A 271,661-nucleotide genomic window follows, 5' to 3' on the forward strand; every position below is an offset into this window, starting at 1 on the left:
TGTATGTCTGCTGTCTGGGGCTTTTATTAAAAAAAATCACGATCATCACACAACTGTAGGCCAAAACATCCTAAAAATATTTAATAATTATTTTAAAACATTCAGAGATCATTCTGTTCCTATATCCACACCTATTGTGTTTAAACTGTGTCATTAATTAATTAAAGGCGTCCTATCTGAGCACGGGCTGCACTTTCACTGCCCTCGAGTCACGCTGAATTTTGAGACTTTGGGGGTGAAAAATAAGACGAAAACAACCGTTATCTCATTCAATATAAAATTCCTAAAATCAGCCTTTAGTCAAGTTGTTTATTTTAATGCACATCCTGCTCTGTTCTAGTTATATGATGCTTTTCTCTTATCATTTACCATCTCTAGTCAACAACTGTGGTGTTTATGTGAGAGTTTTAAATGGCTTGTTTTTATAGTGATCGTATCTAATATACTGTATACTATACTACTGTATATACACTATATACTGTAGGTATCATCTGAAGATAGCACTTTAATGATTATTGAAGTTAGACAAATTTGGGATTTTATTACAGTGGAGGGGAAAACAACCTGATACACATTCAGAATTTTACAGGTGGGTGCTAATACTTTTTTATTTTGGTTTTCTGTGTATTTATTTAATGCAACACCTGTGTGACCGGGTGGTACGGTACCTAAACTAAAGAAGTAATTAAAAAATAAATAAATAAATAAATCTGATTTCCGACTACACCACTATGGGAATTTCACCCACAGAATTTACCCCTAAGGCTACACGCAGGTTCCCCACCCAAAGGCAGAATAAAACATGGAGACGCAGGTATTTATTCTCAAATACAAAAATACTTTATTACAACACAATACAGTAACACAATATCACCTTCACTTAAAGAGGTATACACCTAAACATCACATCTGAACACACATTACACTAAAGACAACTTCACAGAGCTGCGGCCTCAACTACAGGGCAGACTGGGCAAAGAGAGAATTGTTCTCCCTATTCACACCCCACACACACACACACACACACACACACACACACACATGTATCAGCAGAAAATCACTGTGCACACTGCAAGGCACAGCATCCAGTGAAAAGACAGCCTCACTCCCTTTTCATTTAAATTATCTCTACGGAGGCCTGCAGCTCCTAGATAGAGAAGAAACACACACACACACACACAAAATAGTAGCCCTGTTGCAGATAACAAATATAAACAATATAAACAATATAATAGTGTTCCAAGTTGACCATACAAAGAAAGAAACAACTGAACTGTTGAACTGAATGATGGCTGATTGTTTTTCTCATTTGTTTGACCCAATCACACTGCTCCAATACACAAAGAAGAAAGCAATATTTTAATATTAAACTGAATGATCAGCTGGTGTATTAAATACAAAAAGAAAAAAAAACAAAAGTTTCCACGACCAGGGCTAACACACAGGAACAAACACATGATGTGCTCGATGCAGACCACTAGGAGCAAAGAACCTGCACTTCACCCTGCAAACCATGCAGACAGTGGATACGGTTTAAAATAATGATATTCAATGTTATAAAAAAAGAAGGAAACACTAAGAAACATTAACCTACCGTTAACAAAATGGCCACAGGACTCTGGTTATAACAGGATACTCAGTTACTCAGCTTACATTCAACAGCCGATACACTGTTGCACTAATCAAACAAAATACAAACCTGATGAAAGGCAGATGCGATCAGATGAAGAGCACTAAACCGGCAGGAATGTTATCACCCACTTTTCAAACAATGAAGCCAATCCGGAAGAGCAGACAGCAAAATGTACCAGAGCAGTCACAGCAGCTTCCCACAAGCACAGGCCAGGAAACAAGGCAATATCCCCGGAAATGAGGCATACCTGAGCGCTCTCTCTCTCTCTCTGTATATATATATATATAATGATAATATTATTAATGACATCACGAGTGTTACAGTAACAGCCATCCCCGCAGCAACTCGGGCAGTTAGGCTTTAGGCCAGCATGCCACACCTATATCATTCTGTTTTATTATTATTATTATTATTATTATTATTATTTACTTTCTGTCTTTTTTTAGTCTATTTAAATTAACAGAGAATAAAATATAGCACTTGAGGTTCTGGAGAAAGATTATACAGTTGATCAACAAGACAAACTGAAACTCTTCAGACTTTTAATGTTCTAATAATCTGGAATTTTTCCTCACTTGGTTGCTTCATTTTTAAAGTACAAGTACAGCACTATATTATGGCTAAATCTCTTTTATATTCGTGGTTTAAATGAAAAGGTTTAGTTGCTGGACCAAGGCCAGGTAGATAGTAAAAGATCTCAGCCATCCACACAATGGACTCTTCTCTCTGTTGCAGTCAGGGAAGCACTTCCTCTCCCTGAAGGCCAACACAGAGAGAATGAGGAGGAGCTTCTTCCCACAGGCCATTCTGTCCCTCAGCCAGGACTGGAGCTTCAACTAGAGCTTGGACTTGTTTGCACAACACCCACGCCACGTCCATCCTGTTAATAAACCCGTATTACCCCGTATTTATAAATACTTATTACATATGTTAGCAAGTTCACTGCAACCACCTCAGCCCGACGTTGCATAGCATTGTGTTACACATAAACTGCACATATCTGAACTTCCTAATATATTCCATACTGTTGCTGCCATCTATCTTTTATATCTCATATTACATTATTTTTTCCCTTCCTACTTGTATACAAGTAAATTCTGGTTTATTCTATTTTTATGCCACGGACAGTCATAAAAAAGTATCTCATTGCATGTTGTACAGTGTACCATGCTGTGTGTGTGACCAATAAAATTTGAATCTGAATTTGAATATATTCTCCTCTCAGATAATCAGATCTTTGTGTCAGGGCTAAATATTTTAAAACTGAAATTAATTAAAAATCTATATTGGAGTGGTCGTAGAATGGATGTAGGATGTAAATGATAAATGAGTTCATATCAATGCAGTGTGGATGATAAAAATATTTCAGATAGCAAGTCACTTCCCAAATATGTTACTGAGAGACATTTTAATGAAAAAGAATAGAGAATAGAGATGAATTTTCTATTCTTACATAAAAATACGAGTCAGAACCTGAGCAGTGTGTATGCGCAACACTAAAAGGACTTATAAGACTTGTACACTTTCCTGTTTAATCCTGCAGATCAGGCCTTTCTCTGTACTTTACTGAGATCTCTGTGTCACTGTGTGTTTGTGTTTCAGATAATCATAATCACGAGCCAGGTCACTCATCTGAGCTTCCTGATCCCGAGCAGTCTGCAGGATCTGGACTCTTCTGGATTACTGTGTGTGTTCAATCTCTGTTCTTATAAACATTATCTGCATGTGTGTGTTCTGTTGCAGGAACTAAGGTGAGAACTTTAACCCAATTCACAATCACTATGTAGATCCACTATCACTTATTTATGATCATTGTGTGTGTGTGTGTGGATTGAATTCTCTTTTCTTTCAGACAAGTGTGTTAGCAGCAGTGACTCAAATGAGAGGGTAGCTCACACACTCCTGATTAATCCTAGTTAACAGAGTCAGAAACTAATCAGCTCCATTATTAGTTAAACTGCACTGCTACAAGCTGGTTTAAGTCTAATTACAACATTTATTAGCCAACCACACACACATCAAATGCCCATGAAAATGAGCATATCTGTGAAAAAATGCTAATTTTCTTTTATAGCCAATGATAAAATGCATCAGTATTTGTGTATAAACAGTTATTTACTGATAACTGAGCTCATATATAAGTTTCATGGTGGTAGAAGATGATATAGTGGGAAGTTTTAGTTTCAAACCTGAATGTTAATGGTGGATGTCATTGTAATGTTATATTCTGAGAGGTGTGGTTAAATAAATCAATGACAAAATGACAATGTAAATCATTCTGTAACTGTCAGAGGTAAAGCTGTAACTTCAAGATTTCTGACTTCTTCAGGACAGAGGAGATATTTGCATTGCGGTTTTGCAGTAACATGACAAGCTGAGTTTTTTTTTTTTTTGTCATTAATTTCGATACAGAAAAAAGAGAAGCTGGTGACCTTTTTTGCCACATGTGCTGTGGATTCCAGGTAACACAGGATGTAAACTATGTAAACTGAAGTCCTCTGTGACAAATAACACTGCACATTGCTGCTACAGCTACAAGTAACAAGTTACAGCAGCAAACTTTCTAAACTTGTCCAGTGTACTTCCTAAAAGTGTACAGAACTGTATGTTTCAGCTTCAGCTCAGAGATGGAGAAGTGAATGAGAGAGTGATAAAACAGGCTAAAAGACTGAAAGAGGATAAACTAATAAACCAACAGTACCAGGAAGGTTAACGGGTGCATTAACCGAATTTTGCTGTATTGTTAATAAAGAAATTCCATACAACTACCTCAACATGTATTTGCAGATTGTCACACTGTCTTAATTAAGATGTTCATTAAGGTGTTAGTCATTGCTGGTCATTGTGGGATTCAGTTTACTCATTGATGAACATCTGATTAGATCTGTCATGACTCTGACTGTTAGACCAGGAGAAAACATCACTGCACTGTAACATCTCCTCCATCTCCTGAGATGGGCTAGTACCATCAGCGATCAACGATGAGCTCACATATCAGTCACGAAAGGAAAGCTTAATAAAGTGATGGCTGTGAATTACAACAAAGATCCCGAACACTTCCAGCCACTTATTCAGAGTTCAACCGCCTGCCTAATATTGTGTAGGTCCTGACCTGTCGAGGCATGGACTCCATAAGACCTCTGAAGGTGTGCTGTGGTATCTGGCACCGAGATCTTAGCAGCAGATCCTTTAAGTCCTGTAAGTTACGAGGTGGGGCACGCCTGTTTGATCAAAGGTGCAGGCTCTTTTTTGGTATCTTGAATAGTGCAGTCTACAACAGGGGGCAGAACGCTCTCTTACAAAGCCCCACAGTTATGGAACAGCCTTCCATTTAGTGTTCTGGATTCAGACACAGTATCAGTGTTTGAAAAAGGCACAGATCTGGAGGGCTTAAGGGCATAGAATGTTTTGGTAAACTGGGATATTTGGATGCTGTCGCCCTCACCATTTCTGTAAAGTTGCTTTGTGACAAGGTCCATTGTTAAAAGCGCTATAAAAATAAAATTTAATTTAATTGAACTGATTTGGTTTTCCAGCAACCTGACATGCATGATTGCTGGGTCTGTTCCCTAGCTTGGTCACCAAGTTAAAACACACCTGAAATGCCTCAGGCACTTATCATAATGCAGGCTTTATTCCACACTTAAGAACGCTTTATGAACACACTCCTTGAACTTTACTGGTTAATTTACACTGTGGAGTAAATTAAAGTTGTGTATTTGGGTCAGTGTAAAGAAGCTGGCACCTGCTCAAAGGCAGTGAAATAAGAATCAGTGGAGACCAAATAAATGCCTCCAAATCAAATCAACACCTTTAGACACTACTCTCATCTGCACTAAAAAGTATAACCAATATATAAAAAAACAGACAAAGCAGACAGGAGAAGCCAACAACTGTTAGGAGCTGTGATTGTATGATGCTCTTAGTCATACAGTGTCTTTCTCATGTGCTGATATTGTGGTGTTTCAGCATCACAGCTTTATGTGGGTCAGAAATGTTCTCATGAACCTCACAGTTGTTCACTTGTTGACAATGTAGATGAAAGACACTGAAATCTTCCTTGTTTCTTTTTCCTAAATCAGTCTCTGTACTCAGAGAGATCACGCTGATGTTTCCTCAACGTGAGAAGAGAAAACACATAAAGAGGGAAATGATGAAGATCAGCGGGTGAGGGCAATTTATTCCAGCTTCACCTGGAGACAGACAGAAAATATTTATTCTAAACATTCTTGAATAAAATCTTAAAATGAGATCTGAGTAGAAACGTGATAAACCTTTTATCTGACAAAATGACAAGATAAGAAATATAAACGGAGATTTAGAGGGTTAATGAGCCATATAATAATTATTAGAACAACAAATAAAACTGCTTTGTAGTAAATCTTTACATTTGATATTTACTCACCTGATGGCTCCTCTTCCCTCTTTTCAGGATTTTCTTTGGAGGAAAAAGAAAAAGAAGAATTTTAGAAACATTCCATTGTTCACTTTTCTCTTCTCTACAGTTATAAATATATTTACTTCATAATTGCAGGAGCATCGAAAGTCTTACAAATAATACAGTCCTGTGTTTCTCCCAGTGCTATCCTGCATTTTCATTCTGTTTTATCTAATTATCTTCATTTCCAGTTTTTTTTCTGCCCATCTGAACCCTAGAAATCCTGACACATATAAAAAGTTCAGAAAAATTCCAAGTTTTAAAAATTAAAAATATAATTGGTCCCAGTGTGTAACAAAAATCATTTGCAAAGTTTAAATTTTTTGTTGTGTCATATTTGATGTCAGTTTTTTAAACAATTTTCTCAAGGTAATTTTTCCCCACAGCACAGAGTACTGAAATTACTACTAGGCTAGAGCAACAATTTATCAGTAAGTTTATCTTAGTTTATACTAAAATCAACCAGAAAAAATGCATTTCTGTCTAAAATTTGAGTCAACACGTCCAGGACAGTGAACCTTTCTGGCATCTAAAACACACAACAATAAATTACACTTATAAGATGTAATACTATTGTTTTAATTATAAAATAATGAATATTGTGTTTACTATTCATATTTAAATAGAAATGTATAAATACTGCATTTAGTGAGGTTACATAGAATCAATTTATTAACAAATACACATCATTCATTTACAAAAAAAAAAAAAAACCCTCATAAGACTGATTTTACTCCTGTCATGGATTTCTCAGATTCAGCAGTCTTTCACCGGAAAATGAACACGTCTCAGTCACATGCAGGCGGCCATTTTAAATGACTGATAAAAAAGTGACATATTTGGATTTCACTGAAGAGCCACTAGAGGACACCAAACACATGCTAACGAGTAAACAACAATCTTTACCAATCTCTGTTGCACAGATAAATGTAAAAAATTGACAGATATTAGGGATGTCCTGATCTGATACTTTTATATTTTCATGAATAATACACACTAAGGCCAGATATACTTGAGCTCAAGTAACTCTGCATATCATAAGAAAACCAGATATCATCACAGCTGTACTTTTTCAGATTTCTTGTGTTGTCCCTCAAAATAACGTGACCCCATTGCATGTCTATTTCTCACACGTCGTGTCCATCCTGATGGTTCTGATGGAAGTAACTCGCTGCTGCTGAAGATGGCCTCCGACATGGACAGTCTAAAGATACATGCGATTACTGTGGATGGTAACACTTAGAAACCATGAAGATGTCTTAGGACTACAATTGCTATGATAGCTTTAGGACTGCGATTCCCATGAACAGTTTTGCACTCAAGTCTCCATCAGTGAACAGTTGGTAACTTCAACAAACCAGACTTCATTTGAAAACTACAGTGAATTTCCTGGTTACACAATTGCACTTTCTGACCATTTAGCACACAGTTGTAGAAGGGATTTATTTATAATCGCACTATCCGGTGTCACCCAGATGACGATGGGTTCCCTTTTGAGTCTGGTTCCTCTCAAGGTTTCTTCCTCATGATGTCTCAGGGAGTTTTTCCTCACCACCCTCGCCTCTGGCTCGCTCATTAGGCATAAATTTATAAATTTAAAATTTTTATTCTGAATTGATATAGTTCTGTAAAGCTGCTTTGTGACAGTGTCCATTATTAAAAACACTATACAAATAAAATTGAATTGAATTGAATATTCAACATCTCCGCGATTGCCTGAGTTACATGCTCAGCTGTATGAGAACCTCAAAACTGACTAGCATACAACGCTGCACATTTTAAATTAAAACTGGAGTCTGTCCACTGTGCAGTAAGGCTATGCATTGACATTGAGTGAACATCTAAAGTCCAAATGTCAGTAGTAAAACTGACTGCAGTCACATCTGCAACACAATCTCGTAGGTGGTCATGAACATTATTGTAAAGCTCCAGTATGGCAGTGAAATGTAGTGTTGAGACGGGACGACGTACTGCAGCTCCAAAAGCTCCAGAAGACAACGAAAACCTCCATTCACTACAACAGAGACTGGCTGGTCATATAGAGCAATAAATTCAGCTAAACTCTCTGTAATTTCTCTTGCCTTGTTGTTGTTTTGAGGAAACGTCTCTTTGAAAACATCCTCCAGTGTTTGTTACTTTGGTGAAGGACCTTTCTTGAGTGACCTGCGTGAACTCTCTGTATTCCTTCAAATGTTGTATCATATTGGTTGTGTTTAAAGCTCCTCTGTTGCTTGTATTGGTATTTCATACAGTGCATGTGGCTGTTGTGCCGTTTTTGTTTTCTGCTTTCTACTAAGTTGTGAAAGTTGTGGACTTATACGACAATCGCATAAATGACACAGAATGACACACTGACGTAAAATAACATCAATAAAGGATCGATCGTGGATAGGACTTCGCAGATCACGATCCATCAGAATGTGCCTGGATCAACTTTAATACCAGCACGTGACAAAGTCCTTCGGATCAGAACATCCCTAATAGATATCAAATTTATAATATAGTTATAGAGTTAAGAACCATTTCAGTACTTTATCAGCTCACGTGGCTCTTAGATGAGGACTGAATCTACATCACTCTACACTTCAAAAGTAAAAAAAAAAACCCCTTCCTTTGTGTAATGCAGGCAACACACTTCGATTACTAAGGGGAAGTGAATGAGTGTGTGCTGAAAACAGTATTGAAATGCAGGACAGGAGGCGTGTGTGTGTGTGTGTTCTCCTCACTCAATCTAACACAGCCATGATAAGCTTTATAATTAGCTGTGAAAGGCATTAAACTGTGTAGTGCAGTCTCAACCAGGACTGAAAAACACTGACATTAACATTAAATATGCTGTTCAAGTGAGCTTAGTACCTTTCCAGGCATTTTAAACTTTCTGTACTGATATGTGTCATATTCAGTATCGTCTGAGACTAATCCACTTACCGTAGACTGAGAGTTCAACTTCCTGGACCAATTTTCTGTTTTTCTGTTTCACTACCATGGAGCTTCTGTAGACAGCAGCATCAGTAGCACTGAAGTTCTTCAACACCAGGGAACAGTTTCCTTTAAGCAGCTCGTCCTCAGGAACGTCCACACGACCCTCATATCTCTCACCCTGTAATGAGTCTTTACCCTTTCGCTCAAACACAATCTCAGAATCGATATACCACTGAACGTGAGGTGTTTGGATGGACAGATCGCTCCATTCACATGGCAGGACAACTGTGGAACCCACTTGAGCAGATATCTGAAAAGCTGCAGGGACATGGAAAAACCTTTTAGGAAATGATCTTATGTTAGGAACATAATGTTTTTATTTATTTTATAGAAACTAAATCCACACAGCTGCTGAACCATAAGACAGAAAGGAAGCAGATATAACCCTAGGAATTTTCCAGATTCTTTACTTTCATGCAAAAAGACACAGATGTAGTAGTATAATGTTGTGGGTTGACTAATTTGAATTTTAGACGTTAATTCTTGAATATACAACAAAGCAGTTTTGTGGTAAAGAAGATTTTTTGATATTTAATCTGCTGTTAAAAAATTACATTATTTAGAAAAAAAATAATAAATAAAAAAAATAAAATAGTGCTCTGATATCTGATATACTATGACTTCTATAATTAGTCAATATTTCACATTGCACAATTTACTTACCATCGACTGAGAGTTCAACCCTGCTGATTTCTTGTGTTTTGCTTGTGTTAGTTCTGTCCACGTGTTCCACCACAAAGGATTTATAGGCACCGTCATCAGTGATTCTGACATTCTTCAACACCAGGGAACAGTTTCCTTTACGCAGCTCGTTTTCAGGAATGTCCACACGTCCTTCATATCCTGGGTCTATTTGCGTACCATTACTGCTTCGCTCAAACACAACCTCAACACCGATGTGCCATCGAACATGTGGTGTTTTGGTGAACTCCTTTCTCAGGTTACATGGCAGGACGGCTGTGGAACCCACTCGAGCTGATACAGTAATGTGAGAATCTGCACTGATGGAATCTGTAGAGGGAAACATTACAATCTACATGATCTGTAGCATTTTATTTTATTTGTAGTATATTTTAGTCAATGATAGGACACTTATGTCTTGTTAGTCTTATGGAACCTGATCACTCACCCACACAGGCAGCGACCCATAAGATGTAAATATAAAGGAGGGTCATGATGCCTGTAAGACTCTTGCTGAGTGTCTGCAGATTTTCTGAAACAAACAAATGCAGGTTATAAACAAAAGTGACTTTACAGCTGACTGATTTCACACATAGTTGTAGTGATGTTACACTTTTACTACTCATATGAGTCATGATTAGTCAAAATTACATTTAAGAGCATGTTCATCTACATCCGGTGATTTCAGCGCTCTTTTAAGATTATTACTCATCACACTGTACGAGATCCGGATAAACTCTGTTCTGAATTCTATAACACACTGTGTGATAGTGTGTGTTCTCCATGTCAGATTATACGGTGAAGATCCTCTAACAAAAGACCTGTGATTAAAGATAATCACTACATTCTGTTTGCATCAACTATAACGAAAAAGAAATCAGCTTGTGCAGAAAACAGGTGCGCAAACACAAACAAGTGCTCAGTGTAATAGTGACAATTTTATGTCCTGATAAAACAACAAATCTCTCTTATTTAAAATCCCACATTTCTATACATTAACCATGTTTAGGCTTTAACTGTCACCTCTGTAGCGCTCCCCTGAGTTTGCCGTCCTCCTATTGGTGGATTTTAGATGAGGGTCATAGAAGCACTTATGAAATTTCACACACACAGAGAGAACTTTGTTGTGGACTGTTATGTTACGTGATGAGCACGAGTGAGATCACTAAGTGTAAAGATGATTTAACAATCATTTTTCTCCCTGATGCTTTGTTTTACTTGGGAGATTATATAATATAGAATATCTATTTATAATTATTTATTGAGTAAATGTGTAATTTTAACTAAAGATTGGTGAATTAAGGATGTTTGTGCTTAATCCTCTAAAACAGACACACATTAATAAGTAAAATGGAGGGGAAAAAGAATAAACACACAGTGTGCAACCAGGTTTTATTTCTGTATGTGAAATATGAGGATGAGAACTGCCAGAACTGCCCTAAACACAGCATATAGTTTAATATTAACATGAAAAGATCTCCACTTTCCTCAGCACTGGTACAGTATCATAAAATGAGTTTTAGTGTTTTTACTTGGTGTCAGATTGATAAGAGAATCAGTAATATTGTGAATTTCTGTAAAACCAAGTTCCTGTCTGATACACAACACACAACTCATTTACATCATACGACTCACCTGAACTCAGTGCCTGCTGGGAATAAAACCCAATTAGCCTCCACTAAACACTGCTATGAGCTAAAAACCTGCTCATTACATAATTTCTGCTGATTTTATTTAGTACACAAAAAAGTGAAGAGGTCACAGAAATACATCTTTCAGTTTACATATGGACACGTGACTGTATTCATCCATGTACAGAATAATTCATGGAGGAACAAGAAAGTCATCAGCTTTTATACAAGCACATGAAATTTTACTGAGTTTATTGGTGATTTTTCTGCTTGAACACACTGATTAACCTGATCATTACCTGGAATTGGGTGAAATCTGTGATATTTATTCACTATTAGGTGGATATTTATAACCGTAACTATTAATCCTCTCTCTGAAAAAGTCATCCTGTCTCTGAAATGAAATATCTGCTCTTAGATAAAAGTTCCATCCAGTCTGATTAAAGGGTCAGTGATTCTCCCTCAGTGTTTTTACCACAGAACGGTGTCTAGTAGAACATTAAACTACTGAAAGCACAGTCCACACATTTACAGAAACATAGATAAGAATTCAAAACTGAGCTTACCTTGGATCTGGAAGAATATTTCTTGTGATTTAGATAAAGTTGATGAGTTTAGGAGGTTCTGCTCTCAACCGCCGTTAACAATTTCCTGTAAAACTTCCCGTAGCTTTTACTTTCTCTTTCCCATGAGGGTGAGTGTCAGACAGCTGTGCTGTACAGATTTGGGAGAGAATTTGCACTGCGGATCTGAAATGACTGACTCTCTCACTCCATCTCTAACACCTACTGTTACATCCCGTGGCATAAAGTATATTGTGTATACTGGTGATTGTTTTCTCCCCTTTCTTTTTCTCTCTCTTTCTCTCTTTTTTTTTGTTACTTCCTCCCCAACCCCTAGACTAAGGAGGGAACGTAACAAATGGGAACTCGTCCTTGCGGTCTTCTGTGTAATACGCTACTTTTTTTTTCTTTAATTCAAACTGTGGCAATTTAAGCTCGCATAACTAAAGAGGATGCGATCGCAAGCTAAGCAACTTTGGTGAGTGTAACGTTCTTCTAGACTGCTGGCTGTTTTCTTTTTGGGTGAGAGAGGAGAGTGTTGGTAGGTAATTTTTTTAGAGATAGAGAGAATTTGATCTAACCTCGTTTGCTCTTGCGCCGACTACTGAAGTTTTTAACCGCTGTAAAAAGAAAGACCTTCTTTTAATAGCGGATTTCTTTCATATTGACGTTCCCAGAGAATCTACTAAACAAGTAATTAAAGTTATTGAAGCGGAGGTTGATAGGGATATTAGGCTGCGAAGGCTCGCTTTAGAAGATCAGAGCGCGGCGGCGCGACCAGTCCCTTCACCGCCTACCAAACTCTCTTCAGTTCCCTCTCCTGTACCGCCAGTAGCTCCCTTGCCTGGAGGGCAGACCCACGTATCTACTGCTGTTCCTTTTGACCCCAGTGGATACATTAAGCTCGTACCGCCGTTCAGAAAAGCGGAGGTAGATTCTTACTTTATCGCGTTTGAGCGAGTCGCAGGTAAGTTATGCTGGCCAAAAGATATGTGGGCTCTCTTATTACAGTGTAGCCTCACTGGAAAAGCGCAGGAGGTTTGTTCTGCTCTGCCCGTCCAATCTTCTCTCGACTATGACATAATTAAGACAGCAGTTTTACGCGCCTATGAACTTGTCCCTGAAGCCTACCGGCAAAAATTCGGGTTCAGTCATTCTTCCTCCATCATTAGTAATAGCTTTATTTGTGCTAAGTGTATATTAGTTAGCTTTCTGATGGAGACGATTGCAGCATTAGAGGTGCGCAATCAGACTCTAGAGAGGGCTACCGAGAGTGAGAGCAGCATACTTTCTGTAGGGGAAAGTCTGGATGCCTTAGGTGGAGTAAGCAGTCCCCCAACTCAAATATGCTCTGGCCCCATCCCAATGCAGCATGGTGATGTAGCTTACAGCAGGTTATGATCGCTGAACTGCTGTACGTCCAGATAGTGCTCCGAAAACAATGTCAGCTTTATAGATTTTTGGAGTAGTTTTGAGGGCAAGGACTGTGGACTGTATCCATCCCACTCCTGAAAGTGCTGCTCTCTTTTCTTGCAGCATAGCACATAGTCTCAGAACAGGCCTAGTTAATCAGTGACAATCCCGAGCCAAGGCCAGGGAGCAGACAAGCAGGTTAAACCGACCGGTTGCTAGCTGCACTGAGTCGTCACTCAGATTCCATTATATTGAGACTGTGTCTGTTCCCTGAGCTACACAAAAATGTAGAAATACTCAAAGTTTGTTTCAGTAACCTAATCAACATAACATTAAATCATACTGAATGCACAGCCAGCACCTTTGATCTGAAGCTAGGACTGTTGAATATTAGATCTCTTACATCTAAAGCGCTTACTGTTAATGAAAATATTACTGAGCAGGAGTTTAATGTACTGTGTTTAACAGAAACGTGGATTAAACCAAATGAGTACGTAACATTAAATGAAGCTAATCCTGCTGGATACAGGTACATACATCAGCCTCATCTAAGTGGCAGAGGAGGAGGCATCGCAGTCATTTATAATTATAATCTAGGCATCACACAAACCTAGTCATAAATTCAATGTGTTTGAAGTTTTTTTTTATCATAAAATATGTAACCACAAAAAAATAAGCCTACCCAGTCGATTCCACTGATTATTATTTACAGCCCACCAGGGCCATATTCTGAATTCCTTTGTGAATTTGCAGATTTTATCTCTAACCTGGTTGTTTCATTAGACAAATCAATGCTGGAGATTTTAATATTCATTTTGATAATCCAGAAGACTCTCTGAGAACAGCAGTTGTGTCAATTCTAGATTCAGTAGTGGTTAATCAGAATGTAATAGGACCCACTCATAATGATGGTCACACTCTTGATTTAATACTAACATTTGGATTAAATATAGAAAATATAGTCTCATTTCCACAGTCTGAATCTGAAGCTATCTCAGATCATTATCTCATCTCATTTAAAATGTGTCTCAATCATAATATATGCACCTTGCCACATCACTGCATCAAACATACATTCACATCTGCAACTGCACAGAGTTTTTTCGGTAATCACCCAGAGTTACCAACCATGACTGGATCACCACCTGATCCCGAAGAACTTGATCAGGCAACTGAATGCTTAGAGTCAACGTTCCGCTATTCCACTAACCAGATAAAGTAGCTCCACTTAAAAGAAAAATAATTAGAAAGAAAAAGCTAGCACCCTGGTATAGCGATCTCACACGAACTTTAAAACAGTCCACTCGAAAATTAGAACATAAACGGCATCGAACTAAATTGGTAATATTTCATACAGCATGGAAGGAGGGCCTTTTGAGCTATAGAAAAGCTCTTGGTGCTGCTAGATCAATGTATCTCTCCACCCTAATAGAAGATAACAAAAAATAATCCTAGATTCCTATTTAATACTGTAGCAAAATTGACTAGGAATAAAACCACAATAGAAACATGCACACCATCAGTATGTACAGCCATGGCCAAAAGGTTTGGCAGTGACATAAATTTTGTGTTTTGCAAAGTTTGCTGCTTCAGTTGTTGTGGTGTTGATTCACATTGTTTCTAGATTATTGTGCAGAGTGATCAGATGCATTTTAAATAACTGCAAAAAAATAAACTTTATCACAAAAACCCAAATTTCACTGTTTTTTGGCCCTGGCACAAAATGACCAGCTAACATCATTTCATTAATCATATCATCAGCACCTGGGAAAGTGTAAACAAGTACTAGTCAGGTGAAATCACTCTATCATTCTGATTGGATAATAAGAACAGATAGATTGCTATAAAAGGAGGGAAGAAGTGTTTCCAATCATTGTGTTCTTGTGTTGGCAATGGTTACCTCCAAAGAAAGATGTGCAGCCATCATCGCTTTGCCTCAAAATGGCCTCACATGCAAGGAAATTGCTGCAAAAAATATTGCACTGGAAAGAACCATTTACCAGGTCATCAAGAACTTCAAATAGAGAGGTTCAACTGCAGTGAAGAAGGCTTCAGGACGTCACAGAGTGTCCAGCAAGCACCAGAACCGTCTCCTCCTGAGGAGTCTGCTATGGAATCATGTCACCACCAGTGCAGAGCTTGCTCAATATTGGCAGCAGGTGGGTGTAAGTGCATCTGCACGCACAGTGAGGCGAAGACTTTTGGACAATGGCCTGGGGTCAAGAAGGGCAGAAAAGAAGCCACTTCTCTGCAAGAAAAACACCAAGGACAGACTGAAATTCTGCAGGAAGTACAAGGATTGGACAGCAGAAGACTTATGGAAGGTTATTTTCTCTGATGAAGCCCCCTTCCGACTGTTTGGGACATCTGGAAAATTGACTGTCCGGAGAAGAAAAGGTGAATGCTACCATGATTCCTGTGTTGTGCCAGCAGTGAAGCATCCTGAAACCATCCATGTGTGGTGTTGCTTTTCATCCAAGGGAGTGGGTTCTCTCTCAATTCTGCCCAAAAACACTGCCATGAATAAAGAATGGTATCCAAACGTCCTGCAAGAGCAACTTCTTCCAACGATCCAGGATCAATTTGGTGATGTGTGCATTTCTCAGCATGATGGAGCACCATATCACAAGGCAAGAGTGATAATGAAGTGGCTCAGGGATCATAACATTTTGGATCCATGGCCAGGCAACTCCCCGGATCTTAATCCCATAGATAACCTGTGGTCAGTCCTCAAAAGGTCAGTGGACAAGCAGAAGCCCACAAACCGTCAATAACTCCGAGCACTAATAAGGCAAAAATGGATCGCCATTAGTCAGGATTTGGCCCAGAAGCTGATATCCAGCATGCCAGAGCGAATTGCAGAGGTTATGAAGAAGGGTCAACACTGTAAATATTGACTCTTTGCATATATTGAATGTTTTTGCCAATAAAAGCCTTTAAAACCTATTAAATGCTTATGATTGTTTTCCAGTATACCATAGAAACACGTAAAAAAAAAAAAAAAAAAAAAAAAGTCACTGCCAAAACTTTTGGCCATGGCTGTAGTAGCGATGACTTCATGAATGTTTTCAATGGCAAAATTGAAAATGTCAGGCAAAAAAATCAGGATATTAATTTAAAGAAAGACAATTTGCTAACTAACAATCCATGTTTCGACATTTTGACATTCTGAGTCATCAGTATGATCTCCATTAAGACAGCATTATGGACTATATAAAGATTCTAGCATCTGTGTGCAGGATACCCTTAGACTCTCAGCTATTTAAATATGTTTGGCAAAATAATCCCTTTCCAACTGTTGGCTATAGATACAGAAAACTTGAATCACCTCATAGTAAAAGAGTGATCAGTGGAAGTCTGAAAATGTGATAACACTAACAAGACATGGGTATCTGTGAACTCCTGTATGTAGAAAAGAGAGCACTTTCCTCTGAGAGTGTTATGCTGCCCTGTAAATATAAATACAGTACTGTGCAAAAGTCTTAGGCACCCTATTTTTTTTTTTTTAGTACAAACTGTTATAGATGTTTTTTTATGACTTCTTCATTATTGATTCGTCAGTAAAGAAAGCAGCAGATTCCATAAGAGACACTTTTCAGATAAAAACATAATGAAGGCTGCTGGGTTTCGCTGCAGAAATAAGAAGCAAGTCGACAGTCAAAGTCTCCAGAAGAACTGTGGCTGCTTCTGCAAGATGCTCAGTAACACTTACAGCTCATTTCCTTATAAAACCGCACTAATTATACCTGAGATACTGTTTTTTTTTTTTTTTTTTTTTTAAAGCGAAGGATCTTCACACCAAATATTGACTTTGTTTCATTTATTACTGTTTACTGCTCTTTGTGGTATTTTTTTAATGTAGAAACATTAAATTTCATTATTTTTGAAGGCATCTTTGCTCTACAGCATTTCTTTGCATGTGCCTAAGACTTTTGCGCAGTAGTGTATATAAATATATTACTTATACGGAAAAATTTCTGGTCTTTTTTATATTATAAAAACACAACACGCAAATATTACCCTTAAATGCAGAACTGAATCAAGTACTCTGTTTTGTTTTGTGTTCTCCAGATACATTTACACACATTTGACCAGCAGATGTCATCATCTAGCGTGTATAGTGGTGCTGGTTAATTTCATACAATTGTCACCATGTCAGTGTTACTGTTGTACTGAGAATAAACCACCACCCATATATCTGCTCAGCTGTGCTCCCTGTCCATTAATGGATGGTAGCGGGGTGCCAATACTTTGTGCAGAGAAGGAGATGGACTACAGTCTGTAATTGCACACCTACAGAGTTACTTGTATGACAGGTGGACCTGATGAAATGAGTTTGGATTATTTTGCTAAAACTTTTAGGTCCAACATGAGCATAAATGTCATCAATGTGGGATAATTGATTATCCTGTAGTGATTTTTTTTAATATTACAGAAGTTGTTGGTGTAATATTAGAAAAAGTTCTATCTTCAAACTCATGGATAAAGCTGGTTTTGTAAGGTTCTATCTGCCAGACTATCATCCAGTATGAAAAAATGCAACATAGCCGGCCTTGACCAATCAATATCTGTTTTATTTACAGTCAGTTTTTATTTACAGTCTAAAAGAAAAAAGATCCTGGAAGTGTCAGTGTGTTGAGCTGGAGGAGAAACTAACTTTTAGCTCTACAATATGTTCTACATATTCCCATGTAGGAATGTCAGAACTGACAGTGATAGCCCATAATCTCAAAATGGCTCCTCACCCAGATAAAACTGTATAATAATAATAATAATAATACTAATAGTAATAAAAAAACATAATGAGGTGTGTGTGGCTTTATGGCACTATAATTGTGTTGCTATGGGCAATGTTGTTGAATAAAGGTCACATGACCATAACTGCTATGTATGTTAGTGTGTTCAAATTTCACTCCCAAAATGTAAAATATATATAAAGCATAAAATGTTTATGCTAAACATTTAGCAATTGTCTGTGCATCATTGTGGTTGGATGGAAAGGCTTCTTCCCACTTAGAGAATCTGTCTACCACTACTAGACAGTACCTTTCCCCTTCTTTCTTTTCTGTCATGTCAATAAAGTCCATGTAGATGTGTTCAAATGGGCCTCAAGCTCTCTGCTTGAGGGAGAGGTTAAAGATGATGGTAAAGACAGGTTCTAGTTGGTTAACACAGACTTTTAGCACACATCCAGGGATGTTGTCCGGACCGCATGCTTTTCTGGTGTTAACTTCGTGTAGCACCTTCCTCACATCCAGTTCTGTAATGACCAGTCTTTCCTGTTCCCCAGCTAGACCTGATGGTTCATACTCATGGTTTTCCTGGTCTGTGCTGGTAACCTCAAACCATGAATAGAAGATGTTCAATTCGTTGGCTAGGGAGGCACTGCCGTTATTAATGGTGGGGGGCTTGGGTTTGTCGTCTGTAACAGTTTGCATGCTCTGCCACAGACACCTGGAATCTGCCTGCTTAAACTGGGTCTCAATCTTGTCCCTGTATTTCCTTTTGGCTTCCCTCACCATTTTCCTCAGGTTGTAGGACGCCGCTTTGTATTCGTCCATGTTGCTGGTCTGCAGCCCTGCGTTGTAGGCAGCTATGCGCTCGTTCAGAGCTTTCCGCATGGATCAGTCTACCCATGGCTTCTGATTGTTGACAATGTAGATGAAACACTGAAATCTTCCTTGTTTCTTTTTCAATAATAAATAAGTCTATTCTGTAAGCTGGATCTCTTGGGCTCACAGAAGCCTCTGTACTCAGGCAGATCACACTGATGTTTCCTCAACGTGAGAAGAGAAAACACATAAAGAGGGAAATGATGAGGACCAGCGGGCAAGAGCAATTTATTCCAGCTTCACCTGGAGACAGACAGAAAAGATTTATTCTAAACATTAGAGAGATCTATACTCAGAGAGATCACACTGATGTTTCCTCAGTGTGAGAAGAGAAAACACATAAAGAGGGAAATGATCAGCGGGTCAGAGCAATTTATTCCAGAATTATTGAATAAAATCTTAAATGGTGTCTTGGTAGAAATGTGATAAACATATTATGTAATAAAATGTCACAGATAAATGCCAATCCTCACTATTTATAATTATTTAAATTTGGTTTGATATTTACTCACTTGATGTTTGATCTTTCTTCTCTTCAGGTTTTTCTTTGGAGGAAAAAGAAAAACAAGAATTTTAGAAACATTCCATTGTTCACTTTTCTCTTCTCTACAGTTATAAATATATTTACTTCATAACTGCAGGAGCATCGAAAGTCTTACAAATAATACAGTCCTGTGTTTCTCCCAGTGCTATCCTGCATTTTCATTCTGTTTTATCTAATTCTCTTCATTTCCAGTTTTTTTTCTGCCCATCTGAACCCTAGAAATCCTGACACATATAAAAAGTTCAGAAAAGTTTTAAAAATTAAAAATATAATTGGTCCCAGTGTGTAACAAAAATCATTTGCAAAGTTGAAGTTTTTTGTTGTGTCATATTTGATGTCGGTTTTTTAAATGATTTTCTCAAGGTAATTTTTCCCCACAGCACAGAGTACTGAAATTACTACTAGGCTAGAGCAATAGGTTATCAGTAAGTTTATCTTAGTTTATACTAAAATCAACCAGAAAAAATGCATTTCTGTCTAAAATTTGAGTCAACACGTCCAGGACAGTGAACCCTTCTGGCATCTAAAACACACAATAATAAATTACACTTATAAGATCTAATACTATTGTTTTAATTATAAAATAATGAATATTGTGTTTACTATTCATATTTAAATAGAAATGTATAAATACTGCATTTAGTGAGGTTACATAGAATCAATTTATTAATAAATACACATCATTCATTTACAATAAATAAATAAATAAATAATAAGACTGATTTTACTCCTGTCATGGATTTCTCAGATTCAGCAGTCTTTCACCGGAAAATGAACACGTCTCAGTCACATGCAGGCGGCCATTTTAAATGACTGATAAAAAAGTGACATATTTGGATTTCACTGAAGAGCCACTAGAGGACACCAAACACATGCTAACGAGTAAACAACAATCTTTAGCAATCTCTGTTGCACAGATAAATGTAAAAAATTGACAGATATTAGGGATGTCCTGATCTGATACTTTTATATTTTCATGAATAATACACACTAAGGCCAGATATACTTGAGCTCAAGTAACTCTGCATTAGGAAAACCAGCTATCATCACAGCTATACTTTTTCAGATTTCTTGTGATGTCCCTCAAAATAACGTGACCCCATTGCATGTTTATTTCTCACACATCGTGTCCATCCTGATGGTTCTCATCATTTGGAAGTAACTCGCTGCTGCTGAAGATGGCCTCCGACATGGACAGTCTAAAGATACATGCGATTACTGTGGATGGTAACACTTAGAAACCATGAAGATGTCTTAGGACTACAATTGCTATGATAGCTTTAGGACTGCGATTCCCATGAACAGTTTTGCACTCAAGTCTCCATCAGTGAACAGTCGGTAACTTCAACAAAACAGACTTCATTTGAAAACTACAGTGAATTTCCTGGTTACACAATTGCACTTTCTGACCATTTAGCACACAGTTATAGAAGGGAATTATTTATAATCGCAATATCCGGTGTCACCCAGATGACGATGAGTTCCCTTTGGAGTCTGGTTCCTCTCAAGGTTTCTTCCTCATGTCGTCTCAGGGAGTTTTTTCTCACCACCGTCGCCTCTGGCTCGCTCATTAGGCATAAATTTATAAATTTAAAATTGAATTGAATATTCAACATCTCCTCGATTGCCTCGATTGCCTGAGAACCGCAAAACTGACTAGCATACAACGCTGCACGTTTTAAATTAAAACTGGAGTCTATCCACTGTGCAGTAAGGCTATGCATTGACATTGAGCAAACATCTAAAGTCCAAATGTCAGTAGTAAAACTGACTGCAGTCACATCTGCAACACAATCTTGTAGGTGGTCATGAAGATTATTGTAAAGCTCCAGTATGGCAGTGAAATGTAGTGTTGAGACAGGCGACGTACTGCAGCTCCAAAAGCTCCAGAAGGCGACGAAAACCTCCATTCACTACAACAGAGACTGGCTGGTCATATAGAGCAATAAATTCAGCTAACCTCTCTGTAATTTCTCTTGCCTTGTTGTTGTTTTGAGGAAACGTCTCTTTGAAAACATCCTCCAGTGTTTGTTGTTTTGGTGAAGGATTTTTCTTGAGTGACCTGCGTGAACTCTCTGTATTCCTTCAAATGTTGTATCATATTGGTTGTGTTTAAAGCTCCTCTGTTGCTTGTATTGGCATTTCATACAGTGCATGTGGCTGTTGTGCTGTTTTTGTTTTCTACTTTCTACTAAGTTGTGAAAGTTGTGGACTTATACGACAATCGCATAAATGACACAGAATGACACACTGACGTAAAATAACATCAATAAAGGATCGATCGTGGATAGGACTTCGCAGATCACGATCCATCAGAATGTGCCTGGATCAACTTTAATACCAGCACGTGACAAAGTCCTTCGGATCAGAACATCCCTAATAGATATCAAATTTATAATATAGTTATAGAGTTAAGAACCATTTCAGTACTTTATCAGCTCATGTGGCTCTTAGATGAGGACTGAATCTACATCACTCTACACTTCAAAAGTAAAAAAAAAAACCCCTTCCTTTGTGTAATGCAGGCAACACACTTCGATTACTAAGGGGAAGTGAATGAGTGTGTGCTGAAAACAGTATTGAAATGCAGGACAGGAGGCGTGTGTGTGTTCTCCTCACTCAATCTAACACAGCCATGATAAGCTTTATAATTAGCTGTGAAAGGCATTAAACTGTGTAGCGCAGTCTCAACCAGGACTGAAAAACACTGACATCAACATTAAATATGCTGTTCAAGTGAGCTTAGTACCTTTCCAGGCATTTTAAACTTTCTGTACTGATATGTGTCATATTCAGTATCGTCTGAGACTAATCCACTTACCGTAGACTGAGAGTTTAACTTTCTGGACCAATTTTCTGTTTTTCTGTTTCACTACCATGGAGCTTCTGTAGACAGCAGCATCAGTAGCACTGAAGTTCTTCAACACCAGGGAACAGTTTCCTTTAAGCAGCTCGTCCTCAGGAACGTCCACACGACCCTCATATCTCTCACCCTGTAATGAGTCTTTACCCTTTCGCTCAAACACAATCTCAGAATCGATATACCACTGAACGTGAGGTGTTTGGATGGACAGATCGCTCCATTCACATGGCAGGACAACTGTGGAACCCACTTGAGCAGATATCTGAAAAGCTGCAGGGACATGGAAAAACCTTTTAGGAAATGATCTTATGTTAGGAACATAATGTTTTTATTTATTTTATAGAAACTAAATCCACACAGCTGCTGAACCATAAGACAGAAAGGAAGCAGATATAACCCTCGGAATTTTCCAGATTCTTGACTTTCATGCAAAAAGACACAGATGTAGTAGTATAATGTTGTGGGTTGACTAATTTGAATTTTAGACGTTAATTCTTGAATATACAACAAAGCAGTTTTGTGGTAAAGAAGATTTTTTGATATTTAATCTGCTGTTAAAAAATTACATTATTTAGAAAAAAATAAATAAATAATAAAATAAAATAGTGCTCTGATATCTGATATACTATGACATCTATAATTAGTCAATATTTCACATTGCACAATTTACTTACCATCGACTGAGAGTTCAACCCTGCTGATTTCTTGTGTTTTGCCTGTGTTAGTTCTGTCCACGTATTCCGCCACAAAGGATTTATAGAGACCGTCATCAGTGATTCTGACGTTCTTCAACACCAGGGAACAGTTTCCTTTACGCAGTTCGTCTTCAGGAACGTCCACACGTCCTTCATATCCTGGGTCTATATACTTACCATCACTGCTTCGCTCAAACACAACTTCAACACCGTTGTGCCATCGAACATGTGGTGTTTTGGTGAACTCCTTTCTCAGGTTACATGGCAGGACGACTGTGGAACCCACTCGAGCTGATACAGTAACGAGAGAATCTGCACTGATGGAGTCTGTAGAGGGAAACATTACAATCTACATGATCTGTAGCATTTTATTTAATTTGTAGTATATTTTAGTCAATGATAGGACACTTATGTCTTGTTAGTCTTATGGAACCTGATCACTCACCCACACAGGCAGCGACCCATAAGATGTAAATATAAAGGAGGGTCATGATGCCTGTAAGACTCTTGCTGAGTGTCTGCAGATTTTCTGAAACAAACAAATGCAAGTTATAACAAAAGTGACTTTACAGCTAACTGATTTCACACATAGTTGTAGTGATGTTACACTTTTACTACACATATGAGTCATGATTAGTCAAAATGACATTTAAGAGCATGTTCATCTACATCCGGTGATTTCAGCGCTCTTTTAAGATTATTGCTCGTCACACTGTACGAGATCCCAATAAACTCTATTCTGAATGCTATAACACACTGTGTGATATTGTGTGTTCTCCATGTCAGATTATATGACGAAAATCCTCTAAAGATAGACCTATGACTAAACAAAATTACTATATTCTTCATATATCAACCATAACAATAAGGAAATCGGCTCGTGCAGAAAACAGGTGCGCAAACACAAACTAGTGCTCAGTGTAATAGTGACAATTTTATGTCCTGATAAAACAACAAATCACTCTTATTTAAAATCCCACGTTTCTATACATTAACCATGTTTAGGCTTTAACTGTCACCTCTGTAGCGCTCCTCTGAGTTTGCCGTCCTCCTATTGGTGGATTTTAGATGAGTGTCATAGTAGCACTTTTGAAATTTCATACACAGAGAGAACTTTGTTGTGGACTGACTTTGGTCTCAGTGGCACTAATGTTATGTGATGAGCAGGAGTGAGATCACTAAGTGTAAAGCTAATTTAACAAATGCTTTTCTCCCTGATGCTTTGTTTTACTTGGAAAATTCTTTAACTAAAATTAAGCTAAAATGAACTTGTTTATTCGTTATTTCATCTTTAAATCAACTAAACCTTTCATGAACTAAAAATAAATTAGGTTAAAACACAGTAAAATTTATTAAAACTGCAGTGTAACATTGTGCAGAATATATATTTGTAATTATTTATTGAGTAAATCTGTCATTTTAACTAAAGATTGGTGAATTAAGGATGTTTGTTCTTAATCCTCTAAAACAGACACACATTCATCTAGCAGAATGTCAATCAGAAATGAATATCAGAGGGACTTTTAGTGTGTAAAATTAAAACCAAACAATTGGTATTAAGTAAAATGGAGGGGAAAAAGAATGAACACACAGTGTGCAACCAGGTTTTATTTCTGTATGTGAAATATGAGGATGAGAACTGCCAGAACTGCCCTAAACACAGCATATAGTTTAATATTAACATGAAAAGATCTCCACTTTCCTCAGCACTGGTACAGGTATCATAAAATGAGTTTCAGTGTTTTTGCTTGGTATCAGATTGATAAGAGAATCAGTAATATTGTGAATTTCTGTAAAACCAAGTTCCTGTCTGATACACAACACATAACTGATTTACATCATACGACTCACCTGAACTCAGTGCCTGCTGGGAATAAAACCCAACTAGCCTCCACTAAACACTGCTATGAACTAAAAACCTGCTCATTACATCATTTCTGCTGATTTTATTTAGTACACAAAAAAGTGAAGAGGCCACAGAAATACATCTTTCAGTTCACATATGGACTCGTGACTGTGTATTCGTCCATGTACAGAATAATTCATGTAGGAACAAGGAAGTCATCAGCTTTTATACAAGCACATGAAACTTTTTTGGAGTTTATTGATGATTTTTCTGCTTGAACAAACTGATTAACCTGATCATTACCTGGAATTGGGTGAAATCTGTGATATTTATTCACTATTAGGTGGATATTTATAACCGTAACTATTAAGCCTCCCTCTGAAAAAGTCATCCTGTCTCTGAAATGAAATATCTGCTCTTAGATAAAAGTTCCATCCAGTCTGATTAAAGGGTCAGCGATTCTCCCTCGGTGTTTTTACCACAGAGCGGTGTCTAGTAGAACATTAAACTACTGAAAGCACAGTCCACACATTTACAGAAACATAGATAAGAATTCAAAACTGAGCTTACCTTGGAGCTGGAAGAATATTTCTTGTGATTTAGATAAAGTTGATGAGTTTAGGAGGTTCTGCTCTCAACCGCCGTTAACAATTTTCTGCAAAACTGCGCATAGCTTTTACTTCCTCTTTCTCATGAGGGTGAGTGTCGAACAGCTGTGCTGTACAGATTTGGGAGAGAATTTGCACTGCGGATCTGAAATGACTGAGTATCTCACTCCATCTCTAACACCTACCTAGAGTTCATTTTTATGCTATTTATGGGAAGTTGATTTGAGGTTTGAACAAGCAGGATGAACATGGAGGCGTGTTTACCCTTTAACGCTCTTAACGTTCTCAGTGTGCGTCAGGGTTGTGTAGGGTTCTGGTGCTTTCCGTCTAACACAATGTCTGAATCTGTGACGTAGTTCCTGTTTAACGTATTTCCTGTTTAGACGTAGTTCCTGTTTAACGTAGTTCCTGTTTAGACGTAGTTCCTGGTTTTAAATCTTTGCTGGGAGTTTCCCGCCTGTGTCGGTGTTTAAACTGTACTGTTTCTCTTTTTTCCATCAGTAATTTTGCACTATCATTTTCTACTTTTGTATTTTTCACTTTCTCTTTCTGAAGCATTTTCATTTTCTCTAAGAAAGATTGTTTTTTTTTGTCTAAAGACAGCAAGTGGAGGCCATCCACATCAGATCTGTCTAAAATAATCTCCACAAAGATTTGTCTAAGGTACATTAAACACAAACATTCAGCTTGTTCAGTGTGTTGAGTGCAGGATGTTCAGTCATTCTTAAAAGAACAGTCAATCTACTATAAAATACTCACTTCAAATGATTAACTATTATGCTCTAATGGGGGAATGTACAGTGGTGCATGGGGAAGTATTGTTAGCTTACAGCACCTAGTGAACTATTTAACTGCACATAACACTTTGGTCGTTGGAGTTCTTCTCCCAGCCAGATGGGGAGAAGAATATATATGTTCATATATATATAAAAAAAAAAGTGAAGTGACCAAGTATGGTGACCCATATTCGGAATTTGTGCTCTGTATTTAACCCATCCAAGTGCGCACACAGTCTTTTTTTTTTTTTTTTTTTTGCGGCACCCGGGGAGCAGTTGGGGGTTCGGTGCCTTGCTCAGGGGTCTCACCTCAGTCGTGGCATTGAGAGCACTGGTCATTCACTCCCCGCACCTACAATCCCTGCCGGACCTGAGACTCAAACCCACGACCTTCAGGTTGCAAGTCCAACTCTCTAACCATTAGGTTAGACCTAGCCACGACTGCCCCCATATAAAGCCTATTCTTGTGGGGTGTAAGATAAGTGGTACAGAAAATGGATGGATGAAACAAATAAATTAAGAACACAAAAATTTTCTTTTCTTAAGTTTTGTCATAAAAAAAATTTTATCTTCCAAAATAATGTGAGCTCCAGTAATCTTAAAGAAAACCTTAAAGTCACCCCGGAACAATTTATTTCAAATACAATCAAAGAAGAGATGATGAATACTCTCGTCATTCAAATTACAAAACACACATGTAAAATCAATATCTTTCTTAAATCTTTTTATGACATGGTTTACTGAGTAAATACAGTGAATAATTTTAAATGAAAACTCTCGAATCTTATTAGTGAGACAATATCTCCTAGAAACCATGAAAGCTCCCTCCCATTTAATATCCTGAAAACATGAATTCCAAAAACTATTAGCTGGGGATACCCTAAATGAATAACACATTTGTCTAAGGAAACTATTGTTCCATTTTATTAAAATCAATATTACTTGTACCATCTAACTTTAAACTTTGAAGTCAAGATTCATATTTAATTCAACAATATCAGCAACACGGAACAGCTGAAGAAGTCCAGAAGGTATAACATCAAAGACAATTGCATATTCCTTAGCAGATATTGGAAGTTTGTATCTATCTAAAAATTTTGTATATGAAAGTAGATAACCGTTATGGTGAAAAACTGTCACCAATAAAACATTATTTCTAAACCAATATTTTAAAAAAGCGTTTTATTTTTATATTTAATATCTTTATTATTCTAAATCAAAGATCTACATTGGCACAATCGTCTACATATTTTACTTCTTGGCCGTCGACTGTGACTGACATCACTTCCAAATACAAACACTCCCCATAGTAAACTCCCACCCCCAACACTGACTGACAGGATTCTGTGCAAGGCATTGGAAATGCAAATGCAAAGGGAATTGTGATTCCATTTGAATTTTGACAGGCTCCATACGCGACACCAAGGAAGTGAAATAGGAACAGGGTAATTGCTATTTCGATATGACAGGGTTATAACTCGTAAGACGTGGGAAATGTAATTGCACATGGACTTGCTTTTCCATTTGAAATTTGGCAGACATTGTACATCCGTGTAAACAAAAGTGCAAACGGTAATATGCGATTTGCATTTTCATTTGAATTATGTCACAATTTATGCGTCCACAAACGGAAAACGCAATTGCAAAGACAATTTCCAATTCGTTTTGAAAATAGTCTGGAAAATACCTCCATAATAAATAATATCTGAGGTAGCCATTGTAGTCCATGGCTCTGTTAAGCCATAACCATTAAAACTAGTCACACTGTCCTTGTCAATACTAGCCTGACGCTTATACCTATGTCGATAAGTCAAGTCTTATTTATCAAGGTCAAGGGTTGTCCATGGATTGTCAGTAAATACAGATACTTCTGGTAATACTGTTGCTGGGTAACAATAACCAGACCATTTAAAGTTTGGAGGAAAGTCATAAAAAGCATTTGTACCACATACCCATAAAGTCATTATGCAATATAAACAAAATTTATTAACCAATCAACTGAAATTGAAATTGGTCTAGGTTTAAAATATTCACTCTTACAATTAGAAACACCAAACAAATAAGCAAGGAAGATAATGTATGTGGATGAATGCAGTGAAGTTTAATTAGTCAAATTCTTCTTTTTTGGCTGCAGCATTGGTTCCTCTCTGTGTGGGTGCGCTCTTGAGCTTTCACTTCTTGTTCTTGGTTACACAAGATGGATCAACCTTCCTGCAGTGTGAGGTATGAATCCATATCTCTCTCTCTCAGCAACTTGGACAGCAGATGGGGTTGTTAGCATCACCTGCCAGGTTCTGTCCCACTTTGGTTTATGCCATGCTTTCCTGCGGTAACTCTTGCCTACAATCCAGTAACCAAGCTTTAGGGAGTGTAGGGGACCCTCAGCACCTATTGGCAATGATGCCTTGATCTGTAATCGATAGACTGAAGAGCTTTGCACAATCCACTTGTGTATTTTATCATATAGTCATCTATTTGTTGCCGAGATCCTTGACCATACCTGTAAGAAGAAAGATTAGGGATTGGAAGTGTAAAACCACACAAAACTTCCATTGGGCTTAATCCTGTTTGGTGACTTTGTCTGCCCCTGATGTACATAAGGACAATTGGCAGGGCTTGCACCCAATTTAGACCTGTGTCTGCCATTACCTTTGACAACTATTGCTTAATGGTCTGATTCAAACGTTCCACTGCCCCTTTGGATTGAGGATGATAGGCACAATGCGTTTTTAGATCAATGCCTAGTGCGTTTGAAAGATGCTGAATTAATTTGTTCACAAAATGTCCACCAACAAATTTTTTTCCGAATACAAATTACACAGGATTTGCAAAAATTGTCTGGAAATACTGAACAGCCAGGTTGCAAACCAATTTATGTTTACTGCTGCCAGCATGCCCCCATTTGTGCTGGATGTCTGACCACATCACACCAGTGGAGGGATCTTTAATCCAGTTAGATTTCCAACATTGCAGTTCTTTAGCTGTTGCACATTGTTGTAATTTAACAGGATCATCAGGGTTTGTCAATGAAAAATCATCACAGTTGACATGTTCAGGATCTGTGCACTGGTACATCTGCAGTGCTGGTAGGGAAGAATGTAACGCTGTTTCCTTTGCTACTGAATCAGCATGAGCATTATCTGTGGAAACAGGATCAGAGTTATTAGTATGAGCCTTACATCTACAAACAGCAATTGAAGATGGGAGTGTAATTGCATCCAATAAATCGGCAATCAGTGTCAGGTTGATCAGTTAAGACTGCACATGGTTTAGACATAATGTCCAAATCAGTCAAACAGTCATGGGGTACCCATTCCAGCACATTTGGTAATAAAGTGGCTGGATTCAATGGGTTGCAGTGATAAATAGTAACATTGGCCAAAGTATTCAAGATGTTTTGAAGTGTTAACACACGAGCATTTTATAAATGAGTAGTGTGAGCTGATGTCAAAATTTGGTGCACTTGATGTGGTACATAAACATCCAATTTGTGGATTGCTACAAGATCAGAACTGGACAGGACAGCTTCGCCCGTAGCTGCCAATGATCTCACACACAAAGGGTGATCTTGAATCACTGGGTCCAAATGCTTAGAATAATATGCAACAGTAATTAACCATGCCAAGCCAACTCATCACCTGTCGTTTTGTTGTGGGCTTTGGTGAATTGAGGATGCTAGCAATCCTATCTGAGTCAGTTTGTCAATTTGCCAGATGTTAGGACATGTCCCAAATATTTACTTTAGGTTGGACCAACTGCATTTTAGATTTGAAACATTTTATGGCCGTTCTCAGCTAAGAATATTAACAGCACTTTGGTGTCCAATTCCCTACTCTCAGAGTAGAGGAGTAGATCTATATAACTTATGAGAGTGCTGCCCCCTGGTGGCTGAATTTATTCTAAGTTTCTTTGTAGCTCTTGAGAGAATTATTTGTGCACAGGGATACTGAAAAATGCATTTGCCAAATCAATAACAGAGAAAAACTGGAATTTGGAGGCATATTTGACAAAATATTAGACAGATTTGTAACAATTGGAGCTGACATTTACATTTACATTTATGGCATTTGGCAGATGCCCTTATCCAGAGCAACTTACAGAAGTCCTCTGAGGTCTCTATCAGTAAATACATTCTGATACTGGTTCGCTAGGTTATGGACTAAGAATACTATCAGTCAAAAAAACTCTGTTGGGGAGGTGATATAGTAAAAAGCACACAGACAACACAAAGATTTTTTTAAGTGTTAATTTAAGTACTTTAAGAAGAGGTACAGTACTGTGCAAAAGTCTTAGGCACCCTATTTTTTTCAGTACAAACTTTGTTATACATTTTTATTTTATGACTTCTACATTATCTAGTCACTACAAAAACATTTTAGATTTCCAAACATTGGTTTTCAGCACAAAATTAAATGTTACACAAAAAATGTTTGTATGTCAGTAAAGAAAGCAGCATATTACATAAGAGACACTTTTCAGACAAAAAACATAATGAAGGCTGCTGGGTTTCGCTGCAGAAATAAGAAGCGAGTCGACAGTCAAAGTCTCCAGAAGAACTGTGGCTGCTTCTGCAAGATGCTCAGTAACACTTCCAGCTAATTTCCTTATAAAACTACACACACTGCACCTGAGACTAATTTTTTTTAATGCAAAAGATTGTCACACCAAATATTGACTTTGTTTCAATTTTTACTGTTTACTGTAGAAACATTTAGTTTCATTATTTTTGAAGGCAGCTTTGCTCTACAGCATTTCTTTGCATGTGCCCAAGACTTTTGCACAGTACTGGTTTTAGTGTTCAGTCGTTGTTTGAAGACTGCCAGTGATTCAGCTGTTCAGACATCTAGGGGAAGGTCATTCTACCACCTAGCTGCCAGAATAGAGGAGAGTCTTGATGTATGCCTCCCTTGTACCCTGAGAGATGGTGGGACCAGTCGAGCAGTGCTAGAGGATCGTGGGTGCTGGTCCGTTTTTGGGTTTGTAGGCAAGCATCAGTGTGTTAAATCTGATGTGGGCAGCTACAGGAAGCCAGTGGCGAGAACGTCACAATGGTTTGGTGTGGGAGAACTTAGGAAGGTTGAAAACCAGTCGTGCAGCTGCATTCTGGATCAGTTGCAGAGGCTGAGTGGCGCTCAGAGGCAGACCTGCCAGGAGTGAGTTGCAGTAGTCCTGTCTTGAAATGACAAGGGACTGAACAAGCACCTGAGTGCCCTGTGTGGATAGAAATGGATGAACCCTTCTGATGTTGTAAAGGAGAAATCAACATGAGTGTGTTAGCAATGTGAGAGGAAAAGGACAGATGATTGTCCATAGTTACCCCAAGGTTGCGTGCAGTAACCGAAGGTGAGATGAGAGAGTTGTCCAGGGAGATCGCAAGATCCTGACATGGGGATGAATCACCTGGGATGAACAGCAGTTCAGTTTTGCTGGGATTAAATTTCTGCTGGATTCAGATGTCTGCCAGACTTGCTGAAATCTGAGTGGAAACATGAGTGTCTGAGGGAGGGAAGGAGAGGATGAGTAGAGTTCATGTGAGGATATGACCACACCAAGAGATTGAGTATAAAGGGAAAACAGAAGAGAACCAAGTACTGAGCCTTGTGGGACACCAGTGGAGGTAGGAAGCAAACCATTGTCATGCTGCACCACCAACTCCAAGACTCATGAGGGTGGACAAGAGAGTCTTGTGGTTCACTGTGTCAAATGCTGCTGAAAGTTTGAAGAGGATGAGGGCTGAGGACAGTTTGTCTGATCTAACAGCAAGTTCCATTCTCAGTGATGGGCAGTCTCTGTGGAATGTGCCGCTTTGAAGCCAGACTGGTTAGGATCTTGGAGGTTGGTCTGTAGGAACTCAACCCACCAGCTCCTCCTGCTCCATCCTCCCTGATCTTGGAGGTTGGTCTGTGGGTACTCAATCCACCAGCTCCTCCTGCTCCATCCTCCCTGTCTGCTGAAGACTTCTCTGATGGAAAGATTGAAAAATTTGCCAGACCTGATTGTAGATAGTGCTTTCGAGGATTTTAGAAAGAAAAGAGAGAAATGATACCGTTTGGTAGTTCCTGATGTCAGAGGTATCCAGAGTGGGTTTCTTCAGGGTGGGAATAACCCTTGCCTTCTTGAATGCAGTTGGTACATGGCCAGATGTTATGGAGCCATTGGTGATAGTAGTGATGAAGGGGAGGTCTTGAGAGATGGTCTGGAGCATAGTGGAAGGGATTGGATCCAATTGACAGGTGGTAGGATTGCAGGACAATATGACTTGCAGGATCTCTTCTGTTGCTAGTTTAGAAAAATGTGCCAGTGAAGAAGAAGGGGAATCCTGAGTACGTAGTGTGTAGAAGGAGAAGGGGAATCCTGAGTATAAGTTGTGGTAGAAGTGAAGGTCTGGCAGATTTTTTCAATCTTTCCATCATAAAAGCTGGCAAAGTCTTCAGCAGACAGGGAGGATGGAGCAGGAGGAGCTGGTGGGTGGAGTAGTAAAGAAATGATATTGTGGAGCTTGCGAGGATCTTGTGCAGATGTTTCCAGCTTTTGAAGGCAGTCTTAGCAGAAGTCACTTTAGATGAAAATTTGGAAGGGTTGATAGAGTGGAGGTTTCGAAGAGTGGGAGAGAAGTATTGATAGTTGGTTTTAGGCAGGACAGGGAGGGTAATGGTGAAAGATACCAAGTGATGATAGGAGATATGGAGTGGGGTAGCACTGATGTCTGCAGCTGGAGAGGGGTGGCTGAAGACTAGGTCCAGGGCATTTCTTCCCTTGTGTGTGGGAGGGCAGCTGTTGAATGTCAAGGAGAAGGAATGCAGAACAGGGAGAAGGCAAGAGGACTGGAGCTTGTCAGAGGGGAGGTTGAAGTCTCCGAGGACAGTAAGACGGATGTTGTCAGCAGGGAAAAGACTGAGTAGCATGTCCATTTCTTCAAGAAAGACTCCTAGGGGACCAGGAGGGTGGTAGATGACAATGATGAGAAGGTTGATTGGGGAAGTAACTGTGACTACATGGAATTCAAAGGATGAGATGTTAAGATGAGACAGGGAGAGAGGTGTGAAGCACCATCTCCGAGACAACAGCAGACTGGTACCACCACCCCTGCCAGCTTCTCTTGGAGTGTGAGAGAAAGCATAAGCAGAGGAAAGGGCAACCTGTGTAGCTGAGTTTTGTGGAGAGATCCAGGTCTTGGTTAGTGCCAGAAAGTCAAGAGAGTAATGGGAAGCTGAAGCTGAGATGAAATCAGCTTTCTTTACAGCAGACTTGCAATTCCAGAGCCCACCTACCACCACTGTTTGAGACTGAGACAACAGAGGAGGGTAGATGAGGTTACTGGTAGTTAGGCCTCTGGTTTGTGGATGAGAGCTTCTGGGACTGTGAGAGGTGACAACAGAGATGGGTTGGAGTTGGGTTAGTGAAAATAGGGCTGAGAGGGAACGGGTAGCACTTAACTGAACAAGAGGAATAAACACTACTAAACTTGACACTTCTATCTACATTTATGCATCTAACCATTGCAGAATATGCTTCTGACCGTTACAGTCTGTAGTCGATAAATTCAAAATAGAACAACTTAAAGCACACAGAATATTGAGCCTTCAATATATCTTAGTAAGCCCTGCCCACAATTCACACTTTAAGGGAGACTGAAACTACTCTTGATTAGCCATGTTCATTCAGCCAAAGTCATATGGTGATTTAGCCCATAAAGACTATGCTGGCAAATTTTTCATCAGAATAGATTTCACTGTACACTTTATCAGTGGTCAAGTCCAAAGAGTAGAAACAATCACTTACTGTTACAAAAGGATATACGTCAATATCCGGTGAAGTCAGATTTACTTCAGTATCGGAGGATTCAACTCTACACAATAGGTTTAGTAAGATCAGAATACAGTGGTGGCAGAGCCTGTGCTCCGGCTGGTGGGTCTTGGTGTAGCGGGCCTGGAACAGGAGGGTGAGACTGAGTTTGGGTCTTTAGAAGAGTAGGGAGCGGAGAAGGTCTCCATTAATAGGTCTCCACTAATTTTAATCTTCGCACATGGCCTATTGTATAATGTTTTGATTTATTTTGGTAAAACCCTTGTGAAAACCAAATTTTGTTAACATTTTATATAGAAAACTCCATCTCACTGACTCAAAGGCTTTCTCTCCATCTAAGCTCAGTAGAGCTGCCTCTACACTGTGTTTTGAAATGAATCTCATTACATATAAAGTTCTTCTGATGTTATCTTGTGTTTGTCTTTGACAAATAAAGCCTGTTCGGTCTAAATGAATGAGGTCTGGGAGAATCTTTTCTAGTCTTCGTGCTAAAATAGATGTGAATTCAGAACACTGATTGGCCAATAATTACCACACTCCAGTTTATCTTTCTCCTCCTTTGGTGTAACTGAAATAATCACTTCTCTCCATGAAGGTAAATTTTCCCTTTTTTGTACTACCCAATTGCATGCTCTTAATAAATAGTATTGTTGTTTTAAGAACAGAAGTCTCTTTTGCATTTTTGCATTTTGGGTATATTTCATCTATATGTTTGACTGTTTTATTAACCTCTTGCATCACCTTAGGGTTCAGGGTTGCCCTGTGTTCATTGTGTAACTGTTTTAGATTAATTTCCAGGTCTTGTAATTTCTGCCTTCTAAGTTTCTTTAAACTAGATGTGATGGCTATGATTTTACCTCTCACCACTACCTTAAGTGTGTCCCAAAGTATCGATGGTGCCACCTCTCCATTGTCATTCATTTCTAAATATGATTTAATTTCATTTTTTAACTTTGCTTGATCTGAGGATTGTTCAAGATATCAGGACTTAAAAGATCTGCTGCTAACGTCTTGGTGCTAGACACCACAGCATACCTTCAAAGGTCTTGTGGAGTCCATGCCCTGACGGGTCAGAGCTGTTTTGGCAGCAAAAGGGGGACCTACACAATATTAGGCAGGTGGTTTTAATGTTATGGCTGATCTGTGTATATAAGGACTAAATATAGTGGGGAAGTGGGGGGAATCCATTACTTAAGTAAACCTACATGTTAGCTGCCAAGCAAAAATTTATTCCAAATAGTAAATATAAGAACGGCTCATGTAAGAATCTTTTTGGGCCAAAACTAAAGAGTCAGAAGTCTCCAGTTAGTTCCTTTCTCAGATTTATTCAAAGAATTATTCCAATGAAACATTTTATGCTTGAAGGTAAAAAGAAAAATGTTCTAACTGGAGTATCATGCAAAAAATGAAAAACAGCATCTTTAAATCTGGTTCATATTCCATAGATGGGAGACTGTTTAATCAAAGATCTTTGACTTTTCCTATACCATGTCAGCCGGTGTCTGACACCCCCGCTTATTCTCTTACTGTTGAATCTATTTTACACATATAAACTGTAGATAAGTACTGCATTTGTGCAAAATGCTACCTAATAAGAATTTGGTCACCTTATGGGACAGAGTTTTATCATTAACATTTGTATATAATTTCAATAAATAACTCAAAATAACTACAAATAAGCCACACTCTGTCAGAACACATTTTTGTGCTTATCTATCCATCAATCCAACACTAGTAAGAGATGAACAGAAATCAGGCCTAAGTTTTATGACAATGGCTATTGTTAAAGCTGTTATACAAATAAAATTTAATTGCTTTTCAATTTCTACTACACATAACTTGTTCATTCATTGTGCAGAGCTTTGTTTCAGTTCTTTTGGAGCTTTATTATGCTGTCAGAATTTTACTTGAGAAGACCTGCCAGGAGCTAGTTGCAGATGAAATTATATGATATGATATGGGACTGAAAAAGCACCTGTGTGGTCTATGTAGAAAGAAATGAACAAATTCTCCTGATGTAAAGGAGAAACCATGACCAAGTCAGGTTAGCTAGAAAAGTAGTTGGTCAGCCATGATGAGAGTTCTCCAGATAAATTTCAAGATCTTGACATGGGGATGCATCTCCAGGGATGTACAGCAGCTCAATCTTGCTGGGATTAAGTTTAAGATGAACAGCCATCCATGATGAGATGTCTAATAGACACGATGAGATCAAAGCAGAAACATAAATGTCTGAGGGAGGAAAGGAGAGGATGAGTTGAGTGTCATCAGCATATGCCAGTGGTTTGAAAAACCATGTGAGCACATATTGTTAGTGAAAATGAACCTTATACCATCTTAATAATAAAGCCAAATGTAGATGTTTCATATCTAAACAAAAATAGATAACCTTGTTAATGCTTTAATTTCTAGCATGCTACATTATAAGCTACTAAAGTATATATTTGTCTCTACTGTGTAAATTGTTGCCATGTATAAAGCATTTTTCCATATATATGAAGAGTTAGCTAAAGGTCTGTTAAATAATTGTTCATAAGAGAACAGTTTTCCAAATAAATAATTTGTGACACCTTATGCTGGTTATTGTCTCTGTGGCTGTGAGGCGACTGTTGCGTAGGTCACATTGTCCAAATCTGATGTTGTGTTTTGCTTAGCAGCTGCTCTGGACCTTCTTTTGTACTGCACACTGGCATAATTAATGTTTTCATCCTGTAGAGAGAATCAGGTGATGAACAAGCACAGTTTTTTTCTGTTTATTGTGAAAACTTTGGCATTAGCTGCAGTATCCTGTTTACTGTATTGCATTCCACTTACATTTATTATATTATTTCACACTTGTCATATTTCTTATTCCAGGGACTTTTTAAAAAAGTCTTATTTAAACCCCATAATCCCCATCATCTCATTAAAACCCCGTAAACACTTGGCTTATTATTGTGGATTAATGTTGGATTGATAATTGATAATGCATCATAAATGAATGAGAGTCCAGAGTCAAACAGTAGGTGGAGTACTTTTTTCTTTTTTTTTCACCAGAAAACTTCAGCCTAAAACCAAAATAAACACTGGCAGCATTTTTTTCAAAAAATGATTTTTTACTGCATTGTGCCCTGAATGTCGTCTGAGTAGCAGATGGTAGTACCTGTTTTTGAATCGTTTGGCAGGAGATTCTTACCTGCATCTGTTTCTTTCTTTTTTATCAATAATTTTGCGCTATCGTTTTCATCTGCTGTATTTTTCACTTTTTTCATTGTTTCAAAGAACGCTTTTCTTTTTTGTCGAGACAGAGAGTGGAGACCTTCCATGCCGTTTAAAAAAATATTATCAACTAAGGTACCTTAACCATGTCAAACATTCAGCTTGTTCAGTGTGTTGAGTGCAGGATGTTTAGTCACACTTCTTCTGTTGCTTTATCTGTTCTAAGTGTATATTAGTTTGCTCTCTGACCGAAAAGATTGCAGCATTAGAGGTGCGCATCCAGACCTAGTCTGGATGCCCTAGGCGGAGTTAACGATCCCCCAACTCGGACATTAGAGCCCTCACAGCGGGGCGAATAGATGACGACTCGGCAGCATAATCGCAAAGCCAAAGGCTTGCCCTTGGGAGCACCACTCCTCTCTGCTTCACATGTCCAACAGGTTTGCCCTCATCGGTGAAGCACGTGCTAAGAAACCTGAAAGAGCTCTGGTTATGGGAGACTCTATTTTAAGTCATGTGAAATTATCTAGGCGTTTAGGGGCACCAGCAGCTTTAGTTAGGTGTATGCCGGGAGCCAGGGCGCAAGACATAGCAGATAATCTTAGGGTCTTAGGCAAGCATAGGTTTTCAAAGATAGTTTTTCATGTAGGAGCTAATGATATTTGCCTTCATCAGTTAGAGGTTACTAAGAGTAACATTGTAGAAGTGTGTAAATTAGCGAAGGCAATGTCCGATGCAGTAATATGCTCTGGCCCCATCCCAGTGCGGCAAGGTGATGTAGCTTACAGCAGGTTATGATCGCTGAACTGCTGGATGTCCAGGTGGTGCTCCGAAAAAACAATGTTGGCTTTATAGATAATTGGAGTAGTTTTAGGCTGGCCTGTTAGGGCAGGACGGTATCCATCCCACTCGGGAAGGTGCTGTTCTCATTTCTTGTAGCATAGCACATAGTCTCAGAACAGGCCTAGTTAATCGGTGGCAATCCAGAGTCAAGGCCAGGGAGTAGACAAGAAGGTTAAACTGACCGTCTGCTAGCTGCACTGAGGCGTCACTCAGGTTCCACCATATTGAGACTGTGTCTGTTCCCTGAGCTAAACAAAAATGTAGAAATATTCAGAAAGTTTGTTTTAGTAACCTAATTAACATAAAATTAAATCATACCGAATGCACAGCCAGCACCTTTGATCTGAAACTGTTAAATATTAGATCACTTATGTCTAAAGCACTAATTGTTAATGAAGCTATTACTGATCAGGAGTTTAATGTCCTGTGTCAGAAATGTTGATTGAACCAAATAAGTATGTAGCATTAAATAAAGCTAGTCCTCCTGGATACAGTTACATACATCAGCCCCGTCTAACTGGCAGAGGAGGAGGTGTCACAGTTATTTATAATGATAATCTAGGCATCACACAGAAACCTAGTCATAAATTCAACACGTTTGAAGTTCTTTATACCAGCATAACATACATACTAAAAATAAGTCTACCCAGATGATTCAGCTAATTATTATTTACGGACCCCTAGGGCCATATTCTGAATTCCTTTGTGAATTTGCGGATTTCATCTCTAACCTAGTTTCTTAAAACAAAGCATTAATTGTTGGAGACTTCAATATTCATTTTGATAATCCAGAAGACTCTCTGAGAACAGCAGTTGTGTCCATTCTTGATTCAGTAGGGGTTAATCAGAATGTAATAGGACCCACTCATAATGGTGGCCACAGTCTTGATTTAATATTAACATTCGGATTAAATATAGAAAACATAGTCACATTTCCACAGTCTGAAGCTATCTCAGATCATTATCTTATTTAATTTAAAATGTGTCTTAATCATAATATATGCACCTTGCCATGCTACTGCATCAAACGTACTTTCACATCAACAACTGCACAGTTTTATCAGTAATCTCCCAGAGTTACCAAATGGATCACCGTCTGATCCTGAAGAACTTGACCAGGCAACTGAATGCTTAGAAGCAACGTTCCGCTACACGCTAGATTAGGTAGCTCTACTTAAAAGAAAAATAATTAGAGAGAAAAAGCTAGCACCCTGGTATAAGGATCACACGTGCACCTTAACACAGTACACTCGAACATTAGAATGTAAGTGGCGTCAAACTAAATTGGTAGTATTTCAAATAGCATGGAAGGACAGCCTTTTGATCTATAGAAAAGCTCTTAGCGCTGCTAGATCAATGTATCTCTCCACCCTAATTGAAGATAACAAAAATAATCCTAGATTCTTATTTAATACTGTAGCAAAATTAACTAGGTATAAGACCACAATAGAAACATGCACACAATCATTATATAGCAGTGATGACTTCATGAATTTTTTCAATGGTAAAATTGAAAATATCAGGCAAAAAATTCAGACTATTAATTTATAACCAGACAGGTTTATAACTAACCTTGTAGATAATAATATAATGATATCAGATCAATGATTGAAATGTCTTACTCCCCTTCGAGAGACCAAACTAATTTCACTAATTTCATCATCAAAATCATCAACCTGTATGCTAAATCCCTTACCTACATGTTTCTTCAAACAGATAATTCCAGAAACATTTGAAACTCTTCTAAAAACAATCAGTTCTACCCTTAGCACTGGCTATGTACTTAAATCTTTTAAACTAGCAGTTATCAAACCCCTTGTCAATTGTCCAACTATAGGCCAATATCAAATCTCCCCTTTATTTCCAAGATCCTAGAAAAGGTTGCAGAACAGCTATGCTCATACTTACATAGGAATAACATTCATGAAATGTATCAGTCAGGATTTAGGCCACATCATTGCACAGAGACATCACTGGTTAAAGTGGTAAATGACCTACTACTGGCCTCTGATCAGGGTTGTGTCTCCTTGCTTGTGTTGCTTGACCTTAGTGCAGCTTTTGACATCATTGTTCATGCTATTCTCCTCGATAGACTAGAAAATGTAGTAGGCATTATGGGAACGGCCCTCTCCTGGCTCAGGTCTTATTTGACTGATCGTTATCAGTTTGTAAACGTAAATGGTGAGTTCTCTACGCATACTAAGGTAAAGTTTGGTGTTCCACAAGGCTCTGTTTTAGGCCCACTGCTCTTTTCTTTATATGCTACTTCTGGGCAAAATTGGTATTAGCTTCCACTGTTTTGCTGATGACACACAGTTGTATGTTTCAGCAAAGCCAGATGACAGACACCAGCTTAATAAAGTTGAGGAATGTGTAGAGGACATAAGACCCTGGATGCTTATTAACTTCCTTTTACTGAATTCTGACAAGACAGAAGTACTTGTACTAGGACCACATGCAGCTAGAAGTAAGCTTTCTGATTACACAGTAGTTCTGGATGGCCTTTCTGTTTCATCATGTGCAGCAGTAAAAGACCTTGGTGTGATTATTATCCAGTCTTTCATTTGAAGCTCATGTAGATAATATTACTAGGATAGCTTTCTTTAATCTCAGAAATATTATTAAGATAAGAAATATAATTTCACTACACAATGCAGAAAAATTGGTTCATGCTTTTGTTACCTCTAGGTAGGATTATTGTAATGCCTTGCTGTCTGGATGTTCCAGTAGGTGCATAAACAAGCTTCAGTTAGTCCAGAATGCAGTAGCGAGAGTCCTTACTAGAATCAGAAGATATAACCACATCACCCCTATCTTATCCACACTGCATTGGCTCCCAATCAAATTTCGTATTGATTATAAAATACTACTATTGTCCTATAAAGTACAGAATGGTCTTGCGCCACAGTACCGGAGTGAAATTTTGGTCTTTTATGATCCGCCACACCTACTTCGATTAAAAGGTGCAGGCTATTTGTTGGTACCTAGAATAGTGAAGGCTACAGCAGGGGGTAGAGCTTTCTCTTACAAAGCCCCACAGTTATGGAACAGCCTTCCACTTAATGTTCAGGGCTCAGACACAATCTCAGTGTTTAAGTCTAGGCTGAACTCCCCCCCACGTTCACTCAGGTTTGTTGCTGGTGGATTTTATGTCCCAGGGTGCCCTCATGTCCGTGTTAGCTTCTGGCTCTCCCTTTTAGTTGTGCTTTCATAGTTAGTCTTGCTGGAGTCCCTGCTTGCACTCTGCACGCAAAGTACATTGTCCTTAACTATTACAAGACAGAAGCGTACCTAGCAATCTCTCCCTCTCTCTTTCTCTCTCTCTCTCTCTCTCTCTCTCTCTCTCTCTCTCTTTCTCTCTCTTTGAGCTACACTTGCTACTTCTGAGATACCGGTGATCCTGACCCCTTCTGCTCTCAGGCCCTGCCTGATCCATCCTGATGCCCTACTTCTGATTAGAGTTCTCATCAGTTGAGTTCACTTGCTGCTGCTGGGGGTGGCCCCACATGGATGGCCTGAAGATCTTTGGGATTGCTGGGGATGGTGCCACCTGGGGGCTGTGGAGATGGCTTGGGGATCTCATATGGGTTAGTTGTACTGTGATGGCTTGGGACTGCGATTGCTGTGGTGGCTTTTGGGCTGCGGTTGCCACGAGCAGCTTTGTACTCAGGACTCCATCAGTGGATAGTGGATAGGTTTAACAAATCGGACATTAGGGATAAATTCACATATTTACAATTTATTTTGGTATAATTTAATTTGAATGTATTTATTTCTGTAAAGCTGCTTTGTGACAATGTCCAATGTTAAAAGTGCTATAAAAAATAAAACTGAATAGAATTACTGGTGAAGGGGATAAAGCTGGATGCAGAATTAGCGCTGTTGCTCTTGGGCAAGAATGTAAATGCAATCTGTATAAATCTTTGAATTGTTTGAATGGCTGACTTTACATATGAGTCATGTTTTTTCATTTTTTTTCTCATTACAAAGAAACCAGGACATCGACAGCATTTGTGAACATATTCATAAATCATCAAAACCAGAATTTTGCATATTTATAGAGTTGTAATTTGCCTTTCAAGCAGCTGAGTGGCCTGTCATTTAGCTAATGATGCTAGCATGCTAATGCAGCTTAAAGTTCATGAGAGATTACAAAGAAAAAAGAACAGCAGCACTCGTAACCATCCTTATAAATCATTTTAAACAAAATTTTGTTTGTTTATAGTGCTATAACTCAGCTTTCAAGCTGTTGGTTGAATTTCCATAGGTTCTGGGGGCAGAGCTTTGTGAACATGGGTAGGAATAGGGTGTGGGCTCAAGAAGGAAAAAAAAAACTTTAGGGACCTATTCTCACCAAAGTTCCAGATCTTACCTAATGCACCTTTAAATGACTACTACCTGAAGCATTTGGGGGAGGGTTGCCAGGTTGCGGCAAAATTCCCACCCCAATGACAACTGAAAGACATTGTTGCTTTAAACCATAGTGAGGTTGCTTACTCAGTCACATTACATCTAGCATCAATTGGATAGCTCATTCTATAGGTTCTGTGTTGTGTTCTTGTTCTGCAAACAAGCACCGTTATCATTGATCATGTCAGGTTGGCGCACTGCAGAACCATAAGCAGAGCCACACAGCCAACAATAAGGACCATGCAGAGACCTTTAGAGAGGCAGGTGCTCAAAAATTAAAAAGGGGAAAGAACAAGATTTTAAAACACCAACTACAGCATTGCTGAACTACAGCAACCAATATTCAAGCAGAATATAACAAACCACACCATATTATATGATTTGTTTGGCAATAATTCCATCCATTTTCTGTACTGCTTATCCTACACAGGGTTGCTATGAGCTTGGAGCCTATCCCAGGGGACTCAGGGCACAAGGCGGGGGACACCCTGAACGGGGTGCCAACTCCTCGCAGGGCACAGTCTCACACACACACACACACACACACACATTCACTCACTATGGACTAGTTTGGTAATCATTAAATTATATAATATATTTTCAATGTCTTGAATAATGAAAGACATAAAATATAGTTTAATTCTGTTTTTACATATAGGGTAGTTCTTTGTAAGTCGCATTCAGATGGTAAGTAGAAACACTGTAAATTTTACTGTTTTTCCACATTAAAACAGGAAAAGAAGAAGAAAATCTTATCGGTAAGTTATTCAGGCTAAAATGAAAAACATAAAAAAAAAATGTAATAATACACTGGTAATGAATTTTCCACAGTAATGCACAGTTTCACTACTGCACTTAGGTGTATGACTGTGGATAGCAAAGATTTATTTATTTATTTCAATATTTTTTATAAGTTAGAGTTTTCTACATTAAGCTTACCCACATAACACTGATCAACACTAAAGCTGTAACTAAACACTAGTTTTCCGAAGGAAAAGGGCCCAGTAAAGCCATAGTAAGAATACTCACTTTCTTTTACAGCCCACGTTCATTTATGTTTCATGGTAATGTAGAAAGTTCTGTACTACATATATACAGTTATCTACAGTTATATAACTATTAGAGTATTTGCATAATACATCGCTCTGCAGTTACTATCATCAAAGAATAAATAATAAGGCAGCAGGTAATATTATATAATTACAAACATTATTTTACCATGATACATGCAATAAAAAAATTGTTTCTAGGAGCAAAATAATAAAAAAATGTGGTAAAAATGTTAATAGAAAAAAAAATTGTCTTGGTGTTGCCATTAATTTTCATACCGTTTCAGTGGAGTCAGTGGTGTGACTGCAGCAGCTGCATGATGATATTGATTTTCCTGAAACAGAATTACATTATCATAAATATAAATTAGACACTAAATATAGACACATGAATATACGATTACCACAAATATTCTGTCTCACTCTTTCACATGTTCAACCTGCAATTTCAGCCAGTCTTACCTTGCACCCTGCTACAGAACACACAGATGCAGATGATGGTTATTAGGACAAAGATGGAGCACACACACATTAGGATCATATTTGTAATCCAGCAGTTCCCATTTCCTACAGGCTGCTGTGAATCTGAGCCCTCAGACGAAGAACCAATCTTATTATTGCTGCCACCTAAAATACACACAGTACCACGCCCATGAGATATCAGTATAGTGCTGAGGAAACCATGTCCTGTAAGAAAGTGTATAGAATGTCAGGCTTCTTTTTCTTATATTTTTCAGTGATAGCCATGCGTGCAGATCATGATATCACTGACCCTTAAATAATAATCATTATTGTGCTGCTATGATGCTTTGATTTTTGTTTTGTTAAAGCTTATCCAGGAAACTGCTCAAGATGAACAATAATAGATGTTTTGGTAAATTGTTTAACTGTAATTCCACACATATGGCCAAACGTGTGTGTGGCTTTGAATTCACATATGGCTCCCTGGTTAATGAGACTGTCGTGTGTTTAGAAAGTGCATTATGCACACATCAGCGACATCATTTCATCTAAACTAATGCTTTAAACTATAAAAACAGAAGATTGGCTAAACACGAAGTACAGACATCTAAACATCTGCACTTTCTAAACAGAAAGAGCAAAGTATACATTGACCAATTATCTCTTTTTGGACTTAATTGTAAACTTGTACTACGTTGTGTGTAGACAAGATATGCAAAATTTGCAAAAAGTGCAAAATAAAGGGTGGACAAGATATTGTTGTTCAAAGCTGTCAGTTAAATTTTGTTAATACATCTCGAAGGGTGATGATCATTTAACAATGTTTGTTGCATTGTCAGCAGTCTGGAGCTAGAGAGTGTGAATAGCAGCCAACTAAAGTGTACATCCCCCCAGACAAGCTATGTTCTCTGCAGCAGAATGGATTTATAGGAATTTTGCCAAGATTCTTTTTTCAGAGGCATAAATCATGAAACCTTGAAATGAATAACTGTACACCCCAATTACCTAATCATGCAATTTCTAATTCTGCAATATTTATAAATGAAGGAATGTAAGAAATGGAGCACAACAGGGCATGATGTTATGTTCTCTAGTAGACATCAGCACTTACAACTCATCATATATCATATTGTAACGATACATACAGGAACATGAGTGGTGTTATTTCAAGCACTCAAAACACTTATTTAAATGTTGCAAATATCTAAAACCACAAAATGATTTTTTAAGTTTAATATATATATATATATATATATATATATATATATATATATATATATATATATATATATATATGTATACACACCGATCAGCCATAACATTATGACCACCTGCCTAATATTGTTTTTGTCCCCCTTTTGCTGCCAAAACAGCCCTGACCCATCGAGGCATGGACTCCACTAGATCCCTGAAGGTGTGCTGTGGTATCTGGCACAAAGACATTAGCAGCAGATCCTTTAAGTCTTGTAAGTTGTGAGGTGGGGCCTCCATGGATCGGACTTGATGGCCAGCACACCCCACAGATGTTCGATTGGATTGAGATCTGGGAAATGTGAAGGCCAAGTCAACACCTTGAACTCTTTGTCATGTTCCTCGAACCATTCCTGAGCAATTTTTACAGTGTGGTAGGGAGCATTATCCTGCTGAAAGAGGTCACTTCCATTAGGGAATACCGTTGCCATGAAGGGGTGTACCTGGTCTGCAACAATGTTTAGGTAGGTGGTATGTGTCAAATTAGCATCCACATGAATGCCAGGACCCAAAGTTTCCCAGCAGAACATTGCCCAGAGCATCACACTGCCTCCGCCAGTTTGCGTTCTTCCCATAGTGCATGCCGGTGCCATCTCTTCCCCAAGTAAACGATGCACACGCACCCGGCCTTCCACATAATGTAAAAGAAAATATGATTTATCGGACCAGACCACCTTCTTCCATTGCTCCGTGGTCCAGTTCTGATGCTCACCTGTCCATTGTAGGCACTTTTGGCAGTGGACAGGGTCAGCATGGGCACTCTGACAGGTCTGTGGCTACACAGCCCCATACGCAGCAAGCTGTGATGCACTGTGTGTTCTGACACCTTTCTATCATAGCCAGCTTTAACTTTTCAGCAATTTGTGCTACAGTAGCTCTTCTGTGGGATCGGACCAGCCTTCACTCCCCATATGCATCAGTGAACCTTGGGCGCCCATGACCCTGTTGCTAGTTCACCGGTTGTCCTTCCTCGGACCACTTTTGGTAGGTACTAAACACTGCATACCGGGAACACCGCACAAGGCCTACCGTTTTAAAAATGCTCTGACCCAGTCATCTAGCCATCACAATTTGGCCATTGTCAAAGTCTCTCTAATCCTTATGCTTGCCCATTTTTCCTGTTTCCAACACATCGACTTCAAGAACCGACTGGTCACTTGCTGCCTAATATATCTCAACCCTTGACAGGTGCTATTGTAACGAGATAATCAATATTATTCACTTCACCTGTCAGTAGTCATAATGTTATGGCTGATCGGTGTATACACATTCAGGTCAGAGTTTTTGTGATTTTGCCTTTATACACCACCACAGTGGATTTGAAATAAAACAATCAAGATGTGATCGAAGTGTAGACTTTCAGCTTTATTTTAAGAGGTTCCACAAAAATAAGGCATTTACCATTTAGGAATTACAGCCATTTTAAGCAAAGTACTTCCATTTTCAGGGGCTCAAAGGTATTTGGACAATTGACTGACAAGAAGTTAATTGCCCAGCAGATAAAAGGTCTGGAGTTGGTATCAGGTATTGAGTTGGCATTTGGCAGCTGTTCGACTGGAGCTACCAATATGAAGTCCAAGGAGATCTCAATGCAAGTGAAGGAGGCCATCATTAGGCTGAAAAAACAACATAAATCTATAAGAGAGATAGCAAAAACCTTAGGTGTGGCCAAATCAACAGTTGGGTACATTCTTAAAAGAAAGAAAGCACTGGTGAACCCAACAACATCGAAAGGCCTGGAAGACCACGGAAGACAACTAAAGTGGATGATCGCAGAATCCTTTCCTTGGTGAAGAAAAACCCTTTCACAACATCAACAGAAGTCAAGAATACTCTGGAGACGGTTGGCGTATCATTGGCAAAATCTACAATCCAAAGTATACCACATCATATGTCAAGGTAGTGGAGGCATGTGGAGGCAGTGTTATGGCATGGGCGTGTATGGCTGCCAATGGAATGGGCTTACTGGTGTTTATTGATGATGTGACTGCTGGCAGAAGTAGCAAGATGAATTCTGAGGTGTGTAGGGCTATACTCTCTGCTCACATTCAGCCAAATGCTACAAAACTGATAGGATGCCGCTTCACAGTGCAGGTGGATAATGACCCTAAACATACTGCGAAAACAACTCAAGACTTGAAGGCAAAGAAATGGAATATTCTTCAATGGCCAAGTCAGTCGCCTGATCTCAACCCAATAGAGCTGCTTTTCACTTACTGAAGACAAGACTGAAGGCAGAAAGACCCACAAACAAGCAGCAACTGAAGGTGGCTGCAGTGAAGGCCTGGCAAAACATCTCCAGGGAGGAAACTCAGAATTTGAGTTTTGAGAACATGGTCTCCAGACTTCAGGCAGTCACTGACTGCAAAGGATTTTCACCCAAGTATTAAAATTATGGTTATATTTACAATTATGTCACTTTGTCCAAATACCTTTGAGCCCCTGAAAATGGAGGTATTTTGTTGAAAATGGCTGTAATTCCTAAATGGTAAATGCCATATTTTTGTGGAGCCTCTTAAAATAAAGCTGAAAGTCTACACCTCGATCACATCTTGATTGTTTTATTTCAAATCCTTTGTGGTGGTGTATGAAGGCAAAATCTCAGAAACTCCGTCATTGTCCAAATACTTCCGGACCTGACTGTATATATATGTATATGTATGTATGTATGTATATATGTAAATATGTGTGTTTCATATAGACTTTCAGCTTTAATTCAAGGGGTTTAACAAAAATATTGCATTAACAGTTTAGGAATTACAGCCTTTTTTATGGAAAATGGAGACTCCAAATATATATATAATTATATGTGTATGGTCTGACAACATCGAAAGGCCTGGAAGACCACGGAAGACAACTAAAGTGGATGATCGCAGAATCCTTTCCTTGGTGAAGAAAAACCCTTTCACAACATCAACAGAAGTCAAGAATACTCTGGAGACGGTTGGCGTATCATTGTCAAAATCTACAATCCAAAGTATACCACGTCATATGTCAAGGTATAACATATATATATATATATATATATATATATATATATATATATATATATAGCTTGTCAATCAGTTTCACCTGCTTTGGTGCAAATGAAAGTGACAACAGGTGCACTGGAGTGGCAACAGCAAGACAACCCCCAAAAGGGGAATGGTTTTGCAAGTGGTGGCCACAGATAATTGCTCTCTCCTTATCCTTCCTGACTGATTTATCTCTATTTTTATGTTTTGTTAGGGTCCTTGTCACTATTTGTAGCATAAGGCAGTACCTGCAACCCAATCAGGTTGCACAGGTAGTCCAGCTCCTCCAGGATGGCATAACCATATGTGCCGTCGCAAGGAGGTTTTGGTATGTCTCCCAGCACAGTTTCAAGAGCATGGAGGAGATACCAGGACATGGGCCGTTACATGAGGAGAGCTGGACAGGGTCGTAGAAGGGTAACAACCCAGCAGCAAGACCAGTATCTGCTCCTTTGTTTTGAATCGGCAGGTCCGCCACTGGCGCCACATTCTCTACACATTGTTTTCAATTTGAAAATCAATCAAAATCGAGATCCAATGTGCGATTTCAGTGTTCCCTTAATTTTTTTGAGCAGTGTGTGTATATATACAGTCAGATCCGGAAGTATCTCGACAATGACGGAGTTTCTGTGATTTTGCCTTTATACACCACCACAATCACAACTGTTGATTTGGCCACACCTAAGGTTTTTGCTATCTCTCTTATCGATTTATGTTGTTTTTTCAGCCTAATGATGGCCTCCTTCACTTGCATTGAGATCTCCTTGGACTTCATATTGGTAGCTCCAGTCGAACAGCTGCCAAATGCCAACTCAATACCTGATACCATCTCCAGACCTTTTGTCTGCTGGGCAATTAACTTCTTGTCAGTCAATTGTCCAAATACCTTTGAGCCCCTGAAAATGGAAGTACTTTGCTTAAAATGGCTGTAATTCCTAAATGGTAAATGCCATATTTTTGTGGAACCTCTTAAAATAAAGCTGAAAGTCTACACTTCAATCATTGTTTTATTTCAAATCCATTGTGGTGGTGTATAAAGGCAAAATCACAAAAACTCTGTTATTATCCAAATACTTCCGGACCTGACTGTATATATATGTATATGTATATATGTATGTATATATGTATATATGTGTGTGTGTGTGTGTGTGTGTGTGTGTAAATTAATTCTAAGCAACAAACAAGTTTTTCTAAAGAATTGTTAGCACATTAGTTTTAACTTTTAAAAATGACAAAAAGGATCTAAAAAATCAGGGGGGAAAAGGCTGAACACATCCAGCTGTTAGTTTAACAATTTTAAAATCACACTTTATAATCTTTATAAACCCGTGTGTAGGTTTGCTGTCTGTTTGACTGTTAGAAAATTAATGTCTAATGTCTAAATAATAACTTCAGGAAATTCTCAAGATAATAATTTTTAATAAATCTGTAAGTATATAAATATATGTACAAAAATCCAAACACAGTATCAATAAATAGTGTAAATAAAGTATTGTTACTGACCTGTAAAGTTCAGTCTGATGAGTTTCCCAAACTGAATGTGTTTCACGTCGTTTCGACCTGCACAGTAATAAAATCCCAGATCTGTCTCTCTAACTCCAATAATCACTAAACTGACTGAACTGCTGCTTTCTGTTATATCAAAGTGACTCTCATCTACATTATAAACAACATAAAAGTGTTTGTCCAGTTTGCTTTGTGTGGCCGATATAAGCTGTCTCACATCTGCTGAGTTCACCTGATACCACGATATCTCTGAATAATAAGTGATGTTACAGAGCAGAGTGATGTTTTGTCCAGGATGAACAGATATGAGATCAGCTGAAATGATCTGAAGGAGACTCAGGAGACCTGAAAGAACAACACCACGTTGAGAGAGAGAAGATTCATCACCACTCTGTAAAATTAAACACACAGTACATTCCACCCATGGAACCACATTTAACATATCATAGCCAAGTACAATTATGTTTCTTTCTTTCTTTCTTTTTTTAAATGGTCCAACTCCCTTTAAAATGTTTCTGGTACAAATGAGTGCACTAGTCCCTCTACAGATGTCCTGAACACTATTCACTGCTAATGTGAATAGTAAAAATGATCTAGTCCAAAATGTACAACTTTTTTAAATGAACTCACCAACCAGCAGCTGTAGAGTAAACACAAACAGGTACTCTGCCATTTCTAACACACACCCTCTACTGAACATGTGAACAGAGACTTAGTGGAATAAAAAGTCTTCTATTTCTAGCCTTTCTTAAGTTCCGGTTTAACATGTTCAGCCACAAGCCCCTACATCCTGTTGTCCTGTTCAGTTATGGTGTTCAATAAGCTTCTGACATCTTATTTTACATTCTGGGCTTTATACTTACAGCCCATTAGTTTATTAATTTATTAGTTACTTTAATCTATTTTCCTACCTGCTAGAGTTGGGATGCATAGATGAAAAGATGCACATACTGAGAAACTAAGTAAGCTTAAACACAGAATAGACAAGGAAACAGATGGATCAGAGTTAAAATGGGCAAATCCATAATTTTGGAACTTGTTTTTTTGGCTGTCATGAGACTCTTGTGTAAGTCACACAGGACAAATCAGATTCTGTACACTGAAAAAAAAGTTCATTAGATTTATTTACTTTAAATGTGTATGTTGGTTCTATGTGAATGAATTGTGTTATATTAACACAGTTTGTTTTCACACAGCCAACATGATTTAATCAGCTCTGGAATAAAATCAAACACTGCACAGTCTCCAATCCCGTGACCCCTGCTGTTGTGAGATAGTGACATTACCCACTGCCCTATTGGGCCACACATGAGTTAGTCAAGTTCATTTAATACTATAATTTTTTTCTTTCTGTCAGCGCCAACATCCATGTGAGATTTTATAATGTAATTGGATCACATTAGTATTACGTGAATTAATCACTCACACTGCATAATTCAAGCTAACATATTAGACACTGTATTTGTTTAAATTCAATTTAGTTTAAGTGATGAAAGCACATTTTGATCAGAAACTAAATATTTTTATGTAAACTATAAAGATGATGTACTTAAGTTTACCTAATATCTGTTGTTTACATGACAATGGAGCTCATTGGTCTGCTTTATTATATATTCAATCAGTATTAGGGCAGCATGGTGGAACAGTGGGTAGTCCCTAGATACGTATGTGCATATGCATGGTGTCCTGCAAAGGACTAGTGTCACATCCAGAGTGTATTCCCCTCTCGTCCAGTGTTCCTGAGATAGGCTCCAAATCTACCAGAACCCTGGTCAGAATAAAGCCCTTACTGATGATGAATTATCAATGACGACAGAAAACACACATGCAAATGACCATCATTAGGCTGAAAAAGACAACTGAACATATACTGGATCCCAGGCAGTGTAATCATATGGAGTATCTAACAATACATTCATCATTGCATAATTGCATAATAAAAACAGCTATTCATCATTAAAAAAAAAACACTTACGGAACATGAGATATAATAAACATTTAAACTTAGTCATGCCAACATTCTCTCCTCTTAAAAAGTAGCTTCCTCTTTATCTCCAATCAGGACAGGCTTCAGAGTTTTAAAAAGACACTCTTATCCTAATCACACTGTTTTCACGAGCTGAGACACCAGCATACTAGTATTTTTGATTGAGCAGCAATCAGAAACTGTAAAATTTTCCCATCTTTAAGGTCTGGTGTTTAGATGCACTTCAGCTTCCTGGTAATTTACAACGCCGATGGCCAGTGAGTTGTGGGCAGATTCAGCACGTTGCAGTGTGCTGCAATATGTGTGCAATATCACTATTTTGTCAGCAGAGCTAGACAAAAACACTAAAAACATAAACATTTCTCTGTTGCATTCAGGCAGCCTTTCATCACTGATTCAATCCGGGATAAAGAAATCTGAAGTTTATAGCTGCAGACATGAGACATACAAGTAAATTATGATTTATGTAAATTATATTTTTATGTCAAGGACAGTCGTAAAAAGCATTTCCCTGCACATTGTACTGTGTATGGTTGTGTGTGTGACCAATAAAATCGAATCTGAATTTGAGCTAACACCAGAACAAGAAAAGCCCTGACACACCCCTTGTGAGTCATGCCAATAAAAGTTAATGTTAATTTTTTTTTTCCATTCTAATGTTTTTTTCCCCATTGTACCCTGCTAAGAGTGAATGGATCACACAAACACTATATCAGTTTCTGTTATTGTACTTTTATAATGCTGAATGTTTTAATCAACTGAAAATGGAAACCTAAGATATTCAGGCAATGCTTATGTTTGCTGTATCAAAATAGCATATCAAATGTGTTGTATCAAGATACTGTATTGAATCATATTGAAATGTATTTTGTGTATCATTCCACCCTTAAGCCCAGTACCTGCAGAATGTTCTATCTGAATGCTCGGATTAGGCAGACAACCCTGCACGATCAAGCACAAAAACCACAATGGCAAACTCATTTGTGTTTTTCTGCTGCTGATGTTAAACCACAAACTGCACAGGAAATAACCCCCAGCTAGATAAAAAAAGACACGTAGGGCAGTCTTTAACCTCAAAGGTAGGGTTGGTAGCACATTTGAAACTAATTTAACTGAACACAGCTTTTTGATTAAATGTCATTAATAAAAGTAATACAAAACCTGAATAAATTTGACTTTGATTTTTCATCATTAAACTATACATACAACTATATATAGCTGTCAGAGCAAGGTGTGAATGGTCTTATCAGTATAGAGCACAATGCTGACAAGTGACATCACAGAAAAAAGGATAACAGGACATAATTTTGCAGAAGCAAGAGAAGAGGCTTGTGGGAAATATCAGTAAGCAGGTACTGATATATTATCAACTGGAAGTCTTTGCCATTGTTAATAGCTGACTACTGATCATTTACTCAATAGTCTGTGTAATGCCTACGATGAACACCTGGTCTTTCATGATCCTTATTTAGCCTCATGTAATGAACTTTAATTTATTAAATTATCAGTACCTTCTTCTGGTCTTCGATATGTTCAACACAATCAATAGTCCTATCTCTTGACCTAGCAATTATTTTCCCTGTACTGTGTACCTGTGTGTACTGTGTATCCAACTAATACGCAATCCTTTGACAGGGTTTTACATAAAAAATCCAAGAAGTAAATCATGATGTCTCTGGTGCTAAGGGAGCTCTATTTTGGAGAGTCAAGCACTGAAAAAAAAATGAAAAGAAGCTGTTGTTTTTCTGCATCTGCTGTTGGTGGCAATAACCACATTGTGCACAGGACAAAGACCCACAACTGAGTAAAGTGTGAGATCTGCTCTTGTCTCAAACTGTATTCACCAGTCATTGACCTCAGCTGCTTAACTGAAGCTTATGATTTTATTACATTAAGTGACACCTTAAAGATATGTGATGTATGTAGATTATGGCTATTTAAAATGATGTCTGGTTTAAATTCTAAAGTTTATTTCAGGTTCAGTTTTAGATACTTTACCACAAGCCCGTATATCAGGTCTGTCCAATAAGTGGCTGGTAATGACTCATATATAGACCCAACCTATAATGTTTAGCATTGTGCACATGTGTGTTTGTGTAACAGATGGGACACATCACACAGAAATATCTTAAAGCATACAGGTCCAAAGGGTAAATTCAAAACAGTCTGTTAAACAGGCAGATATCAAAGCACAGAATATCAGAGAATTACCAAAAAAAAGGCAGACCCAAACAGGAAAACCAAGAGGAGATGCAAGGATCATCTACAACAATCAATCAGGAATACACTGGCTCAGAACTCGAACAAATATAAGCAATATGCTTTATATACAGTGGGAACAGGAAATGAGCATGACTGTGTCCTTAGAATTCAGTGGAAGGTAGATGTGACAGTTTGTATTAAAGAAGATTTGTGTGGTCTGTGTGCAGTGAACACATGTTTTTAACCAGATAACTACCTAAAACAGAAAATACACATATAACACATGTAACACAGAAACCAAACACGCACACACACAGAGAGAGAGAGAGAGATTAGAATTAATTTGAGAGGCTGTCACACTTGACTTATATTACTATCTAGTGAATTTTTAGAGTAACCCAATAGGGCTCTAACAGCACTTCTTACAGTTCCCATGTTTGACCACTAGGTGCAATAATACCTCTATGGAGCTAAATAGGGCAGTGAGCACTCTGTATCATGATTGTGCAAAATCTAGCAAGTTGAGCAAATCGTTAGAACATTTTCTTTTCAAATCCATCCTATGGATGCATGCTGGGATGCATCCTCAGTGATGTTCTTCGGGTCTTACAACATCAGACATCGTCAGTCAGGTGACGCAGCCAGGGGTGATCAGTCCCCGGCCTGCGTCCCAGCAGCAGATCACGGGCCTGCCTTCCTAATCCAGATCCATCTTGTGGCTCTCTCTGCGGGATCAGTAATAGATTTCATGGCCCTCCTTTTTTCAAACCCCAATATGAATGCAGCAGCAAGAGTCCTTACTAGAATCAGATGATATCACCACATAACCCCTATCTTATCCACACTGCATTGGCTGCTGCTGCTGAGGATGGCCCCACACAAGTTACATCAGATTACTGTGGAAGGTACCACTCGTAAAAGATGGTTTGGACATGTTCAGTGGAGGGAGAGTGAGTATATTAGTAGGAGAATTTTGGACATGGAGCTGCCAGGCAGGAGGCAAAGAGGAAGGCCAAAGAGGAGGTTCATTGAGGTAATAAATGAGGATATGAAGCTAGTGGGTGCAAGTGTTGAGGATGCAGAAGATAGGGATTGGTGGAGAGTGCTGATTCCCTGTGGCGACCCCTGAAGGGAAAAGCCGAAAGAAGAAGAAGAAAGAAGAAGAAGATCTACATCTGGGTTGCACAATAAACTATGAGTAAACTGAGTTCACCTGTCTTGGTTCTAAGTGGATATAAATTTTGTAGGGTATATTTGTGAAATTTCTCTGTGTCTAACTCTGAATCACCCATTGCCTCTCAAAAGCCATAATAGGGAAACACAAAAAATGAGATGCTCACAACTACAGAAATGTGGAGGACCTAAGATTCTTTAAAATAAATTATACAGCACTATTGGTGGCACCACATACCACTAGTACATACTCCTAGTGGATTGCTTGGGAGCTGTGCTTTGAAGTCCAGTAGCTCTGTCAGGGAACTTTCCTTTGTTCCTGTTCTATTTATGCATTAGCCACACTCCCTAATCATTGTTTCACTTATTTCTTATTGTACTGGTGACACAGTCACCATTTATGCAGTGTAACATATTCACATTTCAGTATTAGTATTTCCTAGTCTCACAGTTCCCTGTTTTCCAAGTCTCTTTCTTTTATAGACTCCTCATAGTTTCTAGGTCATTGTGCTAAACAAGTTAGCTAAGATGAATGTACAGAGAGCACCAATGCACCAATCAAAGCTAGACCTAGGCACAAAAAAGACCAGTCTTAGCTCTGAATGTCCATTTTAAAGGATATTTTAGAATAATAGATACTAAGCAGTTTGTGTTATTCACAGTACTAATACATTCAAATGTCAGTCCAAGTCCTCAGTTAGTGTGTCACTTCATACTGACTTAAAGACTTGGGCAGACTTTTCTGGTTGTCCTAAGCAACAATCTGTAAGGCGTCTATCAAAGTACAATATATGGACTAAAATATTTGTGCATTATCCGTAATAATAATCTCCTCTCTAATAAAAAAGGCACAATGTTTTTTAGTGTCTGTAAACTTTTACACACTGAATATGTGTATGAACATGTGCCTCACTCCTGTATTATTGTAATCTACATCACTATCATACAGTAAAGATAAACCACATCAATCAATAATAATTAAATATAAACTTTAATTATTAAGTTACAAAGGCGAAATTGTATCGCTTTCATGTTATCAACCTCATAACGGAGTTAAATGCTGACATTTGAGAAGAATTGTAAGTAGGGCTGCAGCGATCGATTATTTTAGTAATCGAGTATTCTACCGATTATTCCATCGATTAATCGAGTAATCGGATAAGAAGTCATTTTTCTTTATTAAAGAGCAATACTAAATATACAAGAGAAAATAAGATAGGTCTCTTAAAATAAACAACTAATTTGTTTCCTTTTTAGAAAAATGAACATTTTTATTGCTGAAATTGCATACATTAATAATACTGAAAACTAAACCCATTTAGTGCATTTAATTGCCATATTACATTCAAAATGCAAATGCAAATATATAAATAAAAAATAAAATAAAAACATAAATAAAAAATAAATAAATAAATAAAAATACAAAAATCTATTTTACATTACTTTTAAAAAGGTAAACAGTACAACCTAAAACTAAGGCATAAATAAAAAATAAACAGTAATAAAAATAATAATAATAATACCTAAACATTGCATTTATGTCATTGCATATACTGCAAAATTTCTTAACACATTTTTCTGCAACATGAAATTAGAGTTATTTGGAGAATAAACCCGCTTAAATGTCTCTCTACATACTGGGGTGTGTGTGTAAACACACTGTACTTTTTCTTTCGGTTTTAGTTTGAAATGATCCCAAACTTTGGAAACTTTCTGCCGTTTTCTTTGGCCTGAATCTTCTCCTCGCCCCTCGCTGTTTTCTCGCCGTTCCTCCATTTTTCATTCTGCCGCGTCTTCTGTGTTTACATCACATGTCCAGCGTTCATCGGGTTGTGCGTCAGTAATAATGGTCCGTGCGGAAACACAGTGTTCCGTGTGTAGTTACAGTAAATGGACTAAACGAAGCCTCGAGCTAAATAATTTGCCTCGATGATTTTTTTTGTATTCGAGTTACTCGAGGAATCGTTTTAGCCCTACTTGTAAGATAAAATTAAATATAGACTTTTTATCTTAAAAGTGTTATACATGCACATTATATGCTTTTTGAGAAAAGTCCATAGGTCAGGTCAGCCACAGTACACACGGGCAATTTTTGCATATATGTGATAACTAACTATGATGTAACTAGGAAATATGGAGGTGTGTTAGTGGCTAAACACTCTAAAATGTAGTCCGTGCATGTGGAGATTTAAGACATCACCACCAGCAGGGGCGCTGTTTAACTCGGACAAGTTCATATCTTACCCTATACACAAGAACAGATGAAAGGAGAATATGATAAAATAGTGCCAAATTTTCTCAAGCAGCAAATACAACAAGCTGCATGTGATGTTCAGTCATAAATGATGCATGTCATGGTGATGTATGTCTGCTGTCTGGGGCTTTTATTAAAAAAAATCACGATCATCACACAACTGTAGGCCAAAACATCCTAAAAATATTTAATAATTATTTTAAAACATTCAGAGATCATTCTGTTCCTATATCGACACCTATTGTGTTTAAACTGTGTCATTAATTAATTAAAGGCGTCCTATCTGAGCACGGGCTGCACTTTCACTGCCCTCGAGTCACGCTGAATTTTGAGACTTTGGGGGTGAAAAATAAGACGAAAACAACCGTTATCTCATTCAATATAAAATTCCTAAAATCAGCCTTTAGTCAAGTTGTTTATTTTAATGCACATCCTGCTCTGTTCTAGTTATATGATGCTTTTCTCTTATCATTTACCATCTCTAGTCAACAACTGTGGTGTTTATGTGAGAGTTTTAAATGGCTTGTTTTTATAGTGATCGTATCTAATATACTGTATACTATACTACTGTATATACTACTATATACTGTAGGTATCATCTGAAGATAGCACTTTAATGATTATTGAAGTTAGACAAATTTGGGATTTTATTACAGTGGAGGGCAAAACAACCTGATACACATTCAGAATTTTACAGGTGGGTGCTAATACTTTTTTATTTTGGTTTTGTGTGAATCTGTGTATTTATTTAATGCAACACCTGTGTGACCGGGTGGTACGGTACCTAAACTAAAGAAGTAATTAAAAAATAAATAAATAAATAAATCTGATTTCCGACTACACCACTATGGGAATTTCACCCACAGAATTTACCCCTAAGGCTACACGCAGGTTCCCCACCCAAAGGCAGAATAAAACATGGAGACGCAGGTATTTATTCTCAAATACAAAAATACTTTATTACAACACAATACAGTAACACAATATCAGCTTCACTTAAAGAGGTATACACCTAAACATCACATCTGAACACACATTACACTAAAGACAACTTCACAGAGCTGCGGCCTCAACTACAGGGCAGACTGGGCAAAGAGAGAATTGTTCTCCCTATTCACACCCCACACACACACACACACACACACACACACACACACACACACACACACATATACACACATACACACACACACACACACATGTATCAGCAGAAAATCACTGTGCACACTGCAAGGCACAGCATCCAGTGAAAAGACAGCCTCACTCCCTTTTCATTTAAATTATCTCTACAGAGGCCTGCAGCTCCTAGAAGGAAAAGAAAAAAAAAAAAACCACACACACACACACACACACACACACACAAAATAGTAGCCCTGTTGCAGATAACAAATATAAACAATATAAACAATATAATAGTGTTCCAAGTTGACCATACAAAGAAAGAAACAACTGAACTGTTGAACTGAATGATGGCTGATTGTTTTTCTCATTTGTTTGACCCAATCACACTGCTCCAATACACAAAGAAGAAAGCAATATTTTAATATTAAACTGAATGATCAGCTGGTGTATTAAATACAAAAAGAAAAAAAAAAACAAAAGTTTCCACGACCAGGGCTAACACACAGGAACAAACACATGATGTGCTCGATGCAGACCACTAGGAGCAAAGAACCTGCACTTCATCCTGCAAACCATGCAGACAGTGGATACGGTTTAAAATAATGATATTCAATGTTATAAAAAAAGAAGGAAACACTAAGAAACACTAACCTACCGTTAACAAAATGGCCGCAGGACTCTGGTTATAACAGGATTCTCAATTACTCAGCTTACATTCAACAGCCGATACACTGTTGCACTAATCAAACAAAATACAAACCTGACGAAAGGCAGATGCGATCAGATGAAGAGCACTAAACCGGCAGGAATGTTATCACCCACTTTTCAAACAATGAAGCCAATCCGGAAGAGCAGACAGCAAAATGTACCAGAGCAGTCACAGCAGCTTCCCACAAGCACAGGCCAGGAAACAAGGCAATATCCCCGGAAATGAGGCATACCTGAGCGCTCTCCCTCTCTCTCTGTATATATATATATATATATAATGATAATATTATTAATGACATCACGAGTGTTACAGTAACAGCCATCCCCGCAGCAACTCGGGCAGTTAGGCTTTAGGCCAGCATGCCACACCTATATCATTCTGTTTTATTATTATTATTATTATTATTATTATTATTTACTTTCTGTCTTTTTTTAGTCTATTTAAATTAACAGAGAATAAAATATAGCACTTGAGGTTCTGGAGAAAGATTATACAGTTGATCAACAAGACAAACTGAAACTCTTCAGACTTTTAATGTTCTAATAATCTGGAATTTTTCCTCACTTGGTTGCTTCATTTTTAAAGTACAAGTACAGCACTATATTATGGCTAAATCTCTTTTATATTCGTGGTTTAAATGAAAAGGTTTAGTTGCTGGACCAAGGCCAGGTAGATAGTAAAAGATCTCAGCCATCCACACAATGGACTCTTCTCTCTGTTGCAGTCAGGGAAGCACTTCCTCTCCCTGAAGGCCAACACAGAGAGAATGAGGAGGAGCTTCTTCCCACAGGCCATTCTGTCCCTCAGCCAGGACTGGAGCTTCAACTAGAGCTTGGACTTGTTTGCACAACACCCACGCCACGTCCATCCTGTTAATAAACCCGTATTACCCCGTATTTATAAATACTTATTACATATGTTAGCAAGTTCACTGCAACCACCTCAGCCCGACGTTGCATAGCATTGTGTTACACATAAACTGCACATATCTGAACTTCCTAATATATTCCATACTGTTGCTGCCATCTATCTTTTATATCTCATATTACATTATTTTTTCCCTTCCTACTTGTATACAAGTAAATTCTGGTTTATTCTATTTTTATGCCACGGACAGTCATAAAAAAGTATCTCATTGCATGTTGTACAGTGTACCATGCTGTGTGTGTGACCAGTAAAATTTGAATCTGAATTTGAATATATTCTCCACTCAGATAATCAGATCTTTGTGTCAGGGCTAAATATTTTAAAACTGAAATTAATTAAAAATCTATATTGGAGTGGTCGTAGAATGGATGTAGGATGTAAATGATGAATGAGTTCATATCAATGCAGTGTGGATGATAAAAATATTTCAGATAGCAAGTCACTTCCCAAATATGTTACTGAGAGACATTTTAATGAAAAAGAATAGAGAATAGAGATGAATTTTCTATTCTTACATAAAAATACGAGTCAGAACCTGAGCAGTGTGTATGCGCAACACTAAAAGGACTTATAAGACTTGTACACTTTCCTGTTTAATCCTGCAGATCAGGCCTTTCTCTGTACTTTACTGAGATCTCTGTGTCACTGTGTGTTTGTGTTTCAGATAATCATAATCACGAGTCAGGTCATTCATCTGAGCTTCCTGATCCCGAGCAGTCTGCAGGATCTGGACTCTTCTGGATTACTGTGTGTGTTCAATCTCTGTTCTTATAAACATTATCTGCATGTGTGTGTTCTGTTCCAGGAACTAAGGTGAGAACTTTAACCCAATTCACAATCACTATGTAGATCCACTATCACTTATTTATGATCATTGTGTGTGTGTGTGTGTGGATTGAATTCTCTTTTCTTTCAGACAAGTGTGTTAGCAGCAGTGACTCAAATGAGAGGGTAGCTCACACACTCCTGATTAATCCTAGTTAACAGAGTCAGAAACTAATCAGCTCCATTATTAGTTAAACTGCACTGCTACAAGCTGGTTTAAGTCTAATTACAACATTTATTAGCCAACCACACACACATCAAATGCCCATGAAAATGAGCATATCTGTGAAAAAATGCTAATTTTCTTTTATAGCCAATGATAAAATGTATCAGTATTTGTGTATAAACAGTTATTTACTGATAACTGAGCTCATATATAAGTTTCATGGTGATAGAAGATGATATAGTGGGAAGTTTTAGTTTCAAACCTGAATGTTAATGGTGGATGTCATTGTAATGTTATATTCTGAGAGGTGTGGTTAAATAAATCAATGACAAAATGACAATGTAAATCATTCTGTAACTGTCAGAGGTAAAGCTGTAACTTCAAGATTTCTGACTTCTTCAGGACAGAGGAGATATTTGCTTTGCGGTTTTGCAGTAACATGACAAGCTGAGTTTTTTTTTTTTTTGTCTTATTAATTTCGATACAGAAAAAAGAGAAGCTGGTGACCTTTTTTGCCACATGTGCTGTGGATTCCAGGTAACACAGGATGTAAACTATGTAAACTGAAGTCCTCTGTGACAAATAACACTGCACATTGCTGCTACAGCTACAAGTAACAAGTTACAGCAGCAAACTTTCTAAACTTGTCCAGTGTACTTCCTAAAAGTGTACAGAACTGTATGTTTCAGCTTCAGCTCAGAGATGGAGAAGTGAATGAGAGAGTGATAAAACAGGCTAAAAGACTGAAAGAGGATAAACTAATAAACCAACAGTACCAGGAAGGTTAACGGGTGCATTAACCGAATTTTGCTGTATTGTTAATAAAGAAATTCCATACAACTACCTCAACATGTATTTGCAGATTGTCACACTGTCTTAATTAAGATGTTCATTAAGGTGTTAGTCATTGCTGGTCATTGTGGGATTCAGTTTACTCATTGATGAACATCTGATTAGATCTGTCATGACTCTGACTGTTAGACCAGGAGAAAACATCACTGCACTGTAACATCTCCTCCATCTCCTGAGATGGGCTAGTACCATCAGCGATCAACGATGAGCTCACATATCAGTCACGAAAGAAAAGCTTAATAAAGTGATGGCTGTGAATTACAACAAAGATCCCGAACACTTCCAGCCACTTATTCAGAGTTCAACCGCCTGCCTAATATTGTGTAGGTCCTGACCTGTCGAGGCATGGACTCCATAAGACCTCTGAAGGTGTGCTGTGGTATCTGGCACCGAGATCTTAGCAGCAGATCCTTTAAGTCCTGTAAGTTACAAGGTGGGGCACGCCTGTTTGATCAAAGGTGCAGGCTCTTTTTTGGTATCTTGAATAGTGCAGTCTACAACAGGGGGCAGAACGCTCTCTTACAAAGCCCCACGGTTATGGGACAGCCTTCCAATTAGTGTTCTGGATTCAGACACAGTATCAGTGTTTGAAAAAGGCACAGATCTGGAGGGCTTAAGGGCATAGAATGTTTTGGTAAACTGGGATATTTGGATGCTGTCGCCCTCACCATTTCTGTAAAGTTGCTTTGTGACAAGGTCCATTGTTAAAAGCGCTATAAAAATAAAATTTAATTTAATTGAACTGAATTGATTTGGTTTTCCAGCAACCTGACATGCATGATTGCTGGGTCTGTTCCCTAGCTTGGTCACCAAGTTAAAACACACCTGAAATGCCTCAGGCACCTTGTACGCTCAGAGCACTTATCATAATGCAGGCTTCATTCCACACTTAAGAACGCTTTATGAACACACTCCTTGAACTTTACTGGTTAATTTACACTGTGGAGTAAATTAAAGTTGTGTATTTGGGTCAGTGTAAAGAAGCTGGCACCTGCTCAAAGGCAGTGAAATAAGAATCAGTGGAGACCAAATAAATGCCTCCAAATCAAATCAACACCTTTAGACACTACTCTCATCTGCACTAAAAAGTATAACCAATATATAAAAAAACAGACAAAGCAGACAGGAGAAGCCAACAACTGTTAGGAGCTATGATTGTATGATGCTCTTGGTCATACCGAGTCTTTCTCACGTGCTGATATTGTGGTGTTTCAGCATCACAGCTTTATGTGGGTCAGAAATGTTCTCATGAACCTCACAGTTGTTCACTTGTTGACAATGTAGATGAAAGACACTGAAATCTTCCTTGTTTCTTTTTCCTAAATCAGTCTCTGTACTCAGAGAGATCACGCTGATGTTTCCTCAACGTGAGAAGAGAAAACACATAAAGAGGGAAAGGATGAAGATCAGCAGGTGAGGCCAATTTATTCCAGCTTCACCTGGAGACAGACAGAAAAGATTTATTCTAAACATTCTTGAATAAAATCTTAAAATGAGATCTGGGTAGAAACGTGATAAACCTTTTATCTGACAAAATGACAAGATAAGAAATATAAACGGAGATTTAGAGGGTTAATGAGCCATATAATAATTATTAGAACAACAAATAAAACTGTTTTGTAGTAAATCTTTACATTTGATATTTACTCACCTGATGGCTCCTCTTCCCTCTTTTCAGGATTTTCTTTGGAGGAAAAAGAAAAACAAGAATTTTAGAAACATTCCATTGTTCACTTTTCTCTCCTCTACAGTTATAAATATATTTACTTCATAACTGCAGGAGCATCGAAAGTCTTACAAATAATACAGTCCTGTGTTTCTCCCAGTGCTATCCTGCATTTTCATTCTGTTTTATCTAATTCTCTTCATTTCCAGTTTTTTTTCTGCCCATCTGAACCCTATAAATCCTGACACATACAAAAAGTTCAGAAAAATTCCGAGTTTTAAAAATTAAAAATATAATTGGTCCCAGTGTGTAACAAAAATCATTTTCAAAGTTTAAATTTTTGTTGTGTCATATTTCATGTCAGTTTTTTAAATGATTTTCTCAAGGTAATTTTTCCCCACAGTACAGAGTACTGAAATTACTACTAGGCTAGAGCAATAGGTTATCAGTAAGTTTATCTTAGTTTATACTAAAATCAACCAGAAAAAAATGCATTTCTGTCTAAAATCCGAGTCAACACACAATAATAAATTACACATATAAGATCTAATACTATTGTTTTAATTATAGATATATATGAATATTGTGTTTACTATTCATATTTAAATAGAAATGTATAAATACTGCATTTAGTGTGACTACATAGAATCAATTTATTAATAAATACACATCATTCATTTACAAAAAAAAAAAAAAAAAAAACCCTCATAAGACTGATTTTACTCCTGTCATGGATTTCTCAAATTGAGCAATCTTTCACTGGAAAATGAACACGTCTCAGTCACATGCAGGCAATAAACATGTGACATATTTGGATTTCACTGAAGAGCCACTAGAGGACACCAAACACATGCTAACGAGTAAACAACAATCTTTAGCAATCTCTGCTGCACAGATAAATGTAAAAAATTGACAGATATTAGGGATGTCCTGATCTGATACTTTTATATTTTCATGAATAATACACACTAAGGCCAGATATACTTGAGCTCAAATAAATCTGCATTAAGAAAACCAGCTATCTTCACAGCTATACTTTAAATGTTCTTATTTATTTTTTCAGATTTCTTGTGTTGTCCCTCAAAATAACGTGACCCCATTGCATGTCTATTTCTCACACATCGTGTCCATCCTGATGGTTCTCATCATTTGGAAGTAACTCGCTGCTGCTGAGGATGGCCTTCAACATGGACAGTCTAAAGATACATGCGATTACTGTGGATGGTAACACTTAGAAACCATGAAGATGTCTTAGGACTACAATTGCTATGATAGCTTTAGGACTGCAATTCCCATGAACAGTTTTGCACTCAAGTCTCCATCAGTGAACAGTTGGTAACTTCAACAAACCAGACTTCATTTGAAAACTGTAATGAATTTTCTGGTTACACAATTGCACTTTCTGACCATTTAGCACACAGTTATAGAAAGGATTTATTTATAATCACACTATCCAGTGTCACCTAGATGAGGATGGGTTCCCTTTTGAGTCTGGTTCCTCTCACAGTTTCTTCCTCATGTCGTCTCAGGGAGTTTTTCCTCACCACCGTTGCCTCTGGCTCGCTCATTAGGGATAAATTTATAGATTTAAAATTTATATTCTGAATTTATATAGTTCTGTAAAGCTGCTTTGTGACAGTGTCCATTATTAAAAACACTATACAAATAAAATTGAATTGAATTGAATATTCAACATCTCCTCGGTTGCCTGAGTTACATGCTCAGCTGTATGAGAACCTCAAAACTGACTAGCATACAACGCTGCACATTTTAAATTAAAACTGGAGTCTATCCAGAGTGCAGTAATTCTAAGCAACGGCATTAGGCGAACATCTAAAGTCCAAATGTCAGTAGTAAAACTGACTGCAGTCACATCTGCAACACAATCTCGTAGGTGGTCATGAACATTATTGTAAAGCTCCAGTATGGCAGTGAAATGTAGTGTTGAGACAGGCGACGTACTGCAGCTCCAAAAGCTCCAGAAGGCGACGAAAACCTCTGTTCACTACAACAGAGACTGGCTGGTCATATAGAGCAATAAATTCAGCTAAACTCTCTGTAATTTCTCTTGCCTTGTTGTTGTTTAGAGGAAGCGTCTCTTTGAAAACATCCTCCAGTGTTTGTTGCTTTGGTGAAGGATTTTTCTTGAGTGACCTGCGGGAACTCTCTGTATTCCTTCAAATGTTGTATCATATTGGTTGTGTTTAAAGCTCCTCTGTTGCTTGTATTGGCATTTCATACAGTGCATGTGGCTGTTGTGCTGTTTTCCGTTTCTACGTTAAAATAGTTCCACAGTGAAGATGTTTTACTGTTGGAGCGCTTCTGATAACGTGCTCCACTGCTGCAAGTTGTGAAAGTTGTGGACTTATAAAACTGACATTAACATTAAATGTGCTGTTAAAGTGAGCTTAGTACCTTTCCAGGCATTTTAAACTTTGTGTACTGATGTGTGTCATATTCAGTATCGTCTGAGACTAATCCACTTACTGTAGACTGAGAGTTCAACTTTCTGGACCAAGACAGATTTCTTTGTGTGTGTCACTACCATGGAGCTTCTGTAGACAGCAGCATCAGTAGCACTGACGTTCTTCAACACCAGGGAACAGATTCCTTTAAGCAGCTCATCCTCAGGAACGTCCACACGACCCTCATATCCCTCACCCTGAAATGACTCTTTACCCTTTCGCTCAAACACAGTCTGGGAATCGATATACCACTCAACGTGAGGTGTTTGGATGGGCAGATCGCTCCATTCACACGGCAGGACAACTGTGGAACCCACTTGAGCAGATATCTGAAAAGCTGCAGAGACGCAGAAAAACCTTTTAGGAAATGATCTTATGTTAGGAACATTATGTTTTTATTTATTTTATAGAAACTAAATCCATACAGCTGCTGAACCATAAGACAGAAAGGAAGCAGATATAACCCTAGGAATTTTCCAGATTCTTTACTTTCATGCAAAAAGACACAGATGTAGTAGTATAATGTTGTGGGTTGACTAATTTGAATTTTAGATGTTAATTCTTGAATATACAACAAAACAGTTTTGTGGTAAAGAAGATTTTTTGATATTTAATCTGCTGTTAAAAAATTACATTATTTAGAAAAAAAATAATAAATAAAAAAAAAATAGTGCTCTGTTATCTGATATGCTATGACTTCTATAATTAGTCAATATTTTACATTGCATAATTTACTTACCATCAACTGAGAGTTTAACCCTGCTGATATCTTGCATTTTGTCTGTGTTAGTTCTGTCCACGTGTTCCACCACAAAGGATCTATAGGCACCGTCATCAGTGATTCTGACGTTCTTCAACACCAGGGAACAGTTTCCTTTACGCAGCTCGTTTTCAGGAATGTCCACACGTCCTTCATATCCTGGGTCTATTTGCGTACCACCACTGCTTCGCTCAAACACAAACCCAACATCGTTGTGCCATCGAACACGTGGTGTTTTGGTGAACACATTTCTCAGGTTACATGGCAGGACGACTGTGGAACCCACTCGAGCTGATACAGTAATGTGTGAATCTGCACTGATGGAGTCTGTAGAGGGAAACATTACAATCTACATGATCTGTAGCATTTTATTTAATTTGTAGTATATTTTAGTCAATGATAGGACACTTATGTCTTGTTAGTCTTATGGAACCTGATCACTCACCCACACAGGCAGCGACCCATAAGATGTAAATACAAAGGAGGGTCATGATGCCTGTAAGACTCTTGCTGAGTGTCTGCAGATTTTCTGAAACAAACAAATGCAAGTTATAACAAAAGTGACTTTACAGCTAACTGATTTCACACATAGTTGTAGTGATGTTACACTTTTACTACACATATGAGTCATGATTAGTCAAAATGACATTTAAGAGCATGTTCATCTACATCCGGTGATTTCAGCGCTCTTTTAAGATTATTACTCATCACTGTGCGAGACCCCAGTAAACTCTATTCTGAATTCTATAACACACTGTGTGATAGTGTGTGTTCTCCATGTCAGATTATATGATAAAAATCCTCTAAAGACAGACCTATGACTAAACAAAATTACTATATTCTTCATATATCAACCATAACAATAAGGAAATCGGCTCGTGCAGAAAACAGGTGCGCAAACACAAACAAGTGCTCAGTGTATTAGTGACAATTTTATGTCCTGACAAAACAACAAATCACTCTTATTTAAAATCCCACGTTTCTATACATTAACCATGTTTAAGCTTTAACTGTCACCTCTGTAGCGCAAAACTGCGCATAGCTTTTACTTCCTCTTTCCCATGAGGGTGAGGGTCAGACAGCTGTGCTGTACAGATTTGGGAGAGAATTTGCACTGCGGATCTGAAATTACTGAGTATGTCACTCCATCTCTAACACCTACCTAGAGTTCATTTTTATGCTATTTATCCTCAAGTTAATGTTTCATAGACAGTTGACTGGGAAGTTGATTTGAGGTTTGAACAAGCAGGATGAACATGGAGGCGTGTTTACCCTTTAACGCTCTTAACGTTCTCAGTGTGCGTCAGGGTTGTGTAGGGTTCTGGTGCTTTCCGTCTAACACAATGTCTGAATCTGTGACGTAGTTCCTGTTTAACGTAGTTCCTGTTTAGACGTAGTTCCTGGTTTTAAATCTTTGCTGGGAGTTTCCCGCCTGTGTCGGTGTTTAAACTGTACTGTTTCTCTTTTTGCCATCAGTAATTTTGCACTATCATTTTCTACTTTTGTATTTTTCACTTTCTCTTTCTGAAGCATTTTCATTTTCTCTAAGAAAGATTGTTTTTTTTTGTCTAAAGACAGCAAGTGGAGGCCATCCACATCAGATCTGTCTAAAATAATCTCCACAAAGATTTGTCTAAGGTACATTAAACACAAACATTCAGCTTGTTCAGTGTGTTGAGTGCAGGATGTTCAGTCATTCTTAAAAGAACAGTCAATCTACTATAAAATACTCACTTCAAATGATTAACTATTATGCTCTAATGGGGGAATGTACAGTGGTGCATGGGGAAGTATTGTTAGCTTACAGCACCTAGTGAACTATTTAACTGCACATAACACTTTGGTCGTTGGAGTTCTTCTCCCAGCCAGATGGGGAGAAGAATATATATGTTCATATATATATAAAAAAAAAAGTGAAGTGACCAAGTATGGTGACCCATATTCGGAATTTGTGCTCTGTATTTAACCCATCCAAGTGCGCACACAGTCTTTTTTTTTTTTTTTTTTTGCGGCACCCGGGGAGCAGTTGGGGGTTCGGTGCCTTGCTCAGGGGTCTCACCTCAGTCGTGGCATTGAGAGCACTGGTCATTCACTCCCCGCACCTACAATCCCTGCCGGACCTGAGACTCAAACCCACGACCTTCAGGTTGCAAGTCCAACTCTCTAACCATTAGGTTAGACCTAGCCACGACTGCCCCCATATAAAGCCTATTCTTGTGGGGTGTAAGATAAGTGGTACAGAAAATGGATGGATGAAACAAATAAATTAAGAACACAAAAATTTTCTTTTCTTAAGTTTTGTCATAAAAAAAATTTTATCTTCCAAAATAATGTGAGCTCCAGTAATCTTAAAGAAAACCTTAAAGTCACCCCGGAACAATTTATTTCAAATACAATCAAAGAAGAGATGATGAATACTCTCGTCATTCAAATTACAAAACACACATGTAAAATCAATATCTTTCTTAAATCTTTTTATGACATGGTTTACTGAGTAAATACAGTGAATAATTTTAAATGAAAACTCTCGAATCTTATTAGTGAGACAATATCTCCTAGAAACCATGAAAGCTCCCTCCCATTTAATATCCTGAAAACATGAATTCCAAAAACTATTAGCTGGGGATACCCTAAATGAATAACACATTTGTCTAAGGAAACTATTGTTCCATTTTATTAAAATCAATATTACTTGTACCATCTAACTTTAAACTTTGAAGTCAAGATTCATATTTAATTCAACAATATCAGCAACACGGAACAGCTGAAGAAGTCCAGAAGGTATAACATCAAAGACAATTGCATATTCCTTAGCAGATATTGGAAGTTTGTATCTATCTAAAAATTTTGTATATGAAAGTAGATAACCGTTATGGTGAAAAACTGTCACCAATAAAACATTATTTCTAAACCAATATTTTAAAAAAGCGTTTTATTTTTATATTTAATATCTTTATTATTCTAAATCAAAGATCTACATTGGCACAATCGTCTACATATTTTACTTCTTGGCCGTCGACTGTGACTGACATCACTTCCAAATACAAACACTCCCCATAGTAAACTCCCACCCCCAACACTGACTGACAGGATTCTGTGCAAGGCATTGGAAATGCAAATGCAAAGGGAATTGTGATTCCATTTGAATTTTGACAGGCTCCATACGCGACACCAAGGAAGTGAAATAGGAACAGGGTAATTGCTATTTCGATATGACAGGGTTATAACTCGTAAGACGTGGGAAATGTAATTGCACATGGACTTGCTTTTCCATTTGAAATTTGGCAGACATTGTACATCCGTGTAAACAAAAGTGCAAACGGTAATATGCGATTTGCATTTTCATTTGAATTATGTCACAATTTATGCGTCCACAAACGGAAAACGCAATTGCAAAGACAATTTCCAATTCGTTTTGAAAATAGTCTGGAAAATACCTCCATAATAAATAATATCTGAGGTAGCCATTGTAGTCCATGGCTCTGTTAAGCCATAACCATTAAAACTAGTCACACTGTCCTTGTCAATACTAGCCTGACGCTTATACCTACAGTCAGGTCCATAAATATTGGGACAGTGACACAGTTTTGGTAATTTTGCCTCTGTACACCACCACAGTGGATTTGAAATGAAGCAGTCAAGATGTGACTGAAGTGTAGACTTTCAGCTTTAATTCAAGGGGTTTAACAAAAATATTGCATTAACCGTTTAGGAATTACAGCCATTTTTTACAGAGTTCCTCCATTTTCACAGGCTCAAAAGTAATGGGACAAACTAATATAATCATAAATATTAGGATTATTTTTATTACTTGGAGGTAAATCCTTTGCAGTCAATGACTACCTGAAGTCTGGACCCCATGGACATCACCAAATGCTGAGTTTCCTCCCTTGAGATGATTTGCCAGGTCTTTACTGCAGCCATCTTCAGTTGCTGCTTGTTTGTGGGTCATTCTGCCTTCAGATTTGTCTTCAGTAAGTGAAAAGCAGCTCAGTTGGGTTGAGGTCAGGTGACTGACTCGGCCATTTAAGAACATTTAATTTCCAAGCTCTTGGGCTGCTTTCACAGTATGTTTTGGGTTGTTATCCATCTGTACTGTGAAGAACTGTCCTATCAGTTTTGCAGCATTTGACTGAATCTGAGCAGAAAGTATAGCTCTGTACACTTCAGATTTCATCCTGCTACTTCTATCAACAGTCACATTATCAATAAACCCCAGTGACCCAGTTCCATTGGCAGCCAAACATGCCCATACCATAACACTGCCTCCACATGTTTGACGGATGATGTGGTATGCTTTGGATCATGAGCCCTTCCTTTCCTTCTCCATACTTTTCTCTTCCCATCATTCTGGTACAAGTTAATCTTGCATCAGAACTGGTCAGGCTTTTTTTAGAGGTTTTTTAGCAAAGTCTAATCTGGCCTTTGTGTTCTTGAGTGTTACCAGCGGTTTGCATCTTGAGGTAAACCGTCTGTATTTACATTCATGAAGGTGGCTCTTGATTGTAGACTTTGACAATGATAGGCCTACCTCCTCCAGAGTGTTCCTGACTTGGCTAGATGTTGTGAAGGGGTTGTTCTTCAATAAGAAAAGAATTCTGCAATCATCCACTGTAGTTGTTTTCTGTGGTCTCCCAGGCCTTTTGGTGTTGCTGAGCTCACCAGTGCATTCCTTCTTTTTAAGAATGTACCAAATTGTTGATTTGGCCAATCCTAAAGTTTCTGCTATCTCTCTGATAGGTCTGTTTTTGTTTTTCAGCCTAATGATGGCCTCCTTCACTTGCATCAACACCTCTTTGGACGGCATATTGAGAGTTCCCATGAACAGCTACCAAATGCAAATTCAACACTTGGAATCAGCTCCAGACCTTTTATCTCCTTAATTTATCATGATATAAGGAGGAAACAGGCCACAGCTGGCCATGGAACTGCTTATCAGTCAATTGTCCCATTACTTTTGAGCCTGTGAAAATGGAGGAACTCTGTAAAAAATGGCTGTAATTCCTAAACGGTTAATGCAATATTTTTGTTAAACCCCTTGAATTAAAGCTGAAAGTCTACACTTCAGTCACATCTTGACTGCTTCATTTCAAATCCACTGTGGTGGTGTACAGAGGCAAAATTACCAAAACTGTGTCACTGTCCCAATATTTATGGACCTGACTGTATGTCGATAAGTCAAGTCTTATTTATCAAGGTCAAGGGTTGTCCATGGATTGTCAGTAAATACAGATACTTCTGGTAATACTGTTGCTGGGTAACAATAACCAGACCATTTAAAGTTTGGAGGAAAGTCATAAAAAGCATTTGTACCACATACCCATAAAGTCATTATGCAATATAAACAAAATTTATTAACCAATCAACTGAAATTGAAATTGGTCTAGGTTTAAAATATTCACTCTTACAATTAGAAACACCAAACAAATAAGCAAGGAAGATAATGTATGTGGATGAATGCAGTGAAGTTTAATTAGTCAAATTCTTCTTTTTTGGCTGCAGCATTGGTTCCTCTCTGTGTGGGTGCGCTCTTGAGCTTTCACTTCTTGTTCTTGGTTACACAAGATGGATCAACCTTCCTGCAGTGTGAGGTATGAATCCATATCTCTCTCTCTCAGCAACTTGGACAGCAGATGGGGTTGTTAGCATCACCTGCCAGGTTCTGTCCCACTTTGGTTTATGCCATGCTTTCCTGCGGTAACTCTTGCCTACAATCCAGTAACCAAGCTTTAGGGAGTGTAGGGGACCCTCAGCACCTATTGGCAATGATGCCTTGACCTGTAATCGATAGACTGAAGAGCTTTGCACAATCCACTTGTGTATTTTATCATATAGTCATCTATTTGTTGCCGAGATCCTTGACCATACCTGTAAGAAGAAAGATTAGGGATTGGAAGTGTAAAACCACACAAAACTTCCATTGGGCTTAATCCTGTTTGGTGACTTTGTCTGCCCCTGATGTACATAAGGACAATTGGCAGGGCTTGCACCCAATTTAGACCTGTGTCTGCCATTACCTTTGACAACTATTGCTTAATGGTCTGATTCAAACGTTCCACTGCCCCTTTGGATTGAGGATGATAGGCACAATGCGTTTTTAGATCAATGCCTAGTGCGTTTGAAAGATGCTGAATTAATTTGTTCACAAAATGTCCACCAACAAATTTTTTTCCGAATACAAATTACACAGGATTTGCAAAAATTGTCTGGAAATACTGAACAGCCAGGTTGCAAACCAATTTATGTTTACTGCTGCCAGCATGCCCCCATTTGTGCTGGATGTCTGACCACATCACACCAGTGGAGGGATCTTTAATCCAGTTAGATTTCCAACATTGCAGTTCTTTAGCTGTTGCACATTGTTGTAATTTAACAGGATCATCAGGGTTTGTCAATGAAAAATCATCACAGTTGACATGTTCAGGATCTGTGCACTGGTACATCTGCAGTGCTGGTAGGGAAGAATGTAACGCTGTTTCCTTTGCTACTGAATCAGCATGAGCATTATCTGTGGAAACAGGATCAGAGTTATTAGTATGAGCCTTACATCTACAAACAGCAATTGAAGATGGGAGTGTAATTGCATCCAATAAATCGGCAATCAGTGTCAGGTTGATCAGTTAAGACTGCACATGGTTTAGACATAATGTCCAAATCAGTCAAACAGTCATGGGGTACCCATTCCAGCACATTTGGTAATAAAGTGGCTGGATTCAATGGGTTGCAGTGATAAATAGTAACATTGGCCAAAGTATTCAAGATGTTTTGAAGTGTTAACACACGAGCATTTTATAAATGAGTAGTGTGAGCTGATGTCAAAATTTGGTGCACTTGATGTGGTACATAAACATCCAATTTGTGGATTGCTACAAGATCAGAACTGGACAGGACAGCTTCGCCCGTAGCTGCCAATGATCTCACACACAAAGGGTGATCTTGAATCACTGGGTCCAAATGCTTAGAATAATATGCAACAGTAATTAACCATGCCAAGCCAACTCATCACCTGTCGTTTTGTTGTGGGCTTTGGTGAATTGAGGATGCTAGCAATCCTATCTGAGTCAGTTTGTCAATTTGCCAGATGTTAGGACATGTCCCAAATATTTACTTTAGGTTGGACCAACTGCATTTTAGATTTGAAACATTTTATGGCCGTTCTCAGCTAAGAATATTAACAGCACTTTGGTGTCCAATTCCCTACTCTCAGAGTAGAGGAGTAGATCTATATAACTTATGAGAGTGCTGCCCCCTGGTGGCTGAATTTATTCTAAGTTTCTTTGTAGCTCTTGAGAGAATTATTTGTGCACAGGGATACTGAAAAATGCATTTGCCAAATCAATAACAGAGAAAAACTGGAATTTGGAGGCATATTTGACAAAATATTAGACAGATTTGTAACAATTGGAGCTGACATTTACATTTACATTTATGGCATTTGGCAGATGCCCTTATCCAGAGCAACTTACAGAAGTCCTCTGAGGTCTCTATCAGTAAATACATTCTGATACTGGTTCGCTAGGTTATGGACTAAGAATACTATCAGTCAAAAAAACTCTGTTGGGGAGGTGATATAGTAAAAAGCACACAGACAACACAAAGATTTTTTTAAGTGTTAATTTAAGTACTTTAAGAAGAGGTACAGTACTGTGCAAAAGTCTTAGGCACCCTATTTTATTCAGTACAAACTTTGTTATACATTTTTATTTTATGACTTCTACATTATCTAGTCACTACAAAAACATTTTAGATTTCCAAACATTGGTTTTCAGCACAAAATTAAATGTTACACAAAAAATGTTTGTATGTCAGTAAAGAAAGCAGCATATTACATAAGAGACACTTTTCAGACAAAAAACATAATGAAGGCTGCTGGGTTTCGCTGCAGAAATAAGAAGCGAGTCGACAGTCAAAGTCTCCAGAAGAACTGTGGCTGCTTCTGCAAGATGCTCAGTAACACTTCCAGCTAATTTCCTTATAAAACTACACACACTGCACCTGAGACTAATTTTTTTTAATGCAAAAGATTGTCACACCAAATATTGACTTTGTTTCAATTTTTACTGTTTACTGTAGAAACATTTAGTTTCATTATTTTTGAAGGCAGCTTTGCTCTACAGCATTTCTTTGCATGTGCCCAAGACTTTTGCACAGTACTGGTTTTAGTGTTCAGTCGTTGTTTGAAGACTGCCAGTGATTCAGCTGTTCAGACATCTAGGGGAAGGTCATTCTACCACCTAGCTGCCAGAATAGAGGAGAGTCTTGATGTATGCCTCCCTTGTACCCTGAGAGATGGTGGGACCAGTCGAGCAGTGCTAGAGGATCGTGGGTGCTGGTCCGTTTTTGGGTTTGTAGGCAAGCATCAGTGTGTTAAATCTGATGTGGGCAGCTACAGGAAGCCAGTGGCGAGAACGTCACAATGGTTTGGTGTGGGAGAACTTAGGAAGGTTGAAAACCAGTCGTGCAGCTGCATTCTGGATCAGTTGCAGAGGCTGAGTGGCGCTCAGAGGCAGACCTGCCAGGAGTGAGTTGCAGTAGTCCTGTCTTGAAATGACAAGGGACTGAACAAGCACCTGAGTGCCCTGTGTGGATAGAAATGGATGAACCCTTCTGATGTTGTAAAGGAGAAATCAACATGAGTGTGTTAGCAATGTGAGAGGAAAAGGACAGATGATTGTCCATAGTTACCCCAAGGTTGCGTGCAGTAACCGAAGGTGAGATGAGAGAGTTGTCCAGGGAGATCGCAAGATCCTGACATGGGGATGAATCACCTGGGATGAACAGCAGTTCAGTTTTGCTGGGATTAAATTTCTGCTGGATTCAGATGTCTGCCAGACTTGCTGAAATCTGAGTGGAAACATGAGTGTTTGAGGGAGGGAAGGAGAGGATGAGTCGAGTTCATGTGAGGATATGACCACACCAAGAGATTGAGTATAAAGGGAAAACAGAAGAGAACCAAGTACTGAGCCTTGTGGGACACCAGTGGAGGTAGGAAGCAAACCATTGTCATGCTGCACCACCAACTCCAAGACTCATGAGGGTGGACAAGAGAGTCTTGTAGTTCACTGTGTCAAATGCTGCTGAAAGTTTGAAGAGGATGAGGGCTGAGGACAGTTTGTCTGATCTAACAGCAAGTTCCATTCTCAGTGATGGGCAGTCTCTGTGGAATGTGCCGCTTTGAAGCCAGACTGGTTAGGATCTTGGAGGTTGGTCTGTAGGAACTCAACCCACCAGCTCCTCCTGCTCCATCCTCCCTGATCTTGGAGGTTGGTCTGTGGGTACTCAATCCACCAGCTCCTCCTGCTCCATCCTCCCTGTCTGCTGAAGACTTCTCTGATGGAAAGATTGAAAAATTTGCCAGACCTGATTGTAGATAGTGCTTTCGAGGATTTTAGAAAGAAAAGAGAGAAATGATACCGTTTGGTAGTTCCTGATGTCAGAGGTATCCAGAGTGGGTTTCTTCAGGGTGGGAATAACCCTTGCCTTCTTGAATGCAGTTGGTACATGGCCAGATGTTATGGAGCCATTGGTGATAGTAGTGATGAAGGGGAGGTCTTGAGAGATGGTCTGGAGCATAGTGGAAGGGATTGGATCCAATTGACAGGTGGTAGGATTGCAGGACAATATGACTTGCAGGATCTCTTCTGTTGCTAGTTTAGAAAAATGTGCCAGTGAAGAAGAAGGGGAATCCTGAGTACGTAGTGTGTAGAAGGAGAAGGGGAATCCTGAGTATAAGTTGTGGTAGAAGTGAAGGTCTGGCAGATTTTTTCAATCTTTCCATCATAAAAGCTGGCAAAGTCTTCAGCAGACAGGGAGGATGGAGCAGGAGGAGCTGGTGGGTGGAGTAGTAAAGAAATGATATTGTGGAGCTTGCGAGGATCTTGTGCAGATGTTTCCAGCTTTTGAAGGCAGTCTTAGCAGAAGTCACTTTAGATGAAAATTTGGAAGGGTTGATAGAGTGGAGGTTTCGAAGAGTGGGAGAGAAGTATTGATAGTTGGTTTTAGGCAGGACAGGGAGGGTAATGGTGAAAGATACCAAGTGATGATAGGAGATATGGAGTGGGGTAGCACTGATGTCTGCAGCTGGAGAGGGGTGGCTGAAGACTAGGTCCAGGGCATTTCTTCCCTTGTGTGTGGGAGGGCAGCTGTTGAATGTCAAGGAGAAGGAATGCAGAACAGGGAGAAGGCAAGAGGACTGGAGCTTGTCAGAGGGGAGGTTGAAGTCTCCGAGGACAGTAAGACGGATGTTGTCAGCAGGGAAAAGACTGAGTAGCATGTCCATTTCTTCAAGAAAGACTCCTAGGGGACCAGGAGGGTGGTAGATGACCATGATGAGAAGGTCGATTGGGGAAGTAACTGTGACTACATGGAATTCAAAGGATGAGATGTTAAGATGAGACAGGGAGAGAGGTGTGAAGCACCATCTCCGAGACAACAGCAGACTGGTACCACCACCCCTGCCAGCTTCTCTTGGAGTGTGAGAGAAAGCATAAGCAGAGGAAAGGGCAACCTGTGTAGCTGAGTTTTGTGGAGAGATCCAGGTCTTGGTTAGTGCCAGAAAGTCAAGAGAGTAATGGGAAGCTGAAGCTGAGATGAAATCAGCTTTCTTTACAGCAGACTTGCAATTCCAGAGCCCACCTACCACCACTGTTTGAGACTGAGACAACAGAGGAGGGTAGATGAGGTTACTGGTAGTTAGGCCTCTGGTTTGTGGATGAGAGCTTCTGGGACTGTGAGAGGTGACAACAGAGATGGGTTGGAGTTGGGTTAGTGAAAATAGGGCTGAGAGGGAACGGGTAGCACTTAACTGAACAAGAGGAATAAACACTACTAAACTTGACACTTCTATCTACATTTATGCATCTAACCATTGCAGAATATGCTTCTGACCGTTACAGTCTGTAGTCGATAAATTCAAAATAGAACAACTTAAAGCACACAGAATATTGAGCCTTCAATATATCTTAGTAAGCCCTGCCCACAATTCACACTTTAAGGGAGACTGAAACTACTCTTGATTAGCCATGTTCATTCAGCCAAAGTCATATGGTGATTTAGCCCATAAAGACTATGCTGGCAAATTTTTCATCAGAATAGATTTCACTGTACACTTTATCAGTGGTCAAGTCCAAAGAGTAGAAACAATCACTTACTGTTACAAAAGGATATACGTCAATATCCGGTGAAGTCAGATTTACTTCAGTATCGGAGGATTTAACTCTACACAATAGGTTTAGTAAGATCAGAATACAGTGGTGGCAGAGCCTGTGCTCCGGCTGGTGGGTCTTGGTGTAGCGGGCCTGGAACAGGAGGGTGAGACTGAGTTTGGGTCTTTAGAAGAGTAGGGAGCGGAGAAGGTCTCCATTAATAGGTCTCCATTAATTTTAATCTTCGCACATGGCCTATTGTATAATGTTTTGATTTATTTTGGTAAAACCCTTGTGAAAACCAAATTTTGTTAACATTTTATATAGAAAACTCCATCTCACTGACTCAAAGGCTTTCTCTCCATCTAAGCTCAGTAGAGCTGCCTCTACACTGTGTTTTGAAATGAATCTCATTACATATAAAGTTCTTCTGATGTTATCTTGTGTTTGTCTTTGACAAATAAAGCCTGTTCGGTCTAAATGAATGAGGTCTGGGAGAATCTTTTCTAGTCTTCGTGCTAAAATAGAGGTGAATTCAGAACACTGATTGGCCAATAATTACCACACTCCAGTTTATCTTTCTCCTCCTTTGGTGTAACTGAAATAATCACTTCTCTCCATGAAGGTAAAATTTCCCTTTTTTGTACTACCCAATTGCATGCTCTTAATAAATAGTATTGTTGTTTTAAGAACAGAAGTCTCTTTTGCATTTTTGCATTTTGGGTATATTTCATCTATATGTTTGACTGTTTTATTAACCTCTTGCATCACCTTAGGGTTCAGGGTTGCCCTGTGTTCATTGTGTAACTGTTTTAGTTTAATTTCCAGGTCTTGTAATTTCTGCCTTCTAAGTTTCTTTAAACTAGATGTGATGGCTATGATTTTACCTCTCACCACTACCTTAAGTGTGTCCCAAAGTATCGATGGTGCCACCTCTCCATTGTCATTCATTTCTAAATATGATTTAATTTCATTTTTTAACTTTGCTTGATCTGAGGATTGTTCAAGATATCAGGACTTAAAAGATCTGCTGCTAACGTCTTGGTGCTAGACACCACAGCATACCTTCAAAGGTCTTGTGGAGTCCATGCCCTGACGGGTCAGAGCTGTTTTGGCAGCAAAAGGGGGACCTACACAATATTAGGCAGGTGGTTTTAATGTTATGGCTGATCTGTGTATATAAGGACTAAATATAGTGGGGAAGTGGGGGGAATCCATTACTTAAGTAAACCTACATGTTAGCTGCCAAGCAAAAATTTATTCCAAATAGTAAATATAAGAACGGCTCATGTAAGAATCTTTTTGGGCCAAAACTAAAGAGTCAGAAGTCTCCAGTTAGTTCCTTTCTCAGATTTATTCAAAGAATTATTCCAATGAAACATTTTATGCTTGAAGGTAAAAAGAAAAATGTTCTAACTGGAGTATCATGCAAAAAATGAAAAACAGCATCTTTAAATCAGGTTCATATTCCATAGATGGGAGACTGTTTAATCAAAGATCTTTGACTTTTCCTATACCATGTCAGCCGGTGTCTGACACCCCCGCTTATTCTCTTACTGTTGAATCTATTTTACACATATAAACTGTAGATAAGTACTGCATTTGTGCAAAATGCTACCTAATAAGAATTTGGTCACCTTATGGGACAGAGTTTTATCATTAACATTTGTATATAATTTCAATAAATAACTCAAAATAACTACAAATAAGCCACACACTGTCAGAACACATTTTTGTGCTTATCTATCCATCAATCCAACACTAGTAAGAGATGAACAAAAATCAGGCCTAAGTTTTATGACAATGGCTATTGTTAAAGCTGTTATACAAATAAAATTTAATTGCTTTTCAATTTCTACTACACATAACTTGTTCATTCATTGTGCAGAGCTTTGTTTCAGTTCTTTTGGAGCTTTATTATGCTGTCAGAATATTACTTGAGAAGACCTGCCAGGAGCTAGTTGCAGATGAAATTATATGATATGATATGGGACTGAAAAAGCACCTGTGTGGTCTATGTAGAAAGAAATGAACAAATTCTCCTGATGTAAAGGAGAAACCATGACCAAGTCAGGTTAGCTAGAAAAGTAGTTGGTCAGCCATGATGAGAGTTCTCCAGATAAATTTCAAGATCTTGACATGGGGATGCATCTCCAGGGATGTACAGCAGCTCAATCTTGCTGGGATTAAGTTTAAGATGAACTGCCATCCATGATGAGATGTCTAATAGACACGATGAGATCAAAGCAGAAACATAAATGTCTGAGGGAGGAAAGGAGAGGATGAGTTGAGTGTCATCAGCATATGCCAGTGGTTTGAAAAACCATGTGAGCACATATTGTTAGTGAAAATGAACCTTATACCATCTTAATAATAAAGCCAAATGTAGATGTTTCATATCTAAACAAAAATAGATAACCTTGTTAATGCTTTAATTTCTAGCATGCTACATTATAAGCTACTAAAGTATATATTTGTCTCTACTGTGTAAATTGTTGCCATGTATAAAGCATTTTTCCATATATATGAAGAGTTAGCTAAAGGTCTGTTAAATAATTGTTCATAAGAGAACAGTTTTCCAAATAAATAATTTGTGACACCTTATGCTGGTTATTGTCTCTGTGGCTGTGAGGCGACTGTTGCGTAGGTCACATTGTCCAAATCTGATGTTGTGTTTTGCTTAGCAGCTGCTCTGGACCTTCTTTTGTACTGAACACTGGCATAATTAATGTTTTCATCCTGTAGAGAGAATCAGGTGATGAACAAGCACAGTTTTTTTCTGTTTATTGTGAAAACTTTGGCATTAGCTGCAGTATCCTGTTTACTGTATTGCATTCCACTTACATTTATTATATTATTTCACACTTGTCATATTTCTTATTCCAGGGACTTTTTAAAAAAGTCTTATTTAAACCCCATAATCCCCATCATCTCATTAAAACCCCGTAAACACTTGGCTTATTATTGTGGATTAATGTTGGATTGATAATTGATAATGCATCATAAATGAATGAGAGTCCAGAGTCAAACAGTAGGTGGAGTACTTTTTTCTTTTTTTTTCACCAGAAAACTTCAGCCTAAAACCAAAATAAACACTGGCAGCATTTTTTTCAAAAAATGATTTTTTACTGCATTGTGCCCTGAATGTCGTCTGAGTAGCAGATGGTAGTACCTGTTTTTGAATCGTTTGGCAGGAGATTCTTGCCTGCATCTGTTTCTTTCTTTTTTATCAATAATTTTGCGCTATCGTTTTCATCTGCTGTATTTTTCACTTTTTTCATTGTTTCAAAGAACGCTTTTCTTTTTTGTCGAGACAGAGAGTGGAGACCTTCCATGCCGTCTAAAATAATATCAACTAAGGTACCTTAACCATGTCAAACATTCAGCTTGTTCAGTGTGTTGAGTGCAGGATGTTTAGTCACACTTCTTCTGTTGCTTTATCTGTTCTAAGTGTATATTAGTTTGCTCTCTGACCGAAAAGATTGCAGCATTAGAGGTGCGCATCCAGACCTAGTCTGGATGCCTTAGGCGGAGTTAACGATCCCCCAACTCGGACATTAGAGCCCTCACAGCGGGGCGAATAGATGACGACTCGGCAGCATAATCGCAAAGCCAAAGGCTTGCCCTTGGGAGCACCACTCCTCTCTGCTTCACATGTCCAACAGGTTTGCCCTCATCGGTGAAGCACGTGCTAAGAAACCTGAAAGAGCTCTGGTTATGGGAGACTCTATTTTAAGTCATGTGAAATTATCTAGGCGTTTAGGGGCACCAGCAGCTTTAGTTAGGTGTATGCCGGGAGCCAGGGCGCAAGACATAGCAGATAATCTTAGGGTCTTAGGCAAGCATAGGTTTTCAAAGATAGTTTTTCATGTAGGAGCTAATGATATTTGCCTTCATCAGTTAGAGGTTACTAAGAGTAACATTGTAGAAGTGTGTAAATTAGCGAAGGCAATGTCCGATGCAGTAATATGCTCTGGCCCCATCCCAGTGCGGCAAGGTGATGTAGCTTACAGCAGGTTATGATCGCTGAACTGCTGGATGTCCAGGTGGTGCTCCGAAAAAACAATGTTGGCTTTATAGATAATTGGAGTAGTTATAGATAATTGGAGTAGTTTTAGGCTGGCCTGTTAGGGCAGGACGGTATCCATCCCACTCGGGAAGGTGCTGTTCTCATTTCTTGTAGCATAGCACATAGTCTCAGAACAGGCCTAGTTAATCGGTGGCAATCCAGAGTCAAGGCCAGGGAGTAGACAAGAAGGTTAAACTGACCGTCTGCTAGCTGCACTGAGGCGTCACTCAGGTTCCACCATATTGAGACTGTGTCTGTTCCCTGAGCTAAACAAAAATGTAGAAATATTCAGAAAGTTTGTTTTAGTAACCTAATTAACATAAAATTAAATCATACCGAATGCACAGCCAGCACCTTTGATCTGAAACTGTTAAATATTAGATCACTTATGTCTAAAGCACTAATTGTTAATGAAGCTATTACTGATCAGGAGTTTAATGTCCTGTGTCAGAAATGTTGATTGAACCAAATAAGTATGTAGCATTAAATAAAGCTAGTCCTCCTGGATACAGTTACATACATCAGCCCCGTCTAACTGGCAGAGGAGGAGGTGTCACAGTTATTTATAATGATAATCTAGGCATCACACAGAAACCTAGTCATAAATTCAACACGTTTGAAGTTCTTTATACCAGCATAACATACATACTAAAAATAAGTCTACCCAGATGATTCAGCTAATTATTATTTACGGACCCCTAGGGCCATATTCTGAATTCCTTTGTGAATTTGCGGATTTCATCTCTAACCTAGTTTCTTAAAACAAAGCATTAATTGTTGGAGACTTCAATATTCATTTTGATAATCCAGAAGACTCTCTGAGAACAGCAGTTGTGTCCATTCTTGATTCAGTAGGGGTTAATCAGAATGTAATAGGACCCACTCATAATGGTGGCCACAGTCTTGATTTAATATTAACATTCGGATTAAATATAGAAAACATAGTCACATTTCCACAGTCTGAAGCTATCTCAGATCATTATCTTATTTAATTTAAAATGTGTCTTAATCATAATATATGCACCTTGCCATGCTACTGCGTCAAACGTACTTTCACATCAACAACTGCACAGTTTTATCAGTAATCTCCCAGAGTTACCAAATGGATCACCGTCTGATCCTGAAGAACTTGACCAGGCAACTGAATGCTTAGAAGCAACGTTCCGCTACACGCTAGATTAGGTAGCTCTACTTAAAAGAAAAATAATTAGAGAGAAAAAGCTAGCACCCTGGTATAAGGATCACACGTGCACCTTAACACAGTACACTCGAACATTAGAATGTAAGTGGCGTCAAACTAAATTGGTAGTATTTCAAATAGCATGGAAGGACAGCCTTTTGATCTATAGAAAAGCTCTTAGCGCTGCTAGATCAATGTATCTCTCCACCCTAATTGAAGATAACAAAAATAATCCTAGATTCTTATTTAATACTGTAGCAAAATTAACTAGGTATAAGACCACAATAGAAACATGCACACAATCATTATATAGCAGTGATGACTTCATGAATTTTTTCAATGGTAAAATTGAAAATATCAGGCAAAAAATTCAGACTATTAATTTATAACCAGACAGGTTTATAACTAACCTTGTAGATAATAATATAATGATATCAGATCAATGATTGAAATGTCTTACTCCCCTTCGAGAGACCAAACTAATTTCACTAATTTCATCATCAAAATCATCAACCTGTATGCTAAATCCCTTACCTACATGTTTCTTCAAACAGATAATTCCAGAAACATTTGAAACTCTTCTAAAAACAATCAGTTCTACCCTTGGCTATGTACTTAAATCTTTTAAACTAGCAGTTATCAAACCCCTTGTCAATTGTCCAACTATAGGCCAATATCAAATCTCCCCTTTATTTCCAAGATCCTAGAAAAGGTTGCAGAACAGCTATGCTCATACTTACATAGGAATAACATTCATGAAATGTATCAGTCAGGATTTAGGCCACATCATTGCACAGAGACATCACTGGTTAAAGTGGTAAATGACCTACTACTGGCCTCTGATCAGGGTTGTGTCTCCTTGCTTGTGTTGCTTGAAAATGTAGTAGGCATTATGGGAACGGCCCTCTCCTGGCTCAGGTCTTATTTGACTGATCGTTATCAGTTTGTAAACGTAAATGGTGAGTTCTCTACGCATACTAAGGTAAAGTTTGGTGTTCCACAAGGCTCTGTTTTAGGCCCACTGCTCTTTTCTTTATATGCTACTTCTGGGCAAAATTGGTATTAGCTTCCACTGTTTTGCTGATGACACACAGTTGTATGTTTCAGCAAAGCCAGATGACAGACACCAGCTTAATAAAGTTGAGGAATGTGTAGAGGACATAAGACCCTGGATGCTTATTAACTTCCTTTTACTGAATTCTGACAAGACAGAAGTACTTGTACTAGGACCACATGCAGCTAGAAGTAAGCTTTCTGATTACACAGTAGTTCTGGATGGCCTTTCTGTTTCATCATGTGCAGCAGTAAAAGACCTTGGTGTGATTATTGACTCCAGTCTTTCATTTGAAGCTCATGTAGATAATATTACTAGGATAGCTTTCTTTAATCTCAGAAATATTATTAAGATAAGAAATATAATTTCACTACACAATGCAGAAAAATTGGTTCATGCTTTTGTTACCTCTAGGTAGGATTATTGTAATGCCTTGCTGTCTGGATGTTCCAGTAGGTGCATAAACAAGCTTCAGTTAGTCCAGAATGCAGTAGCGAGAGTCCTTACTAGAATCAGAAGATATAACCACATCACCCCTATCTTATCCACACTGCATTGGCTCCCAATCAAATTTTGTATTGATTATAAAATACTACTATTGTCCTATAAAGTACAGAATGGTCTTGCGCCGCAGTACCGGAGTGAAATTTTGGTCTTTTATGATCCGCCACACCTACTTCGATTAAAAGGTGCAGGCTATTTGTTGGTACCTAGAATAGTGAAGGCTACAGCAGGGGGTAGAGCTTTCTCTTACAAAGCCCCACAGTTATGGAACAGCCTTCCACTTAATGTTCAGGGCTCAGACACAATCTCAGTGTTTAAGTCTAGGCTGAACTCCCCCCCACGTTCACTCAGGTTTGTTGCTGGTGGATTTTATGTCCCAGGGTGCCCTCATGTCCGTGTTACCTTCTGGCTCTCCCTTTTAGTTGTGCTTTCATAGTTAGTCTTGCTGGAGTCCCTGCTTGCACTCTGCACGCAAAGTACATTGTCCTTAACTATTACAAGACAAAAGCGTACCTAGCAATCTCTCCCTCTCTCTTTCTCTCTCTCTCTCTCTCTCTTTCTCTCTCTTTGAGCTACACTTGCTACTTCTGAGATACCGGTGATCCTGACCCCTTCTGCTCTCAGGCCCTGCCTGATCCATCCTGATGCCCTACTTCTGATTAGAGTTCTCATCAGTTGAGTTCACTTGCTGCTGCTGGGGGTGGCCCCACATGGATGGCCTGAAGATCTTTGGGATTGCTGGGGATGGTGCCACCTGGGGGCTGTGGAGATGGCTTGGGGATCTCATATGGGTTAGTTGTACTGTGATGGCTTGGGACTGCGATTGCTGTGGTGGCTTTTGGCTGCGGTTGCCACGAGCAGCTTTGTACTCAGGACTCCATCAGTGGACAGTGGATAGGTTTAACAAATCGGACATTAGGGATAAATTCACATATTTACAATTTATTTTGGTATAATTTAATTTGAATGTATTTATTTCTGTAAAGCTGCTTTGTGACAATGTCCAATGTTAAAAGTGCTATAAAAAATAAAACTGAATAGAATTACTGGTGAAGGGGATAAAGCTGGATGCAGAATTAGCGCTGTTGCTCTTGGGCAAGAATGTAAATGCAATCTGTATAAATCTTTGAATTGTTTGAATGGCTGACTTTACATATGAGTCATGTTTTTTCATTTTGTTTCTCATTACAAAGAAACCAGGACATCGACAGCATTTGTGAACATATTCATAAATCATCAAAACCAGAATTTTGCATATTTATAGAGTTGTAATTTGCCTTTCAAGCAGCTGAGTGGCCTGTCATTTAGCTAATGATGCTAGCATGCTAATGCAGCTTAAAGTTCATGAGAGATTACAAAGAAAAAAGAACAGCGGCACTCGTAACCATCCTTATAAATCATTTTAAACAAAATTTTGTTTGTTTATAGTGCTATAACTCAGCTTTCAAGCTGTTGGTTGAATTTCCATAGGTTCTGGGGGCAGAGCTTTGTGAACATGGGTAGGAATAGGGTGTGGGCTCAAGAAGGAAAAAAAAAACTTTAGGGACCTATTATCACCAAAGTTCCAGATCTTACCTAATTCACCTTTAAATGACTACTACCTGAAGCATTTGGGGGAGGGTTGCCAGGTTGCGGCCCCAATGACAACTGAAAGACATTGTTGCTTTAAACCATAGTGAGGTTGCTTACTCAGTCACATTACATCTAGCATCAATTGGATAGCTCATTCTATAGGTTCTGTGTTGTGTTCTTGTTCTGCAAACAAGCACCGTTTCATTGATCGTGTCAGGTTGGTGCACTGCAGAACCATAAGCAGAGCCACACAGCCAACAATAAGGACCATGCAGAGACCTTTAGAGAGGCAGGTGCTCAAAAATTAAAAAGGGGAAAGAACAAGATTTTAAAACACCAACTACAGCATTGCTGAACTACAGCAACCAATATTCAAGCAGAATATAACAAACCACAGCATATTATATGATTTGTTTGGCAATAATTCCATCCATTTTCTGTACTGCTTATCCTACACAGGGTCGCTATGAGCTTGGAGCCTATCCCAGGGGACTCAGGGCACAAGGCGGGGGACACCCTGAACGGGGTGCCAACTCCTCGCAGGGCACAGTCTCACACACACACACACACACACACACACATTCACTCACTATGGACTAGTTTGGCAATCATTAAATTATATAATATATTTTCAATGTCTTGAATAATGAAAGACATAAAATATAGTTTAATTCTGTTTTTACATATACGGTAGTTCTTTGTAAGTCGCATTCAGATGGTAAGTAGAAACACTGTAAATTTTACTGTTTTTCCACATTAAAACAGGAAAAGAAGAAGAAAATCTTATCGGTAAGTTATTCAGGCTAAAATGAAAAACATAAAAAAAAAGTAATAATACACTGGTAATGAATTTTCCACAGTAATGCACAGTTTCACTATTGCACTTAGGTGTATGACTGTGGATAGCAAAGATTTATAGTTTTCTACATTAAGCTTACCCACATAACACTGATCAACACTAAAGTTGTAATTACACACTAGTTTTCCGAAGAAAAAGAGCCCAGTAAAGCCATAGTATGAATGCTCACTTTCTTTTACAGCCCACGTTCATTTATGTTTCATGGTAATGTAGAAAGTTTTGTACTACATATAACTCTACAGCTATATAATGATTAGAGTATTTGCACAATACATCGCTCTGCAGTTACGAACACCAAAGAATAAATAATAAGGCAGCAGGTAATGTTATATAATTAAAAACATTATTTTACTGTGATACATGAAATAAAAAATTGTTTCTGGGAGCAAAATAATAAAAAACGTGGTAAAAATGTTAATGGAAAAAAAATTGTCCTAGTGTTGCCATTAATTTTCATACCGTTTCAGTGGAGTCAGTGGTGTGACTGCAGCAGCTGCATGATGATATTGATTTTCCTGAAACAGAATTATCATAAATATAAATTAGACACTAAATATAGACACATGAATATACGATTACCACAAATATTCTGTCTCATTCTTTCACATGTTCAACCTGCAATTTCAGCCAGTCTTACCTTGCACCCTGCTACAGAACACACAGACGCAGATGATGGTTATTAGGACAAAGATGGAGCACACACACATTAGGATCATATTTGTAATCCAGCAGTTCCCATTTCCTACAGGCTGCTGTGAATCTGAGGCCTCAGATGAAGAACCAATCTTATTATTGCTGCCACCTAAAATACACACAGTACCACGCCCATGAGATATCAGTATAGTGCTGAGGAAACCATGTCCTGTAAGAAAGTGTATAGAATGTCAGGCTTCTTTTTCTTATATTTTTCAGTGATGGCCATGTGTGCAGATCATGATATCACTGACCCTTAAATAATAATCAGTATTGTGCTGCTATGATGCTTTGATTTTTGTTTTTTACAGCTTATCCAGGAAACTGCTCAAGAGAATCAATAATAGATGTTTTGGTAAATTGTTTAACTGTAATTCCACACATATGGCTGAAATGTGTGGCTTTGAGTTCACATATGGCTCCCTGGTTAATGAGACTGCCATGTGTTTAGAAAGCACATTATGTACAGTGACATCATTTCATCCAAACTAATGCTTTAAACTATAAAAACAGAAGATTGGCTACACACAAAGTACAAACATCTAAACAGCTGCAATTTCTAAACAGAAAGAGCAAAGTATACATTGACCAATTATCTCTTTTTGGACTTAATTGTAAACTTGTACTACGTTGTGTGTAGACAAGACCTGTAAAATTTGCAAACCCTACAAGATGAAGTGTGGACATGACATTGTTGTTCAAAGCTGTCAGTTAAATTCTGTTAATACATCTCAAAGGGTGATGACCATTTGACCATGTTTGTCGCATTGTCAGGAGTCTGGAGCTAGAGTGTGTGAATAGCAGCCAAGTAAAGTGTACATCCCCCCAGACAAAGTGGGTTCTCTGCAGCAGAATGGATTTATAGGAATTTTGCCAAGATTCTTTTTTCAGAGGCATAAATTATTAAACCTTGAAATGAATTACTGTACACCCCAATTACCTAATCGTGCAATATCTAATACTGCAATAATTATGAATGAAGGAATGTAAGGAATGGAGCACAACAGGGCATGATGTTATGTTCTCTAGTAGACATCAGCACTTTCAGCTCATCGTATATCATATTGTAATGATATATATTGGGACATGAAGGGTGTTATTTCAAGCCCTCAAAACACTTATTTAAATTTTGAAAATATCTAAAACCACAAAATTAAATTTGTTTATTTAATATATAAAATTAGATTAGATTCAACTTTATTGTCACTGTACAGAGTACGAGTACCAAGCCAATGAAATGCAGTTTTTCACATATCCCAGCTTGCTAGGAAGCTGGGGTCAGAGCGCAGGGTCAGCCATGATATAGCACCCCTGGAGCAGAGAGGGTTAAGGGCCTTGCTCAAGGGCACAACAGCAGCATTAAAAATGACACAAAGGACCTAAAAAATCAGGGGAAAAAAAGGCCGAACACGTCCAGCTGTTAGTTTAACAATTATAATATAATTATAATTAAAATCACACATTATAATCACAAATAATAACTTCAGTACATTCTCAAGATAATAATATTTAATAACATTAAATAAATCAGTAAGTATATAAATACTTACAAAACCCCAAACAGAGTATCAGTATATAGTGTAAATAAAGTATTGTTACTGACCTGTAAAGTTCAGTCTGATGGGTTTCCCAAACTGAATGTGTGTCGCATCGTTTTGACCTCCACAGTAATAAAATCCCAGATCTGTCTCTCTAACTCCAATAATCACTAAACCGACTGAACTGCTGCTTTCTGTTATATTAAAGTGAGGCTCATCTACATTATAATCAACATAAAAGTGTTTGTCCAGTTTCTTTTGTTTGGCCGATATAAGCTGCCTCACATCCGCTGAGATCATCTGATACCACGATATCCTTGAATAATTAGTGATGTTACAGAGCAGAGTGATGTTTTGTCCAGGATCAACAGATATGAGATCAGCTGAAATGATCTGAAGGAGACTCAGGAGACCTGAAAGAACAACACCACATTGGGAGAGAGAAGATTCATCACCACTCTGTAAAATTAAACACACAGTACATTCCATCCATGGAACCACATTTAACATATCAGAGCTAAGTACAATTATATTTCAATTTCAATTTCAATTCATTTTTTTTTTTTACTGTCCAACACCCTTTAAAATGATTCTGGTACAAGTGAGTGCACTAATCCCTCTACAGATGTCCTGAACACTATTCACAGCTAATGTGAAGAGTAAAAATGATCTAATCCAAAATGTACAACTTTTTTAAATGAACTCACCAACCAGCAGCTGTATAGTAAACACACGCAGGTACTCTGCCATTTCTAACACACACCCTCCACTGAACATGTGAACAGAGACTTAGTGGAATAAAAAGTCTTCTATTTCTAGCCTTTCTTAAGTTCCGGTTTAACATGTTCAGCCACAAGCCCCTACATCCTGTTGTCCTGTTCAGTTATGGTGTTCAATAAGCTTCTGACATCTTATTTTACATTCTGGGCTTTATACTTACAGCCCATTAGTTTATTAATTTATTAGTTACTTTAATCTATTTTCCTACCTGCTAGAGTTGGGATGCATAGATGAAAAGATGCACATACTGAGAAACTAAGTAAGCTAAAACACAGAATAGACAAGGAAACAGATGGATCAGAGTTAAAATGGACAAATCCATAATTTTGGAATTTGTTTTCTAGGCTGTCATGAGACTCTTGTGTAAGTCACACAGGACAAATCAGATTCTGTACACTGAAAAAAGTTCATTAGATTTATTTACATTAAATGTGAATGAATTTTGTTATACTAACACAATTTGTTTTCACACAGCCAACATGATTTAATCAGCTCTGGAATAAAATCAAACACTGCACAGTCTCCAACCCCTGGACCCCCGCTGTTGTGAGATAGTGACATTACCCACTGCCCTACTGGGCCACACATGAGTTAGTCAAGTTCATTTAATACTATAATTTTTTTCTTTCTGTCAGTGCCAACATCCATGTGAGATTTTATAATGTAATTGGATCACATTAATACATATGGGGCCGTCCATATGGGGCCACCCCCAGCAGCAGCGAGCGAACTCAACCGATGAGAACTCGAAACAGAAGTAGGGTATCAGGATGGGTCAGGCAGCGAGGAGGAGCAGAAGGGGTCAGGATCACTGGCATCTCAGAAGTAGCATGTGTAGCTCGACAGAGAGTGAGGGAGAGAGATGGAGAGAGAGGGAGAGATTGATAGGTAAGCTTTTGTCCTCTAATGGTTAAGCTCAACGTACTTTGCATGCAGAGTGCAAGCAGGGACTCCGGCAAGACTAGCTAACATAACTAAAAGGGAGAGCCAGAAGCTAACACAGACATGAGGGCACCCTGGGACATAAGACAGCAGCCACTCCACTGTCGACAAACCTGAGTGAACGTGTGAGAGTGGGGGGGCGACAGCATCCAAACATCCCAGTTCACCACAACACTCTATGCCTGTGAAACCCTCCAGACCTGCCCCTGTACCTAAGAAAAAACTATTCACTAAAGGCTTCACTAAACAAATATGTTTTCAGACTAGACTTAAACACTGAGACTGTGTCTGAGTCCCGAACACTAAGTGGAAGGCTGTTCCATAACTGTGGGGCTTTGTAAGAGAAAGCTCTACCCCCAGCTGTAGCCCACATTATTCAAGGTACCAACAAATAGCCTGCACCTTTTGATCTGAGTAGGCGTGGCGGATCATAAAAGACCAAAAGTTCGCTCAGGTACTGTGGTGCGAGACCATTTAGTGCTTTATAGGTCAATAGTAGTATTTTATAATCGATATGAAATTTGATTGAGAGCCAATGCAGTGTGGATAAGATAGGGGTGATGTGGTCATATCTTCTGATTCTAGTAAGGACTCTCACTGCTGCATTCTGGACTAACTGGAGCTTGTTTATGCACCTACTGGAACATCCAGACAGCAAGGCATTACAATAATCCGACCTAGAGGTAACAAAAGCATGAACTAATTTTTCTGCATCGTGTAGTGACAATATATTTCTTATTTTAGCAATATTTCTGAGATGAAAGAAAGCAATCCTAGTTATATTATCTACATGAGCTTCAAAAGAAAGACAAGAGTCGATAATCACACCAAGGTCTTTTACTGCTGCACATGATGAAACAGAAAGGCCATCCAGAGTTATTATGTAATCAGAAAGCTTACTTCTAACTGCATGTGGTCCTAGTACAAGTACTTCTGTCTTGTCAGAATTAAGTAAGAGAAAGTTAATAAGCAACCAGTTTCTAATGTCTTTTACACATTCCTCAACTTTATTAAGCTGGTGTCTGTCATCTGGCTTTGCTGAAACATACAACTGTGTGTCATCAGCATAACAGTGGAAGCTCATACCATGCTTACGGATAATTTTGCCCAGAGGTAGCATATATAGAGAAAAGAGCAGTGGGCCTAAAACAGAGCCTTGCGGGACACCAAACTTTGGAAGAGAAGTCACCATTTACGTTTACAAACAGATAATGATCAGTCAAATAAGACCTGAGCCAGGAAAGGGCTGTTCCCTTAATGCCTACTACATTTTCTAGTCTATCGAGGAGAATAGCATGATCAATGGTATCAAAAGCTGCACTAAGGTCAAGCAGCACAAGCAAGGAGACACAACCCTGATCAGAGGCCAGAAGTAAGTCATTTAACAATTTAACCAGCGCTGTCTCTGTGCTATGATGAAGCCTAAACCCTGACTGATACATTTCATGAATGTTATTCCTATGTAAGTATGAGCATAGCTGCTGTGCTACAACCTTTTCTAGGACCTTGGAGATAAAGGGGAGTTTTGATATTGGTCTATAGTTAGACAGCTGACAAGGTCAGGGGTCAAGGTCAGGTTTTTTAATCAAGGGCTTGATAACTGCTAATTTAAAAGATTTAGGTACATAGCCAATGCTAAGGGAAGAACTGATTATCTTTAAAAGAGGTTTAATTGTTTCAGGAATTATCTGTTTGATGAAACAAGTAGGTAAAGGATCTAGTATACAGGTTGATGATTTTGATGATGAAATTAGTGAAATTAGTTCAGTCTCTTCAAGGGGAGTAAAACGTTGTAATTGTTGATCTAATATTATTATATTATCATCTACAGGGTTAGTTATAAAACTGTCCGGTTTTAAATTAATAGTCTGAATTTCTTGCCTGATATTTTCAATTTTACCACTGAAAAAATTCATTCAAGTCATCACTGCTATATAATGATTGTGTGCGTGTTTCTATTGTGGTCTTATTCCTAGTTAATTTTGCTACACTATGCACTTTTAGATGCACTTCAGCTTCCTGGTAAGTTGCAACGCCAATGGCCAGTGAGTGGTGGGCAGATTCAGCACATTGCAGTGTGCTGCAATATGTGTGCAATATCACTATTTTGTATCAGTCAGAAGAACTAGACAAAAACACTAAAAACATAGTGATTGCATTCAGGCAGTCTTTCATCACTAGCTATGTTTACATGGACACTAATAATCCGATCGTAATTGGACTAGAAGCACAATCAGATTTAAAAAGTCACATGTAAACACGTCAATCGGAATGAATTGGCCAAAACCGATTAAAATTTCATTCGGATCAAGAGGGGTGGTTTAAACCTTTTCTAATCCGATGGAGAGGACATGTAAACACTTCATCGGGTTGAAAATGAAACCAGATAGTTCTGCGCATGTGCAATGACGTACAAATCACGTAATGACGTATGACGCACGGCTGTCAGCGGTGTTGGGGCTCTGACCGTAGCCTCACCAGGTGCCATGTTCCCCTCCACCATTGAGCATAGTGTCATAAATGACTGTCGTGTCATCCTACAATTCTCCCTCCACTCCGCGTCTGTGAAGTGGTGCAAGACGACGTTGTCCCACCAGTCCTTGCTTCGGACCCTCATCCACAGACGCCTTGTTCTGGGCTCGGGAAGGGGCATTTTAATTGCTTGATAAATACACGCAGTACCGCACAACACATCACGCGCTTGTCGTCTTCTAATTAGCAGCTGAAACAGGCAAATGTTAAGTCTGCTTTTTAAAACGAAAAAAAGAAGCAATGGCAAGAGAGTGGCTGCTAGTATCTGCATGTTGGAACGGCTGGAAACGTGTAATCGTGCACTGTGCGCATGTCAGAAGATCAAATCCGATTGATTTCATTCCGATTGAAACAAAAAGTGTCCATGTAAACGTGACTACTGATTGAATCCGGGATAAAGAAATCTGAAGTTTATAGCTGCAGACATGAGACATACAAGTAAATTATACAAGTAAATTATGATTTATGTAAATTATATTTTTATGTCAAGGACAGTCGTAAAAAGCATTTCCCTGCACATTGTACTGTGTATGGTTGTGTGTGTGACCAATAAAATCGAATCTGAATTTGAGCTAACACCAGAATAAGAAAAGCCCTGACACACCCCTTGTGAGTCATGCCAATAAAAGTTAGCCACGTTAATTTTTTTTTTTCCATTCTAATGTTTTTTTCCCCATTGTACCCTGCTAAGAGTGAATGGATCACACAAACACTATATCAGTTTCTGTTATTGTACTTTTATAATGCTGAATGTTTTAATCAACTGAAAATGGAAACCTAAGATATTCAGGCAATGCTTATGTTTGCTGTATCAAAATAGCATATCAAATGTGTTGTATCAAGATACTGTATTGAATCATATCGAAATGTATTTTGTGTATCATTACACCCTTAAGCCCAGTACCTGCAGAATGTTCTATCTGAATGCTCGGATTAGGCAGACAACCCTGCACGATCAAGCACAAAAAACACAATGGCAAACTCATTTGTGTTTTTCTGCTGCTGATGTTAAACCACAAACTGCACAGGAAATAACCCCCAGCTAGATAAAAAAAGACACGTAGGGCAGTCTTTAACCTCAAAGGTAGGGTTGGTAGCACATTTGAAACTAATTTAACTGAACACAGCTTTTTGATTAAATGTCATTAATAAAAGTAATACAAAACCTGAATAAATTTGACTTTGATTTTTTATCATTAAACTATACATACAACTATATATAGCTGTCAGAGCAAGGTGTAAATGGTCTTATCAGTATAGAGCACAACGCTGACAAGTGACATCACAGAAAAAAGGATAACAGGACATAATTTTGCAGAAGCAAGAGAAGAGGCTTGTGGGAAATATCAGTAAGCAGGTACTGATATATTATCAACTGGAAGTCTTTGCCATTGTTAATAGCTGACTATTGATCATTTACTCAGTAGTCTGTGTAATGCCTACGATGAACACCTGGTCTTTCATGATCCTTATTTAGCCTCATGTAATGAACTTTAATTTATTAAATTATCAATACCTTCTTGTGGTCTTCGATATGTTCAACACAATCAATAGTCCTATCTCTTGACCTAGCAATTATTTTCCCTGTACTGTGTACCTGTTTGTACTGTGTATCCAACTAATACGCAATCCTTTGACAGGGTTTTACATAAAAAATCCAAGAAGTAAATCATGATGTCTCTGGTGCTAAGGGAGCTCTATTTTGGAGAGTCAAGCACTGAAAAAAAATTAAAAGAAGCTGTTGTTTTTCTGCATCTGCTGTTGGTGGTAATAACCACATTGTGCACAGGACAAACACCCACAACTGAGTAAAGTGTGAGATCTGCTCTTGTCTCAAACTGTATTCACCGGTCACTGACCTCAGCTACTCAACTGAAGCTTATGATTTTATTACATTAAGTGACACCTTAAAGATATGTGATGTATGTAGATTATGGCTATTTAAAATGATGTCTGGTTTAAATTCTAAAGTTTATTTCAGGTTCAGTTTTAGATACTTTACCACAAGCCCGTATATCATGTGTGTTTGTGTAACAGATGGGACACATCACACAGAAATATCTTAAAGCATACAGGTCCAAAGGGTAAATTCAAAACAGTCTGTTAAACAGGCAGATATCAAAGCACAGAATATCAGAGAATTACCAAAAAAAAGGCAGACCCAAACAGGAAAACCAAGAGGAGATGCAAGGATCATCTACAACAATCAATCAGGAATACACTGGCTCAGAACTCGAACAAATATAAGCAATATGCTTTATATACAGTGGGAACAGGAAATGAGCATGACTAATGAGTGTCCTTAGAATTCAGTGGAAGGTAGATGTGACAGTTTGTATTAAAGAAGATTTGTGTGGTCTGTGTGCAGTGAACACATGTTTTTAACCAGATAACTACCTAAAACAGAAAATACACATATAACACATGTAACACAGAAACCAAACACGCACACACACAGAGAGAGAGAGAGATTAGAATTAATTTGAGAGGCTGTCACACTTGACTTATATTACTATCTAGTGAATTTTTAGAGTAACCCAATAGGGCTCTAACAGCACTTCTTACAGTTCCCATGTTTGACCACTAGGTGCAATAATACCTCTATGGAGCTAAACAGGGCAGTGAGCACTCTGTACCATGATTGTGCAAAATCTAGCAAGTTGAGCAAATCGTTGGAACATTTTCTTTTCAAATCCATCCTATGGATGCATGCTGGGATGCATCCTCAGTGATGTTCTTCGGGTCTTACAACATCAGACATCGTCAGTCAGGTGACGCAGCCAGGGGTGATCAGTCCCCGGCCTGCGTCCCAGCAGCAGATCACGGGCCTGCCTTCCTAATCCAGATCCATCTTGTGGCTCTCTCTGCGGGATCAGTAATAGATTTCATGGCCCTCCTTTTTTCCAACCCCAATATGAATGCAGCAGCAAGTCCTTACTAGAATCAGATGATATCACCACATAACCCCTATCTTATCCACACTGCATTGGCTCCCAATCTAATTTTGCATTGATTTTAAAATATTATGACTGACTGTTAAAGCAGTGAATGGTCTTGCGCCACAGTACCTGAGTGAACTTTTGGTCTTTTATGATCCGACACGCCTACTTCGATTAAAAGGTGCAGGCTATTTGTTGGTACCCTCGAACAGTGCATGCTTCAGCAGGGGGTAGAGCTTTCTCTTACAAAGCCCCACAGTTATGGAACAGCCTTCCACTTAGTGTTTGGGACTCAGACACAGTCTCAGTGTTTAAGTCTAGTCTGAAAACATATTTGTTTAGTCAAGCCTTTTGTGAATTTTTTTCTTAGGTACAGGGGCAGGTCTGGAGGGTTCACAGGCGTAGAGTGTTGTGGTGAACTGGGATGTATGGATGCTGTCGCCCCCCCACTCTCACGCATTCACTCAGGTTTGGCTCTCCCTTTTAGTTATGCTGTCATAGCTAGTCTTGCTGGAGTCCCTGCTTGCACTCTGCATGCAAAGTACATTGTCCTTAAATATTACGTGACAATTAGCATACCTAACAATCTCTCCCTCTCTATCTTTCTCTCTCTCTCTCTTTCTGTCAAGCTACACATGTTACTCCTGAGATACCAGTGATCCTGACCCCATCTGCCCTCTGGACCTGCCTGATCCATCCTGATGCCCAACTTCTGCTTGGAGTTCTCATCATTTGGAAACCACTCGCAGCTGCTGAGGATGGCCCCACACAAGATACATGAGATTACTGTGGAAGGTACCACTCATAAAAGATGGTTTGGACATGTTCAGAGGAGGGAGAGTGAGTATATTAGTAGGAGAATTTTGGACATGAAGCTGCCAGGCAGGAGGCAAAGAGGAAGGCCAAAGAGGAGGTACATGGAGGTAATAAATGAGGATATGAAGCTAGTGGGTGCAAGTGTTGAGGATAAGTCATTTTTCTTTATTAAAGAGCAATAGTAAATATACAAGAGAAAATAAGATGGGTCTCTTAAAATAAACAAGTAATTTGTTTCCTTTTTAGAAAAATGAACATTTTTATTGCTGAAAATGCATACATTAATAACACTGAAAACTAAACTCATTTAGTGCATTTAATTGCCATATTACTTTCAAAATGCAAATGCAAATATATAAATAAATAAAAAAATATATATAAATAAAAAATAAATAAATAAAAATACAAATCTATTTTACATTACTTTTAAAAACTTAAACAGTACAACCTAAAACTAAGGTATAAATCAAAATAACAGTAATAAAAATAATAATAATACCTAAACATTGCATTTATGTCATTGCATATACTGCAAAATTTCTTAACACATTTTTCTGCAACATGAAATTAGAGTTATTTGGAGAATAAACCCGCTTAAATGTCTCTCTACATACTGGGGTGTGTGTGTAAACACACTGACCAGAGTTTTCTTTCGGTTTTAGTTTGAAATGATCCCAAACTTTGGAAACTTTCTGCCGTTTTCTTTGGCCTGAATCTTCTCCTCGCCCCTCGCTGTTTTCTCGCCGTTCCTCCATTTTTCATTCTGCCGCGTCTTCTGTGTTTACATCACATGTCCAGCGTTCATCGGGTTGTGCGTCAGTAATAATGGTCCGTGCGGAAACACAGTGTTCCGTGTGTAGTTACAGTAAATGGACTAAACGAAGCCTCGAGGTAAATAATTTGCCTCGATGATTTTTTTTGTATTCGAGTTACTCGAGGAATCATTTTAGCCCTACTTGTAAGATAAAATTAAATATAGACTTTTTATCTTAAAAGTGTTATACATGCACATTATATGCTTTTTGCGAAAAGTCCATAGGTCAGGTCAGCCACAGTACACACGGGCAATTTTTGCATATATGTGATAACTAACTATGATGTAACTAGGAAATATGGAGGTGTGTTAGTGGCTAAACACTCTAAAATGTAGTCCATGCATGTGGAGATTTAATACATCACCACCAGCAGGGGCGCTGTTTAACTCGGACAAGTTCATATCTTACCCTATACACAAGAACAGATGAAAGGAGAATATGATAAAATAGTGCCAAATTTTCTCAAGCAGCAAATACAACAAGCTGCATGTGATGTTCAGTCATAAATGATGCATGTCATGGTGATGTATGTCTGCTGTCTGGGGCTTTTATTAAAAAAAATCACGATCATCACACAACTGTAGGCCAAAACATCCTAAAAATATTTAATAATTATTTTAAAACATTCAGAGATCATTCTGTTCCTATATCCACACCTATTGTGTTTAAACTGTGTCATTAATTAATTAAAGGCGTCCTATCTGAGCACGGGCTGCACTTTCACTGCCCTCGAGTCACGCTGAATTTTGAGACTTTGGGGGTGAAAAATAAGACGAAAACAACCTTCATCTCATTCAATATAAAATTCCTAAAATCAGCCTTTAGTCAAGTTGTTTATTTTAATGCACATCCTGCTCTGTTCTAGTTATATGATGCTTTTCTCTTATCATTTACCATCTCTAGTCAACAACTGTGGTGTTTATGTGAGAGTTTTAAATGGCTTGTTTTTATAGTGATCGTATCTAATATATTGTATACTATACTACTGTATATACACTATATACTGTAGGTATCATCTGAAGATAGCACTTTAATGATTATTGAACTTAGACAAATTTGGGACTTTATTACAGTGGAGGGCAAAACAACTTGATACACATTCAGAATTTTACAGGTGGGTGCTAATACTTTTTTATTTTGGTTTTGTGTGAATCTGTGTATTTATTTAATGCAACACCTGTGTGACCGGGCGGTACGGTACCTAAACTAAAGAAATAATTAAAAAAAAAAAATCTGATTTCCGACTACACCACTATGGGAATTTCACCCACAGAATTTACCCCTAAGGCTACACGCAGGTTCCCCACCCAAAGGCAGAATAAAACATGGAGACGCAGGTATTTATTCTCAAATACAAAAATACTTTATTACAACACAATACAGTAACACAATATCACCTTCACTTAAAGAGGTATACACCTAAACATCACATCTGAACACACATTACACTAAAGACAACTTCACAGAGCTGCGGCCTCAACTACAGGGCAGACTGGGCAAAACTTGTCCCCCCCCCATTACATTATTAACATATATACATATAACATTATTACATATGTTAGCAAGTTCACTGCAACCACCTCAGCCCGACGTTGCATAGCATTGTGTTACACATAAACTGCACATATCTGAACTTCCTAATATATTACATACTGTTGCTGCCATCTATCTTTTATATCTCATATTACATTATTTTTTCCCTTCCTACTTGTATACAAGTAAGTTCTGGTTTATTCTATTTTTATGCCACGGACAGTCATAAAAAAGTATCTCATTGCATGTTGTACAGTGTACCATGCTGTGTGTATGACCAATAAAATTTGAATCTGAATTTGAATATATTCTCCGCTCAGATAATCAGATCTTTGTGTCAGGGCTAAATATTTTAAAACTGAAATTAATTAAAAATCTATATTGGAGTGGTCGTAGAATGGATGTAGGATGTAAATGATAAATGAGTTCATATCAATGCAGTGTGGATGATAAAAATATTTCAGATAGCAAGTCACTTCCCAAATATGTTACTGAGAGACATTTTAATGAAAAAGAATAGAGAATAGAGATGAATTTTCTATTCTTACATAAAAATACGAGTCAGAACCTGAGCAGTGTGTATACGCAACACTAAAAGGACTTATAAGACTTGTACACTTTCCTGTTTAATCCTACAGATCAGGCCTTTCTCTGTACTTTACTGAGATCTCTGTGTCACTGTGTGTTTGTGTTTCAGATAATCATAATCACGAGCCAGGTCACTCATCTGAGCTTCCTGATCCCGAGCAGTCTGCAGGATCTGGACTCTTCTGGATTACTGTGTGTGTTCAATCTCTGTTCTTATAAACATTATCTGCATGTGTGTGTTCTGTTCCAGGAACTAAGGTGAGAACTTTAACCCAATTCACAATCACTATGTAGATCCACTATCACTTATTTATGATCATTGTGTGTGTGTGTGTGTGGATTGAATTCTCTTTTCTTTCAGACAAGTGTGTTAGCAGCAGTGACTCAAATGAGAGGGTAGCTCACACACTCCTGATTAATCCTAGTTAACAGAGTCAGAAACTAATCAGCTCCATTATTAGTTAAACTGCACCGCTACAAGCTGGTTTAAGTCTAATTACAACATTTATTAGCCAACCACACACACATCAAATGCCCATGAAAATGAGCATATCTGTGAAAAAATGCTAATTTTCTTTTATAGCCAATGATAAAATGTATCAGTATTTGTGTATAAACAGTTATTTACTGATAACTGCGCTCATATATAAGTTTCATGTTGGTAGAAGATGATATAGTGGGAAGTTTTAGTTTCAAACCTGAATGTTAATGGTGGATGTCATTGTAATGTTATATTCTGAGAGGTGTGGTTAAATAAATCAATGACAAAATGACAATGTAAATCATTCTGTAACTGTCAGAGGTAAAGCTGTAACTTCAAGATTTCTGACTTCTTCAGGACAGAGGAGATATTTGCATTGCAGTAACATGACAAGCTGAGTTTTTTTTTTTTTGGTCTTATTAATTTCGATACAGAAAAAAGAGAAGCTGGTGACCTTTTTTGCCACATGTGCTGTGGATTCCAGGTAACACAGGATGTAAACTATGTAAACTGAAGTCCTCTGTGACAAATAACACTGCACATTGCTGCTACAGCTACAAGTAACAAGTTACAGCAGCAAACTTTCTAAACTTGTCCAGTGTACTTCCTAAAAGTGTACAGAACTGTATGTTTCAGCTTCAGCTCAGAGATGGAGAAGTGAATGAGAGAGTGATAAAACAGGCTAAAAGACTGAAAGAGGATAAACTAATAAACCAACAGTACCAGGAAGGTTAACGGGTGCATTAACCGAATTTTGCTGTATTGTTAATAAAGAAATTCCATACAACTACCTCAACATGTATTTGCAGATTGTCACACTGTCTTAATTAAGATGTTCATTAAGGTGTTAGTCATTGCTGGTCATTGTGGGATTCAGTTTACTCATTGATGAACATCTGATTAGATCTGTCATGACTCTGACTGTTAGGCGAGGAGAAAACATCACTGCACTGTAACATCTCCTCCATCTCCTGAGATGGGCTAGTACCATCAGCGATCAACGATGAGCTCACATATCAGTCACGAAAGGAAAGCTTAATAAAGTGATGGCTGTGAATTACAACAAAGATCCCGAACACTTCCAGCCACTTATTCAGAGTTCAACCGCCTGCCTAATATTGTGTAGGTCCTGACCTGTCGAGGCATGGACTCCATAAGACCTCTGAAGGTGTGCTGTGGTATCTGGCACCGAGATCTTAGCAGCAGATCCTTTAAGTCCTGTAAGTTACAAGGTGGGGCACGCCTGTTTGATCAAAGGTGCAGGCTCTTTTTTGGTATCTTGAATAGTGCAGTCTACAACAGGGGGCAGAACGCTCTCTTACAAAGCCCCACAGTTATGGGACAGCCTTCCAATTAGTGTTCTGGATTCAGACACAGTATCAGTGTTTGAAAAAGGCACAGATCTGGAGGGCTTAAGGGCATAGAATGTTTTGGTAAACTGGGATATTTGGATGCTGTCGCCCTCACCATTTCTGTAAAGTTGCTTTGTGACAAGGTCCATTGTTAAAAGCGCTATAAAAATAAAATTTAATTTAATTGAACTGATTTGGTTTTCCAGCAACCTGACATGCATGATTGCTGGGTCTGTTCCCTAGCTTGGTCACCAAGTTAAAACACACCTGAAATGCCTCAGGCACCTTGTACGCTCAGAGCACTTATCATAATGCAGGCTTTATTCCACACTTAAGAACGCTTTATGAACACACTCCTTGAACTTTACTGGTTAATTTACACTGTGGAGTAAATTAAAGTTGTGTATTTGGGTCAGTGTAAAGAAGCTGGCACCTGCTCAAAGGCAGTGAAATAAGAATCAGTGGAGACCAAATAAATTCCTCCAAATCAAATCAACACCTTTAGACACTACTCTCATCTGCACTAAAAAGTATAACCAATATATAAAAAAACAGACAAAGCAGACAGGAGAAGCCAACAACTGTTAGGAGCTATGATTGTATGATGCTCTTGGTCATACCGAGTCTTTCTCACGTGCTGATATTGTGGTGTTTCAGCATCACAGCTTTATGTGGGTCAGAAATGTTCTCATGAACCTCACAGTTGTTCACTTGTTGACAATGTTGATGAAAGACACTGAAATCTTCCTTGTTTCTTTTTCCTAAATCAGTCTCTGTACACAGAGAGATCACGCTGATGTTTCCTCAACGTGAGAAGAGAAAACACATAAAGAGGGAAAGGATGAAGATCAGCAGGTGAGGCCAATTTATTCCAGCTTCACCTGGAGACAGACAGAAAAGATTTATTCTAAACATTCTTGAATAAAATCTTAAAATGAGATCTGGGTAGAAACGTGATAAACCTTTTATCTGACAAAATGACAAGATAAGAAATATAAACGGAGATTTAGAGGGTTAATGATCCATATAATAATTATTAGAACAACAAATAAAACTGTTTTGTAGTAAATCTTTACATTTGATATTTACTCACCTGATGGCTCCTCTTCCCTCTTTTCAGGATTTTCTTTGGAGGAAAAAGAAAAACAAGAATTTTAGAAACATTCCATTGTTCACTTTTCTCTCCTCTACAGTTATAAATATATTTACTTCATAACTGCAGGAGCATCGAAAGTCTTACAAATAATACAGTCCTGTGTTTCTCCCAGTGCTATCCTGCATTTTCATTCTGTTTTATCTAATTCTCTTCATTTCCAGTTTTTTTTCTGCCCATCTGAACCCTATAAATCCTGACACATACAAAAAGTTCAGAAAAATTCCGAGTTTTAAAAATTAAAAATATAATTGGTCCCAGTGTGTAACAAAAATCATTTTCAAAGTTTAAATTTTTGTTGTGTCATATTTCATGTCAGTTTTTTAAATGATTTTCTCAAGGTAATTTTTCCCCACAGTACAGAGTACTGAAATTACTACTAGGCTAGAGCAATAGGTTATCAGTAAGTTTATCTTAGTTTATACTAAAATCAACCAGAAAAAAATGCATTTCTGTCTAAAATCCGAGTCAACACACAATAATAAATTACACATATAAGATCTAATACTATTGTTTTAATTATAGATATATATGAATATTGTGTTTACTATTCATATTTAAATAGAAATGTATAAATACTGCATTTAGTGTGACTACATAGAATCAATTTATTAATAAATACACATCATTCATTTACAAAAAAAAAAAAAAAAAAAAAAACCTCATAAGACTGATTTTACTCCTGTCATGGATTTCTCAAATTGAGCAATCTTTCACTGGAAAATGAACACGTCTCAGTCACATGCAGGCAATAAACATGTGACATATTTGGATTTCACTGAAGAGCCACTAGAGGACACCAAACACATGCTAACGAGTAAACAACAATCTTTAGCAATCTCTGCTGCACAGATAAATGTAAAAAATTGACAGATATTAGGGATGTCCTGATCTGATACTTTTATATTTTCATGAATAATACACACTAAGGCCAGATATACTTCAGCTCAAATAAATCTGCATTAAGAAAACCAGCTATCTTCACAGCTATACTTTAAATGTTCTTATTTATTTTTTCAGATTTCTTGTGTTGTCCCTCAAAATAACGTGACCCCATTGCATGTCTATTTCTCACACATCGTGTCCATCCTGATGGTTCTCATCATTTGGAAGTAACTCGCTGCTGCTGAGGATGGCCTTCAACATGGACAGTCTAAAGATACATGCGATTACTGTGGATGGTAACACTTAGAAACCATGAAGATGTCTTAGGACTACAATTGCTATGATAGCTTTAGGACTGCAATTCCCATGAACAGTTTTGCACTCAAGTCTCCATCAGTGAACAGTTGGTAACTTCAACAAACCAGACTTCATTTGAAAACTGTAATGAATTTTCTGGTTACACAATTGCACTTTCTGACCATTTAGCACACAGTTATAGAATGGATTTATTTATAATCACACTATCCAGTGTCACCTAGATGAGGATGGGTTCCCTTTTGAGTCTGGTTCCTCTCACAGTTTCTTCCTCATGTCGTCTCAGGGAGTTTTTCCTCACCACCGTTGCCTCTGGCTCGCTCATTAGGGATAAATTTATAGATTTAAAATTTATATTCTGAATTTATATAGTTCTGTAAAGCTGCTTTGTGACAGTGTCCATTATTAAAAACACTATACAAATAAAATTGAATTGAATTGAATATTCAACATCTCCTCGGTTGCCTGAGTTACATGCTCAGCTGTATGAGAACCTCAAAACTGACTAGCATACAACGCTCCACATTTTAAATTAAAACTGGAGTCTATCCAGAGTGCAGTAATTCTAAGCAACGGCATTAGGCGAACATCTAAAGTCCAAATGTCAGTAGTAAAACTGACTGCAGTCACATCTGCAACACAATCTCGTAGGTGGTCATGAACATTATTGTAAAGCTCCAGTATGGCAGTGAAATGTAGTGTTGAGACAGGCGACGTACTGCAGCTCCAAAAGCTCCAGAAGACAACGAAAACCTCTGTTCACTACAACAGAGACTGGCTGGTCATATAGAGCAATAAATTCAGCTAAACTCTCTGTAATTTCTCTTGCCTTGTTGTTGTTTAGAGGAAGCGTCTCTTTGAAAACATCCTCCAGTGTTTGTTGCTTTGGTGAAGGATTTTTCTTGAGTGACCTGCGGGAACTCTCTGTATTCCTTCAAATGTTGTATCATATTGGTTGTGTTTAAAGCTCCTCTGTTGCTTGTATTGGCATTTCATACAGTGCATGTGGCTGTTGTGCTGTTTTCCGTTTCTACGTTAAAATAGTTCCACAGTGAAGATGTTTTACTGTTGGAGCGCTTCTGATAACGTGCTCCACTGCTGCAAGTTGTGAAAGTTGTGGACTTATAAAACTGACATTAACATTAAATGTGCTGTTAAAGTGAGCTTAGTACCTTTCCAGGCATTTTAAACTTTGTGTACTGATGTGTGTCATATTCAGTATCGTCTGAGACTAATCCACTTACCGTAGACTGAGAGTTCAACTTTCTGGACCAAGACAGATTTCTTTGCGTGTGTCACTACCATGGAGCTTCTGTAGACAGCAGCATCAGTAGCACTGACGTTCTTCAACACCAGGGAACAGTTTCCTTTAAGCAGCTCGTCCTCAGGAACGTCCACACGACCCTCATATCCCTCACCCTGAAATGACTCTTTACCCTTTCGCTCAAACACAGTCTGGGAATCGATATACCACTCAACGTGAGGTGTTTGGATGGGCAGATCGCTCCATTCACACGGCAGGACAACTGTGGAACCCACTTGAGCAGATATCTGAAAAGCTGCAGAGACGCAGAAAAACCTTTTAGGAAATGATCTTATGTTAGGAACATTATGTTTTTATTTATTTTATAGAAACTAAATCCATACAGCTGCTGAACCATAAGACAGAAAGGAAGCAGATATAACCCTAGGAATTTTCCAGATTCTTGACTTTCATGCAAAAAGACACAGATGCAGTAGTATAATGTAGTAGTATAATGTTGTGGGTTGACTAATTTGAATTTTAGATGTTAATTCTTGAATATACAACAAAACAGTTTTGTGGTAAAGAAGATTTTTTGATATTTAATCTGCTGTTAAAAAATTACATTATTTAGAAAAAAAATAATAAATAAAAAAAAAAATAGTGCTCTGTTATCTGATATGCTATGACTTCTATAATTAGTCAATATTTCACATTGCATAATTTACTTACCATCAACTGAGAGTTTAACCCTGCTGATATCTTGCATTTTGTCTGTGTTAGTTCTGTCCAAGGATTCCACCACAAAGGATCTATAGGCACCGTCATCAGTGATTCTGACGTTCTTCAACACCAGGGAACAGTTTCCTTTACGCAGCTCGTTTTCAGGAATGTCCACACGTCCTTCATATCCTGGGTCTATTTGCGTACCACCACTGCTTTGCTCAAACACAAACCCAACATCGTTGTGCCATCGAACATGTGGTGTTTTGGTGAACACATTTCTCAGGTTACATGGCAGGATGACTGTGGAACCCACTCGAGCTGATACAGTAATGTGTGAATCTGCACTGATGGAGTCTGTAGAGGGAAACATTACAATCTACATGATCTGTAGCATTTTATTTAATTTGTAGTATATTTTAGTCAATGATAGGACACTTATGTCTTGTTAGTCTTATGGAACCTGATCACTCACCCACACAGGCAGCGACCCATAAGATGTAAATATAAAGGAGGGTCATGATGCCTGTAAGACTCTTGCTGAGTGTCTGCAGATTTTCTGAAACAAACAAATGCAAGTTATAAACAAAAGTGACTTTACAGCTAACTGATTTCACACATAGTTGTAGTGATATTACAGTTTTACTACACATAAGAGTCATGATTAATCAAAATTACATTTAAGAGCATGTTCATCTACATCCGGTGATTTCAGCGCTCTTTTAAGATTATTACTCGTCACACTGTACGAGATCCTGATAAACTCTGTTCTGAATTCTATAACACACTGTGTGATATTGTGTGTTCTCCATGTCAGATTATATGACGAAAATCCTCTAAAGATAGACCTATGACTAAACAAAATTACTATATTCTTCATATATCAACCATAACAATAAGGAAATCGGCTCGTGCAGAAAACAGGTGCGCAAACACAAACTAGTGCTCAGTGTAATAGTGACAATTTTATGTCCTGATAAAACAACAAATCACTCTTATTTAAAATCCCACGTTTCTATACATTAACCATGTTTAGGCTTTAACTGTCACCTCTGTAGTGCTCCCCTGAGTTTGCCGTCCTCCTATTGGTGGATTTTAGATGAGTGTCATAGTAGCACTTTTGAAATTTCATACACAGAGAGAACTTTGTTGTGGACTGACTTTGGTCTCAGTGGCACTAATGTTATGTGATGAGCAGGAGTGAGATCACTAAGTGTAAAGCTGATTTAACAAATGCTTTTCTCCCTGATGCTTTGTTTTACTTGGAAAATTCTTTAACTAAAATTAAGCTAAAATGAACTTGTTTATTCGTTATTTCATCTTTAAATCAACTAAACCTTTCATGAACTAAAAATAAATTAGGTTAAAACACAGTAAAATTTATTAAAACTGCAGTGTAACATTGTGCAGAATATATATTTGTAATTATTTATTGAGTAAATCTGTCATTTTAACTAAAGATTGGTGAATTAAGGATGTTTGTTCTTAATCCTCTAAAACAGACACACATTCATCTAGCAGAATGTCAATCAGAAATGAATATCAGAGGGACTTTTAGTGTGTAAAATTAAAACCAAACAATTGGTATTAAGTAAAATGGAGGGGAAAAAGAATAAACACACAGTGTGCAACCAGGTTTTATTTTTGTATGTGAAATATGAGGATGAGAACTGCCAGAACTGCCCTAAACACAGCATACAGTTTAACATTAACATGAAAAGATCTCCACTTTCCTCAGCACTGGTACAGGTATCATAAAATGAGTTTTAGTGTTTTTACTTGGTGTCAGATTGATAAGAGAATCAGTAATATTGTGAATTTCTGTAAAACCAAGTTCCTGTCTGATACACAACATGTAACTCATTTACATCATACGACTTACCTGAACTCAACTAAATAAAACCCAACTAGCCTCCACTAAACACTGCTATGAGCTAAAAACCTGCTCATTACATCATTTCTGCTGATTTTATTTAGTACACAAAAAGTGAAGAGGCCACAGAAATACATCTTTCAGTTCATCTTTCAGTTCCCATATGGACATGTGACTGGTATTCATCCATGTACAGAATAATTCATGGAGGAACAAGGAAGTCATCAGCTTTTATACAAGCACATGAAATTTTACTGAGTTTATTGATGATTTTTCTGCTTGAACACACTGATTAACCTGATCATTACCTGGAATTAGGTGAAATCTGTGATATTTATTCACTATTAGGTGGATGTTTATAACCGTAACTATTAATCCTCTCTCTGAAAAAGTCATCCTGTCTCTGAAATGAAATATCTGCTCTTAGATAAAAGTTCCATCCAGTCTGATTAAAGGGTCAGTGATTCTCCCTCAGTGTTTTTACCACAGAGCGGTGTCTAGTAGAACATTAAACTACTGAAAGCACAGTCCACACATTTACAGAAACATAGATAACAATTCAAAACTGAGCTTACCTTGGATCTGGAAGAATATTTCTTGTGATTTAGATAAAGTTGATGAGTTTAGGAGGTTCTGCTCTCAACCGCCATTAACAATTTTCTGTAAAACTTCCCGTAGCTTTTACTTCCTCTTTCTCATGAGGATGAGGGAAGGACATGCTGTTCGATTTGGGAGAGAATTTGCACTGCGGATCTGAAATGACTGACTCTCTCACTCCATCTCTAACACCTACTGTTACATCCCGTGGCATAAAGTATATTGTGTATACTGGTGATTGTTTTCTCCCCTTTCTTTCTTTCTCTCTCTCTAAGGAGGGAACGTAACAAATGGGGGCTCGTCCTTGCCGTCTTCTGTGTAATACGCTACTTTTTTTTTTTAATTCAAACTGTGGCAATTTAAGCCAGTGTTGGTAGGTATTTTTGTTTTTAGAGATGGAATTTGATCTAACCTCGTTTGCTCTTGCGCCGACTACTGAAGTTTTTAACCGCTGTAAAAAGAAAGACCTTCTTTTAATAGCGGATTTCTTTCATATTGACGTTCCCAGAGAATCTACTAAACAAGTAATTAAAGTTATTGAAGCGGAGGTTGATAGGGATATTAGGCTGCGAAGGCTCGCTTTAGAAGATCAGAGCGCGGCGGCGCGACCAGTCCCTTCACCGCCTACCAAACTCTCTTCAGTTCCCTCTCCTGTACCGCCAGTAGCTCCCTTGCCTGGAGGGCAGACCCACGTATCTACTGCTGTTCCTTTTGACCCCAGTGGATACATTAAGCTCGTACCGCCGTTCAGAGAAGCGGAGGTAGATTCTTACTTTATCGCGTTTGAGCGAGTCGCAGGTAAGTTATGCTGGCCAAAAGATATGTGGGCTCTCTTATTACAGTGTAGCCTCACTGGAAAAGCGCAGGAGGTTTGTTCTGCTCTGCCCGTCCAATCTTCTCTCGACTATGACATAATTAAGACAGCAGTTTTACGCGCCTATGAACTTGTCCCTGAAGCCTACCGGCAAAAATTCGGGTTCAGTCATTCTTCCTCCATCATTAGTAATAGCTTTATTTGTGCTAAGTGTATATTAGTTAGCTTTCTGATGGAGACGATTGCAGCATTAGAGGTGCGCAATCAGACTCTAGAGAGGGCTACCGAGAGTGAGAGCAGCATACTTTCTGTAGGGGAAAGTCTGGATGCCTTAGGTGGAGTAAGCAGTCCCCCAACTCAAATATGCTCTGGCCCCATCCCAATGCGGCGTGGTGATGTAGCTTACAGCAGGTTATGATCGCTGAACTGCTGTACGTCCAGATAGTGCTCCGAAAACAATGTCAGCTTTATAGATTTTTGGAGTAGTTTTGAGGGCAAGGCTGGCCTTTTAGGACGGGACTGTATCCATCCCACTCCTGAAAGTGCTGCTCTCTTTTCTTGCAGCATAGCACATAGTCTCAGAACAGGCCTAGTTAATCAGTGACAATCCCGAGCCAAGGCCAGGGAGCAGACAAGCAGGTTAAACCGACCGGTTGCTAGCTGCACTGAGTCGTCACTCAGATTCCATTATATTGAGACTGTGTCTGTTCCCTGAGCTACACAAAAATGTAGAAATACTCAAAGTTTGTTTCAGTAACCTAATCAACATAACATTAAATCATACTGAATGCACAGCCAGCACCTTTGATCTGAAGCTAGGACTGTTGAATATTAGATCTCTTACATCTAAAGCGCTTACTGTTAATGAAAATATTACTGAGCAGGAGTTTAATGTACTGTGTTTAACAGAAACGTGGATTAAACCAAATGAGTACGTAACATTAAATGAAGCTAATCCTGCTGGATACAGGTACATACATCAGCCTCATCTAAGTGGCAGAGGAGGAGGCATCGCAGTCATTTATAATTATAATCTAGGCATCACACAAACCTAGTCATAAATTCAACGTGTTTGAAGTTTTTTTTTATCATAAAATATGTAACCACAAAAAAATAAGCCTACCCAGTCGATTCCACTGATTATTATTTACAGCCCACCAGGGCCATATTCTGAATTCCTTTGTGAATTTGCAGATTTTATCTCTAACCTGGTTGTTTCATTAGACAAATCAATGCTGGAGATTTTAATATTCATTTTGATAATCCAGAAGACTCTCTGAGAACAGCAGTTGTGTCAATTCTAGATTCAGTAGTGGTTAATCAGAATGTAATAGGACCCACTCATAATGATGGTCACACTCTTGATTTAATACTAACATTTGGATTAAATATAGAAAATATAGTCTCATTTCCACAGTCTGAATCTGAAGCTATCTCAGATCATTATCTCATCTCATTTAAAATGTGTCTCAATCATAATATATGCACCTTGCCACATCACTGCATCAAACATACATTCACATCTGCAACTGCACAGAGTTTTTTCGGTAATCACCCAGAGTTACCAACCATGACTGGATCACCACCTGATCCCGAAGAACTTGATCAGGCAACTGAATGCTTAGAGTCAACGTTCCGCTATTCCACTAACCAGATAAAGTAGCTCCACTTAAAAGAAAAATAATTAGAAAGAAAAAGCTAGCACCCTGGTATAGCGATCTCACACGAACTTTAAAACAGTCCACTCGAAAATTAGAACGTAAATGGCATCGAACTAAATTGGTAATATTTCATACAGCATGGAAGGAGGGCCTTTTGAGCTATAGAAAAGCTCTTGGTGCTGCTAGATCAATGTATCTCTCCACCCTAATAGAAGATAACAAAAAATAATCCTAGATTCCTATTTAATACTGTAGCAAAATTGACTAGGAATAAAACCACAATAGAAACATGCACACCATCAGTATGTACAGCCATGGCCAAAAGGTTTGGCAGTGACATAAATTTTGTGTTTTGCAAAGTTTGCTGCTTCAGTTGTTGTGGTGTTGATTCACATTGTTTCTAGATTATTGTGCAGAGTGATCAGATGCATTTTAAATAACTGCAAAAAAATAAACTTTATCACAAAAACCCAAATTTCACTGTTTTTTGGCCCTGGCACAAAATGACCAGCTAACATCATTTCATTAATCATATCATCAGCACCTGGGAAAGTGTAAACAAGTACTAGTCAGGTGAAATCACTCTATCATTCTGATTGGATAATAAGAACAGATAGATTGCTATAAAAGGAGGGAAGAAGTGTTTCCAATCATTGTGTTCTTGTGTTGGCAATGGTTACCTCCAAAGAAAGATGTGCAGCCATCATCGCTTTGCCTCAAAATGGCCTCACATGCAAGGAAATTGCTGCAAAAAATATTGCACTGGAAAGAACCATTTACCAGGTCATCAAGAACTTCAAATAGAGAGGTTCAACTGCAGTGAAGAAGGCTTCAGGACGTCACGTCTGCTATGGAATCATGTCACCACCAGTGCAGAGCTTGCTCAATATTGGCAGCAGGTGGGTGTAAGTGCATCTGCACGCACAGTGAGGCGAAGACTTTTGGACAATGGCCTGGGGTCAAGAAGGGCAGAAAAGAAGCCACTTCTCTGCAAGAAAAACACCAAGGACAGACTGAAATTCTGCAGGAAGTACAAGGATTGGACAGCAGAAGACTTATGGAAGGTTATTTTCTCTGATGAAGCCCCCTTCCGACTGTTTGGGACATCTGGAAAATTGACTGTCCGGAGAAGAAAAGGTGAATGCTACCATGATTCCTGTGTTGTGCCAGCAGTGAAGCATCCTGAAACCATCCATGTGTGGGGTTGCTTTTCATCCAAGGGAGTGGGTTCTCTCTCAATTCTGCCCAAAAACACTGCCATGAATAAAGAATGGTATCCAAACGTCCTGCAAGAGCAACTTCTTCCAACGATCCAGGATCAATTTGGTGATGTGTGCATTTCTCAGCATGATGGAGCACCATATCACAAGGCAAGAGTGATAATGAAGTGGCTCAGGGATCATAACATTTTGGATCCATGGCCAGGCAACTCCCCGGATCTTAATCCCATAGATAACCTGTGGTCAGTCCTCAAAAGGTCAGTGGACAAGCAGAAGCCCACAAACCGTCAATAACTCCGAGCACTAATAAGGCAAAAATGGATCGCCATTAGTCAGGATTTGGCCCAGAAGCTGATATCCAGCATGCCAGAGCGAATTGCAGAGGTTATGAAGAAGAAGGGTCAACACTGTAAATATTGACTCTTTGCATATATTGAATGTTTTTGCCAATAAAAGCCTTTAAAACCTATTAAATGCTTATGATTGTTTTCCAGTATACCATAGAAACACGTAAAAAAAAAAAAAAAAAAAAAAAAAAAAAAAAAAGTCACTGCCAAAACTTTTGGCCATGGCTGTAGTAGCGATGACTTCATGAATGTTTTCAATGGCAAAATTGAAAATGTCAGGCAAAAAAATCAGGATATTAATTTAAAGAAAGACAATTTGCTAACTAACAATCCATGTTTTGACATTTTGACATTCTGAGTCATCAGTATGATCTCCATTAAGACAGCATTATGGACTATATAAAGATTCTAGCATCTGTGTGCAGGATACCCTTAGACTCTCAGCTATTTAAATATGTTTGGCAAAATAATCCCTTTCCAACTGTTGGCTATAGATACAGAAAACTTGAATCACCTCATAGTAAAAGAGTGATCAGTGGAAGTCTGAAAATGTCATAACACTAACAAGACATGGGTATCTGTGAACTCCTGTATGTAGAAAAGAGAGCACTTTCCTCTGAGAGTGTTATGCTGCCCTGTAAATATAAATACAGTACTGTGCAAAAGTCTTAGGCACCCTATTTTTTTTTTTTTAGTACAAACTGTTATAGATGTTTTTTTATGACTTCTTCATTATTGATTCGTCAGTAAAGAAAGCAGCAGATTCCATAAGAGACACTTTTCAGATAAAAACATAATGAAGGCTGCTGGGTTTCGCTGCAGAAATAAGAAGCAAGTCGACAGTCAAAGTCTCCAGAAGAACTGTGGCTGCTTCTGCAAGATGCTCAGTAACACTTACAGCTCATTTCCTTATAAAACCGCACTAATTATACCTGAGATACTGTTTTTTTTTTTTTTTTTTTTTTAAAGCGAAGGATCTTCACACCAAATATTGACTTTGTTTCATTTATTACTGTTTACTGCTCTTTGTGGTATTTTTTTAATGTAGAAACATTAAATTTCATTATTTTTGAAGGCATCTTTGCTCTACAGCATTTCTTTGCATGTGCCTAAGACTTTTGCGCAGTAGTGTATATAAATATATTACTTATACGGAAAAATTTCTGGTCTTTTTTATATTATAAAAACACAACACGCAAATATTACCCTTAAATGCAGAACTGAATCAAGTACTCTGTTTTGTTTTGTGTTCTCCAGATACATTTACACACATTTGACCAGCAGATGTCATCATCTAGCGTGTATAGTGGTGCTGGTTAATTTCATACAATTGTCACCATGTCAGTGTTACTGTTGTACTGAGAATAAACCACCACCCATATATCTGCTCAGCTGTGCTCCCTGTCCATTAATGGATGGTAGCAGGGTGCCAATACTTTGTGCAGAGAAGGAGATGGACTACAGTCTGTAATTGCACACCTACAGAGTTACTTGTATGACAGGTGGACCTGATGAAATGAGTTTGGATTATTTTGCTAAAACTTTTAGGTCCAACATGAGCATAAATGTCATCAATGTGGGATAATTGATTATCCTGTAGTGATTTTTTTTAATATTACAGAAGTTGTTGGTGTAATATTAGAAAAAGTTCTATCTTCAAACTCATGGATAAAGCTGGTTTTGTAAGGTTCTATCTGCCAGACTATCATCCAGTATGAAAAAATGCAACATAGCCGGCCTTGACCAATCAATATCTGTTTTATTTACAGTCAGTTTTTATTTACAGTCTAACAGAAAAAAGATCCTGGAAGTGTCAGTGTGTTGAGCTGGAGGAGAAACTAACTTTTAGCTCTACAATATGTTCTACATATTCCCATGTAGGAATGTCAGAACTGACAGTGATAGCCCATAATCTCAAAATGGCTCCTCACCCAGATAAAACTGTATAATAATAATAATAATACTAATAGTAATAAAAAAACATAATGAGGTGTGTGTGGCTTTATGGCACTATAATTGTGTTGCTATGGGCAATGTTGTTGAATAAAGGTCACATGACCATAACTGCTATGTATGTTAGTGTGTTCAAATTTCACTCCCAAAATGTAAAATATATATAAAGCATAAAATGTTTATGCTAAACATTTAGCAATTGTCTGTGCATCATTGTGGTTGGATGGAAAGGCTTCTTCCCACTTAGAGAATCTGTCTACCACTACTAGACAGTACCTTTCCCCTTCTTTCTTTTCTGTCATGTCAATAAAGTCCATGTAGATGTGTTCAAATGGGCCTCAAGCTCTCTGCTTGAGGGAGAGGTTAAAGATGATGGTAAAGACAGGTTCTAGTTGGTTAACACAGACTTTTAGCACACATCCAGGGATGTTGTCCGGACCGCATGCTTTTCTGGTGTTAACTTCGTGTAGCACCTTCCTCACATCCAGTTCTGTAATGACCAGTCTTTCCTGTTCCCCAGCTAGACCTGATGGTTCATACTCATGGTTTTCCTGGTCTGTGCTGGTAACCTCAAACCATGAATAGAAGATGTTCAATTCGTTGGCTAGGGAGGCACTGCCGTTATTAATGGTGGGGGGCTTGGGTTTGTCGTCTGTAACAGTTTGCATGCTCTGCCACAGACACCTGGAATCTGCCTGCTTAAACTGGGTCTCAATCTTGTCCCTGTATTTCCTTTTGGCTTCCCTCACCATTTTCCTCAGGTTGTAGGACGCCGCTTTGTATTCGTCCATGTTGCTGGTCTGCAGCCCTGCGTTGTAGGCAGCTATGCGCTCGTTCAGAGCTTTCCGCATGGATCAGTCTACCCATGGCTTCTGATTGTTGACAATGTAGATGAAACACTGAAATCTTCCTTGTTTCTTTTTCAATAATAAATAAGTCTATTCTGTAAGCTGGATCTCTTGGGCTCACAGAAGCCTCTGTACTCAGGCAGATCACACTGATGTTTCCTCAACGTGAGAAGAGAAAACACATAAAGAGGGAAATGATGAGGACCAGCGGGCAAGAGCAATTTATTCCAGCTTCACCTGGAGACAGACAGAAAAGATTTATTCTAAACATTAGAGAGATCTATACTCAGAGAGATCACACTGATGTTTCCTCAGTGTGAGAAGAGAAAACACATAAAGAGGGAAATGATCAGCGGGTCAGAGCAATTTATTCCAGAATTATTGAATAAAATCTTAAATGGTGTCTTGGTAGAAATGTGATAAACATATTATGTAATAAAATGTCACAGATAAATGCCAATCCTCACTATTTATAATTATTTAAATTTGGTTTGATATTTACTCACTTGATGTTTGATCTTTCTTCTCTTCAGGTTTTTCTTTGGAGGAAAAAGAAAAACAAGAATTTTAGAAACATTCCATTGTTCACTTTTCTCTTCTCTACAGTTATAAATATATTTACTTCATAACTGCAGGAGCATCGAAAGTCTTACAAATAATACAGTCCTGTGTTTCTCCCAGTGCTATCCTGCATTTTCATTCTGTTTTATCTAATTCTCTTCATTTCCAGTTTTTTTTCTGCCCATCTGAACCCTAGAAATCCTGACACATATAAAAAGTTCAGAAAAGTTTTAAAAATTAAAAATATAATTGGTCCCAGTGTGTAACAAAAATCATTTGCAAAGTTGAAGTTTTTTGTTGTGTCATATTTGATGTCGGTTTTTTAAATGATTTTCTCAAGGTAATTTTTCCCCACAGCACAGAGTACTGAAATTACTACTAGGCTAGAGCAATAGGTTATCAGTAAGTTTATCTTAGTTTATACTAAAATCAACCAGAAAAAATGCATTTCTGTCTAAAATTTGAGTCAACACGTCCAGGACAGTGAACCTTTCTGGCATCTAAAACACACAACAATAAATTACACTTATAAGATCTAATACTATTGTTTTAATTATAAAATAATGAATATTGTGTTTACTATTCATATTTAAATAGAAATGTATAAATACTGCATTTAGTGAGGTTACATAGAATCAATTTATTAATAAATACACATCATTCATTTACAATAAATAAATAAATAAATAATAAGACTGATTTTACTCCTGTCATGGATTTCTCAGATTCAGCAGTCTTTCACTGGAAAATGAACACGTCTCAGCCACATGCAGGCGGCCATTTTAAATGACTGATAAAAAAGTGACATATTTGGATTTCACTGAAGAGCCACTAGAGGACACCAAACACATGCTAACGAGTAAACAACAATCTTTAGCAATCTCTGTTGCACAGATAAATGTAAAAAATTGACAGATATTAGGGATGTCCTGATCTGATACTTTTATATTTTCATGAATAATACACACTAAGGCCAGATATACTTGAGCTCAAGTAACTCTGCATTAGGAAAACCAGCTATCATCACAGCTATACTTTTTCAGATTTCTTGTGATGTCCCTCAAAATAACGTGACCCCATTGCATGTCTATTTCTCACACATCGTGTCCATCCTGATGGTTCTCATCATTTGGAAGTAACTCGCTGCTGCTGAAGATGGCCTCCGACATGGACAGTCTAAAGATACATGCGATTACTGTGGATGGTAACACTTAGAAACCATGAAGATGTCTTAGGACTACAATTGCTATGATAGCTTTAGGACTGCGATTCCCATGAACAGTTTTGCACTCAAGTCTCCATCAGTGAACAGTCGGTAACTTCAACAAAACAGACTTCATTTGAAAACTACAGTGAATTTCCTGGTTACACAATTGCACTTTCTGACCATTTAGCACACAGTTATAGAAGGGAATTATTTATAATCGCACAATCCGGTGTCACCCAGATGACGATGAGTTCCCTTTGGAGTCTGGTTCCTCTCAAGGTTTCTTCCTCATGTCGTCTCAGGGAGTTTTTTCTCACCACCGTCGCCTCTGGCTCGCTCATTAGGCATAAATTTATAAATTTAAAATTGAATTGAATATTCAACATCTCCTCGATTGCCTCGATTGCCTGAGAACCGCAAAACTGACTAGCATACAACGCTGCACGTTTTAAATTAAAACTGGAGTCTATCCACTGTGCAGTAAGGCTATGCATTGACATTGAGCAAACATCTAAAGTCCAAATGTCAGTAGTAAAACTGACTGCAGTCACATCTGCAACACAATCTTGTAGGTGGTCATGAAGATTATTGTAAAGCTCCAGTATGGCAGTGAAATGTAGTGTTGAGACAGGCGACGTACTGCAGCTCCAAAAGCTCCAGAAGGCGACGAAAACCTCCATTCACTACAACAGAGACTGGCTGGTCATATAGAGCAATAAATTCAGCTAACCTCTCTGTAATTTCTCTCGCCTTGTTGATGTTTTGAGGAAACGTCTCTTTGAAAACATCCTCCAGTGTTTGTTACTTTGGTGAAGGATTTTTCTTGAGTGACCTGCGTGAACTCTCTGTATTCCTTCAAATGTTGTATCATATTGGTTGTGTTTAAAGCTCCTCTGTTGCTTGTATTGGTATTTCATACAGTGCATGTGGCTGTTGTGCTGTTTTCCTTTTCTACTTTCTACTAAGTTGTGAAAGTTGTGGACTTATACGACAGTTGCATGAATGACACAGAATGACACAATGAGGTAAAATAACATCAATAAAGGATCGATCGTGGATAGGACTTCGCAGACCACGATCCATCAGAATGTGCCTGGATCAACTTTAATACCAACACGTGACAAAGTCTTTTGGATCAGAACAGATCTTTTGGATCAGATCAGAACATCCCTAATAGATATCAAATTTATAATAAAGTTATAGAGTTAAGAACCATTTCAGTACTTTATCAGCTCATGTGGCTCTTAGATGAGGACTGAATCTACATCACTCTACACTTCAAAAGTGAAAAAAACCCTTCCTTTGTGTAATGCAGGCAACACACTTCGATTACTAAGGGGAAGTGAATGAGTGTGTGCTGAAAACAGTATTGAAATGCAGGACAGGAGGTGTGTGTGTGTGTGTGTGTTCTCCTCACTCAATCTAACACAGCCATGAAAAGCTTTATAATTAGCTGTGAAAGGCATTAAACTGTGTAGTGCAGTCTCAACCAGGACTGAAAAACACCGACATCAACATTAAATATGCTGTTAAAGTGAGCTTAGTACCTTTCCAGGCATTTTAAACTTTGTGTACTGATATGTGTCATATTCAGTATCGTCTGAGACTAATCCACTTACCGTAGACTGAGAGTTCAACTTTCTGGACCAATTTTCTGTTTTTCTGTTTCACTAACATGGAGCTTCTGTAGACAGCAGCATCAGTAGCACTGACGTTCTTCAACACCAGGGAACAGTTTCCTTTAAGCAGCTCATCCTCAGGAACGTCCACGCGACCCTCATATCCCTCACCCTGTAATGAGTCTTTACCCTTTCGCTCAAACACAGTCTGGGAATCGATATACCACTCAACATGAGGTGTTTGGATGGACAGATCGCTCCATTCACATGGCAGGACAACTGTGGAACCCACTTGAGCAGATATCTGAAAAGCTGCAGGGACATGGAAAAACCTTTTAGGAAATGATCTTATGTTAGGAACATTATGTTTTTATTTATTTTATAGAAACTAAATCCATACAGCTGCTGAACCATAAGACATAAAGGAAGCAGATATAACCCTAGGAATTTTCCAGATTCTTTACTTTCATGCAAAAAGACACAGATGCAGTAGTATAATGTAGTAGTATAATGTTGTGTGTTGACTAATTTGAATTTTAGATGTTAATTCTTGAATATACAACAAAACAGTTTTGTGGTAAAGAAGATTTTTTGATATTTAATCTGCTGTTAAAAAATTACATTATTTAGAAAAAAAATAATAAATAAAAAAAAAAATAGTGCTCTGTTATCTGATATGCTATGACTTCTATAATTAGTCAATATTTTACATTGCATAATTTACTTACCATCAACTGAGAGTTTAACCCTGCTGATATCTTGCATTTTGTCTGTGTTAGTTCTGTCCAAGGATTCCACCACAAAGGATCTATAGGCACCGTCATCAGTGATTCTGACGTTCTTCAACACCAGGGAACAGTTTCCTTTACGCAGTTCGTCTACAGGAACGTCCACACGTCCTTCATATCCTGGGCCTATATACTTACCATCACTGCTTCGGTCAAACACAACATCAACATCGGTGCGCCATCGAACGTGTGGTGTTTCTGTGAACTCCTTTCTCAGGTTACATGGCAGGACGGCTGTGGAACCCACTCGAGCTGATACAGTAACGAGAGAATCTGCACTGATGGAGTCTGTAGAGGGAAACATTACAATCTACATGATCTGTAGCATTTTATTTTATTTGTAGTATATTTTAGTCAATGATAGGACACTTATGTCTTGTTAGTCTTATGGAACCTGATCACTCACCCACACAGGCAGCGACCCATAAGATGTAAATACAAAGGAGGGTCATGATGCCTGTAAGACTCTTGCTGAGTGTCTGCAGATTTTCTGAAACAAACAAATGCAAGTTATAAACAAAAGTGACATTACAGCTAACTGATTTCACACATAGTTGTAGTGATTTTACACTTTTACTACACATAAGAGTCATGATTAGTCAAAATTACATTTAAGAGCATGTTCATCTACATCCGGTGATTTCAGCGCTCTTTTAAGATTATTACTCGTCACACTGTACGAGATCCTGATAAACTCTATTCTGAATGCTATAACACACTGTGTGATATTGTGTGTTCTCCATGTCAGATTATATGACGAAAATCCTCTAAAGATAGACCTATGACTAAACAAAATTACTATATTCTTCATATATCAACCATAACAATAAGGAAATCGGCTCGTGCAGAAAACAGGTGCGCAAACACAAACTAGTGCTCAGTGTAATAGTGACAATTTTATGTCCTGACAAAACAACAAATCACTCTTATTTAAAATCCCACATTTCTATACATTAACCATGTTTAAGCTTTAACTGTCACCTCTGTAGCGCTCCCCTGAGTTTGCCGTCCTCCTATTGGTGGATTTTAGATGAGTGTCATAGCAGCACTTATGAAATTTCATACACAGAGAGAACTTTGTTGTGGACTGACTTTGGTCTCAGTGGCACTAATGTTATGTGATGAGCAGGAGTGAGATCACTAAGTGTAAAGCTGATTTACCAAATGCTTTTCTCCCTGATGCTTTGTTTTACTTGGAAAATTCTTTAACTAAAATTAAGCTAAAATGAACTTGTTTATTCGTTATTTCATCTTTAAATCAACTAAACCTTGTTCGTTTCATGAACTAAAAATAAATTAGGTTAAAACACAGTAAAATTTATTAAAACTGCAGTGTAACATTGTGCAGAATATATATTTGTAATTATTTATTGAGTAAATCTGTCATTTTAACTAAAGATTGGTGAATTAAGGATGTTTGTGCTTAATCCTCTAAAACAGACACATTCATCTAGCAGAATGTCAATCAGAAATGAATATCAGAGGGACTTTTAGTGTGTAAAATTAAAACCAAACAATTGGTATTAAGTAAAATGGAGGGGGAAAAGAATAAACACGCAGTTTCTGTATGTGAAATATGAGGATGAGAACTGCCAGAACTGCCCTAAACACAGCATACAGTTTAACATTAACATGAAAAGATCTCCACTTTCCTCAGCACTGGTACAGGTATCATAAAATGAGTTTCAGTGTTTTTGCTTGGTATCAGATTGATAAGAGAATCAGTAATATTGTGAATTTCTGTAAAACCAAGTTCCTGTCTGATACACAACACATAACTGATTTACATCATACGACTCACCTGAACTCAGTGTCTGCTGGGAACAAAATCCAACTAGCCTCCACTAAACACTGCTATGAACTAAAAACCTGCTCATTACATCATTTCTGCTGATTTTATTTAGTACACAAAAAAGTGAAGAGGTCACAGAAATACATCTTTCAGTTCACATATGGACTCATGACTGTGTATTCATCCATGTACAGAATAATTCATGGAGGAACAAGAAAGTCATCAGCTTTTATACAAGCACATGAAATTTTACTGAGTTTATTGGTGATTTTTCTGCTTGAACACACTGATTAACCTGATCATTACCTGGAATTGGGTGAAATCTGTGATATTTATTCACTATTAGGTGGATATTTATAACCGTAACTATTAATCCTCTCTCTGAAAAAGTCATCCTGTCTCTGAAATGAAATATCTGCTCTTAGATAAAAGTTCCATCCAGTCTGATTAAAGGGTCAGTGATTCTCCCTCAGTGTTTTTACCACAGAGCGGTGTCTAGTAGAACATTAAACTACTGAAAGCACAGTCCACACATTTACAGAAACATAGATAACAATCCAAAACTGAGCTTACCTTGGATCTGGAAGAATATTTCTTGTGATTTAGATAAAGTTGATGAGTTTAGGAGGTTCTGCTCTCAACCGCCATTAACAATTTCCTGTAAAACTTCCCGTAGCTTTTACTTCCTCTTTCTCATGAGGGTGAGGGTCAGACAGCTGTGCTGTACAGATTTGGGAGAGAATTTGCACTGCGGATCTGAAATTACTGAGTATTTCACTCCATCTCTAACACCTACCTAGAGTTCATTTTTATGCTATTTATCTGCAAGTATAACATGGAGGCATGTTTACCTTTTAACGCTCGCAACATTCTCAGTGTGCGTCAGGGCTCTTCTTCTTCTTTTTCTTCTTCTTCTTCTTCTTGGTTTTCAACGGCGGCTGGCAACCAGCGTAATAGGTGCATTACCGCCACCTTCTGCTCCGGAGTGTGGAACAGACGGACATTTATATTCTATTTATCAGCCCCGTCTCCCTAATAAAACCAAAGAAAGCTTTACTATTAATTTCACTTGACCATTTTATTAAAACCTTAAAATTTAGTTGTTGAATTCCATTTTTCTTTATTTCTTCTATCATATTGTTCCTTTCTTGTTCATACTTAATACATTCAAGAATCACATGAGGTATTGTTTCTTCAACATGACATTGTTCACATAACCCGTTTGGATGTTTCCCTATAATTTTAAGTGTGCTATTTAAATTAGAATGACCTAACATTATTCTATTGTAAATAACCTCTTCTTTCCTTGATTTACCTATACATTTTATCTTCTGACTTACTTTATTAATTAAGCTGTAAAAAAATCTTCCCTTTTTCCCATTATTCCACTTTACTTGCCATTCTTCAATCACTTTACTCCAAATTAAAACCTTAATCTCTGACTTAACGGAACTTGAATCTCTATGATTTCTCTCTGTAGTGCTTGTTTCGCTAATTTATCCACCTCTTCATTTCCCTTTATTCCTATGTGTGCAGGAACCCATATAAAACTGACTGAAATATTATTTTGAACAATTCTTGAGTGTATTTGTAAAATACTAAAGAGAATATCTTGGTGGCTGGATTTAAAAGATATCAAACTCTTTAAGACTGATACTGAGTCAGAACAAATTAAAACATTCCCAGGTTTATGTTCCTCTACCCACTGCAATGCCAAAAGGATTGCTACCATTTCTGCAGTATAGACTGCCAAATGATTTGAAGTTCGCTTTATTCCCTTGATTTCTCTGCCTGGAACTGAAAAAGCAGCCCCCGTTGTCTGACGCTCTGGATCTTTTGATCCATCTGTATATATTTGTATATACTGGGTATATTGGTTTCTAACATATACTGAAAATGCAGATGACAGGTCTACTTCTCTTTCTGCTTTTTTACTTCCAACATATACAAATCTATTTGAGGTGTCACATAAACCCATGGTTCATATTCTGGAATTAAAACTGTTGGGCTTATCTTGATACTATTTACCTCCATTTCTTCTACATATATTTTACTCCTCCACCCAAAACTTATTCTACATCTTTTATTTTGTTCCCAGTACTTCTGTAAGACCATTTTCGTAGGATGTTCTTCTTTATGCCCCTGGAGGTTAGCCCAGTAGTTGATCATTAATTGTTTCCTTCTAATTTCTAGTGGCATCTCTCCTAACAAGACTTGTAAAGCTGGAATGGGTGTCGTCTTTACTGCTCCACAGCACAGTCTCAGAGCTTGAGCTTGTATTTTATTGAGTTTTATCAACAAGTTTTTTGATGCTGAATCATATACCACACTACCATAATCAAATACAGACCGGATCAGTGCTACGTAAATAGTTTTTAATGAAGAAAAACTTGCCCCCCATTCCACTCCACTTAGACATCTCATGACATTTAACACCTTCTGACATTTCTCAACCATTTTGTTTATATGTTCATCCCATGTAAGTTTCGTATCAAAATAAACACCTAAAAATTTAAAACTCTTCACCCTCTCCAACGATCTCTCATACATCTTCAAACTCACTTCTGGGACAACCCTCTTCCTAGAAAAAATTACGGTTTTAGTTTTCTCCACTGAGAATTTAAATCCCCAAACATATGCCCATTCTTCTACCTTTCTAATTGCTTCTTGCATCTTCCTATTACCATATAAAATATTCCTTCCCCTTTTCCAGAGAGCCCCGTCATCTGCAAAAAGAGATCTTCCTATACCTTGATTTACTTGATTAAAAACATCGTTGATCATTATAGAAAAAATGAATGGACTTATTACACTCCCTTGTGGAGTTCCATTTTCTGTCTGGTATATATTTGACACTTCATTCCCTATTCTTACCTGGATACTTCTGTTCGCTAAAAAGTCTTTCATCCAATTATATATTCTCCCACCTATATTCATCATTTTTAGTTTAATCAAAAGTCCCTCTCTCCACATCATATCATACGCCTTCTCGACATCGAAAAATACTGCTATTACTGATTCTTTATTTATCTGTGCTTTTCTAATTTCATTTTCCAAACATACAATAGGATCCATTGTTCCTCTTCCTTTTCTAAAACCACTTTGGTATTTAGATATTATTCCTTTCTTTTCCAATAAATATGTCAACCTTTCTGTAATCATCCTTTCCATAATTTTACAAACATTCGATGTGAGGGCTATTGGTCTGTAATTAGAGGGTTTTGAAGGGTCTTTTCCCGGCTTTCTTATAGGAATTATTATAGCTTCTTTCAACCCTTTTGGTAGTCTTCCTTCCTCCCACACTCTATTATATAATTCTAAAACTTTTCCCACAGCCCCATCTTTAAGATGTCTCAGCATTATATACCCGATCTGATCCTTTCCTGGAGATGAACGTGTTTTATTTGAGTTACAAATTGCTCTTTTCAATTCATTTAAGGTGAATGGGAAGTTAATTGGCTGATCTTCCATTCCCCCACTCCTTTCCAACTTTCCTAGATTTTTCCTCTTTGTTATTTCTCTCCTCCTCCTTCCTTCCTCACTTAAGTTCCCTGACCCATGTATCTGTACAAATGTTTTTACCAACATTTCTGCTTTGTCCTTATCCGTTACAGCTATTTCTCCTTCTGACCCTAATACTGGATATTCCCACTCTTTCTTACTACCTTCCATTCTCTTTATCATACTCCACACATCACCTACTGGAGTTGTTCTTCCAATTTCATTACAAAATCCTTGCCAGCTTTCTCTTTTAGCTTGCCTAATAGTTCTCCTCACTACTGCTTGAGCTTTCTTGTATGATATTAAATGGTTAAAATGATGTGTTCTCTTAAGAAGTTTAAAAGCTTTATTTCTATCTCTCACAACTTTACTACACTTGTCTTTCCACCATGGAACGGCTCTCCTTGTCATTTTTCCTTTACTTTTTGGGATTGATTCGAACGCTGCTTCAAGTATTATGGCACAGACTTTTTCATTAAGCATGTCAATTTCTTGAGTTGACTCAATTGCTACCATTCTTTCCTCACAAATTTCTTCAAATTTAGCCCAGTTTGCTTTTTCAAATATCCACCTTCCTTTTCCTTGTGTTATCGTTCTATCTATCTCTACATCCAACGTTGTAACTATTGGGTAGTGATCACTCCCAATGCTAGATTCCCCCCATACTTCCCAATTACACTTACTAGCAAAATTGTTAGAAACTAGCGTCAAATCCAAAACAGACTCCATTCCCGTATGAACATCTATCCTTGTTCCCCTCCCATCATTTAAACAAACCAGCCCCCTTTCCTCTATTAATTCTTCTACCACTTGTCCATTTGCATTTATGTATCTCCCTCCCCATAGTGTATTATGTGCATTTAAGTCCCCACACCATATTATTCTATGACTATCTTGACCCTGTACTTCTTTTAACTTATCTAACTTCAATTTTTTATATGGGTTATAATAATTTATGATAACTATTTCCTGTCCTCTACCCCAAATCCCCACAACAATATATTCTTGATCTCTTCCTTTTCCCAGTATTCTATATGATATTTCTCTTTTGATAAATGTAGCACACCCTCCACCATTCCCTTCTTCCCTATCGTGACGTACTATAGTATACCCTTGTAGAACAAAATCTAAACAACATTTCATCCAAGTTTCTTGAACACATATTACGTCCGGTCTTACATTCAGTTCTTCAATAAAATGCTTGAACACACATGTGCACTGTGTTCCTCTCCACAATTACAACATTTCAGTTGTACTCCCTCCTCACATTTGCCATATTCATGGTTTCCTCCACAACGAGCACATCTACACTGTCCCTTGCATCTTGTAGCAACATGTCCAAACCTTTGGCAATTAAAACATCTCACTGGTCCTGGTATATACTCTCTTACGATGTAGCTCATCACCCCCAACATTACTTTTTTTGGAATTTCATCCCCTAAAAATTCTATTACTACGTTTTCAGTATCTCTCCTGTTTCCATTTACACCTGATTTTATCCTTTGAGCATTCACTATCTTCCCTCCCTTTAAGTTACCTTTAAACTCTTCCATGCTTATGTTAAGAGGAACACCAAAAATGATCCCTTTTCGGCCCCTACTTTTACTTTTTTCTCCAATTCTGTTTGTGCTGACAACTTTTATCCCTCCTAACTCTTTCAACTTGAGAGCTTTATTTGTTTGTTTCTTCTTTATTACATCCAACCAGCAAATTTCCATCAGAAAGCACTTTAGTGAAGTCTATATTTCCTATATCTCTATTTATGAACTTTGTCAGTTTTAATGGATTTATTTTGCTTACTCCAAGCTGATCTCCAAACCTTACTATGCACTTTATACTCTCCCTACTCTTTTCATCAGACTCCTCTATCTCACTCCTTTTCTTCCGTTTTTCTCCTTGATTGCTCCTTACTTCTTTCCAGCTGTTTCCTAAAGATTTACCATTCTCCTCTTCACTTCCTATATCCATACTTCCTTCACTATCCCCCCACTCACACCTCTCTGTTCCATTAACGGAGCAGTTGTGCCTCGCCACAGGGACAGTTGCAATATTCATTAAAATATAATAAAAAAAAACATTATATAACATCATATTGCAATTTCTTTATTTTATTAGACAGGGTTAAATTGGTTAAATTGTTAAATTTGTTAAATTGGCCGTATAAAGACAAAGACTAGTAAAAGAACAAGTAACTACCACGTTTTGGTTAATTATTAGGCCTAAAAAAAATTGAACTACAAAATATTTTTAATGAAAATCAAGACTGAAAATTTACTGAAACACTTCTGTGATCTCCTCTGAACTGAACTGTGTGTGTGTGTGTGTGTGTGTGTGTGTGTGTGTGAGGTGTAGTGTATGAGTGTGTGAGAGAGAAAGGGTAAGAGAGAAAGAAATTAGTCCACATTAGACTCGCAGTTGTGGCAAGTATAATTGGCTCCCCCATCAGTGCAGGCCTGGTGAGCCCATGCCTTGCATTGCCAGCACTGTACCCAAACCTCTCTTGGTTTCGAGTAACTCTCCAAACAAACAAAGCAGAAATCCTCTTCTTTGTCAGAGTCAGTGTCAATGTCTAGGTTTTTTGTCTTTTTGTTTTTCTTCGCTCTTGTTTTGGTTTTATTTTCATTTAACTTTCTCCTAGCTTTCTGGTGCTTCTTTTCCAATTCCAGTGCCTCTTTCTCTGGGGGTTCTGTAAGAATAGCAGTCTTCCGCTTTCTCTTCCCTTTTGAGATTTTTCTTGGTCCTGCTTTAGGGTGAGGTCGTAGAGTCTCAGGTGAGAAATCTATACGGGAAGGTGTCACTTGTGCAGTTACAGCTGGTGCGGGCAGTACAGGTGGCAGTGGTTGAGCTACAGCGGGTGGAGACAGGAGAGCCACAGACGGCATAGGTGGCACTGGTGGATCTGCAGGAGGTGCAGGCAAGGCAGATGGAACTGGTGGAGCTGCAGTAGATGGAAGAGGACGGTCTGTCACCAAAGATGGTGCAAAGTCAACATCTTGGAAGACCTCCCGATTAAATAGCCAAATGCCAGTGCACCTAAAACCTGACTGCACATTTGCTGGTGTTGCTGCCAAAGGGAGGGCCAACCTAACAATGCCAGGAATGTCATAAATTGACACTGTCAGGCCTGGGTGGCTCTTCATCCATGAGTCACAGAAGGAGTTCACAGCTCGTTTTAGAGGACAGTAAACAGTACGATCCAGTGGCTGTAGTTTTGAGAGCAGTGAAGTGCAAAGGAAAGCAAGACAATACCTATGTCTCTGCAGAAATTTATTCCTTTCAGAGACCGATGGGATGAGTGGTTGTCCAGTATAAGCAGGACTTCAGCATCCACTGAGGACTTAGTGTGGTGTTGGAAGTGTTTCAGGAACACGATAAAGTCCTCCTCCAGCATCCACCCAGATGCATTGGCTGTTCCAATGCAACCAGATGGGCCATCACGAATAAAATGATGGGTGGGATCATATTCCCCAGTGCATTGACTGCACAAGCAAGGGTCACAAGTGTCCCTCTTTCTGCCGATGACCCAAGCTGTCTACCACCACGCCTGGCAACAATATTTTCTGGGTTTTGGACAGTTGTAACCCTTGTTTCATCCATGTTCCACACGTCTTTTGCCTGAAATTTGTGCTTATCTAGCACTTTCCCAAGATTGTCAAAAAACTGGGAAAAATTATATCTATTAAAACTTGTGGCTCTGGATAAACTGGTAGGTTGTGGGCACCGTATGGAAAGACAAGGTTGCCTCTTCATAAAAGCCAAGAACCAGTCACGGCTGGCCATGGAGTTCGCATTCCAGGTTTCAGGATAATTACAGCGATAATGCACAGCCAGCTGGAAGGCAAATTGACGAACCTGAAAAATAGAGCAGTGTTTAGGGTTTAATATAATGTCTCACTTTCTTTTTTCTTCACTCTGTCTTATTCTCCCAACTAGTCTTCCTTCCTCTGTTTTATTCTGATAGACAACCTCTTTCAACACGTTCTTGTTTACATACACTTTTTTATACCTTCCTCTTGCTTACCTCTTTGGTGCTTAGACCATAGAATAGATCAGCTGCAGTTTTTAGGTATTCTGCAAGGCTCTTTGCTTGCTGTTCAGAAAAGACCCTCCTGGGAGTCCAGTACCCTGTCTTTGCCTCCTCTCCTGGGCATAGCTTCTCTCTCTTTTTCATAAACCGATAGAGGGTTGTGTGGCAAATTGCAAAGTCCTTTGCCACAGGCCTCACTGTCCTGCCTTCATCCTTCACTATGCTTGCTGCTAATGTCAGAACAGATAGAGGGACACCCCTATCTGTTGTGCATTTCCTCTCTCGTGGCATACTGAAAACAAAGAAAAAATGTAGGCTACATTGTGGCCTATTTTGAGAGTATTTACTTAAAAAAGGAAGGATATCTGGCTATTGATAGGATTCTTTATTAAGCCATAAAATTACAATTGTACATCAATGTGATAAGGGTGATAAGGGACAGTTGCAACAGTATGATGGGACGGTTGCAACAACATGTTGCGACTGTCCCTACTCTGACAGCCATGATAAAACTTGCTATGCTAGCTAGATACAATAGCTTTGACACTTGCTAGCTATGCCTATTAGAAGCTAAGAAAACACTGATTTAAATTATATGAATGAATAATGCTTCACAAAAACAGTTTAAACAGTATGAGAAAAATTCTGAGCATTAAAAAAAATATACTTTTTTTACCTTGAAATTAGCTTTTTCCAGAAGGAATGGTCACACATGGCTGATTTCTTCCAGATGGGGGAGGGGCTAACTGAGCATGTGCAGTATGAGCATCATCACTCTAGCTCATTCCTGATTAGCCATGTTGCAATGGCCCCACGTTGCAACCGTCCCCGCTGTCCCCTACTACTGAAATATTGAACTATTGTTTTTTATCTGGATATTGAATTTAGCAACATTTTTACTGTTTTTAATAACCTCTTAAATTGGTCATTGCCAATGCAAGATCTTTTGGTTTGATGGTCTATCAATATGAAATGAGTATTGTGTAGTAGATTAAACATCTCTTGGCTCAAATCGATTCATTGATCTTTTAAACTTGAATTCAAATTATGCTAAGTTTCTAGAATAAAATTAATAATTTTTTATTCAGCGCATAGAGTACTGTGAAGTGATATAAGTGGGCTTGATCATAGATTGGGGATTTGAAATGTCTAGTTTATAAGTTTATAGGTCAAGTTTATATTAGATTAAAAAGTGCCTCCTGGCTCAAATATATTGACAGATCATATCATTTTGACTTGCATTTACTTGAAAATTCTATAGTAAAATTAATTAATTTCAATTGTGGGCATAGAGTAGGTTACTGTAAACTGATATGAGTTTATTTGAGAATGAGAATTTTGAATTTCCATTTTATTTCAGCAGTAAGTTGTAAGTAAAATATTAATATTTTGGTGTAAGAGACTTCCTCTGTAAAATGAACCATCTACACTTTTTTAAAAAAATGTGTTTATGGTTAGATATAACAATAGTAATAACAATGATAATAATAATAATAATAATAATAATAATAATAATAATAATAATAATAATAATTATTATTATTATTAAAGCTTCAAGCAGCATTTTCAGGGGCCAAGCACCCAGACTCGGTGAGCTGCACATTCACAGATGCACTACAATTGTTGCCTAAGCAATCACAGGAAAGCAGAGCGATAACTTTAGGCAAAGGGATTCAAATATATAAAATATGGAAAACTACAGTCAGGTCCATAAGTATTTGGACAGGGACACAATTTTGGTAATTTTGCCTCTGTGCACAACCACAATGGATTTGAAATGAAGCAATCAATATGTGATGGAAGTGTAGACTTTCAGTTATAATTCAATGAGTTTAACAAAAATATTGCATTAATTGTTTAGGAAATACATACTTAACATAATTATAAATACAAGGATTATTTGTACTACTTGGATTCCTACTTTGCAGTCAATGACTGCCTGAAGTCTGGAGCCCATGTTCTCAAAACTCAAATTCTGAGTTTCCTCCCTGGAGATGCTTTGCCAGGCCTTCACTGCAGCCACCTTCAGTTGCTGCTTGTTTGTGGGTCTTTCTGCCTTCAGTCTTGTCTTCAGTAAGTGAAAAGCATGCTCTATTGGGTTGAGATCAGGCGACTGACTTGGCCTTTGAAGAATATTCCATTTCTTTGCCTTCAAAAAGTCTTGAGTTGCTTTCGCAGTATATTTAGGCTCATTATCCACCTGCACTGTGAAGCGGCGTCTTATCAGTTTTGTAGCATTTGGCTGAATGTGAGCAGAGAGTATAGCCCTATACACCTCAGAATTCATCTTGCTACTTCTGTCAGCAGTCACATCATCAATAAACACCAGTGAGCCCGTTCCACTGGCAGCAATACATGCCCATGCCATAACAGTGCCTCGATGTTTGACAGATGATGTGGTATGCTTTGGATCATGAGCCCTTCTTTTCCTTCTCCATACTCTTCTCTTCCTATAATTCTGGTACAAGTTAATTTTGTTTTCTGTCCAAAGAATCTTGTTCCAGAACATGGGAGGCTTTTTTAGATGTTTTCTGGCAAAGTCTAATCTGGCTTTCCTGTTCTTGAATGTTACCAGTGGTTTGCACCTTGTTGTAAACCCTCTGTATTTACATTCATGAAGGCGTCTCTTGATTGTAGATTTTGACAATGATACGCCAACCTTCTCCAGAGTATTCTTGACTTCTGTTGATGTTGTTAAGGGGTTTTTCTTCACCAAGGAAAAGATTCTGCGATCATCCACTTTAGTTGTCTTCCGTGGTCTTCCAAGCCTTTTGATGTTGTTGAGCTCACCAGTGCTTTCTTTCTTTTTTAAGAATGTACCCAACTGTTGATTTGGCCACTCCTAAAGTTTCTGCTATCTCTCTGATAGGTCTATTTTGTTTTTTCAGCCTAACGATGACCTTCACTTGCATCAACACCTCTTTGGACCGCATATTAAGAGTTCCCATGAACAGCTACCAAATGCAAACTCAACACTTGGAATCAACTTCAGACCTTTTATGTCCTTAATTTGTTATGAAATAACAAGGAAACAGGCCACACCTGGCCATGAAACTGCTTATCTGTCAAGTGTCCAGTTACTTTGAACCTGTGAAAATGGAGGTACTGCGTAAAAAATGGCTGTAATTCCTAACCAGTTAATGCAATATTTTTGTTAAATGCGTTGAATTAAACCTGAAAGTCTACACTTCAATGACATCTTGATTGCTTCTTTTCAAATCCATTTTGGTGGCATAGGGAGGCAAAATTACAAAAATCATGTCCCTGTCCAAATACTTATTGACCTCACTGTATATAAAATATCAAAAAACATTTGATAACTTTTGTAAGAATTTCAAATTGGTAAACAGAAAGTACTCTTGAAGTACAGACACTTCTTCTTACCCTAGGGAATCATAGGAATGTAGAAGTTGGAATATAGAACTGTGAATTTAGCACAAGTCCTTAAAATAAAATTAGGAAAATTATGGAAGTTGTCACAGTTTTTGACCACAGGTGGGACAGTCATTAAACTTTTTGGGGACATTATGATGAGGTCCTGAAGATCAAGTCTCATAACAATATGCAATTGCTTTACTGAGACACAGCCTGTCATCCTGTATGATGCATTTGCCAGTCCGTTATGGGAGAACGGATTAAAATATCAATGTTCCTTTGATAACCTTTGTTTAGACAGGTCTCAAGATGTGAGCCAAATTTGGTGAAGATTGGACTAAATTTGGAGGAAGAGTAGCAAAAATTGGCACCTGCTAGCATTTTTGGCATGTTATTGTAACTTTTAACCAGTAGGTGGCACTGGCACGAAATTTTTTTTGCATAGCCTCAGGTCATGGCCCTGAAGATGCCTACCAAGTTTTGTGTCACTTTGCAAAGTCATTGCTGAGATACAGCCTCACATTCTGTTTGGCAGCTTCGCTGTCAGATTTGTTGGCCCATTATGGGCAAACCCTTTGGACTATTCACAATTCTTTTGATAAGTTTTGTAAGGCTTACTCTGAAGATGATGTATGCTAAATTTGGTGATGATTGAATAAAAATTTGTAGGAGGAGTAGCGAAAAAACAGTTTTTGACAAAATCCAAGATGGTCGACAAGAAGTACACTTGAATTTCAGATGTTGGTGTGCGTTCACTTCTTCATACTCCAGGGAATTATAGGAAAAATGAACTGTGAATTTATCACAAACTCTTCAAATGATTTAAGGAAAAAAATGAAAGTTGTTACAGTTCTTGACCACAAGGTAGTGCAGTCACAAAACTTCTTAAATACATTCAGAGCATGGTCCTGAAGATACTTCTCAATTTCGTGATGATACGTAGATGTATTGCTGAAATACACCCGCACATACAGTTTTTCGCATTTGGTTTTTTGCACTGGTGCTGGGCCTTACAGGAGAACAGGTCTGAATATCAAAATTCTTTTGATAACTTCTATGAGGCTTTCTCTGAAGATGAAGTATGCCAAATTTGGTGTTGATAGGACAAAATTTTTAGGAGGAGTAGCGAAAAAAACTTTTTGAAAAAAATCCAAGATGGCGGAAAATTTTGAGATTCATCTCGACCCAGGGAATCCGGGGATGGCTTTTAAATTTTGGACACACGGTTCAAAGGTTATGACCATAAGTGTACTTCCAAATTAGGCCCAAATTTGACCCAATGGTGGTGCTAGAGTGTTGGCAGCACTTGGCCCAAATTTGGTCAGAATGTTCCTTAGACCCTCCCCAATCAGTGTGCCAAATTTCACAACTTTTTACCAGACGGTTCTATGGGCTGCCATAGACACCCTAGCCAGAAGAAGAAGAAGAAGAAAACATAGAATAACAATAGGGTGCCTATGCATCTTCGGTGCTTAGCCCCCTAATAATATAGTTTCTTAAAAGAAGATTTGGCTTAATACTTTATAGCGTCTCTTTAAACTTAATAGATTTTGCCTTTTTTTAATGTAAAGGATTATAAAAATTTTAGCCTGTATAGTCATAAATGCTGTGAATTGTATTACTTATTTTTTTAATTCTTATTAATTTTGTTACTTATTTATTTAAAATAAATGTGTGGCCATTCAGCAGCTTTGGTTTTGTAGGATCTCGCCCCTAAAATTTATGTGCAGCTCATTAACCATGCTTTCAGGAAGAGCGGCTACTTAACCGCGGTATGCTGGATAGGGTTAGCAAGAATGAGAGCAGCAAAGTTTCTGTAGGGGAAAGCCTGGATGCCTTAGGCAGAGTTAGCAATCCAACAACTCAGGCATTAGAGCCCTCACAGCAGGGTGAATGTGTGGTGACTCGGCAGCATAATCGCAAAACCAATGCTAATGCTAAGGCTCGCCCATGGGAGCAGCACTCCTCTCCGCTTCACGTGTCTAACAGGTTTGCTCTCCTCAAGCATCCTCAAGCATCCGCTGAGAAACCTGAAGGAGTTCTGGTAATAGGAGACTCTATCTTGCGGCACGTCAAATTAGGCCTTTAAGGACACCGGCAGCACTAGTTAGGTGTATACTGGGAACCAAGGTGCCGGACATAGCAGATAATCTTTGGGTCTTAGACAAGTATAGGTTATTAAGTTATTCATGAAGGAGCTAATGATGTATGCCTTTGTTGGTCAGAGGTTACCAAAAGTTAGATTGTAGAGGTGTGTAATTTAGTGATGGCGGTGTCTGATGCAGTAATATACTCTGGCTGGATGTCCAGGTGGTGCTCTGAAAACAATATGGGCTTTATAGATAATTGGAGTAATTTTGAAGGCAACGCTGGCCTGCTAGGGCGGGACAGTATCCATCCCACCCGGGAAGGTGCTGCTCTCACTTCTTGCAGCATAGCTCATAGTCTCAGAACAGGCCTGATTAATCTGTGACAATCCAGAGCCAAGGCCAAAGAGCAGACAAGCAGGATAAACCAACTTGTTGCACTGAGTCATCACTCAGGTTCCACCATATTGATGCTGTGTCTGTTCCCTGAGCTAAACAAAAATGTAGAAATACTCAGAAAATTTTTTAGTAACCTAATTAACATAAAATTAGATCATACCGAATACACAGCCAGCACCTTTGAACTGAAGCTAGTACTGTTAAACATTAGATCTCTTACATCTAAAGTGCTTATTGTTAATGAAACTAGTACTGATCAGGAATTTAATGTATTGTGTTTTAACATGCATTAAACCAAATAGGTGTGGTGGAAAATATTACAGAGTTAAACTCACAGAGATACAGTTGACTGCAGGCTAATATGTTTGTTGTTATCACGGCCGGGGAGAAGAGCTGTGACGAGAGAAGAACTCCAACAACCAAAGTGTTACGTGCAGTTGAATAGTTCACTGCACTGGGCTAGTGTTTCTTGATTGGTTACAGGTAAACAAAGAACTTCATGCTTATTGGTGAAATGAACATAAAATCAACATGAATTGATTTGGTACATAAACATCCAATTTGTGGATTGCTACAAGATCAGAACTGGACAGGACAGCTTTGCCCGTAGCTGCCAATGATTTCACACACGGAGGGTGATTATTATTCTAAGAGAAATTATTCTAAGTTTCTTTGTAGCTCTTGAGAGACTTTTTTGTGCACAGAGATACTGAAAAATGCATTTGCCAAATCAATAACAGAGAAAAAAATGTTATTTGGAGGATATTTGACAAAATATTAGACAGATTTGGAACAGTTGGAGCTGACATTTACATTTACATTTATGGCATTTGGCAGACACCCTTATCCAGAGCAACTTACAGAAGTGTTTTGAGGTCTCTATCAGTAAATACATTCTGATACTGGTTTGCTAGGTTACGGACTAAGAATACTATCAGTCAAAAAAACTCTGTTGGGGAGGTGATATAGTAAAAAGCATACAGACAACACAAAGATTTTTTTTTAAGTGTTAATTTAATAAAGTACTTTAAGAAGAGGTACAGTACTGTGCAAAGGGTTAGGCACCCTATTTTTTTCAGTACAAACTTTGTTATACATTTTTATTTTATGACTTCTACATTATCTAGTCACTACAAAAACATTTTAGATTCCAAACATTGGTTTTCCGGCACAAAATTAAATGTTACACAAAAAATGTTTGTATGTCAGTAAAGAAAGCAGCATATTACATAAAATACCACTTTTTAGACAAAAAACATAATGAAGGCTGCTGGGTTTCGCTGCAAAAATAGGAAGCAAGTGCGAGAGTCAAAGTCTCCCGAAGAACTGTGGCTGCTTCTGCAGGATGCTCAGTAAAACTTACAACTCATTTCCTTATAAAACTGTAAAAATTGTACCTGAGACTAATTTTTTTTTTAATGAAAAAGGTCGTCACACCAAATATTGCTGTAGAGCAAAGATGCCTTCAAAAATAATGAAATTAAATGTTTCTACAGTAAACAGTAAAAATTGAAACAAAATCAATGTTTGGTGTGACGACCTTTTTCATTAAAAAAATTTGTCTCAGGTACAATTTTTACAGTTTTATAAGGAAATGAGTTGTAAGTTTTACTGAGCATCCTGCAGAAGCAGCCACAGTTCTTCGGGAGACTTTGACTCTTGCACTTCTGCATGTGCCCAAGACTTTTGCACAGTACTGGTTTTAGTCTTTAGTCATTGTTTGAAGACTGCCAGTGATTCAGCTGTTCGGACATCTAGGGGAAGGTCATTCTACCACCTAGCTGCCAGAATAGAGGAGAGTCTTGATGTATGCCTCCCTTGTACCCTGTGAGATGGTGGGACCAGTCGAGCAGTGCTAGGAGATTGTGGGTGCTGGTCCATTTTTGGCTTTGCAGGCAAGAATCAGTGTGTTAAATCTGATACGGTCAGCTACAGGAAGCCAGTGGAGGGAATGTCACAATGTTTTGGTGTGGTGGGGGAGATCCCAAGATCCTGACATGGGGATGAATCACCTGGGATGAACAGCAGTTCAGTTTTGCTGGGATTAAATTTCAGCTGATGAGCTGTCATCCATGATGAGATGTCTGCCAGACATGCTGAGATCTGAGCGGAAACATGAGTGTCTGAGGGAGGCAAGGAGAGGATGAGTCGAGTTCATGTGAGGATATGACCACACCAACAGATTGAGTATAGAGGGAAAACAGAAGCGAACCAAGTACTGAGCCTTGTGGGAGGCTTGCTTTGAGACAGAAAGAAGAATTCTACTCTGATCTGTTTTCAACCAATCATCTGCTGCTAAAACTGACTTCATCCATGGGCCTAACATGTGCCACTGCCCCAACATTTTGCCACAGAGAGTTGAGGCAATGAATCTTCCACTAAGAAGAGAAATTTCTGCTCTGAAGTCAAAGAAACTGAGATAGCACAGAAATGATCATCATAGTAAATGTTAGAAAGAGAAATAGTTTCTGTCTCAGGTCCAGGGAATTATTTTGAATTATTTAAAGCATTGGATTTTGATCAAGATTGCACGAAACTTTTAGAAATTGTCCACATCCCACCTTCTCCCCTGCCTCATTCTATGCTGTTGTCTGATTTTGTCCCCTAGGATTTGTAACTGTGAACTGCTGTTGCTGTTGCTGTTTGAACTGGGGCTGCTGGAATTCCGCCTCCATCAGCAGAGGCTCCGATCCATCCACATTTCTTTTTGCCGCCCGGGATCTAGTCATAATCACGTTCAGTGAAGACTGTTCAGAATGTTCAACAGAATCCTGTAATTTCAGGGATTTAAGTTCCTTTAGTGCTTCTTTTCACATTTTTGTGATTTGTTGTTGAAGTTCATCTCTTCTTTTACCTGTAAATGTGTCTGAGCTGCCAGCAGCACTCATGTCTGTAAGATCAGGATACGGTGGTGGCAGAGCCTGTGCTGCGGTTGGTGGGTCTTGGTGTAGCGGGTCTGGAACAGGAGGGTGAGACTGAGTTTGGGTCTTTAGAAGAGTAGGGAGCGGAGGAGGTCTCCATTAATTTTAATCCTCACACATGGCCTATTGTATAATGTTTTGATTTATTTTGGTAAAACTCTTGTGAAAACCAAATTTTGTTAATATTTTATATAGAAAACTCCATCTCACTGACTCAAAGGCTTTCTCTAAGCTTAGCAGAGCTGCCTCTACACTGTGTTTTGAAATGAATCTCATTACATGTAAAGTTTTTCTGATGTTATCTTGTGTTTGTCTTTGACAAATAAAGCCTGTTTGGTCTAAATGAATGCGGTCTGGGAGAATCTTTTCTAGTCTTCGTGCTAAAATAGAGGTGAACAATCTATAACCAACGTTCAGAACACTGATTGGCCAATAATTACCACACTCCAATATATCTTTCTCCTCCTTTAGTGTAACTCAAATAATCACTTCTCTCCATGAAGGTAAAATTTCCCTTTTTTGTACTATCCAATTGGATGCTCTTAATAAATTTGGGGCCACTTGTTCAAACATGGATTTGTACCACTCCTGGGGACTTACTTGCCTTTAATCTTAACACAGCTACTTTTAGCTGCTCCACTGTAATATCAGCTACCAAACTTTTATTTTGTTTCTCTGACACCGTAGGCTAGGAATGAATCAGTCTGCAAATCATTATTACCTTTACATTGAGAATAAAGAACTCTAAAAATTTTCAAAATTCTGCTGTATTTGCTCTAATTTACATTGTAACTCCCCTGTTTGAGGGTTCCTAATTTTATTAATAGCACAGATTCAAGTATGCAACCTCACAGGACGTGGCCGCAAGAAGAAATGCAACCCCAGGTTGATCAGAAGGATTGTGCAGATGGTAGAGCCAAGGAAAACATCCAAAGCCATTCAAGCTGAACTCCAAGGTCAAAGTATGTCACTATCTGATCACACCATCCGTCTCATTTTAAAAAACAATAGGCTCCATGGGAGAAGACCTAGGAGAACACCATTATTGAAAGAAAAACATGAAAAATCCAGAATTTGCTAAAATGCATGTTGTCAAGCCACAAAGTTTCTGGGAGAATGTCCTTTGGACTGATAAAACAAAACTAGAGCTTTTTGGTAAGTCACACCAGCTGTATGTTCACAGACAGAAAAATGAAGCTTTCAAAGAAAAGAACACCATACATACTGTGAAACATGGAGGGGGCTCAGTCATGTTTAGGGGCTGCTTCGCTGCATCTGGCACTTAGGGCCTTGAATCTGTGCAGGGCACAATGAAGGCTCAAGACTATCAAGGCATCCTGGAGAGAAACATACTGCCCAGGGTCAGAAAGCTCTCCTTCAGTTGCAGGTCATGGGTCCTCCAACAGGATAATGACTCAAAACACACAGCTAAAAGCACTCAAGAATGGCTGGGAAAAAAACTTTGGACTATCCTTGAATGGCCCTCTATGAGCCCTGATCTTAATCCTATTGAACATCTGTGGAAAGATCTGAAAAATGTAGCGTGCAGAAGGCACCCTTCAAACCTCAAACAGTTAGAGCAGTTTGCTCAGGAAGAGTGGACCAAAATACCCGTTACCCGATGCAGATGTCTCCTCGTAAACTACCGCGATCGCTTGTTGGTAATTGCTGCTAAAGGTGGTGCAACAAAATATTAAGTTAAGGGTACCATCTTTTTTCATTTGGTTCATAATGTAAAATATTCATTTTAATTAAAAATCAAAGTAATGTCTGATTTGTGTTAAACATGGAATTAACAGTGATTGATGCCATTAACGTTTGTCAGTTTCAAATTATTTCAGAGATAGTGGTGGGTTCTTCTTTTTCATGGAAGGGTTCCAAGAAATTTTCCACATCTATATATATATATATATATATATATATATATATATATATATATATATATATATATATCTCCAAAATGGCAGGTGTTGTGTGTGTTTTTCCACAATGCAGTGGGTAGTGGTCCAAGAAAGGTCGTCCAAAGGTGGTCTAAGAAAGGACAACTGGTGAAATGGCGACAGGGTCATGGGCGCCCAAGACTCACTGATGTGCACAGGGAGTGAAGGCTAGCCCATCTGGTCCGAACCCACAGAAGAGCTACTGTAGCGCAAATTGCTGAAAAAGTTAATGCTGGGAATGGCAATGTTCTGCTGGGAAACCTTGGGTCCTGGCATTCATTGGATGTTACTTTGACACGTACCACCTACCTAAGCATTGTTACAGACCAAGTACACCCCTTCATGGCAACAGTATTCACTAATGGCAGTGGCCTCTTTCAGTAGGATAATGCGCCCTGCCAATATTCAGAAATGGTTTGAGGAACATGACAAAGAGCTCCATTGACTTGGCCTCCAAATTCCCCAGATCTCAATCTGATCAAGCATCTGTGGGACGTGCTGGACAAACAAGTCCAATCCATGGAGGGTCCACCTTGCAACTTACAGGACTTAAAGGATCTGCTGCTAATGACTTGGTGCCAGATACCACAGCATACCTTCAAAGGTCTTGTGGAGTCCATGCCTCGATGGGTCAGAGCTGTTTTGGCAGCAAAAGGGGGACCTACACAATATTAGGCAGGTGGTTTTAATGTTATGGCTGATCTGTGTATATAAGGACTAAATATAGTGGGGAAGTGGGGGGAATCCATTAGTTAAGTAAACCTACATGTTAGCTGCCAAGCAAAAATTTATTCCAAATAGTAAATGTAAGAATAGCTCATGTAAGAATTTTTTTGGGCCAAAACTAAAGAGTCAAAAGTCTCCAGTTAGTTCCTTTCTCAGATTTATTCAAAGAATTATTCCAATGAAACATTTTATGCTTTCAATGTTATAACTGGAGTATCATGCAAAAAATAAAAAACAGCATCTTTAAATCAGGTTCATATTCCATAGATCGTAGACTGTTTAATCAAAGATCTTTGACTTTTCCTATACCATGTCAGCCTGTGTCTGACACCCCCGCTTATTCTCTTACTGTTGAATCTATTTTACACATATAAACTGTAGATAAGTACTGCATTTGTGCAAAATGCTACCTTATAAGAATTTAGTCACCTTATGGGACAGATTTTTATTATTAACATTTGTATATAATTTCAATAAATATCGCAAAAATAACTACAAATAAGCCACACACTGTCAGAACACATTTTTGTGCTTATCTATCCATCAATCTAACACAATGGCTATTGTTAAAGCTGTTATACAAATAAAATTTAATTGCTTTTCAATTTCTACTACACATAACTTGTTCATTCATTGTGCAGAGCTTTGTTTCAGGTCTTTTGGAGCTTTATTATGCTGTCAGAAAATTACTTGAGAAGACCTGCCAGGAGCTAGTTGCAGATGAAATTATATGATATGATATGGGACTGAAAAAGCACCTGTGTGGTCTATGTGGAAAGAAATGAACAAATTCTCCTGATGTAAAGGAGAAACCATGACCAAGTCAGGTTAGCTAGAAAAGTAGTTGGTCAGCCATGATGTGCGATCCGAGAGTTCTCCAGATAAATTTCAAGATCTTGACATGTGGATGCATCTCCAGGGATGTACAGCAGCTCAGTCTTGCTGGGATTAAGTTTAAGATGAACTGCCATCCATGATGAGATGTCTAATAGACACGATGAGATCAAAGCAGAAACATAAATGTCTGAGGGAGGAAAGGAGAGGATGAGTTGAGTGTCATCAACATATGCCAGTGGTTTAAAAAACCATGTGAGCACATATTGTTAGTGAAAAACCAACCTTATACCATCTTAATAATAAAGCCAAATGTAGATGTTTCATATCTAAACAAAAATAGATAACCTTGTTAACGCTTTAACTTTTAGCATGCTACATTAGAAGCTACTAAAGTATATATTTGTCTCTACTGTGTAAATTGTTGCCATGTTTAAAGCATTTTTCCATATATAAAGAGTTAGCTAAAGGTCTGTTAAATAACTGTTCATAAGAGAACACGGTTTTCCAAATAAATAAATAATCTGTGACACCTTATGCTGGTTATTGTCTCTGTGGTTGTGAGGCGACTGTTGCGTAGGTCACATTGTCCAAATCTGATGTTGTGTTTTGCTTAGCAGCTGCTCTGGACCTTCTTTTGTACTGAACACTGGCATAATGAATGTTTTCATCCTGTAGAGAGATTCAGGTGATGAACAAGCACAGTTTTTTCTGTTTATTGTGAAAACTTTGGCATTAGCTGCAGTATCCTGTTTACTGTATTGCATTCCACTTACATTTATTATATTATTTCACACTTGTCATATTTCTTATTCCAGGGACTTTTTTTTTTTTTTTAAAGTCCCTGGAATAAGAAATATGACAAGTGTGAAATAATATAATTTTAAACTATGATTTAAAAAAAAAAGTATTATTTAAACCCCGTAATCCCCATCATCTCATTTAAACCCCGTAAACACTTGGCTTATTATTGTGGGTTAATGTTGGATTGATAATTGATAATGCATCATAAATGAATGAGAGTCCAGAGTCAAACAGTAGGTGGAGTACTTTTTTCTTTTTTCACCAGAAAACTTCAGCTTAGGTGTGTGCATGGGGACTGGGATTGTGCAGAATAAAAAAAAAAGCTGTGCAAAGTATTTACTTTAACATGCAGTTTTAAAGGTGTAAAAGTAGATTTTTTATTTGTTACTAGTACATGTAACCTGGAAAATATGTAGAACATAAGAAATAATAATGATTTAAGCCATGGCCCCAAATGTATTATGTGGCTGAGAAAACCTGTTTGGAAACAGGTTTGTTTGTGTTTGGATAGGCCTCATCTCAGTTATTTTATAGAAACTCCCTAATGCCCCTATACTCCACTCTATCTCAGGTTGAAATTTCCAAGCCCCCAGTGCAGCCAGATAATTCTCCTGTGAGCAAAAAAATCATACTGTGTCTCAAGAAACTTAGAGACAAGAAACACACTAAAACCAGAACACTGGCAGCATTTTTTTCAAAATATGTTTTTTTACTGCATCATGCCCTGAATGTCGTCTAAGTAGCAGATGGTAGTACCTGTTTTTGAATCATTTGGCAGGAGATTCTTGCCTGGATCTGTTTCTTTCTTTTTTATCAATAATTTTGCACTATCGTTTTCATCTGCTGTATTTTTCACTTTTTTCATTGTTTCAAAGAACGCTTTTCTTTTCTGTCTAAAATAATATCAACTAATCTTCAACTAAGGTCCCTTAACCATGTCAAACATTCAGCTTGTTCAGTGTGTTGAGTGCAGGATGTTTAGTCACTTAGTTTATGTTTAGTTTGCTCTCTGACTGAGAAGATTGCAGCATTAGAGGTGCGCATCCAGACTCTATAGAGGGTTAGCGAGAGTGAGAGCAGCATAGTTTCTGTAGGGGAAAGTTTGGATGCCTTAGGTGGAGTTAACAATCCCCCAACTCCGACATTAGAACTCTTATAGCAGGACGAATGGATGACGACTCGGCAGCAACGGCAGCTAACGCTAAGGCTTGCCCTTGGGAGCACCACTAATCTCTGCTTCACATGTCCAACAGGTTTGCCCTCATCAGTGAAGCACCTGCTGAGAAACCTGAAAGAGCTCTGGTTATGGGAGACTCTATTTAAGGCATGTGAAATTATCTAGGCCTTTAGGGGCACCAGCAGCTTTAGTTAGGTGTATGCCGGGAGCCAGGGCGCAAGACATAGCAGATAATCTTAGGGTCTTAGGCAAGCATAGGTTTTCAAAGATAGTTTTTCATGTAGGAGCTAATGATATTTGCCTTCATCAGTCAGAGGTTACTAAGAGTAACATTGTAGAAGTGTATAAATTAGCAAAGGCGATCACACCGAATGCACAGCCAGCACCTTTGATCTGAAGATGACACACAAAATCCTAGTCATAAATTTAACACGTTTGAAGTTCTTTATACCAACATAACATACATAGACACAAAAAAATAAGTCTACCCAGACGATTCAGCTAATTATTATTTACAGACCCCAAGGGCCATATTCAGAATTCCTTTGTGAATTTGTGGATTTCATCTTTAACCTGGTTGTTTCTTAAGACAAAGCATTAATTATTGGAGACTTCAATATTCATTTTGATAATCCAGAAGACCCTCTGAGAACAGCAGTTGTATCCATTCTTGATTCAGTGTGGGTTAATCAGAATATAATAGGACCCACTCATAGTGGTGGTCACACTCTTGATTTAATACTAACATTCAGATTAAATATAGAAAATATAGTCACATTTCCACAGTCTGAAGCTATCTCAGATCATTATCTTATTTCATTTAAAATGTGTCTTAATCATAATATATGCACCTTGCCATGCTACTGTGTCAAACGTACTTTCACCTAAGCAACTGCACAGTTTTATCAGTTATCTCCCAGAGTTACCAATTGGATCTCTAAATAATTAGAGAGAAAAAGCTAGCACCCTGGTATAACGATCACACATGCACCTTAACACAGTACACTCGAACATTAGAACGTAAGTGGCGTCAAACTAAATTGGTAGTATTTCAAATTCTCCTTTAAATGGAAGGAGAGCCTTCTGAGCTATAGAAAAACTCTTAGTGCTGCTAGATCCATGTATCTCTCCACCCTAATTGAAAATAACTAAAATAATCCTAGATTCTTATTTAATACTGTAGCAAAATTAACTAGGAATAAGACCACAATAGAAACACACACAATCATTATATAGTAGCGATGACTTCATGAATTTTTTCAAGGGTAGAATTGAAAATTTCAGGCAAAAAATTCAGACTATTAATTTAAAACCAGACAGTTTTATAACTAACCCTGTAGATAATAATATAATGACATCAGATCAATAATTAAAATGTTTTACTCCCCTTCGAGAGACCAAACTAATTTCACTAATTTCATCATCAAAATCATCAACCTGTGTACTAGATCCCTTACCTACTTGTTTCATCAAACAGATAATTCCAGAAACATTCGAAACTCTTATCTAAATCTAAAAATAATCAGTTCTACCCTTAGCACTGGCATAGTAACTCTGGATGGCCGTTCTGTTTCATCATGTGCAGCAGTAAAAGACCTTGGTGTGATTATTGACTCTAGTCTTTCATTTGAAGCTCATGTAGATAATATTACTAGGATCGCTTTCTTTCATCTCAGAAATATTATTAAGGTAAGAAATATAATTTCCCTACACAATGCAGAAAAATGAGTTCATGCTTTTGTTATCTCTAGTTTGGATTATTGTAATGCCTTGCTCTCTGGATGTTCCAGTAGGTGCATAAACAGGGCAGTGGTAGCCCAGTCTCAGTGTTTAAGTGTAGGCTGAAAACATATTTGTTTAGTCAAGCCTTTTGTGAATAGTTTTTCTTAGGAAAAGGAGCAGATCTGGAGGGTTGACAGGCATAGAGTGATGTGGTGAACTGGGATGCCAGTGATCCTGACCCCTTCTGCTCTCTGGCCCTGCCTGATCCATCCTGATGCCCTACTTCTGATTAGAGTTCTCATCAACTGAGATCGCTTGCTGCTGGTGGGGGTGGCCCCACATGGATGGCCGGAAGATCTTTGGGATTGCTGGGGATGGCGCCACCTGGGGGCCATGGAGATGGGTTGGGGCTCTCATATGGGTTAGTTGTACTGTGATGGCTTGGGACTGCGATTGCTGTGGTGTCTTTGGGGCTGCAGTTGCTACAACCAGCTTTGTACTCAGGACTCCATCAGTGGACAGTGGATACGTTTAACAAATCAGACATTAGGGATAAATTCACATGCAGTTAGGTCCAGAAATATTTGGACAGAATATTGGAGTAAGAATGCTCACTTTCTTTTACAGCCCACGTTCATTTATGTTTCATGGTAATGTAGAAAGTTCTGTACTACATATAACTCTACAGTTATATAACAATTAGAGTATTTGCACAATACATTGTTCTGCAGTTACTAACACCAAAGAATAAATAATAAGGCAGCAGGTAATATAATAGAAAAATAATAGTAATCTAATAGCAACATAATGTCTTTTGTTCTGTCTTTTGCACTAAATTCCCTTTACACCATGAACTACTGTGAAAAGTGAGTATGCTGTTTCTTTACTGCCATGTTACTCCAGTTAAACAGCTAATTATGACATATTTTCTGTCCTTTACTTCATACCCAAAATAATTATCCAGTACTTACAGAGTAATTACTCAGTACTTTAAAATGTATACTACACAATTACCTGTTTAATACCTAGAAGTTTACAAGCTTAGTTTAGTTCAACACCAAATATAATTTTACTGTGATACATGCAATAAAAATTTGTTTCTGGGAGCAAAATAATAAAAAATGTGGTAAAAATGTTAATGGGGGGAAAAATTGTCCTAGTGTTGCCATTACCTTTTCAGTGGAGTAGGTGGTGTGACTGCAGCAGCTGCATGATGATATTGATTTTCCTGAAACAGAATTACATTATCATAAATATAAATTAGACACTAAATATAGACACATGAATAATAAGATTACCACAAATATTGTCTCATTCTTTCACATGTTCAACCTGCAATTTCAGCCAGTCTTACCTTGCACCCTGCTACAGAACACACAGACGCAGATGATGGTTATTAGGATGAAGATGGAGCACACACAAATTACGATCATATTTGTAATCCAGCAGTTCCCATTTTCTACAGATTGCTGTGAATCTGAGCCCTCAAACAAAGAACCAGTCTTATTATTGCTGCCACCTAAAATACACACAGACCCAAGCAGAGATATCAGTAAAGTGCTGAGGAAACCATGTCCTGTAAGAAAGTGTATAGAATGTCAGGCTTCTTTTTCTTATATTTTTCAGTGATAGGCATGCGTGCAGATCATGATATCACTGATCCTTAAATAATAATCAGTATTGTGCTGCTATGATGCTTTGATTTTTGTTTTGTTAAAGCTTATCCAGGAAACTGCTCAAGATGAACAATAATAGATGTTTTCGTAAATTGTTTAACTGTAATTCCACACATATGGCCAAACGTGTGTGTGGCTTTGAATTCACATATGGCTCCCTGGTTAATGAGACTGTCGTGTGTTTAGAAAGTGCATTATGCACACATCAGCGACAGCATTTCATCTAAACTAATGCTTTAAACTATAAAAACAGAAAATTGGCTAAACACGAAGTACAGACATCTAAACATCTGCACTTTCTAAACAGAAAGAGCAAAGTATACATTGACCAATTATTGACCAATTGCCTAATATTGTGTCGGTCCCCCTTTTGCTGCCAAAACAGCCCTGATCTGTCGAGGCATGGACTCCACAAGACCTCTGAAGGTGTGCTGTGGTATCTGGCACAAAGACGTTAGCAGCAGATCCTTTAAGTCCGGTAAGTTGTGAGGTGGGGCCTCCATGGATCGGACTTGATGGCCAGCACACCCCACAGATGTTCGATTGGATTGAGATCTGGGGAATTTGGAGGCCAAGTCAACACCTTGTCATGTTCCTCGAACCATTCCTGAACAATTTTTACAGTGTGGCAGGGTGCATTATCCTGCCGATAGAAGTCACTTCCATTAGGGAATACCGTTGCCATGAAGGGGTGTACCTGGTCTGCAACAATGTTTAGGTAGGTGGTATGTGTCAAAATAGCATCCACATGAATGCCAGGACCCAGCAGAACATTGCCGAGAGCATCACACTGCCTCCGCCAGCTTGCGTTCTTCCCATAGTGCATGCCGGTGCCATCTCTTCCCCAAGTAAACGATGCACATGCACCCGGCCTTCCACATGATGTAAAAGAAAATATGATTTATCGGACCAGACCACCTTCTTCCATTGCTCCGTGGTCCAGTTCTGATGCTCACCTGTCCATTGTAGGTGCTTTCAGCAGTGGACAGAGGTCAGCATGGGCACTCTGACAGGTCTGTGGCTACACAGCCCCATACGCAGCAAGCTGTGATGCGCTGTGTGTTCGGACACCCTTCTATCATAGCCAGCTTTAACTTTTCAGCAATTTGTGCTACAATAGCTCTTCTGTGGGATCAGACCAGACGGACTAGCCTTCACTCCCCACATGCATCAGTGAGCCTTGGGCGCCCATGACCCTGTTGCTAGTTCACCGATTGTCCTTCCTTGGACCACTTTTTGTAGGTAATAACCACCGCATACCAGGAACACCGCACAAGGCCTGCCATTTTAAAGATGCTCTGACCCAGTCATCTAGCCATCACAATTTGGCCATTGTCAAGGTCTCTCTAATCCTTACGCTTGCCCATTTTTCCTGTTTCCTACACATCGACTTCAAGAACCGACTGGTCACTTGCTGCCTAATATATCTCAACCCTTGACAGGTGTTATTGTAATGAGATAATCAATATCATTCACTTCACCTGTCAGTGGTCATAATGTTATGGCTGATCGGTGTATACACAGTCAGGTCAGAGTTTTTGTGATTTTGCCTTTATACACCACCACAATGGATTTGAAATAAAACAATCAAGATGTGATCGAAGTGTAGACTTTCAGCTTTATTTTAAGAGGTTCCACAAAAATATGGCATTTACCATTTAGGAATTACAGCCATTTTAAGCAAAGTACTTCCATTTTCAGGGGCTCAAAGGTATTTGGACAATTGACTGACAAGAAGTTAATTGCCCAGCAGATAAAAGGTCTGGAGTTGATATCAGGTATTGAGTTGGCATTTGGCAGCTGTTCGACTGGAGCTACCAATATGAAGTCCAAGGAAATCTCAATGTAAGTGAAGGAGGCCATCATTAGGCTGAAAAACAACATAAATCTATAAGAGAGATAGCAAAAACCTTAGGTGTGGCCAAATCAACAGTTGGGTACATTCTTAAAAAGAAAGAAAGCACTGCTGAGCCCAACAACATCGAAAGGCCTGGAAGACCACTGAAGACAACTAAAGTGGATGATCGCAGAATCCTTTCCTTGGTGAAGAAAAACCCCTTCACAACATCAACAGAAGTCAAGAATACTCTGGAGAAGGTAGGCGTATCATTGTCAAAATCTAAAATCAAAGAAACGCCTTCATGAATGTAAATACAGAGGGTTTACAACAAGGTGCAAACCACTGGTAACATTCAAGAACAGGAAAGCCAGATTAGACTTTGCCAGAAAACATCAAAATAAAGCCTCGCATGTTCTGGAATAAGATTCTTTGGACAGATGAAACCAAGATTAACTTGTACCAGAACGATGGGAAGAGAAAAGTATGGTGAAAGAATGGAACAGCTCATGATCCAAAGTATACCACATCATGTGTCAAGGCAGTGGAGGCATGTGGAGGCAGTGTTATGGCATGGGCATGTATGGCTGCCAATGGAATGGGCTCACTGGTGTTTATTGATGATGTGACTGCTGACAGAAGTAGCAAGATGAATTCTGAGGTGTATAGGGCTATACTCTCTGCTCACATTCAGCCAAATGCTACAAAACTGACAGGATGCCGCTTCACAGTGCAGGTGGATAATGACCCTAAACATACTGCGAAAGCAACTCAAGACTTTTTGAAGGCAAAGAAATGGAATATTCTTCAATGGCCAAGTCAGTCGCCTGATCTCAACCCAATAGAGCTGCTTTTCACTTACTGAAGACAAGACTGAAGGCAGAAAGACCCACAAACAAGCAGCAACTGAAGGTGGCTGCAGTGAAGGCCTGGCAAAGCTTCTCCAGGGAGGAAACTCAGAATTTGAGTTTTGAGAACATGGGCTCCAGACTTCAGGCAGTCATTGAATGCAAAGGATTTTCACCCAAGTATTAAAATTATGGCTATATTTACAATTATGTCACTTTGTCCAAATACCTTTGAGCCCCTGAAAATGGAGGTACTTTGTTGAAAATGGCTATAATTCTTAAATGGTAAATGCCATATTTTTATGGAACCTTTTAAAATAAAGCTGAAAGTCTACACTTCCATCACATCTTGATTGTTTTATTTCAAATCCTTTGTGGTGGTGTATAAAGGCAAAATCTCAGAAACTCCGTCATTGTCCAGATACTTCCGGACCTGACTGTATATGTATGTATGTGTGTGTGTGTGTATATATATATATATATATATATATATATATATATATATATATATATATATACATATATACACATATATACACATATATACATACACACACATATATACATATACATACAGTTAGATCCACAAAGTGTTTGGACAGTGACACAGTTTTGGTAATTTTGCCTCTGTACACCACCACAATGGATTTGAAATGAAGCAATCAAGCAAGCAATCATGATTAAAGTATAGACTTTCAGCTTTAATTCAAGGGGTTTAACAAAAATATTGCATTAACAGTTTAGGAATTACAGCCTTTTTTATGGAAAATGGAAAAAAGTAATTGGACAGTTGACTGATAAGCAGTTTCATGGCCAGGTGTGGCCGATTTCCTTGTTATTTGTGACAAATTAAGTAGATAAAAGGTCTGGAGTGCTGAATTTGTATTTGGTAGCTGTTCATGGAAACTCTCAGTATGTGGTCCAAAGAGGTGTCGATGCAAGTGAAGGAGGCCATAATTAGGCTGAAAAAAGAAAACAGACATATCAGAGAGATAGCAGAAACTTTAGGAGTGGCCAAATCAACAATTTGGTACATTCTTAAAAAGAAGGCATGCAATGGCGAGCTCAGCAACAGGAAAAGACCATGGAAGACAACTAAATTGGATGCTCACAGAAAACACCTACACAAAAGGACTATACATATCAGACCATACACATATATATATAATATATATATAATTATATATATATATATATATATATATATATATATATATATATATATATATATATAGCTTGTCAACCAGTTTCACCTGCTTTGGTGCAAATGAAAGTGACAACAGGTGCACTGGAGTGGCAACAGCAAGACAACCCCCAAAAGGGGAATGGTTTTGCAAGTGGTGGCCACAGATAATTGCTCTCTCCTTATCCTTCCTGACTGATTTATCTCTATTTTTATGTTTTGTTAGGGTCCTTGTCACTATTTGTAGCATAAGGCAGTACCTGCAACCCAATCAGGTTGCACAGGTAGTCCAGCTCCTCCAGGATGGCATAACCATACGTGCCATCGCAAGGAGGTTTTGGTATGTCTCCCAGCACAGTTTCAAGAGCATGGAGGAGATACCAGGACATGGGCCGTTACATGAGGAGAGCTGGACAGGGTCGTAGAAGGGTAACAACCCAGCAGCAAGACCAGTATCTGCTCCTTTGTTTTGAATTGGCAGGTCCGCCACTGGCGCCACATTCTCTACACGTTGTTTTCAATTTGAAAATCAATCAAAATTGATATCCAATGTGCGATTTCAGTGTTCCCTTAATTTTTTTGAGCAGTGTATGTATATATACAGTCAGATCCGGAAGTATCTCGACAATGACGGAGTTTCTGTGATTTTGCCTTTATACACCACCACAATCACAACTGTTGATTTGGCCACACCTAAGGTTTTTGCTATCTCTCTTATCGATTTATGTTGTTTTTTCAGCCTAATGATGGCCTCCTTCACTTGCATTGAGATCTCTTTGGACTTCATATTGGTAGCTCCAGTCGAACAGCTGCCAAATGCCAACTCAATACCTGATACCATCTCCAGACCTTTTGTCTGCTGGGCAATTAACTTCTTGTCAGTCAATTGTCCAAATACCTTTGAGCCCCTGAAAATGGAAGTACTTTGCTTAAAATGGCTGTAATTCCTAAATGGTAAATGCCATATTTTTGTGGAACCTCTTAAAATAAAGCTGAAAGTCTACACTTCAATCACATCTTGATTGTTTTATTTCAAATCCATTGTGGTGGTGTATAAAGGCAAAATCACAAAAACTCTGTTATTATCCAAATACTTCCGGACCTGACTGTATATATATGTATATGTATATATGTATGTATATATGTATATATGTGTGTGTGTGTGTGTGTGTGTGTGTGTGTAAATTAATTCTAAGCAACAAACAAGTTTTTCTAAAGAATTGTTAGCACATTAGTTTTAACCTTTAAAAATGACAAAAAGGATCTAAAAAATCAGGGGGGAAAAGGCTGAACACATCCAGCTGTTAGTTTAACAATTTTAAAATCACACTTTATAATCTTTATAAACCCGTGTGTAGGTTTGCTGTCTGTTTGACTGTTAGAAAATTAATGTCTAATGTCTAAATAATAACTTCAGGAAATTCTCAAGATAATAATTTTTAATAAATCTGTAAGTATATAAATATACGTACAAAAATCCAAACACAGTATCAATAAATAGTGTAAATAAAGTATTGTTACTGACCTGTAAAGTTCAGTCTGATGAGTTTCCCAAACTGAATGTGTTTCACGTCGTTTCGACCTCCACAGTAATAAAATCCCAGATCTGTCTCTCTAACTCCAATAATCACTAAACTGACTGAACTGCTGCTTTCTGTTATATCAAAGTGACTCTCATCTACATTATAAACAACATAAAAGTGTTTGTCCAGTTTGCTTTGTGTGGCCGATATAAGCTGTCTCACATCTGCTGAGTTCACCTGATACCACGATATCTCTGAATAATAAGTGATGTTACAGAGCAGAGTGATGTTTTGTCCAGGATGAACAGATATGAGATCAGCTGAAATGATCTGAAGGAGACTCAGGAGACCTGAAAGAACAACACCACATTGAGAGAGAGAAGATTCATCACCACTCTGTAAAATTAAACACACAGTACATTCCACCCATGGAACCACATTTAACATATCATAGCCAAGTACAATTATGTTTCTTTCTTTCTTTCTTTTTTTAAATGGTCCAACTCCCTTTAAAATGTTTCTGGTACAAATGAGTGCACTAGTCCCTCTACAGATGTCCTGAACACTATTCACTGCTAATGTGAATAGTAAAAATTATCTAGTCCAAAATGTACAACTTTTTTAAATGAACTCACCAACCAGCAGCTGTAGAGTAAACACAAACAGGTACTCTGCCATTTCTAACACACACCCTCTACTGAACATGTGAACAGAGACTTAGTGGAATAAAAAGTCTTCTATTTCTAGCCTTTCTTAAGTTCCGGTTTAACATGTTCAGCCACAAGCCCCTACATCCTGTTGTCCTGTTCAGTTATGGTGTTCAATAAGCTTCTGACATCTTATTTTACATTCTGGGCTTTATACTTACAGCCCATTAGTTTATTAGTTACTTTAATCTACTTTCCTACCTGCTAGAGTTGGGATGCATAGATGAAAAGATGCACATACTGAGAAACTAAGTAAGCTTAAACACAGAATAGACAAGGAAACAGATGGATCAGAGTTAAAATGGGCAAATCCATAATTTTGGAACTTGTTTTTTTGGCTGTCATGAGACTCTTGTGTAAGTCACACAGGACAAATCAGATTCTGTACACTGAAAAAAAAGTTCATTAGATTTATTTACTTTAAATGTGTATGTTGGTTCTATGTGAATGAATTGTGTTATATTAACACAGTTTGTTTTCACACAGCCAACATGATTTAATCAGCTCTGGAATAAAATCAAACACTGCACAGTCTCCAATCCCGTGACCCCTGCTGTTGTGAGATAGTGACATTACCCACTGCCCTATTGGGCCACACATGAGTTAGTCAAGTTCATTTAATACTATCATTTTTTTCTTTCTGTCAGCGCCAACATCCATGTGAGATTTTATAATGTAATTGGATCACATTAGTATTACGTGAATTAATCACTCACACTGCATAATTCAATCTAACATATTAGACACTGTATTTGTTTAAATTCAATTTAGTTTAAGTGATGAAAGCACATTTTGATCAGAAACTAAATATTTTTATGTAAACTATAAAGATGATGTACTTAAATTTACCTAATATCTGTTGTTTACATGACAATGGAGCTCATTGGTCTGCTTTATTATATATTCAATCAGTATTAGGGCAGCATGGTGGAACAGTGGGTAGTCCCTAGATACGTATGTGCATATGCATGGTGTCCTGCAAAGGACTAGTGTCACATCCAGAGTGTATTCCCCTCTCGTCCAGTGTTCCTGAGATAGGCTCCAAATCTACCAGAACCCTGGTCAGAATAAAGCCCTTACTGATGATGAAGAATCAATGACGACAGAAAACACACATGCAAATGACCATCATTAGGCTGAAAAAGACAACTGAACATATACTGGATCCCAGGCAGTGTAATCATATGGAGTATCTAACAATACATTCATCATTGCATAATTGCATAATAAAAACAGCTATTCATCATTAAAAAAAAAACACTTACGGAACATGAGATATAATAAACATTTAAACTTAGTCATGCCAACATTCTCTCCTCTTAAAAAGTAGCTTCCTCTTTATCTCCAATCAGGACAGGCTTCAGAGTTTTAAAAAGACACTCTTATCCTAATCACACTGTTTTCACGAGCTGAGACACCAGCATACTAGTATTTTTGATTGAGCAGCAATCAGAAACTGTAAAATTTTCCCATCTTTAAGGTCTGGTGTTTAGATGCACTTCAGCTTCCTGGTAATTTACAACGCCGATGGCCAGTGAGTTGTGGGCAGATTCAGCACGTTGCAGTGTGCTGCAATATGTGTGCAATATCACTATTTTGTCAGCAGAGCTAGACAAAAACACTAAAAACATAAACATTTCTCTGTTGCATTCAGGCAGCCTTTCATCACTGATTCAATCCAGGATAAAGAAATCTGAAGTTTATAGCTGCAGACATGAGACATACAAGTAAATTATGATTTATGTAAATTATATTTTTATGTCAAGGACAGTCGTAAAAAGCATTTCCCTGCACATTGTACTGTGTATGGTTGTGTGTGTGACCAATAAAATCGAATCTGAATTTGAGCTAACACCAGAACAAGAAAAGCCCTGACACACCCCTTGTGAGTCATGCCAATAAAAGTTAATGTTAATTTTTTTTTTCCATTCTAATGTTTTTTTCCCCATTGTACCCTGCTAAGAGTGAATGGATCACACAAACACTATATAAGTTTCTGTTATTGTACTTTTATAATGCTGAATGTTTTAATCAACTGAAAATGGAAACCTAAGATATTCAGGCAATGCTTATGTTTGCTGTATCAAAATAGCATATCAAATGTGTTGTATCAAGATACTGTATTGAATCATATTGAAATGTATTTTGTGTATCATTCCACCCTTAAGCCCAGTACCTGCAGAATGTTCTATCTGAATGCTCGGATTAGGCAGACAACCCTGCACGATCAAGCACAAAAACCACAATGGCAAACTCATTTGTGTTTTTCTGCTGCTGATGTTAAACCACAAACTGCACAGGAAATAACCCCCAGCTAGATAAAAAAAGACACGTAGGGCAGTCTTTAACCTCAAAGGTAGGGTTGGTAGCACATTTGAAACTAATTTAACTGAACACAGCTTTTTGATTAAATGTCATTAATAAAAGTAATACAAAACCTGAATAAATTTGACTTTGATTTTTCATCATTAAACTATACATACAACTATATATAGCTGTCAGAGCAAGGTGTGAATGGTCTTATCAGTATAGAGCACAATGCTGACAAGTGACATCACAGAAAAAAGGATAACAGGACAAAATTTTGCAGAAGCAAGAGAAGAGGCTTGTGGGAAATATCAGTAAGAAAATACTGATATATTATCAACTGGAAGTCTTTGCCATTGTTAATAGCTGACTACTGATCATTTACTCAATAGTCTGTGTAATGCCTACGATGAACACCTGGTCTTTTATGATCCTTATTTAGCCTCATGTAATGAACTTTAATTTATTAAATTATCAATACCTTCTTCTGGTCTTCGATATGTTCAACACAATCAATAGTCCTATCTCTTGACCTAGCAATTATTTTCCCTGTACTGTGTACCTGTGTGTACTGTGTATCCAACTAATACGCAATCCTTTGACAGGGTTTTACTTAAAAAATCCAAGAAGTAAATCATGATGTCTCTGGTGCTAAGGGAGCTCTATTTTGGAGAGTCAAGCACTGAAAAAAAATGAAAAGAAGCTGTTGTTTTTCTGCATCTGCTGTTGGTGGCAATAACCACATTGTGCACAGGACAAAGACCCACAACTGAGTAAAGTGTGAGATCTGCTCTTGTCTCAAACTGTATTCACCAGTCATTGACCTCAGCTGCTTAACTGAAGCTTATGATTTTATTACATTAAGTGACACCTTAAAGATATGTGATGTATGTAGATTATGGCTATTTAAAATGATGTCTGGTTTAAATTCTAAAGTTTATTTCAGGTTCAGTTTTAGATACTTTACCACAAGCCCGTATATCATGTGTGTCCAATAAGTGGCTGGTAATGACTCATATATAGACCCAACCTATGTTTAGCATTGTGCACATGTGTGTTTGTGTAACAGATGGGACACATCACACAGAAATATCTTAAAGCATACAGGTCCAAAGGGTAAATTCAAAACAGTCTGTTAAACAGGCAGATATCAAAGCACAGAATATCAGAGAATTACCAAAAAAAAAGGCAGACCCAAACAGGAAAACCAAGAGGAGATGCAAGGATCATCTACAACAATCAATCAGGAATACACTGGCTCAGAACTCGAACAAATATAAGCAATATGCTTTATATACAGTGGGAACAGGAAATGAGCATGACTAATGAGTGTCCTTAGAATTCAGTGGAAGGTAGATGTGACAGTTTGTATTAAAGAAGATTTGTGTGGTCTGTGTGCAGTGAACACATGTTTTTAACCAGATAACTACCTAAAACAGAAAATACACATATAACACATGTAACACAGAAACCAAACACGCACACACACAGAGAGAGAGAGAGATTAGAATTAATTTGAGAGGCTGTCACACTTGACTTATATTACTATCTAGTGAATTTTTAGAGTAACCCAATAGGGCTCTAACAGCACTTCTTACAGTTCCCATGTTTGACCACTAGGTGCAATAATACCTCTATGGAGCTAAACAGGGCAGTGAGCACTCTGTACCATGATTGTGCAAAATCTAGCAAGTTGAGCAAATCGTTGGAACATTTTCTTTTCAAATCCATCCTATGGATGCATGCTGGGATGCATCCTCAGTGATGTTCTTCGGGTCTTACAACATCAGACATCGTCAGTCAGGTGACGCAGCCAGGGGTGATCAGTCCCCGGCCTGCGTCCCAGCAGCAGATCACGGGCCTGCCTTCCTAATCCAGATCCATCTTGTGGCTCTCTCTGCGGGATCAGTAATAGATTTCATGGCCCTCCTTTTTTCCAACCCCAATATGAATGCAGCAGCAAGAGTCCTTACTAGAATCAGATGATATCACCACATAACCCCTATCTTATCCACACTGCATTGGCTCACAATCTAATTTTGCATTGATTTTAAAATATTATGACTGACTGTTAAAGCAGTGAATGGTCTTGCGCCACAGTACCTGAGTGAACTTTTGGTCTTTTATGATCCGACACGCCTACTTCGATTAAAAGGTGCAGGCTATTTGTTGGTACCTCGAACAGTGCATGCTTCAGCAGGGGGTAGAGCTTTCTCTTACAAAGCCCCACAGTTATGGAACAGCCTCCCACTTAGTGTTTGAGACTCAGACACAGTCTCAGTGTTTAAGTCTAGTCTGAAAACATATTTGTTTAGTCAAGCCTTTTGTGAATTTTTTTCTTAGGTACAGGGGCAGGTCTGGAGGGTTCACAGGCGTAGAGTGTTGTGGTGAACTGGGATGTATGGATGCTGTCGCCCCCCCACTCTCACGCATTCACTCAGGTTTGGCTCTCCCTTTTAGTTATGCTGTCATAGCTAGTCTTGCTGGAGTCCCTGCTTGCACTCTGCATGCAAAGTACATTGTCCTTAAATATTACGTGACAATTAGCATACCTAACAATCTCTCCCTCTCTATCTTTCTCTCTCTCTCTCTTTCTGTCAAGCTACACGTTACTCCTGAGATACCAGTGATCCTGACCCCATCTGCCCTCTGGACCTGCCTGATCCATCCTGATGCCCAACTTCTGCTTGGAGTTCTCATCATTTGGAAACCACTCGCAGCTGCTGAGGATGGCCCCACACAAGTTACATCAGATTACTGTGGAAGGTACCACTCATAAAAGATGGTTTGGACATGTTCAGAGGAGGGAGAGTGAGTATATTAGTAGGAGAATTTTGGACATGAAGCTGCCAGGCAGGAGGCAAAGAGGAAGGCCAAAGAGGAGGTACATGGAGGTAATAAATGAGGATATGAAGCTAGTGGGTGCAAGTGTTGAGGATAAGTCATTTTTCTTTATTAAAGAGCAATAGTAAATATACAAGAGAAAATAAGATGGGTCTCTTAAAATAAACAAGTAATTTGTTTCCTTTTTAGAAAAATGAACATTTTTATTGCTGAAAATGCATACATTAATAACACTGAAAACTAAACCCATTTAGTGCATTTAATTGCCATATTACATTCAAAATGCAAATGCAAATATATAAATAAATAAAAATATATATATAAATAAAAAATAAATAAATAAAAATACAAATCTATTTTACATTACTTTTAAAAACTTAAACAGTACAACCTAAAACTAAGGCATAAATCAAAATAACAGTAATAAAAATAATAATAATAATACCTAAACATTGCATTTATGTCATTGCATATACTGCAAAATTTCTTAACACATTTTTCTGCAACATGAAATTAGAGTTATTTGGAGAATAAACCCGCTTAAATGTCTCTCTACGTACTGGGGTGTGTGTGTAAACACACTGTACTGAGTTTTCTTTCGGTTTTAGTTTGAAATGATCCCAAACTTTGGAAACTTTCTGCCGTTTTCTTTGGCCTGAATCTTCTCCTCGCCCCTCGCTGTTTTCTCGCCGTTCCTCCATTTTTCATTCTGCCGCGTCTTCTGTGTTTACATCACATGTCCAGCGTTCATCGGGTTGTGCGCCAGTAATAATGGTCCGTGCGGAAACACAGTGTTCCGTGTGTAGTTACAGTAAATGGACTAAACGAAGCCTCGAGGTAAATAATTTGCCTCGATGATTTTTTTTGTATTCGAGTTACTCGAGGAATCATTTTAGCCGTACTTGTAAGATAAAATTAAATATAGACTTTTTATCTTAAAAGTGTTATACATGCACATTATATGCTTTTTGAGAAAAGTCCATAGGTCAGGTCAGCCACAGTACACACGGGCAATTTTTGCATATATGTGATAACTAACTATGATGTAACTAGGAAATATGGAGGTGTGTTAGTGGCTAAACACTCTAAAATGTAGTCCATGCATGTGGAGATTTAAGACATCACCACCAGCAGGGGCGCTGTTTAACTCGGACAAGTTCATATCTTACCCTATACACAAGAACAGATGAAAGGAGAATATGATAAAATAGTGCCAAATTTTCTCAAGCAGCAAATACAACAAGCTGCATGTGATGTTCAGTCATAAATGATGCATGTCATGGTGATGTATGTCTGCTGTGTGGGGCTTTTATTAAAAAAAATCACGATCATCACACAACTGTAGGCCAAAACATCCTAAAAATATTTAATAATTATTTTAAAACATTCAGAGATCATTCTGTTCCTATATCGACACCTATTGTGTTTAAACTGTGTCATTAATTAATTAAAGGCGTCCTATCTGAGCACGAGCTGCACTTTCACTGCCCTCGAGTCACGCTGAATTTTGAGACTTTGGGGGTGAAAAATAAGACGAAAACAACCGTTATCTCATTCAATATAAAATTCCTAAAATCAGCCTTTAGTCAAGTTGTTTATTTTAATGCACATCCTGCTCTGTTCTAGTTATATGATGCTTTTCTCTTATCATTTACCATCTCTAGTCAACAACTGTGGTGTTTATGTGAGAGTTTTAAATGGCTTGTTTTTATAGTGATCGTATCTAATATATTGTATACTATACTACTGTATATACTACTATATACTGTAGGTATCATCTGAAGATAGCAGTTTAATGATTATTGAACTTAGACAAATTTGGGATTTTATTACAGTGGAGGGGAAAACAACCTGATACACATTCAGAATTTTACAGGTGGGTGCTAATACTTTTTTATTTTGGTTTTGTGTGAATCTGTGTATTTATTTAATGCAACACCTGTGTGACCGGGCGGTACGGTACCTAAACTAAAGAAGTAATTAAAAAATAAATAAATAAATAAATCTGATTTCCGACTACACCACTATGGGAATTTCACCCACAGAATTTACCCCTAAGGCTACACGCAGGTTCCCCACCCAAAGGCAGAATAAAACATGGAGACGCAGGTATTTATTCTCAAATACAAAAATACTTTATTACAACACAATACAGTAACACAATATAGCCTTCACTTAAAGAGGTATACACCTAAACATCACATCTGAACACACATTACACTAAAGACAACTTCACAGAGCTGCGGCCTCAACTACAGGGCAGACTGGGCAAAACTTGTCCCCCCCCCATTACATTATTAACATATATACATATAACATTATTACATATGTTAGCAAGTTCACTGCAACCACCTCAGCCCGACGTTGCATAGCATTGTGTTACACATAAACTGCACATATCTGAACTTCCTAATATATTCCATACTGTTGCTGCCATCTATCTTTTATATCTCATATTACATTATTTTTTCCCTTCCTACTTGTATACAAGTAAGTTCTGGTTTATTCTATTTTTATGCCACGGACAGTCATAAAAAAGTATCTCATTGCATGTTGTACAGTGTACCATGCTGTGTGTGTGACCAATAAAATTTGAATCTGAATTTGAATATATTCTCCGCTCAGATAATCAGATCTTTGTGTCAGGGCTAAATATTTTAAAACTGAAATTAATTAAAAATCTATATTGGAGTGGTCGTAGAATGGATGTAGGATGTAAATGATAAATTAGTTCATATCAATGCAGTGTGGATGATAAAAATATTTCAGATAGCAAGTCACTTCCCAAATATGTTACTGAGAGACATTTTAATGAAAAAGAATAGAGAATAGAGATGAATTTTCTATTCTTACATAAAAATACGAGTCAGAACCTGAGCAGTGTGTATACGCAACACTAAAAGGACTTGTACACTTTCCTGTTTAATCCTACAGATCAGGCCTTTCTCTGTACTTTACTGAGATCTCTGTGTCACTGTGTGTTTGTGTTTCAGATAATCATAATCACGAGCCAGGTCACTCATCTGAGCTTCCTGATCCCGAGCAGTCTGCAGGATCTGGACTCTTCTGGATTACTGTGTGTGTTCAATCTCTGTTCTTATAAACATTATCTGCATGTGTGTGTTCTGTTCCAGGAACTAAGGTGAGAACTTTAACCCAATTCACAATCACTATGTAGATCCACTATCACTTATTTATGATCATTGTGTGTGTGTGTGTGTGGATTGAATTCTCTTTTCTTTCAGACAAGTGTGTTAGCAGCAGTGACTCAAATGAGAGGGTAGCTCACACACTCCTGATTAATCCTAGTTAACAGAGTCAGAAACTAATCAGCTCCATTATTAGTTAAACTGCACCGCTACAAGCTGGTTTAAGTCTAATTACAACATTTATTAGCCAACCACACACACATCAAATGCCCATGAAAATGAGCATATCTGTGAAAAAATGCTAATTTTCTTTTATAGCCAATGATAAAATGCATCAGTATTTGTGTATAAACAGTTATTTACTGATAACTGAGCTCATATATAAGTTTCATGGTGATAGAAGATGATATAGTGGGAAGTTTTAGTTTCAAACCTGAATGTTAATGGTGGATGTCATTGTAATGTTATATTCTGAGAGGTGTGGTTAAATAAATCAATGACAAAATGACAATGTAAATCATTCTGTAACTGTCAGAGGTAAAGCTGTAACTTCAAGATTTCTGACTTCTTCAGGACAGAGGAGATATTTGCGGTTTTGCAGTAACATGACAAGCTGAGTTTTTTTTTTTTTGGTCTTATTAATTTCGATACAGAAAAAAGAGAAGCTGGTGACCTTTTTTGCCACATGTGCTGTGGATTCCAGGTAACACAGGATGTAAACTATGTAAACTGAAGTCCTCTGTGACAAATAACACTGCACATTGCTGCTACAGCTACAAGTAACAAGTTACAGCAGCAAACTTTCTAAACTTGTCCAGTGTACTTCCTAAAAGTGTACAGAACTGTATGTTTCAGCTTCAGCTCAGAGATGGAGAAGTGAATGAGAGAGTGATAAAACAGGCTAAAAGACTGAAAGAGGATAAACTAATAAACCAACAGTACCAGGAAGGTTAACGGGTGCATTAACCGAATTTTGCTGTATTGTTAATAAAGAAATTCCATACAACTACCTCAACATGTATTTGCAGATTGTCACACTGTCTTAATTAAGATGTTCATTAAGGTGTTAGTCATTGCTGGTCATTGTGGGATTCAGTTTACTCATTGATGAACATCTGATTAGATCTGTCATGACTCTGACTGTTAGGCGAGGAGAAAACATCACTGCACTGTAACATCTCCTCCATCTCCTGAGATGGGCTAGTACCATCAGCGATCAACGATGAGCTCACATATCAGTCACGAAAGGAAAGCTTAATAAAGTGATGGCTGTGAATTACAACAAAGATCCCGAACACTTCCAGCCACTTATTCAGAGTTCAACCGCCTGCCTAATATTGTGTAGGTCCTGACCTGTCGAGGCATGGACTCCATAAGACCTCTGAAGGTGTGCTGTGGTATCTGGCACCGAGATCTTAGCAGCAGATCCTTTAAGTCCTGTAAGTTACAAGGTGGGGCACGCCTGTTTGATCAAAGGTGCAGGCTCTTTTTTGGTATCTTGAATAGTGCAGTCTACAACAGGGGGCAGAACGCTCTCTTACAAAGCCCCACAGTTATGGGACAGCCTTCCAATTAGTGTTCTGGATTCAGACACAGTATCAGTGTTTGAAAAAGGCACAGATCTGGAGGGCTTAAGGGCATAGAATGTTTTGGTAAACTGGGATATTTGGATGCTGTCGCCCTCACCATTTCTGTAAAGTTGCTTTGTGACAAGGTCCATTGTTAAAAGCGCTATAAAAATAAAATTTAATTTAATTGAACTGATTTGGTTTTCCAGCAACCTGACATGCATGATTGCTGGGTCTGTTCCCTAGCTTGGTCACCAAGTTAAAACACACCTGAAATGCCTCAGGCACCTTGTACGCTCAGAGCACTTATCATAATGCAGGCTTTATTCCACACTTAAGAACGCTTTATGAACACACTCCTTGAACTTTACTGGTTAATTTACACTGTGGAGTAAATTAAAGTTGTGTATTTGGGTCAGTGTAAAGAAGCTGGCACCTGCTCAAAGGCAGTGAAATAAGAATCAGTGGAGACCAAATAAATGCCTCCAAATCAAATCAACACCTTTAGACACTACTCTCATCTGCACTAAAAAGTATAACCAATATATAAAAAAACAGACAAAGCAGACAGGAGAAGCCAACAACTGTTAGGAGCTATGATTGTATGATGCTCTTGGTCATACCGAGTCTTTCTCACGTGCTGATATTGTGGTGTTTCAGCATCACAGCTTTATGTGGGTCAGAAATGTTCTCATGAACCTCACAGTTGTTCACTTGTTGACAATGTAGATGAAAGACACTGAAATCTTCCTTGTTTCTTTTTCCTAAATCAGTCTCTGTACACAGAGAGATCACGCTGATGTTTCCTCAACGTGAGAAGAGAAAACACATAAAGAGGGAAAGGATGAAGATCAGCAGGTGAGGCCAATTTATTCCAGCTTCACCTGGAGACAGACAGAAAAGATTTATTCTAAACATTCTTGAATAAAATCTTAAAATGAGATCTGGGTAGAAACGTGATAAACCTTTTATCTGACAAAATGACAAGATAAGAAATATAAATGGAGATTTAGAAGGTTAATGATCCATATAATAATTATTAGAACAACAAATAAAACTGTTTTGTAGTAAATCTTTACATTTGATATTTACTCACCTGATGGCTCCTCTTCCCTCTTTTCAGGATTTTCTTTGGAGGAAAAAGAAAAACAAGAATTTTAGAAACATTCCATTGTTCACTTTTCTCTCCTCTACAGTTATAAATATATTTACTTCATAACTGCAGGAGCATCGAAAGTCTTACAAATAATACAGTCCTGTGTTTCTCCCAGTGCTATCCTGCATTTTCATTCTGTTTTATCTAATTCTCTTCATTTCCAGTTTTTTTTCTGCCCATCTGAACCCTATAAATCCTGACACATACAAAAAGTTCAGAAAAATTCCGAGTTTTAAAAATTAAAAATATAATTGGTCCCAGTGTGTAACAAAAATCATTTTCAAAGTTTAAATTTTTGTTGTGTCATATTTCATGTCAGTTTTTTAAATGATTTTCTCAAGGTAATTTTTCCCCACAGTACAGAGTACTGAAATTACTACTAGGCTAGAGCAATAGGTTATCAGTAAGTTTATCTTAGTTTATACTAAAATCAACCAGAAAAAAATGCATTTCTGTCTAAAATCCGAGTCAACACACAATAATAAATTATACTTATAAGATCTAATACTACTGTTTTAATTATAGATATATATGAATATTGTGTTTACTATTCATATTTAAATAGAAATGTATAAATACTGCATTTAGTGTGACTACATAGAATCAATTTATTAATAAATACACATCATTCATTTACAAAAAAAAAAAAAAAAAAAAAAACCCTCATAAGACTGATTTTACTCCTGTCATGGATTTCTCAAATTGAGCAATCTTTCACTGGAAAATGAACACGTCTCAGTCACATGCAGGCAATAAACATGTGACATATTTGGATTTCACTGAAGAGCCACTAGAGGACACCAAACACATGCTAACGAGTAAACAACAATCTTTAGCAATCTCTGCTGCACAGATAAATGTAAAAAATTGACAGATATTAGGGATGTCCTGATCTGATACTTTTATATTTTCATGAATAATACACACTAAGGCCAGATATACTTGAGCTCAAATAAATCTGCATTAAGAAAACCAGCTATCTTCACAGCTATACTTTAAATGTTCTTATTTATTTTTTCAGATTTCTTGTGTTGTCCCTCAAAATAACGTGACCCCATTGCATGTCTATTTCTCACACATCGTGTTCATCCTGATGGTTCTCATCATTTGGAAGTAACTCGCTGCTGCTGAAGATGGCCTTCAACATGGACAGTCTAAAGATACATGCGATTACTGTGGATGGTAACACTTAGAAACCATGAAGATGTCTTAGGACTACAATTGCTATGATAGCTTTAGGACTGCAATTCCCATGAACAGTTTTGCACTCAAGTCTCCATCAGTGAACAGTTGGTAACTTCAACAAACCAGACTTCATTTGAAAACTGTAATGAATTTTCTGGTTACACAATTGCACTTTCTGACCATTTAGCACACAGTTATAGAGGGGATTTATTTATAATCACACTATCCAGTGTCACCTAGATGAGGATGGGTTCCCTTTTGAGTCTGGTTCCTCTCACAGTTTCTTCCTCATGTCGTCTCAGGGAGTTTTTCCTCACCACCGTTGCCTCTGGCTCGCTCATTAGGGATAAATTTATAGATTTAAAATTTATATTCTGAATTTATATAGTTCTGTAAAGCTGCTTTGTGACAGTGTCCATTATTAAAAACACTATACAAATAAAATTGAATTGAATTGAATATTCAACATCTCCTCGGTTGCCTGAGTTACATGCTCAGCTGTATGAGAACCTCAAAACTGACTAGCATACAACGCTCCACATTTTAAATTAAAACTGGAGTCTATCCAGAGTGCAGTAATTCTAAGCAACGGCATTAGGCGAACATCTAAAGTCCAAATGTCAGTAGTAAAACTGACTGCAGTCACATCTGCAACACAATCTTGTAGGTGGTCATGAACATTATTGTAAAGCTCCAGTATGGCAGTGAAATGTAGTGCTGAGACAGGCGACGTACTGCAGCTCCAAAAGCTCCAGAAGGCAACGAAAACCTCCATTCACTACAACAGAGACTGGCTGGTCATATAGAGCAATAAATTCAGCTAACCTCTCTGTAATTTCTCTCGCCTTGTTGTTGTTTAGAGGAAGCGTCTCTTTGAAAACATCCTCCAGTGTTTGTTGCTTTGGTGAAGGATTTTTCTTGAGTGACCTGCGGGAACTCTCTGTATTCCTTCAAATGTTGTATCATATTGGTTGTGTTTAAAGCTCCTCTGTTGCTTGTATTGGCATTTCATACAGTGCATGTGGCTGTTGTGCTGTTTTCCGTTTCTACGTTAAAATAGTTCCACAGTGAAGATGTTTTACTGTTGGAGCGCTTCTGATAACGTGCTCCACTGCTGCAAGTTGTGAAAGTTGTGGACTTATAAAACTGACATTAACATTAAATGTGCTGTTAAAGTGAGCTTAGTACCTTTCCAGGCATTTTAAACTTTGTGTACTGATGTGTGTCATATTCAGTATCGTCTGAGACTAATCCACTTACCGTAGACTGAGAGTTCAACTTTCTGGACCAAGACAGATTTCTTTGTGTGTGTCACTACCATGGAGCTTCTGTAGACAGCAGCATCAGTAGCACTGACGTTCTTCAACACCAGGGAACAGATTCCTTTAAGCAGCTCATCCTCAGGAACGTCCACACGACCCTCATATCCCTCACCCTGAAATGACTCTTTACCCTTTCGCTCAAACACAGTCTCAGAATCGATATACCACTCAACGTGAGGTGTTTGGATGGGCAGATCGCTCCATTCACATGGCAGGAGAACTGTGGAACCCACTTGAGCAGATATCTGAAAAGCTGCAGAGACGCAGAAAAACCTTTTAGGAAATGATCTTATGTTAGGAACATTATGTTTTTATTTATTTTATAGAAACTAAATCCATACAGCTGCTGAACCATAAGACAGAAAGGAAGCAGATATAACCCTAGGAATTTTCCAGATTCTTTACTTTCATGCAAAAAGACACAGATGTAGTAGTATAATGTTGTGGGTTGACTAATTTGAATTTTAGATGTTAATTCTTGAATATACAACAAAACAGTTTTGTGGTAAAGAAGATTTTTTGATATTTAATCTGCTGTTAAAAAATTACATTATTTAGAAAAAAAATAATAAATAAAAAAAAAAATAGTGCTCTGTTATCTGATATGCTATGACTTCTATAATTAGTCAATATTTTACATTGCATAATTTACTTACCATCAACTGAGAGTTTAACCCTGCTGATATCTTGCATTTTGTCTGTGTTAGTTCTGTCCACGTATTCCACCACAAAGGATCTATAGGCACCGTCATCAGTGATTCTGACGTTCTTCAACACCAGGGAACAGTTTCCTTTACGCAGCTCGTTTTCAGGAATGTCCACACGTCCTTCATATCCTGGGTCTATTTGCGTACCACCACTGCTTCGCTCAAACACAAACCCAACATCGTTGTGCCATCGAACACGTGGTGTTTTGGTGAACACATTTCTCAGGTTACATGGCAGGACGACTGTGGAACCCACTCGAGCTGATACAGTAATGTGTGAATCTGCACTGATGGAGTCTGTAGAGGGAAACATTACAATCTACATGATCTCTAGCATTTTATTTAATTTGTAGTATATTTTAGTCAATGATAGGACACTTATGTCTTGTTAGTCTTATGGAACCTGATCACTCACCCACACAGGCAGCGACCCATAAGATGTAAATATAAAGGAGGGTCATGATGCCTGTAAGACTCTTGCTGAGTGTCTGCAGATTTTCTGAAACAAACAAATGCAAGTTATAAACAAAAGTGACTTTACAGCTAACTGATTTCACACATAGTTGTAGTGATATTACACTTTTACTACACATAAGAGTCATGATTAGTCAAAATTACATTTAAGAGCATGTTCATCTACATCCGGTGATTTCAGCGCTCTTTTAAGATTATTGCTCGTCACACTGTACGAGATCCGGATAAACTCTGTTCTGAATTCTATAACACACTGTGTGATATTGTGTGTTCTCCATGTCAGATTATATGACGAAAATCCTCTAAAGATAGACCTATGACTAAACAAAATTACTATATTCTTCATATATCAACCATAACAATAAGGAAATCGGCTCGTGCAGAAAACAGGTGCGCAAACACAAACTAGTGCTCAGTGTAATAGTGACAATTTTATGTCCTGACAAAACAACAAATCACTCTTATTTAAAATCCCACGTTTCTATACATTAACCATGTTTAGGCTTTAACTGTCACCTCTGTAGCGCTCCTCTGAGTTTGCCGTCCTCCTATTGGTGGATTTTAGATGAGTGTCATAGTAGCACTTTTGAAATTTCATACACAGAGAGAACTTTGTTGTGGACTGACTTTGGTCTCAGTGGCACTAATGTTATGTGATGAGCAGGAGTGAGATCACTAAGTGTAAAGCTAATTTAACAAATGCTTTTCTCCCTGATGCTTTGTTTTACTTGGAAAATTCTTTAACTAAAATTAAGCTAAAATGAACTTGTTTATTCGTTATTTCATCTTTAAATCAACTAAACCTTGTTCGTTTCATGAACTAAAAATAAATTAGGTTAAAACACAGTAAAATTTATTAAAACTGCAGTGTAACATTGTGCAGAATATATATTTGTAATTATTTATTGAGTAAATCTGTCATTTTAACTAAAGATTGGTGAATTAAGGATGTTTGTTCTTAATCCTCTAAAACAGACACACATTCATCTAGCAGAATGTCAATCAGAAATGAATATCAGAGGGACTTTTAGTGTGTAAAATTAAAACCAAACAATTGGTATTAAGTAAAATGGAGGGGAAAAAGAATGAACACACAGTGTGCAACCAGGTTTTATTTCTGTATGTGAAATATGAGGATGAGAACTGCCAGAACTGCCCTAAACACAGCATATAGTTTAATATTAACATGAAAAGATCTCCACTTTCCTCAGCACTGGTACAGGTATCATAAAATGAGTTTTAGTGTTTTTGCTTGGTGTCAGATTGATAAGAGAATCAGTAATATTGTGAATTTCTGTAAAACCAAGTTCCTGTCTGATACACAACACATAACTGATTTACATCATACGACTCACCTGAACTCAGTGCCTGCTGGGAACAAAATCCAATTAGCCTCCACTAAACACTGCTATGAGCTAAAAACCTGCTCATTACATCATTTCTGCTGATTTTATTTAGTACACAAAAAAGTGAAGAGGCCACAGAAATACATCTTTCAGTTCACATATGGACTCGTGACTGTGTATTCATCCATGTACAGAATAATTCATGTAGGAGAAAGGAAGTCATCAGCTTTTATACAAGCACATGAAATTTTACTGAGTTTATTGATGATTTTTCTGCTTGAACACACTGATTAACCTGATCATTACCTGGAATTGGGTGAAATCTGTGATATTTATTCACTATTAGGTGGATATTTATAACCGTAACTATTAATCCTCCCTCTGAAAAAGTCATCCTGTCTCTGAAATGAAATATCTGCTCTTAGATAAAAGTTCCATCCAGTCTGATTAAAGGGTCAGTGATTCTCCCTCAGTGTTTTTACCACAGAGCGGTGTCTAGTAGAACATTAAACTACTGAAAGCACAGTCCACACATTTACAGAAACATAGATAACAATCCAAAACTGAGCTTACCTTGGAGCTGGAAGAATATTTCTTGTGATTTAGATAAAGTTGATGAGTTTAGGAGGTTCTGCTCTCAACCGCCGTTAACAATTTCCTGTAAAACTTCCCGTAGGTTTTACTTTCTCTTTCCCATGAGGATGAGGGAAGGACATGCTGTTGGATTTGGGAGAGAATTTGCACTGCGGATCTGAAATGACTGACTCTCTCACTCCATCTCTAACACCTACTGTTACATCCCGTGGCGTAAAGTATATTGTGTATACTGGTGATTGTTTTCTCCCCTTTCTTTTTCTCTCTCTCTCTCTCCTTCTCTTTTTTTTTTTTGTTACTTCCTCCCCAACCCCTAGACTAAGGAGGGAACGTAACAAATGGGAACTCGTCCTTGCGGTCTTCTGTGTAATACGCTACTTTTTTTTTTTTTAATTCAAACTGTGGCAATTTAAGCTCGCATAACTAAAGAGGATGCGATCGCAAGCTAAGCAACTTTGGTGAGTGTAACGTTCTTCTAGACTGCTGGCTGTTTTCTTTTTGGGTGAGAGAGGAGAGTGTTGGTAGGTAATTTTTTTAGAGATAGAGAGAATTTGATCTAACCTCGTTTGCTCTTGCGCCGACTACTGAAGTTTTTAACCGCTGTAAAAAGAAAGACCTTCTTTTAATAGCGGATTTCTTTCATATTGACGTTCCCAGAGAATCTACTAAACAAGTAATTAAAGTTATTGAAGCGGAGGTTGATAGGGATATTAGGCTGCGAAGGCTCGCTTTAGAAGATCAGAGCGCGGCGGCGCGACCAGTCCCTTCACCGCCTACCAAACTCTCTTCAGTTCCCTCTCCTGTACCGCCAGTAGCTCCCTTGCCTGGAGGGCAGACCCACGTATCTACTGCTGTTCCTTTTGACCCCAGTGGATACATTAAGCTCGTACCGCCGTTCAGAGAAGCGGAGGTAGATTCTTACTTTATCGCGTTTGAGGTTTGTTCTGCTCTGCCCGTCCATCTTCTCTCGACTGTGACATAATTAAGACAGCAGTTTCACGCGCCTATCAACATTCCACTATTCCACTAACCAGATAAAGTAGCTCCACTTAAAAGAAAAATAATTAGAAAGAAAAAGCTAGCACCCTGGTATAGCGATCTCACACGAACTTTAAAACAGTCCACTCGAAAATTAGAACGTAAATGGCATCGAACTAAATTGGTAATATTTCATACAGCATGGAAGGAGAGCCTTTTGAGCTATAGAAAAGCTCTTGGTGCTGCTAGATCAATGTATCTCTCCACCCTAATAGAAGATAACAAAAAATAATCCTAGATTCCTATTTAATACTGTAGCAAAATTGACTAGGAATAAAACCACAATAGAAACATGCACACCATCAGTATGTACAGCCATGGCCAAAAGGTTTGGCAGTGACATAAATTTTGTGTTTTGCAAAGTTTGCTGCTTCAGTTGTTGTGGTGTTGATTCACATTGTTTCTAGATTATTGTGCAGAGTGATCAGATGCATTTTAAATAACTGCAAAAAAATAAACTATCACAAAAACCCAAATTTCACTGTTTTTTGGCCCTGGCACAAAATGACCAGCTAACATAATTTCATTAATCATATCATCAGCACCTGGGAAAGTGTAAACAAGTACTAGTCAGGTGAAATCACTCTATCATTCTGATTGGATAATAAGAACAGATAGATTGCTATAAAAGGAGGGAAGAAGTGTTTCCAATCATTGTGTTGTTGTGTTGGCAATGGTTACCTCCAAAGAAAGATGTGCAGCCATCATCGCTTTGCCTCAAAATGGCCTCACATGCAAGGAAATTGCTGCAAAAAATATTGCACTGGAAAGAACCATTTACCAGGTCATCAAGAACTTCAAATAGAGAGGTTCAACTGCAGTGAAGAAGGCTTCAGGACGTCACAGAGTGTCCAGCAAGCACCAGAACCGTCTCCTCCTGAGGAGTCTGCTATGGAATCATGTCACCACCAGTGCAGAGCTTGCTCAATATTGGCAGCAGGTGGGTGTAAGTGCATCTGCACGCACAGTGAGGCGAAGACTTTTGGACAATGGCCTGGGGTCAAGAAGGGCAGAAAAGAAGCCACTTCTCTGCAAGAAAAACACCAAGGACAGACTGAAATTCTGCAGGAAGTACAAGGATTGGACAGCAGAAGACTTATGGAAGGTTATTTTCTCTGATGAAGCCCCCTTCCGACTGTTTGGGACATCTGGAAAATTGACTGTCCGGAGAAGAAAAGGTGAATGCTACCATGATTCCTGTGTTGTGCCAGCAGTGAAGCATCCTGAAACCATCCATGTGTGGTGTTGCTTTTCATCCAAGGGAGTGAGTTCTCTCTCAATTCTGCCCAAAAACACTGCCATGAATAAAGAATGGTATCCAAACGTCCTGCAAGAGCAACTTCTTCCAACAATCCAGGATCAATTTGGTGATGTGTGCATTTCTCAGCATGATGGAGCACCATGTCACAAGGCAAGAGTGACAATGAAGTGGGTCAGGGATCATAACATTTTGGATCCATGGCCAGGCAACTCCCCGGATCTTAATCTCATAGATAACCTGTGGTCAGTCCTCAAAAGGTCAGTGGACAAGCAGAAGCCCACAAACCGTCATCAACTCCGAGCACTAATAAGGCAAGTATGGATCGCCATCAGTGAGGATTTGGCCCAGAAGCTGATATCCAGCATGCCAGAGCGAATTGCAGAGGTTATGAAGAAGGGTCAACACTGTAAATATTGACTCTTTGCATATATTGAATGTTTTGGCCAATAAAAGCCTTTAAAACCTATTAAATGCTTATGATTGTTTTCCAGTATACCATAGAAACATGTAAAAAAAAAAAAAAAAAAAAAAAAGTCACTGCCAAAACTTTTGGCCATGGCTGTAGTAGCGATGACTTCATGAATGTTTTCAATGGCAAAATTGAAAATGTCAGGCAAAAAAATCAGGATATTAATTTAAAGAAAGACAATTTGCTAACTAACCATCCATGTTTCGACATTTTGACATTCTGAGTCATCAGTATGATCTCCATTAAGACAGCATTATGGATTATATAAAGATTCTAGCATCTGTGTGCAGGATACCCTTAGACTCTCAGCTAAATAATCCCTTTCCAACTGTTGGCTATAGATACAGAAAACTTGAATCACCTCATAGTAAAAGAGTGATCAGTGGAAGTCTGAAAATGTCATAACACTAACAAGACATGGGTATCTGCGAACTCCTGTATGTAGAAAAGACAGCACTTTCCTCTGAGAGTGTTATGCTGCCCCCTGTAAATATAAATACAGTACTGTGCAAAAGTCTTAGTCACCCTATTTCTTTTTTTTTTAGTACAAACTGTTACAGATGTTTATTTTCTGACTTCTACATTATTGATTCAGTACAAAAACATTTTAGATTCCAAACATTCGTTTTCCAGCACAAAATGAAATGTTACAGAAAAATGTTTGTATGTCAGTAAAGAAAGCAGCAGATTCCATAAGAGACACTTTTCAGATAAAAACAGAATGAAGGCTGCTGGGTTTCGCTGCAGAAATAAGAAGCGAGTCGACAGTCAAAGTCTCCAGAAGAACTGTGGCTGCTTCTGCAAGATGCTCAGTAACACTTCCAGCTCATTTCCTTATAAAACTGTAAAAATTGTATCTGAGATTACTATCTTTTTTTAAAGCGAAGGATTGGCCGACCAAATTCGTCATTTATTACTGTTTACTGCTCTTTGTAGTATTAATGTAGAAACATTTAATTTCATTATTTTTGAAGACATCTTTGCTCTACAGCATTTCTTTGCGTGTGCCTAAGACTTTTGCACAGTAGTGTATATAAATATATTATTTATACGGAAACATTTCTGGTCTTTTTTATGTTATAAAAACACAAAACGCAAATATTACCCTTAAATGCAAAATTGAATCAAATACTCTGTTTTGTTTTGTGTTCTCCGGATACATTTACACACATTTGACAGCAGATGTCATCATCTAGTGTGTATAGTGGTGCTGGTTAATTTCATACAAATGCCACCATGTCAGTGTTACTGTTGTACTGAGAATAAACCACCACCCATATATCTGCTCAGCTGTGCTCCCTGTCCATTAATGGATGGTAGCGGGGTGCCAATACTTTGTGCAGAGAAGGAGATGGACTACAGTCTGTAATTGCACACCTACAGAGTTACTTGTATGACAGGTGGACCTGATGAAATGAGTTTGGATTATTTTGCTAAAACTTTTAGGTCCAACATGAGCATAAATATAGTGTCCTATATTTATATATATAATATCCTGAAGTGATTTTTTTAATATTACAGAAGTTGTTGGTGTAATATTAGAAAAAGTTCTATCTTTAAACTCATGGATAAAGCTGGTTTTGTAAGGTTCTATCTGCCAGATTATCATCCAGTTTGAAAAAATGCATCATAGCCGGCCTTGACCAATCAATATCTGTTTTATTTACAGTCAGTTTTTATTTACAGTCTAAAAGAAAAAAGACCCTGGAAGTGTCAGTGTGGTGAGCTGGAGGAGAAACTAACTTTTAGCTCTACAATATGTTCTACATATTCCCATGTAGGAATGTCAGAACTGACAGTGATAGCCCATAATCTCAAAATGGCTCCTTACCCAGATAAAACTGTATAATAATAATAAAAAACCTCATGAGGTATGTGTGGCTTTATGGCACTATAATTGTGTTGCTATGGGCAGTGTTGTTGAATAAAGGTCACATGACCATAACTGCTATGGTATGTTAGTGTGTTCAAATTTCACTCCCAAAATGTAAAATAAATGTAAAGCATAAAAACAAAAACACAATCTATTATCATATAGAGGTGATAAGAGGAGGAGAATTTAACTAAATAGGTGCTACTTAAAGGTCTCTTCTTTCACTGAGAAGATTGGAGGAAACACAAGCCTGCAAATCACAAACTGTTCCAATTTGCACTTCATTACTGATATCAAAACTGCATATAGGCAGCTGCTGACATCAACTAAGTAACTGAGATGACTCTGTGCAAGCTTCTGTTCCTGAGTTATAATATAAAATATAACAATATAAAAACATGCCACATGTATGCAAGATATGCCAACAGGAGATTCTAAAACCAAAACACTAGCAAAGCAGCTGAAGAACCAACACACTTTTCTTTACCAAAAAGAATTATGGCAACCACAAGAGCCTCTTCATTTATTTGCTTCAGCAATACAATACTCATACAATTCTCAATACACACAGTGGTTATTAAACATTAAGCCTTAGGGTAATAAGGAAATTGAGTGAATCTTTTAGTTGTGCCTCTTTTCTCTGCACTCAGACATAAAATGAATATTTAAAAAAACCACAGAGTCACTATTATTATATTGCATGGCTACACTGGGGAACTATAAACAAGAGCCACAGTGTGAACAGATACTGAAATGACATGACATCCAGGAATATTCACTTGTGTTGTGGTAAACAAGCTGTTGGTTTCTACCTATCGTTCTGACTGGCTTTTTAATACATTCCATTTAAAAATTATATATAGCTACCAAGATCAAGTTCTGCTTAATGCTACCTCTAAATATATTATTTAAAAACATTTGTTTTTATAATTTTTCAAGCTTTATAAACATGATATTTTACAATTCATTAAAGTACTATATATTAAAATACACACATTCATATTTGATCCTGAGAATAATGAGGTGAAATAAGTGTTAAAGGGCTGGTCTTTACTCTGAAAGACACCTTCAGCAGCGTCATATTTCCGCCCTCTTACCAGGCTCTTCGGCTGGACTGCAGGGACTGATGTGGATCCACAAGTTCAGTCTGTCTACCTTAACCACTGTAGCCACTGTAGTCCTTGGACTCTTGGCTCAGCCCACTTTCTCTTGGGCTCCCAGTCATCTGGCTTGGGCAGTTTTCAGGCTTCACAGGTTCTTTGTGAGGTCGGTTGGCTTCCTTCATCTGGTGATAAAGGGACTGATATATAGAAGGTAGCCATTTCAAGTAGTTTGACAACTCATTTTCCAGTCGTTCTAGCTGTGCACCTGTACTTTGAGAGGGGATTGGCATCGGTCTTCCAGTAAGCATCTCATGTGGGGTCAAATGTGTGCTATGGTTTCTTGAGAATCTCATGCTCATCAGGACAAGGGGTAATGCAGCTACCGAATTCAACCCAGTGTCCTGACTAGTTTTTGCCAATTTGGATGTAATTGTTACATTTGCTCTTTCTACTAGTCCTGCAGATTGTGGGTGATACACACAGGAGAGCTTATGTTTGATGCCAGTTGTTTTGTTAGACAGCTAATTACACTGTTTACAAAATGGCTGCCATTGTCCGATCTAATCATTTTAGGTATGCCAAATCATGGAATTACTTCTCTTGTTAAACATTTGGCAATTGTCTGTGCATCATTGTGGTTGGATGGAAAGACTCTCCCCACTTAAAGAATCTGTCTACCACTACTAGACAGTACCTTTTCTCTTCTTTCTTTTCTGTCCTGTCATTAAAGTCCATGTAGATGTTTTCAAATGGGCCTAAGGGACTAGGGATATGTCCTGTTTGTGGCTGAAATGTCTTATGCATGTTGTATTTTCTGCAGATATCACAGTTAATGATGAAATTGTCAATTGTGGGTTACAAATAAGGTGAAAACTAACATTGTTCAATATACCTGTTCAATATACACCGTGAGTCACTTTGCAAAGGAAAGGCAACAATTTCACTGGCACTACCACGTTCCCTGACACTATGCTACGAAACAGGCCCATTTGTTTGTCATAAGCCACCCCCTTTGTAGCCACTCTTTTCTCTTCTTTCCTCAGCTGCTTTAGTAGTTCTTTTCTCTTTTTCTTTCTTGTCTTCAACCTTTAATTTCTATCTCAGTTTTACATCAAGGTCTTCATTCTCTTCATCATCATTTGTTGCTTCACTGTCTGTATAATCTGTAGAGGTACCCTCTTCATCACCAGTCATGTCTCTACGACCATTGTGTGTTTGCTTTTGGACACAGCATGTTCTCACAGTAGTTCCTCTGCAGCTGACATCCTGTCTCTCCTGCTGGCAAGGAGAGTTTGAGGATGGGTCTTGTTCTCTTTTGGTCTCACGTCACCTTGTCCTGCGCCCCCCCCAAAACTGAACAGTGACTTGTAATAGGACTGTATGCAGCTGGATTATATCTCCTTCCAGTTCTAGTCCCTCTTCTTCTTTTATCAGTGGATAGATGTCCTTATAAGTGGGGATATACAAGGCCTTCCTGTCAGTGTAGCTGGTGCGTCTGGCTTCAAAAATGACACCTCTTTTGCCTTTTCCCCAACTCTCCTTTTAATGTCGACAAATTTTCTTTATTTCCGCAGAGTGTCTTTGTTCTTCTGCCTCTCTTCTTTCTTTAGCTTTATCCTTCCAGAACTGTTGAACTCTTAGCGTCTTCTCAGCATTTCCTGGTTTGAAGTGGTGTTGTTTTATAAGCTTTTCCACTTCTGCAATGTATGAGGGGTCAAACGTGCCATTTTTTTGGGAACACTTGGAAACTTGGGAACACTTGGAAACACCTTTAGTCTTGGCTGTTCATTTTTTACTCTGCTTAGTGATATATTTCTCTTCTGAGGGATAGCTATCACAAATTTCTTCCAACGGGGTCTTCATTGTTATCTAAGCCTGACCATGCCCTGTCTACTTATCTTTAGTCTTGCTAAATTAGTTTAGAGAAAATGTCTTTTATGGTTTCTGGTGTCAATTTTCTTAGATTATACCACTGAGTAAGTCTCCACAATTTACTATTTATGTCCTCTGATGGCTGATATTTCTCCACTCTGTCCTTAAAACAAGTTTTTTCTAGACAAAAATGGATTCTTTGTCCTCTAGTGGACTGTTTTAATTCTATCTCTCTTTGTGAGGTTACTGATATTACTATAATAGACTATAATAGTCTTTCCACATCCAGCCACAAAGCACCATCTACAGTATAAAATTTGGAATAAGCCAAAGAATAAAAATTACATTTTCTCTAATCCTTTAACACACAATTTTGTATTTTATCAATCTGCTGTTAGTATGACCCAGCTGTTAGTAAAAACATTCCACTTAAGCAGACTATAATCTTATAGCAGCAATTTTATGATTCATCAATAAGTGTAATCAATACACACTCTACCACTCACACACACACACACACACTGGTAGGTATCCAGCTTAAAATTCAGATAGCCAACAAACAATGTGCTGATTAACACACCCAAAGTAAAAAATACTAAATTGCAGATATCCAGCAAGCAACAATGCGCTGAATATGCCATTCAAGTAACACACTCAAAATGCTAAAATGTCAGCTGGCAAATGAACATTGTACTGATTATACAAGTTTACTTAACCTACTCGAAATGAAAAATGCTAAAATGAGATGTCCATTTATCAATTCATTAAACTACTCAAAATGATAAATGATAAAAATTCTGATAGCAAATAAACAATGCATTAACCTACTCAAAAAATAAAAATGCTAAAAATTCTACACTGATTATCCAAAATAAATTAGTACATTAAAAAATAAAAATTTAATTGCATAAATAAACTTAACTTAATTCTGTGCTGATTGAACACTAAAAATAAAAATTTAATTTGCACAGTATAAATGAAAAATGTCAGTTCTGTTTGTAAAGATCAAATGGCTCTTAATCCACTGGCTACAAAGTGCATTAAATCTCAGCAAGTCACCAGAGCTAGCGTCTCTCTCTCTCTTTCCTTCTCACACACACACACACACACACACACACACACACACATACACACACACATACACACACATACACACACATGTGTGTGGTGGACTGTGATGGACTGGTGTCCCATCCAAGGTACTTCAAGCCAAGTTTTCTTGGGATAGACTAGTTTCATCATGGCCCGGACCAGGATAAAGTGCTTACTGCAGATAATGATGATGTTGATGATGATGATGATGATGATTAATTTAATAATAAGTCCTGTAAGTTGCGAGATGGGGCAAACACTGCTTAGATCAAAAGGTGCAGGCTCTTTGTTGGTACCTCAAATAGTGAAGGCTACAGCAGGGGGTAGAGGTTTCTCTTACAAAGTCCCACAGTTATGGGACAGCCTTCCAATTAGTGTTCTAGATTCAGACACAGTACCAGTGTTTAAGTCTAGGCTGAAAACATATTTGTTTAGTCAAGCATTTCTCTTAGGTAAAGACGCAGCTGTGGAGGGCTCACAGGCATAGAATGTTTTGGTAAACTGGGATATTTGGATGCTATCACCCTCGCCATTTCTGTAAAGTTGCTTTGTGACAATGTCCTGCATGTAGTTTCCTTTCCTCTGGTCCAGGGACAACACTCTGCTTGATGGAGAGGTTAAAAAATGCCTGGTGCTAGTTGTTTAACACAGACTTTTAGCACACATCCAGGGATGTTGTCCGGACCGCATGTTTTTCTGGTGTTAACTTCGTGTAGCACCTTCCTCACATCCAGTTCTGAAATGACCAGTCTTTCCTGTTCCCCAGTTAGACCTGATGGTTCATACTCATGGTTTTCCTGGTCTGTGCTGGTAACCGCAAACCATGAATAGAAGATGTTCAAGTCGTTGGCTAGGGAGGCACTGCCGTTATTAATGGTGGGCTTGAGTTTGTCGTCTGTAACAGTTTGCGTGCTCTGCCACAGACACCTGGAACCCTGGGTCTCAATCTTGTCCTTGTATTTACTTTTGGCTTCCCTCACCGTTTTTCTCACCGTTTTCATCAGGTTGTAGATCACCACTTTGTATTCGTCCATGTTGCTGGTCTGCAGCCCTGCGCTGTAGGCAGCTGTGCGCTCGTTCAGAGCTTTCCGCATGGATCAGTCTACCCATGGCTTCTGATTGTTGACAATGTAGATGAAACACACTGAGATCTTCCTTGTTTCTTCTTCCTAAAAAGTCTATTCTGTAAGCTGGATCTCTTGGGCTCACAAAAGTCTCAGGTAGATCTCACGAATGTTTCCTCAATGTGAGAAGAGAAAACACATAAAGAGGGAAATGATGAAGAGCAGCAGGTGAGGGCAATTTATTCCAGCTTCACCTGGAGACAGACAGAAAAGATTTATTCTAAACGTTATTGAATAAAACTTTAAATTTTAAACTTTAAACCTTTTTCTGATAAAATGTCAAAGATAAATGGTGATCTTCACCATATATAATTATTTAAATTTGGTTTGATATTTACTTGCCTGAGAGAGTTGAGGAAGTTGATGGTTCCTGTTTCCTCTCTTTAGGTTTTTCTTTGGAGGAAAAAGAAAAAGAAGAATTCCATTGTTCACTCTTTTCTTCTCTATAATTATAAATATATTTACTTCACAGCTGCAAAAGTATTGAATGTCTTACAAATAATATAGATAATTATATTATATTGCATTATATTATATTATACAGTGTTTCTCCCAGCCTTATCCTGTATTTTGATTCAGTTTTATCTACTTCTCTTCATTTCCAATTTTCTCTGTCCATCTGAAACCCTATCTTCTGGCTTAGCTCAGCAATAAGAGCCAGCACACTTAATTGCATAATATTTAATATTTGCAATTGAACAAAAGTGTATAATGTTCATGTTTCTTGAATAAAATAAAAAGAGCTGGCTCCTTCAGCTCCCAAACAGCTCTTCATTTAATGCCACTTCTGGCTTTTATAATTCAGCCAAATTTAGCAATGTTTTGACCTGTGATTGGTATGTGCGCACATATATCACTTAAAGTGTTCAGTGTAATTATACTAAACCTTATGATTACCAGAATAAGATAATTTTACATTATGTTTGGTATAAAAACCTTAAATAATGTAAAAGCACTATTACACGTGTGTATTGAACATTTTATTTATACTGAACTATCCAAAACACAAACCATTCCAAACAAATCACACTCAAATCGGACCACGGCGTGTTATATAACAAATAAAAAATAAACTACAGTTTGCAGATTTGGATGTACAATTCTAATATGCCTGTGAAGGTTGTTAGTAGACCCTGATCGATATGATATTTTTACCTTACAAATTCTATATTCTGGTTTTATGTTGTCTATGTTATTAAAATTCATCCAAATGCTACTTCATTTGCAACTATCACTCATCTTGTTTTCTGACCCGAAATTAAGGATGATCTTTTCGCCACATTGCTCGACCACGCACACTCCCTGCAGGAGTGAAGAATCAACACAATCGTCTACACGTTTTCTTTCCTGGCCATTGACTGTGACATCAATTCCAAATATAAACACGCCCCATAGTAAACTCCCAACCCCAACACTGACTGACAGGTTTCTGTGCAAGGCATCTGTAATGTAAATGCAAAGGGAATTGCGATTGCATTTGAGTTTTGGCAGGCTCTACATGCAACACTGAGGAAGTGAAATAGCAAACGGGGTAATTACTATTTCAATATCACAGGGTCATAACTCGTAAGACAACTGGACTTTGCTTTTCCATTTGTTACGTCCCGTGACATAAATTATATTGTGCATACTGGTGATTTTCTCTCTCTCTCTCTCTCTCTCTTCACGCAGTGCTCCAAACCATCAGCAGCTGACCCTAACTAGTGGGAGCGTGGTTCCTCTGTCAAGCGTGTGTAACAGCCAATATAACGTGGCAGAGAAGCAGAGCTCGGAGTGAGTCCCTTTCGTGCTATCTCAATCAGCGTGTTGTGTAATTGCTGTTGAGCAAAAGTGTAATGGGTAAATCTGTTGCGTGAATACGAAATGGTCATTTGATCTGCGGGTTAAACAGTAAAACCGTGTAGGGAGACGGGAGCCTATTTATTTGGGTTTTACACCCTTTCTGTTTTTCTCCTGTTTTTACGTCAGTCAGGGAGAGAGGTAAGACAACTGTTTTTTTTATTTGCTTTTGTAGGTAATTTATATTGTTTAAACTCTTTAGGAAGGTCTTGTTTTGTTTATTATTTTGGCATTGCCCTCTTCTAACGATTTGGTTGTTTTCTGTTTATCGATCTTTGGTTATGTTATTTACTTGGCTTTGCTAAGCCGGTAATAAAACCACTTCATTTGAGGATATTCTGTGTTTGGGTGGTGTTAATTAAGTGTTGTGGGTGTAAACTTGAGCTGGGATAGGAGAAAGGGAGATTTCTCCGCGTGTGTTTTGCAGTATTTTTTCGTTGGCTAATTCTTCTTTTTTTTTTGAGCCACGTTTTACTTTTTTTGTGTTACTTCCTCCCCAACCCCTAGACTAAGGAGAGAACGTAACACATTTGAAATTTGGCAGACATTGTACATTTGTGTAAACGAAAATGCAAACGTTAATACACGATTTTCATTTGAATTATGTCACAATTTATGCATCCACAAATAGGAAACGCAAATGCAAATGCAGTTTTGCAATTGCTTCTGAAATTTATGGAAGTATTTTCTGGACAATTTTTTCCCTTTTTGCAAATTCCTGTACATATATTGCTTACTTCTTCTTATTTTTTTTATTTCTTATTTCTTATTCATTTGTGCTTTTAATTTAGTATTTAAATGCACAGTCTAAAAAGGAGTAGGCAAGGTTTTCATTTCATTGCAAATTATATAACTATGTATGTGACTAATAAAAAATCTTGAATATTTTAGAATAATGACAATCATTCAGTATGTCCAGCTTTGTTTTGTGATGTGTGTAACAGTCAGTGTGTGTTCTACTGACACTAACTCACTTACCCTGGACTGAGAGATTAACACGGCTGATCTCTTCTCTTTTTGTCATGCCAGAGGCAGAGCTCTTGGTGAGTTTCACTATCTGGTAGCTCGTGTAGACACCTGCATCAGTAACTGTCAGATTGCGCAACACCAAGGAACAGTTCCCCTTACGCAGCTCTTCCTCAGGGACGTCCACACGGCCCTCATATCCCTCACCCTGATAGCTCTCCTCACCAAATCGCTCAAACACATCCTCAGATTTGATGCGCCACCTAATATGCGGTGTTTCAGTGCCTACACGCTGCAGTTTACACGGCAGGACAGCTGTAGACCCCACCTGGCCAGGTACAGTGATCTCAGGTTCTAAAGAGAGGAGGCCTGAGATGGGAAAATTAAAATCTAGATTACTTGTAGCACCATTTAGCTAATGATCTTATGTTAATAGCCTTAATGTTTCATCTGTTTTATGGTTACTTACCCACACAGAAGGTGAGCCACACGATGCAAATATAAGAAAAGGAGGTCATCTTTCTCTGATATTGTGTGGAGGAGTGTGTGCAGGTTTCCTAAAACAAGCAAAGCCAGGTGTGGACAGAGAAATATTTAAGTAACTACAGGTAACAGGGTGTTTCTCTTAATTCAAAAAATATCATTATGTAATAATATAGCATTATATAATAATAAACAGATTAAACAAAATACATGTATGCTTTCATACAGATTCAACAGCATCAAATACAGCGGCCCCAAAATATATGTGGACATTTAAGCCACACGTACAAATGTATTAGTATTAGTGTTTGCATTTAGCATCTGTTGCTTTTAACTCTCAGTATGTTCAAAAAGCTGTCACTTTAAACACATTTGGCCTGTTTTCCTTTTCATGTCACATTAAAAAACATATAAAAGAAAAATACAATGTCTGAGTATGAAACTAACTTTATCACATTAAAAGAGACACAATGGTACCAAGTGATTCGAAGCGGAATCAAACCTCTATAGCCACAAAACACGCTCTAAGTACACTCCGAGCACCATCTAATAATATGGATTATTAACAGAAAGCTATTCCGTGGAACAAAAGCCAGTAAAAGATAAATGCACAAAAAACACAAACAAAAAGTAACATAGACATTTATCAGCAAGAAAAAGAAAAAAAAAGATAAAAGTGCAATGAAAGTGCAACACTGTCCCTGAGAGCTTAAACCACAGAAGCCACTTTAAACCACTTTTTTTCTGAAGGGTGAGTTATTATTTCTTTTCTTGTAAGTCATGTGATTATTTATACACATGCCACTTGTTTTCTCATTGCTCTTTAACCAATTCCTCTAATAAAATATATTGTGATATAATGGGGTCAGGAAATGGATACAAAACTCACTGTCTGTTTTATATATTCTTTTAAATAAACAGACAAATTTCACGCTTCAGCAAATAAATGCCAAGTCTATCACTGGACCATTGTTTTTCATGTTGGTTCTTCAGGTGCTTTGCTGACTTTGTTGGTGCTGCTGTGTAGCAGATTTTGTTTAACTTCTGTGTTTTGAATGTATGCTTGTGTATGCTTGTAGAACTATTTCTCATATCAGTCAAAAGGTTTTGGAGTCTACAGCACTGCTCATCTGAGAGCCTTAAACAAGACACTGTGAATTCTCCTGAAACAATATTTCAGCTGATCTAATTAATACAGCTTTAACAGTATCTATGGAGTTCAGGGAGATGGGTCATTTTATATAGAGATTTAATGAAACAATACTGAGTATGTGTATTGGGGTTGAGACTGACCTGAAGCAGTGGATCAGTACTGAATCAGATTTGATGTCATTTCTCATGTGATTGCACGGATGTATTTTATACGATATGATGACCGCCTATACACATGAACACAGGACACTAATTGTCTTAAAGCATGAAACCTCTGAATTGGGTACTAGAACAATGTCAGTACTGAATCAAAATCATTAATCTGCCCATACCCAGAGCTCTGATAATGGCAATGTATCATTAAAAAACCTGGCATTGTACATGTCTACTTTCACATAGAACAGGGTTGTGGCCTCAGAGGTATCACCTCTGTTTCCTTGCAAAGATTAATACATATGAAATGTAATCAGTATCTTCACCTGTTCACTGTAGATAAGATTAAGACACAGCACTCTTTACTTACCGCAAATAAACATAAGAGGAGCTCGATACTAAACTCTCTTATTACATTGAGCAGGTTTAAACTTTTAACCATAAAACAGGTGTGTGTGTGTGTTTTAAAATGTTTTGTTTGATTTTATTTAGATTTAAGCCACAGTTGGAGTAGAATTTGAACTCAGTGATATGACTTAGTCACCTGCTGTATATACTTTATACTGTATACTTGCTGTACATACATACATACTTTTACACTATATGATATACTCATTTTATAGTCTATTTATTGTCTAATGTTATATGTTTGTTGTTTATAACACCAGTCAGAAGCAGTGCTCCTAATTTCGTTGTATACAGAGATATACAATGACAATAAAGGCTTCATTCATTCATTACCACCTGCTGTTCAGGAGAACAATATGGTACAGCAGGATGAGGTTGACAAATTGTGAAAAACTGATGGACTACTCAGAAAATGTCTTAAAATGTATATTTCTATGGTAAGGCTGACATTTGCAAGAAATTAAACAGCACCTCTGTACATGGTAGATAGTGACCTCTGTGGGTTAAATCGTGTATGTCTGGAGAACGCAAAACAAAACCACCTACTGGCTTACTGTGAAGCATTTAAGGGCAACATTTGTATATAATGTATATGATGTTGTGATAATATAAAAAGTCCTGACTTATCTACACGTTATAGACATTATGTAAAAGTACCTTGTATTATATGCTTATTATTTTAATCAGTTTAATTTGTGTATAAATAAAATGTTTTCCAGTGAGAGAAATATTTATTCAGTTGTCACCAAAAATGTCATTCTCTCTCTTATCTGGAACCTCTCAGGGGTTTTATACTAAATACTGAACCTGGAATTACTGATGAATCAGAGAGTATGAATCCAAACAGGTTTGAGAGCAGTGCCAAATACTTGATGATTAATGACCAAAATAGCAAATAGAAAACAATCGAAAGTGTAATAATGATTCACAGAAATTATGTAGCTTGGATATTTTGATACACACTTTAATTAACTGGTTCAACACCGCAGTGTATCAAAAGTGTCAAGTAAAACCATGACTGTCTCACTGCTCTGAGGTTAACCAGCCACTGGTATAAATGTGCTAGCTGGGCTAAACCCCCACATCTGAATCTTACACATAGGGTTTCACACATTTTCACATTTAGTTCATGTAGTTTTATTTTTCACATGATTTTTTTTTACACAAATTTTCACATGTGAATTTTACATGATTAATTTTGCTTTCATCTGAGATTTTTTTTTCACATTATCAAATATTCTTTTTGTTTTCATGTTTCCTTTATTTTCTCATTTTCTATTTATCTTCTAAGTCTTTTTTTCTCATCAGAGGATATAAAAAGTCTACAGACCGATGTTAAAAGCGCAAGTTTATGGATTTAAAAACTAAACCAAACTTTAATGTGGATTTTTTTTTTTTTTTTTTACACACAATTAATTTATTTTCATATATGATTTATTTATTTATTTATTTTCACAAGTGATTTTACATGTGATGTCACACTTTTATGAGTTCACATTCACAATTTTAGGACACAACATGAAATGCACTTTTACACACATTTTTGTGATCCTGTATTATGCTATGTGTTTTTTTCCATAAGCTGTTTCAAATGAAAAAAAAAGACATTAGCATTTGGATTTTTGTGGAACTGAACACATCATCACCACCTGTGGTTGTAAGAAAAAAAACAGTTTTTTTTGTGAGGTTATTTCAGGACATGATTGCACACATTTAGCACCTTGCTTCAAACATTACAAGCTATGTAGTCTGAAATAACCTTAAACACTTTTCATACAGTACATGTATTGTTTTAATAAGGTGGCACTCATAGAGCCAGGAAATACCTCACACCAATTTGCATTCATACAACTTTTACAAATTAACTTAAGAGAAATCAATTTATTGCTTAAACATTTATTAAACAGTTGGCAACTCTGGACTTTTCTTTTAAGGTGTTCCAACTATTTGTGGGTTGTTTTTTTTTTTTTTTTACATTTTTCATGAATATACCACAAAATGGAAACTAAATCAAATGATTATTGCAGTTTACATGAAAAATGGTTAAGTATTGATCAAAGTAATCTATTGGTTGTATAGAATGAACGGTGTATGGACATGAACTACATCCATCCATCCATCCTCTGTATCACTCATCCTGCACATCAGCCAATCCCAGGGGACTTGGGGCACAAGGCAGGGGAAACCCTGGACAGGGTGCCAACCCATCACAGGGCACAATCGCACACACACACTACGGACAATTTATAGATGCCAATCTGCCTACAGCGCATGTCTCTGGACAGGGGGAGGAAACCGGAGTACCTGGATGAAACCCCCAAAGCACAGGGAAACCATGCAAGCTTCACACTCACAGGGCGGAGGCGGGATTCGAGCGCCCAAACCCCGGAGGTGCGAGGCAACAGTGCTAACCACTAAACCACTGAGCCCCCCTTTGAACTACATCAGTTGCACATAAATAAATATATTACATTTACACGTTTTTTTTTTCTTTGAGTTTCCATACTTTTGACATTTTATTAACAGGGAAGAATATACATTGATTCAATGCTCCATTTTTTCAGTGAACCTTGAAAAAGATTTAAATTAAGAAATTGTTTTCACTTATTGTTTTCTATTCTGGAAAACAACAACAACATCTAGTCAACTTCTAGGAAAGCTGAACCTGCTGGGCCTGAACACCTCCCTCTGTAACTGGATCCTGGACTTCCTGACTGGGAGACTTCAGTCAGTCCGGATCAGGAGCAGCATCTCCAACACCACCACACTGTGTGCTCAGCCCACTGCTGTTCACTCTGCTGACTCATGACTGTGTAGCAATGCACAGCTAGAATCACATCATCAAGTTCGCCCAATGACACGACCGTGGTGGGTCTCATCAGCAAGAACGACGAGTCAGCATACAGAGAGGAGGTGCAGTGGCTAACGGACTGGTGCAAAGCCAACAACCTGTCTCTGAATGTGGACAAAACTAAAGAGATGGTTGTTGACTTCAGAAGAGCACAGAGTGACCACTCTCCGCTGAACTCCGGCGGCTCCTGCGTGGAGATCGTCAAGAGCACCAAGTTTCTTGGTGTTCACCTGGCGGAGAACCTCACCTGGTCGCTCAACACCAGTTCCATAATGAAGAAAGCCCATCAGGAAAGCCCATCTCCCACCCTCCATCCTGACCATGTTCTACAGAGGGACTATCGAGAACATCCTGAGCAGCTGCATCACTGCCTGGTTTGGGAATTGCACTGTCTTGGATCGCAAGACCCTACAGCGGATAGTGAGGACAGCTGAGAAGATCATCGGGGTCTCTCTTTCCTGCATCATGGACATTTACACCTCACGCTGCATCTGCAAAGCCACCAGCATTGTGGACGACCACACACACCCCTCACACACACCCCTCTCACACAGTCTTCACCCTCCTGCCGTCTGGTAAACGGTACCGAAGCATTCGGGCCTCACGACCAGACTGTGCAATAGTTTCTTCCCCCATACCATCAGACTCCTCAATACTAACTGGACTGAGGGAACACACACACACACACACACATACATATGTAACACACACAACTGAGCATCCTCCATCCTTCAAAAGTTTTTGCACATGTTTATGCTGCTACAAATACTTATTACTGTACATAGGCTGCTACTCTTATGTTTACACTATTTCAGCCACTTGTATCGTACTCTTGTAATATTTGCACTATTGTCACTAGGTCACGTTTAAACAGAACTGTGTACTGGTCGGCGCTGTAGCCATTGTACAGTCTTGTGCTGTCTGCACATGTTTACAAATTGATATGTAAATTAGTTCGCGATTACATCTCCCAGCTTGTTTAGGATTGAGATACGTCGTCTGTGGAAAAGTAACAGCTTGGTTCTGCTGGGGTTTGACCTCACACGTGTGTTGTGTTGATTCAAGCTAATGAATGCAAATTTGCTATGTATTGTTATTTCCTTCCAAACCTTTTACTTCCTGCTTCTTCAACGTGATATGCAAATTAGTTCGTTGTGACGTCATGACGTCGTTTCTCTTGGGGGAGGGGGGTTACCCTACAGCTGGGGGAGTTAGCATCAATGCTAAAAAGTGTAAAGTCATTGTAAAGACTGTTGTCGCTCTGTCATCGACTGAGGTAGGAAAATATCCTTATTTTATCCACGCAATACAGCGTTATATTGTCTTTCAGGTGTTTAACATTGCTTTCTTGACATGTTTATGCACACTTCCGGTTGTGGATTGTGGAGTTTAGCGTCGTAACAGATGAGCAGCTAGGCTTTTAATGCAGCACAGGACCTGAGTCAGGAAAAAGAAATCCAGAAAACTTCTACATATGGTGAAGTAATTCAGATTTTTCAATACTGACAATGTTTGAAAGTGTTTCTGTACTGTGAACACACAAGGAATAGAAATAGATTTAATGAGAAACATGTTTTAATCATGTTTCAGTACTGGAAGAGAAGCTGGACATCATGTGCACTCTTTAAACTGTCATTAACTCTTTGTTTTTCAGCTCAGAACTAAACTCAGCTCCTTATTTTGCTGCCATGTTGGTTAATGATGACAGTTCTGTGTGACAGGTTGCTGCTCAGTAGGTTTGAAAAGGATTAATCGGATAAATTTAGACCCAAACTGGGTTACTTTGCTAATGTGGCCCACTGTCTATGAATAAATTGCCCTGGTTTTGGGCTTTAGTTTGTAGAAGAAGAAGTTTTCCTTTATTGTCACATATACTCATACAGTAGCGTGAATTATTTTCTTTACATCTCCCATCTCATTTTTTTTTTTACATCTCCCATCTCGTTTTTTTTTTTTTACATCTCCCATCTCGTTTTTTTTTTTTTTTACATCTCCCATCTCGTTTTTCTTTACATCTCCCATCTCGTTTTTTTTTTACATCTCCTATCTCATTTTTTTTTACATCTCCCATCTCGTTTTTTTTTTTTTTTTACATCTCCCATCTCGGTTTTTTTTTTTTTTTTTACATCTCCCATCTCGGTTTTTTTTTTACATCTCCTATCTCGTTTTTTTTTTTTTACATCTCCCATCTCGTTTTTCTTTACATCTCCCATCTCGTTTTTTCTTTACATCTCCCATCTCGTTTTTTCTTTACATCTCCCATCTCGTTTTTTCTTTACATCTCCCATCTCGTTTTTTCTTTACATCTCCCATCTCGTTTTTTCTTTACATCTCCCATCTCGTTTTTTCTTTACATCTCCCATCTCGTTTTTTTTTTACATCTCCCATCTCGTTTTTTCTTTACATCTCCCATCTCGTTTTTTTTTTTTACATTTCCCATCTCGTTTTTTTTTTTTTACATCCCCCATCTCGTTTTTCTTTACATCTCCCATCTCATTTTTTTTTACATCCCCCATCTCGTTTTTCTTTTAGTTTTTCTTTATATCTCCCATCTCGTTTTTCTTTACATCTCCCATCTCGTTTTTTCTTTACATCTCCCATCTCGTTTTTTCTTTACATCTCCCATCTCGTTTTTTCTTTACATCTCCCATCTCGTTTTTTCTTTACATCTCCCATCTCGTTTTTTCTTTACATCTCCCATCTCGTTTTTCTTTTAGTTTTTCTTTATATCTCCCATCTCGTTTTTCTTTACATCTCCCATCTCGTTTTTTCTTTACATCTCCCATCTCGTTTTTCTTTTAGTTTTTCTTTATATCTCCCATCTCGTTTTTCTTTACATCTCCCATCTCGTTTTTTCTTTACATCTCCCATCTCGTTTTTCTTTTAGTTTTTCTTTACATCTCCCATCTCGTTTTTTTTTTTTTTTTTACATCTCCCGTCTCGGTTTTCTTTGTTTTTCTTTGTATTTCTCAGCTTATTTTTCTTTGTTTTTCTTTACATCTCCCATCTTGTTTAGGATTGAGATACCTCGTCTGTGGAAAAGTAACAGCTTGGTTCTGCTGGGGTTTGACCTCACACGTGTGTTGTGTTGTTTCAAGCTAATGAATGCAAATTTGCTATGTATTGTTATTTCCTTCCAAACCTTTTACTTCCTGCTTCTGAAAAACTGATCATTTGTAGTCGAAAGGTTTGTGAAATTGCACACTGGCCAGGAACATCGTTACATAGAAGCACTTGAGGATTTCTGTGTGAGTTTGTATCATAAGCTCGATGTTAAAACTGACATTATTGTATTTATTTTATGTGTCTGAATGAAATCATTTTGCTTTTTTTGGAATTGAGATACTTACATTAGATTCCTCTGATAAATGTTTAATAAAAATGCTAACAATCAGACTGAGTTTGTGATGACTGGAGTCCAAAAGTGCAGCGTTTCAGGTTACTCCGAGTGATCCAGAGTGTCAGTGTCAGAGTTGTTGGACAGTTTTTCACCTGGACTCTTGGTGGTATAAATGGAAATACAGGAAGTGGATAAAGAAGGCAGACATTGACAGCTGTGATGGAGCTCTACCTTGTTTACTTTGCTGTTTCTTTTGGTTAGGAAGGGAATGACCAGCAGAGGGCGCCACTGTCTGTTCTTTAATATCTCTTACAACCTCCTCTTTGAGCAGATGGACGCATGATGGCAGCCATTTTAGAAGGGTAGTATTTATTATAAAATAATCTAATATAAAGGATTATATATTATATATTGAGGGATTTCAGGTAAGAAAGAGAAAGACTGACATTTTTGCTACCAGCGTTTCAAACTGAATAAATACTACACATTCTGTCACACAGTTATCCACAAATGAACGTGATTCTAGTCTTTTTTTTTATTATTAAAAAAAGAATAGACATTATATACAAATATTACAATTAAATAAATGCAAAACTGAAACATACTCAGTTTTATTTTGAGTTCTCTTCTGTTTGGGATATAGTTAAACACATTTAACCAGCAGAGGTCCTCATCTAGTATGTTCAGTGGTGCTGGTTAATTTCATGCAAATCGACACAGTACTTGCAGTTTTGTTTTTTCGTTTTCAAGTGTAGAAATGTTCATATGCTCACAGTAAAAAGTCTAATACTGTAGCTAACATGAGCATGAATTATTATCGGCATTAGGGCTACACTCTACCTGTATAATAAAATTGTTTCCAGTGTCAGCAGGTCTGAAGGTCAGCAGACCGGCAAGACCTGTTTGTGTGGTTGCACAGAAATATGTAATGTATGTTCTGATAAATTTTAAGTGTTAAATGGTTTACCGTGAAATTCAAGGCTTGTTTAAGAACAAAAAATAAAAACCTAATGAAAAGCATTTATAATCACTGCTTAATGCCAAAACTACTAGATAAAAACCTCAGAAAATCAAACAATATTTTAGTTAACAAAATAATACGGTTTTGTATCTATTTTGGGCCACAGTATGTTGATAATTCAAGTAATCTGTGGTAACGTTAAAGTTTCTAGTATATAAAAGCTGTAAATGTGAGTGTTTTTATGTTAAATATTTTAAATGGCTCAGTATTGAGATCTTTTGAAATTTATTTAAAGGGATAATTGACTTTGATATCATTTTGTATTTTCCAGGAGGAGAATGTAAATAAACAGGTGCGAGTTAAAGGTCTCTTCTTTCACTGAGAAAAATTAAGGAATCACAAGCCCAATTATTTCTTTTTAATGCTATCTACTTATATCAAAACTCTGTTCTTGAGTTATGCAAAACGTCATATGATCGTGACAAGACCAGTTGTGTCCTCTGTTCAAGTCAATGATAACACGTGCTCAAAGTCTTTCCTTCAAGGATCACAACATCTAATGTCAGATCTGATCTCGTGCTTAAGCTCAGTGTTGGCCTCAGAACACATACTCAGTATCTTCAGTATCAGTATATCCCTGTATATAAAATACAGCAGATGTGACTGATACATAGATGTCCTTTATGAGAGATGGTAAGTTCTTTTGTTTTATTTTATCAGAGAACTCGCAATTAAAAGTTCCTTACAGGAGCAGTGCAGTAGGTTAGAGGTTGATAAGGGGAGTATTTCAGCTTCTGCTTAAACGAGCATGCAAAACCTGCCCACGTGCTCGGAAAATATGCCACCAGGGGATTTTTAAGTCAAACCACCTAGGCAAAGCACCTGAACAACCAACACACACATCTTTACCAAAAAGTATTACAGCAAAAGCAAGAGCCTTTGCATTTATTTACTTCAACAACTCAATATATATATATATATATATATACACACACACACATACACACAGTGTTTACTAAACAATAAGCCTAGGGGTAATAAGGGAAGAGTCAACTCTTTCAGAAATGTCTCTTTCTTCTGCACTCAGACTATTTCTGTTTTAATAGAAAAAACAGATGCATAATGTATCATCTGTGATGGTTTTCATTACAATGTCTATCAGAGTCACCATTATTATATTGCATGGTTGCACTGAGGAACTAAAAACCAAAGCTGCAGTGTGAACAAATACTGGAATCACGTGACTTACAGGAACACTCAGTTCTGCTCTGGTAACCAAGCTAGTGGTTTCTGCCTCTCGTTCTGACTTCCTTTTTAATACATTCTGTTTAAATATTATATATAGCTATCAAGATCAAGTTCTGCTTAATGCTACCTCTAAATACATTATTATAAAAAAGAAGTTTTTTATAATTTGTAACATTTCAAATCATTATTCAGAATCATTCATTATAATGTTTTTTATACATGTACAGTCAGAAAATCAGAAGAGATGCCATGATCTGGCGTCTGGGTTCAGTTTTGTACAAGCTGTTATATCTGGCAGGTCTAAGAAATGCAGCAGGGTTTTTTTTTTAACCATCTGGATATGAAACACCCTCTTAAAGTGAGTCATGAATGTCTGAGCAAGATTACGAATTAAACTTTCCCACATACTGGACAGCACCGTTGGCGTGTGAGACTGAGGTCATAAAAATCCCCAGAGATCCCATTTGTTTTCCTGTTCTGAAGTTTGATGTAAACATTAAGTGAAGCTGTTGATCTGTAGCTGTGTGAAATAAATGTAAAAATTAAGCAAATACCTGGTTCTCTTTCACCCCTTCTAGCCACCCAAGGGACATGTTTCAACACCTGCATACATTATTGTGAGCATGCGCACACACTTGCCAAGACCGAAAGTCATACTATGACCATGTCTGCACATCCCATACATGTTATTAAACATTCAGCCTTGGTGTAACAAGGGAGTTGAGTGAAATATTTTAATTGTGCCCCTTTTTCTACACTCAGACACAAAAAGAATGTAGTTTTACCTATTTCTATTTTATAAAGAAAAAAGACAGATGCATAATGTGTACTTTGTGACCGTTGTTATTGCAGTACTTATCAGTCAACAGTCACTGCCTGACTGCACTGGGTAACTATAAACAATAGCCTCAGTGTAAACGGATACTGAACCACGTGACTTACAAGAACATGAAACACGCTTCACAGGAAACCTGCCTCTGAAAGAGCATACTAATATATATATATAAAAAACCTAGCACCTATACCAATGACCTCAGTAGAGTAAGGGGATTTTTATGACCACCTTTTTTTTTTTAAATGCATGACTGTTCAAGAGGGCATTATAATAGTTCCACTGCACAAGAGGGAAAAAATAACACAAAATTTGCCAAACACACCATATATTCAGAGACAGTATAAAGCAGAATTTGTGCTCACTGGCTGTGTAAGTTTTAAACTGACGAGCTATATTTATTATGTGCATGTATGTATAGGATTGCTTTTAGAAAAAACATTACTACATGTTGAAATCTGTTATTTGTTTGCTTATAGAAAATGGTGAGAATCACAATTGTTATTTAGGCCCTGATAAATTAAAACACAGAATTGAAGGAGTGTATGCTTTCTTTTTCTCATGACTGTACTTCTAAGTACAGAAGGCCTTCAGACTAAATTCTCTGGCACTTAGTCGTCTTAAGTAAATGTGGTTTTAAGTGTGGGTGTAGTTCTGAAACTAAAATGAAATAAGCAACTGTGTGGCAATGAGCAGTTCCTCAAAGGTTGTGTGAATGTTATTCTGTCTAACCACTGCTGTACAGATCACTTCTCCACAATAAGGAACTAATCATGTGTTAGTAAAGGGACTAAAAATGTGTTTACTTCAGTTTTAGTTCCCTAAATATGTTTCCTAATGGGTCTGTTATTAATATGACTGAATTAAAAAAAAAACAAGGCCTACTGAGCACCACCAAGCAGAATACATAAAGTATTGACAATAACCTGCAAAGATCAGTGTTGTGTCACTTCAACTTTTTCAGTTATATCAATGTGAGAATGCTGCATCAGTTTTGGCTCCTTGGATCTGTCAGTACTAATATATCTGATAATCAGTAGCATCCAGTATGGTGTTTTCTCAATGTTAGACAGCTTTGAGTAATTTAAAGTGACATGGAGGAACAGTGAACACAGATTGTCTGACCGTAGTTTACAGCTGCATCTGAACACAGAAACACACATCTGCATGTCCTCCAGTCTTACTGAACAGGTAAGTAAAGGGATTTCTACACTCACTACAATAGCAGAAAAATCACTAGTTGCTCTACATTTGTGAAATCTTTACCTGTCCAGTCTGGGTGAGTCTGTGTCCATGGAGCCTCAGAGTCCCGTTCTTGGCTGACAGAAGTGAAACCCAAAAAGAATAAAGAGTGGTTATTTGAGTTACTGTAGCCTTCCAGTCAGTGCGAACCACGCTGGCCATTCTCCTCTGTCTTCTCTCAGCAACAAGGCTTTTCCACACACAACTGCTGCTCAGTGGATGGTTTTGGTTTTTCGCACCATTCTGTGTAAACTCTAAAGAGTTGCTGAAGCTCCTGATGTGCATCTGCCTGATTTTATACATTAAACAGCTGTCACATGATTGGCAGACAGACAGATTTGTGGATCACTAAAAATATACAGATACACATAGTGGCATTACATTAAACCCTGTATACATATGGGGACCATAAACTCGGCTATTGACAAAATGTGTTAACAATTTTACAGTCATCAGGATGATTTTCATAGCCACAAAAAGCTCTCATGGTAACCCTGACAAATGGCTAAGGCACATGGCTACAGCCCAAAAGTATCACAACTAGTGTCTACAGGTTATTTTCCACAACAGATAAGCAATATTAGCATAACTATCTCTGGTTATCTGCATCACTTTACTGTATATGCCAACCCTCACAGCACACCAAAAGCGCCTGATATCAGTGGATTTAAGTGTTACAGTGGTAAACTCAGGGCAAATTTAATTGTTTAGTTATACATGAATGTGCAATATATATTTTTAATCTACAGTGCAGATCAACATTTAATACACTTCCGGTTTGGGTGAACGTTGGCATGTCTGTCTGCTGCTGTTTTCCGGTGTTTTGTTGTTACTTGTTTGTCTTTGTCTTTGGAATTATACACCTGGACACTGTGAATTTGCACCCTGTATATGAGGATTACATAGCTCATATTCATGTGGACATATTTATTTATTTATTTATTTTCTCATAATTTTTTCCCTGTCCTGCACTTGCCTACCATGAGCTTTCCGCACCCTGGTTGCCCCTAGTCTGTTGCATATAGACCCGTGGGTAAGTTTCCACTTTCTTACTGGTTTATTGCTTACTATTCTCCATTGGGTCTTAAAAGTTTGGGGCATCCTTTACCTGTTTGCTCTTTTTCCTACCCGATGGTTTTCTAGGTGGTCCTGTGGTGTTCAGGCTAACACGTTTCTCAGTATGGTTGTGTAGACGGGGCAGAAAGATGCGTTGTTCATGGTTGTGTGTTTTTATCGCAATGGATTATCGCTACTCATCTGCAGAGCTTTATCGTTGGAATTCTTCATCGCTCCTGCCAGTTGAAGTTTATAAAACCTGTGTCGACTTGGGAATTGCTCATCACTCAGGCTATGTCCATCGCAGCTCTAAACGCAAACATTGTTCTGCCATTCTCCCCGACACATTGATTCGATTGATGATCAAATATTGGCCATCTGGTCTCCTTTTCGCCGCTTTCGCTCTAGATCAAGTGCTGGAAATGGAGGAACTAACTTCTACAACCTCACATCACTGGAATATCTACCAACAAATAATACCGTATCAGACCCAGTGCGTACTATGGACCGCCCTGTTAAATTTGCTCTAATAAATGCTAGGTCCTTGTCCAGTAAATCATTTCTTTTAAATTACTTTTTCACCACTCATGCTCTGGATTTTTTATTTGTGACGGAGACCTGGCTCTGCCCTGGTGACTCTACGGCCCTAAAGGAACTCCCTCCTTCAGACTGCCTGTTTTTTAATACTTCAAGAACTGCAGGTCATGGAGGTGGAATAGCAACAATTTTGTTTTGATGAGCAGATTAGCACTGGCCAGACTTCCTGGCACCAGGAAGCGTGAGCACATTACTCCGGTGCTTCCCTTTCTTTACTGGCTACCAGTTAATTTCTGCATTGAGTTTAAAGCTTTACTATTTGTATTCTTTAAAGGTTTGCATGGGCTTGCTCCACAGTATATATGTGATCTTCTTACTCCATATACTGCCTCAAGATCTCTTCAGTCATCAGGTCAATTACTCCTTCCAGTCCCACGTTCATGTTAGAAAAAGCCAAGCGTGACCGGGCTTTCTCGGTCCCAGGCCCTGGAATAGTTTCGTATAAGATTATCCTCCTCTATTGCTATGTTCAAATCCTTGAAGACTCGCTTTTATTCTTTATCTTCTAATTCAGTCTGAGGCTGTAAAATTTCCATTTGTCTACCAGTATTTTGTATTGTTAAATGTTTTGTGTATAGATCTGTTTTATACTACTTGTATATCACTTTGGTTTCAACTTCAGTTGTTTTTAAATGTGCTTTATGAATAAATTAAACTAAACTAATATGCAACATACAGTATATGTATACTAACATCTAACTGGGACTGTTTCTGACTTGAAGATAAAAATGCTTTAGTGCCTCTGCAGTTTCGACAGCCAACCACATCCCACATCCTGCCACTCAGTTAAATATATGAATACTTCCTGTAATTTGTTCACCGAAATGAGCTGTGATGCTTTTGTAATGTGCTTTTGTACTGTCTCTGAAAATGCTGTCTTGAGTAATGAATTTTTAAAAACACACACACACACACACATATACATACATATATATATATATATATATATATATATATATATATATATATATATATATATACATATATACACACACCGATCAGCCATAACATTATGACCACTGACAGGTGAAGTGAATAATATTGATTATCTCGTTACAATAGCACCTGTCAAGGGTTGAGATATATTAGGCAGCAAGTGACCAGTCGGTTCTCGAAGTTGATGTGTTGGAAACAGGAAAAAGCCAGGTGCGTGTGCATCGTTTACCTGGGGAAGAGATGGCACCGGCATGCACTATGGGAAGAACGCAAACTGGCGGAGGCAGTGTGATGCTCTGGGCAATGTTCTGCTGGGAAACTTCGGGTCCTGGCATTCATGTGGATGTTATTTTGACACGTACCACCTACCTAAACATTGTTCCAGACCAGGTACACCCCTTCATGGCAACGGTATTCCCTAATGGAAGTGACCTCTTTCAGCAGGATAATGCTCCCTGCCACACTGTAAAAATTGTTCAGGAATGGTTCGAGGAACATGACAAAGAGTTCAAGGTGTTGACTTGGCCTCCAAATTCCCCAGATCTCAATCCAATCGAAAATCTGTGGGGTGTGCTGGCCATCAAGTCCGATCCATGGAGGCCGCATCTCATAACTTACAGGACTTAAAGGATCTGCTGTTAACGTCTTAGTGCCAGATACCACAGCACACCTTCAGGGATCTAGTGGAGTCCATGCCTCGACGGGTCAGGGCTGTTTTGGCAGCAAAAGGGGGACAAACACAATATTAGACAGGTGGTCATAATGTTATGGCTGATCGGTGTGTGTGTGTGTGTGTGTGTGTGTGTGTGTGTGTGTGTGTGTGTGTGTGTGTGTGTGTGTGTGTGTGTGTGTATATATATACAGTACCGTGCAGAAGTCTTAGCCACCTTATTTTTTTTTAGTACAAACTTTGTTATAGATGTTTATTTTCTGACTTCTACATTATTGATTCAGTACAAAAACATTTTAAAATTCCAAACATTAGTTTTCCAGCACAAAATGAAATGTTCCAGAAAAATGTTTGTATGTCAGTAAAGAAAGCAGCAGATTCCATAAGAGACACTTTTCAGATAAAAACATAATGAAGGCTGCTGGGTTTCGCTGCAGAAATAAGAAGCGAGTCGACAGTCAAAGTCTCCAGAAGAACTGTGGCTGCTTCTGCAAGATGCTCAGTAACACTTCCAGCTCATTTCCTTATAAAACTGCACACACTGCACCTCAGATACTGCTTTATTTTAAAGCGAAGGATCGTCACACCAAATATTGACTTTGTTTACTGCTCTTTATAGTATTTTTTTAATGTAGAAACATTTAATTTAATTATTTTTGAAGGCATCTTTGCTTTACAGCATTTCTTTGCATGTGCCTAAGACTTTTGCACAGAACTGTATGTATATGTGTATATACATAAACACACACACACAGTCCCCTCCTTCGAAAGTGCCTCTGAATGTCTGCTCTTGGTTGGGGCCCTGGGTTTCACCTGGGGACCCTGGCACTAATAAAATGGTTAGCACAACCTAAAGGTTACAAGGTACAAGTCAACACAAGACTGTACAGCTTGAGTTGGAGAAAAATGGCAGTTAGATTAGGATATAAATGCAATATCCAATATATCTTTTAATGTTCTATTTAAGCTTTTCTTGTATTAAATACTATATCCTGTGCTATTTAACCTTTTAGTTTTTTATATAGTTGTCATTTTGTTAAACACTTTGAACTGCTTTTTTGTATGAAATGTGCTAAAGAAATACATAATAATGATAATTATTATTATTATTATTATTATTGTTATTATTGTTACTATTATTATTAATATTATTATTATTATAATAAATATGCTAGTAGATATTACAGCCTCCAATCTAGCTCAGAGAAGAGAGTTTGGTCCTCATGCCTACACCTGTTTCATTTTTATTCACCTTCTGCAGTGGAATTTTTGGTGAATAATAATCATTCATAATCCTGATCTGTATGACTAATTCCTAATGCAAATGTCTATCAAAAATGCCATTATTATTTTTTTAAAATAATTATTTGCAGATAATAATAATAATAATAATGATAATAATAATAATAATAATAATAATAATAATAATAATAAATGTATATATTTTTAAATGACCTCCTGTTATGTTGGCTGTCTATTTTATGCAAGGTGTGATGTAAGTGGTTATAACTTGAATCAACCTTACAGTAGGCTACAGGACCTTTTTTCACATCCTCATAATTAAATCTCATGTCATAATGGCGAAGTTTAAGCACATTTGGCAAACCTGACTCTCATATTATAATCTCTCTATATACTTGGCAGTATTTTCCACTGAGTATGCTGCCTACAGAAAAGAGAAAAACCCCTACAGACACTGTTCTCCACCCCTACACACACTGTTCTCCATCCCTACAGACACTGTTCTCCATCCCTACACACACTGTTCTCCATCCCTACAGACACTGTTCTCCATCCCTACACACACTGTTCTCCACCCCTACACATGCAGCAGTCTAGAAGGAAGAAACGAAACGAAAAGAATCGACTTCTTTGTGTTAGATTTGACTTCTCTAGACTTCTAGTTTATGAATAATGTGCTACAATGGAAAGTGAAAATACTCTTTATCTCACCACGAGGAATAATCACCTACTAAGCAGATAAGATAGTATAGTATATCTTGTACATCTAGAGAAGGAAGAACTGACACCCAGCCAGAGCTCCTCCTCCTCCATCTGTCTGTAAACGCTTGCTTTTTGCAGTTCAAGCATTTCTGGACGAGCTCTACATCGGGTGACTGAAGGTAAAGCTGTTTTTTTATTATTTTTAAAGAGCACTCTGATCTTATACTATATCCTGTGTCCTGTGCTTTATCATTTCACTGCGGTGATGAACAGATCATTAGAGCTGGGCTTTTGTATAATAGCCTAACAAGCACAGCATGATGATTCATGAGGTTTATTCTCACATGGTGCCAATAGTCACGAATCGTTGTACATTTTAAACTCAAATGCTTGTAGCACTAAAATATGATTTTCTGGTGATTTATGATAATAAGATAAACCTGTTTCTGATATCATATAAGATGTCTGTAGATTTACAGTGTAGAAGCCAGATCTGGGTAAATATTGTTATGTACTATATAATAAAGTATCCTGTATAAAGTATTAAACATGCAATGGCTATTTATTCTGCACAAATAGGCATGCTCATGATTCACCTTCTTGTTAAGACTGTTGTTCTCTGTTGTGCACACCCTCACTGTGGCCTCATTTGAACAGGAAAACTCCTCCCAGGGGTTATTTATTCATAGACAACCTGTGTGTTTCTTTTCAAAAAGCCTCTAGCCTATTTCTCCTGTCTTACTGACCAGCAAGGATAATAAACCTCATACTAAGTACTAACTAACATCAACTAAAGCTAAGAAATAAACATGTGAAGTAAAAAACTGAGAAAGGGTGTGTACTGCCTTATCACGCTCACACAGTACCTGAGGAAGTAAGAGTCGTTAGTGAAATCTGACCTTCTGATGGTAGAAAAACAAGCTGCACTTGAACAGTAGGCTTTAATGTGTGGACTGTCAGACTCCTGAAACTTCTGCTTTCTGTTTAGTTATATAAAATAGTTGGCCTGTTTCTAAAAAAAAAAAAAACTGGTTTATTTAAAAAATATATTTACTACACTAATTTGCGGATTCATAAACTAAAACATTTACTGAAATTATTCTTCAAATTCTTTATTTTGACACTCTTAGGGGCATTTTGATTATACAGTTACTCTGTTTTAACATGGAAATGTCATTGAGTTTTGACTTGGAAAAGAAAGAGTCTACTGTATTAAGAGTAAGCAAGTAATTAACACCTGCAATAAATCCAAATCCTTTTTGTGTACATTGTCTTTTTTTTATTTTATCCAAAAAGGGTTACATATTCCCACATGCACATACACACACCAAGGTCCACAACACAGGCAGAAACACTGTGTGCCTCTCCCCACTCCCAATCTCCTGACTTGCTACGCACTTGTGATTAATTTATCCTCTTGAGTCTACTGCCACCCAGAGGCCAATAATAATAATACTGCCACAGGAATGACTCCAACATCTAGTGTGTGTAAATATTTTAAAAATGGGCTTTAGTTGTGCAGCTTCTTTGGCTAAGCTTTAATGTAGACACTGGTTAAAAAACATGTGTGTCTCGGCACCTGCTGTTTTTACTGTATGCATATTCTACTGAATATTCCTAAAGATGGCAATTCTCAAATTAGAAACGCTCATTTTAAACAGGTGGAGTAGTTCATATGTATCTGTAGCATATTTTAATTTGTAAATATTGTATTAAAAAACCTTCAAAATATATACACTGTACAAATCATTGCCAATATACATCCAATGAACTGTATTTCTACATAAATTCAGCAAAAGTCAACAAGAACTGTGAATAGAAAACTTAAATAGCTGTGTGCTGTTTATTTTATACAGTATTTCTTCTAATCTGCAGAAGGGTGCCAATAATTCTGGAGTTCATAAAGGGAAAAAAAGAAAAAGAGGAAGCAAGGAAAATGACATTTCTCTGGAAAATTTGCAGCAGTTTCTCAGACTGTATTTTTAGAGTATATACAGTTTGAGAGTAAAAGTGAAAATGTTTGGAAGGTGTTATGAGCCAGCATGATGGAGCTGTGGTTTAAACAGTTGTAGAGAAACGTGAACAACACAGACTTTATTTATTATCATTATTTATCATCATATACAGAACGCCATCACAGCGCTAGCTTGTTGTTTTGGGGCGTGATGTATCCTACAGGCCTACAGTATTAAGTAGGAGAGATATTTTTCTGTTTATTTTCATTTTTATTATATCAGTATTGTTATGTTTTACCTTAAAACAATTGTATGCTGTAGAGAAAATAAATGCACTTATTATTACTATTAACTGTATTTGATTATTCAGGCTATAAGATTAAATAAATTAGCTGTAAATGTTTAACCTAATTAGAACCTCAAACAGGTTTTATAGCATGCAGGTACAGTGGTGTACATATAGAGCCCTTATACATTTCCTTCAATTAAATTTTATCTGTGTTTGATGGTCAAGGATATTTGATGTATGATTGCTATAGGAAAGACTCGTTGGAGAAGATGATACTGATTAGCATGCTGCAGCTGTCACGCCAATGTAGATTTTTTTCTTCCAACAATATTTTTTTATATATTATATACTAAATTAATTAAATATATTTAATAAGTATTTGCCACTGTGGAATTAAATTTTATAGTATAAATTAAAAAAAATATATATATATTAATAAATTATTGATAAATACCAAGAAGCACTCTATTACCTGTTGAAATTCAATTTATTATTTTTTTTCGTTTTCCTGCCTTTTCTTGTTTTAGAAAATTTCCACACACTCCTCCAGACAGTATCAGGGCATCATGACCTCCGTTTTTTCCATTTGCATCGTATTGGGTTCCATGTGTGTGAGTAAGTAACTTTTTGTTATAAAACAGATGAAACATTAAGGCTATTAACATAAGATCACTGGCTAAAAGGTGCTGAAAGTAATCTAGATTAAAATTTTCCCATCTCAGGCCTCCTCTCTGCAGAAGCTGAGATCACTGTATCTGGCCAAGTGGGGTCTACAGCTGTCCTGCTGTGTGAACTGCAGCGTGTAGGCACTGAAACACCGCATATTAGGTGGTCCATCAAATCTGAGATTGTGTTTGAGCATGTTTTGGGTAAGGAGAGCTATCAGGGTGAGGGATATGAGGGCCGTGTGGACGTCCCTGAGGAAGAGCTGCGTAAGGGGAACTGTTCCTTGGTGTTGCGCAATCTGACACTTAATGATGAAGGTGTCTACACGAGCTACCAGATAGTGAGACGCTCCAAGAGATCTATCATGACAAAAAGAGAAGATATCAGCCGTGTTAAACTCTCAGTCCAGGGTAAGTGAGTTAGTGTCAGTAGAACACACACTGACTGTTACACACATCAGAAAACAAAGCTGGACATATTGAATGATTGGAAAGGCACTAAGCTTACTGTATAACAAAAGCAGTTCGTATTTAAAGATAATGTCAGTGTTTTCAGTCCTAGTTGAGAACTTCCGCACTGAACAGCTAATTACAAAGCTCTTCATGTGTGTGTTAGACTGAGAGAGGAGAACAGAGAACACCTGACCATCTGTGAATTTCTGTTTCATCACACACTTGTACACGTTCTCTCACAACTTTAAATCTAAATAATTTTCATTACACGAGTGTGCACTAGATTTTTAAATCAGAATGTCTTTACCCCAGATAGCAGGAACTGTGTAGCTGAAATTATTTTCTTGGTTATTTGTACAATGTGTTCCCTTTGAAATACTATTTCAGTGCTATTCATTGGTTGTCAAAATATTCAGTTGACGTTACTGTGAAATATTATAACTTTATATAGTAATCACATTTTAGTTATAGTATTAATAATGTGAAACATTGCAGAGTTAAGACAATCTTGTTTATTTTAGTGGAGAGGGTGGTTTAATAAAGGTGTGTTAAAACAGTCCTGGAGTGAAAGATTGTGAATGTAAACACTGAGCTACGTTAGCAGTGAGCCTGACCTACACGTGTTCCTGATCTACAGTTACAGAGTAAATCACTTTAGCATCATTGAGGAGAGTACACACAAAAGAGCTATGAATGTACCAAGATGATAGAATAATGTTTTTTTCCCATTACAGAAAAACCTCCTGAAAAGAAAACTGAAATTCCCACAGGTGAGATACACTTGTGTGTTTCATTACCTGCAAAGCAGATTTAATTTCTTATACAACCAATAACTCCATTTATTTCAGGATGTTAAGTGCACTGGGCTTTTTTGCTCCCTCTACTTCATTTTTTTGTTATTTTTGTTTTTAATTTTCCATGAAATTTTTGACCTTAGTTAATTATACACTACGTGGCCAAACGTATGTGGACACCTGACCATCACAGCCACATGTGGTTCTGACTTTAAATTAGTATTGAGTTGCAGTGATGTTTCTCTGTGAAGGGCGAGTGGACACAAACCATACCAGCAAAATTATAACAGAGTCACCAGTTTTTCCTTTAATTTGTCACCCGCCTCTGTATATATACATGTATATTGTTTGATTTTGGTTGTAAACCTCACTGCTTAGACTTTATGTGGAAAATGTTCTAGCTAAACTAGATAAAATAATTTTTAAATTTCTGCTTTTCTCCAGATGATGCAGGAATGAAGTGTCCTCACCCACCGATCATGGTCTTGTCCCTCATATCATGTTTACTCCTCCAGTTCTTCTTTGCGTAAACCTGAGTGTGAATTAGAGCTGTGCACAGGACTGTGTCTTTATGCCTCCAGCACCACATGGTGGAAGTGTTATGTTTTTGTGTTGTTCTGTTCGCCTGCTTGAATACACAACCTCCTGTCAGTCTGTGTGTTATCTTTCAGAAGGTCAGAGCCCAAGCATATAGGGAGGGTCAGACAAAGATCAATCCTAATGACCCCCATAAAAGGTACAGGAAAGAGAGAAAAGAAATGTACCCTGTCCACTTTAGGGTTACGGGAACCCAGCCCTGGAGCCAGGCCACAGGCAAGCGTCTGGTGACTGGGCCCCCCACATAACCCAGTCGCTCTTATCCTGAAATGCTGATGTGGAGCCATTTTGTGGGCTTAAGACCTTCAGAATGAAAGGTGGGAGTCAGTCAGAAAACTTAAAGTTAGTTTTACCTCTGACTTACAACTCTGACTGGAGATTCCTTCCATAAATATCAAGAAATTGTCCCTACATAAACAACAGATTAATATAAAATGGTGATTTGCAGCTGAACTTCTGTCAGAGCTGCTGTTACAGAGCATTTTATATCATCAATTAGAATCCAGAATTCAACAGTATAAAAGATTAAAATAGCAAGACACAGCAAAAAAACTAACATCAGCTGTTTTTAAGTAGTTAACTAGTTAACATAAATAAAATGAAAACTAGTTTATAACCCTCACTGTAGACAAACCTGCATTTAGAAAGTGTTAGCCAGTAGAAAAAATAGAAAACAGGGTGAGCTATGATCTCTTCCTGGAGAAATAACAGAAGAAGTGATTATTGGGAAGTGAACCTCATTTCTGGCCAATGTGTAAAAACATTTGATGCTTGTGACTTTTTTGTTGGATGCCACTGGAGCCCAGTCATGATGCACAGCTCTAATGTGACTTGTTTATTGTGACCTGTGGGAACAGTAGGATGCCATTTCAGACATGGAAAAAGTGTACATAGCTAAGGCCAAATCCCAAATAGCTTCCTACTCTTTACATAGCTGCACAACAATGAGTTGTACACAAACACAAATTTTTTTGGACCAGTTTTAAACATAACTGGAAGATATAAGAACGTATATTGAATCTATCTTCTGTACTGCTTAATAAGGTGTAGTGACACAAGTTACATTTTTGTTGCAGATGGTTTGATGATATTGCTTTTGGCAGTGCTGTCCGACAGCTACATAGACACTTAATTTCATTAGCTTCATTACACAAGCTAACCTGTTAGAAGTTTTCCTACATCACAGTTGAAGTATTATTCTCAGGGTTTGCTGTTAAACTGCAATGACTGTAAGTGATATCCATGACTGTAAGTGTTATTGTTACTGATGCTGTATATAATCACTTTTGCTAATAAAGGCACTTTGCTGAACAAGGAATAATGTGCGAGCTTAATCAACATGTGACCATATTTTTAAAATATCAACAGGGATGTTACTCACACCAGCTTTACACTCCTTCTTTTATATTCTTACTTCAAAAGAGAATGTATACTGACTTTATATTTCCATGAATCAAGTACATCACTGAAAGTACATAACTTAAATTACATCACTAATATCACTGTTAGACTCTTTTAAATTCATCATCATCTTCAGTGAACATTTTTTCCTGGTCAGGGTCGCAGTGGATCCAGAGTCTTTCCCAGGAAAACAGAGCACAAGGCAGGAAAACACCCTAAACTGAATGTCAGTCCCTCACAAGGCCTCATAGAAGCACATATTCACATCCTCATTCACACCAAGGGGCAGTTTAGAGTAGCCAGTCCACACACCTGCATGTTTTCAGGGAACTCTGTGGAAATGCACTGTTTTTACTGTTGAAGACCTGTGTGATTTTCTGTTAAATGCATTTTCCCCTGATTGCTGTTCATTATTCTTATTGTTCATAAATCACACAAAGGTCTTCAACAGAAAAAATAATATGAAATCTGTAAATATTTTATTTGTAAATTTATTTTATATATATAAATATATATATATATATATATATATATATATATATATATATACTGTATCTGTATATATATATATATATATATATATATATATATATATATATATATATATATATATAGTACTGTATAGATCCTGTATAGAAACATTAAACTGCTTTTAAAAATAAAAAATCAACCAGTAATAAACTCGAGTCAATATTTGTTTAATTCAAATCACAGAAAAAAACACTGACAAAATGTACATTTATCAAATACACCACAGAAAAATATTTAATCTAATTTAATTTAAATATTTTACTAATATTTGAAATGTATATCAGATTCAAATACTTTTATTAGCTATCAGGCTCCACAGTTTTGCCCCTTTGCCTGTTTTACAGTTTTATAAGGAAATCCACTGGGAAGTTTTTCTGTCACTTGGAGAACTTGACCCAATTCTTCAGGAGACTTGCTTCTGTTTCTGCCTGGAAAATAAAAACAGCCTCCATTAAGGTTTTAAAAGCACTCTGAATGTCTTTCTTTATTACAAAAATTTCTTTAACATTTATTTATTTGTTTGTTTGTTTATTGATTGATTAATGAACATGAATATAGAGAACTCTAAAATGTACTGTTTTCTAATACACTTTCAGAAGACAAACATTTAAAATAGACATCACTGATATAAAATGTCAAAACTTTGTATTCTACTGTACAGTATATGATTCATATATAATTATCTATGAAAATGTAATTTTTGATTTTTATAATTTCAAATGCAAAAATATATTTGTAATGTATAATCCAAAAATATAGGTAGCATTTTTACAGTAACCCTTAACAATATTTCATTTGACCATTATTTCTTTCAATCATTTTAATGACTTTTAAATCAAATTCTGCCGAGGCGTCATGAATATCTTTGTGCACCTTCGAAGTGCCATAAACTAAAGCTATTACACTGCCATGGAAAAATATTTTCTCCCTCCTGATTTACTTTATTTTTGCATATTTGTCACAATAAATTGTTTCAGATGCTCATGCAAAATACTCACACAGAGCACTTTATTAGGAACACCTGTACACCTACTCATTCATAGTAATCTAATCAGCCAATCATGTGGCAGCAGTGCAATGTATAAAATCCTGCAGGTACGGGACGGGACAGCAGTTTCAGGTAATGTTCACGTCAACCATCAAAATGGGGGAAAATCTGTGATTTTGAGCATGGCATGTTTGTTGGTGCCAGAGGGGCTGGTTTGAGTATTTCTGTAACTGTTGATCTCCTGGGATTTTCACACACAACAGTCTCTAGAGTTTACTCAGAATGGTGCAATAAAGAAAAAACATCCAGTGAGCATCAGTTCTGCAGACAGAAACTCCTTGTTGATGAGAGAGGTCAACGGAGAATGACTAGATGGGTTCAAGCTGACAGAAAGGTTACAGTAACTCAGATAACCACTCTGTATAATTGTGGTGAGCAGAAAAGCATCTCAGAATGCACAACAGGTCGACCATTGAGGTTGAGGGGCTACAACAGCAGAAGACCATGTCAGGGTCCACTTCTGTCAGCCAAGAACATAACGCTGAAGCTGCAGAGGGCACAGGCTCAGCAAAACTGGACAGCTGAAGACTGGAGAAGCGTAGCCTGGTCTGATGAATCTTGATTTCAGCTGAGGCACACAGACGGTAGGGTCAGAATTTGGCTTCAATAGCATGAATCCATGGATCCTACCTACCTGTCGACAGTCCAGGCCACAGAGATCACACATTTTACCTATTCTAATGGTTGATGTGGACATTAACTGAAACTCTTGACCTGTGTTTGTGTGATTTTTGTGCTTTGTGCTGTTGCCACACTATTGGCTGTATAGATAACTACATAAATGTGCAGATGTACAGGTGTTCCTATTAAAGTGGACAGTGAGTGTATTTAACACTAGAATTCATTAACTTTTATTAGCTACCTAGACATAGCAGCTAATCCCTGCTGTGATAGTCTTAGCCTAATTGATCTAGAGCAGAATAAACCTTGTCGTCTCTCATTTTCACAATATTTGTATAGCGCTTTTAACAATGGACATTGTCACAAAGCAGCTTTACAGAAATAAATGGATTAAAAAAAAATATTGTAAATATGTGAATTTATCCCTAATGAGCAAGCCAGAGGTGACGGTGGTGAGAAAAAACTCCCTGAGACAATATGAAGAAACCTTGAGAGGAACCAGGCTCAAAAGGGAACCCAGCCTCATCTGGGTGCAACGGATAGTGCAATTATAAATAAATCCCTTCTATTATTGTGTACTATATGGACAAATAGTGCAATTGTGCAACCAGTAAATTCATCACAGTTTTTGCAAGAAGTCCGGCTGGTTAAAATCTATCCACTGTCCACTGATGGAGTCCTGAGTATGAAGGTGCTCGTGGCAACCGCAACCCCAAAGCCACTACAGCAATCGCAGTCCCAAGCCATTAGCATTAGCAAAATTAACTAGGAATAAGACCACAATAGAAACACGCACACAATCATTATATAGCAGTGATGACTTCATGAATTTTTTCAGTGGTAAAATTGAAAATATCAGGCAAGAAATTCAGACTATTAATTTAAAACTGGACAGTTTTATAACTAACCCTGTAGAAGATAATATAATAATAATAATAATATCAGATCAACAATTACAATGTTTTACTCCCCTTGAAGAGACTGAACTAATTTCACTAATTTCATCATCAAAATCATCAACCTGTATGCTAGATCCTTTACCTACTTGTTTCTTCAAACAGATTATTCCTGAAACAATCAAACCACTTTTAAAGATAATCAGTTCTTCCCTTAGCATTGGCTATATACCTAAATCTTTTAAACTAGCAGTTATCAAGCCCTTGATTAAAAAAACCTGACCTTGATCCCTGTCAGCTGTCTAACTATAGACCAATATCAAACCTCCCCTTTATCTCCAAGGTCCTAGAAAAGGTTGTAGCACATCAGCTATGCTCATACTTACATAGGAATAACATTCATGAAATGTATCAGTCAGGGTTTAGGCTTCATCATAGCACAGAGACAGCACTGGTTAAAATGGTAAATGACTTACTACTGGCCTCTGATCAGGGTTGTGTCTCCTTGCTTGTGCTGCTTGACATTAGTGCAGCTTTTGATACCATTGATCATGCTATTCTCCTCGATAGACTAGAAAATGTAGTAGGCATTAAAGGAACAGCCCTTTCCTGGCTCAGGTCTTATTTGACTGATCGTTATCAGTTTGTAAATGTAAATGGTGACTTCTCTTCTCATACTAAGGTAAAGTTTGGTGTTCGCAAGGTTCTGTTTTAGGCCCATTGCTCTTTTCTTTATATATGCTACCTCTGGGTAAAATTATCCGTAAGCATGGTATTAGCTTCCACTGTTACGCTGATGACACACAGTTGTATGTTTCAGCAAAGCCAGATGACAGACACCAGCTTAATAAAGTTGAGGAATGTGTAAAAGACATTAGAAACTGGATGCTTATTAACTTTCTCTTACTTAATTCTGACAAGACAGAAGTACTTGTACTAGGACCACATGCAGCTAGAAGTAAGCTTTCTGATTACATAGTAACCCTGGATGGCCTTTCTGTTTCATCATGTGCAGCAGTAAAAGACCTTGGTGTGATTATCGACTCTAGTCTTTCTTTTGAAGCTCATGTAGATAATATCACTAGGATCGCTTTCTTTCATCTCAGAAATATTGCTAAAATAAGAAATATATTGTCACTACACGATACAGAAAAATTAGTTCATGCTTTTGTTACCTCTAGGTTGGATTATTGTAATGCCTTACTGTCTGGATGCTCCAGTAGATGCATAAACAAGCTCCAGTTAGTCCAGAATGCAGCAGTGAGAGTCCTTACTAGAACCAGAAGATATGACCACATCACCCCTATCTTATCCACACTGCATTGGCTCCCAATCAAATTTCGTATTGATTATAAAATACTACTATTGACCTATAAAGCACTAAATGGTCTCGCACCACAGTACCTGAGTGAACTTTTGGTCTTTTATGATCCGCCACACCTACTTAGATCAAAAGGTGCAGGCTATTTGTTGGTACCTCGAATAGTGCGGGCTACAGCAGGGGTAGAGCTTTCTCTTACAAAGCCCCACAGTTATGGAACAGCCTTCCACTTAGTGTTCTGGGCTCAGACACAATCTCAGTGTTTAAGTCTCCTCCTCACTGCCTGTCCCATCCTGATGCCCCTTCTGCTCCTCCTCGCTGCTTGACCCATCTTGATGCCCTACTTCTGGTTAGAGTTCTCATCGGTTGAGTCTGCTGCTGGGGCCCCGTATGGATGGCCTGAAGAACCATTCGGTTTACTGGGGATAGTGCCACTTGGGGGCTGTGGAGATGGCTTGGGGATCACATATGGGGAGCTGTACTGTAATGGCTTGGGACTGCGATTGCTGTAGTGGCTTTGGGGTTGCGGTTGCCACAAGCACCTTCATACTCAGGACTCCATCAATTGACAGTGGATAGATTTTAACCAACCGGACTTCTTGCAAAAACTGTGATGAATTTATTGGTTGCACAATTGTACTATTTGTCCTTATAGTACACAATAATAGAAGGGATTTATTTATAATTGCACTATTCTTTGCACCCAGATGAGGATGGGTTCCCTTTTGAGCCTGGTTCCTCTCAAAGTTTCTTCCTCATATCATCTCAGGGAGTTTTTCCTTGCCACCGTCGAAACTGGCTTGCTCATTAGGGATAAATTCACAGTGATAAATTCAAATATTTACAATATATTTTTTGTGAATCCATTTATTTCTGTAAAGCTGCTTTGTGACAATGTCCATTGTTAAAAGTACTATACAAATAAAATTGAATTGAATTGAATTACAGTACAGCTCCCCATATGTGATCCCCAAGCCATCGCCACAGCCCCCAGGTTGCACCATCCCCAGCAATCCAAACGGTTCTTCAGGCCGTCCATATGGAGCCCCAGCAGCAGCAGCGAGCGAACTCAACCAATAAGAACTCCAACCAGAAATAGGGCATCAGAAGTAGGGCATCAGGATGGGTCAGGCAGGTCCAGGGAGCAGAAGGGGTCAGGATCACTGGCATCTCAGAAGTAGCATGTGTAGCTCGACAGAGAAATGGAGAGAGAGAGGAAGAGATTGTTAGGCAAGCTTTTGTCCTCTAATGGTTAAGCACAATGTACTTTGCGTGCAGAGTGCAAGCAGGGACTCCGGCAAGACTAGCTATGACAGCATAACTAAAAGGGAGAGCCAGAAGCTAACACAGACATGAGGAGACCCTGGGACATAAGGCAGCCAGCCACTCCACCGTCGACAAACCTGAGTGAACGCGTGAGAGTGGGGGGGCGACAGCATCCAAACATCCCAGTTCACCACAACACTCTACGCCTGTGAACCCTCCAGACCTGCCCCTGTACCTAAGAAAAAACTATTCACAAAAGGCTTGACTAAACAAATATGTTTTCAGCCGAGACTTAAACACTGAGACTGTGTCTGAGCCCCGAACACTAAGTGGAAGGCTGTTCCATAACTGTGGGGCTTTGTAAGAGAAAGCTCTACCCCCAGCTGTAGCCCTCACTATTCGAGGTACCAACAAATAGCCTGCACCTTTTGATATGGCGGACCATAAAAGACCAAAAGTTGGCTCAGGTACTGTGGCGCGAGACCATTCAGTGCTTTATAGGTAAATTAGTAGTATTTTATAATCAATACGAAATTTGATTGGGAGCCAATGCAGTGTGGATAAGATAGGGGTGATGTGGTCATATCTTCTGGTTCTAGTAAGGACTCTCGCTGCTGCATTCTGGAGTAACTGGAGCTTGTTTATGCATCTACTGGAACATCCAGACAGTAAGGCATTACAATAATCCAACCTAGAGGTAACAAAAGCATGAACTAATTTTTCTGCATCGTGTAGTGACAATATATTTCTTATTTTAGCAATATTTCTGAGATGGAAGAAAGCGATCCTAGTGATATTATCTACATGAGCTTCAAAAGAAAGACTAGAGTCGATAATCACACCAAGGTCTTTTACTGCTGCACATGATGAAACAGAAAGGTCATCCAGGGTTACTATGTAATCAGAAACCTTACTTCTAACTGCATGTGGTCCTAGTACAGGTATTCTGTCTTGTCAGAATTAAGTAAGAGAAAGTTAATAAGCATCCACTTTCTAATGTTCTTTACACATTCCTCAACTTTATTAAGCTGGTGTCTGTCATCTGGCTTTGCTGAAACATACAACTGTGTGTCATCAGCCTAACAGTGTTACGGGACAGTTCAGTGTGGACCCAATTGCAGAGTGAAACCCCTGCTTGCTCATAAATAAATGGGAAAGCAGGGTTTATATATATATATATACTGTAGGTAAGATTAAGGTTTAGAGAAAGGTATATTTTTTTGCATGTTGAAAACCAGCCCCAAGCAGGGCTCAAACCAGGAAAACTCAGTGCTCAGAGGCTTGTATAGTACACTGGTTACAAACATGTTCTTCCACCACTTGCTATGAATGGGGCAGGCACTATCACAATGCAGAGTCGGGGAAAAGGCAGGAAAAACCAAAGAGATGTGAAAATGTTGTAGTCAAACAAAGGAATCTTCCTTACGAAATAGGGACAACTAAAATATCAAAATGGGATTAGGCTTCCACAACTTATAAATCTTTTTTTTTAAGTGCTAATTTAACTATTTTATGAAGAGGTAAGTCTTTAGACGTCATTTGAAGACTGCCTGTGATTCAGCTGTTCGGACATCTAGGGGAAGTTCATTCCACCACCTTGGTGCCAGAACAGAGAAGAGCTTTGATGTAGGTCTTCCTTGTAGCCTGAGAGATGTAGGGATCAGTCAAGCAGTGCTAGAGGATCGGAGGGAGCGTGGTGCAGTGTAGGGTGTGATAAGTGCTTTCAGGTAAGTGGGTGCTGGTCTGTTTTTGGCTTTGTAGTTGAGCATCAGTGTTTTAAATCTGATGCAGCAGCTACAGGAAGCCAGTGGAGGGAGCGCAGCAATGGGGTGGTGTGGGAGAAGGAACGTTGAAAACCAGTCATGCAGCTGCATTCTGGATCAGCTGCAGAGGGCGAATGGCGCTTAGAGGCAGACCTGCCAGGAGTGAGTTGCAGTAGTCCAGTCTTGAAATGACAAGGGACTGAACAAGCACCTGTGTGGCCCGTGTGGAAAGAAATGGACGAATTTTTATTTACATATTTCTCAGCTTATCTGTATGTACATAAGTAAGAAATAAAAAAAGAATTGACTATTGCACCTTTAAGATAACAGTTTACATTTTTGCTCAGACTCACTGATTCCTTGTATGGTATTCCTGGTATTGCTAACCACAAAGTCATGTATATTTTTCATCTAGATGGACTGTAATAACTGTATATGTCACTGTGTTCTCCATTGGAGATTATTCCATTATACTACATATAACCTAAATGTAGCTTAATCCACAATATGTTTACTTACATGTAGTTACTTGTGCATTAATATATGGTAAATTTCTTTTCCAGTAACTACACATATATTAAGCATTGTCTCCAGAAGCAAGAGATTGTGATCACATGGTAGTGATGAATAAAGAGGATAATCCTCAGTTTTCTTTAATCAGACACCCTGCAGTGGGCTCATGTTAACTAAACCAGTGTTGACAATTACAGGGGTGGATGTGACTTCAATTCTTTCATGGTCCTGATTTCTGGTTACCTTTGAAGCCTGTACAGAGGCCTTTTGTTGCTGACTAGATTTCTTACAAAATCTGGGGCAGCTTCACAAAAGGAAATCCTCTCAGCACGTGTGACATGCTTGCTGCATCTCCCCAACATGTGTTGGGTGCCTGGTGTATGTACCCCAACATGTGCATGCCGCTCTGGACCAATCAGGACTCACCAATAACCCAGCACACTGTGTTAGTTCCATTTAGTGACGCTGCAGCTCTAAACCATCAGTGAAGGAAAATGTGTCTATGAGGGTTAAGAGGAATATTGTTTAGAGGAAACTTTCTTTATATACACTACTGTGCAAAAGTCTTTTTTTAAATACAGATTTTGTTATAAAATATTGTTTATTTTATGACTTCTGCATTATTGCATCAGTACAAAACATTTTATATTCACATTTTATATTTCAAACATTACTCTTTCAATGAAAAAAAAATGTTACAGAAAAATGTTTGTATGTCAGTAAAGAAAGTAACATTTCAGACAAAAAACATCATAAAGTCTGTCTAAAGTCTTTTAGCTACAAAATCAGAATCAAGTGTTACAGTCGGAGTCTCCAGAAGAACTGTGGCAGATTCTCTAAGATGCTCCAAAAACCTACCAGCCAATTTCCTTATAAAACTACACAAAATGTACCTGAGACTACTGCTGCATTTTTAAAAAGCCAAGGGTTGTCACACCAAACATTGGCTTCGTTCAGTTTATTACTGTTTAGTGCTTAACTTCCTTAATGCAATGTTATAAACATGTTGAAATGAAAAATAGTGTAAGGTTCAAAATGTATAGCAAAAATAGTTTTCATTTTGTTAAACAGGAAATTATCTTTTGCATCATCCCTTGTTCTCCTGTGTCTTAAAGATCATTAATCATGGCTTTGGGTTGGAACGTGTTACATGCATGAACATTAGTGTGTATGTGACTGTGTTTCTCTACTTGTTGCTTTTGTTAGGACTGAGTATATAATGCTTATTGCACAGAAAAGTCCAAAACATTATAGTAAATTAAAATTAGTTTTTAAGTTAAAATTAATATTAATTGTCTATTAAATCACATAAACTCCCTAAAATTAATGAAGAAGACTTCAGGTGCTCACCTGACTTTCATATTTCACTAGTGATCAATAAATCTGTTCTATATATTCAGTTACAGAATTATATGTTCAATTCAATTTTATTTGTATAGCACTTTTAACAAAGGACATTGTCACAAAGCTGCTTTGAGAAATAAATATGTTCATTAAATTAAATCAGAATAAATTGTAAATATGTGAATTTATCCTTAATGAGCGAGCCAGAGGTGACGGTGGTGAGGAAAAACTCCCTGAGACGATATGAGGAAGAAACCTTGAGAGGAACCAGGCTCAAAAGGGAACCCATCCTCATCTGAGTGACACCGGATAGTGCGATTATAAATAAATCCCTTCTATTATTGTGTACTATAAGGACAAATAGTGCAATTGTGCAACCAGTAAATTCATCACAGTTTTCACATGAAGTCTGGTTGGTTAAACCTATCCACTGTCCACTGATGGAGACCTGAGTACAAAGCTGACAACACACACACACACACACACTCAACTGAACATCACCCCATTCCCTTTGCAATTTTTGCATATCTCTGTATTCAATTTCTGCTACAATATTTATAATATACTGTATATAATCTTTATACTCTCTACCCTGCTGCTACCCCTTATGTTTACATTTACAGCAACTTATATATTGTTACTCTTTTGCATTGTTACTGTCATCTGATTCACTTTCTACTAGAACTGTGTACTAGTGGGCGCTGCACTGTAACTTACTGTGCCTATTGTCTTGTTTTTGATAGTTTTGCACTGTGCACTTTATGTAAATACATGTAATGTCTCCTGTAGTTCTGTGTTTGTTTTATGTAGCACCATGGTCCTGGAGGAACGTTGTTTCATTTCACTGTGTACTAACTAGTTGTATATGGCTGAAATGAAAATAAAGCCACTTGACTTGACTTGACTTGAAAAAAGCTGCTCGTGGCAACTGCAGCCCCAAAGCCACTACAGCAATCGCAGTCCCGAGCCATCACAGTACAGCTCCCCATATGAGATCCCCAAGCCATCAGCGTGGCCCACAAGCGGCACTATCCTCAGCAATCCCAATGATCTTCAGGCCATCCATGTGGAGACACCCCCAGCAGCAGCAAGCAATCTCCAAATGATGAGGACTCCAACCAGAAGTAGGGCATCAGGATGGATCTGGCAGGTCTGGAGAGCAGAAGGGGTGATATATTTCCATAAAATTATTCAACCAAACTGTTTTCTGCAAACTTTAATATATTTATAAAGTGTAGATGTTACAGTACCTATGAGCTTCATCTATTTCTACTGTGGAAATTTAGACTAATGGCATTTTACAACACTCAAATAGCTATTCAGTGCTATTTGTGCCACATTTTAAACTCCTATAAAATAATTAAATCAAACTGTTACCTGCAATAATAGTATATTCGTAAAGAGTAGATGCTACACTACTCATCACAACCATGTTTATATCATTTTTATGAACCATTGCCTCATCAGGTTGTTCCAAAGCTGCAACAGTGACAACATCCTGAGTGGTTTTCTCATCACTTGGTTGACAATGACAATTTATTTGACAATGACGATTTATTTATAAAACAATATCAAAAACAGTAAACTGTCAACCAATGTGCTGTACAAAAAATGACTAAAACAGACTAAACAAAATAAAATACAATAATAAGGTCAAACATGGGTAATTAAAATCCTTGGTGAAAAGATTTTAACTGAGAGTTAAAAGATACCAGATTTCGAGCTGTTCTAAAAAAAACAGTCATTAAATGAAAGAAATGGCTTGACTTTGGCCGGTAATCATAGATGAAAAAAGCTCGATTTGACAACAGCATTTATTTGTTTATTGAATTTGAGAGGGCCTAAAATATTTTTTGAAGTGCCATCAGAATCCCCAAATACAACCAAAATTTTGAACCATCCAAGATTTAAGGTCCTCCGAACAAGCCAGCAGGGGTTCTATAGAGTTGTTTTTCTTTTTCAAATGCAAAGAGATCTGAAGTGAAGTGAAGTGACGTGTAGCCAAGTATGGTGACCCATACTCGGAATTTGTGCTCTGCATTTAACCCATCCAAGTGCACACACAGTAGTGAACACACACACATTGGGTATCATCTGCATAGCAGTGAAAAGAGATACCATGTTTGTTAAAAATAGACCCAATTGGAAGCATACACTCTACAATGAGAACAGGATGGGGCCAAGGATAAAGCCTTGGACAATCCCACATGTGAGGGGGCAACATTAGACGTAAACCCACCCATCTGAACTGAAAAACTTCTGTTACTCAAATATAATTTAAACCACTCCAACACAGTTACTCGGATATCCACAGACCGTTCAAGCCGGACTATAAGGATCTTGTGATTAATAGTATCGAATGCCGCACTAAGGTCCAAAAGCACCTGCTCATGACAGGAGTGGAACCTGATATATATCTTCTGCTGTTGTCACAGAGATCACATTTTCCCCCTTTCTGATGTTTGATAAGAACATTAATTGAACCTCTTGACCTGTATCTGTATGATATTTTGCATTGTGCTGCTGCCACATGATTGGCTGATTGGATAACTGCATAAATGTGCAGGTGTACAGGTGTTCCTATTAAAGTGGACTAGTGAGTGTATTCCCATTGTCCTATTCACAACAGTTCACTGCATACTGCGTTATCACACTACCAGCTGACACCCACTCATCTTTTAGATTCTGTGCTGTGCAGAGTTGTCCCAGTGTTTATATACATTATATGGTCAAAAGTATGTGCACCCCCCTCCTAATGATTGAGTTCAGGTGTGTCAGCCACAAACATCGCCAACAGGTGCACAAATTCAAGCACATAGCCATGCAATCTCCATAGACACACACACCGGCAGTAGAATGGGCTGTACCAAAGAGCTCAGTGTCTTAAAACGTGGCACTGTCATAGGATACCACCTTTGCCACAAGTCAGTGTGTGAAATTTCTCCCCTGCAAGATCTGCCCCAGTCAGCTGTAAACGTTATTATTGCAACATCGGGCATGTGATCAGCTAAGGACAAAAAAGAAGGAACACCTCCTATTTTTCACCTCCTCATCAACTGACTTCACTTCAGGGACACTGACTCCCTTCTTTACTTTAAACATCAGTAGTAATGCACTGCAAACCTGACATTTTCAGACTTCCACCATTCACTCTTTTACTATCAGGTGTTTCAAGTTTTCTGTATCAATAGCCAACAGCTAGAAAGGGATTATTTTGCCAAACTTATTTAAATAGCTGAGATGCTAAGGGTATCCTTCACACAGACGCTAGATGGCGCTGCTAGCCCATGCAGTGCAATCTTTATACAGTCCATAATGCTGTCTTAATGGATATCATACTGATGACGCCGAATCTCAAAATGTGAAGGTTTCACAGCATTTTGGTGATTTTTCTCTCAACTTATACTGTAAAATGGAAGAGTCTAGGAGCAACAACAGCTCAGCCACGAAGCAGTAGAACCCGCAAGCCCAGAGAGTGGGACCATTGAGTGCTGAAGCGCCTAATGTATAAAAATCATGTATCCCTCGTTGCATCACTCACTACAGAATTTCAAACTGCCTCTGGAAGCAACACCAGCACAAGAGCTGTGTGTCTGGAGCTTCATGAAATGCGCATCATGGCCGAACAGCTGCACACAAGCATAAGATCACTATGTGCAATGCCACGCATGGGCTGGAGTAGTGTAAATCACCAACACTGGACTCTAGAGCAGTGGAAATGTTCTCTGGAGTGATGAATCACGCTTCACTATCTGTTAGTCTGATGGGTGAATCTGTTTTTTTTTTTTTCGGATGGCAGGAGAAATCTAGCTACCTGAACACAGAGTGCCAAGAGTAAAGTGGGGTGGAGGAGGGATAATGATCTGGGGCTGTTTTTCAGGGTTTGGTCCGCTTAGTTCCAGTGAAGGGTAATGTTAATGTTAATGTTAATGCTACAGCATACACAGACATTTTACACAATTGTTAAAGTGTGTATTAAAAAAAGCAAATATATAAATTCAGGATATAAATGTATGAATTTATCCCTAATGAGCAAGCCAGAGGTGATGTTGGTGAGGAAAAACTCCCTGAGATAATATGAAGAAGAAACCTTTAGAAGAACCCGACTCAAAAGGGAACCCATCCTCATCTGGGTGACACTGGATAGTGCGATTATAAATAAATCCCTTCTATAACTGTGTACTACATGGTCAAATAGTGCAATTGTGCAACCAGTAAATTCATCACAGTTTTAAATTGAAGTCTATTTTCTTGAAGTTATCAACTGTTCACTGATGGAGACTTGAGTGCAAAACCGTTCATGGTAAATTGCAGTCCTAAGCCATCTTCATGGTTTTTAAGAGTTACCATCCTCAGTAATCTCAAGTATCTTCAGGCTGTCCGTGTGGGTCATCCTCAGCAGCAGTGAGTGATGAAAACTCCAACCAGAAGTAGGGCATCAGGGTGGATCAGGCAGGTCCGGAGAGCAGAAGGTGGCAGGATCACTGGTATCAAGATCACATGTCACAGTTCTTATACAGAATTAGCTGATAAAGCCAGAAGCTTCCTCCAACTAACTAGCTCATTTTTTAAAAATGAAATTTAATTTATACTGAGCAAGAACCATGCTACAGAAGTAATGACCCGTGGCTAATTTTTAGCATTTTGCCCAATGTGTTATTCAAGTGTTTGAAAACCAGGTTATGGCACTAAATCACACAGGCTTTGGCTGATTATGATTAATGATGATTAGAGTTCTATATCCTGAAAGACTCAGCATGTTACGCAGGTACTCTGCTTGTAACAGCAGCTAGAATTGGTGCACCGTGTCTCCAGTGTGCTGAGTGGCTGATGTTAGCATTTGCTCACTCGGCCATTCAGCCATGCAAGTTACAGCACTAGAAATAAGTGAAATTCAGCAAATACTGATTTATGAGGATGGTTAAGAGCCTCCGCTGCCCTGTTGTTTATTTATAACAAGTTCAGAGATTCTTCAGCTGAAAACTATTAGCGTCATATAGCTACATAGTTATCTAACATTATATAGAAAGCAACATGCCTGTTGAATTGATATCAACTTTATGCAAATTAGATTGGATTTGTCACTTTACTGCATCATAACAATTGGACCAATCATATGGCATACATGGCACAGCACTTTTCATTCACTCTCACAGTGGGGGGGCGCATTAAAAAAAAAAAAAAAAAAGTTTCTTGTCCTTTCATACACAACCGCTCATTAAATGTGTATAGAGACATTACAAATGTGGCGAAGCAGTCTAACCAGTGATTGGCTCTAGTGATTGGCTAAAACTAATCACACCAGATTATGGTGTAACAGGCTAACCAGAAATACAAATTTAGTAAGACAATTGCACCAACTACACCAAACTCTACCTAACAGGGAACAATCATTACACTATCTAAAGGGACACAGATTTGTAGCTCCAGGGTAGGAAACAGAAGAATGTATGCAGAGGTATGAAACTTTAACAATGTAAAAAAAAAAAAATAAAAAATAAAAAATAAAAAAAAAAATAAAAAAAAAAAAAAAAAAAATAAAAAATAAAAACAATTATTCAGTTAATTAAAATAACCAAGACACGAAATCACGCACAATAATACCATTAAAATAGAGGGGACTATCCCCCAAATATCATGGTCCCACATTCACAATTATAGAACACACAGACCACACAAGACAAGGGGTCAAAGTCAACCCAGGGCAGATAAACCAACTTCAACCTCCTTGATTTTATATAAGAATCTGTATCTCAACCAAAACACAGTTCACTCACACAGCACACCAGTGAAATCATGCACAACCACACAGCACGCCGTGACGGAAACACCACCACCATACAGGAAGGACAGCCTGAGGCCTGCTCTGGGGGCTCGACTCCTAAAACACACAGGACAAAAAGAGAAAAAATATATCATACACCAAAAATACAAACCAACAATATTCAAAAACACAAGAAAATCAATAAAGCATTGGTTAACCCCACAAAAAAAAGAAGAAACCCATACACAATTAATTTCAATAAAAGTAGCAAACCAGCCAGGTGACCCGACTTTCACAGAAACCCTCACTTATAGGACTCAATTACAATATTAGAAGACGGGTTTACAAGCCTAGACATAGGGTCACAGAAAATCATCAGAAAGAAAGAATCAAAGTCTACCAAATCCACGTGAAATGACGCAGGGCAATGTCACACACGCGGCACAACACAACCCACATCGGACAGAAAGCCACACGAGGTAGTGCAGTTCGCATCGCACCGGAAGCAAACAGAGCAAAACAGCACGCAGCAACACAATGCGGAGCAAAACAGCAGCACCACTGGATACTGCCCTGCAATCCCGATTAATTATCTGGAAGACCAATCTTCAAATATGGGCAACTCTACCTGAAAGAAGAGAAAAACATTTTACAGTGCACTACATTAACATTAGATGACCCATTCACCTACCGTCACTTTGCCGCTATGGTTGGAATTCTGCAAAACAGAAACTGTTGACTTAGAAAGAAATGCAAATCAAGAGCATAAACTATTCCAGTTAGCATTAACCAAGACTGATGGTATTCCTAGTTTGTGACCTAGCGAGCCAGTATCAGAATGTATTTTTGATAGACTTCAAAGCACTAAGTCGCTCTGGATAAGGGCGTCTGCCAAATGCCACAAATGTAAATGTAAATGCAAGTGCAAGTAGCCAAGCAGGACATACCGTCAATGCAGTGGGAGCTATGACTGGAAATGGGCGGTCCCCAAGCTATGGCGCACACCGGGCAGCACCCCATGCCCCAAGATATATACACTCACCAATCACGCAGTGAGTAAACCACACCCTGCTTATTACAACCCTACCGGAAACAGCTACTATGTGCCATTTTAGTCTTAAAATATAAACCAACTGCATGACTCACCAAAACAAAGAAACATAAAGCTTGGGGGAAAAAATAGCAAAGATCACTGATGTCTGGAGAGTGTTTGTAGTTAGTAAAATTTTTGCTGCTAATAGCTAATACAGATACACCTGACATGTAATGTACATCAGACAACTGCTTTTTCACACATTTTCACTTTATTAAAATATTACACTTCAGTTTAAGTAAATTTTAAAGACAAATAAATCATATCCTGTAGTAAATTGTGTGCTTAGGCTAGATTTTGGCCATGGCTATTTCTCATCAGAGCTGGACAGACAGTACAGACAGTACACACCCAACCATAGCACTTACTCTGCGCCCACAAGAGACAAACAACAAGCATCACTAGTGACTTGTCGCTCGCTAGTGTGAACGTAGGGTTATACAGATTGCGTTTACAAACCTGTTCATGAGCAACATCGCTAATTCCATGTCCAGCTTCATCAGTAATAAAAATACCCCATCTTGAAACAAAACTGCCAGTGTTTATCCTCCTGCTGTTATTGCATTTCATGCCTTTTTTTTGATGATCAAATCATGTTGGCTGTACAAAAACAATCTGTGTCAAACTGTGTTAATGCAACTCAATTTGTTCATGTGGAAATTCAGTGAACTTTTTTCTTTGAGTGGTAAAAGCATAAACAGTATGAAAATTAAAAATAACTACTGCTTTTTCCAGGGCAAAATTTATTCAGAGCTGGGCTCCACTGAAGCCCCAGTGATACAGCGACACCACTGGTCATATGCATACTCTGTGTGATTGTACAATAAGTGCAAATCACAAGCAGAATTCCTACAAGGGTTACGAATATGCTGGCTGTTTTTTTGGTATTATATGTACAATAATACCAAAAAACAGACCTTGTTGCTACAGTATAAACTGTTCATTTGGAATCTGCAGATTATAACCGTCCCAGTTACTTTGCACTGGTCGAGCTACCAGAAATAAAACGGGGGGAAATCACCTTCTTTGCAAATACCAGAATTGATCTGATGTGAAAGAGTTCTACCAACAAATAAATTCATACGCAAAAAAAAAATGGTGTTTCTTTCAGCATGTTTTTAAACATTTTTCACATTTTGTCAGACACAAACCCCAGACATTGCAAGTCATTTACAAATATATACATACATACAACTCAACAAGTTTGCCAGGAGCATAAATACGTGTGTGTGTGAGAGGAATTGAAATGGCCAGAACAGTCCACTGCAGGTTGAGATCATAAACAGTTCATAAAATAAAGGAAACCAGTCCTATCTGTAGATGAGCAGAGTTATGAAGGCTGATGATGATGTCCTAAACTTGGATGTCTGGTCGGCATGGAGGTTTCACTCCAAATACACCAAAGGAGTTGCTTCAGCAATATAGTAAGGCAATTGTCCATAAACACAAAGAGGTAGCCACAGTACTTGATCAAGAGGTTTGAGGTTTGAGCTGGAAACATAAAGGTTTCTCAAACAGGATTAGGATGTAGGGCACAGGCAACCATGAGGCAGCTTCAAACAGAACCTAGCACTTACTCTACTACTTCCTGTTTTTATTTAATACAGGGTGATCTACATGTGTCCCCCTAGTGGCTAGTATGAACATAACATGAGCATGAACATAACTGTGACAGACGGTGAATGTTACATATCCGTCCCCTCATTTGAGTACTTTTTCTACAGTGCCAAAATAAGGTTTTAAATTCTGTACATGAAAAGAATCTACATGTTCAGGCTGATCAATGAAAGATACAGAGTAATTAACAGGACCAAGACACTTAACCACTTTGGCAGGACGTTTCCATTTGGCTGCAAGTTTAGCCATAAAACCTTCATCAGCACGTGACAGAGGATGCATACGAACCCACACCAAATCTCCAACTTGGAAGTGAATTTGTCGTCTTCGTAAGTTGTAATATTAGCGTTGTTTGCTCTGGGCTCGCTCAACATTCCTTTGCACAGTTTGGAATAGCTCTTTTGACTTTTACAGGATAGGGTAGGCTGGGCTATCTGGGTCAGATGGCTTTGGGATGGCTCTTTCCAGAGGACCCTTCAATTTACGACCAAGCGTGACTTCAGTTGGGGTAAATCCAGTACTCACTTGCCATGCTGTGTTGATAGCAAACCTGAACTCTGCTAACCACTTGTCCCAATGGTGATGATGGTCTTGCACGTAGGAGGCGATCATTGTCTTGAGCGTTCGATTATTTCGTTCAGTTAGGTTGGTTTGGGGGTGGCCAGTAGTGGCAATTTTTTGGATGACATTCCACTGCTTGCAGACTAGAGTGATGAGCTGAGAAGTGAATTGTGTTCCTCGGTCAGATACCAGGTACATGGGAGTCCCCCATCTTGTGAAAATTTCTTCAACCAGGATGTGTGCAATTTGTGGAGCTTTGGCAAACCCATTTTGAGATGTTCGTTCTGTTTCTGACTTTTAGGGAATGGTCCCATGAGGTCAATCCCCAGCATATGCCCAGGTTCCACTATCGGTGTCAACTGCATATAGCCAGCTAACTTCGCAACGGTTGGTTTGTACTTCTGACATACCTGGCATTCCTTGCAATGCTTCCATACATCAGAACATATCGTTGGCCAATAGCATATGTCCACCAGCCTCAACAATGTCTTGATCCTGCCGAGATGTCCACTTAATGGGTTGTCGTGAGCATATTTCAAAAAGTCAGCTCTCAGAGAGGTTGGAATGACAAGTTGAAGTTTTGCTCCTTCCTGTCCTCGAGGTATGCTTCTGAAGAGAAAACCATTCTTCATAACATAGTGGATACGATTGGGATTGGGAATAGCGGTTGAGTGAACTTCAGCAATGAGTCCTTGGATTTCTGCATCTTCTTGTTGGGCTTTGGCGATGTCTGACCATTCTATCGGAAAGGTTGCAAAGGCAGTTGAAGAATCCTTTGGTTTTAGAAGAGTGAATATGTGGAGTGATGAAGATTCAGGGAAAATACAGGATAGTGTGTCTGGAACAATATTACATTGTCCTTTTCTGTACTTGACAGTGAATTCAAACTCTTGGAGACGGATACCCCAGCGTATCAATTGCGATGAGGGTTTCGGATGGTTGAAGACCCAGGTAAGAGCGGCATGATAGGTGATCACTTCAAATGGTCGTCCCTCCAGGTAAGGTCTCCATTTTTCTATTGCCCATACCACAGCACAGCATTTCTTTTCCGAAACAGAGTACGATTTTTCAGCTCCTTGTAAAAGACGTGAAGCATAGGCGACGACATGTTCCACTCCTTCAGTATCTTTGGTATAGGAGCTGGCCTAACCCAAGTCACTTGCGTCAGTCTGAACTTTGAAAGGTTTACTCAGGTCAGGGGCAATTAAAATTGGCACGTTGATCAACTCACTCTTAATCAACTCAAAAGAATTCTGGCATTCCTCGGTCCACATCCAAGTAGCTCCTTTCTTTTTTAGGGCATGTAGTGATGCAGCTTTCTCTGAGAATTTAGGGATAAATCTCTGGTACCATCCTGCCAAGCCTAGAAATCGTTGTACTTCTTTCAGCGACTTAGGTACAGGAAAGTTGGCAACAGAGTCAACATTGTCTTGGTCTGTCTTTATTCCCTCAGCTGAAATCATGTGTCCAAGAAACTTTAAAGACTTTTGCATCAGATTGCATTTTTGAAGGTTCAAGGTTAGACCTGCCTTGTTCAAACATTGCAACACTTCTCTCAGGTGGTTAAAGTGCTCCTTCTCAGTCTTAGAGTACACAACAATGTCATCAATGTACACAAAACAAATTTTTCCTTTCAAATCCGTTAACACCAATTCCATGAGATGTTGAAATGAGGCTGCAGAGTTTTTGAGGCCGAAAGGTAGACGAAGGAATTCATATAGCCCTGACTGTGTTACAAAAGCAGTTTTATGGATGCTTTCGGGTTCCATCTCAACTTGCCAATACCCACTCTTCAGGTCGAGGGTACTGAAGACTGCAGCACCATGCACAGACTCGAGGATATCATGTATCTGTGGCATGGGATATCCGTCCAGATACGTCTTTGGATTTATCCGACGAAGGTCGGATAATTTTCTTATCCAGCATTGTCCTGATCTCTTGGTCAGTGAAGTCTTGTTTCTCTTGAGATACACGGTAGGCTCTCTTATGGACAGGTACCTCATTTGTGGTGATGATATGATGCTTGACTACACTGGTGTGTCCAATTTCACTCATGCTGACAGTAGGCCAATCTTGGAGTAATTTATGAAGTTGTGACTGGTATATGGGGGATGTGTCAGCATTTGTGACCAGTTGATGAATAGCTTGCTGGGTTTCTGGTGATTCTTCTAGAATGGGTAAAGCAAGGAAGAGAGACAACAGTGCATTGGTAGCAGGAGGGGACAAGAATGAAAATGTTTCTTTTTGGTAGATAGAAGCGGCAGGTAAAGTATACTGAGCGTTGCAAAAATTTTACAAATTTACAAATTAATTCGAGTTGTTACCAGGAAATCCATACCTAATACAACAGATGAGATCATTATCTTTGATCTATGACAAATAAGTTTAAGTCATACTTTCTTTTTTGCAGATCACATTCACAGTGCCAAACTCCTATAGCAGGTAACACTTGACCATTTGCTTGCCTGAAAGTTTGGCCGCGACTTGAACTTAACTGTTCACTTCGTCTCAGCTGTCTCCAACATGATTCTTGTATCAGAGTTAGCAAGCTTCCTGCATCGACCATGGCTTGAAAGTATCTTCCTCTGATCAGTAGGGGCAGGGTGAGAATTTTTAAATTGGACAAACTTGATATGGGTTGTAGAATGCATGTCAATGAAGGATTTGACTTAGGATGAGGGTCTCGTTCACTTGGGGATTTCCGCTTCTGTGTGTCAGCATTGACCTGGCTCCAGTATTTCTTTGCTTCTTCAAAGTCTCTCTCGATCTGTGTGCCAATTCTCATCAACTCACTCACCTCCTTCATAGTCCCTCTCAATAGACTTGCAAGTCGGGGGTTGCAATTTTTCAAAATGGCTTGAACAATCTCTTTCTCCGTCATCTCCTTCTTCCACCTTAGACAAAGGGCTCGGTAGTGGTAAGCAAAGCGTCTGGTAAGATAGGAATTTGATGAGATCTTGCAGGTTAGGCTGGAGTAAACAATGGAGGAGAAACTGGAGTGGACATGACGGGGGCATGACTTTTAAGCTTAGCATCAATTTGTGCATCCCTCCTCTTCAGACAGTCGACCATTGACTTTCCCAAATCTTGAATGCTTAACTCAAGGCTTTTCTTAACTCTCTCACATTCTCTTTCTATTTTGTAATTCAATTTTACTTCTAGCTTGGTAATCTCAGTTTGTGAACAGCATTGATTTAACTGTTGTAGGCAAGCTTGTACATCACCTGCTAGAGTTGTGACTCGCTCAGTCAGGTCATGAACCAATTGCTCTACAGGACGGGAATCAGAAATTATGTCATCTGGAGGAGGAGGAGGAAGAGGAATGTCGAGTTAAGCATCAGAGTCGTTGTCATTATCTGAGTTGAGGTAAAGTTCACTGAAAGTGTTTATGAGATCTTTTAATGGTGGAGTAACAAAAGGTCCAGCAGTGAAATCAGTAGGGGGTTCATACTCATCCTCTGCACCACGTGATGATATCGACATTTCTACAAAACAATACACACATTAAACAGGATACAATTATTCAATAAACAGCATAGACTTTTCACACTCAATTTGCAAAAGGGCCCCATGTTGGGCGCCAATCTATAACCGTCCCAGTTACTTTGCACTGGTCGAGCTACCAGAAATAAAACGGGGGGAAATCACCTTCTTTGCAAATACCAGAATTGATCTAATGTGAAAGAGTTCTACCAACAAATAAATTCATGTGCAAACAAAAATGGTGTTTCTTTCAGCATGTTTTTAAACATTTTTCACATTTTGTCAGACACAAACCCCAGACATTGCAAGTCATTTACAAATATATACATACATACAACTCAACAAGTTTGCCAGGAGCATAAATACGTGTGTGTGTGAGAGGAATTGAAATGGCCAGAACAGTCCACTGCAGGTTGAGATCATAAACAGTTCATAAAATAAAGGAAACCAGTCCTATCTGTAGATGAGCAGAGTTATGAAGGCTGATGATGATGTCCTAAACTTGGATGTCTGGTCAGCATGAAGGTTTAACTCCAAATACACCAAAGGAGTTGCTTCAGCAATATAGTAAGGCAATTGTCCATAAACACAAAGAGGTAGCCACAGTACTTGATCAAGAGGTTTGAGGTTTGAGCTGGAAACATAAAGGTTTCTCAAACAGGATTAGGATGTAGGGCACAGGCAACCATGAGGCAGCTTCAAACAGAACCTAGCACTTACTCTACTACTTCCTGTTTTTATTTAATACAGGGTGATCTACATGTGTCCCCCTAGTGGCTAGTATGAACATAACATGAGCATGAACATAACTGTGACAGACGGTGACTGTTACATTCATTCACATTGCTGAACTTCTTTGCATGTAAACAGAGCCATTGTGTGTCAGTGTCCCACAAAGCTTTACTGTTAGCCTTGCACTATTTTTCCATCAGTCTTTTTTCCATATTAACTTTAAATACCAGTGCTAATGTCTTTTACACCTTATACCTCTCTGTTCACATGACTGTTCTGTCCCAACTGTGCTGCAAGAGTCAGCAAAAAGATTAATTTGTTGATATTAAAAAAAAAAATTCTAGTTATGTAAAGTGATAATTATTAATGTGCGAAAGAGGCTGGGTCTGTATGTGCTTTCTGAGAATTAAAATAGGACTAGTGATCAGCTGCTTACTGGACACTTTACAAAACAGGATGTAGGAGCTAGCAGCTAAACAGGAACTAAAGACACACCATAGGAACAGAGAGGTTTTGACTTAAGTAAGTCAATTTGAAAAAGCATCACCACCTTGTAGGCCACTGTAGCATCTCAGCAAGAAATGGCCAATCTCCTGGATCTTTTTACACTACTGCTGCTGTTTGGTGAGTTTATATATGCAAAATATAAGACAGGAATATATTATAAATAACATATTAGATTGAGTGGTATTCAGGACTTTACTGAAATTATTTGTCTTGTATATCTAGGGACAGTATGCCATCATATATCAGTTTTTTTTATATCAGAAAGGTATCTAAAAGCAGTTTTTAATGTCAGTGTAACAGTTTAAAACCAAATATTGTGATGTATGAGTTAACACTGAACTGAAGCAGTCGCTAAATGTGAACTCACTGATTGATGTATCTGTTCTCTTTATGTGCTGTTGTTCTTTCAGGTTCCTTCACAACGTGTCTCCTACAGATCCTTTCAACTGATCATTTATCTGTCCAGGATGGAGAGAACATCACCCTGCTCTGTAACATCACTAATTATTCTGAGATATCATGGTATCGACTGAGATCTGAGGAGGTGAAGCTGCTGATATCTGCTGAAAAAGGGAGAGTGACAAAAACCTTTGACCTCATTTATAATATGAATGAGAGTCACTTTGTTGTAACAGAAAGCAGCAGTTCAGTCAGTTTAGTGATTATTGGAGTTAGAGAGACAGATCTGGGATTTTATTACTGCGGAGGTCGAAATGACGCGAAACATATTCAGTTTGGGAAACTCATCAGACTGAACTTTACAGGTCAGTAACAATACTTTATTTAATCTAACTGATGTGGTCTTTATGTACAGTCAGGTCCGTAGTATTTGGACAATGTTGGAGTTTTTGTGATTTTGCCTTTATACTCCACCACAATGGATTTGAAATAAAACAATCAAGATGTGATCGAAGTGTAGACTTTCAGCTTTATTTTAAGAGGTTCCACAAAAATATGGCATTTACCATTTAGGAATTACAGCCATTTTCAACAAAGTACCTCCATTTTCAAGGGCTCAAAGGTATTTGGACAAAGTGACACAATTGTAAATATAACCATAATTTTAATACTTGGATGAAAATCCTTTGCAGTCAATGACTGCCTGAAGTCTGGAGCTCATGTTCTCAAAACTCAAATTCAAAGTTTCCTCCCTGGAGATGCTTTGCCAGTCCTTCACTGCAGCCACCTTCAGTTGCTGCTTGTTTGTGGGTCTTTCTGCCTTCAGTCTTGTCTTCAGTAAGTGAAAACCATGCTCTATTGGGTTGACTGACTTGGCAATTGAAGAATATTCCATTTTTTTGCCTTCAAAAAGTCTTGAGTTGTTTTCGCAGTATGTTTAGGGTCATTATCCACCTTCACTGTGAAGCGGCGTCCTATCAGTTTTGTAGCATTTGGCTGAATGTGAGCAGATTCATATGTTTGTTTAGTGTAACATCATAGAACTTAATTTTCATCATTTTCATTTTACCAATCACCTCTAACTCTAGTTTATTGTCACGTGTAGAGAAAGCCAATGTTTGTGAAAGCCAAAGTTTGGAATTACCAGGGTTTTTGCATTGATTACTCATAAGACGTGGTCTTAACTTCATCTATAGACAAACGCAATTTGACTAAACTAATAATATTCATACAGTAGTAGCTTTCAGGTGTTTATGGAGCATATGGAGTAATCATTCACAGTGTAGGCTGGAAGAAGTAAGTGAATCTTTGTGCTAATAACTGAGGAGATGAGATTGGACGTGTGGGTTGTACAGGTGCTTTACCCTTTAAATAAAGACACACAAAGTCTAACTACTGACAAATCTGTTCTTCTCAAGAACCGGTGTTTAGTGTGAACCCTGCCTCGATCCCTCAACATTCACAGGACCTTACGAGACTCATTATAGAAATGCACAAAGCTGGAAAAGGCTGAAAAGCATTTCTAAAGACCTGGGAGTTCATCAATCTGATGATAAGACTGTTTACAAATGGAGGAAATTCTGGACTGTTGCTACTCTCCCTGAGACTGGACGTCCTGCAAAGATCACACCAAGAGCACAATGAGCAATCCTGAAAGACATGGAAAAGAACCTACAGCAAAAGACCTGCAGAAAACTCTCCAATCTGCAGAAGTCTTGGTCATGTGTGTAATATCAGGAAAACACTGAACAAGAACGGTGTTAATGGAAGGACACCATGAAGGAAAAACACTGCTGTCTAAAAAAATACTGAAAAAGAAGAAAAGTTGTTTTGGAATGGTCAAGTCAGAGTCCTGACCTTAACCGAATTGAGATGCTGTGGCGTGACCTGAAAAGGACGGTTCAATCAAGACAGTCAAAAAAAAAAAAGATGAACTGAAACAGTTTATTAGCGATGAATGCCCCAAAATTCCTCCTCATCACTGTGCCAGTCTTATAAACAGCTACAGGAAACATTTGTTGAAGGTTGTTGCTGCTAAAGGAGGATCTACAAATTCAAGGGTTCACTTACTTTTTCCATGCTGCACTGTGAATGATAACTCAACATGCTCATTAAAGACCTGAAAAGTTCTCCAGTTTGTGTGTTATTAGTTTAGTCAGATTGTATTTGTCTGTAACTGTGACACAGATGAAGATCAGATCAGTGTTTATGAATAACCAATGCAAAAAGCCTGGTAACTCCAGAGGGTTCACAAACTTTTTCGTGCAACTGTACAGTGGTATAATGAACAATGATAAGGTCAGTCTGAAGATATAAACGTGCCTTAAATAGCATGTCTCACTTCCCGAAAAGTGATATTTATAAACACTCTGTTTAAACACTATGTAGTTATATTTTAAGGCAATATATAGTAATAAAATGGGTTGTCTTAAGTAGTATAATTTTTTTTCTGCAAAACACTGATTTAAAAATTATTAGCACTCGTACAATTAATACTTAATATTAATGAATTAATATTTAATGTAATGTCTAACAAGGCTGGAAACACTCATAGCACATCTGCTAAACTCCTCCATGGACATTTCAAGCTCCTTCTATTCTGTTGCATTTTGTGCGTATCTCTTAGGAAGGGCTTCTTCGATACCTCCATCTTCCCAGAAGGTTGAGGAATGGTTTTCTTGTGTCCTTTTTAATTATTTCAGACTTTTGAAACAAACTATTTGTGTGTTTTGCTATGTGTTACCAGAATTGTGCAGATTAGTGACCATGTCTCTTCTGCGTTCAGATTCCTTTGGCTTTCCCATTAGTGATTGATAACACAAGTATGACCTCATATTTATACCTCAAAGACACAGGGCATGGTTAAAGGCAAAAGTTCCTGAAAATTGAGAGCAAATTGAAAATGTGGTACAAGTGAAAAAAGAAATTGCTTTGATTTAATATAAATAATAATAATGTAAACAAATGTTTTAATAAAAAATGACTATTACTTAAAAACGAGTTACTGTTTAACTTTTTTTTTTAAACAACTGAATCATTGTGTGTAATGTTATTCTGCTTATTTTACCAAAGTTCCAATAATTTTACAGTTTGATCGACCAAGTGACCAGAATTAAGTGCAAGATAGTTGTTGTTTGCGCAAAGGCTGTAGCGTTAAGGCACATCCGTTGGAGTGCCAGGAAACAGGAGTGCTTGGTGGTTGAAACTAATAGAAGTCTTGTGAGATGAAACTGCTGAAAGAGAAAATGGATAAATGTTATATGACAGTCTGTTTTTAACCTTTACACACAGTGTCAGTGATGGCCTAATCAAATTGTTCATTTTGAATTGTACAGAAAAGGTTTTTCTCTGCACTCTACTGATATCTGTGTCACTCTGTGTTTCTGTATTTCAGAAGACCAACATTGTGAGACTGACCAACATCATGAGACTGGTAACTCGTCTGCGCCTCTAGATACCCAGCAGTCAGGATCAGAGCTCTGGATTACAGTGTGTGTGTGTCTGTGTGTCTCTGTCCTAATAAACCTCATCTGCTTCTATATGTTCTGCTGCAGGCTCAAAGGTGCAGTTATTTATCCATATCATCTATTATTGGGCATCATTTTTCAATAACCTGTAAAATAGCTATTTAAAAAATATTAGTCCTTCGAATGCCCTACCTGTTGTGTTTATATATTAAGAATTATATTTTCTCTGTTCAAAATAATCTGCTAATTTAATCTCAAACCCACAGAACTGTATGTTAGGTAAACTACATAAACTAACACTGAAATATGAACCAATAAAAATAGCCTAAAGTTTGTTATCATCTTAATGTCTTAGTTTAATTTCTTTTGTATGTATTCTATTTTTTAAATACAAATTTTCTTTTCCCTCTCAGGAAAGTCCGAATTTTCATGCAGTTGCTGCAGTAACACCACAGACGCCACTGAAAAGGTACCAGAGACATATTATGTTATTACAGTTTTATTCATTACTGTTTCCATAATATCAATATTTGTAATACTGGTAATACAATTTAGAGTAAAATGAAAGGAAATGTTAATCATATTGTCTTTAGATTTAAAGTTGCCATTACCTTTCCAAAAGATTTTAAGAAACAGAAGAAGCTATGCATCTCATTGGAAAAATAGGTTAGTGTTAAATATGTGCCTGCCATGGTCTGATGTGCAAATGTAGTCATGCTGTAGCAATTTACCAGGTTTTAAAATTTCCTTTTAAAATGCATTCAAACTATAGATTTAGCATGCTACTGTAATTGAATATTAAAGAGCTTATAATGTTATGGTGCCAAGGACAGAGTGCACATCAGCATCAGCTACACCGTACACTTGTATAGCATTAACCACATTTTAAAAATAATTGAAATAAAAAGTAAATAAATATATAACTGAATTTTAATAAATCATAAATGGCTTCACTTTTTATGCTCACTACACAGGACACACAGGACAGTTCAGGTCATGACACAGTACACACTACCTTTACAAAACAGAACCCTAAAATAAAAAATATACTCAATATACATGTATATCTGTACAACTTTGTATATTTAGGGATTCAGCTGTGTGTCGATTTTCACTTGTTGGGGTATTCCACCCACAGTTTGCATATGTATTTTTAGCTGTTATATTATTTTAAGTTTCATGGTGTAATGAGATGGCCCTTCCTCTCTATCTACAGGAAGAAAATGTGCATTATGCCAGTGTCCAACTCAAAAGTAGGTCCAGAGCAGCTGCTCAGAAAAACGCAGCATCAGATTCGGACGGTGTGACCTATGCAACAGTCGCCTCACAGCCTCGGAGACACTGACCAGCACAAGGTGTCATAAATCTGTTATTACAGCACAATTAAAACTCTGTTGTTCCCTTTGGTTCTTTTCTTAATTTGTTAAAAAATAGATTATTTAGCTGAATTCTTTAAAATGAACTGTTTTGGACTAAATATTTGGAATTAATGCATAAATATTACAAGAATCGTCTATTTATTTATTTATTTATTTATGTAAAAATAAATTTTAAAAAAATATTTCAATGTTAATGCATAGTACTCATAACGCCTATATAAGCCCAGTCTCCTTCACTGTGGGATTCTGGTGGAGATAAAACAGCAGTGAGAAACGTGCTGTAACAAAAGACATTGCAGTATAAGAGTTACTGATGGCTTTGTCTATGTTAATAACCTATGGAATACTCCAAAGTTAAATTAATAATTGATGTAATGCCCATGTTATACACTTGATATTAATGTATATGTAAAAATGCACAAATAAACTGAATTGACTTCAAATAGCACTCTCTATTCAATTCAATTCAATTCAATTTTATTTGTATAGCGCTTTTAACAATGAACATTGTCTCAAAGCAGCTTTACAGAACATAAGAAACAAAAAGCATGCAAACAGAAACAAAAACATGCAAAGTCCTAGATGTTAGACAGAATTATCCCTAGTCAGCAAGCCTGAGGCGACTGTGGCAAGGAAAAACTCCCTTAGATGATATGAAGAAGAAACCTTGAGAGGAACCAGACTCAAAAGGGAACCATCCTCATTTGGGTGACATTGAGTGTGATATGAACAATGTCCTTTCTGTATTTACGTATAGTCATGTAGAGTTTTATGTGTATATTGATTTGGAGGTTGTTGTCTTCCTCAAAGTCCACATAGGGTTGGCAGAAATCCTCACGAGGCAGAAACCAGCTGGAGCAGGTCCATCTCTGGATGCCTCAGGATCCTCATAGGGTTGGCCTCGTCTACTGGAGCTGGCACAATCTCTATGTGCCTCTGGATGGGTAGAAGAAGGGAAACAAGTAGAAAGGGATTAGCGTAGCTGCTGTTCATAATATTAGCAAGCACTAAATCATAATGTGCAATTAATCAGATGTACTGATTAGTCACTAGTCCATCATTATTGATTATAGAAATCAAGTTCAGATATATACTAGCCCAACTCTGTCAAAAAGACCTTTAATGAATGTTTATGCAAGTTGCTTATAGAAGTGTCCTCAAGGTCAGCATGAGCTGGTATGAATCTGTGATGTATTACATTTAAACTAAAAGCAATATCACTAAGAGCTACACATATACAATGAGTGTGTCAGTGATGTACTGAAACACTATTTATTACAGTAGAATGTGGTTTGGAACACGGTCTAAGTATACAACACTCTGATGTACAAAAGTGCCTTCTGTGTGTACCTCGTACGTATACTTCTGTGTGCCCTGTTTTCATATATTCAACATTCTGTATATGTTCACACAATAAATCCTCCACCTAAACCTAACAGAGCGTTAATACTAGAGTCTTAGAATAACTCAGGAAAGCATAAGACCTGCGTCTGAAAGTTCTGATATGGCTTAGTATGAACTCATACTCTGAAATATATATAAAAAAAAGAACAAAACATTTCTCTGGTACTAAGGAAGGCCATTTTAACAGCACAGCTATTTTCGTTCTGCATCTGTGGGTTGTGTTAATAACCACATGGCCTGAACAGGAAATAACACACAACTGGGCAAGAAGTGTTCTCAGAATTCTGCAAAAGACTGCCATCATGATAACTAATCATTATGTGCCTCAACTATTTTTAAAATTAAATAATTTAAATGAAATCTTTTAGATAGATCAGATTAGAATATTTTTTTCAAGCATAAGCACAGTAAATTTCTGGATATGTGGGGTTATGGATAACCACCAGACACGTGCTTCTGGGGGGTGGGGGTTATAACTTAATTATTTATGATGTAGACACTAGAAAAGTTTAGGAAAGTAAGAACCTTTTCTCTCTATTCTAGGAAAATGATTTTATGTATAGCAAGTAATAATAAAGTTTGCATGAGAACGTTTCTCATGTCACATGTCACATCTTAACTAACAGAGGTGAGCTGCAGAACAGTTTCTAATGCAACAGTACAGGAGAGCAAACAGCAGTGAAGTAACAGTTGGTTACTTTCTAATTTTCAGTACCACAAAAATTATTTCTAAGTGTTAGATTTTACATGCTGTTTTTGCCCTATTTAATCTCTTTATTTTTAGTTATTTTTCTCTTTTGGCTAAAAAATTTAAATTTTCTGCTTAGAAAAACGCAGCATCAGATTCGGACAGTGTGACCTATGCAACAGTCGCCTCACAGCCTCGGAGACACTGACCAGCACAAGGTGTCATAAATCTGTTATTACATCACAATTAAAACTGTGTTGTTCCCTTTGGTTCTTTTCTTAATTTGTTAAAAATAGATTATTTAGTTGACAATGAATTCTTTAAAATGAACTGTTTTGGACTAAATATTTGGAATTAATGCATAAATATTACAAGAATCATCTAATTATTTATTTATTTATGTAAAAATAAATTAAAAAAAAATATTTCAATGTTAATGCATAGTACTCATAAGGCCTATATAAGCCCAGTCTCCTTCACTGTGGGATTCTGGTGGAGATAAAACAGCAGTGAGAAACGTGTTGTAACAAAAGACATTGCAGTATAAGAGTAACATACCTGTTAAAACTCATGGAATACTCCAAAGTTAAATTAATAATTGATGTAATGCCCATCTTGTGCACTTGATGTTAATGTATAAGTAAAAATATACACAAATAAACTGAGTTGACTTAAAATAGCACTCTCTAGTCCATCATTATTGATTATAGAAATCAAGTTCAGATATATACTAGCCCAACTCTGTCAAAAAGACCTTTAATGAATGTTTATGCAAGTTGCTTATAGAAGTGTCCTCAAGGTCAGCATGAGCTGGTATGAATCTGTGATGTATTACATTTAAACTAAAAGCAATATCACTAAGAGCTACACATATACAATGAGTGTGTCAGTGATGTACTGAAACACTATTTATTACAGTAGAATGTGGTTTGGAACACGGTCTAAGTATACAACACTCTGATGTACAAAAGTGCCTTCTGTATGTACCTCGTACATATACTTCTGTGTGCCCTCTTTTCATATATTCAACATTCTGTATATGTTCACACAATAAATCCTCCACCTAAACCTAACAGAGCGTTAATACTAGAGTCTTAGAATAACTCAGGAAAGCATAAGACCTGCGTCTGAAAGTTCTGATATGGCTTAGTATGAACTCATACTCTGAAATATATATAAAAAAAAGAACAAAACATTTCTCTGGTACTAAGGAAGGCCATTTTAACAGCACAGCTATTTTCGTTCTGCATCTGTGGGTTGTGTTAATAACCACATGGCCTGAACAGGATATAACACACAACTGGGCAAGAAGTGTTCTCAGAATTCTGCAAAAGACTGCCATCATGATAACTAATCATTATGTGCCTCAACTATTTTTAAAATTAAATAATTTAAATGAAATCTTTTAGATAGATCAGATTAGAATATTTTTTTCAAGCATAAGCACAGTAAATTTCTGGATATGTGGGGTTATGGATAACCACCAGACACGTGCTTCTGGGGGGTGGGGGTTATAACTTAATTATTTATGATGTAGACACTAGAAAAGTTTAGGAAAGTAAGAACCTTTTCTCTCTATTCTAGGAAAATGATTTTATGTATAGCAAGTAATAATAAAGTTTGCATGAGAACGTTTCTCATGTCACATGTCACATCTTAACTAACAGAGGTGAGCTGCAGAACAGTTTCTAATGCAACAGTACAGGAGAGCAAACAGCAGTGAAGTAACAGTTGGTTACTTTCTAATTTTCAGTACCACAAAAATTATTTCTAAGTGTTAGATTTTACATGCTGTTGTTGCCCTATTTAATCTCTTTATTTTTAGTTATTTTTCTCTTTTGGCTAAAAAATTTAAATTTTCTGCTTAGAAAAACGCAGCATCAGATTCGGACAGTGTGACCTATGCAACAGTCGCCTCACAGCCTCGGAGACACTGACCAGCACAAGGTGTCATAAATCTGTTATTACAGCACAATTAAAACTCTGTTGTTCCCTTTGGTTCTTTTCTTAATTTGTTAAAAATAGATTATTTAGTTGACAATGAATTCTTTAAAATGAACTGTTTTGGACTAAATATTTGGAATTAATGCATAAATATTACAAGAATCATCTAATTATTTATTTATTTATGTAAAAATAAATTAAAAAAAAATATTTCAATGTTAATGCATAGTACTCATAAGGCCTATATAAGCCCAGTCTCCTTCACTGTGGGATTCTGGTGGAGATAAAACAGCAGTGAGAAACGTGTTGTAACAAAAGACATTGCAGTATAAGAGTAACATACCTGTTAAAACTCATGGAATACTCCAAAGTTAAATTAATAATTGATGTAATGCCCATCTTGTGCACTTGATGTTAATGTATAAGTAAAAATATACACAAATAAACTGAGTTGACTTAAAATAGCACTCTCTAGTCCATCATTATTGATTTTAGAAATCAAGTTCAGATATATACTAGCCCAACTCTGTCAAAAAGACCTTTAATGAATGTTTATGCAAGTTGCTTATAGAAGTGTCCTCAAGGTCAGCATGAGCTGGTATGAATCTGTGATGTATTACATTTAAACTAAAAGCAATATCACTAAGAGCTACACATATACAATGAGTGTGTCAGTGATGTACTGAAACACTATTTATTACAGTAGAATGTGGTTTGGAACACGGTCTAAGTATACAACACTCTGATGTACAAAAGTGCCTTCTGTGTGTACCTCGTACGTATACTTCTGTGTGCCCTCTTTTCATATATTCAACATTCTGTATATGTTCACACAATAAATCCTCCACCTAAACCTAACAGAGCGTTAATACTAGAGTCTTAGAATAACTCAGGAAAGCATAAGACCTTCGTCTGAAAGTTCTGATATGGCTTAGTATGAACTCATACTCTGAAATATATATAAAAAAAAGAACAAAACATTTCTCTGGTACTAAGGAAGGCCATTTTAACAGCACAGCTATTTTCGTTCCGCATCTGTGGGTTGTGTTAATAACCACATGGCCTGAACTAAATAACTAAATGAAATAACACACAACTGGGCAAGAAGTGTTCTCAGAATTCTGCAAAAGACTGCCATCATGATAACTAATCATTATGTGCCTCAACTATTTTTTAAAATTAAATAATTTAAATGAAATCTTTTAGATAGATCAGATTAGAATAATTTTTCAAGCTAATGTGAGATGGGAGAAGGTGGTGGAGCTTCCAGGGGTTCAATTACTACTGGAGAGTTAAAAACAAACTCATTACTGTAGACTAGTACACTAGGATTCATATTTCAACTGACTCATCAGTTTTTTTACTGGAGAAACATTAAGACAGCTCTTTTAGCTACTGAACATACTAAAGCCATGAGGACAGAAAGATATGGGTGGACAGAAGGTTGTGAGTTCAAATTCCAGGACTGACAGAGAACACTTAAAAACTACTTTACACACAAAACCAAACAGAGAGAATACAGGGACAGCTCTTTTCCACCAGGATCTCCTCAATGAACACCCGAGACAAACACACTATGGAGAAGTCTGGTTGTGCCCTGTCAGTTTGCAGTGGCCTGTGGAAGGCTCTATGCTAGCTCTGACAGCCCATTTTAAGATGGTTGTGGCACCACATGGTACCTGTGTCCACAGAGTTACCTATGTCACAGTGTAGGAAATTATCAACCACTTTAATTTAGGATGCACTTGGGTTGTTCCGTGTTGCACGGCTTGGCAAACATGATAAATCATGAGAAATTGCATTCAGCCTGCCAACGGAAGTAGCACTTTGCATAGATGTGTGCTGCCACAGTACTGTGTGTGAACACATAGTGAGAACTTGCATGATTTCACCATGTCTCGCACTGGCTATTCTGCTGCTAACATTAGAGCAGGCCATCTGTGCTGCAGAAATTCACCCCTCTGTATGGCACAGGCCTATGAGGTGTGCTGGGGTCTCTCTTCAGACCTGCCTTCAAAAAAAGAAGCACTGGATAAGATGGTGCAGGTTTCAGACAAACACAAATCTCCTTGTTATTTAAAACAAACAAACAAATACCCAAAACAGTAGTTGATATTGTGCAATGTGTATGTGTATGTGTCAGGTAGAGTGATACTGAGCTGGATGCAAGTGCAGTTAGTATTTATTGAAAGACTGGCAGACAAATCCAAATCATGAGGCAAAGTCGAAAACAGAGAACGATCAGGCGATCAGCAAACAGCATAATTGGGGCAAATCCAAAATATGAAAACCAAGAGACAATCACTATCTCAACCAGAATAACAGTAACAGAATTAAAGGCTTGGTAACTTCAGCAGTGCAAACCCTGAGCGTTACTTCATGATGCGTGTAGTGTGAGAGTCTCTTTCATGTGTTTGTGTGATTGGTGACAGGTGACTGTTATCAGAAGTCAAGAGTTCTGGGAAGTATAGTCCAGGGTGGCCATGTCTGTAAGCCACGGTGCACTCTGGGAAACTGAGTTCACCATCGGAGTTGGCCTGACAGTATGCTTCAGATGTCTTCATCTTCAGATATATTGTGCTAATACTTTTAGAGAACACTATGCATGCTTAGTGTCAGTCTTAGTGGCTCATAACAGTTATTCATAGTTTACATCTATACATTAATAGTTTATTCATATTATTTTTATTCGATTCTGTTTTCTATTTTAATCTATTTAATTTGTTTTCTAGTTATACTATTATTTTATTCTATTTATACATTGTTTACATTTATTTACATGTATTTCTCACACAGATCCTCCAGTGAATTAGTGAAGTCAAAACGCTTCTGTTTTTACGCCTTGAGTTTCAGTTTAGCCACTGAAGCCACAAGCCCATACTTCCTGTTCACATAAAATGTCCAAGAAGCTGCTAACATCACTATTCTGATTATTTATAGAAAGCACTTACATACCCAGCCTCATTAATTATTTCAGCAGTTTAGCACTTTGTATAACTATATAAGTAAACTGTTATTCCACCTTTTCCCTTACTCTTGCATTAGATCTGTTAGTGGATAAGGTGTAAATGACATGTTGTTTTAGACTGAAGGGTTGTCCCAGGGCAATGTGGAGATGACTCTCATGCCTGATTCCACAATTTGTTTCTTTCGTAATTTACAATTATGTATGTAAATTCATTTTAAAATACATTTTAAACACTGGTAAAGTGAACTTCATAACAAACTATATGCATGTTTCAGCTAAATAATAAAATCTACAGCTTTTTACCTGTCCTAGTACACTATAACTACTGAAATATAATCATTAAAATACTTCAAAAATCATATTCTTTTAACTCATTGTGTGAATTAATGTACATTTTACTTCTTTCACTCAACCCTGTTATCTGAACACATTCACCCCTATGAATTATTTAAAATATTGCAGAAGTCACATGCTCCACAGGAAGCTGCACCGTGTCAATTTAATGAAGATCATGGGAAGGAGAAAAGTTTTCTCATTCATGTTTCTTTATTTTCACTGATATTTGACAGTCCTTGATACCATTCAATTCAATTCAATTTTATTTGTATAGTGCTTTTAACAATGGATATTGTCACAAAGCAGCTTTACGGAAATAAATGGATTCAAAAAATATATTGTAAATATGTGAATTTATCCCTAGTGAGTGAGCCAGAGGCGACGGTGGTGAGGAAAAACTCCCTGAGATGATATGAGGAAGAAACCTTGAGAGGAACCAGACTCAAAAGGGAACCCATCCTCATCTGGTTGACACCCGATAGTGTGATTATAAATCATTCCCTTCTATAATTGTGTACTAAATGGACAAATAGTGCAATTGTGCAACCATAAAATTCATCACAGTTTTCACATGAAGTCTGTTTTTTTTGAAGTTATCAACTGTCCACTGATGAAGAACTGAGTGCAAAACTGCTAGTTTTAAGAGTACAAAACTAGTTTCTGAGCCCCGACCACTACTCGGAAGGCTGTTCCATAACTGTGGGGCTTTGTAAGCGAAAGCTCTACCCCTGCTGTAGCCTGCACTATTCGAGGTACCAACAAATAGCCTGCACCTTTTGATCTAAGTAGGTGTGGCGGATCATAAAAGACCAAAAGTTGGCTCAGGTACTGTGGTGCGAGACCATTTAGTGCTTTATAGGTCAATAGTAGTATTTTATAATCAATGTGAAATTTGATTGGGAGCCAATGCAGTGTGGATAAGATAGGGATGATGTGGTCATATCTTCTGGTTCTAGTAAGGACTCTCACTGCTGCATTCTGGACTAACTGGAGCTTGTTTATGACAGTAAGGCATTACAATAATCCAACCTAGAGGTAACAAAAGCATGAACTAATTTTTCTGCATCATGTAGTGACATTATATTTCTTATCTTAGCAATATTTCTGAGATGAAAGAAAGCTATCCTAGTAATATTAACTACATGGGCTTCAAATGAAAGAGTGGAGTCAATAATCACACCAAAGTCTTTTACTGCTGCACATGATGAAACAGAAAGGCCATCCAGAGTTATTATGTAATCAGAATGCTTACTTCTAGCTGCATGTTGTCCATGTTGTACAAGTACTTCTGTCTTGTCAGAATTAAGTAAAAGGAAGTTAATAAGCATCCAGTTTCTAATGTCTTTTACACATTCCTCAACTTTATTAAGCTGGTGTCTGTCATCTGGCTTTGCTGAAACATACAACTGTGTGTCATCAGCATAACAGTGGAAGCTCATACCATGCTTACGGATAATTTTGCCCAGAGGTAGCATATATAAAGGAAAGAGCAGTGGGCCTAAAACAGAACCTTGCGAACACCAAACTTTACCTTAGTATGCGTAGAGAAGTCACCAGGAGAGGACCGTTCCCTTAACGCCAAAAACATTTTATAGTCTATCAAGGAGATTAGCATGGTATCAAAATGGTATCAAAAGTTGCACTAAGGTCAAGCAACCCAGACAAGGAGATACAACCCTGATCAGAAGCCAGTAGTAGGTCATTTACCACTTTAACCAGTGCTGTCTCTGTGCTATGATGAGGCCTAAATCCTGACTGATACATTTCATGAATGTTATTCCTATGTAGGTATGACCTGCTGTGCTACAACCTTTTCTAGGACCTTGGAGATAAAGGGAAGGTTTGATATTGGCCTGTAGTTGGACAGTTTTTTGTTAATTGGACAGGGATTGAGGTCAGGTTTTTTAATCAGGAGTTTTATACCTGCTAGTTTAAAAGATTTAGGTACATAGTCAGTGCTAAGGGAAGAACTGATTATGTTTAGATTGACAATGTTTAGATAGGTAGTATGTGTCCAAGTAATATCCACATGAATTCCAGGACACAAGGTTTCCCACCAGAACATTGCCCAGAGCATCACACTGCCTCCGCAGACTTGCCTTCTTCCCATAGTGCATCCTGGTGTCATTTCTTCCCCAGGTAAGCGATGTACACGCACCCGGCCATCCACATGATGTAAAAGAAAACATGATTCTGGGTTGCAGTCTAAGTGTTCGAGCCTCTGACATACAAAAACACACCAGCCACATTATCCAGCTAACATTAGCTAGAAAAAAGATTCTTCAAGGGTTCATTGATTAATTAAGGGTCCTTAGCTTCCAAAAAAGCATTCTGCTTGGAAGCCTTTTGATAAGGAAAATACACTATGTGGCCCAAAGTATGTGCACCCCTGACCATCACACCCATATGTGTTTCTTCCCCAAACTGTTGCACAATGTTGGAAGCACACAATTGTATAGAATGTCCTTGTATGCTGTAGCATTACAGTTTCCCTTCACTGGAATTAAGAGGCTCAAACCTGTTACAGCATGACAATGCCCCTGTGCACAAAGTGAGCTCCGTGAAGACATGGTGTGTGAAGGTTGGAGTGGAAGAACTCGAGTGTCCTGCACAGACCCCTGACCTCAACCCGACTGAAAACCTTTGGGATGAACTGGAACACCAACTGCACCCCAAACCTCCTCGACATCCCAACATCAGCGCCTGATCTGGCGTTTATTTAGTGTCAACACCCGCATACGCAGAAAACCAACCTTGAGAGGGAGTATTTCTGCCCTGCATGCACAAATGCGGTCCCGCAAGCACGGGGCTGTGACGAGAGGTTCATCATGTCAGAGCCAGTAAGTCCTGCACAAAGTTAACATCTTTCAGAGATCCCATTTTAATATTGTTTAAAGGTATTGATTTCATTTACTGCATGCATTAGCTAGCTATAGTCAGGTCCGGATGCCAGATGCTTTGCCAGGCCTTCACTGCAGCCACCTTCAGTTGCTGCTAGTTTGTGATATTGCCTTCAGTCTTGTCTTCAGTAAGTGAAAAGCATGCTCTATGGGGTTGAGATCAGGCGACTGACTTGGTCATTGAAGAATATTCCATTTCTTTGCCTTCAAAAAGTCTTGAGTTGCTTTCGCAGTATGTTTAGGGTCATTATCCACCTGCACTGTGAAGCAGCATCCTATCAGTTTTGTAGCATTTGGCTGAATGTGAGCAGAGAGTACAGCCCTTTACACCTCAGAATTCATCCTGCTACTTCTGTCAGCAGTCACATCATCAATAAACACCAGTGAGCCCGTTCCATTGGCAGCCATACATGCCCATGCCATGACACTGCCTCCACCATGTTTGACACATGATGTGGTATACTTTGGATCATGAGCTCTTCCTTTCTTTCACCATACTTTTCTCTTCCCATCATTCTGGTACAAGTTAATCTTGGTTTCATCAGTCCAAAGAATCTTATTCCAGAACATGGGAGGCTTTTTTAGATGTTTTCTGGCAAAGTCTAATCTGGCCTTCCTGTTCTTGAGTGTTACCAGTGGTTTGCACCTTGTTGTAAACCCTCTGTATTTACATTCATGAAGGCGTCTCTTGATTGTAGATTTTGACAATGATGCCTACCTTCTCCAGAGAATTCTTCACTTCTGCTGATGTTGTGAAGGGGTTTTTCTTCACCAAGGAAAGGATTCTGCGATCATCCACTTTAGTTGACTTCTGTGGTCTTCCAGGCCTTTCGATGTTGTTGAGCTCACCAGTGCTTCCTTTCTTTTTAAGAATGTACCCAACTGTTGATTTGGCCACACCTAAGGTTTCTGCTATGTCTTAGATTTATGTTGTTTTTTTTCAGCCTAATGATGGCCTCCTTCACTTGCATTGAAATTTCCTTGGGCTTCATATTGGTAGCTCCAGTCGAACAGCTGCCAAATGCCAACTCAATACCTGATACCAACTCCAGACCTTTTATCTGCTTCATTTGTCTTGAAGTAACGAGGGAATGGACCGCACCTGGTCAATTAACTTCTTGTCAGTCAATTGTCCAAATACTTTTGAGCCCCTGAAAATGGAGGTACTTTGCTTAAAATGGCTGTAATTCCTAAATGGTAAATGCTATATTTTTGTGGAACCTCTTAAAATAAAGCTGAAAGTCTACACTTCAATCACATCTTGATTGTTTTATTTCAAATCCATTGTGGTCGTGTATAAAGGCAAAATCACAAAATCTCTGTCATTGTCCAAATACTTCTGGACCTGACTGTATATTATAGTGGGACAACTGAAGAACCCTTAACTGTTCTAAATTTACTAAAAGTGCTACACAAATAAAATTGAATTGAACTGAATATGATATGGTATGCTCCTACTTCCCTGATTTGATTATTATATTTTTAGACTCTCTCGTCTCAACCCCCCGTCCCCCCCCCCCCCCTCCTTCCCGCCCTCAGACTGACAAGCAGGGCTGTGGTTACTTACTGTGAGCATGTTTCAGCAGCCCCCCTCCCAACACAACACACACTGTTCTTGGTATTCTCTAGCCACATGACTAAACAAGCCATACTGCAACTAGTGGAAACTGGAAACTAGTGTCTGAACACTGTTCTTCATGAAGCAATAATGCAAGGATTTTATCTAGAACTATAAAACTGGATCTGTACTGACTGCTTGACCATGCCCAGGCTTAGTGGTGCACTCTTTATCTAGAACCACAACCAGGTCATCCTCCACCCTGTGCCTCATGTGCATATATTTCCACACACTCCTGACTATGCGCATGTAGGAACCACTAGTGGTAAAAAGTGTAATCGTAGGTAAACTGATTATGAGGAGCTTCTATTCCACATATTGTCCATCATATAAGCATAACTGAAAGAGTAATTACTGATTACACTGCTCACAACAAGATGCAGACAGGTGACACAGATGAAATGTAAAATCGTATACAAGGAGCATTTAAAGATGGATTGGGATTAGGCCATGCTTGAAGATGTGTCTTATGCAGTGTTGCGGATGGAGGAGTGTGTTTTAAGCACCACTGGAAACTCTATGCTGAGTGTGAAGAATGGATCATCAGTCCATTTCATTTGTCCAGTGCAGTTTTAGTTGATCTCTAATCCAGGGCTTTTAGCCACGGGTACATTTCAAAGAGAAATTGGAGACGGCTGGCATTTCACAACCAACTACAAGTTAAATAATGACAAGTCTTACTTTCACTCATATCACTCACACTGCAATACATTACATTTCCAATGCCAGCAGCAGAAAAGAGCAAAAATGAGAAATTTTCATGCCATTTAGAGTTTCTAAATGTAATTGGGTCAATAGAATGCACATATGTACTCATAATATCTTTAAAAAAATCTTATTTATTTGCATTGTGCAAGAGTCTCTCTATTTCATTGTCAGTGAAGTTCACCTTTAGACCTTTACATATGCTCCATGTTGTCCACAACAAGCAACAGCATGAGCCGATTACCTGGATTTTAAAGGGCAGTTATTTACCAGATATGGCAAATGAAAGTGTCTATGCACGAGCACAACTATTTGAATGTGTGAGATTTATCAATGGCCGTTTCGTAAAGCTGTGTGATAAACACCAATTTTCTTGAGTACTGATGGCACTTATACATGAGTTTAGAACTTGTTTTATGCATGCTTTGATTAATGAGACCCCAGGACTTTTGAAGTCTTGGTGGTAAAGAAGTCGCTAAAATACTTTTTAAATATTTTTAAAATGCATACTTTTTAAATCAATAAGTAATTGTGGAAGCATGTTCTCCTTCATGTTTTCATGTTTTTGACCAAATCCAAGATAGTGGAAAATCTTAGAGGCAGAAATTGACATCATAGGGTGCATTGAACTCGTCTCGACCTAGGAATTCCAGAGATGCTTGGCCCAAATTTGACCCAATGGTGACACTACAGCATTGGCAGCACTTGGCCCAAATTTGGTCAGAATGTTTCTTAGACCCGCTTCAATCAGTATGCCAAATTTCACAACTTTTTCCAGGAGGTTCCATGGGCTGCCATTGACACCATAGCCAGAAGAAGAAGAAGAAGAGGTAGAATAACAACGCACCTTCGCTACTTGGCCCCCTAACAATAATAATAGAGTTTATATAATAAAATACTATTATAATATTATAAATATAATAATGACAGCAATAAAGTTACATGTTTACATCAGTAATTGGTGTAGTTATATTGCTAATATAATACATCCTGTTAAAAAACTCTGTTTCTGTATTTCTGTAGTGTTTTGTGTTGACTCCAAAGATGGGTCCGGTCAAATAATCATTTGATCTGGCAAATTCATAAAATAACTTCTGTCAAAACGTGCACTAGTATAAGGGGTGAATAGGCTTAACAGGCAGGGTGATGTGTAATGGAAAGTTTATTTACAGACTGTTTATGCATATGACCACAGACTTCTCACTTTTTAGAACACATGTGAAGACAGTGTTCATTAGCAGAAAAACAACACATAAATCACTTCTATATCTGCTGGTGGTGTTAATAACCATAAACCCTCCACAGGAAATAACCCACACCTTGGTAAACAAAAGCTCCATTACAAAAGTTTCAGTACGTCTCTTGGGTTTAGACCCATTTCAGTTTCTTAGTGCCCAAGGATTCACACCTACCTCCAGCACTGAGTCAGGCTTGCTGTTTGGTTTCACTAAACACTCATATCTTGATTGGTTAGTTGTTTGTTAGGTCTGTAGGAAGGTAGGTTCAGTATTTTAATGGTCCCTCAGGGAAATTGTTTTGTCACTGCAGTAAAACAAGGCATGCCAATTTACAAGGATTACATAAATACAAAAATTCACAAGGACACAGAGGTACAGAAAACAGCAGCCATGTAAGGTCTGAAAGTATTTGATGTTAGCATTAGCATCAGATATACCGTATGCTCCTGTAGCCATGTCTCATGAAGTACTTTCCCAATATTCTCTTTTTTTTCACTCCAGCCCCACATCTGTAGCATATTGTAGTAATGAGTATGAGTATGAGTAATTGTTCTGTTCTTGTTAAACGTGTATACAGGCTGCTGAGTAAGTGCCATAAGCACATCTCAAGGTATGTAGATGTACCTACCTACTCAAATTCAAATTCAAATTAAAATTTTATTTGTCATATGCATAACCATACACAGTACGACTTGCGGTGAAATGCTTTTTACAACTGTTCCAACATAGAAAAGAAAATATAGAAAAATATTAAATATAAAGAAAAATATATACATAAAAAAATATATAAAGAGAAATATAAAGAAAAATATTGAATATAAGAAAATATAAACACAAAAAATATATGAAGGGATTAAAAAAAAAGGTGTATAAGAATATATATATACAGTGGGGCAATAAAGTATTTAGTCAGCCACCAATTGTGCAAGTTCTCCCACTTAAAAAGATGAGAGAGGCCTGTAATGTTCATCATAGGTACACTTCAGCTGTGAGAGACAGAATGGGGGGAAAGAATCCAGGAAATCACATTGTAGAATTTTTAATGAATTAATTGGTAAATTCCTAGGTAAAATAAGTATTTGGTCACCTACAAACAAGCAAGATTTCTGGCTCTCACAGACCTGTAACTTCTTCTTTAAGAGGCTTCTCTGTCCTCCACTCGTTACCTGTTTTAATGGCACCTGTTTGAACTCTTTATCAGTATAAAAGACACCTGTCCAACCTCAAATAGTCACACTCCAAACTCCACTATGGCCAAGACCAAAGAGCTGTCAAAGGACACCAGAAACAAAATTGTAGACCTGCACCAGGCTAGGAAGACTGAATCGGTAAGCAGCTTGGTGTGAAGAAATCAACTGTGGGAGCAATTATTAGAAAATGGAAGACATACAAGACCACTGATAATCTCCCTCGATCTGGGTCTCCACGCAAGATCTCACCCCGTGGGGTCAAAATGATCACAAGAACGGTGAGCAAACGGGGGGACCTAGTGAATGACCTGCAGAGAGCTGGGACCAAAGTAACAAAGGCTACCATCAGTAACACACTACACCGTCAGGGACTCAAATCCTGCAGTGCCAGACGTGTCCCCCTGCTTAAGCCAGTATATGTCCAGGCCCGTCTGAAGTTTGCTAGAGAGCATTTGGATGATCTAGAAGAGGATTGGGAGAATGTCATATGGTCAGATGAAACCAAAATAGAACTTTTTGGTAAAAATTCAACTTGTCGTGTTTGGAGGAGAAAGAATGCTGAGTTGCATCCAAAGAACACCATACCTACTGTGAAGCATGGGGGTGGAAACATCATGCTTTGGGGCTGTTTTTCTGCAAAGGGACCAGGACAACTGATCTATGTCAAGGAAAGAATGAATGGGGCCATGTATTGTGAGATTTTGAGTGAAAACCTCCTTCCATCAGCAAGGGCATTGAAGATGAAACGTGGCTGGGTCTTTCAGCATGACAGTGATCCCAAACACACCACCCGGGCAACAAAGGAGTGGCTTTGTAAGAAGCATTTCAAGGTCCTGGAGTGGCCTATCCAGTCTCCAGATCTCAACCCCATAGAAAATCTTTGGAGGGAGTTGAAAGTCCGTGTTGCCCAGCGACAGCCCCAAAACATCACTGCTCTAGTGGAGATCTGCATGGAGGAATGGGCCAAAATACCAGCAACAGTGTGTGAAAACCTTGTGAAGACTTACAGAAAACGTTTGACCTCTGTCATTGCCAACAAAGGGTATATACAGTCAGGTCCATAAATATTGGGACAGTGACACAGTTTTGGTAATTTTGCCTCTGTACACCACCACAGTGGATTTGAAATGAAGCAGTCAAGATGTGACTGAAGCGTAGACTTTCAGCTTTAATTCAAGGGGTTTAACAAAAATATTGCATTAACCGTTTAGGAATTACAGCCATTTTTTACAGAGTTCCTCCATTTTCACAGGCTCAAAAGTAATGGGACAAACTAATCATAAATATTAGTATTATTTTTATTACTTGGAGGTAAATCCTTTGCAGTCAATGACTACCTGAAGTCTGGACCCCATGGACATCACCAAATGCTGAGTTTCCTCCCTTGAGATGATTTGCCAGGTCTTTACTGCAGCCATCTTCAGTTGCTGCTTGTTTGTGGGTCATTCTGCCTTCAGATTTGTCTTCAGTAAGTGAAAAGCAGCTCAGTTGGGTTGAGGTCAGGTGACTGACTCGGCCATTTAAGAACATTTCATTTCCAAGCTCTTGGGCTGCTTTCACAGTATGTTTTGGGTTGTTATCCATCTGTACTGTGAAGCACTGTCCTATCAGTTTTGCAGCATTTGACTGAATCTGAGCAGAAAGTATAGCTCTGTACACTTCAGAATTCATCCTGCTACTTCTATCAACAGTCACATTATCAATAAACCCCAGTGACCCAGTTCCATTGGCAGCCAAACATGACCATGCCATAACACTGCCTCCACATGTTTGACGCCCATGCCATAACACTGCCTCCACATGTTTGATCAGAACTGGTCAGGCTTTTTTTAGAGGTTTTTTAGCAAAGTCTAATCTGGCCTTTGTGTTCTTGAGTGTTACCAGCGGTTTGCATCTTGAGGTAAACAGTCTGTATTTACATTCATGAAGGTGGCTCTTGATTGTAGACTTTGACAATGATAGGCCTACCTCCTCCAGAGTGTTCCTGACTTGGCTAGATGTTGTGAAGGGGTTGTTCTTCAATAAGAAAAGAATTCTGCAATCATCCACTTTAGTTGTTTTCTGTGGTCTCCCAGGCCTTTTGGTGTTGCTGAGCTCGCCAGTGCATTCCTTCTTTTTAAGAATGTACCAAATTGTTGATTTGGCCCTCCTAAAGTTTCTGCTATCTCTCTGATAGGTCTGTTTTGGTTTTTCAGCCTAATGATGGCCTCCTTCACTTGCATCAACACCTCTTTGGATGGCATATTGAGAGTTCCCATGAACAGCAACAAATGCAAATTCAACACTTGGAATCAGCTCCAGACCTTTTATCTCCTTAATTTATCATGATATAAGGAGGAAACAGGCCACAGCTGGCCATGAAACTGCTTATCAGTCAATTGTCCCATTACTTTTGAGCCTGTGAAAATGGAGGAACTCTGTAAAAAATGGCTGTAATTCCTAAACGGTTAATGCAATATTTTTGTTAAACCCCTTGAATTAAAGCTGAAAGTCTACGCTTCAGTCACATCTTGACTGCTTCATTTCAAATCCACTGTGGTGGTGTACAGAGGCAAAATTACCAAAACTGTGTCACTGTCCCAATATTTATGGACCTGACTGTAACAAAGTATTGAGATGAACTTTTGTTATTGACCAAATACTTATTTTCCACCATAATTTGTAAATAAATTCTTTAAAAATCAGACAGTGTGATTTCCTGGATTCTTTCCCCCATTCTGTCTCTCATAGTTGAAGTGTACCTATGATGAAAATTACAGGCCTCTCTCATCTTTTTAAGTGGGAGAACTTGCACAATTGGTGGCTGACTAAATACTTTTTTGCCCCACTGTATGGATATATGGATGGTGGCAGCAGCAGTCCGACAGAACCGATATAAAGTGCAGATACTCGACAGTGTTGGAAACAAATGGGTGAATTTCAGGGTGTATGCGCAGAACCAAAAGGCAACAAGATGGTGGGCATAAACCCTTGGACACTGCAAAGAAAATTAAAGTGGTCTAAACCCCTTGTATGAAGAGATGTACTGAATCATTTGTAACAGCACTTTTGTTTACCAGTGTGGTGGTTATTTCAAGTGCAGCATTTGTGGTTATTAACAGCACCAGCAGATACAGAAGTGTGTTTATTTTTTTCCCCAGCAAGAAAAAAGAGCCCTCTGTGGTCAAACGCCTACGTTCACACAATCTGAAAGATGTATTTTCCATTACGCTGCCTGTTAGGCCTCTTCACCCCTTATACTAGTGCACGTTTTGATAGAAGATACTTTTATGACAGAATAATAGGTTTTATTTCAGGTTTGTGCTGATTATTTGACCTGATAGTTGTTCATAGGAATAAACACTATACACTTCAAAACTATGTTTTTTGTTTGTTTGTTTGTTTTTATCAGGATGTATTGCATTAGGAATATTTATTGGATATACAGTTGTATGCAAAACTTTTGGCCACCCTGGCAAAATTACATATTTTATTGATTTTTTGAAGTAACCGTTGCAGCAAACTATAATTTTTTTTTATTTTTTATTTTTTTTGCAGTTGTTAATGAAGTTACTTTATATCTGATGAACTTAAAAAAAGGAAAAAGCAAAAAAGTAATTGTTGCATGTGCAAAACAAACATTTGCAGTATGGTGAAAGCCTTTATATATTATTACTTATTCATTTATACCATTAGTATGATATATAAAATCCATAACACAAAGGGTGTCAAAGAAATGGATTACTTTTGCATGAACATGCATTCTAATTTCACCTATACTTGAGCCTCTCACCTCGTTTGTAGATGACACTGAGGTTAAGCATGAGAACGAGAGTGAGCAGATAGAAATGAGAGGCGTCCAGCGCTGCACACTCCCTGATGCCCTTCACCACACCTGAAACATAAACCACAGTGTGTTGTGAAGGCAGAACAGGAAAAAAATTAACTGCATGGGTTGTGGCTGGAAACTGCCTTTTCTCAATAAAACCAAAGCACAATGTCTCTTTATAAAAAAAAACCTTTAATGAACCTTTACAGGCCACAGAGCTTCACTAGAGCTACTGTGGCTGCCAAACCTTCCACTCTAAAATACAGTGGTGGTCATCACATTATATTCCCTTTCTTATGAAAGTAGGATAAGTAAAACATTCCTCATACACTGAAATAATCCTGGAATATGAATGGACTGCATTTATAGCCTCCATTATAAAAAGTATGAAGTAATAGATTCATCACTCCGGACTTCAGATCATCATCAACACCAGACCATATCAGTGCTGGTAGATGTTGCAGTACAGTGTGATGTTGTCACAGGGTCTAACAGTCAGGATCACTGCAGGTGAAGAGTTCCAACCTGCTCTAGAGAAGCTTAGGAGAACATGAAATACATAGATAATCTTTTATTTATTTAACCATATAAACCAAAAAGAGCAGCACAGTGGTGCAGTGGGTAGCACTGATGCCTCACAGGTCCTCATAGATCCTGAGCTCAGGTTACTGTCTGTGTGGAGTTTCACATGTTCTCCATTTTCTTCACAAAAACATGCCAGTAGGTGGACTGTCCATCCATCCATCCTCTGTACTGCTTATCCTACACAGGGTTGCAGGGAGACTGGAGTCTATCCCAGGGAACTCGGGGCACAAGGCACGGGACACCCTGGACAGGGTACCAACCCATCACACACACTCACACACACACTGACACACCCATTCACTCACTACAGACAATTTAGAGATGCCAACGCATGTCTTTGGACTGGGGGAGGAAACTGGAGTACCCGGAGCAACCCCCAAAGCACAGAGAGAACATGCAGGCTCCATGCACACAGGGCAGAGGCGGGATTCGAATCCCCAACCCCGGAGGCATGAGGCTAACATGCTAACCACTAAGCCACTGTGCCCCCCGGGAAGTGGACCGGCTGTGCTAAATTGCCCCTAGGGGTGAATGAGTGTGTGCACGATGTATTCCTGCCCAGTCTTCTCAGGATAAGGTCCGTCACCTTACAGAAAATGTCATCATATCGACAGTTACACACATTTTTTAAAACGATAACGTATTAGAATGAGTGCATTAACATAAACCTGTGATTTGCAGCTGCACTACTGTCAGAGCTGCTGTTATAGAGAATTAATCAACACCTTCTGACCAATCATAATCCAGAATTCAACAGCACTGTGATGTATGCAATTTTAAATTAAATGGATTACATCACACATTATAGGGACTAAATGAGAACATTTAAAACTGGATGATAAGACTTACAATCTCAGTGTAAAATGTGCAATCATTGTAATCTTTTATAGTGTGTGTTTGTGTCTTTTATAGTGTGTGTTTGTGTCAGGATCTGCTGTGTCTAGGACAAAAACAGAGAAAATCTCATTCTGAATCTCTCAATCTAAATGTCTAAACCTCAGTTTGACTTCAACAGATCCTTTTGCATGTCATTACATAGTATACGATCTGTGTTATGTACATCATCTATGATAATCGCCTCTCTAATTAAAGAGAAATAATGTCTTTTATATTCTTTAACCCTTTACACACTGAATAAATTCAACCTGTAGGTGGCAGCAAAAGGATACTGTACTGTGCTACATTTCTGTATTACTGTCTACACCACTAACATACAGTAAAGATAAATCATTTATTTCCATCACAAGCCTTTATATTAAACTATTTAATGGCTGATTGTGGAGCTGCTTCTGTCGCACTGATATTACATGTTTTAGATCAATTACTTGCAACATTATTAAAAGGTACAAAAAAACATTATATTATTTCCCAGTATAGGAATATGGTGAAAATATGTCTACCAATAAGGTATACAGTCCCCTCTGATACTATTGGGACAGCACTTTTGGGTCAGTTCAATTATTATTTTTTTTTTTTTTTGCTGTAGACTGAAGACATTTGGGTTTGAGATCAAAAGATGAATATGAGAAGAGAGCATAGAATTTCAGCTTTTATTATTTTATTATTCCTGGTATTTATATGTAGATGTAAAGAAGGCTGAAAGAGGCTGAAAGAGGCTGCGGTAAAAGCCTGGAAAAGCATCACAAAAGAAGAAACCAACAGTTTGGTGATGTCAGTGAATCGTAGGCTTGATGTAGTTACTGCATGCAAGGGATATGCAACCAAGTATTGTCTTATTTACTTTGACGTACTTCAAATGAATTGGCCTTACACACGCATTTCATCACCATCTGACTATGGACAAGTCATATTCAATCTCAAAGCGCCATTCACTGCCTGTTTAAAGAAACACTGTGCGGTTCAAACTTAGTATTCCTCCTTACATTTCAATCTTATAGACAATGACAGAGTAAAGCTCTGTAAAAGCAGTACAAATCATGTGCAACTATTAGCAATATAAGGTCTATAAACCCTATAAAAGTACAGAAATAAAAGCAGGAAACTGCACCACACCTCTGTCCATGTGTTTATATAAAGCTTTATCCTTTTGTCTGGATTAAAAAAAAACAACAAAAAACAGCAATTCACCTTCAGGAATTCTTTTATTAGATATTGCTTATATCAGCCATTTATGTCTTATTGGCCTTTACACACAGTCCAGTGTTACATGTTACACAGGACTAAATTGTTGCTAATGTTTTCTGGGCCGTCAGGAGACACATGTGTAGGTCACAGAGGTCAAATCAGACAGCTGCAGGTCCACTTCCTGCACAGAGAAACATCTGATAATGTGACATTTTTTAGTCTGCTTTAATAGTGACATGATCTGAGCACTGCCTTCTATCAACTACATTTCCTTGTTTTTCTGCTACCTTCTCATCCGAGTCCCCGGTGAAAGAACACTTATCTGAAAAATAAGAGAATTCAACATAGACAAAGACAACAATCTCAGAAATGTCGAACACTACACAGCTTTTCACAATAACTAATGTTTTCATTACACGCATTCATTCTGCACTAGTGTACGAGGGCTGCTGCGTGACATGAAGTCACAACAGGAAGTGCAGTAAATAAAGGAAAATGTGTGTGACAGGGTGAACTGTGTGAATGTTGGTCTTTAAGCTGCAAGTTCTCACCTTGTAGACTGGAACAGTACAGAGAGGAGCAGGTGATGCTTATTGAAACAGAGACCACACACACACACGACAGGATTATAATAATAATAATAATAATAATATCTCCACAGTGTGCAGGAGGTGCAGACTGCTGTGTGTCTGAGTGATCAGTCTCACGATGTTGATCTTCTGAAACACGCAGAGGAGCACAGAGATATCAGTAAAGTATCAGAGCGGAAAGTGAGTCCGAAGACATTCTGCTCTTTTCTAACTGTGATTTAGTATTAAACACACACAACAATCAGGCTGTCTCCGATACACTGTGTAACATTAAACAACAACAAAACAATAATAACCCAAGCAAGAGAAAAGTATTTTCTGTTCTCTGTTTTAGCGGTCATCAAAGGCTTCATATTATATTTTGTTTTTATTAAACTCAATCATGAAATTGGAAAGTGAGTCACTATTTGAAACACTTATCTTCCACACTGAACCGATATTCTCACAGATAATTCAGTATATTCAACATCTAAAACCACATCAATACAGATTTTGAAATATTCGATTTTTTTAAAGTGCTTAATCCTGCCACATCGATCAGATTATCAGAGATGATAGTATCTTCTAAACAACTAAACCTTTCAAAGAACCCATTAAACTCTGAACATTGAATACATTTAGCCGTAATTTTAATGTTGCTCTTTAAGTTTTAGGTCTTTAGGTTTTTAAAGAAACCTTCAAGAAAATTAAGCAAGAGAGGAAATGAAGTCTGGAGTGTCAGATGCGCTAGATTTTACTTTTGTTTATAAAACTAATCCTTGAAATAATACCCAAAATGTTATAAATAATATTATGAGAAATAAATATACATACTAAAACAAAATCAAATAGCAATAATCAGACTGAATAAAGTATTGGCACCCACCTGGAAAGTTCAGTCTGATGGGTTTCCCAAACTGAATGTGTGTCGTTTTGTTTCGACCTCCACAGTAATAAAATCCCAGATCTGTCTCTCTAACTCCAATAATCACTAAACTGACTGAACTGCTGCTTTCTGTTATATCAAAGTGACTCTTGTTCACATTATAAGTGAAGAAAAAGGTTTTCTTCAGGTTCCCTTTTTCAGCAGATATCAGCAGCTTCACCTCCTCAGATCTCAGTCGATACCACAATATCTCAGAATAATTAGTGATGTTACAGAGCAGGGTGATGTTCTCTCCAGGATGGACAGATAAATGATCAGTTGAAAGGATCTGAAGGAGACACGGTGTAAAGAAAGCTGAAAGAACAACAGGAGAGCAGATTCATCATCACTGTCCAAACCAGCCTTAGTGCATTAATCCATTCCTGAACATTACTCACACTCCCACAGCTACAGTGGCTAATAACACTCATTTATAGTTTACTATCTATTTTGCTAATGTGTGTATGAACTCACCAAACAGCATCTGTAGAATAAATGTAGACAGGAGTTTGGCCATGTCTCACACACACCCTGCAGCACTCTGAGAAAAAGCGCTGATGTTTCACACTCAGTTTGTGGAGTTAAAAAAGAAAAAAAAACAGTGTGTGTTTCAGGCCTGGTTTTAGCCACATGGTCCTACATCCTGTTCTGTATTTTATCTGTCCAATAAACTGCTCACATCACGAAGGTACATATAGATCTGAGCACATTCAACATTTTAGCAGTTTATGTTCTTTACACAGATCTACCTACAATGCTAACCCCACCATGCTAACCCCGCCATGCTAACCCCACCATGCTAACCCCGCCTCTAACCTTACACCTTTCATACAAAGTGAGTTGAGCACCACGTGGACAAGTGAACGCTCCAGTGTGCTGTTCAGCTTAAATTATAATGCAACAACTTGCTCTGCTTTATAGTGACATGATCTCAGTTTGAACTTTCTATTAACTATTCATTCAATTGTCGGAGCACTGCTTTAGCTGAGCACTGGTTTAGCTGAAAAATTAAAGAAGCACAGTTCTCATGTGATTCTTGTATCATCAAGGCAGCAGGCTACAAATCAGTTCATAAATGCTACAGCTAAATCGTACATAATGGCACCTCTGGTTACATAATTTTTAAGCCCAATTTTTTATAAAGTAAAGCTGACTTTTTGTGATTAATTAAAGGACAAAATCCTGTGGGTCTCCACTGAAGAGATTTTCTTTTTATTAAATTAATTCGGCTTTGTTGGAATTATACACAGACAAGTATTCAGTACAACACAATGCTTTCTTCACATATCCTAAAAGGGAAGGAAGATGAGGGCTACTGGTGGTGTTAACCACACGGTCTGAACAGGACATAGCACACAGCTGAACAGAAACATGAGCTCAGACCTTTACTCAGAATTCAGAGACGCTATAAATACCATTTCTGAAACGTCTTTAAATGAAAACTGACCACAGCTTTTTAGAATAATTCTCACATATCTATCTATTTAATGAAACTTATTAAAAATTATTGTACTAAATGTTGTGGTCAGATGTAGACCAGATCATAGCAGGTTCTCTGTGACGTGGTGATTCATGCTGTTAAATAGTTTCTGGGCCTTCAGGAGACTCTTGTGTAGGTCACACAGGTCAAATCAGCAGTGTGTTGCAGCTTGACTTCCTGCAGAGAGACACACAGGAGCAGCAGAGAACTGTTTTATAACATCGTGTGGAGTTCAACTAATGATGCTTTACTTTAATAATGAGAAGAGTTTCTGACTCTGTTCACTAGGATTCATCAGGAGGGTTTGAGGTACCTTCTCGATCAGGTCTCTACTGCTAACACACTTGTCTGGAAGAAAACAGAATTCAATCCACATAAAATTCTGTCATAATTGACCTTAACAGCATTTATACTGCTGGTTTCATTCAGTCATTAGATGCACACACATTCATCAGACACACACACTTATTAGAAACACACACACTCATTAGACACGTGCAGTCGAGTGTTAGTTTTGCTCTGTAACAGGAAGGATGATAAATAAGGGAAAGTGGATCTACATAGTTCTCACCTTGGTTCCTGGAACAGAACACACACATGCAGATGGTGATTATAAGAGCAGCCACTGAACACACACACAGTAGGATTAGGATTATAATCCAGAAGGGTCCAGATCCTGCAGACTGTTCAGTATAAGGAAGCTCAGATGAGTTACCTGACTCGTGATTTTGATCATCTGAAACACAAACACACAGTGACACAGAGATCTCAGTAAAGTACAGAGAAAGGCCTGATCTGTAGGATTAAACAGGAAAGTCTACAAGTCGTATATGTTTTTATGTTAAACACTCTCACACTCACACTCACGAAGCTGACTCCCACTTTTCAGTCATATTTCAGACTGCTGGGATCACTGATATATATCTCTTAATCATTTCCGCAGAAATGTGAGAGACACTAAAGCACTTACAGCATCTAAGCACTACAGTAATCTGATATTACCAGAGATTATTAACAGATTTAAACATCATTAATATTTACAACCACAAACATTTCTTTACCTTTTTAAAATCTCTTTACAGGTTTTCTGTGTGTTTTACCATTTATAAAAAGCAACTACTGTGTGATGCTGTTACAGTAAAATACTGAGTGACGGGGTGGTGTGATGGAGTGGAGTTACTGTTACCATCCAGAAGCTGATTATTTTCTTATAACACCACACCCCGAGTGTTTTATTTTTATTATCTTTTTATAGTTATGTTTAATGTTGTGGAATGTCCAGGAAACAAGTTAGACAAAAAACACAGCTTGTCATGTTATCAAGAACCCGTGAAGCATAAACTCCTCTGTCCTGAAGATGTCGGAAAAGTTGCAGCTTTACCTCTGACTGTTACAAAGCGCTGACACTGGAGACTCCTTTCTTAAATGATAAATAAACATCTCTTTACAGAAACATCACCATATCAACAATTACACACGTTTTTAATCAGTTTATGTGCAGCGTCCCCATGAATGAGCTGTTACTATAGAAAAAATAACGTATTAGAACGAGCGCATTAATATAAACCTGTGATTTGCAGCTGCACTAGTGTCAGAGCTGCTGTTATAGAGAATTAATCAACACCTTCTGACCAATCACAATGCAGAATTCAGCAGTGCTCTGATACAAGTACTAAATAATAATAATACATCTTAAATAATCAAGATAATTATTAACATTGCAGTAATTCAGTATGTAAATATAAACACAAAAACTAAATGCACTATCAACAAGCAACGTAAATAAAGTATTGGCACCCACCTGGAAAGTTCAGTCTGATGAGTTTCCCAAACTGAATATGTGTCGCGTCGTTTCGACCTCCGCAGTAATAAAATCCCAGATCTGTCTCTCTAACTCCAATAATCACTAAACTGACTGAACTGCTGCTTTCTGTTAGATCAAAGTGACGCTCATCTACATTATAAACAACATAAAAGTGTTTGTCCAGTTTCCTTTGTTTGGCCGATATAAGCTGCCTCACATCTGCTGAGTTCATCTGATACCACGATATCTCTGAATAATAAGTGATGCTACAGAGCAGAGTGATGTTTTGTCCAGGATCAACAGATATGAGATCAGCTGAAATGATCTGAACGAGACTCAGGAGCCCTGAAAGAACAACACCACATTGAGCGAGAAGATTCATCATCACTCTGTAAAATTAAACACACAGCTGCATTATTTAACTCATGGAATAAAATTCAGCAGAACTTTATCTCATTAAAAACCTTTACACTACCACTAAGACACATTTAGGTCCCACTGAGATATCAATATTATTTATATAATGTCCTTTTAGAGAACCTTAAACACTATTTGGGTAAATATAAGTATATAAACTCACCAATCAGCAGCTGTAGAATAAACAGGAGCTTGGCCATTTCTCACACTTCCTCTACTGACACGTGCATAAATAAAAGTCCTGTCTGTTCAAAATGATTTAATGGAGTTGAGTGTGTTACAGGTTTCTTCCTGTAACACAAATGGCTTTACCACAACAACGGACATCCTGTTCTACAGTCCGTGTCCAACAAACTGCTACAATAACTGGTTATAATTATTACTGCTCAGAAATCACATACAGACTCAATAATTGATCTAGTCAGTAATATAATTCAGTAAAAGTTACTACAGTCTGAGTAGAGTGTGAGTTTGTAAGTACTGAGAAGAAAATTGTCCTCCTCTGGACAGATTTAATCAAAAGTCTATGTAACATCCTTCACTCCTTTCTCATTGTTATGGTTCCTTACCAGTGTCATGTACTGTAGAGGAGATTTTTTCTATCAGCTGTTTACAGATGCTATAATGTAAGAGAGAACAGGAACTAACTTGTCTCATGAACATTCAACAATAACTAAAAATGGATAAAAAGTCTAACATGTCATTCTATAATAGATAATAAATTGTAATCATTGGAAAATTGCCATGGTATAAGAGAAATAAAACACTTGGAGCCATGTTCCTATAGGAAAATAATCAACTTCGAGGTGCTAACATTAACACCGCTTCATCACATCACCCTGTCAATGATTACTCCTTCATTCCTTATGTATTATATCATTTTAATTATGTAAAGATGCATCTTTTTACATCCACTTTAGATAAATGTGCAATGTTTAATTTAGTCATGTAATATTCATTATATTCCTGCGAACATCTTGTTGTTTGGCTGGAACCTTTGGCTGGTGCATTTGGTTGTGATTCTGCAGATTAAATCACACAGCCTTCATTACAACGATTCTAATACCTAATAAACCTAACATCTTTTCTTTAACGACATACAAATATTCTCTCTAACATTAAAGTTTTTTGTTAAGTAACAGGAAATAAATTTAAAAAATGCTCTTTTTTACTGACACAGTATTGCAGAAGACATAAAATATTTATTTGAGACAGAATTTTACAATTTAAAAAAGGTAGGGTGCCAAGACTTTTGTACAGTACTGTATACATAAGAACAACGCTTCAACCCTCTTAGTCTTGAACCTTATTTTCCTGTCAATATGAAACTCTATAAAAGCTGGAGTAAGTGACTTAAGAAGTAGCTGATGAGAAAGATTTAACATGAGAAAAGATATTAATACGGCTTCTAAACATCTAATAAAGTATTGTTACTGACCTGGAAAGTTCAGTCTGATGAGTTTCCCAAACTGAATGTGTGTCGTGTCGTTTCGACCTCCGCAGTAATAAAATCCCAGATCTGTCTCTCTAACTCCAGTAATCACTAAACCGACTGAACTACTGCTTTCTGTTATATCAAAGTGACTCTCGTCCACATTATACTGAATATAAAAGTCTTTATCCAGTTTTGTTCTTTCAGCTGATATGAGCTGTTCCAGTTCCTGAGATCTCAGTCGATACCAAACCATCTCAGAATAATGAGCGACGTTACAGTGTAGAGTGATGTTTTCTCCAGGATGAACAGATTTGTAATCAGTTGAAATGATCTGAAGGAAACCCAGTCTAAAGAAATCTGAAAGACACGAATAGCGATTAATCACGTACGACTGTTTATAGCTGCTTTAACATAAGCGTCAACAGGAACTAACTTTAGTGGATCTTCCCCAACATTAAATGTAACTATAAATAGATAAAACGTTTGAAATGTTGTTCTCTAATAACTTTTAAAAATAGTAAATGATATCAAACTGCTGTGATATAACAGGAATAAAACACTTGCTGTTATGGGAAAATAATAAATTCCAGATTGGTAACATTAACAGCACTTCATCACACCACACTATCACTCAGTATTTTACTATAACAGCACAACACACACATTTAGAGACAGATTTACTCTACAGGTTATCTCTACACTGTCACTATCAAGCTTTCTATCTCACACATAGTGCACTTACTGCTTTAGAGTGTGTATTAGAAGTTCTAAAGATAAACTATTATTTATAATTTGCTTTTATCCAGTAATTTACTAATGTATATGAACTCACCGAAGAGCAGCGGTAGAATAAACACATGCAGGTATTCGGCCATTTCACACGTACGTCCTCCAGTAAACTTGTGATGTTCGATTAAACTCTTCTATTTCTAGTGTGTGTTCTCACTACCGTTCCCTTTCAGCTCTTTTAGCCACAACTCGCTACATCCTGTTCCATTAACATGTCCAATAAGCTGCTGACATCGTCTGTCTTATTAACCCTAACCCCACCATGCTAACCCCACCATGCTAACCCCACCATGCTAACCCCACCATGCTAACCCCGCCTCTAACCTTATCCTTCTTAACCTTTCATACAAAGTGAGCTGTGCACCATGTTATGGTTTTGCGAGTCTGAAACCCTGTTGGTAATTGTACAGGAACCCTGGAGCAGTTCAGCGGATCTCTGAAAGTCCTGGGATTTAAACTCAGAACCTTCCAGTCACACAACCAGCACCTCTATCACTGTTTTATTTCTGAGATTCATTCTTCGTTTCTGTTTTATTTAGCTTGTCTTTCTGCTAACAGTGGAGACCTGGTTATTATTATGCTAAATGTATTAGTAATTCACACGGACAAGTGAAAGCTCTCTGCTACCTTCACCCCTGCTGTCCACTTAAAGCAGGACGATATTCTAGACAAGATGCTGTGTGTTGTTTTTGGAGTTGTGCTGTACGTTTGAGCCGAGGTCGAGTGTCATCTAACGTGTCTGAGTGGTAGATAAAATTATATAACTGACTCCTACTGATGGAGAAGTCCTGACAGCATGTAAGGATTGAACCGTGATGAGTCTGAGGTAGCGAGATTCTGGCATTGAACAGCCTGAAAAGTCACATGACTGCCATCTTGCATAAATTCCACCCTCTTCCCGATGAATGAACTCCAGTCTTTTTTTTCTTAAACAAGCAACAGCTGGAAAAGGGAATACTGTGTGGAAAGATGCATATCCAAAAATGCACAGATGAAGCAAGTTTATTGCTAATGAGCATGAGGACATGAGGGACATATACATTCGAGAAAGTACAGAAAGAGTTTGCAGAACCAGTACAGCTAGAGCCATTAATAATTCATTCATGTGATGAACTAAATTTAAAACAAATCTCCAAAACTATTTAAAAATGATTTCTAGCTCAATATTATCATACTGGTGTCCAAACACCTATTTTGATTTCAGGAGCACTTTAAATACACACCTTGCACTCTGAACCCAAATAGACACGTACACACCTCAACAAAAAAGCCATTTAAACATGATAAATACGCGTATAGGGAATGTAGAGTACAGAAACTGTTGAAGGTCTGTTTCTCATGGCAGAGCGATGAAGCCATGCAGTTCTGTGCTGATGTTAATAACCACACAACATGAACAGGAAGTAGCCCACAACTGGGTAGAAGAAAAAAACAGATCAGGACGTACCTTCTGAATACAGAGGCACTCACTCAGTAATCTTACTGCTTTAAATAATGAAGTGGAATCAGAGGGACATAAAATCACTGATCAGCTGTACAGTGAATATCACCATGACTGATTGTAACTGTTAATTTACACTTTGATTCACTGTCACAGAAATCAGAATGAAAATCTGATGAGTTAGTACTGTGTGTGTGTGTGTGTGTGTGTGTGTGGTGTGTGTGTGTGTGTGTGTGTGTGTGAGTGTGTGTACGTGCGCTTTTGTATTAAACGTTGTGGTCTGACCTGCGGCAGATCATAACAGGACCTTTTTTTGTGACTTGTCACTCTGGTAAACATTAAACATTTAAATAGTAATAGCTCTCATTATTACAGTTTATATCACAGTGCTGTTAAATTCTGGATTGTGATTGGTCCAAAGGTGTTGATTAATTTCCTATAACAGCAGCTCTGACAGTAGTGCAGCTGCAAATCACAGGTTTATATTAATGCGCTCGTTCTAATATGTTATCGTTTCTATAGTAACAGCTCGTTCACAGGGACTCGTACGGCACATAAACAGATTAAAAACATAAGGAAATGTTCCAGTAAGGAGATGTTTATTTAACACTGATGGAAGGAGTCTCCAGTGTCAGCGCTTTGTAACAGTCAGAGGTAAAGCTGTAACTTTTCCGACATCTTCAGGACAGAGGAGTTTACGCTTTTTACGGTTTCTCAGTAACGTGACAAGCTGTGTTTTTTTGTCTTAACTTCAAGAGAGAGAAAAAATACAGGCTGGTGAGGGAACGACTGTTTATAGCTGCTATAACGTAAGTGAGAACAGGAACTAACTGGTTTCGTGGACTTTCCACAACATTAAATATGACTATAAATCGATAAAAAGCATGGCATGTCATTCGTTAATAAATTAAATGTAATTGTGGGTAAACTGTAGTGTTATATGATGAATATATTGGTGTGTAAGTGGTGATTGCTGAAGTTTACACTGTGCATCCTGGAGCAAAATACACAAATGCAGATTTCGCTACACAGAACACTCAGTGTGTAAATGCTCTGATGGGGGATTATACGGAAAACCTTTATCTAGACTTCAGAAAGCTAACAAAACACACTACTGTGGTTCTGAGGACTTGTTTTGATCAAGCACTGACACCACAGTGACACTAAACCCACATGCGCTGAACAGGAAATAACCCACACCTGAATAAAATACATTAGGTTAGACTGTTTTTTTATCAGAACTCGGACACTTAACAGACTTTGCTGAATATTCTCATCTGCTATGTTCAGTGAGGAGTAATAACAACATGCTGTAATGTTTAACATGTCTATTATAATTCTATAATTTCTTATAATAATGATGTTTTGGTACTGTTACATCTAGTATCATAATTTGCTGTCAGGTTTAACAGACTGTAATGAAATCTAAAGAGTTTTACAGGGATGAGAAAAAAGATTTAATCCTCCATCAGAATCTGATGACTGACATTTAATCTCTCTTTAAATACACGTAAAGTTCAAGACCTGTCCCGGTTTGTGGACTGAGGGCTGCGTCTCAATCAGCTCCTTAGTGCAGTATTCAGGGCGCTGATCAGGAAGTCGGCCATTTTAAGGGCTGCGTCTCAATCGCAAAATCCTTCCAGTGCACTGGAACATTCACTTCCTAAAAAAATCCCACAATGCACTGCAAAAAAACAGCATGGATGCTCGCTATGTTCCCTTACTGGAAATGACATCATGTTTTCTGAAGCCTCTCAGCTCGAAAAAAATGGCGGATAAACTCTCAGCCAACTTCATCTACAAATGGAAGCAGCTTGTTATCATTGTTGTAGCTCTCAGATGATTACTCACGTTAGCGATTTTTAACTTTATTTGATGTTCTGCATACAGTTTGTTTGAGTCTAAAGACTTTAACTGTTTAATTATTTTTAAAATTCCACTAGCTAGCCTACGATCCTGCATGAAGCACCATGTCAGAAACACATGTGATTAAGCTAACAAATGTATATGCCATATAAAATTTAAATATTTTATATGTTTGGGTTTTTATAGTGACTGATGAGGAAATGAGAAGGCGAGAGCAGGAACAGCTGTTCACCGGCAGCCGAAAAAGTGCCAGAGATGTCTGGAAGCGAGGAACGTTATCCATAAACAACCACATTTAATTCAAGTCTGTTTGCATCTGTTAAGAGTGTTGAAGTAGCAAATCTGTTCACAACGACAAAACCTGTAAAACAGATCACCTTTACGTTCAACTTCTGCAACGTTATTTCTGTTTTTGTGCAAGCTGTTAAACTTTGAGCGTGATGGTGAGATGATTATTTAATATAGACCTGGAAAAGAGGTGATGAAGAATAATTAAAGCAAGTATATCTTTGTGTGTTTATTTCACTTATGTCTGTTTAGATGCAGAATTGAAGAGATGAGGCTTGATGAGATGAGGCGAGCTTTCCCCACAGCGGACAAGCTGGAAGTGGGAAAACTTAAAAAAAAGACATACAAGGAAGGTTGTCTGATTAAACACATCAACATTGTTTATTTCTGATAAATATCTTAACATCATTGGTTTCAAAAACATCATATTAGGGAACTAAAATGTGACAACAAGCTTTAAAACTATCCTGGCGTGAGAACCGAGAAAACAGAGAACCCTTCTGTGACAGGAAGTGAGCAGCCAGCGCCATCTAGCGAGGACAGGAGCACACTAGATCAGGGAAGAGAGGAGAGGAGGCAGAAAAAGAGAAGGAGTGAGGACCTGATTCAACAATTCCTCATGGAGGAAGAAGAATTGGCAGTTAGCAGTTAGCAATTAGCAGTTAGACTCACATCTACAGGAACAGGAGTGATGCTCAGTGTGCTGTCAGGACGGTTCAGACACTACCTTTCCCCTGAGGTCTTCACCACTCCAGTGTCCCTCTGCTTCATCTACTGCCCCTTTATCATCATTTGGTTCTGGTGTTTCTTCACTGTTCTTCATTTCTTCATTGTATGACTTTCTTTCTTCTACTGAACACAAACAAAGATTTTTAAAATAATATTTCAGCTCTGTAGGTCCACAATTCAAGTGAAAAGGTGCCGATATTTTGATGCTGTGCTTTTCTGAAAAGTCCTTTTTTACCATCACTCTCCACTTTCACTTTTACGTTCTTCTTTTGTTTCTGGTGATTTGCATTCTTCCTGCATATGGCCACCTTTATGGTAAATTGGAAAATTTATGGTATCTGATGAACCATTTATAGACTCAGATATTGATCCGTTTCTCACCTGCACCTATCAGATCGCTTCAGAAGATACAGATTTAACCAGTGGAGTGGTATGGATTACTTTTTTGCTGTGTTTATGTGCATTTTGGAGCTTCACAGGTGTTGCCACCATTCACTTGCATTTTAAGGAGCAACAGAGCAGAGATATTTTTCTAAAAATCTTCATTTGTGTTTAAAGGTTTTGCAGATGAACAATGTGTGCGTAAGTAAAGCTTTCTTAGCCACCATTTCATACTTAACCTCGACGTCGTTGTGAGCTTGTTCCTATGACGGTGGGGGCAAAGCTGTGGTGGACCTCCAGGGCTTTACAGAATATCGAGCGCCACCTGGACTTCACCTGGACTTCACCTGGACTTCTGTTCAACCTGTTGATTGTAATAATTTTTTGCCACATAACAACTAAACAGAGAAAGGTGAGTATTACTGAGTAGTGTGACCAAAAGCCTACCACTACAACTATTAACCTTGGCTGGCTGAGGCATGAGTAACCGCCATCAGCTAGAATGTTATAGCTTTCTGGGGGGGTTTTCTGCTGGGTGTAAAAAGGGCTATTTTCAAGGGCACCTGGGAATCATTTACAGACGCTGAATATCCCACGAAAATCAAAAATTTCATTTTTTGGTCCCACATGGCCTGGCGATTAATGAACTGGAAGAGTTTCCTGTTGAGGTAACATGCAGCATCCTCACTCGGTGGTTTAATCCTGACCTACAAATTATGTAGAAAAAAGGGTTTTGATTAAGATGCTTGAAGAGATCACTCATAAATGAACATTGCAATTATTCACATTTATGTTGTTCCAATCCATATGACGTTAATTCATCCGTGGAACGCAAAAGGACAGAATGTCGGCACTGACTTTTGTGCTCCATGGAGCAACAACATGAGGGTGAGTAAGTGATTACAGAATTTTCATTTTCATGTTTATTATCCCTTTAAGTTCACAGATTGTGTTGTAATAATAGGGCAGTGAGATGAACTGTAAATCTGCATATCTGACTCTTCATTGGTCATCACTGTGCATTACATTTATTTGTTGATTGATTGTGAAGGTTGATCAGTTTACAGAACATGCAGAGCACCCACATGGCACCCATCAATCCTGCCAACAGCATTTTGAAAAAATCCAGAAAATGCAAGTTCAGCAAAACCTCAGCCAATGATGGGAAGGTGGTCTGGCTGTGGAAAGGCAATTACTCTGCCAAGCCGTCTTCATAGGACCTAGTAGAGTCAAGTTAATATAAACTGAAAAGAAAGTGTTGACACTGTAGGCTGAATTACAGTTCGATCCTGTGCACTGTAGCCTGTGGGATGTGAAATGTATTGGCCACTAGTCTTCTATTTCTTGTTGTGGTGAAATTTCTGGAACACTGTTACCGTTTAGCACCATTTCTACATTTAGGAATAAAAGTTGTGCCCTGAGAAGGCCATTAGTTTGCTTCAGAAGCGCTTCTGAAGTTCATTACGCGTTCCTTTTCACTGTTCCTGGGTGAAAACAACACGATTAAGAAATACAGTCAACCGTTCTTACCACAGAAAACAAAATGGCATCTCTTTCTCTCTCCCTTACAGTTTCACGGGCGTGTGTTGCCTAGCAACGCAGAGGGCAGTGGCGCGAGCGGTCATCACGTTCTCTACCGTCCCTCAGTGACATGATATCTTCTGTACATTTAACTCCGTAAATCACTTTATGTAGTAAAAATAAATAACCAGAATCTGAATATGAACAATTTATTCTGTGAAGTATCACCTGAATCGCACAAGGGGCTCGGACACATCTCCAGTGACGTCTATAATTCAGATTAAACCCCAATAATATTTTCATCCATAATATTTTTTCACCATGTACTGAGGCTGCCATCCAATCAGAGCGAGGCAGGCTGTCGTGCTGCTTTTTCATTGGTCAGCACTACATGAGCCAAACTAAAGGGTAATAAACAAATATTATTGGTGTTTTTTTTTAAGTTTTAGATAAACACAAGTTAGATTTCTGCATTCCTGCGTCACTGATGCTTGAAATAATCCACATTTCTGGGATTCAAAATGAACATCATGTATAACAAGATCAACTAAATGTTTCCAAACCACCCGGGTCCTAAATAACAGCTTTAGAGTTTTACTAAAATCAGATTCACAGGATCCACCTCAGTGTTTCCACAGACATACAGAAGTAATTTTACAGTACAGTTTGGATCTGAGATAAAATCCTGCTCATAAATAAAATTTTCATTTCTCAAAAGCTGAGTCCTACAGGAATTTTTGCGTTTTTATTCTTCTAACACACCAAAATTAGGTGACTTTAGCCAATCAGATTCTCAGATTTAAACTTCGATGTAGATTCAATAGATTTAAAAATGAATTAAATGTCAAATTCCCTTAAAGCCATCTATCTCTCTCTCTCTCTCTCTCTCTCTAACAGTGAGATGTAACAGCTTTAGTCTCTGATTCAGGACCGTTTTTATTTAATCAGTTATGAAATAATGATATAATCTGGTTCAACACATCAGGCATTAATCATTAAGACGACACAGCAGTTCAGCACATCATATACGAAGATAAATTAAATATTCACAATATCACAATGTGGTCCCTCGTCCATGAACATAACACATCAATAACTGTGATCATATCCTGTATAACATCTTATTTACATTCTGCAGGGAAACAGAACAAAAAGCACAGGGAAGGGAAATGTCAGAACTGAAATTCTCCGCCTCTGGGAGGTGTTTAATCCGCTCAGCTCTGGGCTTCCTGGCGTTCTTCGCTCCAGCAGGTGTGTGTGTGTGTGTGTGTGTGTGTGTGTGTTAAAAGTTCGGTTTGTGTTTCTTCACCTCCACCATGAGGTGGTGCAGGTTGATGAGCTCGGAGCGCACCGCCAGGCTGCGGAACGTCGGCTGGGACAGGATCTTATGGAAGCCGTGGTAGTACTGGATGAGCTGCGTCAGCGCCCCCTGGTGGACACACACACGAATTTTAATTTTAATGTGCTGCAGCAAGAACGACAGAATAACGGAAGAAAGGACAAGAAATGGAATAAAAGAGACAGAAGAAACGGAATAAAAGAGACAGAATAAACGGAATAAAAGAGAAAGAAGAAACAGAATAAAAGAGACAGAAGAAACGGAATAAAAGAGAAAGAAGAAACGGAATAAAAGAGAAAGAAGAAATGGAATAAAAGAGAAAGAAAAAACAGAATATAAGAGAAAGAATAAACGGAATAAAAGAGACAGAAGAAACGG

General features: G+C 38.1%; 11 protein-coding genes and 1 long non-coding RNA gene across 15 annotated transcripts in view; 3 read left to right on the forward strand and 9 right to left on the reverse strand.

Annotated features, from left to right (window-relative positions):
• Nucleotides 1–5,246: 5,246 nt before the first annotated feature.
• LOC117598053 (butyrophilin subfamily 1 member A1) lies at nucleotides 5,247–12,413 on the reverse strand. Its single transcript, XM_034307443.2, has 6 exons — nucleotides 11,932–12,413; nucleotides 10,183–10,266; nucleotides 9,717–10,064; nucleotides 9,000–9,311; nucleotides 6,039–6,071; nucleotides 5,247–5,826 (listed from the first exon to the last, which is right to left on the reverse strand). Exons 2-6 carry the CDS (start codon nucleotides 10,226–10,228, stop codon nucleotides 5,750–5,752), a joined length of 816 nt encoding a protein of 271 aa, XP_034163334.2. The 5' UTR covers nucleotides 10,229–10,266; nucleotides 11,932–12,413; the 3' UTR covers nucleotides 5,247–5,749.
• A 5,481-nt stretch (nucleotides 12,414–17,894) lies between these two features.
• LOC113523841 (butyrophilin subfamily 1 member A1) lies at nucleotides 17,895–25,783 on the reverse strand. The gene is made up of 6 exons (XM_053236723.1): nucleotides 25,472–25,783; nucleotides 23,501–23,584; nucleotides 23,035–23,382; nucleotides 22,319–22,630; nucleotides 19,466–19,498; nucleotides 17,895–19,196 (listed from the first exon to the last, which is right to left on the reverse strand). The coding sequence occupies exons 2-6, from the start codon at nucleotides 23,544–23,546 to the stop codon at nucleotides 19,120–19,122; spliced, it is 816 nt and encodes a 271-aa protein (XP_053092698.1). The 5' UTR covers nucleotides 23,547–23,584; nucleotides 25,472–25,783; the 3' UTR covers nucleotides 17,895–19,119.
• Nucleotides 25,784–58,798: 33,015 nt separating this feature from the next.
• On the reverse strand, nucleotides 58,799–68,290 carry LOC128318801 (butyrophilin subfamily 1 member A1-like). The gene is made up of 6 exons (XM_053236717.1): nucleotides 68,205–68,290; nucleotides 67,378–67,461; nucleotides 66,912–67,259; nucleotides 66,195–66,509; nucleotides 63,693–63,725; nucleotides 58,799–63,480 (listed from the first exon to the last, which is right to left on the reverse strand). The coding sequence occupies exons 2-6, from the start codon at nucleotides 67,421–67,423 to the stop codon at nucleotides 63,404–63,406; spliced, it is 819 nt and encodes a 272-aa protein (XP_053092692.1). The 5' UTR covers nucleotides 67,424–67,461; nucleotides 68,205–68,290; the 3' UTR covers nucleotides 58,799–63,403.
• A 33,052-nt stretch (nucleotides 68,291–101,342) lies between these two features.
• On the reverse strand, nucleotides 101,343–109,375 carry LOC128318802 (butyrophilin subfamily 1 member A1-like). The gene is made up of 6 exons (XM_053236718.1): nucleotides 109,091–109,375; nucleotides 107,118–107,201; nucleotides 106,652–106,999; nucleotides 105,921–106,235; nucleotides 103,417–103,449; nucleotides 101,343–103,204 (listed from the first exon to the last, which is right to left on the reverse strand). The coding sequence occupies exons 2-6, from the start codon at nucleotides 107,161–107,163 to the stop codon at nucleotides 103,128–103,130; spliced, it is 819 nt and encodes a 272-aa protein (XP_053092693.1). The 5' UTR covers nucleotides 107,164–107,201; nucleotides 109,091–109,375; the 3' UTR covers nucleotides 101,343–103,127.
• Nucleotides 109,376–114,893: 5,518 nt separating this feature from the next.
• LOC128318803 (butyrophilin subfamily 1 member A1-like) lies at nucleotides 114,894–170,122 on the reverse strand. 4 transcript variants are annotated; one of them, XM_053236721.1, is made up of 7 exons: nucleotides 170,055–170,122; nucleotides 122,496–122,714; nucleotides 120,537–120,620; nucleotides 120,071–120,418; nucleotides 119,343–119,654; nucleotides 116,462–116,494; nucleotides 114,894–116,192 (listed from the first exon to the last, which is right to left on the reverse strand). In XM_053236721.1, the coding sequence occupies exons 3-7, from the start codon at nucleotides 120,580–120,582 to the stop codon at nucleotides 116,116–116,118; spliced, it is 816 nt and encodes a 271-aa protein (XP_053092696.1). In that variant the 5' UTR covers nucleotides 120,583–120,620; nucleotides 122,496–122,714; nucleotides 170,055–170,122; the 3' UTR covers nucleotides 114,894–116,115. The 4 variants fall into 4 exon arrangements, with proteins under 4 accessions (XP_053092696.1, XP_053092697.1, XP_053092695.1 ...); XM_053236722.1 differs by lacking the exon at nucleotides 170,055–170,122 and adding an exon at nucleotides 122,774–123,362 and having other exon boundaries at nucleotides 122,496–122,638; XM_053236720.1 differs by lacking the exon at nucleotides 170,055–170,122 and adding an exon at nucleotides 122,774–123,362 and having other exon boundaries at nucleotides 122,496–122,643.
• LOC128318800 (butyrophilin subfamily 1 member A1-like) lies at nucleotides 160,546–170,067 on the reverse strand. The gene is made up of 6 exons (XM_053236716.1): nucleotides 169,841–170,067; nucleotides 167,863–167,946; nucleotides 167,397–167,744; nucleotides 166,679–166,993; nucleotides 164,174–164,206; nucleotides 160,546–163,961 (listed from the first exon to the last, which is right to left on the reverse strand). The coding sequence occupies exons 2-6, from the start codon at nucleotides 167,906–167,908 to the stop codon at nucleotides 163,885–163,887; spliced, it is 819 nt and encodes a 272-aa protein (XP_053092691.1). The 5' UTR covers nucleotides 167,909–167,946; nucleotides 169,841–170,067; the 3' UTR covers nucleotides 160,546–163,884.
• A 9,898-nt stretch (nucleotides 170,123–180,020) lies between the features above and the next one.
• On the reverse strand, nucleotides 180,021–183,722 carry LOC113523826 (CD276 antigen homolog). The gene is made up of 3 exons (XM_034307468.2): nucleotides 182,968–183,722; nucleotides 182,511–182,867; nucleotides 180,021–180,086 (listed from the first exon to the last, which is right to left on the reverse strand). The coding sequence occupies exons 1-3, from the start codon at nucleotides 183,014–183,016 to the stop codon at nucleotides 180,028–180,030; spliced, it is 465 nt and encodes a 154-aa protein (XP_034163359.2). The 5' UTR covers nucleotides 183,017–183,722; the 3' UTR covers nucleotides 180,021–180,027.
• A 4,995-nt stretch (nucleotides 183,723–188,717) lies between these two features.
• LOC117598063 (CD276 antigen homolog) lies at nucleotides 188,718–206,445 on the forward strand. The gene is made up of 5 exons (XM_053236748.1): nucleotides 188,718–188,821; nucleotides 203,143–203,230; nucleotides 203,338–203,691; nucleotides 204,468–204,503; nucleotides 204,972–206,445. The coding sequence occupies exons 2-5, from the start codon at nucleotides 203,182–203,184 to the stop codon at nucleotides 205,055–205,057; spliced, it is 525 nt and encodes a 174-aa protein (XP_053092723.1). The 5' UTR covers nucleotides 188,718–188,821; nucleotides 203,143–203,181; the 3' UTR covers nucleotides 205,058–206,445.
• On the forward strand, nucleotides 188,828–190,939 carry LOC128318819 (uncharacterized). Its single transcript, XR_008302265.1, has 2 exons — nucleotides 188,828–189,022; nucleotides 190,562–190,939. It is a non-coding gene; the product is annotated as an uncharacterized LOC128318819 (long non-coding RNA).
• Nucleotides 206,446–221,071: 14,626 nt separating the features above from the next.
• LOC117598057 (uncharacterized) lies at nucleotides 221,072–234,987 on the forward strand. Its single transcript, XM_053236732.1, has 5 exons — nucleotides 221,072–221,093; nucleotides 230,041–230,349; nucleotides 233,379–233,546; nucleotides 233,865–233,920; nucleotides 234,668–234,987. Exons 1-5 carry the CDS (start codon nucleotides 221,072–221,074, stop codon nucleotides 234,794–234,796), a joined length of 684 nt encoding a protein of 227 aa, XP_053092707.1. The 3' UTR covers nucleotides 234,797–234,987.
• Nucleotides 234,988–256,297: 21,310 nt separating this feature from the next.
• LOC117598061 (uncharacterized) lies at nucleotides 256,298–263,965 on the reverse strand. Its single transcript, XM_034307457.2, has 10 exons — nucleotides 263,762–263,965; nucleotides 262,933–263,286; nucleotides 261,075–262,113; nucleotides 259,845–260,009; nucleotides 259,587–259,621; nucleotides 258,268–259,450; nucleotides 257,755–258,108; nucleotides 256,851–257,018; nucleotides 256,587–256,621; nucleotides 256,298–256,480 (listed from the first exon to the last, which is right to left on the reverse strand). Exons 6-10 carry the CDS (start codon nucleotides 258,308–258,310, stop codon nucleotides 256,424–256,426), a joined length of 657 nt encoding a protein of 218 aa, XP_034163348.2. The 5' UTR covers nucleotides 258,311–259,450; nucleotides 259,587–259,621; nucleotides 259,845–260,009; nucleotides 261,075–262,113; nucleotides 262,933–263,286; nucleotides 263,762–263,965; the 3' UTR covers nucleotides 256,298–256,423.
• Nucleotides 263,966–270,522: 6,557 nt separating this feature from the next.
• Nucleotides 270,523–271,661, reverse strand: part of vps52 (VPS52 subunit of GARP complex) — an 18,082-nt gene continuing 16,943 nt past the window's right edge. The window contains exon 20 of the mRNA XM_053236714.1: nucleotides 270,523–271,373. Within this exon, the coding sequence (XP_053092689.1) occupies nucleotides 271,227–271,373 (147 nt within the window). The 3' untranslated portion in view covers nucleotides 270,523–271,226. The remainder of the gene's footprint in view (nucleotides 271,374–271,661) is intronic.

This window comes from Pangasianodon hypophthalmus, chromosome 9 (assembly GCF_027358585.1).
Source record: "Pangasianodon hypophthalmus isolate fPanHyp1 chromosome 9, fPanHyp1.pri, whole genome shotgun sequence".
NCBI lineage: Eukaryota > Metazoa > Chordata > Actinopteri > Siluriformes > Pangasiidae > Pangasianodon > Pangasianodon hypophthalmus.

What these genes read in the sequence shown, in the direction of transcription:
- LOC128318803 (XM_053236721.1), bottom strand. Translation starts at nt 120,582, where the DNA reads ATGACCCTCCTTTGTATTTACATCTTATGGGTCGCTGCCTGTGTGG. An exon ending in AGTTGAACTCTCAGTCTACG is followed by an intron (nt 116,495 to 119,342) that starts GTAAGTGGATTA and finishes TTTCCTCCAAAG; the next exon opens with AAAAACCTGAAGAGAAGAAA. An exon ending in GAAGAAAGATCAAACATCAA is followed by an intron (nt 116,193 to 116,461) that starts GTGAGTAAATAT and finishes GTCTGTCTCCAG; the next exon opens with GTGAAGCTGGAATAAATTGC.
- LOC117598053 (XM_034307443.2), bottom strand. Translation starts at nt 10,228, where the DNA reads ATGACCCTCCTTTATATTTACATCTTATGGGTCGCTGCCTGTGTGG. An exon ending in ATGGGTCGCTGCCTGTGTGG is followed by an intron (nt 10,065 to 10,182) that starts GTGAGTGATCAG and finishes TTCCCTCTACAG; the next exon opens with ATTCCATCAGTGCAGATTCT. An exon ending in GGTTGAACTCTCAGTCGATG is followed by an intron (nt 9,312 to 9,716) that starts GTAAGTAAATTG and finishes ATGTCCCTGCAG; the next exon opens with CTTTTCAGATATCTGCTCAA.
- LOC128318801 (XM_053236717.1), bottom strand. Translation starts at nt 67,423, where the DNA reads ATGACCCTCCTTTGTATTTACATCTTATGGGTCGCTGCCTGTGTGG. An exon ending in ATGGGTCGCTGCCTGTGTGG is followed by an intron (nt 67,260 to 67,377) that starts GTGAGTGATCAG and finishes TTCCCTCTACAG; the next exon opens with ACTCCATCAGTGCAGATTCA. An exon ending in GGTTAAACTCTCAGTTGATG is followed by an intron (nt 66,510 to 66,911) that starts GTAAGTAAATTA and finishes GCGTCTCTGCAG; the next exon opens with CTTTTCAGATATCTGCTCAA.
- LOC113523826 (XM_034307468.2), bottom strand. Translation starts at nt 183,016, where the DNA reads ATGACCTCCTTTTCTTATATTTGCATCGTGTGGCTCACCTTCTGTGTG. An exon ending in GTGGCTCACCTTCTGTGTGG is followed by an intron (nt 182,868 to 182,967) that starts GTAAGTAACCAT and finishes TTCCCATCTCAG; the next exon opens with GCCTCCTCTCTTTAGAACCT. An exon ending in TGTTAATCTCTCAGTCCAGG is followed by an intron (nt 180,087 to 182,510) that starts GTAAGTGAGTTA and finishes TTTCCTCCAAAG; the next exon opens with AAAAACCTAAAGAGAGGAAA.
- LOC128318800 (XM_053236716.1), bottom strand. Translation starts at nt 167,908, where the DNA reads ATGACCCTCCTTTATATTTACATCTTATGGGTCGCTGCCTGTGTGG. An exon ending in ATGGGTCGCTGCCTGTGTGG is followed by an intron (nt 167,745 to 167,862) that starts GTGAGTGATCAG and finishes TTCCCTCTACAG; the next exon opens with ACTCCATCAGTGCAGATTCA. An exon ending in GAGGGAAGAGGAGCCATCAG is followed by an intron (nt 163,962 to 164,173) that starts GTGAGTAAATAT and finishes GTCTGTCTCCAG; the next exon opens with GTGAAGCTGGAATAAATTGG.
- LOC117598061 (XM_034307457.2), bottom strand. Translation starts at nt 258,310, where the DNA reads ATGGCCAAACTCCTGTCTACATTTATTCTACAGATGCTGTTTG. An exon ending in TATTCTACAGATGCTGTTTG is followed by an intron (nt 258,109 to 258,267) that starts GTGAGTTCATAC and finishes TTGTTCTTTCAG; the next exon opens with CTTTCTTTACACCGTGTCTC. An exon ending in CATCAGACTGAACTTTCCAG is followed by an intron (nt 257,019 to 257,754) that starts GTGGGTGCCAAT and finishes TGCGTGTTTCAG; the next exon opens with AAGATCAACATCGTGAGACT.
- LOC128318802 (XM_053236718.1), bottom strand. Translation starts at nt 107,163, where the DNA reads ATGACCCTCCTTTATATTTACATCTTATGGGTCGCTGCCTGTGTGG. An exon ending in GGTTAAACTCTCAGTTGATG is followed by an intron (nt 106,236 to 106,651) that starts GTAAGTAAATTA and finishes GCGTCTCTGCAG; the next exon opens with CTTTTCAGATATCTGCTCAA. An exon ending in AGTTGAACTCTCAGTCTACG is followed by an intron (nt 103,450 to 105,920) that starts GTAAGTGGATTA and finishes TTTCCTCCAAAG; the next exon opens with AAAATCCTGAAAAGAGGGAA.
- LOC117598057 (XM_053236732.1), top strand. Translation starts at nt 221,072, where the DNA reads ATGTGGCGAAGCAGTCTAACCA. An exon ending in CATCAGACTGAACTTTACAG is followed by an intron (nt 230,350 to 233,378) that starts GTCAGTAACAAT and finishes TCTGTATTTCAG; the next exon opens with AAGACCAACATTGTGAGACT. An exon ending in CCACAGACGCCACTGAAAAG is followed by an intron (nt 233,921 to 234,667) that starts GTACCAGAGACA and finishes CTCTATCTACAG; the next exon opens with GAAGAAAATGTGCATTATGC.
- LOC117598063 (XM_053236748.1), top strand. Translation starts at nt 203,182, where the DNA reads ATGACCTCCGTTTTTTCCATTTGCATCGTATTGGGTTCCATGTGTGTG. An exon ending in TGTTAAACTCTCAGTCCAGG is followed by an intron (nt 203,692 to 204,467) that starts GTAAGTGAGTTA and finishes TTCCCATTACAG; the next exon opens with AAAAACCTCCTGAAAAGAAA. An exon ending in GAAAACTGAAATTCCCACAG is followed by an intron (nt 204,504 to 204,971) that starts GTGAGATACACT and finishes GCTTTTCTCCAG; the next exon opens with ATGATGCAGGAATGAAGTGT.
- LOC113523841 (XM_053236723.1), bottom strand. Translation starts at nt 23,546, where the DNA reads ATGACCCTCCTTTATATTTACATCTTATGGGTCGCTGCCTGTGTGG. An exon ending in GGTTGAACTCTCAGTCGATG is followed by an intron (nt 22,631 to 23,034) that starts GTAAGTAAATTG and finishes ATGTCCCTGCAG; the next exon opens with CTTTTCAGATATCTGCTCAA. An exon ending in GAAGAAAGATCAAACATCAA is followed by an intron (nt 19,197 to 19,465) that starts GTGAGTAAATAT and finishes GTCTGTCTCCAG; the next exon opens with GTGAAGCTGGAATAAATTGC.